This window comes from Schistocerca americana, chromosome 2 (genome assembly GCF_021461395.2).
Source record: "Schistocerca americana isolate TAMUIC-IGC-003095 chromosome 2, iqSchAmer2.1, whole genome shotgun sequence".
In the NCBI taxonomy this organism is placed as follows: domain Eukaryota; kingdom Metazoa; phylum Arthropoda; class Insecta; order Orthoptera; family Acrididae; genus Schistocerca; species Schistocerca americana.
The window spans coordinates 871,025,627-871,313,984 of NC_060120.1; the positions used below are offsets into that span (position 1 = coordinate 871,025,627).

The window sequence follows — 288,358 nt, forward strand, 5'->3', positions numbered from 1 at the left end:
CTACCGGTTGTTGGGCCATGTGGTGTGCGACGACAGTCAGGTTGGAATCCCACCGCCGTCCAGGGAGTCTCGAAACACGTATTGGGCCTAAAAGTTCATTGACTAGAGTAGAATTTTCTTCAGTCATGAGTCCTGTTTCAAACTGAACTCTGATGACCAGCAAAGACATGGATGGAGACGCCCATACTAATGTGGGATACCAACCTGACTGTCTTCCGCCATACGGCCCCAAAATCTGAAGTGATGGTCTGGTGTACCATTTCTGTTAGTAGCAGGACCCATTTGGCTGCCATCTGCGACTTCCTGTTACTTGTTTTCGCAGTTGCCAAACTCTATCTTGGTTAGCATGGTCGCCGGATCTCTCCGCAACTGAGAACATTTGGAGCATTATCGGCACGACCCCAAAGCCAGCTCGGAATCTGACGACGTAATGCGCCAATTGGACGGAAGTTTGGACGATGCTCCTCAGGAAGACAATAAAAAACCACTATTAGTCAATTTCAAACTGAATAACTGTTTGCATAAGCTTTGATTCTGGTATCATAAAATGCATATACTTTTTGTGTGTATGGAAGTCCCACGCTGATACCACTGAAAGAGCAGGGATGACTGAGCCCTCGTCATCATAGTTCCCTGAAGGTTAAAAAATACCTGAGCCCTCAGAAGTTCTGGCAGCAAATAGAATGTCATACTCTGGCGGCAGTAAATACGACTGAGTCATCGGCACTGCATTATCCGTCATGGCCTGGGGATCATATTGTTATTCTAGCTGTTCAATGATGAAAATCTGGTTTGGCCAGATCTAAATGGTGCTGCTGCTTGCTGACTTTTCGGTAATAGCTGAGTCTGAAATCATGGCGATCGACCTGGAACAGGGGGCAATGACCAGCTATTATATTTTCCCATGGTTTGGGCTGTAGAGACTGGAGACTGGACTGGTGTCGTAATGCAGCGGTCTACCGACACAAGTGCGGTTCCTACCACTGTCCAGTCAGGTCAATGACCAATGCTGTACGACTGTAGCTGTGTCTGATTACAGCTCTGGGCTCCATCTTCTGCCTCAGGTTCTCCTACAGCAAAATCTTTATTACAGCCTTACTAGTCGCTATTTATACGGGATAGAGCGCGATAAATATGATTAGACTTCTGAGATAATCACTGTGCACGTTACCCCACTAGTTCCGCACGGTAAAAGCCCAAAGATGTCAATGGTTACCAAATCCATAAGTGGATATGTCTGTTGGCATAAAGTACCTGTATGCACCTCCTTCTGGCAACCAGATTTATCCCTTTACATAAATAATTTTGAAATATGCACTATGTACTTCTTTATTCCAAAATGTCCATTCACATGGTGTATGTACTGTAAAAACTTTTGTATATAGGATTTATGTACACTCGACCGTACAAAAAGCTTGCCACTCCCTAATTCCAATATGTAGGCTACACCTGACTGTATGCAACCAACACAGCATAGCTGTGTCGCAGGCCCTCTAAACCCTCTGCACCATAGTTGGGCGTACCGCAATGGGTACCACAAGAGACTAATAGAGAACACTGCACTTGATGGCAGTCAGTCCAGATGTAAACCAATAAACGTCATGCAACAAATATTAGAAAACACGTTATTATAGATGAGACAGTCGCTAACTCTTGTAAATTAAACATCATTACAATAAGTGACGCTGCAGAAGTTTTATCACACTCATTACATGACATGATGGGTTTTTATTCCTGATCCGAATTAGATCCCACTGTCAACGAAACAGAGTTTGTGTGTCTGACCGAGACTCGACTAGGCATAAAGAGACGTAACGTATCGAGGTGTTCACCAGCATCACTTTACAAGGCTGAATCTCCAAACCTGGAAATAAGTGACGATATATTTAGCACTGCACCGGGAACCCCACGAAGCTTATATAACCCCTGAGAAGTAACCACGAAAGGTATGTAAAAAAGTGAAATGCACAAGTGTGAAACGCCATAAAGTAAAGCTCTGGTGATAGACGGGGGCAGAAGCCAGTACCTATATGAATTCAGAATGAGATTGCCACTCTGCAGCGGAGTGTGCGCTGATATGAAACTTCCTGGCAGATTAAAACTGTGTGCCCGACCGAGACTCGAACTCGGGACCTTTGCCTTTCGCGGGCAAGTGCTCTACCAACTGAGCCACCGAAGCACGACTCACGGCTGGTACTCACAGCTGTACTTCCGCCAGTACCTCGTACCTATATGAATTGTTAACTAAGTACAATTGTATGTCAGATATTAAAAATGCTCACCAATAGCGAGATATTGGAACATGAAACGGCGATAGAATCCCTGACAGGGATTCGAAACAAGGACTTTTCGCTATCGTCTTATAGCTACGAACGGACATTAAATATTTACTGCCTCTTCAACAGTAGCGGGATGTGCACATATTTGGCTCCAGGTAACGCAATTAATACTGTTGTGCTGCACGTGACTTCAACCCTATGCATATCATCGTTGTTGACCCCACACAAAGTGTTAACTGTCATGTTCTCTTCACTTGTAGCATCGCGCCGTTCACAGAAACGAGCTGGAGGAGTTTGGCGTCGTGACGAAACAACGAAATGATGGGACAGTATCATCTCGAAAGGTTCAAATCCAGAGAAAATTGGAATCGATACTCGAATACCAGACCAGTGCCAATATATTCAAAACTCAAAGTCATTGCAAATAAGAAATTAATGTCCTATGATGTTACATGATGATTGTTTCGTGAACTAAAATAACATTAGTAGTGTAAGAAAGCTTACTAGAGACAGAGTTTCTGCAAGCAGCGACTTCCACCTCTGACAGCCGAAAGTAATCCCACTCTGTTCCAGTCTGTAGCGAATGGATATGTTTAACGTTGATTTGGTGCCATGACACAGTCCTGCGTTGTTTACTTTGCGTTACTGGAGCTGTAGATGTATGGGTACGATTGTGGCTGTTAGAAACTTGTACCTCGATGCGAGAAACGAATCCACTCATAGCCATTACAAGCTAGCCTCATTCCAACCAACTACCGAATTTTACACGTGTTAGCGTAGTGTATTTGTAATAATTTTGTACGTAGCACATGACACGAAAATTGTTGACTCCCTCTTGAGCTTTTGTTGTGAATGACCTATTTGTGGTCCAACAGTCAACGTCATGCAGTGCGAAGGCAATGTCGTCACATCAAACCAATCCTTTTCCTTTCATTTCTAAGCCGTATTCCATCTGTCTGCTATGAGTATCAGGCTGACAGAAGGTCAGAGACAGTATCGTTCACTTTCTTGCCAGTAATAAAAAAGAAATTCTTGCAGAAACATGTTTGTGAAAAGGCTAGTGGGTGTATGTCATCTTAAGATCACCTTCAACGCTACCAGACGGCGGCCGCTTTTGTATGGCATGTTACTATAAGAGTACGAAGGTGGGAGCTTAAGTAGTGGCAACTATTTATTCACAACCGATACAAAAGAGTTACATGTTTGCACCTGTTACTGTCCTTCAAAGTAGTCACTAGCGATGTGTAGAATCCTTTGTCAGCGATGTGGAAGGCGTACTATACCGTTAGAAGAGCCTGTTCTGTTGATGGTGCGAATGGAGCGGTCGAATCTCTGGAATAGTTGAGAAACGAATTCCTCGAAGTGGTCCCTTCATCTTCGGAATAGAATCAAAGTCACAAGGACTTAAGTCCGGAGAGTATGGTGGATGGTACAGTACTTAACAGTCCCATCGGCCGAACAGAGCAGCCACAGCTTGCGCTCTATGCGCCAGTGCATTGTCGTGCAAAATGATGGGTGGGTTGCGCAAAAAGTGTCGCCGCTTCTGTCGCAAAGCTGGTCGCAGGTGATGCTCCAAAAACGAACAGTAATACTGTGCATTGACGGTCTGCCGTGGAGGAACGTAATGCGTTAGGACAACACCATCACATTCGTACACGAAAATCGCCATAACTTTCACCATACTGGGGATCTAACGCACTTTCGACTTTCGCGGCGACCCATAATGACGCCATTCGTTGGATTGGCATTTCAGTTTTGTCCCACACGATGTGGCCCATGTCTCATTTAGTGTTACGATACGGCGTAAGAAAGCCTCTCCTTCGCGCTCATAGTGATCCAAGTGCGTCTGAGCAGCGTCGTAACGCATCCATTTCTGCATTTCCGTCAAGTCAAGCGGAACCCACCGTGATTCAATTTCTCGCACGCCCAGGCGATCCTTCAGGATGCGAAGCACAGTCGTGTGCACTAATCCGGTTTCGTGGGCGAGCTCATGAATCGTATGGTGTCGATCAATGTCCACTAACGCGGCAACAGCATGCACTTCTTCTTCAGAGACGCTAGGGCGACCTGCCTGATGCATATCTGCCACAGTTTGCCGACCTTCGTTGAAGGCATTTACCCAACGTGCCACTGTTCTGTACGGCAATGCCGATTCCCCCGATCCCCCCCCCCCCCCCCCCCATGTCTCTTGAGACCTTGATGACACTGTCGTGCTGTGCGACCTCTGGAACGTTCAATCTTGATCCAACTTCGTTGTTCCTGTTTCGAAAACATAGTGACAACGTTACGTTAGACTGCTCGCTCACAAATTGTTTTTCCCTCGATTGTGAGCACGCCGGTTACGTGGGACGGACGAGTCCATTTTCTCGTGGTATGGTAGTTATGTGCTATCAGAGACAGTAATATATTCCATTGCACAATGTCTCCACAGCAGTGTTGCCATTATTTAAGTTCCAACCTACGTATTTAACTATAGTCTTACTTCGTTCAAGTTTGTAGTATTACTCGTACCACGACAACTTGAATATTTCTCGTTTTTGACATTATTATTCCACAATGGAATGAAGTCTAACATTTGTAACATCGTGGTATGTTTGTGTTTAATAAAAGAGTGAAAGCGTAGAGGCAATTCGAAAGACTCGCACCCTGTACGGAGTGAGTGCTATCGAGAAAGTAAAGTCTTTTCGTTTCAAGTACGATCGTTTTGAGATAAATTGATCCCCACAGTCAGGGAGACAATCAGGCTTTGATGAAAGACGTTTCTGCGGTTTACTACTACGGTCAGTGACAGTGTATCCGATAACTGGCCAGTGTGACGACCTATTAATCATCGTGCGACCCTTTTATGAGGGTTGATCCTGGCATTTGCCGTAATATACCGGATGATCAAAAAGTCTGTATAAATTTGAAAACAGAATAAATCACGGAATAATGTAGATAGAGAGGTATAAATTGACACACATCCTTGGAATGACATGGGGTTTTATTAGAACCAACAAAATACAAACGTTCAAAAATGTCCGACAGATGGCGCTTCATCTGGTCAGAATAGCAATAATTAGCATAACAAAGTAGAAGAAAGCAAAGATGATGTTCTTTACAGGAAATGCTCAATATGTCCACCATCATTCCTCAACAATAGCTGTATTCCAGGAATAATGTTGTGAACAGCACTGTAAAGCATGTCAGGAGTTAAGGTGAGGCATTGCCGTCGGATGTTGTCTTTCAGCATCCCTAGAGATGTCAGTCGATCACGATACACATGCGACTTCAGGTAACCCCAAAGGCAATAATCGCACGGACTGAGGTCTGGGAACCTGGGAGGCCATGCATGACGAAAGTGGCGGCTGAGCACACGATCATCACCAAAGGACACGCGCAAGAGATCTTTCACGCGTCTAGCAGTACTTTGTTTTTTTTTTGTTTGTTTGTTTTCGTTCTATTAAAACCCCATGTCATTCCAAGCATGTGTGTCAATTTTTACCTCTCTATCTACAATATTCCGTGGTTTGTTAAGTTTTCAAATTTATACTAACTTTTTGATCACCCGGTATTTAAGGAGCTCACCGTAAACCTAAATCAGTATGGCCTGATGGCGATTTGAAGTATCATATGGTAAATTCATACTGAGAAGCTAGTCTGTAAGCTCTAACATAAATTATCTCAATCTCTGGCCTGTATACAGCTTTGAACATTTTGTTATTGATGTACATCTGGTGGCACAAAGAAAGTCTTTTTTGTTACAAACTGCTTCACAGGGATGTGACCGCAGTTGACATTTGTTCCCAACAGACGAAATGCCTTGCAATTACAGAGTAACAAATGTGACTTGAAAGACAGCATTAAGCAGCTTGATTGGCAAAATCACCTACTGCACATCTTCTAATCTGTCATCCGCATGTGTTTAACTTTCTCGTCCCTTATCGATCGAGGAGTGGCTGAGCGGTTCTAGGCGCTATAGTTTGGAACCGCGCGACCGCTACGGTCGCAGGTTCGAATCGTGCCGCGGGCATTGATGTGTGTGATGTCCTTAGGTTAGTTAGGTTTAAGTAGTTCTAAGTTCTAGGGGACTGATGACCTCAGAAGTTAAGTCCCATAGTGCTCAGAGCCTTTGAACCATTTATCGATCGACCACGAATAAAGTTAGTGTTTGTTTTCTTTTGTTTGCTTTTGTTTGTTGTGTTTTGGCGATTGCACTTGAAACGTGGCTTAATTACAATTAGAAAGTTGTGACATGCATGGGATCGAAAAACTACCTGCACGTCATCAGACGGTTTTCGCTAACGAGGTGGAATATATTGTTGGGAATTTCTCTGGTATCTGTGTCTATTTTGTTCAATAACTTCACGGGAAACGCTAGTAATATGCACTACACTAATACAACTGGTGTCCTATCATAATACATACAACGAATGGCTGTCTTAATTAAACGTGATATCTTCTGTCAAACTCAAGGATCATTACTGGACTGGAACGCAAATACGACAATATGGTTGTGAGAGTCGTTGCCGAATGAAACACAGTTAACAGAGTATTCAGCGATACAATTTCATTAAGAGACCCGTGTTCTTTCAGAAGCAGTTCCGCAGTGTTTTATGTTTCTTACCTCTAGATCTACTGGTTACTAAACGTAGCGAGACGTCTTGTTATGACAAAGTTTCTAAACATGTCGATCTAAGTTCGATATAACTGTTTGTAGATATGTCACAGAGGAGGTAAAACATTACTCTCGCGCCAGTTTGTGACTAGGAGCTACTGTCTCTTACTCTTTACAGTGCGTCGACATTTTCATGGAGGAAGCGACCAATTGGAGCGTTGATCGCCTTCTTATAGCCCTATTGTTGGTTGATACATATAATTCGCAATGTAGTGAACGAGATTAGTTGTAGCTGCTGCGTGAAAGTAATCTTCCTCTCTGTAAAGTACGTTTGATAAGTCGATGAAATACCAAAGTGGAATTCACTCCGAATCTTTCACCGGTATACCACGATGTCAAGTGCATCAAGATAATTCCCTGTCATTCCAAGAAGTAAAAAAAAGAAACATCATAGCGTTACCAGATATGTTCCACTATGCTGTCATGGCCCTATCATAGTCGTAGCAGAACTATTATATTTCTACATGCAATATCTTTCGTGTGTGGACTAACAATTTAGGAGTTCCGTGTTTGCATCAACAATGCGGCGACTTAATTACTTTTCCTACATCGTCATGGGGAGTAGTCTAGTACTTATTATTAGAGAGAAGAACGGAAAGTTGCACAGACCACCGCATACATATGGGAGAAAATAAATGTAATCCACTGACTTAGAGATCCATTTCATTGACATTGACATGTAGCAGGTCATGTGAACGAATAATTTGTTCCAGCATTATGAAAGACTCCAGAATATAATACCTATTTACATCAAACCATCATGAATTTGGAAAGCATCATTCTTGTGGGACACTTTATTCGCATGATGTACTGCGTACATGGGCTCTTATATTGTTCCATATTTACTGAGTTCGAAAAAGGTTTTTGATATCATTCTCGTAAGCGGCCTCCAGCCACATTGCTTGAATGGTATTGCTTCAAAAAGGGATAAGAAGGAACATTAAACATCTGCTACGGTGTGGCTAGAGACCAAATTCTGAAACCTGTTACAAAGTACAAGACTATCCCATGTGTTATAGCTAGGTAGTTAGTAACATCAGGTAACATTAGCATGTGATTTCCACAGAACATAATAAGGCTTGATTGCAATATAACGCAACGTATGCAGCTTCTGACTTGGAGCACTTTTAAACGGAGAATATTACATGTTAATAAACATTAGAACTCTATGTTAGGTACGTTTACTACGGGAGAATCAGTTCTCTTCTAAATGATTCTTCAGGTGGCCGGAAATTACCCAGCAGGCTTCGTTACCTCTGTCCCCCCAACACAGTGTTAGTTACGATACATCCATCGTTTCATGTGCATTTGTTATGATCCCCATTTCAATATAAAATTACATACTAATGACTTTGATTGGTAACGACTGGTACAAGACAGGGAAAATAGAATCGTAAAAGTTTCGCACGTCTTCCTATCAATAACTGAAATTTGGCCTGCGCGAGCTGGTCGACAGAAGAAACTGACTGCTGTGCGCATCATTTGCATTGGGTTCGAGCCACGAGACGGGCTCGTAAACAGCAGACTGCGCTCGTTTATATTTGCGAAGCACGACTAAACAGCGTGTGATCTGTCGCAAGTGTGACAGTCGTGGATTGCAATGGGCGGAGAAAAAAATTTCGACATCAGTTATGCCGCTGCACTACATTAACAACTTGTCTCAAATATTTTATGTGGAACAGTTCTGCACCATTGTTTCCGCCGACCAACCTCTCCACAACATTCCGAGGTTCGACGACTCTAACATAACGAGACTGTAAGATTATGCAGCCGTCACCATTCACAATCTGCAGGCTGGCTCTTGTTTATTGTTGCACCTATCAGTTGGAGTGTATCTTCGAACTCACGTCGTTAATGTAACAGTTCTAAGGATTTTTTTGTTACTGAAAATCCCTGTTTGATCTAGTAGGTTGAGAAGTCTTCATTTAGTTGCAGTGAGTAAAACTGGCGTGTACCGATCTCTGTTCGTCGCTGTGATTTTGCACCGTCGTGTGGTTCACAAATCCGTGATACAGTTCCGTTGCACTATAAATAACAAAGTTTCGTTAAATTTAGCTGAATCATTGCCTCTTTGAACCTTTTTCAGTACCTAGACACACACACACACACACACACACACATACACCCACATTCAAGCGTGCGCTCGCGTACGCAGGAAGTACTTACCCCTACATTAAAGTGGAATAATCTTTTTCTTTTTCATTTCATTTCACATAATTAAATATGTGTATTTCCTTTTGCAGTATTGCTGAATATGTCCTTCAACATTTTTCTCCTTGACTGCGACCGAAAAGTTTCCGTAAGGGATAGTTATTTCTTCAGTTGCAAAACTTCTGATCGCTAAATGTCGTCTGCGTTCCGAAACTGTCAGAAGTTCACAAGATTGTCCACTACTAAATACGTTAAGGATAGGGTCGTAAATAGTTATTCAACAGCATTTGTTTTGTCTCTTCAGTGCTAAAGTACTGTATGATGTTTTTAACCATTGTGGCAAGTTAAAATGTGAGATAAAGCTTTTGCCGTGATAGCCTGAAAAAGTGTCTTCACTTTGCCAGTAAGAAACCCAAGGCCTGAGATACTCTCCTAGCAAAACGACGGGCACCGTGTTAACGTAAAACAAAAACATGAGTACATCTTTACGTTACTATACACCGAACATTGTTAGTAAATAATTTATCTTTCCTTGAAGTTTACAAGACGGATTACATTACCAATCTGTGGTTGTAGAGGAGTACATAATTTGGGTACAAAGCTGCAAGAGTTGTTTCTCACATAATTTTGGAAATACAGTCGTTTCAGCAGTCATTGGCATTAGATCTGAGAAATGAGTGCCATACAAAGAAAAAAAAACAAATGTAGGATTACACGCGGTATTTAAATTGAAGCAACACCACATAACAGAAATTACATTTGAAAACGAAAAATGCTATTATGGCAAACCAATCAGTAGTTGGCATTTAAATGTTATCTGTAGAAGTATTTCTGATTTTAAAATTGGTTCATGGTGTGGGTTCCTGTAGTCATGTCCTAGTTCAAATGGTTCAAATGGCTCTGAGCACTATGGGACTCAACTTCTGAGGTCATTAGTCCCCTAGAACTTAGAACTAGTTAAACCTAACTAACCTAAAGACATCACAAACATCCATTCCCGAGGCAGGATTCGAACCTGCGACCGTAGTGGTCTTGCGGTTCCAGACTGCAGCGCCTTTAACCGCACGGCCACTTCGGCCGGCCAGTCATGTCCTAGTTCATGAACCACGGGCAACGTATGAGTGGCCAAGTAAGTGATCCCGACAGTCGGGATACCAGTTACTTTGGAATAAGGCTGGGCATCTCGGACATATTCTGAGTCGTGGTCACCTTTGTGCTCATACGGCAAAGACTACCAAATCCACCGGTTAGTCCCTCAGCCGTTAGGGGTAAAACTCAATGGGACTCGGGGCAAGTAAGGCTAGCAACCTGCTTCCCTGGTACTTTAAATATGATGCTGGCAACAATCAGAGCAAAATGCCTCGGACCTTTGGAGGTGACGGAGTCCCACCTCTAACTGAAAAACCAGAGACTCCTAAGATACGACTTGGCAAACAAATGGTAATGAGATGGGGAGCTATTAATATCAATGGGGGCTACTCTGGGAAGAAGGTAGAGCTGGCAGAGGCTGCAAGTAAGATGGGGCTGGACGATTTAGCTGTTAGTGACATTCGGGTAAGGGGTGAGAAAGAAGAGGAAGTGGGAGAATACAAGGTCTACCTGTCAGGAGTCAAAGCAGGAATAGCACAATGGGGTGTAGGGCTTTACATCAGGAAAGAAATGGAACCCAGCGTAGTTGCAATAAGGTATGTAAACGAACGACTGATGTGGATAGATTTGACAGTGTCTAGCAAGAAAATTAGGATTGTGTCAGTATATTCGCATTGTGAAGGGACAGATCAAGATAAGATGGATAGTTTTTATGAGGCACTCAGTGATGTAGTTGTTAGAGTAAAGGACAAGGACAGTGTTCTGCTCATGGGTGATTTTAACGCCAGGATTGGAAATCGAACAGAAGGGTATGAGAAGGTTATGGGTAAATTTGGAGAGGATATGGAGGCCAACAGGAACGGGAAACAACTCTTGGATTTCTGTGCCAGTATGGGCTTAGTAATCAAAAATTCCTTTTTTGAACATAAGAACATTCACCGGTATACTTGGGAAGGCAGGGGAACCAGATCTGTCATTGACTATATAATAACAGATCAGGAATTCAGGAAGGCTGTGAGGGACACACGTGTATTCAGGGGATTCTTTGATGACACTGATCATTATTTAATCTGCAGTGAAATTGGGATTGTGAGGCCGAAAGTGCAGGAGGTCAGGTCCATATGTAGGAGGATAAGAGTGGAGAGACTTCAGGATAAGGAAATCAGGCACAAGTACATAACAGCGATTTCAGAAAGGTACCAGTTAGTTGAATGCAGTCAATTACAGTCATTGGAAAAGGAATGGACAAGGTACAGGGACACAGTACTAGAAGTGGCTGAAGAATGACTTGGAACAGTAGTGTGTAAAAGTAGGATGAAGCAAACAGCTTGGTGGAATGATACAGTCAAGGCAGCCTGCAAAAGGAAAAAGAAGGCGTATCAAAAATGGCTACATACAAGAACCCAGGTAGACAGAGAAAGTTATGTTGAAGAAAGAAACAAAGCCAAACAGATAATTGCAGCATCCAAGAAGAAATCGTGGGAAGACTTTGGAAACAGGTTGGAGACTATGGGTCAAGCTGCTGGAAAACCATTCTGAAGTGTAATTAGCAGTCTTCGAAAGGGAGGTAAGAAGGAAATGACAAGTATTTTGGACAGGTCAGGAAAACTGCTGGTGAATCCTGTGGATGCCTTGGGCAGATGGAGGGAATATTTTGAAGAGTTGCTCAATGTAGGTGACAATGCGATCAGTAATGTTTCAGATTTCGAGGTAGAATGGGATAGGAATGATGATGGAAATAGGATCACATTTGAGGAAGTGGAAAAAATGGTCAATAGATTGCAGTGCAATAAAGCGGCTGGGGTGGATGAAATTAAGTCGGAACTCATCAAATACAGTGAAATGTCAGGTCTTAAATGGCTACACAGGATAATTGAAATGGCCTGGGAGTCGGGACAGGTTCCATCAGACTGGACAAAAGCAGTAATCACACCAATCTTTAAACATGGAAACAGAAAAGATTGTAACAACTACAGAGGTATCTCTTTAATCAGCGTTGTGGGTAAAATCTTCTCAGGTATTGTTGAAAGGAAAGTGCGAGTATTAGTTGAGGACCAATTGGATGAAAATCAGTGTGGGTTTAGGCCTCTTAGAGGTTGTCAGGACCAGATCTTTAGCTTACGGCAAATAATGGAGAAGTGCTATGAGTGGAACAGGGAATTGTATCTATGCTTTATAGATCTAGAAAAGGCATATGACCGGGTTCCTAGGAGGAAGTTATTGTCTGTTCTACAAGATTATGGAATAGGAGGCAAACTTTTGCAAGCAATTAAAGGTCTTTACATGGATAATCAATCAGCAGTTTGAGTTGACGGTAAATTGAGTTCATGGTTCAGAGTAGTTTCAGGGGTAAGACAAGGCTGCAACCTGTCTCCATTGTTGTTCATATTATTTATGGATCATATGTTGAAAAAAAATAGACTGGCTGGGTGAGATTAAGATATGTGAACACAAAATAAGCAGTCTTGCATATGCGGATGACTTAGTTGTGATGGCAGATTCGATTGAAAGTTTGCAAAGTAATATTTCAGAGCTAGATCAGAAATGTAAGGACTATGGTATGAAGATTAGCATCTCCAAAACGAAAGTAATGTCAGTGGGAAAGAAATATAAGCGGATTGAGTGCCAAATAGGAGGAACAAAGTTAGAACAGGTGGACGGTTTCAAGTACTTAGGATGCATATTCTCACAGGATGACAACATAGTGAAAGAACTGGAAGCGAGGTGTAGCAAAGCTAATGCAGTGAGCGCTCAGCTACGGTCTACTCTCTTCTGCAAGAAGGAAGTCAGTACCAAGACTAAGTTATCTGTGCACCGTTCAATCTTTCGACCAACTTTGTTGTATGGGAGCGAAAGCTGGGGGGATTCAGGTTACCTTATCAACAAGGTTGAGGTTACGGATATGAAAGTAGCTAGGATGATTGCAGGTACTAGTAGATGGGAACAATGGCAGGAGGGTGTCCACAATGAGCAAATCAAAGAAAAGCTGGGAATGAACTCTGTAGATATAACAGTCAGGGCGAACAGGCTTAGATGGTGGGGTCATGTTACACGCATGGGAGAAGCAAGGTTACCCAAGAGACTCATGGATTCAGCAGGAGAGGGTAGGAGGAGTCGGGACAGACCGAGGAGAAGGTACCTGGATTCGGTAAGAACGATTTTGAAGTAATAGGTTTAACATCAGAAGAGGCACCAATGTTAGTACTGAATAGGGGATCATGGAGGAACTGTATAAGGGGGCTATGCTCCAGACTGAATGCTGAAAGGCATAATCAGTCTTAAATGATGATGATGATGATTGTATTCACAAATGTAGACATTTCAAACATCTCTAATACTTGCATCTCAACCGTCAAGTCACATTCCCACATACAATTTACTATTTATAGTGTTCGTTCTCTCAAACCATGATCTTTATACGACTTCCTTTTCTTAGTTTCGTATTCGTTTTATTTATTTAATCATCAAAAAAGGTTTTTCAGATTATCGGACACATCACTCATTCTTAAATATCGCATATGAACTTTCGCACGCACGCACGTACGCACACACACACACACACACACACACACACACACACACACCTTAAATTCTACGTTAATATCACGTCGCTCTTCCAGTAGTTCCAAAAACGTTAAAATGGAACCTGAACACCATGTTTTGACCTTTTCTAACAGGAAAATGAAAACAAAATTAAATCGAATGCACTACAGCAGAAATATTCCACGAAAACTGGAATGCCCTAAAAGTGTTTCGAAGTAGGATACGGCAAACTTGAGTTTACTTTGACCTTGAGTTTGTTTGTCCTTTTATGTGTGGCAAGAAAAGAAAGGATAGGGGCAAAGCGAAAATTTCTGATACATTTATCCAGTATTGTTAATAGCTAGTACGACCAACTAAAAAAGATGTTTAAAAAATTCATCACATCTCTTGCTTTGTTACCATTTAAAAGAAAAGAGCTGATATTATTCGCACTTCGCGAATTCTTCATGAAAGACTGGAAATGTAATGTGGGGACAAACTAAAGTCGAGGAATATCTGCAGAGCAGTGTTTCCCAATTGTGTTCTGTAGAACACTGATTTTCGACTGGAAGTGAATAAGTCTCCGCAAAAAACTGGTAATAACATTGTGTTGCTTTTTCCGCTAGTTTAACAGTACTAACTGCTTTTTAAATTTTATTATTGTATCTGTGTTATTACTTACGATTTAAAATTGAAGTAATCACTGACTAAGACGAATTTTCTCATTCTCAAAAAAATTATTACCCTTCAAAATAAACAAGATGTTCCATCAGAACCCCAGGAATTTCAAAGTGTTCCACCAAAGAAAAGTTTGAAAACCCTTGCGCTAGAGAAGACATTCAGGAGCATCAGAAACAAATAAAATGCTAAATTTTGAAGGCAAGAACAGGCAATATTGAACTTATTCAGAAAGTGATACAGTAAATATAAAAGTGTATTATGTTTCACTTAATGACTAAACCATTTTCGAATTACATGAACACTATTTGCAAAGAGAATATTTCGTTCGTTAAAGATACTGCACAATATGGATATGAGCCTCATTGCTCCAATTTCTTAAGCTCTGGAACTTGAAAATAGCCACGATTTGTTAATCATGTTGAAGTGATAATACTTATTAAATCCTCCCAAGGATAAAATGGTTTATCGTTTTGTTATGGCTATTTGCACTAGGTCTGTGTCTTTCCTACAGTTCACTTTACCAACCACATCACTCACCTCAGTCCCACTTACGCGGTATTCTTCTTTGCTGTGTAGAAGTGTAATATATTGCCCGACTGCTGACATATTTTTCAACATCTTGAACGTTTGAGAAACTTTAAGAATCACCGACATATTCTAAAACAACGTAATCCTCATTTTGGTGTCACTCTGGTGGAGGCAAAAGTAACCCATATTTTGCAAGAATTTTCACCGTTTCACAGAAGCGTTAAATATACACTCCTGGAAATGGAAAAAAGAACACATTGACACCGGTGTGTCAGACCCACCATACTTGCTCCGGACACTACGAGAGGGCTGTACAAGCAATGATCACACGCACGGCACAGCGGACACACCAGGAACCGCGATGTTGGCCGTCGAATGACGCTAGCTGCGCAGCATTTGTGCACCGCCGCCGTCAGTGTCAGCCAGTTTGCCGTGGCATACGGAGCTCCATCGCAGTCTTTAACACTGGTAGCATGCCGCGACAGCGTGGACGTGAACCGTATGTGCAGTTGACGTACTTTGAGCGAGGGCGTATAGTGGGCATGCGGGAGGCCGGGTGGACGTACCGCCGAATTGCTCAACACGTGGGGCGTGAGGTCTCCACAGTACATCGATGTTGTCGCCAGTGGTCGGCGGAAGGTGCACGTGCCCGTCGACCTGGGACCGGACCGCAGCGACGCACGGATGCACGCCAAGACCGTAGGATCCTACGCAGTGCCGTAGGGGACCACACCACCACTTCCCAGCAAATTAGGGACACTGTTGCTCCTGGGGTATCGGCGAGGACCATTCGCAGCCGTCTCCATGAAGCTGGGCTACGGTCCTGCACACCGTTAGGCCGTCTTCCGCTCACGCCCCAACATCGTGCAGCCCGCCTCCAGTGGTGTCGCGACAGGCGTGAATGGAGGGACGAATGGAGACGTGTCGTCTTCAGCGATGAGAGTCGCTTCTGCCTTGGTGCCAATGATGGTCGTATGCGTGTTTGGCGCCGTGCAGGTGAGCGCCACAATCAGGACTGCATAAGACCGAGGCACACAGGGCCAACACCCGGCATCATGGTGTGGGGAGCGATCTCCTACACTGGCCGTACACCACTGGTGATCGTCGAGGGGACACTGAATAGTGCACGGTACATCCAAACCGTCACCGAACCCATCGTTCTACCATTCCTAGACCGGCAAGGGAACGTGCTGTTCCAACAGGACAATGCACGTCCGCATGTATCCCGTGCCACCCAACGTGCTCTAGAAGGTGTACGTCAACTACCCTGGCCAGCAAGATCTCCGGATCTGTCCCCCATTGAGTATGTTTGGAACTGGATGAAGCGTCGTCTCACGCGGTCTGCACGTCCAGCATGAAAGCTGGTCCAACTGAGGCGCCAGGTGGAAATGGCATGGCAAGCCGTTCCACAGGACTACATCCAGCATCTCTACGATCGTCTCCATGGGAGAATAGCAGCCTGCATTGCTGCGAAAGGTGGATATACACTGTACTAGTGCCGACATTGTGCATGCTCTGTTGCCTGTGTCTATGTGCCTGTGGTTCTGTCAGTGTGATCATGTGATGTATCTGACCCCAGGAATGTGTCAATAAAGTTTCCCCTTCCTGGGACAATGAATTCAAGGTGTTCTTATTTCAATTTCCATGAGTGTATTAACCAACCTGTATTTCACACAAACAATACTTTCTCACCTTATTACGTAATACTGACAGCAAGCAAAATTATACTGGCTGTATTTTTATCTAATGTGGTATGAGCCCTCCACGCAGAACCTATACAGGGTTATTACAAATGATTGAAGCGATTTCACAGCTCTACAATAACTTTATTATTTGAGATATTTTCACAATGATTTGCACACACATACAAAAACTCAAAGTTTTTTTAGGCATTCACAAATGTTCGACATATGCCCCTTTAGTGATTCGCCAGACATCAAGCCGATAATCAAGTTCCTCCCACACTCGGCGCAGCATGTCCCCATCAATGAGTTCGAAAGCATCGTTGATGCGGGCTCGCAGTTCTGGCAAGTTTCTTGGTAGAGGAGGTTTAAACACAGAATCTTTCACATAACCCCACAGAAAGAAATCGCATGGGGTTAAGTCGGGAGAGCGTGGAGGCCATGACAAGAATTGCTGATCATGATCCCCACCGCGCCGAAAATTCAAAGCGTTTGACTTTGTCATCGGGTGTCAGGGCTTGTAGCAATTGTAGACGGTAAGGCTTCTGCTTTAGCCTTTTCCGTAAGATTTTCCAAACCATCGGCTGTGGTACGTTTAGCTCCCTGCTTGCTTTATTCGTCGACTTCCCCGGGCTACGCGTGAAACTTGCCCGCACGCGTTCAACCGTTTCTTCGCTCACTGCAGGCCGACTCGTTGATTTCCCCTTACAGAGGCATCCAGAAGCTTTCAACTGCGCGAACCATCGCCGAATGGAGTTAGCAGTTGGTGGATCTTTGTTGAACTTCGTCCTGAAGTGTCGTTGCACTGTTATGATTGACTGATGTGAGTGCATTTCAAGCACGACATACGCTTTCTCGGCTCCTGTCGCCATTTTGTCTCACTGCGCTCTCGAGCGCTCTGGTGGCAGAAACCTGAAGTGCGGCTTCAGCCGAACAAAACGTATGAGGTTTTCTACGTATCTGTAGCGTGTCGTGACCATATGTCAACGAATGGAGCTACAGTGAATTTATGAAATCGCTTCAATCATTTGTAATAGCCCTGTAGGTGTGTAAGAGATGTTAAAAATGAGTGATCAGCATTGAGTCCAGTGTGCCAACGTGGAACACACAACCTTCTAGATCATTCTTCGTGCATTACGAATGTATAAAGCCTTGTTCCGTGCTAAAGATTTAATTTAGCAGAGAAAAAAATTTAATTTTTCACGACTAGTGGGTCAAAGCTACCCTAAAACGGCGAAAGTAACCTCATCTTATGGTACTGTAATGTAGCATGCCTCAAAGCAATATGTTAGGACATTTTCAATTTCTTGAGTGTTTTAATAATTTCACAGAACTCAAATGTTGCAGGGTCCTATGTTATGCAGATAACATCTTTTGTCATCTTGGATAACGAAATGTGAACTGCTGTCAACAGTAGTGAAATCAATTACAGTATTCTATCAACTTACCGTGTACAATAATCTACTTGTAAATGGCAAGATGACAGTGACACTGTAAATCCTGCTTGACCATAATCTAAATATGAATTGGAACTCAACTGTTAAAAAATCACAAACTGTTGCCAATATTGTGTATGGTTACCCGGCGTGGAAAGAGACTATAGATGATATATGTAACAAATTCAGCACAAATATACATTTATTAATCTTCTGAATCATGTTAGTTTAAGACAAATAAGTTTAGGATTGGTATCTCTGCATCTCCAGTATGATATCGAGATCTGGGGATGAAGCGGTGGTGGTTAGTGTTTAACGTCGTCCTCCCGAATGCGAGTCCAGTGTGCTACCACTGCGCCACCTCGCTCGGTTGGGGATGAAGCACCAGCAATCTATACAAATAAGCTTTTTGGCTACAAAAAAGCTATAATAATGGTACTAGCTAAGATAAATAAGAGGGAGTGTTGTAGAAATACTTTCACACAATTAAAATACTTACCATCTACTCCATCTACAGCTTGCAAACTACACTCCTGGAAATTGAAATAAGAACACCGTGAGTTCATTGTCCCAGGAAGGGGAAACTTTATTGACACATTCCTGGGGTCAGATACATCACATGATCACACTGACAGAACCACAGGCACATAGACACAGGCAACAGAGCATGCACAATGTCGGCGCTAGTACAGTGTATATCCACCTTTCGCAGCAATGCAGGCTGCTATTCTCCCATGGAGACGATCGTAGAGATGCTGGATGTAGTCCTGTGGAACGGCTTGCCATGCCATTTCCACCTGGCGCCTCAGTTGGACCAGCGTTCGTGCTGGACGTGCAGACCGCGTGAGACGACGCTTCATCCAGTCCCAAACATGCTCAATGGGGGACAGATCCGGAGATCTTGCTGGCCAGGGTAGTTGACTTACACCTTCTAGAGCACGTTGGGTGGCACGGGATACATGCGGACGTGCATTGTCCTGTTGGAACAGCAAGTTCCCTTGCCGGTCTAGGAATGGTAGAACGATGGGTTCGATGACGGTTTGGATGTACCGTGCACTATTCAGTGTCCCCTCGACGATCACCAGTGGTGTACGGCCAGTGTAGGAGATCGCTCCCCACACCATGATGCCGGGTGTTGGCCCTGTGTGCCTCGGTCGTATGCAGTCCTGATTGTGGCGCTCACCTGCACGGCGCCAAACACGCATACGACCATCATTGGCACCAAGGCAGAAGCGACTCTCATCGCTGAAGACGACACGTCTCCATTCGTCCCTCCATTCACGCCTGTCGCGACACCACTGGAGGCGGGCTGCACGATGTTGGGGCGTGAGCGGAAGACGGCCTAACGGTGTGCGGGACCGTAGCCCAGCTTCATGGAGACGGTTGCGACTGGTCCTCGCCGATACCCCAGGAGCAACAGTGTCCCTAATTTGCTGGGAAGTGGCGGTGCGGTCCCCTACGGCACTGCGTAGGATCCTACGGTCTTGGCGTGCATCCGTGCGTCGCTGCGGTCCGGTCCCAGGTCGACGGGCACGTGCACCTTCCGCCGACCACTGGCGACAACATCGATGTACTGTGGAGACCTCACGCCCCACGTGTTGAGCAATTCGGCGGTACGTCCACCCGGCCTCCCGCATGCCCACTATACGCCCTCGCTCAAAGTCCGTCAACTGCACATACGGTTCACGTCCACGCTGTCGCGGCATGCTACCAGTGTTAAAGACTGCGATGGAGCTCCGTATGCCACGGCAAACTGGCTGACACTGACGGCGGCGGTGCACAAATGCTGCGCAGCTAGCGCCATTCGACGGCCAACACCGCGGTTCCTGGTGTGTCCGCTGTGCCGTGCGTGTGATCATTGCTTGTACAGCCCTCTCGCAGTGTCCGGAGCAAGTATGGTGGGTCTGACACACCGGTGTCAATGTGTTCTTTTTTCCATTTCCAGGAGTGTATGTCCAGAATATAATGTAACGAAGAGTAACGGACGTCATTACAACAGAGGGGGGAGATGAAATTTGAGACAATTAAGAAAAATCAGTAACATAAAAGCAAGAAAAAGCAGTCCACATAAAATAACGGAGATTTTTGCAGCATCTGATTTTAAGGTAGCTTATGTAAATTCCTCAGATAATAACCTGAACCTTTGTTAAAAGAGAAACTCTTGAGTCGTTAGGAAGAAGATCAAATTACATTATCCCTTGTAAACCATTATTTAGCTTGTTTTTGAACAGAAAAGCGATAATGTCCGAATATTTGTTTTTATGTGAGTGTATGAGGGTGGTTTGATAACTCTGATCAATTTCTATGAAATAATTGAACGTATTTATTGCGCCTTTACGGTTAGTAAGCTTGGTTATTCCAAGGGTCGTTTAAAGAATTTCAGTAATGCTCTACGCACTGTTAATTGTTGACAGCTATCTGAGTTAGTCAGTGTGTCGACAGCAATTGTAAACAGAGTACACCGAATTTTATGCTGTTATTAAACATCTCCATTTGATAGGTTCGACTGCCGAACAAATCAAAACAGCACTGGATGAAGTTCACGCGTACACTGCGTCATAGTTGAAGAAAATTTATTTTTCGATTAATGAATTTATACGTGATCGGACAAGCACCGAAGATGATGAGCGCCCCGGCCGTCCAATTAAGGCCTTTAGAATAGCTCAAGCTTATGCCCCACAAGCGGTGCAACATTTCAACTCAATGTCTGGCAACGTTTAAGCGAATAATCCTCATAGATTACTTGGAAAAAATCTGAATGATAGCTGAACCCTACCACGCTTCATTGTTGGATCGTTCGAAACTTGCGTTGAATGAAAAAATACCACGACAGGCACGCAAAAAGACTCTCTATCATCTGGATGATGCACCATCCCATACACCAGCGATAACAATTGCGAAAGTGCATGAAATGGGGTTTGAACTGATTCCTTATCCACTCTATTCATCAGACGTGTTCCCAACTAACGACCTTTTGTTCCGCAACTTGAAACTTTGGCTTGCTGGGAAAAAATTTTCCTCAAATGACGAACTGATGGTTGCAACGAGTATTTTGCAGATTTTGACAGAATCCGTTTCTTTCGACGGGATGAAAAAGCTAGAGGATCGCTGGACTAGGTCTATATCTCTCAAAGGAGACTCTATCGAGAAGGAAGGTGAGCCATTTACGAAACGATCATTTTTCCTGCTTTTTACGAGACTTATTTAACCAACCTCGGATACATATGCTGTTTTACTGATAAGATAAGCACAGTTAGTAGTGATTTGTATCCCTCCACGTATATGTTAAGCTATGACAATGCTCAAAAACTGATTGTTATGTCGACGGAAAATAAATGAATGTTATTGTTGTCGTCCTCAGTTCAACGACTAGTTTGATGCAGCTCTCCATGCTACCCTGTCCCGTGCAAGCCTCTTCATCTCCGAGTAACTACTGTAGTCTACATCCTTCTAAATCTGCTAAGTGTACTCTTGCTCTCCCTCTAGGATTTTTACCATCCACGCTTCCCTCCACTACTAAACTGGTGATCCCTTGATGTCTCAGAACGTGTCCTACCAACCGATCTCTTTTTCTAGTCAAGTTGTGCCACAAACTCCTCTTCTCCCCAATCCTGTTCAGTACCTCCTTATTATTTACGTGATCTACCAATCTAATCTTCAGCTTTCTTCTGTAGCACCACATTTCGAAAGCTTCTATTCTCTTCTTGTCCAAACTATTTATCGTCCATGTTTCACTTCCATACGTGGCTACACTCCATACAAATATTTTCAGAAATGATTTCCTGACACTTAAATCTATACTCGATGTTAACAAATTCCTCTTATTCAGAAACGCTTTCCTTGCCATTGCCAGTCTACATTTTATATCCTCTCTATTTCGACCATCATCAGTTATTTTGCTCCCCAAATAACAAACTTCCTTTACTACTTTAAGTGTCTAATTCCCTCAGCATCATCCGAGTTAACTCGACTAAATTCCATTATCCTCGTTTTGCTTTTGTTGATGTTCATCTTATATCCTCCTTTCAAGACACTTTCCATTGCGTTTAGCTGCTTTTCCAGGTCCTTTGCTGTCTCTGACAGAATTACAATGTCATCGGCCAACTTCAATGTTTTTATTTCTTCTCCATGGATTTTAATTCCTACTCCAAATTTTTCTTTTATTTCCTTTACTGCTTGCTCAATATACATATTGAATAACATCGGGGATAGGCTTCAACCACCTCTCACACCGCTCTTAACCACTGTTTCCCTTTCATGCGCCTCGACTCTTATAACTGCCATCTGGTTCCTGCAAAAATTGAACATAGGCTTTCGCTCCCTGTATTTTACCTCTACCGCCTTCAGAATTTGAAAGAGAGTATTCCAGTCAACATTGTCAAAAGCTTTCTCTAAGTCTACAAATGCTATAAACGTATGTTTGCTTTTCCTTAACCTATGTTCTAAGATAAGTCAGTGTTGCCTCGCGTATTCCAACACTTCTACGGAATCCAAAGTGTAGACTACTGCGAGGTTTTCCATGAACAAAGGAACAAAATAAAGGAATATAGTCACCACTAAGCAGTCGAATAGCATGTTTCAGTAGTGGGGGAAGGCTTGTGGCGTCATTAAGTACAACCTTCATTAACTTGTAGCACCATGGTAGAAACTGGTGGCACCGGTGTCTCGGTAGTATCTTGCCACGAACGTTGATGAACGTGGCTCCAGGACGTCTCGTTGCCTGGGCCATACTACCTCCCATGCGTGGACTAACTGATGACTTCCGGTTGTCGAACTGAGTGAATGCGTCATGCACTTGGCAGCGATTGGCGAACACCGCCGGCGGAGACGAACGCCTTATCGCCTTCACTTGAGATAGCGGGCAGTCGTCAAGGATCCTCCAGTCGGCGTGGACCGTCTTTAGCAGGTACTGTCCGCTACGAGCTCACTTTCTTATGAACGAATCTCGTACCACTCCCGAAATTTGCTTAAAGACGTTTACGAAGGAGCTAAGTCTGTCCCTACTCGCAGACTGCGTTTCGTTTTGTTTGCTTTAGATTAAGTATGACACAAGGTGAGTGGCGTCATGAGATAAAGACTGAGTTGCCGGTTCGAGGTTAGGCGGCGTGTTTGCTCTTCTCATTGCGTAACAGCGAGATCCGCGTAGTTGACGGACCACACGGTCAGTGCTTACTACCGTCTCATTCGCGGGCGCCTACCATAGAAGACGCTGTCAGATCAGAGCCAGAAACTGCTTCGCTTCTTATGAATATTTTCACACAAAATTATTTTTGTCACTTATGTTTGTGACACAAGAAACAATGTGTGAAAACAAGTTTTGCGAGACACAAATTTGCTGTGTATTCAGCAGCAAAATTTTTTCGGCATTATCGTGAATGGGGATTACACAATGTATCATTTTATTCGCATTCAAAAGCTCATATGGAAATCATTTTTTTCTGTCGTCAAGCCTTCCTCTACTCAAAGTTCAGTTGTGGAACAGCAATGCCTTTTTCATTCTTCTTTCGTCTATTCCCGCCGAGTGGACGATCCTTTTCCCATATTTTATTATTAGACATTGAGTGTGAACGTTTTTAAAATGCCACATTCAGTTACAAAAAAGCACAAATATACAGAGTGTATCAAAAAGAATCATCCGATTTAAAACAAGTCACGACTATTATGTTATTTGAGATACGTGCGTGCACAACGTACTGTTGGAAAGAGCAAACTCTCGAGCTTTACATGGTTCCCGCTAGGTAGAAGAAACATGAGCCCACTTCAGATATAGTAAAAATTAGTCGGGACAGCAAAAAGCTTTTGTGTTCTACGTTTTGCCCAGTGCAGATCAGTAACAACTTTTCAGCGTCACCTTTGTACTAGGTATGGTGTGGACCCTCCTACAGCGCGGATCATTAGACGATGGCATGAACAATTCCGGAAACAGGTTACTTGTGTGAAGCATAATCGCCGGACCGTCCCCGCGTGTTAGGCAGACGTCGAACGCATCCGCCATTGTTTCCCAATGAGTCCGCAGAAATCTGTTCGCCGTGCCGCTCGACAGCTCAACGTGCCCCCTCCCCCTGATATCCATCTGGCGTATGTTGCAGTGATGTTTACACATGAGACCAGACAAAATTCAGCTACTACAAGCTCTTCGTGAAGGTGACAAACAACAATGTGTGGATGTTTCCAGAATGAATTTTCACTCGGCAGTAGAGTGCGCGCTGATGCGAAACATCCCCCAGGCTGTGGCAAGCCATGTCTCCACCATATTAGTTCTTCCAGAAGTGCTAGTTCTGCAGCATCGCGGGAGAGCTTCTGTGAAGCTTGGAAGGTGGGAGACGAGGTATTGGCGGAAATAAAGTTGTGAGGAAGCGGCATGAGTTGGGCTTGGGTAGCTCAGATGGTAGAGCGCTTGCCCGCTAAAGGCAAAGGTTCAGAGTTCAAGTCACGGGCGGGCACACAATTTTAAACTGTCAGGAAGTTTAACAACGTGTGGAGTTTTGTAATTTCGTTCTTGGTAAGATGTAGGATAACAGTTTTCTTTCACGCTTGGTGTTTAGTGTTGAGGCAACATTCCGTTTAAATGGAAAGGTGAACGGTCATAATGTGAAAATATGGGGTACGGAATAAGCACATGAAGTTGCACAACATGAGGGGAACTCTCCAAAATTTAATGTGTTTTGTGCAGTTTCACGGGAAAATGTGTATGGTCCATTTTTATTTGCCGGGAGCACTGTTACAGGAAGCACATAGCTCGACATGCTTGGGGACTTCCTTTTCCCACAGTTCAGGACTGATTCGAATGACTTCACTTACCCATAGGATGGAGCACCGCCATACTGGCATCTGGAAGTGCGGAAATTTTTAGAACAAAGGATTACTCAACGATGGATCTGTCGCACTCGATCAAATGACTCAGCCTCACAATACTGGTCTCAAAGCTCAGCGGACGTGACTGTATGTGACTATTTCTTGTGGGGGGGTTTATAAAAGACTCTGTTTACGTGCCTCCATTACCAGCAAAAATGAATGAACTGAGACATCGCTTAACAGCAGCTGTGGAAGCTGTAACTCAAAACATGTTCGCTGCAGTGTGGAACCAATTTGAATACCGCATTGACATATGCCGTTCATCTCAAGGAGGGCGTATTGAACACCTATGAAAAGGTATGAAAAAAAACTTTTTGAGTTTTCCGTTCATCGAAAACCGAAATTTATTGCACATGTTTATTAGTTTCACAGATATAGACTTGCCAAACCGGATGATTCCTTTTAATGCACCCTATATTATACGGATATTTTATTTCTGTATTTAATATGGCGCTATGCTTTCGGAGACACAACTCATAGTTAGACGACGTTGAGAAATCATAAATAAATGAAAATCCAAAGTTTACAGTCAAAACTTCAAGATTTCAGTGATGTGAGTGCAGTTGAGCTAATTCAGGTTTCACCTCTGGTGCATGTGAGTTTGCTAATCGACGGAAGATGAAGAGTTACTGACTACTTCAAACGTTGTTACTAAATAGTGGTTATGTGGCAAACATTTTCTTTCCTTATCCGTTTGTCTCCTCTACTGATGATGCTGAATGCTGGTGGAATACTTCCTGGTGAGGTCGATTGTAATTCAAACTCTTTGAAGATTTAATATTTCTAGCAACTCTCCATCCTTTCGCTTCACAATGAATTCTATGCTTTGTTGTGTCACTGAGATCGTAAAACATCAAATACGGTACGCAATCTTCACCGATGTTAACGTATGTTTGCCTTACACTGAATGCACAATTTACTTTTAGCCACCATTTTTTATTAATGTTCCTCCCAACCTAATATACGCTTGCTATAACATCTAGTTTCATATTTTGTGACCAAGATTTATTCTATTGGCATGGATTACGTGTCACTTTACTGGCTAGCAGATTTTTTTTAAATTCTTTCTGGGAACTAAATTTCTCTTTCTATCTACGAAAATTTTTCCTCACCTCCCCTAAGGAATATCATTCACATGTTCCCTGTTCTTATGGCTTATTAGTTGGTTCATCTCAATATTCATATCTATTAACCAATAATGCATGACTAAATGTTAGGTCATGCCAGGCAATAAACATCCATCTACAATTTTGATAAACTTTCTTTAGGATGTTCATTGCATGATTCTAATTAAATGGCACAGAAAACCCTCGGTCAGTTTATACATAGCATAAATTTTCTTTTCCTACCTTGTCTTAAGAGTATTAGTTAAATCAAAACTATACACGATGTACCATTTGTTTCGCATTTATTTCAGGTATAACTGTCATATTCTGATATAATTAAATTCTCCGTGAGGCATATGAGTTTCAAATTTATCTACGAAAACGTTAGAAACCGAAGAAATTAATTAAAATTTATACCACCGCACCTGTGTTACGTATACAGCAGCGGTGGTGCAATGGCTTGCATACCTGCTGAGTAAGCACGGAGATTTGGGTTCAAGTCCTGGGTGTGACACAAATTTAAATCTATTTCTTCCTCTTCCAACATAACTATCATATAGACCATCACATTTTCTACTTTTTGTTCCAATTCTGTTTCTTCGTACCACAAACTTTCACATGCCTCTCTGGTATAACAGTTTTCGTTCCTCTTCTAAGATGAACAGTTTTTTTCTCAGCTGTTGTTCCTTTGGCTATAATCAGTCCTCTTCTTGTTGTTGTTTTGGTCTTCAGTCCAGAGACTGGTTTGATGCAGCTCTCCATGCTACTCTATCCCGTGCAAGGTTCTTCATCTCCAAGTCCCTACTGCAACCTACATCCTTCTGAATCGGTTTAGTGTAATCATCTCCTGGTCACCTTCTATGATTTTTTACCCTCCACGCTGAACTCCAATACTAAATTGGCCATTTCTTGATGCCTCAGAAAGTGCCCTACCAACCGATCCCTTCTTCTAATCAAGTTGTGCCACAGATTTCTCTTCTCCCCAATTCTATTCAATGCCTCCTCATTAGTTATGTGATCTAGCCATCTAATTTTCAGCATTCTTCTTTAGCACGACAATTCAAAAGCTTCTATTCTCTTCTTGTCTAAACTACTTATCGTCCACGTTTCACTTCCATACATTGCTACACTCCATACAAATACTTTCAGAAACGACTTCCTGACACTTAAATCTATACTCAATGTTAACAAATTTCTCTTCTTCAGAAACGCTTTCCTCGCCATTGCCAATCTACATTTTATATCCTCTCTACTTCGACCATCATCAGTTACTTTGCTCCCCAAATAACAAAACGCCTTTACTACTTTAAGCGTCTCAATTCCTAATCTAATTCTCACAGCATCACCCGATTTAATTCGACTACATTCCATTATTCTCGTTTTGCTTTTGTTGATGTTGATCTTATGTCCACCTTTCAAGACACTGTCCATTCCTTTCAGCTGCTCTTCCTGGTCCTTTGCCGTTTCTGACAGAATTACAATGTTATCGGCGAACCTCAAAGTTTTTATTTCATCTCCATGGATTTTAATTCCAACTCCGAATTTTTCTTTTGTTTCCTTTACTGCTTGCTCAATATACAGATTGAATAACATTGGGGAGAGACTACAACCCTGTCTCACTCCCTTCCCAACCGCTGCTTCCCTTTCATGTCCCTCGACTCTTATGACTGCCATCTGGTTTCTGTAAATATTGTAAATAGCCTTTCGCTCCCTGTATTTTACCCCTGTCACCTTCGGAATTTGAAAGAGAGTATTCCAGTCAATGTTGTCAAAAGCTTTCTCTAAGTCTACAAATGCTAGAAACGTAGGTTTGACTTTCCTTAATCTATTTCTAAGATAAGTCATAGGGTCAGTATTGCCTCACGTGTTCCAACATTTCTACGGAATCCAAACTGATCTTCCCCGAGGTCGGCTTCTACCAGTTTTTCCATTCGTCTGTATTGAATTCGTGTTAGTATTTTGCAACCATGGCTTCTTAAACTGATAGTTCGGTAATTTTCACATCTGTCAACACCTGCTTTCTTTGGGATTGGAATTACTATATTCTTCTTGAAGTCTGAGGGTATTTCGCTCACCAGATGGTAGAGCTTTGCTAGGCCTGGCTCTCCCAAGGCTGTCAGTAGTTCTAATGGAATGTTTTCTACTCCCGGGGCCTTGATTCGACTTAGGTCTTTCAGTGCTCTGTCAAACTCTTCACGCAGTATCAAATCTCCCATTTCACCTTCATCTACATCCTCTTCCATTTCTATAATATTGTTCTGAAGAACATCGCCCTTGTATAGACCCTCTATATACTCCTTCCACCTTTCTGCTTTCTCTTCTTTGCTTAGAACTTGTTTTCCATCTGAGCTCTTGATATTCATACAAGTGGTTCTCATTTCTTCAAAGGTCTCTTTAATTTGCCTGTAGGCAGTATCTATCTTACCCCTAGTGATATGTGCCTCTACATCCTTACATTTGTCCTGTAGCCGTCCATGCTTAGCCATTTTGCACTTCCTGTTTTTTTTATTCTCCTGATAACAATGTTCCCCTGAGTAGTCCCCGCCCGGAGATCCGAATGGGGGACTATTTTACCTCCGGAATATTTTATCCAAGACGACGCCATCATTATTTAACCATACAGTAAAGCTGCAGGCCCTCGGTAAAAATTACGGCTGTACTTTCCCCTTGCTTTCAGCCGTTCGCAGTACCAGCACAGCAAGGCCGTTTTGGTTAGTGTTACAAGGCCAGATCAGTCAATCACCCAGACTGTTGCCCCTGCAACTACTGCAAAGGCTGCTGCCCCTCTTCAGGAACCACACGTTTGCCTGTCCTTTCAACAGATACCCCTCCGTTGTGGTTGCACCTACGGTACCGCTATCTTTATAGCTGAGGCACGCAAGCCTCCCCACCAACGGTAAGGTCCATGGTTCATGAGGGGGGGGGGGGGCATCAGTCCACTTGCCCAACACGAAAAGTATAATTATATACAGTGTGTTTCACGATGAAACGAACATATCATAAAAAGCAGCTCACAGATCATTCGAAAGTATGTTATAAACATCGATGTGTTTTCAGTTGTTGATTAGATACAGTCATACAAAACTGTTACGAATGGAATCGTTTTAAGTAATACCGAATTAAGAAATCTTTTCTTTTGTGTTTCACAGTTAATATCTCTTTATAGTTTCTGTTCGAAGATTCCACTAACAACTTCAGTACATTGCGTAGCTCACTAAACCAGTGTTTTGTTAATTCCCCGGGGCCTATAATAATGGTTAGCATCATAATACCTACCTACATATGGTGTATTTGTCGTAAGTATAGACACGAGTTCTACAAGGAAAATGACTCTAATACACAAAAAGGAACATTACAAATGACTTACTCTAATTTATTATCAACAATGCCCCACTGTCTAATAGTTTTAAATAGTTGTATCTAATACACATTGAAGAATGTAGTATATGTTTATACAGCATATTCTTTTCAAAATGGCCTGTACCATTGTACGAGTATGGCTGTCGTTCTTTCCACTGATTACCATTCAAATCAACGTGTGTACGAACCACAATCCATGTTGTCTTTTGGCTCTACCAGCGAAGTTACAATTAAGTGCGCAAATACTTCTCTAGCACTGGAAGCAGAACAGAATAAAGCGAATCATGGTCCATGTTTGTCTCTGTTTTTGGAGTGTCTCGCAGAGACATAAATGCGCTCTTTTTTGTCTATGGATAACACTTCATCGCTTCATATATCTGCTATGATAATACCCAAAAACCATTGCGAAAGAGTTTCTTGCTTTCGTCATTATGATTCGGTGTACGTCACTGTCTTGGAGTAGGGAGTAAAAGTTGCGATATGCGAATTACACAAAACTGATAGAGCGCGAAAGATTCGAAGAATTGCTACAGATCTGTGTTATCAGCAACGGTGTCAAGAGACGTGCTATTCATCGGCCCCTTATCGTCGACGAGGAAGATACAAAAGGCCTTCGACACAACCACGAGTGAAAGTTGAATGGAAAGCTTTGCTTTTTACAGTTACTCCTCATTCTCAAGTATGAGATGCACAACGCTATTAAAAGCATGAAACGTGAAGTTTTTCCATAAGGACCTAGTTTTGAAGATTTTGATGTATGCTCACGCTTGCAGAATTATAATACGGTAACGGATATGTTTCAAACGGAAAAACTCCAATTTTAACAATATGTCAGCAGTAAGTCAGAATGGACGCGTAAATGAGTAAATATGAAATAATGATTTGTAGGAATAGTTCTGCAAGGTTCGCAGGAGAGCTTCTGTAAAGTTTGGAAGGTAGGAGACGAGATACTGGCAGAAGTAAAGCTGTGAGGACCGGGCGTGAGTCGTGCTTCGGTAGCTCAGATGGTGGAGCACTTGCCCGCGAAAGGCAAAGGTCCCGAGTTCGAGTCTCGGTCGGGCACACAGTTTTAATCTGCCAGGAAGTTTCATATCAGCGCACACTCCGCTGCAGAATGAAAATCTCATTTTGGATTTTTAGGAAGTTTGTAAGGCCAGTTCAGATCCATGCCATGGGTTCCAGTCGGGACTGGTCCTGTCTAGCCGAGCCATATCGTCTGACACCATGTTTCCGAAATAAGCTGTTGTATGCAGCCACTAGAGCTTGCAATACGGGACGTCGCCTATTTCTTCTTCCATCACTGGCACAGGTCTCATCGCTTCTTTCTGTAGGAAAATTTGTCCGAGTGTTTTTGTCGTATTGGCTAACGGTTGCTGAACTGATTAAAAAACAAAATAGGTGTACTATCACCCAACGTATGAAGAACCTGAATTAAAGAGGAAAGATTATACACACATCAAAAAAGTTTTGCAGAAAATTGGAATAGAGATCCACACAAACATCATTTACGCTCTTTTTATTGCTCATGCCACCCACACATTGCATGTTGTACCGCCAAACAGCGAGACCTTGAGAGGTGGTCGTCCAGATTGCTGTACACACCGGTACCTGTAATACCCAGTAGCACATCCTCTTACATTTGAGCATGCCTGTATTCGTCGTGGCATACTATCCACAAGTTCATCAAGGCATGTTGGTCCAGATTGTCCCACTCCACGATGGTGATTCGATGTAGATCCCTCAGAGTGGCTGGTGGGACACGTCGTCCATAAACAGCCCTTTTCAATCTACCTCAGGCGTGTTCGATAGGGTTCATGTCTGGATAACATGCTGACCACTATAGTTGTGCGATGTCGTTGGCGAGAAGACAAATACCTCGCCAATATGCTGCTGATGTGGCTGCACTATCGGTCGGAGGATGGCATTCACGTATCGTACAGTCGTTACGGCGCCTTCCATGGCCACCAGCGGCGTACGTCGGCCCCCCCCATAATGCCACCCCAAAACAGCAGGGAACCTCCACCTTGCTGCACTAGCTGGACAGTGTGTCTAAGGCGTTCAGACTGTTCGGGTTGCCTGCAAACACCTCTCCGACGACTGTCTGGTGGAAGGCATATGCGACACTCGTCGGTGAAGAGAACGTGATGCCAATACTGAGCGGTCCATTCGACATGTTGTTGAGCTCATCGGTACCGCGCTGCATGGTGTCGTGGTTGCAAAGATAGACCTCGCCATGGACGTAGGAAGTCAAGTTCCACATCATGCATCCTACTGCGAACGGTTTGAGTCGTAACACGACGTCCTGTGGCTGCACCAAAAGCGTTATTCGACATGATTGCGTTGCTGTCAGGTTTCCTCCGAGCCATAATTCTTAGGTAGTGGTAATCCACTGCAGTAGTAGCCGTTGGGCGGCCTGAGCGAGGCATGTCATCGACAGTTACTGTCTCTCTGTATCTCCTCCATGTCCTAACAACATCGCTTTGGTTCACTCCGAGACGCTTCCCTTATTGAGAACACTTCCTGGCACAAAGTAACGCGGACGCGATCGAACCACAGTATTGACCGTCTAGGCATGATAGAACTACAGACATCACGAGGCGTGGAATGACTGGAACTGATCGGCCGTCGAACCCTCTCCGTCTAATAGGCGCTGCTCATGCATGGTTGTTTACGTCTTTGGGTGGGTTTAGCGATATCTCTGAGCAGTGAAAGGGACTTTGTCTGTGACACAATACCCACAGTCAACGTCTGTCTTCAGGAGTTCTGGGAACCGGGGTGATGCAAAACTTTTTTGAGGTGTGTGCTAAAAATACACACAATCCACAACTGGAAGGCAAAATACTTGGGGACAGTGTTACCTGCTCACTTGATTATTTTACAGAAATTCAGAGACAAATAACGTATTGCTAACCTGAAGGCGCCAGTAGCAACCATTTTAAGATGCCGACAGACCGAAGTGGCGCAGTGGTAAGACAATTGGACTCCCATTCGGGACGACCGCAGTTCGATATCACGTATGATCATGCAGAAGTGCGTTTCATGTTTGGTCACCTTAAACAGTCTATAGTAAATGCTCGGATGGTTCCTTTAAAGAAGACGCAGCCCATGTCTTTTCCCCCTCTTTCCCCAATTTGAGCTCGTGTACAGAATGTTTAATCGTAATCTGCTTTCATTTGTGCGGCTTCGTACCTCAGTCAGTATAAATGGAACCCTTATGGGTCACATTGTTCTTCTTCGGTTTGTCTGTCTGTCTGTTAAGTTCCATTTTTCCGAGGAATGGGTAGAGGTACTAAGTAGAATGTCGTGATGTTAGGAAGAACTCCGCTCACAGTTCGTAAAATTATTGTTTTTTAAAACACGACTGGTTTCGCGGCTTCAATTCACATCGTCAGGTGATCAATGTTAAAAGATCATAGGCATACCCATCTTCAGAGAATATCGTCAATATTATGGCGAGCGGAAGGTAAAGAAGAAGTGCCCCACTCTTTAAAATTTGCTTGCATCAGTATGACAGCATGGCAGCTATCTGACTAGGCGCGATGGGTGTGCCTATGATCTTTATAGTAAATTCTGGGATGGTTCCTTTCTTTTCCCTCCTCACCTGATAACGCGGCTTAAAGCCGCGAAACCGGTCGTGTTTTAACAAACAACAACTTTACCTGCTGTGAGCGGAGTTCTTCCTGACAGCATGCCTTTCAACAGCTGCGGTTGCCCGGTATATAAAATACTTAGGAAGTAGAAAGCTGTGTCAAATACTAGGGTCAACGGCCCCTTGCCTGTATGAATAATTTAAGCTTCTGAGACAATGCAATCAAAAGATACGACACTCTATGTGAGTATTTTGATACTCGAAACCTCACTCACCTGTTCATCCAGCGGTCAGAGGGTTGGCTGACCTCTGTAATAAAAAAAAAGGAGTTAAAAAATCAGCGATGAACAGAAACGGGTGTCGTATGACGCCCGCCCAGCAACCTTTCGCGCTCCAGTATCTTTTCTGTACACTGATTTACTTGTATGTACTAAAATATGTTGTTGCGAACAAATGAGATGAATCATTATTGTACTGGAACTGGCTTCTTATTAAATGAACAGTTTTGTTACTGTAACTCAATAGAATGCACAACATATCCATTTCTGCTACAACTGTCGCAAAAACGTTCTGAAATTATTTCTGTTATCAAAGTAATGAAGTTACCGTATGCAATGCTTAAAGAACCTCAAAACTAGCAGTGGATTTTTCGTCAACATTAATTATTAATCAGTATCACGGCTAACAAAAAAATGGTTCAAATGGCTCTGAGCACTATGGGACTTAACTTCTGAGGTCATCAGTCCCCTACAACTTAGAACTACTTAAACCTAACTAACCTAAGGACATCACACACGTCCATGCCCGAGGCAGGATTCGAACCTGCGCCCGCAGTGGTCGCGCGGTTCCAGACTGTAGCGCCTAGGAGCGCTCGGCCACCCAGGCCGGCCACGGCTAACACTAGAGCATGAGACTATCATTATTAACCAGAAAGTGATTTTTCTATAACTTTTACCAGTCCAGAGTTTTTGCATAGCAAGATTTCCTTTTCAAACATGAAAGTATTTTAACTTCGACACTGTCAAAGTTTACAATATTAGCAGCCCGCGTCCGCCTGTGAAATACAACGTAAAATCTGCTACTTTGTACTCCGATCTCGAACTGCTGTAAGAAATAATTTTAAATTCACTTTTTACCTGACTGCTTATTGCCTTATGATTGCCCTTATTACCAGATTTGAATCTGCCGCGGCGGCGGCTCGTTCCGCCGTGTCGCAGCTCTGCACTTAAAAAGCTGAACATGTCTTAAATAAAGGTAAAATACCAGGCAAGCTTTCTAATAATATCATGCGAGTTCTGATTAAATAACTATATTTAAAACTCGAATAATAACAAGTTCGCACGCCTTTCTTTATAATCAGCGTCTAATGGCGTCCTACGTCAATCTTGACAAATGAAAGCTACCTATGCGTTGAGCATAGTGTCACAGGTTCCTCCTCTCTATGTGACTCCAAGAAGACGACAACGACATTATTATTCTTACACTACTACTTATACAATGGCTGATTATCATGAAATCTCTGAGTTCTTCTTTACTAATTCTTTTCTGTGGCGGTTTCAGAACTCGCGGAGACAGATATTATTTCACAAATCTAGTATGTAGTCCTTTACAAATATAAAATATAACATAATTGTCACCATTCTATTATTATTCAGAGTCCACAGACTTAATCAGTGCCTATATATAAATAAAATTGTGATTGCATAGTTATAAAGCATGTTTTACCAGGAAACGTTATAAACCATACCTAATGCCATGAAGAAAAAAGAAAAAAAGAAACGGGCAAAGCCTGTGCCTCGAACCAAAATGTCACTGGATCGAATCCTGGTTGAAGCATGTAGTTTTCTGTCTTCGTTCTAACCAAGTCTTCACCTCTGAAAGATGTAAGGAGTCGCTAGAAACAATACATGGTTCGGATTCCACATTAAACAGTGCGTTCTCACTTGGATAAATGGGGTAGTTCTACGAACGAACGTGTTACCAAAGTGGTGTTCAACAGTAAGACTTGCACCACGCCGTTGAGCCACACTAAATTCTTATTATTATCACCTATACACATAATTAAGTTTGTGCAGGACCCTCAGAGTGCAAGCACTACTTACAATTGTGCGGTTTTTTCATTCTGAAGATGTGGAGCGGTTATCTCTAGCGTGTGACTTACACGTTATTTGCTGGTAAACTAGAGAATTTAATATTCAACACATTTGTCGGTAAAGCCTGAAGATTTTTAGTGCAATACGGAGACTGGAGGTGACCTGTTCTGCACTGACGGTCCAGCAGCATGACAAAATCTTACAGATTTCAAATTTTCCGTCCACCTTTTCTAAATTTCGGCAGCGTCATAGGCGTAGCAGAAATGCGATCCGTTTTTTCAGGTTTTTTTTCTTTACCTGTCTTATGCTGTTCAGCTTGCTAACCCGACTGCGCTTCAGAACAATATTTCGCAGTACTATGTTCTGTCATTACGACATGTTTGTCTTCTTTCTATTCTGGGTGTAACATTGTTCCACTTGCACTGAGCGGCCCATTTCTGCTTCGAGGCAGTACTTTAGTAAAGTTAACTGCATCTCTCGCTTTCGTTAGCAATGTGTTCTGTCGAAACCTTTGCTCGGTTACATAGTCCGCTAACTTTTTCAGTGTTAGTTAACGCTGTTTGTTTTCTGTATCTCGTCTGACCTACGGGAACATAGGTTATCGTACAGCTCCTACAGCTGTTTTGTTACTTTGAATGTTTCGCAGTCATTCACCACTTCATCCACCTTTGGTAACGACTATTATAACGAAAAATGCCAAACAGCTACGAAGTAAAGCAACTATTTTAAGCAGAAGTTTTTCTTACAACTGTCTGAACTGAAGCAAGGCAAAACCATACAACCTCCATATTTACGAGGTGCATTCAAGTTCTAAGGCCTCCGATTTTTTTTTCTAATTAACTACTAACCCGAAATCGATGAAACTGGCGTTACTTCTCGACGTAATCGCCCTGCAGACGTGCACATTATTCACAACGCTGACGCCATGATTCCATGGCAGCGGCGAAGGCTTCTTTAGGAGTCTGTTTTGACCACTGGGAAATCGCTGAGGCAATAGCAGCACGGCTGGTGAATGTGCGGCCACGGAGAGTGTCTTTCATTGTTGGAAAAAGCCAAAAGTCACTAGGAGCCAGGTCAGGTGAGTAGGGAGCATGAGGAATCACTTCAAATTTGTTATCACGAAGAAACTGTTGCGTAACGTTAGCTCGATGTGCGTGTGCGTTGTCTTGGTGAAACAGCCCACGCGCAGCCCTTCACGGACGTTTTTGTTGCAGTGTAGGAAGGAATTTGTTCTTCAAAATATTTTCGTAGGATGCACCTGTTACCGTAGTGCGCTTTGGAACGCAATGGGTAAGGATTACGCCCTCGCTGTCCCAGAACATGGACACCATCATTTTTTCAGCACTGGCGGTTACCCGAAATATTTTTGGTGGCGGTGAATCTGTGTGCTTCCATTGAGCTGACTGGCGCTTTGTTTCCGGGTTGAAAAATGGCATCCACGTCTCATCCATTGTCACAACCGACGAAAAGAAAGTCCCATTCATGCTGTCGTTGCGCGTCAACATTGCTCGGCAACATGCCACACGGGCAGTCGTGTGGTCGTCCGTCAGCATTCGTGGCACCCACCTGCATGACACTTTTCGCATTTTCAGGTCGTCATGCAGGATCGTGTGCACAGAACCCACAGAAATGCCAACTCTGGAGGCGATCTGTTCAACAGTCATTCGGCGATCGCCCAAAACAATTCTCTCCACTTTCTCGATCATGTCGTCAGACCGGCTTGTGCGAGCCCGAGGTTGTTTCCCGGTTTGTTGTCACACGATGTTCTGCCTTCATTAAACTGTCGCACCCACGAACGCACTTTCGACACATCCACAACTCCGTCACCACATGTCTCCTTCAGCTGTCGATAAATTTCAATTGGTTTCACACCACGCAAATTCAGGAAACGAATGATTGCACGCTGTTCAAGTAAGGAAAACGTCGCTAATTTAAGTATTTAAAACAGTTTTCATTCTCGCCGCTGGCGGTAAAATTCCATCTGCCGTACGGTGCTGCCATCTCTGGGACGTATTGACAATGAACGCGGCTTCATTTTAAAACAATGCGCATGTTTCTATCTCTTTCCAGTCCGGAGAAAAAAAATCGGAGGTCTTAGAACTTGAACGCACCTCGTAAACATTGTGCGTTTCAGACAAACCATAGGATTCAGGCTGCTATGCTTTTACATCGTTTTACGAAGTCTTTACCTTAAATTTCTGTTGTTGTCGCATCAGTGCTATTTAAAATGCCATTCCTCCATTGATTTAATAAGCACTTACAGTTTTCCTCACAATGAGCTATCTCTCTAATGGAGTTATTTCCATAAATGAGTGTTAGATTTAAGCTACTTGAATGTCTTTTGAGCCTTATCATCTATAGTAGGGGAGACGACCATTCTGCTTTAAGTCTCAGCTGCTAGTTGCTAGCATCTCAAAATCTTCCTGATGCCAATTGTTTCCATCTACTTTTTCTTAACTTCCGTAAATTTAAACGCATTCTGGAAAAGTACTGAATTACTGCTCCACGTGTCTGAATAAAGTAACTTGCGTTCTTAAAACTTAAAAATAATATAGCTCCAGCTATGCACATATTGTATGCCAAGCATGACTATAACACAATATGGAGCTTCATTTTTCATCATGCTTGTATATGTTATAGTGGAAGTGGAAGATTAGAGAGGGTAAAACTCCCCTAGTGGATGTACACCATCACTAAAATGATCAGTGAGAGCTTACCATAAACTGCAAAAAATACATCCACTAGTGAAAGTGAACCATCGCTGTACTCGGCTAGGGAAAGTGTACAGTAGCATATTATCCATTAGTAAAGTTGTACCATCGCTGCTTCCGGGTTATTTATGGTGTGTCCAATAATGCTACCACCCATCAGCATGAATGTGCTTGTCGTCAACTCGTTTTTGTTATGTTATACAGCAGTGCAGTTATGGTTGACAGTAGTGCAGTTACAGTTTACAGTAGTGCAGGTATGGTTGAATCAGTGAAGTTCTACGAACATCTTATAGTGGAACGGGGAAATCTCAGTCATAATTCTGTCTTAATGGACAGAGAAAAGTATGAGTCACTTACCAGAAAGGCTATATCCCTAAAATATGCCGGCCGTAGTGGCCGAGCGGTTCTAGGCGCTTCAGTCTGGGACCGCGCGACCGCTACGTCGCAGGTTCGAATCCTGCCTCGGACATGGATGTGTGTGATGTCCTTAGGTTAGTTAGGTTTAAGTAGTTCTAAGTTCTAGGGGATTGATGACCTCAGATGTTAAGTCCCATAGTGCTCAGAGCCATTTGAACCATTTGAACTAAAATCTGGACGAAAGAGGGACGGCAACGACTACAAGTTTATGAAGAGATATGAAGTGCTGGAAGTGAATGGCGTAATCAAATTAATGCAACCTGTAACTGAAGAAAATAAGATTAAATACTATGTTTATGATGAAGAACTGTATGATATTCTCCATGATGCTCTTGTAATGACTGACCACGGTAGGCGTGACCGAATGATGAAATGCTTGAAGTCAAAGTTCTGTAATATGGCATGCAGAGATGTCGAAATCTATCTTAGTTTGTGTGAGCCTTGTTTACAAAAGTAGAAAGGTCAGGAAAATGGAACAGTAGTGAACCCAATGTTGTTCAAGGAGCTTAATTCCAGATGTCATCGACTTCCAATCGCAACCAGATGGAGATTACAAATTCGTATTGGTTTATCAGGACCATCTCACTAAATTCGTTGCTCTCAGGCCACTGAAGTCCGAAACAGCTGAAGAGGTATGCGAAAACATTATTGACATTTTTACGTTGTTAGGCGCTTCCTCAGTATTGCAGTCTGTCAATGGTAGAGAGTTCGTTAGCAAAATAATGAGTAGCTTAATTGAACTATGGCCCAATTTTAAGATTATCCACGGTAAGCCTAGACACAGTCAGATCCAAGGCAGCTTAGAGCGAGCAAATCAAGACATAAAAAATATGCTAACTATATGCATGCAGAAGCTCAATACTGTGGAGTGGAGCCGCGCATTAAGATTTGGGTAGGTAATGAAGAATAGCGCTGTATATTTTGGAATTAAAAGATCTCCGTATGAAGTGATGTTTGGCTGCCCTCCGAAACATATATTGTCTTCAACAAGCTTACCTCCTGAAGCACTGATGAACCTTCACTCGGAGGATGACATTGAAAATATAATTAATCAAGTGAGTGTTAGCAGTGAGACAGGGACTGAAACGTTGCAGGATAATGATCACAGTAAATCTCCATTGCAAGAGGATAACATACCAACAGGAAAAAGGTTGAGAACAAAGAGAAAGAAACTATTCCTGACAATAATGACTACTGCCTGACTGATTTAGACGAGTGCTATTAAAAAACACAGAACGAAGTAAGCAGGAATGCGGCAGTGTTCAGATCGCTACTTTCCAACAGTGGGAAAGGACTGTACTGTGAGAGTTCCAGTTCCCAACTTCGATAGAGGAAGAGGAGATGCTAGATCGATCTTGGATGCCGTCCTCGAGCAACGGTATATGGCTTCTACCGAATCGGGACGAGAGATGGTGTGCTGAGCCAACAACATGCACAGTAATAAATTGTTTGTTTTCAAATAATTATGGCCGGGACGATACGATATGCCAATGTGGCTACAACTACAACATTTTGTTTCAGATACCAGCTCAGTACTTACCCTCTAAGAATAATCTCTGAGGAGGAAGTTCCACCAGAGAAAACGGTTGCCCTGAGGACAGTTGCGACGTCTCAGTCGACGGGGAGCGGCCAGGGATTTTTCAAATGCTGTTATCAACAAAAATGTCTGGCTCTGAGATGCTTTTGCAAAAACAAAAATTTATTGTGCAACTCAAAGTGCCATGGTGCACGTCCTTGCTGCAATAAATGAATTTTACATAGTATGACTCTGTTTTCAAGCTACAGGTGATAAATGCAACTTTCGAAGTACGATTGTTTTGTTATTACAGCCATGGTTCACATTCCTTACCTCTTGGCGGTGAAGGTATACATTCACTAGTGATAGTGCACTATCCCTAGTCAATGTGTATTGTGTGACAGAACTGGAATCAGTAATACACTTTCACTAAATGGGCCAGTGAAGGTGCACGGAAACTTCCACTTCCACTATAACATGCACATCTTGAAAGCTGTCTGTATAAAGTCCAAAAACTGTGCGGACTTCCGACAGATTCTCCGAACATAGGCGCAAATCGTAATTTGATCTCGGTCGTAGTGCTAGGTGTGAACAACAATGCAATTAGGCGGCCACATGGTCATGGTGTAGTTGTATGTATACCAGCGTGTGAGGTGTGGAAATGTGTATATGGTATTCATAGATAAGGCTAAAACAAGGAGCTACTGGTTTCAGAATGAAAGTAAGAGCACCTTCATTGCAATTGAGTCATTATACGATCAGGAAATTGTAAAGACAAAGCAAATTGTCATTTTGCACAGAATATCTACAGGTTTCTCGTACTGATTGTATATACGTAATGGTGGTACGCAAACTGAAACTGAGCGAAAATCCATACGCGCCTAGAAACAGGATTCAAGGTATTGACTGGGTGCTGTATTCGGACATGTAAGGCATTCAGGGAGATAAAACTTCAGTGATGATGTATTTTCATTTAGTGATGTGTCTGTATCCATTTTTCCAAGGATCATTTTGCAATGATAAAGAAGCTGTCAGCTTAATAAAAGGAAGAACGTCATACATAAAGACACAGGAAGATACACAAGTGTTTAATAAGGAGAGCACAGGACAGGTGGCCAACCGAGGCCTTCTTTAAGGAATCATTCAGGCATTTATCTAAGGCGTTTCGGGAAAACTACGAAAAATCTAAATCAGGTTGGTATGAGACCCATGATTTAACAAATGCACTACCTTTGACGGGCTAACTAACACACAGTACTCATACACCTGTATATATTACTTGAAACAATTTGGTTTAGTAACATTTCTTAACAGATATCATGTCATCCTCTAATTTCTTCTTGTCAGTGTTTTCAACATATTCCTTTGCTATCCGGTTCTGTGCAGAATCTCCTAATTCCTTACCTGATCAGTCCACCTAATTTTCAACATTTGTCTGCAGCACTACATCTCAAATACTTCGATTTTCTTCTGTTCTGTTTTAGCCACATTCGTGTGCCATTATCATACAATGCTGTGCTCCCGACGTACACTCTCAGATATTATTTTCTCAAATTACGGCCTATGTTGGACAGCAGTAGGGTTTCTTGGGCAGGAATGCCCTTTTTGCCAGTGCTAGTCTCCTTCTGATATCCTCCTTGCTACTATTGTTATAGGTTAACTTCATCTACTTCGTGACCATCAATCCAAATGTTAAGTTTCTCACTGTTCTTATTTCTGCTACTTCTCATTACATCAGTTGAATGTTCTTGCAGTTCAGCAGATCTTGTAATTTTTCTTCACTTTCACTGAGGATAGAAATGTCATCAGCAAATCGTATCATTTATATCCTATCACCTTGAAATGTAATTCTACTTTTGAACCTTTCTTTTATTTCCCTCATTGCTTCTTCGATGGATAGATTGAATAGTAGGAGCGAAAGTGTACATCCCTTTCTTACACCCTTTTTAATCCGAGCACTTCGTCCTTGGTCTTGCACTCTTATTATTCCCTCTCGGCTCTCGTAGATGCTGTATGTCACGCGCCTCTCCCTGTAGCTTACCCCTATTTTTCTGAGAATTTCGAACATCTTGCACCATTTTACTATGTCCAATGCTTTTTCCAGGTTGACAAACCCTACAAATGTGCCTTGATTTTTTTTAGTCTTACTTCCATCATCAACCGTAACATCAGAACTGCCTCCCTGATGCCTTTACCTTTCCTGAAGCTAAACTGATCGTAATTTGACAGACCCTCAATTTTCTTTCCCATTCTTCTGTGTATAATTCTTGTCACTAACTTGAATGCATGAACAGTTAATCAAATTGTGAGATAATTCTCGCACTTGTCAGCTCTTGGAATGTACGGAACTGTGTGGCTGATATTTTTCCGAAAGTCGGATGGTATATTACCAGACTTATACTCTCCACACACCAACGGGAATAATCGTTTTGTAGCCACTTTCTCCCCCTCCTCGCCCCCTCCCCTCCCAGTTATTTTAGAAACTCTGATGGAATGTTATCAATCCCTTCTACCTTATTTGTCCTTAAGCTTTACAATGCTCTCTTAAATTCAGATTCCCCTATATATTCTAAATCAACTTCGTTTCTTCTTTTATCACGTCACCAGACAAGTCTTCCCTCTCACAGAGGCCTTCAGTGTAATCTTTCCAACTACCCACTCTCTCCTCTGCTTTTGACAGTGGAACTCCCATTGCAGTATTAATGTTATCACCTTTGCTTTTGAAGTCATCGAAGGTTGTTTGACTTTTCTATATGCTAAGTCAGTCCTTCCACCAAACATTTCTTTTCCAGTTTCTTCATATTTTTCATTCAGCCATTTCGCATTAGCTTCCCTGTACTTACCATTTATTTCATTCCTAAGCGACTTGTATTTCAGTATTCCTGAATTTCCCTCAACATTTTTGTACTTCCTTCTTTCATCGACCAACTGAAGGATTTCTTCTGTTACCCATGGTGACTTCGCAGTTACCTTCTTTGTTTTTATGTTTTTATTCCAGCTCCTGTGATTGTCCTCTTTAAAGATGTCCATTCCTTTTCAACTCAACTGCGTACTGAGCTATTGCTTATCACAATATCTATAGCCTTAGAGAACTTCACGCACACGTCTTCATTCTTTAGCACCTTTGTATCTGACTTTTTACGTATTGATTGTTCCTGGCTAGTTTATTAAACTTTAGCGTACTCTTCATCATTACTAAATTGCGTTCTGACTATATATCTGCTTCTGAGTACGTCTTACAGTATAGAATTCGGAATCTCTGTCTGACCATGATGTAATCTAAGTGAAACCTTCCCCTGTCTACCAGCCTTTAACACGTATGCCTCCTCCCACTATGATTCTTGAACAGAGTATTCGCTATTAGCAGCTGAAATTTATTATAGAACTCTATTAGCCTTTCTCCTTTCGCATTCCTAGTACCACGCCCACATTCACTCGTAACCCTTTCTTCTTCTCCTTGGCTATTCCCCATGGCTATTAGATTTTCTTTTCCTTTTACGTACTGCATTGCTCTTTCAATATCCTCATGTACTTTCTCTATCTCTTCATCTTCAGCTTGCGACCTGGGAATGTATACTTGAAACATCGTTGTGGTGTTGGTTTGCTGTCGATTTTGCTGAGAACAACCTTATCACTGAACTGTTCATACTAACATACTTTCTGCCCTACCTTCCTATTCATATTGAATCCTTCTCTCGTTATACCATTTCCTGGTGCTATTGGTATTTCCCTATACCCATGGACCAGAAATCCTTGTCTTCTTTCCATTTCACTTCACTCATTCCCGCTATATGTAGATTGAGGCTTTCTATTTTCCTTTTCAGATTTTCTAGTTTCCCTACCACGTTCAATCTTCCGACATACTCGCGCTGACTCGAGAACGTTACTCTTTCATTGGTTATTCCATCTTCTTCTGATGGTCATCTCCCCTGGATAGTCTCCTCCCGAAGATGGGGGACTATTTCGGAATCTTTTGCCAGTGGAGAGACCATCATGTCACTTTTTCAATTAGGGGCCTCTTGTCCTGTGGATACACATTATGTTTCTTTAATGCAGCAGTTTCCGTTACCTACTGCATCCTCATGCCGTTGTTCAAAGCTGTTTCTTCCGCCTTTAGGGGTCAGTTTCCCACCCCTAGGGCTAGAGAGTGCCCTGAACCACTGTCCACTCCTCCGCCCTCTTTGTCAAGAACGTTGGCAAAATGAGGGTGACTTCTTATGTCGGAAGTCTACGGACACCAATGCTGATTATTATTATTCAAAAGATAAGCGGTGGCGGGGTTCGAACACGTGCCCGATGACGTTTTAATTACTAATCAAAGGCGCTATTCGTGGACCAAGGGTGTATCCGAACAAGAAAAAATTACTCCTTTATTTCTTCAAAACGGGTAAAGTGAATTATTTTCTGGCACTCAACTCGTGAGACGGATGGCTATTTATGGAATTATCTCCTGGTGACTCAACGTGATTGCTCGCTGTGCGTCGGCGGATGCATCGAGAAAACAGGATAGCTTTCTATGAGGTGGTCTGTTTTTCCACTGACTCACAAGGGTAATGCTATTCTAACCGCACACCAGGCCAGGTATATTCTTTGAACTGAGCTAGTCACTTCATTTGATCGAAGCACTGGTCAACACTTCCTTGAAAACTAAGGACGTGGAGCAGCGGTTATTTGCGAGCTGATTATCTGTGAAGAGCAGATACGCTCCAATCACGGTCACGTTTTTCAGTGTCCAAAGAGATTTAAATATCGTTTGAAGGAATTTCTTTACCAATACTTCAGTGAAGTCAAAAAGGAAGAACGCTAAATGATCCATCGATATTGCACTCCGCTTTCTCCAGAATAAATGATTAACACAACATGGCAATCAGATCCCCCACATACCAGTAACTTGTGTATGCTATAGCGCTATAGCCATTTTGAAAACGAACTGCTGTCTGGTTAAAACGTAGCTAATTTTTTCTAGGTGTTTACTTATATGTGTAATAAAAATCGTTTATAGTACTGACAAATGTCTAATAAATCTGTAGTTCTTTATATTAGCTATCGTTCACGTCTTCCTTACGACATTTGCGTTTTATTGTCTCTATTGCTATGTAACCATGCTAAGAGAATTTGTTCATTCATTGGCTTTCCAAATGGCCTAACCAACAAGTTCTAGTATACCATCAGGAACGCACCAACATTCTGTTAAACACATCTTCATTTCCGCTGATAAACTATAACGTGCATTTCAAAAATTAGAATATCTTACATATCAGTAAATCCGACAACCTGTCCATAAATTGTATTGACCACTTAGTATAACTGTCTTTCCAAACTTCTACTGTCCTCGCCTGCCTCTTTCATTATTTACTCTTTGTCGTTTCAGACACGCTCTCATAAAATTTTCGTCTTGATCAGCAGAGTTTATTTCATTTATATGATCATTCACTTTTAACTCTTTCAGACTTAACTAAATCCTCTCACTGTTAGACAGTTGTCTCCCCATCATCTTCAAGAGATATAAACACTGACTGCCGAAAAGATGAGGTACTCTCCATATATGCACAGATCAGCAGAACTCACAAAATTTCAGAGGAGTAGCTGACACTATTTGGCCAGATAGCGTCACATCACAGTGGTCGGAATGAGCAGTGGAGTGGTTGTGTGATCACACACCTCAGAGCGAGCAGTATGCTGTCGATTAAGATACATGCAGGATTTCTGATTGTCGTTCGAGTCGACATTTCGCTGTAAAATGCTACATCGATAATAAACACATGCGCGGGAAGATGAGTCAGAGGGATTCACACTCCACCCGCAGCGTAGCCGTGTGACGTCATGAAAGACGGGGGTGCGATCCCACCTTTGAATCTACGATTACGGCCCCCTTACGGAAGTCATGAATGGTCTTTTGTTTTATTTCGGTGTCCAAAGGACACTCCATGCCGAATTGTGTACTGATGTTCTCTTTCGTAATTGCTGTGCAATAACTGGGTAATCCAATCTCTCAGCTGCGTATCCTCAGAATTTCTGTTTCATCTACTTTAAAGACATCTGAAATATTACTAGCGTAATCTGTCAGATCACTCAATGCAGAGTGTTTACATATTTAATTCACTATTCCCTTTTGGTTAGGAGAGCGCTCACCCACCTCTTTCTTGGTTACTGGATACGACGAAAAGATGCCATAGTTTGTGGCAGTTTACGCCACAGTTTTCTGGTATAGAAACGCACCCAGTTTGTGATAGTTACATTTCCCTCAAGGCCAAGGCGGAAAAGAGAGCACATCTGTTCTATAGGTTACTGGTGACCCATCCTCAAGGTACCACGTCCTTTCCCGGTGTGATTAATGTCAGTGGTCTGAGTTCTTCTACATTGGTAATTAGGCCGTAGTAAGGGTTACAGCTCCAGTGCTAATTGTGCTGTCTCACGTAGTTACTGTTAAATAGCTAGGGTATCTATGTGTATGAAAAAATATAAAAAGCAATGGAAACTTATCCCCGTAAGAACATTGAGAATCTAGAATTCATCAAGGATAATGAGTAGCTCTCGAATTTCAGAACTAGATAGCTGCCTTTATGAAAGTAGCAAGAGATCAAGAGGACAGTATTAGAATTAATATCAGCGATTTGATCTATTTCGTGCTTTGCAACAACTCAGTCTACGAGTGAGTAATTCGTGAGTGTATTCGTAATTTAGTTAATAAAAGACTCTCTCTCTGCGTTAGCCGGCCTGTGTGGCCGTGCGGTTCTAAGCGCTTCAGTTTGGAACCGCGTGACCGCTACGGTCGCAGGTTCGAATCCTGCCTCGGGCATGGATGTGTGTGATGTCCTTAGGTTAGTTAGGTTTAAGTAGTTCTAAGTTCTAGGGGACTGATGACCTCAGAAGTTAAGTCCCATAGTGCTCAGAGCCACTTGAACCATTTTCTCTCTGCGTTACCGCTAGTCCCGTAAAAGGCATCTTGACAGACCCGCGTGTCTTCACAATCTCCATGAAAGTTTCATACCAATTGATAATACTCCAGTTGCGGACAAATGAAAATGTTCGTGCAATTCTGAACGACGGGAAGCTTTTTAACCATTTCATGTTCCAAATGGAATGAGAGCTATCAAAATAAAAGTTAAAAAATCAATCCCGTCCGTAGTGAGTGTTGCAGACTATCAGACTTACATTACGTATATGAGCTAACTAACAGCTTCCTTCATACGGAATGAAACAAACCACAGTAAACGGAGATGTTCCAACTGACAATTTCGCATGCAGCTCATCCTAACTAAACGTAAACCTCTTTTTTTTTTACGTCAAAGCAGTAAGAAGAAGAGAACCGATAGCAAACAGGGCCAATTCAGCTGAAAGTCGTACGGTTGCTCTTAATGATTCCGAGACGGTAAGCAATAACGCTTAACATAGCAAAGATATTCAAAATGCATTGAATAATCATGCATTTCCGCCTGTAGGCGTATATGGGAAGGTTCAGGACGATTTAGGAACGGGAAATACTGATTGATTACTTTACATTCAAACCCACGCCAGTAGTATAGTTGATGGTGATAGAACATAACTGATACTAGCAATGTCGCGGCAGCAAACGGAAAAAAACAACGTCAAGAGGACGTTGCAACTATGGTTGGAGGCTTACAACAGAAAACTCAGAATGTCCGCGAAGGAGGTCCTCCAATGTCCACTAGAGGGTGGCGCTCCAGGGCCAAGCCCTCAAACGTTATCAGTGGTATATCTAGCGGGCTCATCTGAGGACTGACCAACTGAAACAACAGAATAATCGCAACTGGACACAACAGTGTCTGCTGGCATAGGAAATCTGATACAGGTTTCTACTGAAAAGCCTAAGAGAAAAATTTCTGCGAGTCGTAACGAAGAGGGGGCACAATAATGCAATCAAAGAACCCACAGCAACTTCCATTAGGACCTAGGAGAAAGCGAGATTGGAGATATAACAATGCCTGACTTGGAAGCGATTTTCCAAGCCGAACGCCAATTGTTTGCAGGCAGTAATAAATATGGAAAAGAAGCACATAAACAGGACATTTTAGGATCATGTAGAACCAAGTGGAAATATAGCAAAAGAGTAGTGACTCCCAGTCTCAGACCAAAATACAGACTTATTACAGAATCGGGGACAAGTATTGACATCAGAAATGAAAATAAGTTACACAAGACCACAAAACGCAATAATGACCTATCACAATTATAATGTAGTTTAAATACCAGCAGAATATCAATTAAGTTAAAACTGACGTGTCTCCAATGGTTCTTATACGCAGCAGATGTAAGTGTACTGCAGAATGTCAGAACCAGCAATCTAGCTGAAATTGTAGGACAAAACGCAGTTCTCAACAGAACTGAAAGTACGATATTTAAGAAAAAAATGGTGTTCTGGTAGCAGAAACTGAAAGACTTTTAAGCCGCAGAGGAATATCAGCACAAACAGAAGGTACAATATTTGTAAATATGTATGCTCCGTCTGGAAACAGCTGTAGAGAGGCAAAGATTGAGTTTTTCAAAAAGGAAAGTATGTCTGCTTTACCAACAGCATGGACCAATTCGCATTTGGAGGTGATTCTAACAGTGCTATCAGCAAAAACGGTCAGAAACAAAATTTCGGCGGAGGCCTTGAACTAGAATACATGGATGGAAATCTAACCCTCCGCTTCCACATTGAATAGTACAGCATCCAACGGTAAAAGGAGTGAATCGTCACCCCAGTATTTCATTTTGTACTTAATTGCAACATTACCAAAGTTTTAGAGTGAAAATTGGTCCAAAGTTATGTACTAACATTTCTTAAAATACAAACACTCCAGGGCAATTTAACATCGGTTATTAGGACATTGTGTTTTAAGAGAAACAAGCTATACAATTTTCTTCTCTATGGTCATTGTATGCAGACCTACAACGTTTTACTCAAGCTAATACCACTTTTATGTCTCTATCTACAGAGCACAAATGACACCTTGTTTGCTTATACAGTTTTGTGGGTCTCTTTTCTTGATCTTGAGGGACCTTTATTCTTTTGGTTCCCAGAAGTCATACCTTCTCCGACAGCTCCCGTGACGAACTTTTTCTGTAGGGGCTTTTGCATGTGTGGTGAAGCAAGTTCAAATCCAAGCTTCTTTAGAAAACCTTTTGTTTTCATATGTTGCTGTGACTGTACTAAGGAAAGAATAAAAGCATTTATTTTTGTCTGGATTGCTGCGTGGTCCAAAATTCTTGCCCTCGAAACAGATTAGTCGTGTACAATTTTGCCCAGTGCCCCTTTGGTACTATTATGAAATTCTATGTTTCGTTTGTTGTCAGATCAACATAAAGAGCACTTCGCATAGCTGATAAAAGTACTAAACATTTTCCCTTTCTAGGAAGAAAGACACAAGTGTTTTTCTTTTTATGAAAAACGAATTTCGACGATAGAACTTTCTTCTGTCTGGTAAGAAACTTGTTGCGATTTCCCCCTCATTTTTTCTCATCGTATTAACAATTACCAAATATATATATATATATATATATATATATATATATATATATATATATATATATATATATATATATATATATCTGTCGGCAGGGTTCCTGGAGTAGTCCGTGCAGTTGCAATGACCACTGTGTCCGGATGGCTTAGTGGTCAGAGCATCTGCCCAGCAGGGAGGAGACCCGGCTTCGAATCCCAGTCTGGCGCCAGTTTTCAGCTTTGCCCACTGATTTCAATGAATGGCCTCTAGCAGCCGATGTCTGTAATTCCGAGTGTCTTAGTTATCAAATTCTCTTTCACTACCATATCTTTCAAAGATAAGGATGAGAGCGAATTATCACAAGTGATGTTTCGACCTGTCCCAAGGTTAGTTGTAGACGGAGCTTTCACATGGTACGCTGACAGACTTTCGTGGCTGTTTCTAGACTCCTTCGCGACATATGGAATAGGATCTGATACGTTATTATTTAGATGCAATTTTTATCATGTTTCGAAGAAACGCAAATACGGAAAGGACATTTGTCACGTAATCCTAAAAGCTGCTCATCAGTTATTACAAACATGTGAGGAGAATAACGAGAGCAGCAACTACCTGCAAAATCTATCCAGAGCTCACGAATAGGTGAAATATCACCTATTTTTCTTGGTCTTATCACAAAATCTAAGACAATTTAGAAGAAATTCGAACTTCATTTGAGACATAGCATATATGCAGACTGATGAGCCTCACCACCTTCTATGAGTGTTGAGGTGGCCATCTTTTCCGCTACCTGCGTATAAAGTAATTCCACTAGTGCGCGCATTTCTTCCCTGCCCACATCATCAAGAAATCGCTGGTCAGTATATGCGCATCTTTTTTTTTTTTTTTTATTTCCTCATAGGTATGAGCTACAAGCATCCTCAGCTGTAATTGTCTCTAATAATTTTTTGACAGCATCTATCTCCGGATATATGTTCTGGGTCCAGTTAGCACCTCTATGAATTTTCACAGTATTTCAAATTGGGTTTTATTTTTGTTAGATGGTACTTTAGGCCATGAAAATACGTTCTTTCCTTTGAACGTGTTTGTTGATGATGCATCCTCCTTCTCCGCCTCATTATCACCATCATCTGAAATTGCAGCATCAGTCTCAGAATTACGTTCAGACTGTATTTGCAAATTATCTTCGTCACTTGAAAGTACGTCACATTCACTGCTGAAATCGTCGTCTTCTTCCAAAACACTTCTCACGGAATCCTCAAACCTTGGTTCATTCACATTTACAGATTACTTTCCTGAAAAGTTAATGAAAACTAGGAAAGAAATTTCAACTATGGAAATGATAACAACTGGGAATTACAGAACGAAGGATTATTCATTCTCAAGTAGCGGCTGAAAGTAACTGATTAACAGCATGAATAACCAGTAACTGATTTACTCAACAATAACAAAGGAATAGATAGGCATGACAGGAGTCGAAAGACTTACTATATTAAGTCAATAAATCAGAAATTGGCCTGTAAATGTTTTCGATCGCTGCGGTTATATCACAAAAGCAAACGAGTTTCCGGGAAAGTTACTGAACATTAAATAATACTTTACACAGAGATAACTACCAACAGTTATGGTAATGCAAACATGATAGGCCTGTGTCACTATCTTAGGAAATACCCCAGCAGACTCAGTTGGTGGTTGGGGCAAGCGAAATCCAAACTAAGGGGTTTGCTTGGACAATATGGTTATAATAAAAGTAAGTGGGGTGAAAGTACTGAGGAATTTTATTTCCCGTTTCTCCGAGAAATGTTCCAAAATGCACGAGATATAACCACTAATAGTTCGCAGGTAAGGGAGATTAAATCTCAGAAATGGTCAAAGGAAAGAAGGAAACTAGATTATCTAAAAATGAGGCCAAAACCTGATGGTATTATGACGAATGATGAAACCAAATGGATTCCTAGTTAACATCAACTGTCATCGTTCAAGATCCCAAGGGAAGGCTAACTGTAAGGTTCATTCACAGTTAACCAGATCTTCGTTTCTGCTCATTTTTTCTCTCTTCAATTCTAGTCAGTGACCACAAAACAAACTGTCATCAGTTCCCACCCATAATGACCCTGTTCCATTTCAGGGCGGTCGTTATGGAACAAAAACGATATTTTGACCACGTTTGTTATCGTTGACTGGAGTTATGGGAAGAAATTCTCTACTTTCTGAATCATCTGGTTTATCCGCAAATATTTCGATGCTTATAAAACTCTTTTTACGTACGCTTTTCATTCTTCAAGTAGAGTATTCTCTAGCTACAGTATTCGGATATTGACACGTTGTAAAGTCAGGACTTTTTCAGATGAGATGGTAATGGGAATACTTGAGTGAGGATTTCCGCCCCCAGAGAACCTGGCCAGGACCGGAGAATAGGAACAAATCCCAATTGATTTCTGGGGCAGTATACATTTGATAAAATCTGAAAGCCTAGTGTATGTAAAGTGTATTTTTCTATGTTACAGTGTGTATCACAGTTAATGCTGAATGTACACGATACTAGAAAGTCTCGGGTAGCATGAGCTTTACAACGTGCACATTCAGATCTATGAGCAAGTCTTCATTTTCGATACTGTGAAACAAATCGTTTCTACCGCAAACTCTTTGTTTACAGTTATCTGGGAGGATATAGTATGGACCGAACCAAGAAAAATATGTACAGTAAACATGAGCTCTAAGGTGCATACCTTAAGAGCTATGAGCATTTGTTCTGTAGAAGTGATGTAGTATGGTGTACTTTGAAGTGTATGCGTTAATGCTGCTGCTGGTCGACGTGCACATAATATTTCTTCACCCTTATCGTCAATCGATCTGATAGTGTAATTCGTTAAGAACAATACGTTTCGAACTGTATGAGCAACTCTAATGCTAATATGTTGTCAGGTTCGGTCATTCAATGCCCTTAGCAGCTTACTAGTCTTCACATTGTCTAATATGATTGTCTTAACTTCATGACAAAGTTTCAAACCGTCCCACCAATACTAATTGAGTTGGTATCACCATCGACTGTTCCACATAAATATTTTATCTTAGAAGATTCTTGTTTAATAGGGCTGGAGGGCATTAATTACGTAACTGTGATAAGTACATACGCACCTAATCTCAAGGAATTTACGTCTTTTTCGCAGCTCGAAGTATGGGTATTGTTTCGTGGCAAAGACGACCAGCGATATTAGCACATGCAATTAATCAGTCATAAGCGCAGTTGTGTATCTCGTATCTCTGTGCTAATGTTACGTCAGTGTAAAAAATTACGGCACTTTTACGATTTTGAAAACTGTACATCACTTAAAGAGCGTGTAATAGCCTATCAAAATTAATCGTGGGTATTAATACTGCCTACAAGACCCAAAGTCACTTCAGCAAAGTCAGCAGTCTCGAAGATAATCCACTTCCCTTCTTCTCAGCCTCATTCAAGTAATGATTGGGTTCTATTCAGTAATATGATGTGGACAAGATTTATTACGATGAGCATCTAGCATAAACACTTTTGCGTAAAATAACTTCTCAACAAGGGTTTTAAATTTCCTTTAATAACGTCTTGTGTTCAATACTTTAATCAGTCTCGATAATACGTTTGTATCTTCAATACAATAACAGAAGCTCTACTTGTTCACACGAATGAGTGCGACTTAATACTACGAAGAAAAATGGTTCAAATGGCTCTGAGCATTATGGGACTTAACTGCTGTGGTCATCAGTGCCCTAGAACTTAGAACTACTTAAACCTAACTAACCTAAGGACATCGCACATATCCATGCCCGAGGCAGGATTCGAACCTGCGACCGTTGCGGTCACGCGGTTCCAGACTGTAGCGCCTAGAACCGCTCGGCCACTCCGGCCGGCATACTGCGATGACAACGAGGCAACAACTAATACTATACAAAAAATACCTTTTTTTAATAACAATCAAAGGCTGCAGTCTCTACGACTGTGTCTTTCAGTTTGACACGGCCGTCTGCTTCGCGCATACGGTGACAAGCTTTCAACGAAGCCGTACCCTGTTGGAGCAAATCCCCTACCGCTGCACCAACGGCCTCGAGCCCATGTAACAGTACACATTAATTTCTAACATAAAACTATACATGTATACTCATTTTTGATATTATGGCCCGATAAAGCTTAACTATGCTTCCTTTGATACTAATATTACATACTGTGTATACTAAGAGTTCTTACCACGAACAGTGCATCGAACCGCCTCATTGATGTAAGGTAGTGCTGACCAAGGATGTACTCTATTCTGTCATGATTACCAGCACAACCCCACCCCCTTCAGTCCCCCCCCCCCTGTCCCCCCGCCTCCAGCGGCTCGACACATGGCTTTGACACTTTTACACATTGTGTAATATCTTTTCATTAGATATCATTAGCATATTCCCATATCAAATAATGTCTCCGTACTTACTACTAGGTTTGAAAATCTCTGTCATTTTATGTTAGACTTAACTGAAAACCACCACGTCGGTTCATATTAACACTACAGTCAGTACCATTTCGTGTTGCATTAATCACTTTTCCATGAGATATATCATTTTATTATCTTGGATTACACATATCGGCAAAAAATATTTTTTAAAAGTTGTTTGAAAGTTGATAACTGACTTTTATGTAATTTTCAGCGTTAATTTCAAAAACTCAATCCTTCTTTTTTTATCACTTTGTATCACGTCAGGTTTTCTCACGAAACAGGGAGTATTTCTGGGCATAATAATAAAATTAAAGAAATTTAACACATTTTTTCCAACGTCATAAAATTTTATTTTATTTATAAATCATGTTCTAAATTACATTTTCAGTACACTTCCATTTCTCTTTAACCTCATAAGTCCTAATAATAACGCTTTAACTTTCTGTCGGAGCTTCTTTTATTGCTTTTCCGGCTATGGACTCGTTGAGGATCATCTCTTTCTATCATCCAGCAGTAGTCCGCTATCATGTGGACGTTCCATCTTCCTTGATATCTTCTTCCCATTTCTTTGATGTCTTGGTGGAATCTTTCGCCCTGCTTTTTACTTACATCAGCAAGGTTTGCAGGGAAGGAGTCAAGATGTGAGTGGAGAAAATGAACCTTAATGCTCATGTTACAGCCCAGCTTCTTAAAATTGTCGAGCATGTCTGCGACAATTGTCTTGTAGTATGGATCTCCTTTGTTTCCTAGGAAACCGGTAACAACTATTTTAAAAGATGTCCACGCTGCCTTTTCTTTTGTTTCCATTTTGTCCACGAAGTTGGGATCTGTCATTAGTTTTCTATTGTCTGGTCCGACAAATATTCCTTACTTCAGCTTTGCGTAAGATAAACCAGGAAACTGTCCACAAAGATATCTGAAACACTCCCCTCCTTTTGGCAATGCCTTAACAAATTGTTTCATGAGCCCCAACGTAATGTAAGGTGTTGGAAGTAACACCTTTTTGGGATCTACAAGGCTTTTCCTCTCAACATTTTTAACCCCTACATGTAAGGTTTTTCTCAAGGGCCAAACTTCTTTTATGTAGTGTTGCTTTCTGTCTCTACTGTCCCATTCACAGAGAAAGCAAGGGAACTTTGTATGGCCACTTTGTTGACCAAGCAGCATTGAAATCACTTTTAAATCACCACATAGTATCCATTTGTGGTCTGAGTAGCAGAGTTTGGTTAAAACCAGTTCAAGTTTTTCGTAACATTCTTTTAAGTGAACCGAGAGTCCAACTGGTATAGAAGCATACTTACTGCCGTTGTGTAGAAGTACTGCTTTAAGGCTTCTTTTTGAAGAATCAATAAAAAGTCTCCACTCATCAGGAACATATTCTATTTTGTAATCTACCAAGAAGTCCTGGAACATCACTGCAAAACAACAGGTCACCTTCTTGAGAGAAGTATCTTGATCGCCTAACTCTGTGCCAAAATAGGCGAAATATAGATTTTCAAGGAAATCGGAAATGTTTCTTTGTTGCTTTTTAACGGTATAGTTATCACAAACGTAGCCAAAGCGATCTGGCGAGTTTATACATTCTCTGGTAGCCATTGTCCATTGTCCATAAAACAACTTCACAATACAAGAAAATAGTCACTACTTTAAAGCACTAGTAACAACAACACGTGAATAGCACAGAGTGAACAGGTACTGTGAACCGAAGGCCAATAGCAGAAGCTCACTGCTTGGTGATGGCGGGGGAAGGGGCAGCATGAGAGACAGGCACTGACACGAGAATACTGCTGGTTTCTCCTAATTACTCTTTATTTTACGTATATCTTGTATAAAAACCACTAAATAACAGTTTATGGAGATCCTAAAAACCAAAATTCAAAATCACTAGAGTGCTGAAATATTGGAAAAAGCTAAAACTAGACAAGTAGTTTGTGAAATAACTGTACGTGGTGGAATTTTTTCACCATTTTTCGCGAAATCAGCGTTGAAAACAGTGTAAAAATCACTTAATAAATTTGAAACAATTTTTATGTCACAGACCTGTGTTATCAATCAATTAGCAGAAACTACTTTTCTCGACGATATCTTTGGTGTATTGTCAACATTATTACACGCAAGTCCATGTCTGGAGCTATTTTCCATAGAATAGTCCGCAGTGAGGAACAGTACCACCGTCCTCAGACAATAATGTTTTCATATTATTATTATTTTTCTTTCATAATTTCTTTGCTGATTTGTACATAGGAATGGGACCTATGTCTTGAACCACCGAACATTTATGCCACTCCCTTGGTTTTTTACATACACCATATATGTTTTTGTACTACCAAAAATACGTTACAGTAAACAGAACCTCCTACTCTCCATTAATACATAATTTCAGGTATGTACTAAAATAGATTCTACTAACTTCCTGGAAAAAATCTTAATCGGGTTTAAGTAAGTTTCGAAACCGTCTACTTTTACTTTGTATTCCATTCTAGTAGCTGTCTTGCTTTCGAGGGTTAACTTTTACTTGAGTGCATCATAGGCAAGTATTCGGTTCCCTTAAAGCTATGATCATTACTTTTACGCAGTGCATTGTCTCCAGCAACACTTTTCCTGACTGCGGCTATCTGTTATCATGAATCATTTCACCTTAAAGAATTCCTCATTATATATAATTACTTTAATCATTATTACTTCCTTCCTTGCTACCAAAAATGATTCTCAAAAGTATACTATGCTTTTACATAAAATTTTCTACTTATTCCTGGAAACTAATCCCAGTATACTATGTATGACCTCCCTCATTATAATAGGGTGATTTATAGTTACCCTAGGCCTCTGGAATTAGAGATTATCATCAGTATCTCTTAGTCAACTGTAAGCGCTCAATAGTACCAAAATTGCTGTTTGTACTGTATTAAGCAATAGATTTGTACTACTTCAATGAATCGTGTACATTAGTTGTTTACTAGGTCTCTTTTTAGTATTACATTATATCTAGAATTAATCTAGTTCTTTCGTTTAGTCATTCCTGGGAGTCAACCTTCCCAAACAGTGACCTATTCCCCTACGACTCGTTATCTTTTCTCAAACTTGTATTCCGTTTCTTTCGAACGTGAAATACTTAATACTTCATCTTACCATCTTCCTCGATTCTAAAATGTAAGGTTCCTTTCAGAATATGCTGATTCAATAGCTCCATACTTAACAATCACCTACAACCGCTCGCTCGATGAAAGATACGTACCCAAAGACTGAAAAGCTGCACAGATCACACCAATATTCAAGAAAGGCATTAGAAGTAATCCACTAAATGACAGGCCTATACCATTAACATCGGAATGTAGCAAGATTTAGGAACATATATTGCGTCCGAACATTACGAATTACAACTAGCTCTTTACTCACACGAAGTGCTCAGTGCCAGGGACAAGGAATTGCAAATTCATTCCGTATTCCTAGATTTACAGAAGGCTTTTGACGATTTAGAAAAGATATACGTATAGGGCGAAAATAGGCAATGACTCTAAATAATGAAAAGTGTGAGGTCATCCACATGAGTGCTAACAGGAATCCACTAAACTTCGCTTACACGATAAATCAAATCTGACGGCCCTAAATTCAATTAAATACCTAGTAATTGCAATTACGAACAATTTAAATTGGAAAGAACAGATAGAAAATGTTGTGGAGAAGGCGAATCAAAGACTGCGTTCTATTGGCAGAACACTTAGACGATGCAACAGATCTACTAATACCTAGTAATTGCAATTACGAACAATTTAAATTGGAAAGAACAGATAGAAAATGTTGTGGAGAAGGCGAATCAAAGACTGCGTTCTATTGGCAGAACACTTAGACGATGCAACAGATCTACTAAAGAGACTGCCTACACTACGCTAGCCCGTCCTTTTTCGCGGTACTGCTGCGCGAAATGGGATCCTTACCAGATGGGATTAACGGAGTACATCGAGAAAGTTCAAAAAAGAGCAGCACGTTTTGTGCTATCAATAAATAGGGAAGACAGTGTCATTGACATGATGTAGGATTTGCGGCGTACATAATTAAAACAAATGCGTTTCTCATTGCGGTAGAATCTCTCAAGAAATTTCAATCACCAACTTTCTCTTCCACTTTGCTGACGCCGACCTACGTAGGGAGAAACGATCATCATAATAAAATAAGGGAAATCCGAGCGCCCACGGAAAGGTGTTAGTGTTCATCTTTTGCATGTGCTGTTCGAGATTGGAATAATAGAGAACTATGGTGGAGGTGGTTCAATGAACCCTCTGCCAGGCACTTATGCGTGATTTTCAGAGTATCCAAGTAGATGCAGATGTATATCCCGAAGTTATTAATATCTTCCTGTATTGTCAACCAATCGGTTTTCCATTTGTAATATGCTCAATGTTTTGAATAGACCTTTGAATTTTACCCTTTTTTGGATCCTTAAGGATTAGTGCTTTTGGTGTGGTTTACGCATCACTTTCCACGGACCATCGTGTCCTAGGAACAATTTGCTGTTTTCCTTCTTTAACTTTGAACGACGTCCTTGAGCCTTAACAAAATCTTTATATCCAGTATGGTACTTGGGTATTCTTGCATCTGTGTTTTATTTCTTTAAACTTTTTTTGCACTGAGTGCTAGGTCTTGTCTCATTCTTTTGTTTGTTATCGTTGTTAGACATTGTAAAATCTCATCTGTTCTAACACAGTCTTCACCTATCATTTTCAGACTTACGTAGGTGGATATTGGACCAATTAATATTTTCATTAATTGAGTCTTATTTAAAGGCTCGACCAACAGTTGTGTTTTGTGTAAATGCCACTTGAAATATGTAGTGATGGAAGCAGTTCGTAGTACAACACACCGTCGCTGTTCCACCAGATGCATTACGTTATCTTCTGTGGACGCGCACAGGTCTTTGTAGGCGGAATTGGTGCCTCGTTTGGGTTTAACCATTCGTTTCTTTTAATTATATTAGCATAACACCGCCATTCCTCGTCACCAGTTACGATACAGGATGGGACTGCGCAGTGTTGTTTACGGCTCAATTGATGTTTAGCAAGTAGAGGTGCACATATTGCCACCCGCTGATTTTTGTGATTTTGGCTTAGAGCCTGCAATACCCATACACCCAATTTTTGAAACTTCCCCGTTGCTTGCAAATGTCGCACGATGGTACAATTATCACAGTTGATCACATCTGCCAGTTCTCGAGTACACGGAATTGGATCGTAGTGGATTAATACGTTTGAACAATCTTCTTCACTCCTCGAAAGTCTTCCTGAACCTCGACAGTCACTAGAATTATTAATTTCTGGGAGTCCATGGTGCGACGATTACTGGGGTTTCCCATACCATTACTGGAATTATATGTATGCTTCTCACAGATGATGGATAAAAGAATTAGACATTTGATAATCATTCGCAAATTATGTCAGTATTACTTGGTAGTGTTCAGCCACTTTAATCTTAGTCATCACACATCAACCAAGTGTTTCAAGAGAAAATGGTCTCATCATCAAGTTGCCAACACTCAACAAGTAGGTTAAAACAATAAAACGAAAGACACATGTGGGGGGCAGTATGAATTACATGTATTTGAAATAACACAACAGTATTAGACACACATACTGACGCATGCATTTGCATAACTAATTGTTACTCTAACAGAAGACGATAACAAGATGTGTTTAGTTGACCATCGACGTTTACAAAGTCTGTGCAGCCTCATTGCACATTTATTGCTAAAACAACGCATTTTTGGAAACGGATTTCGACTCACTGTATCAGCGGATGCTTTCGTGATGTGCTATGGAGCTTAAAGTGTCTTCTTCTTTTCCATAGAGACAATTATATCCATCAGTCGAGGCTTTTACATCAGTTTCGCCACACAAAATTAGCATCTCTTCGACGGGGTGTTAGCTGTTCGTTAGCTTCTATCTGCAGTACTTCACAACGAGTCTACCACGTTTTTCTTTGATACCTCTAAAAGACCACACCCCCACCCTCTTCCCACCACACTCCCCATTCTACTACAGAGGTCCGTGCCCTTGCTTTTCCTTACCTAATATTAGTAACATCATTGATGTAAATCAGACCTACCAATGATAAATTATTTTTCGTTATGTAATACTGTATTTATAAAATATATTCTTATAAACTTCAAATTTCATAAAAATTCTTATTCACAAAATCATTTGCAAATTTCGATTTTCTAAAAGAGAACAGCAACAAAAAAATTATACATGAGTATACTGAAAATGTTACGCTCTGTGTTCCTGTTCAAAACTCTATCTAGCAGCCGGAAGCAAGATATAATCACCTCCGTAACAGAAGGAGGTGGGTCCCACGGAAATGTTGTTTAACACAGCCCAATCAGAATCTCATGGTTTTCTTCCATATGCTCCTGCTCTTTTCCCATTACAGTACCCTCTAATCATTTTCCTTCTTCGTTTTCTTCTTCTTGTTCACGGCCCCTCCCGCCCTCGCTCTTCCCTATATCTTCTGTCGGTCCTCATGCTTTTCGAATGTCAGAAGACTACACCCACAAGGAAGCGGCTCCCGGTGTGCGCCCACCGGCTGTCGTATCCTAGTTACGTCACTGACCGAAGCTTCTCTATAAATCTAAGTTTCGGAGACGTAACTCTGGATACTCTGATTTCACGCACTAGTAGTTTCATTGCCTTTTAACAGGTTTTGTGTACCATTTTCAGGAATGGTATGGCGTCCGATCCTGACGGTGGCGCTACTGTTGCTGCTATCGTCCACCAGCGGCAGTCGCGCAACGCCAGAGGAAAACGCAGTCTGCCTGAGGTTGATGGCCAGGCTCGAATCCGTAAGGTGGTGGTGTCGCCAGCCCCGGCTGCCAGGGAACATTGTGAACAGCGTGCGAGCCTGTATACAGCGAAACGAATTCGTGAGGGAACTGCCCAGCGATAATACCAGGCATGACGAACTCATAATAGGATTTTCATCGAAGCATCTCCCAGGCGCCCTTAACTCCAGTATCTGGACAACGTGCCACGCAGAGGACGGAGGCTGGTCCAAGGATCCCAAGGCGTACTTCGGAACTGTAACGCTCGAGGGCGAAGCCAGCGGCCAACAGGAATATCGTCTGTGGTACGCCGCTGACAGACACCACCAGTGCTGGGAGAGAACGTACAAGAAGTTCATCCCCGAGATAAAGACAGGACAATTCACGGCAAGTAAATATATATATTAACAAAACATCTTACATTTTCCAGTCCTTGTGCGTACATATTCCTGCACCAGTAACAAGTATTAAGCATTTGATCAGTTTTCCATTCACTAACATTAAGCCCCTAGAATTTCTGTGCTACTCTCACTTTGATCTGCATCTACATGAGCATTCTGCAGTTCACACTTGGTAGAAGGTTCATAAAATTACTTTCATACAATTGCCCGTCCGTTGCATTCTCGAGTAGAGCATGGGAAAAGTTAATACTTAAATCTTTCGGTGTGATTTGTGATGTTTCTTATATTATTGCGATGGTCATTACTCCCCGCGTACGTGGGATTCAATAAGATATTTCCACATTTGGAGGAGAAAGTTGGTGTTTGAAGCTTCGTGAAAATATTTCGCCGCATCCAAAAACGCCTTTGTGTAACGATTGCCACCTCAAGTTGTGGATCATAACTGTGATACTTTCTCCTCTATTTCACGTTAATGTTATATTAGGTGCCCTTCTTTGAACTTCTTCGATGTCTTTCGTCATTACTTTCTTGTAAGGACCCCATACCGCGCAGCTATACTTCAGAAGACGACTTGCATGTGTTGTGTAGGCACTTTCTTGCTTAGATTTGTTGCGTCTTCTAAGTGTTCTGCCAATAAAACGTAGAAGTTGTGCGTTCTTAAAATTTGAAAACAGTAGTTAGGTGTACAATCAGATTCTTTTGCCTACGACTGACGCAGATCTTCCAGTTGTGATAACTATTTCGGCGAGGTAAAAATTTAGAAAGCGGATAGTTCCTTCAGCGGTTAATATTTACAGATTCACAGATTATGTGCGCAAACGGGAACAAGGATATAAGATGAACAACATTAGATGAACATCAACAAAAGCAAAACGAGGATAATGGAATGTAATCGAATTAAGTCCGGTGATGCTGAGGGAATTAGATTAGGAAATGAGACACTTTAAGTAGTAATGGAGTTTTGCTATTTGGGGAGCAAAATAACTGATGATGGTCGAAGTAGGGAGGATATAAAATATAGACTGGCAATGGCAAGGAAAGCGTTTCTGAAGAAGAGAAATTTGTTAACATCGAGTATAGATTTAAGTGTCAGGAAGTGGTTTCTGAAAGTATTTGTATGGAGTGTAGCAATGTATGGAAGTGAAACATGGACGATAAATAGTTTGGACAAGAAGAGAATAGAAGCTTTTGAAATGTGGTGCTACAGAAGAATGTTGAAGATTAGATGGGTAGGTCACATAACTAATGAGGAGGTATGGAATAGAACTGGGGAGAAGAGGAGTTTGTGGCACAACTTGACAAGAAGAAGGGACCGGTTGGTAGGACATGTTCTGAGGCATCAAGGGATCACAAATTTAGCATTGGAGGGCAGCGTGGAGGGTAAAAATCGTGGAGGGAGACCAAGAGATGAATACACTAAGCAGATTCAGAAGGATGTAGGTTGCAGTAAGTACTGGGAGATGAAGAAGCTTGCACAGGGTAGAGTAGCATGGAGAGCTGCATCAGACCAGTCTCAGGACTGAAGACAACAACAACAACAATGTTTTTGTTTTCTACGTGTATTTCGGAGCGATAGTTCCATCAACAAATGGTTCAAATGGCTCTGAGCACTATGGGACTTAACATCTGAGGTCATAAGTCCCCTAGAACTTAGAACTACTTAAACCTAACTAACCTAAGGACATCACACACATCCAAGCCCGAGGCAGGATTCGAACCTGCGACCGTAGCAGTCGCGCGGTTTCGGTCTGCGCGCCTAGAACCGCGAGACCACCGGGGCCGGCAGTTCCATCAGCAGGGCATCAAAAGATTCACTTGTAGTTTTTCGTAATGACCTAGCTTAGCGATCACGCCTGATGGAGGTTATGTTGTTAAAACAGAAAACGTATCAGCGCTCATAAATAAAAGCTACAGAGCTACACTAAACTCTCGCTAGTAAGGCCCTCAGTAGTCCGGCCTCTCAGTGATTCGGCACACTTCCAGCCTATAGTCGTTCAATCTGAAATGACACCTACAATAATGAAATTTCGTCTGCAACAATGTTGTTAGTTAATGTTCAACATTCCCGTACACTTTGAAATTGTGGCTTTCCTTACAGATCGTTATCATGGCTTCTAAAGGGAAACATGTTATGCAGGACCGCAAGCAGAAACTCGAAATTAGATATAAGCTGAACTCAGGTTCTTCGCAGAAAACCATTGTTGCTGGAAATAGTGTTGGACGAGCAGCTATTTATGACCAAACTTCAGCAGAAAAGAGGTAATCACAAGCTCGCAGGGAAGTTACGAAAAGCTGATAAAGAAGAGGACATAGGAGGAGGGAACATGAGGATATCTCAGACTGCTGGTTCTGAAGCTGGAGACGTCTTCCTGCAGTACATTAGGCAAAAATCAGAAACTTGGCAGGACCTATGAAATGCTTGTAAAGCCGTTGTGTGATAAAGCGTACTGCCGTCGCTAACGTCGTGGAGACAACTAAAACTTTGTGACATGTTTCAGAGTGAATGTCGAGTGATATTAATGTGCATGTACACACTCAAGGACTAACTTTTTTTTTAAAATGGCTGTATCTTTTGATTTGATAAAGTACAATCCCTATGTGTTTATACTAAATTTTAGACACTCTCAACAATCCGGCAGTTCCGCTAATCCGGCACCCATAAGTGCAAGGAATGGCCGGTTTAGCAAGAGTCCAGTGTACTACATTACCCGCCTGTTGCGAGAATACATTTTGCACTTGTATCGATAACAAGCTGAAGTACGAATGCGTTTAAAATAAACAGATAAACGTCTTGTGTGGCCACACGTATGAGGTTAAAGTAGTTCCACCCTCCTGGAAATTGAAATAAGAACACCGTGAATTCATTGTCCCAGGAAGGGGAAACTTTATTCACACATTCCTGGGGTCAGATACATCACATGATCACACTGACAGAACCACAGGCACATAGACACAGGCAACAGAGCATGCACAATGTCGGCACTAGTACAGTGTATATACACCTTTCGCAGCAATGCAGGCTGCTATTCTCCCATGGAGACGATCGTAGAGATGCTGGATGTAGTCCTGTGGAACGGCTTGCCATGCCATTTCCACCTGGCGCCTCAGTTGGACCAGCGTTCGTGCTGGACGTGCAGACCGCGTGAGACGACGCTTCATCCAGTCCCAAACATGCTCAATGGGGGATAGATCCGGAGATCTTGCTGGCCAGGGTAGTTGACTTACACCTTCTAGAGCACGTTGGGTGGCACGGGATACATGCGGACGTGCATTGTCCTGTTGGAACAGCAAGTTCCCTTGCCGGTCTAGGAATGGTAGAACGATGGGTTCGATGACGGTTTGGATGTACCGTGCACTATTCAGTGTCCCCTCGACGATCACCAGTGGTGTACGGTCAGTGTAGGAGATCGCTCCCCACACCATGATGCCGGGTGTTGGCCCTGTGTGCCTCGGTCGTATGCAGTCCTGATTGTGGCGCTCACCTGCACGGCGCCAAACACGCATACGACCATCATTGGCACCAAGGCAGAAGCGACTCTCATCGCTGAAGACGACACGTCTCCATTCGTCCCTCCATTCACGCCTGTCGCGACACCACTGGAGGCGGGCTGCACGATGTTGGGGCGTGAGCGGAAGACGGCCTGACGGTGTGCGGGACCGTAGCCCAGCTTCATGGAGACGGTTGCGAATGGTCCTCGCCGATACCCCAGGAGCAACAGTGTCCCTAATTTGCTGGGAAGTGGCGGCGCGGTCCCCTACGGCACTGCGTAGGATCCTACGGTCTTGGCGTGCATCCGTGCGTCGCTGCGGTCCGGTCCCAGGTCGACGGGCACGTGCACCTTCCGCCGACCACTGGCGACAACATCGATGTACTGTGGAGACCTCACGCCCCACGTGTTGAGCAATTCGGCGGTACGTCCACCCGGCCTCCCGCATGCCCACTATACGCCCTCGCTCAAAGTCCGTCAACTGCACATACGGTTCACGTCCACGCTGTCGCGGCATGCTACCAGTGTTAAAGACTGCGATGGAGCTCCGTATGCCACGGCAAACTGGCTGACACTGACGGCGGCGGTGCACAAATGCTGCGCAGCTAGCACCATTCGACGGCCAACACCGCGGTTCCTGGTGTGTCCGCTGTGCCGTGCGTGTGATCATTGCTTGTACAGCCCTCTCGCAGTGTCCGGAGCAAGTATGGTGGGCCTGACACACCGGTGTCAATGTGTTCTTTTTTCCATTTCCAGGAGTGTATATATTGATCAGTCGAAAGATTATGACGCCTACCCAACAGCCGGTATGTCCACCTTTGGCACAGATAACAGTGGCCATGCGTCGTGGCATGAAATCAATATGGAAGCAATAAGGCCTTGGTAGATCGCTGGAGGCAGTTGGCACCATATCTGCACACACAAGTCACCTAATTCCCGTATATACCGGGAAGGGGGAAGCGGCGATGAGGTCTGACGCAACGTTCAGTCACATGTTCCATCAGTCTCAGATTTGACGAGTTGGTGAGCCAGCACATCAATGGGAACTCGCCATTATGTTCCTCGAACCGCTCCATCACACTCCTTGCCTTATGACATTGACTATCATCCTGTTGAAAAATACCACTGCCGTCGGTAAACTTGATCATCATGAAGTTGTGTACGTGGTCTGCAACAGTGTACCACACTTCGTGGGCGTCATGGTGATTTGCACGAGCTCCACTGGACCCATGTATATCCATATTAATGTTCCCCTGTGCACATTGGAGCCGCCGCCAGTTTGGTTCAAATGGTTCAAATGGATCTGAGCCCTACGGGACTTAACTTCTAAGGTCATCAGTCCCCTAGGACGTAGAACTACTTAAACCTAACTAACCTAAGGACATCACACACATCCATGCCCGAGGCCCAGCCAGTTTGTCTCCTTCCCGCTGTACAGGTGTCAAGGAGCTGTTTCCCTAGAATACGACGCATTCGCGCCATCCCATCGGCATGATGAGAAAGGTATCGGGATTCGGCAGACCATGCTAGTAATCACTCCTTCCCAGGTGCCGCTGCTATCGCCTGGGCGGGTTTATGTCGGTAATAGGTCGGTGGTCATAATGTTCTGCCTGATCAGTATGCACGGCAATGGAGAAACAAGGTTGCTGGCAAAGGCGAAGAGTGTTTGTTAGAAACATATTCGCAACGAGGTGGTTTTTAAAGGAACAGAACAAGATAAGCAAACGAAAGTATCACCTACAGGGAATCCGTCGAGACTGCTGGACGTTCTGTGGGGGTTTGACTAAGCCTGTTGATAAAATATCAATACATCGAGATTTTTCTAAAAATATCTATATGTTCGGCAATATTTTTCCCCAACGTTTCGATATATCGATATCGGAACATTAACACCAAAAGCCGATATTTTTATTTGGTATTTTTTTTTTTTTTGCGATTTTCGGTAAGTATTTGAAATTCTTCTTTTGAAACTGTATTAGAACGAAATTTTACTTTTACTGTATGAAGGAGTCTTACTAGTTTTAGAGCTTTCATTGTGATCAGTCTTTCTCTTTGACTCTGTGAAGTAAGTATAGGTAGCACAGGGTAGTCCGATTGCACTACTAGGGTGGTGGAGGGGGTTGGCGGTGTCCATGGAATAACAAAAGCAGTTGCTGAAAATGATGAAGAAATATCTAAATGACAACACTGGTCTTTTCGGTGGGCAGAGACGTGGGGGTGGGAGGGGGGGGGGGGGGGCGGGAATGCTGACGTTATCGGCGCTCGCCTGCAACGTTTAACTTCACCACTCAAGTTTGACATTGCAACTGGTAGGTCACTGGCGTTTGCAGTAGTGAAAAAACAGGGAAGTTGACATGAAATGTTCCGGTAAAATCCGATATGCGACGAAATCGAACGACGCACCCATCGGAACCTTCTACTGCGCCACTTACATGCAGTTAACAATGCTAGCAAAGTGGTTATCGCCAAGCGTGAACGTGCATTGTTTTCCTTCCCATTATTGCTCTAAGGCGAATGAGCAGGCTGCTAGTTTGTTGATGTCCAGAATATCTAACAATAAATCAATACTTAAATATAGAGCTCTAAAACGGGGAGTACATTTACAATGTGCAGCCGATATTTATATATCATGATACGTCGACATATTTATGTCGATATATCGATAGATCGACACCTTTCCTCGACAGACCTTGGGGGCGATAATGACTTTAAAATATTGATATTGCATTTCAGAGCCGGACGCGGTGGCCGAGCGGTTCTAGACGCTTCAGTCGGGAACCGCGCGACTCCTACGGTCGCAGGTTCGAGTCCTGCCTTGGGCATGGATGTGTGTGATGTCTTTAGGTTAGTTGGGTTTAAGTAGTTCTAAGTTCTAGGGAACTGTTGATCTCAGATGTTAAGTCCCATAGTGCTCAGAGCCATTTGAACCATTTGGATTTCCGATATTTTTGAAAATATCGGCAGTCCTAGTTCTGACTGAGACGGCCGCCTAAAGCACTGAACTGCATCGGATTATATCGCCAGTTATTGCATCGGCATAAGGAATTACATGATCATTAAGGAATGTCGGCTGCATGTAGAAAAATATGACCTGCACGTCCACCTAGACATATCGTAGGTATCCTTCTGATCGACACTAAATGGATAAAAACTGGCTATGACTCCTCACCAAAAAAAGGACACTCGTTATCACTTCGCAGTCTATAACATGACGATCCCCCTTCGTTGTGATTGTTTTTTATACACAGTGAAAACTTTTCTTGTTGTGAAGAATGGTGAGCGTTGCACACATTCCTGGTGGATAAGTATACATATCGCGATGGAGTAATCTGAGCACCACACTGGCTCCACTGTGGCTACAGAAAGAGCAGGCCGAAATAATCGCATGACATCGAGGGCGTAACAGCTAGAACCGGCAAGTTGTGCAATTCGTCTCCATCGGCAGGCTGAGAGAATAGAAGAACGTGGATAGCTTTTGTAGCGTATCAGCTTTCATCCGCTTCCAGTGGTGGGTTTTCTTGCTGGTGACAACATAAAAGTTACGACAACGTTAACGGTTAACGGTGGCACTGAAGGAGGACGGAGGACCATTAGTCCAGTCAGATGGTGAACCTTAGTGGAAAGTTTTGTAGATGTATTACGTTTTTCGGAAAAATAAATTGTTTCTGAAAATGAAGAGTATAAATTACCCAAAGAATAAATCTCAGTGGCTGTCTTCGTAAAACCAACCGTGTGGCGTAATTTCGTTCACCACCACCAAACTCCAACTCCTCAACCCTGAATATGCTATGATGTTCATTCATACGGCAAAATGAAAGCTTTCGACACTCCTACAATTGGGACCATTAGAAGGTGTTCGTATAACTGATGTAAATTAGTAATAGTATTGTTTAATTTGGTATATGGTAATAAAAATTATTATAATAGTATATTACGAGAAATAGGGAAAAAGACAAAGCCTATCAGAAACCATTGGATAACAGAATACTGGACTTAATTGATGAAAGGCGAAAATTTACAGCAAATAAAGCAGGCGAAGTGGAATACAAACGTTTAAAAAGAAAGATCGACAGTAAGTGTAAAATGGCTAAGTAGGAATGGATAGAGAACAAATGTAAGGATCAGAAGCATATTTCAGTAGATGAAAGATAGATACCACCTATAGGAAAATTAAAGAGGCCTTTGGGGAATAGAGAAGCAGCTGTATGAATGCAAAGAGCTCAGATGGGAAACCAGTCCTGAGCAAAGAAGGGGAAGCAGAAAGGTGGAAGGGTATAAAGAGGGCCTATACAAGGGAGATGAACTCGAAGCCAATATTACATAGAAAGAGAAGACCACGTAGACGAAGGTGAGATGGGAGATACGATAATGTAACAGGACCTCTGGACTAGATAATATTTCGTCAGAACTACTGCTAGCCTTGGGAGAGCCATCCGTGACAAAACTCTTCCATCTGGTGTGCAACATGTATGAGACAGGCGACATACATCGAGTGTAGTAATTCCAATTCCAAAGAAAGCAGCTGCTGAGAGGTCTGAAACTTACCGGACAATCAGTTTAATAAGCCATGCTTACAAAATACTGACACGAATTCTTCAAAGAAGAATGAAAGAATCTAGTAGAAGCCGAGCTCGGGGAAGATCAGTTTGCGTTCCAGGGAAATGTAGGAACGCGCGAGACAATACTGATCCTACGACTTCTCTTGGAAGATAGGCAAAGGAAAGGCAAACCCACGAATGAAATGCTATCAGGAACGCACTCTTTGAATTTCTGCAGGTAGCTGGAGTAAAATACATGGAGCAGAAAGCTATATAGAGCTCGTACAGAACAGCTTGTAAAGAACCAGCGAGTGAGACAGGGCTGTAGCCTACCCCGATGTTATTCGATCTGTACAATGAGCGAGCAGTAAAGGAAACAAAAGAAAAATCTGGACAAGAAATTCAAGTTCTGGGGGAAGATATAAGAAACTTGAGGTTCGGCGAAGGCATTGTAATTACGTGAGAGACAGCAAATGACACGGAATAGCAAATGAATGGAATTGACAGTGCCTTGGAAGAAGGATATAAGATTAACATACAAAAATCAAAACAAGAATAATGCAATTACATCAGGTGATCCTAAGGGAATTGGATTAGGAAGCGACACAGTTAAAGTAGTAAATGAGTTTTGCTATTTGGGCAGTAAAATAACTGCTGATGGCAGGAGGATATAAAATGTAGAATGTCAATGGCAAGAAAAACATTTATGAAGAAGAGAAACTTATTATCATCGAACATAGATTTAAGTGATAGGCAGTCTTTTCTGAAGGTATTTGGAGTGTAGTCATGTATGGAAGTGAAACTGGACGACGAACAGTTTAGAAAAAAAAGAGAATAAAAGCTTTCGAAATGTGGTGTTACAGAAGAACCTTGAAGATTAGATGGGCCGAATGGTATTGGAGATACAAGGAATTTGTGGCACAGCTTGACCAAAATTAGGACTCAGTTTAGAGGACACTTCCTGAGACATCAGGGGATCACCAATTTAGTATTGGAAGGGAGGGGGGGAGGTAAAAATCGAAGAGAGAGAGAGCAAAAGAGACGAATACAGCAAGCAGATTCAGTAAGGTGTAGGCCGCAGTACTTATTCGCGGATGAAGAGGCTCGCACAGGATAGAGTAGCATAGAGAGCTGCATCAAACCAGCCTTCGAACTGAATATCACAGAAACAACAAGGGCTGATGAAAAAGTTTCAGTTTCAGGGCGTTACTGCACCATGTATGCAACGTAGCGCGACTCCGACGAGGGTATATAATCATCGACATGCGAGCAAGGGATTGGTGTGGCATTCGTGTCTTTCCGATGCACGTGCGTAAATGAGGAAACGTGAACTATGGTGGCGTTACTACCAATGCACCCAAACAAGACCAACGTGCAGTTATTCTTTTGTTGGCTGCCGAAGGACAAACACCGGTAGACATCCATCGGAGAATGGAGAAGGGTATGGGGCAGCACTTCTCACGAAAACCATTGCTATCGAATGGTGCGCCACAGGGAGCTGCTACTTCATGGTAACGCACGTCCCCACATCCCAAATGTAACTCACACTCGAGCATCTGCCCTATGGTCCTGATCTCTCTCCGTGCGATTATCACATCTACGGCTCCTTAAAGAAGGCCTCAAAAGGTTAAGGACTTCTGCCGTAATGAGGATGTGCAGCAGGCAGTTACGGACTTCTTCACGCAGCAGGACACCGTGTTTTACCAAACGATTACCTTCAACGTGGAGCGCCGTCGAGATGATTGTCTCTATGCTCACGGCAATTTTGCCTGACTGGCATATCGATTCTGCACTTCTACATCTACATCTACATTTATACTCTGCAAGACACCCAACGGTGTGTGGCGGAGGGCACTTTACGTGCCACTGTCATTACCTCCCTTTCCTGTTCCAGTCGCGTATGGTTCGCGGGAAGAACGACTGCCGGAAAGCCTCCGCGCGCGCTAGAATCTCTCTAATTTTACATTCGTGATCTCCTCGGGAGGTATAAGTAGGGGGAAGCAATATATTAGATACCTCACCCAGAAACGCACCCTCTCGAAACCTGGACAGCAAGCTACACCGTGATGCAGAGCGCCTATCTTGCAGAGTCTGCTACTTGAGTTTGCTAAACATCTCCGTAACGCTGTCACGCTTACCAAATAGCCCTGTGACGAAACGCGCCGCTCTTCTTTGGATCTTGTCTATCTCCTCTGTCAACCAGACCTGGTACGCATCCCACACTGATGACCAATACTCAAGTATAGGTCGAACGAGTCTTTTGTAAGCCACCTCCTTTGTTGATGGACTACATTTTCTAAGGACTCTCCCAATTAATCCCAACCTGACACCCGCCTTACCAACAATTAATTTTATATGATCATTCGACTTCAAATCGTTCCGTACGCATACTCCCAGATATTTTACAGAAGTAACTGCTACCAGTGTTTGTTCCGCTATCATACAATAAAGGATCCTTCTTTCTATGTATTCGCAATACATTATATTTGTCTATCTTAAGGGTCAATTCCCACTCCCTACACCAAGTGCCTATCCGCTGCAGATCTGACTGCATTTCGCTGCTATTTTCTAATGTTCAACTTCTCTGTATACTACAGCATCATCCGCGAAAAGCCGTATGGAACTTCCGTCACTATCTACTAGATCATTTATATATATTGTGAAAAGCAATGGTCCCATAACACTCCCCTAACACACTTAACGGCCTTCGATCGGAAACTTTTTGATCGCCCCTTATAATAAATAAATTTAAAGAAATTTCAAAGAAGTTTCATCTTATTCGAGCATTGTGCTCCACTGCTCTCGATTCGGCTGCAAAATGAGATTTTTCAGGGTGCCTGGGGAGGAAAGGTCAATAATTTAAACACTGACGGTATAAGTAATTCTGAACAAAAAATTTTATATGAACATAGGTCCGCAAATGCTTCGTTAGGGAGGCGTGGGTAATGAAAGGAACTTTTATTTTGCAAAATTGGTGCGCAAAAAGTGCACATATACGCAATACAACTGCACCGTAACGTGATTTTCTTGCAAACAATGCACGGGTACGTGCCATGTTTACGCTATGCAGCTTACCGCGTATTATGGTCATGTGACGTACGAGGTACGTAGTACAATCAACCGTTGTTTGCGCAGTTGTGCTGTGTAAGCCGCATTGTGCAGTGTACTGGCGGCGGATCGGTTAGCTATGTAGTGTATGGTTTTAATTGTGTTCGTACAAGCGCTGCTAACAATGCCAGCCGCTCGACGTAGCCGCACGGTCTGGGGCGTCTTGTCACGGTCCGCGAGGCCTCCTCCGTCGGAGGTTCGAGTCCTCCCTCGAGCATGGGTGTGTGTGTTGTCCTTGGCGTAAGTTAGTTTAAGTTAGCTTAAGTACCGTGTAAGCGTAGGGACCGAAGACCTCAGCAGTTTGGTCCCATAAGATCTTACCACAAATTTCCAAAAAAACAATGCCACACGTCTACAGTAATGAGGAATACGCAGATATGGCGTATGTTTATGGCTTCTGCGACGGTAGTGCTACCCTGCAAGAGAAGAATACCACAGGCGCCTGCCGACTCGACGATTACCTGATCGCAGAGTGTTTACCAAAGTGTTTATCACTTTACGTGCAACAGGCTCGTTTCCAAGCAGACATTTTTCGTCCGAGCGTGCACGTCAACAATCTTTTCAAGAACAGGAAGAAATTATCGCAAGTGTTGAGTGATGTCCCAGTACGAGAGTACGAAGAATGTCCCTGCGTGTGAATGTCCCACAGACATGAGTATGGAAAACATTACATGCGGAAAACCTGTATCCGTTTCACATACAGCGTGTCCAAAACCTCCACGTTGACGCCAACGCCCAACGACTTTAGTTCTGTCACTGGGTAATTGAGAATAGTCATTTGCTCCATACATACAATTCACTAAAGAAGCCCAGTTTTCACGACATGGAATAAACAACACATGCAATAATTATCAATGGTCATAGGAAAATACACACGCTTCAGCAGATAGCAATTTCCAAGTTCGTTTTCCCATAAATGTTTGGTGCCGCATGATTGGTAACCTTTGGTAGGTCTACTTATTATCAATCAGCGATTGACGGGAGAGAGGTACCAGCATTTTTTGGAAAATTCATTTGTGGAACTGTTGGAAGACGTTCCTTTAGCCAAGAGAACTAGAATACACTTTCAACATGACGGTGTCCCTTCACATGTTGCCTTATGTGTGAGGGACCATCTCAACCGTACCTACCCTAATCGCTGGATTGGTCGTAGCGGTGCTATTAACTGGACTCCATGACCACCTGACCTTACACTTTTAGATATCTGTTTATGGGGTTGGATGAAATCAGAGGTGCACTAAGTGAAGGTAAATACACGAGATGAACTGCTTCGTCGCATCTTGGACGCTAATCAATTGATTCGGAACCAACCACATGCAACTGAACAAGCAACACAACATGTTATCGCTAGAGCGCAAAAATGCATTGACGATAATGGTGGGATATTCGAAACTGTTCTGTCAACTGTACAACATCTGTACGATAAGTGTTAAAACCATTTTTAAAAGACGTGGTACGTCTTTTTCAACTGAATACATGTAACGCGCATGTTGTAATGCATTATGTACTAAATGCAAAGTAAATAAGCAATACGTATAAATGTGTAACATAGGCGTACTTCTCTGTCACATTGTTTTCAAGAAAATTACGTTACGGTCCAGTTGTATTGCGTATACGTTCTCGCTGTGCATATCGATTTTGTAGAATTAAAGTTCCTTTAAATACCCATACCTCCCTAACGAAGCATTTGCGGACCTATGTTCATATAACATTTTTTATTCACAATTACTTACACTATCATTGTGTAAAATATTGACCTTTCCTCCCCAAACACCCTGTATATGGGTATATTTCAGGTAAGTAAAATAAGCAGTTAAAATAAATTAACGTTGAAACCAATGTGCAGTGTTTCTTACAACAATGAGACCATGAGATTTCACAACGAAAAATTATGACAACAACAACTTGAAAAGAGGTTTACCTTCGTCGTTGCCACTCCTCATTTCAGTCTCTTGTTCCTTTTCTATTTTCAACTCGACGTCTTCTAAGTCTTGCAAATCGAGGAGACTGAATATTTTTTCATTTTTAGCTGATGCAGAGCTACAAGTAACGGAGACCTGTTTTTTCTTCTTCTACAAGAGTAGCCACGACACACTGTTCTGCATTTGCATGCGATATAGGTCAGGATAACTTTCGGTCCTAACGCTGAAGCAAAGTGGTTGGAATCAGGGGATCTTTCGAACCTGCACAACCCCTTTCCTCGGAATCATTATTTTTCCAAGCCACTGTTGTACATGGTGCTGCACTCGGAGAATATCCTGGCAAGCAGCTTCCTCAGATGGTGGCAGAGAAGCGAAGTTGGCAGTTGTTACGAATGCAGAGTTGATGTAGCTTCTGTATTTGAGGTGGTTCACATACCCTCGTCTTATACTACCGTAAAATTTGAAGCGACATCGTTTATCACACTCCACTACGGTCTCCTTCCCCACGGATCTTCAAACATTTGTTTGCCACTGCTGGATTTCAGGGTTTTTCTTCAGTCTAGTGATGACACTCACTTTGCCCTGACTGTAAAGAGCAGATGTAGTGTCACAGACACTGAGTGCGTGAAAAACAGGATGTTCTCTTGAGCGGAATGGCCAGTTTCATGAGGAGAGTAGAACTGCTATGTTATTTTTCCTCTCCCTTGTTTCGTCAGTAACACATTATTTTGTTGAGGTCTGTTAGAATGACGAGAAGGTCCAGGACCTTCCGCAACAACTACGATCGTTGACTATGTGGGGGCCAAAGACAGAACGGTGTTGATAAGCACGATATCAGCATGTTCCACAGCTTACTTGGAAGCCATGCCTGCTTTTGCCAAATTGGTCGTTAACATTGATGTTGTGCTGATCTTGATCTGTGAATTAGAAGGAAACTTCTCCTGAGCGACACGTGTTACCGTTGTTTCGTTGAAGATTATTTACACAGAGCTGCATTTGTGAGACTTTCTCGCTCGCTCATTCATCTTGGTGCTCAACTGGTCAGGGTAACCATCAAACTCTAAACCCTCCACCGGAGCAAGCATCAACTGTCAACCACCAACCACTCCAGTAACATCGTGACATTACTAGAGGATGGCATTCGGAAATGGTAGTGCAACGAAGTACAGTAAGAGCACAGAGGGGTGGGGCCTGGGGGGGGGGGGGGGGGGGGGGGAGCTTTGGAGGTCGTGAGATGCTCCACCTCAGATTTGAAACAGCGCCAAATTCAACATGCGATACACGCCATACGTTTGGTCTGACGAAAAACGTCAAACAGACCTGTTTTGTGGGAATTTTACTCTCTTTATTTCCATAATAGTCAAAGTTGCCGAAAATTGTGTCGTTCACGAGTTACAAACGGGAAACAATTTTTTTTTTCCCAAGCCGAAATTTGGAGTGACTTTGAGAATGCAGATTCTACATCCTCTAAAACATATAGAAACCTTGCCAAAGAAAACTTCTACAAAATTTTCCGCTAATTGCCCTTTCTGAGTACTATCTGAATTTGCTTCTTAGTGTGAGGAAAGTAACGGGGAAAGTCGCAGTAGACATCGGTGGAGAAGAGGCAGTGTTTACGTGTTGCTACACTGCCGAAATCAGAATTCAGAACGTCATTCTATTGACAAGTGCCGTGACAGGTAGTTAATCATTGTAGGAGACACACATTCCATAGTAAAGGGTGCCCACACAGTCGACCAGCAACCAGTGTGCCCACCTCTGGTGGAAACGAAGACACTTATTCTCGAATGGAATCATAGAGGTGCCGAATGGCATCCTGTGGTAGATTGTCCCAGTCATGGCTCAAATGGCTCCAAGCACTAGGCGACTTAACATCTGAGGTCATCAGTCCCCTAGACTTAGAACTACTTAAACCTAGCAAATATACGGACATCACACACATCCATGCCCGAGGCAGGATTCGAACCTGCGACCATAGCAGCAGCGCGGTTCTGGACTGAAGCGCCTAGAACCGCTCGGACACAGCAGCCGGCAGTCCCAGGCATCTTGCACCTTTTGTTGTAGTTCGGCAATTGTTCTTGCAGGATATGGGCAACGAGAAATTTCCCACTTCAATACGTCCAATAGGAGTTCAGTTGACAAGGAATCTGTTGACCTTGCTGGCCTGACAGTTATTCACCACCAGTAGCAACTTGCGTCACAACAGGCATATATGGACGCGCATTGGCCTGCGGAAAAAGCCGATCACCTTCCTATCGAAGAAATGGCAGTGGCAGGGCATAACAGTCTGTGAAATGCAGCACTGGTTACTTTACGCTGCAGAAATACCAGTTGCGACAGCGAGATGTAACTGTTGGCCGGCCCCCCCACACCATTAAGCCTGGGATGGTAACAGTGAGTTGTAAGGGAATGCATCCTGGCATAGGCAGCTCGCCAGGTTTATGTCATACGCATGTACGCCCATCATTCGCATACAGACAGAACCTACCCCCATCAACGTGCACTATTCCACTCTCCAATCAACCCTTCCACGACAGCAGAAATGTGTTGCACGGTGGTGTGGAATTTTGGCCAGCAGGTATTTTCCAGTGGTCCTTGGCAGCACAGCAGGTGCAGCCTGTGCCCCGATTTCTTACCTGGATGATGTTCGGTTGGTCACCGCTGCTCGCTCGATGCGTCGAATCTGAGGAGCGTCTGTACTGCGCGGACGTCCAGAACCTGGTCTGTAATTTGGGAGTTTTCCTCAGACCACTGCCGAAAGAAGCGACACGTGCAGAATCCAGTCGATACTCCACCTTGATTGCCACAGGTCCACAACGCGAACACGTTCAAGATGATAAAGTTGTTCAAAAGGGATACATACTCGTCTGCGGGGTATGATTGTACCCTAGAATGACTGTTGCAAACACTGTTCAGCTCTAAAGTCAGCACACTTACTGCCTGTAGAGTCATAACAGAGGACGCACAGAAGGACCTCTTCAGCGCCATCTAATCGCTGTAGATCGAGATAAATGAATCTCCTTCTATGAGAACGGTGCCAGAACTAGAAACGGACGAAGACCGAAGGAGAACGATCAGGCTATTCTAATGTCCACACAGCTGCCTATTAACGAATTTATCACCTGAAGGGAAACCCTGCAAATGAGATACCTTTCTAGGTCGACGATTTTCCGGGAACTTCCCATACCCAGCGTCGACCTTTTGTTGAGGGGTTCAAGAAAGATTGGTAAACAGAATAGAATGAAAGATGAATTCAAGAACAGAGCATGCCTTCTCCGGCCATGCCTAAGCATACGGACTACAAACACAATGTTGCTGCCAGAACTGGCGTAGGAGGCACACATACTAAAATCAGATCGTTTTCTGGAAGATCCCGAGGATTTGTTCAACAGTCAAATCGCAACATCTTCTTCCTCAACGGAAAATGGAGGAAGATCCACGCAGTGTACGTCAATTGTGTCTTAAGCGTGACCCCTGAGCATAGGTGACGCGGAGCAAAAAACGTAGTACATAAAACCAGTCATCACAACCATCGACATTCTCATCTTGCGCTACGACCTGTATAATTCATTTAAGTTAGGTATTGGTAGGGGAAGATGTTGTACATGAAGGTGTTTCAATGTAGTTTCAGTACACTGACCGTTTTTAGAACCACGTAAAAGAATGCGCAGTAAAGACCGCTGAAGGGGGTTTCCTTCACTTTCTGTTGTTTTTGTTGTTATGAGACGTGACGTGTTTTGTGCAGCGTTTATAAGTGCATTCAAGTTCTAAGGCCTCCGATATTTTTTCTAATTAACTACTCACCCGAAATCGATGAAACTGGCGTTACTTCTCGACGTAATCGCCCTGCAGACGTGCACATTTTTCACAACGCTGACGCCATGATTTCATGGCAGCGGCGAAGGCTTCTTTAGCAGTCTGTTTTCACCACTGGAAAATCGCTGAGGCAATAGCAACACGGCTGGTGAATGTGCGGCCACGGAGAGTGTCTTTCATTGTTGGAAAAAGCCAAAAGTCACTAGGAGCATGACGAATCACTTCAAAGTTGTTATCACGAAGAAACTGTTGCGTAACGTTAGCTCGATGTGCGGGTGCGTTGTCTTGGTGAAACAGCACACGTGCATCCCTTCCCAGACGTTTTTGTTGCAGTGCAGGAAGGAATTTGTTCTTCAAAACATTTTCGTAGGATGCACCTGTTACCGTAGTGCCCTTTGGAACGCAATGGGTAAGGATTACGCCCTCGCTGTCCCAGAACATGGACACCAACATTTTTTCACCACTGGCGGTTACCCGAAATTTTTTTGGTGGCGGTGAATCTGTGTGCTTCCATTGAGCTGACTGCCGCTTTGTTTCTGGATTAAAAAATGGCATCCATGTCTTATCCATTGTCACAACCGACGAAAAGAAAGTCCCATTCATGCTGTCATTGCGCGTCAACATTGCTTGGCAACATGCCACATGGGCAGCCATGTCGTCGTCCATAAGCATTTGTGGCACACACCTGGATGACACTTTTCGCATTTTCAGGTCGTCATGCAAGATTGTGTGCTCATAACCCACAGAAATGCCAACTCTGGAGGCGATCTGTTCAACAGTCATTCGGCGATCCCCCAAAGCAATTCTCTCCACTTTCTCGATCATGTCGTCAGACCGGCTTGTGCAAGCCCAAGGTTGTTTCGGTTTGTTGTCACACAATATTCTGCCTTTATTAAACTGTCGCACCCACGAACGCACTTTCGACACATCCATAACTCCATCACCACATGTCTCCTTTAACTGTCGATGAATTTCAATTGGTTTCACACCAAGCAAATTCAGAAAACAAATGATTGCACACTGTTCAAGTAAGGAAAACGTCGCCATTTTAAGTATTTAAAACAGTTCTCATTCTCGCCGCTGGCGGTAAAATTCCATCTGCCGTACGGTGCTGCCATCTCTGGGACGTATTGACAATGAATGCGGCCTCATTTTAAAACAATGTGCATGTTTCTATCTCTTTTCAGTCCGGAGAAAAAAAATCGGAGGCCTTAGAACTTGAATGCACCTCGTGTATGTAAGTGCTGTCTAATTTATTAAAACTATCTTGAGGATATTATTAATTCTTCAGTTACAGAGTTTTGTGGTGAGTAAATTCTGTGTATTTTTAAAACTAGTTACGTTTCGTGTAGACGTTTAAGCCATGCTTCAAGTCATTCACCACCTTGTAGCTTGAAATGGAGGGTCTTTTCACCATGGAGACGTGATATTTGCAAATGAACTGTCTGGAAAATGGAAATTTGTGTTAGCTGCCGGTAGCTACTTTAATTTGTAACTGGATTTTGATGACATTTGTTCTTAATTTTACCTTATTTACTGATTATTGGTATGTAGCAGAGTAACAATGTAACAAATAACTGTTACATGCAGTACTGACAAGATTTTCCCTTTTTAACACTTTTAAATGTGAACATAATATTTGTTCCAAGGTACATGTCCAAGTGTACCTGGGAATAGATTTTCACGTTGGGAAAACCAAGGAGCAGACTGTGGCACATAGAAAGTGAATGCTGCCATTTCAAAATGGAATAATAAAATACATTAAACTCTATTACAGGGCTAAGTAGAAGTGAAATTCTGAAAAGTGTTCGAAGCTACAGTACTTACCCCTACTCATAAATCACAAATATGTCCACAAGGTAAGGATTATTCCTAAACCACGAAATCATACGAAACACGGAGATCAGCTGTACGGAAAAATGAAGCCTGGCTATACTGTTACGTGTGACAAAGTGATTTGGTTCCAAGACGTAGCAGAAATTCAGCAAAGCGCTGTGAATGGGGGCAAGGGGCTCAATGGAGCCCCGTATCAAATGACGTACAAAACGTGGTGTGGCGCCTTTGCATAACAGTTCAGGAAGCTGTCTCCCTATAGACCGAAAATGGCCAGCCGTCCACCGAAGTTTGTCTTTCCTGTAACTCCTATCATTGGCGATCAGCACAGCTCATTAGTACGATGTTTGTGATACAACCTCTGGACAGCCTGAAAAAAAAAGAAAAAAGAGCACCAAGGGGACATGATCCTCAGTGTAACTGCGAGTACACACCATCTTCGAGGGTGTAAAAATAATAAGGGTTGCAATTGTGTGTGAAGCAGAGCGGCTCCAGAGTGCATTAACGTTGGTCTTGTTTAGTGTTATTATCAGGTCTGGTAGGGTGTAAAAGGGACGTGAACCGAGTCAGGTGGTGAAGATTCAGAGATACCGTATACTTGTGTGAAATAATGTTATCAATCCCTGACGAACTTGGAAAGGAGCCTCATTCTGTGTCTCCACTTATCCAGTTGGCCGAATCGTGCAATATCCAGATTTGTTGGACTTGAGACCTTGGGTGATGTTGCACTGCGTGAGAACGTGAAGGCAGGCATACACATCAAGTTTGTGGTTGAGGATATCTTACCACGAAAAAGGAGGATGTGCGAATTGTGCACCGAGCACATCATACCTCCTTTGGATCTACATCTACCAAACGAGAACAAATATAAACTAACTGCATCATTCTGTGTCATTCTGCACCGTTGATCAGGGACTGCTTAGGCTCCCGCTTACACCAGAACACAAACAGCTGCGTTTGGAGAGATTCCATGACCGGGAATACCGTATCAGAATCGACGCCAATATCCATAACGCTCAGTATTACTATGTAATGTTTAAATGATCAAGAAACCAATCTGACAATACTGATGATTTTACTCATACCGGCATCTATACAGTAACGATTACAATTATTAAAAACGACCTACAAAGATTAACAAAAGAATTAATGTAATTTTAAAAATGACTGGTGGACACTACCGACCAATCACGAAGGTGCGCCCTGCGCGGGCAGGCCGGAAACAGGATAGTCCAGAACGGTGTCTAACGTTCATACAGGCAACATGGTTGTGGTACGAGAGGTTATTTTCCTTAACTAGTAGAGAGTTAAGCTTTGCTTCTCTCATGTGAAACGTTTGTACCAAGCCTTGAACCGCCATCCTGACTGTGACATCGTGAAGATCACAAGTGCTGCTTTTCACTTGAGAAAACAACCTAAAATTGTATTGCGAGTATGGCTACGATCTGAAATGAAGAAACATGCAAACGCATGCAGTGCATCGCTTTGTGAATGTCATCGTGTTCAAAAGGTTAAAATCAACAGCCGTTACTGCGGTTAATGAGTTCAGAATGGTTCTCGTATAGGTTAATTGTGAAGACACATTTTTCTCCTTTTGATCTGAATTAGTAAATGAGGTGGTCACAGTCTTTAAATCGCATGTTAAGTGCCAAAGTTGACAGAAAATAAATTCGATGGGAATATAACAGCTTCAGAAGTGATGAAATAAGCAAGTCTGCATTTGATTGCAACTCTCTAGAATTTATTTCTGTGGTTCAGTCAATGTAGCCCTCTGCATGACACCTTTCACAAATTAAAAATTGCATAGTTAGTGTATCCAATGTAGAAGTGTGCCTCGACAGAAATTCTCCTCTTTTTAAGATGAGAACCATTACATTACGACTATATAGATTACAGTCAGCCAGTGGCGAGGATCATGTGGTTTGCAAGAAGTTTTACTGTGAAACTTTGTGAATTTCACGTGGAATATTACATTTGAGGTTAAAACGAAATCCGGCAGCAGATCTGTCTTTTCCTGATGGTCCACGAAAGCATGCATCACGTAACAAGACTCCAAACCATATAGAGGAAAAGATGGTGAAATTTGTTGGCTCCTCTATAACATACCATTGACAATCTGAAGGCCAACATGCACAGATACTGTTAACACCAGATATGAATACACCGAAAACGAGAGACTTATTCCAAACAAACTGTGCCACTAAAGGAGACACTTCTGTTTGCTCACATTTATCCGAATCTACCAACACGCAGGGAATTCACGTTTTTAGTGGATCCATAAAGATGGCTGCGAAATCTGTAATGCCTTATTGAAAGCTGTGAGCTGCTTCTACATAAGAAAGATAAATCACGTTATTCTTTCAAAGCAGATATTGAAATTACGAAACGAAGAAACAGAACTAGTTCTGAGATCGATCCGCAGAAGACGTTACTCACGTATGTTTTGTAGTGGCCAGGATTGAGACCTATACTGTGTGGAGTGTAGGGGAGCAAGCCAGTTGGCGCGCTCGGCTCAAATGACGCAACATTACTGGAACAAGAATTTATCCATTAAAATTTACAATATTTTTTTTCTCTTCTGAGTCGGCGCTACACTGGCGCCGGTGCTGCGTCGCAGCCTCGGTAGTTGCTGATGCTTGTCTCAGCGAATTCTGGCGGACGTCGACCTAAGCGTGAGACTTCCGTTATAACGGCGTAATACAGGTGACAGGCCTTATAGGTGAACGTCGTTACCCATATGATAGGCGAGGCTGACTAGGACCGAAGCTCCATATTAGCGAATACTCTCGTTGACGTCGAAGGGGTTATGATCTGGTAACCTCTCAGCATCTCTGCATGGCGTGTAAGTGACCCACAGAATAGCCCTTTCACCAAGGAAGGTATGGGATGTCAATGATCTCCTACAGATACCAGCTGGAAGTCAGCAGCTGTTGGCGTATTTCCCGAGTACTGTGACAGGAGTACAGTGCGTCAAGCAACTCAGAAAGCCATAGGTAGAAGTCTCGCAATCTGCTATCACTGACTGCGAGGTCAGCAGGTCACAGCATCAGCGTCTGGTAGGCCAGACAGGTAACAGTCTCGGAGACGGAGGTCATCTTGGCGATGATGATGATGATAATGATAATCATCTTGTGGTTGAAGCTCCTTTTCCCATGTTTGCTTCAACAATACATATGCTTTTGGAATGAATTACAGACAATCAAACAAATAGCTGTAGAGAATGGATATGACACAAAAACTACAGATGAACGGAACCACAAAATTAAAACAAAATTAAAAAGGACACCCAACACACAAAAACAAAAGCCTACTCATCAACTTACAAACACACAGAACATACATATGAGCACACATGAACAAGAAGCAACCACAACAACAAACAAGTGGTTCACTCTCACCTACAACAACAAAGCAGTCCACAGAATACGCAACATACTCAAAAAACAAGGGCTGAAAATAGCATACAAGACAGACAACTCAACACAGAGAAAGCTAAGGACAATCAACACAAGCACAGACAAACACAATACATCTGGTATTTACCAACTAACGTGTCAGGACTGTAAATCAGGTTATATAGGACAGAGAAGCAGAAACTTTAATACCAGATACACAGAACACAGAGGAGCATTAAAAAGTAACAGCTGTCATTCCACATTTGCTGAACACCTTCCGGGCAAGAAACACAACCCAACAAACGTCAATACTGATTTGAAAATTCTTAAATGCAGCAACAGCCCCCCACAAAAACTAATAATTGAAGAAAATTATCAGATAGAAAAAGCCATAGTGGAAGGAAAACAAGTGATAATTGAATACATAGCTCTCTGCAATGGAGCTCTGTTCTCTGCCCTCAAAGAATTGTTAGACGAGAGCAACCTTTTGAGCTCTCACCCCCACCCCACCCCCAACCCCACCCCACACACACAAAAAAATCCTCAAACCTACTGTCACACACACTCTTTCTCTCTCTCTCTCTCTCTCTCTCTCCCTTTTCACACACACATACACAAAAGTAATAATAATAATAAGGATGATGAAAAATCCTCAAATCTACTCTCTCTCTCTCTCCTTGACTCAAACACACACACAGACACAGAATGCACAGATACTTCTGAAAGATTCAGAACAACTGCCAGGAACACTTTCAACTGTTCTCCCGTCAGCCATCTTGTTTTTACAATTTCAATTTTTCAACTGTCCGCCATATTTGTTTTTACAGCTGGTAAACAGTGAAACAATGACAGCGACAGCACAATATATAGTGTTTGACAATGATGAAAATGTGGAAAAAGAAAATGTAAGTGAAACTTCGCTTAAATAATTTGTCTACTTTAAGGTGTAAGTAGTTGCCGATGACAAACTGTGAAACAAAACAGTCACTGTAGAAACATAATATATCAGGAAAACCACACCATGTGGTAAAAAGGTATGAATTCATAATTTTATGTGTTTTTTTCAAATACCTCTAATTACTATTCAAAAACAAATATTTACATGTACACAAACAGTAAAGAACATTCTTTATCTTTAACAACCATAAAAATGAAAGCTCAATGAAGATGCTGCAACTGCAGTGACACATGTTTGGGTGAAAAAAACAAAATTGCGTTTTGCTAAGGGTGGGCCCTACCCGAAAACATACGTATTGATTATTATGATGTTTACGGCTTATGGGCACGCAGCGGCGCAGCACTGATTAAATCTCGAAGATGGTGTACTGCAACGCAATGACTGAACCCAAAGACTCCGAAGCCTGAGTATTTATTATTACTGTATCACGCAGCAACGTTATATCGGGCCGGCAATGACTGAATGTGGCCTCCTTTCCTGGGATCATCGCCGGTCTTCACCACTCTCTGTTTCGTAAGAATAGTTCTTAGAGCTTCCGTTTGCTACTTTCCCGCCATATCAGCAGGCTGACATGTGTTCTTGTGAAACTTTACTCTCTCTTACGGAATCGAGCTGAGCTGTTACAATGACATGTGGCTTCTGCTCGCTTAAGTTATGTTGCAGAGTTTACTATGCAGGACTTTTGCTCGTGCAAGGTTAGCAAATCTCGTCCGGATTTTTCTTTCCCGAAATGTCTGCTTTGTGCCTGTTCGTCGTTTTGATTGCGACTTAGGCCATTTGTCTGGTTTGCCCCGTCTTGGTGCTGGCTGGAGAGGACTTCGAGCAAATTTTACCTTTGTTTATAATACGTTTCTGCTGCTTAAGAGTATTATCAGCTGGGATAGGAGAGTGTAAGAGAAAATTAAGGACCGATTATCTGGAATACAATGCGAAGTTCTGTAAAGTACGTGTATATCTGGGCTAACTGCCGAAGTCTAAGAGGCGGACAAGAGATCGCTTCATACGTTACAACAAATCTAATGGCTAAACTGTCAATGGCAGTAACACGTATTAGCATATACTACACTGTACAGTCACTGGCGTGCTGACAAAATTTACAAATTACACTCATATTCAGAAAAAAATAGAACACCTTGAACGATTACAGGCAGGACGTTCATGTTCTCAGGGCATGTACATTTTTTATTTCATTCATGGCTTTACTCTTAGATTTTTCAAAACTTGGCAAACAGCGCTTAGTCACCTCTAGCACTGAACCATAGTTAGGAAATTGGCGCCAGGCTCCGAACTCCAACGAGAAAGTTTTCCAATATTGGATTATGATGCTGCGAACTTCTATTTCGTTCTATTTTTTCACGAGTAATAAGATGTTCAGAAGATTAAAAAAAACGATTCAGATATAGAGCTGATGTGGTCTGCATTTCAGCGTGGTATTAAAAACTTGAAATACTTGTATATCCACATTTCGTCACAAAAAAAGTAAAGCATCCACAAGGGGAGGAACAAACGAAATGACACTTTACTGGTTGGAAGATATGTGATGTTAACTAATTGACTACAAAATCGAGTCACGTTTAGACAGAACTTATATGCCCACGTTTCATGATGACGTTATATCCAGTCTGGCCTGGATACAGGCACTGATGCGTGTGGGAAGGCAGACCGTCGAATCTTCTCCCGAGGCTAGCTAGCCCACAACACTTGTAACTGCCCCTTGATATACTGGATACTTGCGCTGGTACGGAATTCATGTCCTGGCAGGTCCCACAAAAGTTCTGTCGGGTACATATCTAATGACCTTGCTGGCCCCAGGAGTCGCTAACATCACTCCGACAGTTCATAGAGAAACCTGTCATGAGTGGATGAGCATATACCTTTTGAAAAATGGCACCACAAACATTGTATGAGAGGTAACACATGAGGACACAGGATGACTATCCCGTACCGTTATCATATCAGAGTTTCATCATCCCCCAATCAGCCATTACCTGAAGTCATAAAGTCATAAGCGGTGCCCTCCCTCGCCCCCCCCCCCCCCCCCCCCCGCTCCATAAAGCCAGGAATAACACCGCTGTGCTTCACCAAACTACTGGAAGGAAGGGGCCTCTTCCCATGGCCATACTCACCGCAGGTTACCGCAGAACCGCGGTTCATCACTGACCGCTGTGCGACGTAATTAAACGGCAGTCAGTTCTTCACAATCATGTCATCACTCCAAACTTAGCCTAAATGTGCTGATGGGATGGTACTTCCTCACTCCGGCTGTTGCTTGTCTCTGACAAATAGTGTGGGAGAACATAGGACGTTACTGGGACTCCATTACTTGTTCTCGGCTGGCAGGCACCGATGTGAAATCGTTACAGTGTGCTTGGTGCACAACACGGCGATCCCCCCCACAGATGTGACGGATCAACACCTGGACGACTAATGTAACTACCCTTACGTTTCCATATGGCGCAACATCAGATCACTGTCACATCAGAATGATCCGCAAATTTCGATATTTCACAGTCCGAGCAGCTGACGAAATGGAGACCCACCGTGAGGCCCTTTCAAACTCTCACACGAGAACTCAGCATCTCCGTATCCTTCACAGTGGTGATTCAAACATCTGAAGGCCTTCAAGTCCCTTATAAGACTACCAGGCCTGAAACAACACTAAAATACCAACAACACTAAAGCATTCTGGTGACCGTTCGACTTGTCACAGAGAATTGTAGCTCTGATCATTTAACTACCCGCCAATAGTACGAAGTTGCAGCGACATCCAATGATGTCTTCTCTGTGTTTCACTTCCTTTTCCAGGTAGTGAATATCACAGTATCACCGCAGGAAATTCACCATAGCACCTGTTCTAAAGAAAAGTAATACAAATACAAGGAACTTGTAAATCAATTACCTCTAATTGCATTTCCAAATCACAGCATCTGTTGCAACTGGAAATGGCGCTGTAATGAGTTCATTTTATTTGAAACACAAGTTCTGATAGTCTCTTCAGACTCTGGCGAAGTTTCGCAATTATTTCTTGGCAAACAGCGAAAAATTCATGAATGTGATTGCGGCGACAAAAACATTCGAAATGTTTTTGCCATAAATAAAATACAACTACACTGCACTTGGCGTAGCCGAGCGTATAATAAGAGTATGATTACGTGTTTGTGTTGTAATGTCCCCTTAGAAAAATTAATTAATTACTGTGCTGATAAACCTCTTACATTATTTGATTTTCAAACAGCTGAGCAGAACTGAACGCACTCAGACATTTCGCTCTTTACCTATTCTGATCAACACTAAACTGACACACAGTATTTTTAGCGCAACGCAGTCTGACTTTCAAAAATCCCTAGAAAAGAATGGCCCTGACTAACATTAACCTATACCTTTCACAAATCACTTACCTCACCAAAAATCTTCGTTACTCGAACTACGGCAATACAGCGAGCGCCACTACTGCCAGCTAAATAAAAGACTCAAACTACTGAAGGCACTAACTCCTGATAGGCATAGTTAGCAAATGAAAGATATTAATAGAGAACAAACAATGTATTTACCTTACTAGTGTTTAAAAGTCATAATATATATAGCAGTTCATGACATCCAGTCTTACAAATTTCAGAACTCCGCCATTTCTCTCCCCACAGTGCTGCTGGCGGCTCACCTCCAACTGCGCAACGCTACGCGATGTTAACATCCAGCTGCCCAACACTACAATGGCAGACAACAATGCAAAGTAGCCACAGACTGCACACAGCACAGCCAGTGATTTTCATACAGAGCGCTACGTGGCGTTACCAATAAGAAAACCTAAACAGCCTCCTTACAGTGTTTGTGTTTGTGTGTGTGTGTGTGTGTGTGTGTGTGTGTGTGTGTGTGTGTGTGTGTGTGTGCACGTGTGTATGTATGTGTGCGCGCGCGCGTATGTATCTATTCTATTTTACTGGGAACAGATTACTATTTTAAAATCATTTCAATTTCACTTTTTAATCTGTTACTATCTCTTTTCTTCTTCTTCTTTTTTCAATATTTTGTAACTGTTTAGGAACCATACCTGTACGAGTGCGGCCGATGCACGTTCCACGACAATGATAGTGGCAGTGGAGAAGATAAAGAGAGCGATAAGTAAGTAACCATTTTATTGGCTGTGATCTAGCAACCGTACGCTATTCAATAACAGGGAGTTTACACAGCGACGTCGGTTACACAAAATTTTGTCAATTAACCACAGTTTCGTCTGCACTAGGGCAGTCTTGATCAGAGTAAAAAGCTACATGGAAAATATATTTGACGAGAGCACTTTTGCTCAGACGTTTTAAACCATTGTGTGGTTACATGTTTTCCATGTAACTTTTTATTCTGATGAAGATTGTCTTAGTGCAGTTGAAACCGCGGCCAACTTAAAAAAAAAAGTTGCAACCAAAGTCGCTGTTTATACGTTCTGTAATTTAATAGAAAAATTTTTCCCTCCTTATTACATAAAAATGTTAATGTAGAATAAAGCATAAAATGCTATGTAATAATGGGTGAAGCCTTTTCCTAACAGACTTATGCTCACATGGCACACTAATTAGCTAAGTTATCATAATTAAATTCAAAACACTCATCAAAAATGAAAAAGAGCCATGGTCCTAAAATAATAGTTTGTCCTTGTACCCACATTGGGAAAAGATTAGTCACATGCAACAGAAATCATGCTCGTAACATGTAACACCGTCTCGAGCTTTGATAACGGCCTTATTTCGACGAAGGACGGAGTTCACCAGTATCTGTCGTATCCCATATCCAGATGAAAACATTATTAGATCCCAAAGAGCTACTAGACTGCGTTGGTGTCAAGTGCTGCGTTTCATCCACTGTTCAGAATTGCAACAGATCTTTTCTTCTGGAATAAGGTCAGACGATTCAGCTGGACAGTAGAGAAGCATTAGTGTGCCTGAGTGTTCATACGACTAGAAAAGTGTGTGTTAAGGCCTGTAATGACGGCTGTTTCCATCTTAGAGGAATGTCAACAGCATACTCATAATGGTAATGTTCACTGAGATGACAATAGTCATGGGATACTGTGTGCTGGGGCATCATTTCGTCCGCGAGCTGACTTCATGTCTTTTGTCCCATAAATGTTCCATGGGATGCATGTCGAGCGATCTGCATGGCCATATCATTCGCTCAAATTGTGCTCAATATTCTTCGAACCAATCGCGAACGACTGTGGCCAAATAACATGGCTCATTGTCATCCATAAAAATTCTATCTTTGTCTTGGAACATGACGTCCATGAATGGCTGCAAATGGTCTCCAGATAGCCGAACATAACGATATCCAGTCAACGATAAGTTCAGTTCGACCACACGATCCATTCCACTCCATGTAAACAAAGCCCACACCATAATGGGACCACCACCAGATAGCAGACTGCCTTGTTGACAACCATGGGCCATGGCTTCGTGGGGTCTACGCCACACTGGAACCCTACTATCAGCTTTAACCAACTGAAATCTAGTTATATTTGGCCCATCCGATATGGTCACTTGCTTAGGAGAGGCGCTGCAGGCGATGCCGTGCTGTCAACAAAGACACTCGCGTCGGTCGTCTGCTGCCATACCCATTAGCGTCAAATTTCGCACCAAGGATATTTTCGTCGTTCGTTCCACATTTGTTTCTGGGATTATTTCACGCTGCGTTGCTTGTGTGTTTTCACTGACGAATCTATGCAAATGCCGCTGCTCTCGGTCGTTACGTGAAGCCTTCTCAGGCTTTAGTCCAAGAGGGGCTGTGAAAGCTCATAGTAAGCTTTTTGTATCGGGAGTTTTGAATCACTTTGGAGCTCCAAGTACCATGGTACGCGTGTAGCAAATATACAGTTTCTTTCTAAGTTTAATTGTATAGACCAAACACCCTGAAGTCTGAATGCCGGCTTTGTTGATTTTAAAAACAAACTGTCCATTGCTATTTTAAAATCCTTGAAATCATGGTGGGTGAATATATAAAAAACAAATGGATATGGACATGCTTGGGCCTTCAGGAGCCTTTCATCCCAGGTTTCGGGAAGTTCGGCGATGATAATTATCCTGCGTTGCCCAGAAAAAAATGAAAATCCATGGTCCTTTGGTAGATTGCTATGACCACGAACGGGAAATAAGTACGTAACCATTTTTAGAAAAATTTTAAGAATGTGCACTATACAGAAGAGGACGTAAACCATTATTTTATTTTTGTTTTCCCCAGGACAGCTGTCACAACCAGCTCCACGGTTAACTCTGAGTGTGAGATGCCGTTTTTGAAATGCAGCAGAATCCCATTGGACTCTTCTTCCCCTCAGTTACCAAATATCTGTGTATTTCCACATTTACTGTTTTCAAGGATATAATGCCACAACTGTCAGATGTAGTATACAACACTCATTGGTAGATATGAGGAGGAGATGAATTTTGTATATAAGCAAGTAAGATGCAGTTAACTTTTCCCTATTTGGCTTTCAGAACGAACTTTATCTTTCCATCAAAGAATGCCTGCACCGCTCTGAGGTGAACGGCTTTATGTACCTCAAAACGTTTTCTCTCCGTATCTTCTTATCTGCGTTTATTTCTTGCTAAAGCGAATCCCCCATTCGAATCTGCGGGAGGCGACTGCCAAGGGGGAGGTTACCATGAGAAAAAGAAGGAATAATCCACGAAATGAAATGAAATGTCGTGTGACGAGGGCCTCCCGTCGGGTAGACCGCTCGCCTGGTGCAAGTCTTTCGATCTGACGCCAGTTCGGCGACTTGTGTGTCGATGGGGATGAAATTATGATGATTAGGACAACACAACACCCAGTCCCTGAGCGGAGAAAATCTCCGACCCAGCCGGGAATCGAACCCGGACCCTTTCGATTGACAGTCAGTCGCGCTCACCACTCAGCTACCGGGGGCGAACATCTACGACATGATAACATTCCACGAGTCGGAGCGTGGAATGTCAAAAGCTTGAACGTGGTAGGGAAACTAGAAAATCGGAAAAGGGAAGTGCAAAGACTCAATCTAGATATAGTAGGGGTCAGTGAAGTGAAGTGGAAAGAAGACAAGGATTTCTGGTCAGATGAGTACAGGGTAATATCAACAGCAGCAGAGAATGGTATAACAGGTGTAGGATTCGTTATGAATAGGAAGGTAGGGCAGAGGGTGTGTTACTGTGAACAGTTCAGTGACCGGGTTGTTCTAATCAGAATCGACAGCAGACCAACACCGACAACAATAGTTGGTATACATGCCGACATCGCAAGCTGAAGATGAAGAGATAAAGAAGGTGTATGAGGATATTGAGATGGTAATACAGTATGTAAAGGAATATGAAAATCTAATAGTCATGAGGGACTGGAATGCAGCTGTAGGGGAAGGAGTAAAAGAAAAGATTACAGGAGAATATGGGCTTGGGATAAGGAATGAGAGAGGAGAAAGATTAATTGAGTTCTGTAATAAACTTCAGCTAGTAATAGCGAATGCTCTGTTCAGGAATCACAAGAGGAGGAGGTATACTTGGAAAAGGCCGGATGATACGGGAAGATTTCGGTTAGATTACGTCATGGCCAGACAGATTCCGAAACGAGATACTGGATTGCAAGGCGTACCCAGGAGCAGATATAGACTCAGATCACAACATAGTACATCTACATCCACATTTGTACTCCGCAAGCCACCCAACGGTGCATGGCGGAGGGCACTTTACGTGCCACTGTCATTACCTCCCTTTCCTGTTCCAGTCGCGTATGGTTCGCGGGAAGAACGACTGTCTGAAAGCCTCCGTGCGCGCTCTAATCTCTCTAATTTTACATTCGTGATCTCCTCGGGAGGTATAAGTAGGGGGAAGCAATATATTCGATACCTCATGCAGAAACGCACCCTCTCGAAACCTGGCGAGCAAGCTACACCGCGATGCAGAGCGCTTCTCTTGCAGAGTCTGCCACTTGAGTTTATTAAACATCTCCGTAACGCTATCACGGTTACCAAATAACCCTGTGACGAAACGCGCCGCTCTTCTATGGATCTTCTCTATCTCCTCCATCAAACCGAACTGGTACGGATCCCACACTGATGAGCAATACTCAAGTATAGGTCGAAAGAGTCTTTTGTAAGCCACCTCCTTTGTTGATGGACTACATTTTCTAAGCACTCTCCCAATGAATCTCAACCTGGTACCCGCCTTACCAACAATTAATTTAATATGATCATTCCACTTCAAATCGTTCCGCACGCATACTCACAGATATTTTACAGAAGTAACTGCTACCAGTGTTTGTTCCGCTATCACATAATCATACACTCCTGGAAATGGAAAAAAGAACACATTGACACCAGTGTGTCAGATCCACCATACTTGCTCCGGACACTGCGAGAGGGCTGTACAAGCAATGATCACACGCACGGCACAGCGGACACACCAGGAACCGCGGTGTTGGCCGTCGAGTGGCGCTAGCTGCGCAGCATTTGTGCACCGCCGCCGTCAGTGTCAGCCAGTTTGCCGTGGCATACGGAACTCCATCGCAGTCTTTAACACTGGTAGCATGCCGCGACAGCGTGGACGTGAACCGTATGTGCAGTTGACGGACTTTGAGCGAGGGCGTATAGTGGGCATGCGGGAGGCCGGGTGGACGTACCGCCGAATTGCTCAACACGTGGGGCGTGAGGTCTCCACAGTACATCGATGTTGTCGCCAGTGGTCGGCGGAAGGTGCACGTGCCCGTCGACCTGGGACCGGACCGCAGCGACGCACGGATGCACGCCAAGACCGTAGGATCCTACGCAGTGCCGTAGGGGACCGCACCGCCACTTCCCAGCAAACTAGGGACACTGTTGCTCCTGGGGTATCGGCGAGGACCATTCGCAACCGTCTCCATGAAGCTGGGCTACGGTCCCGCACACCGTTAGGCCGTCTTCCGCTCACGCCCCAACATCGTGCAGCCCGCCTCCAGTGGTGTCGCGACAGGCGTGAATGGAGGGACGAATGGAGACGTGTCGTCTTCATCGATGAGAGTCGCTTCTGCCTTGGTGCCAATGATGGTCGTATGTGTGTTTGGCACCGTGCAGGTGAGCGCCACAATCAGGACTGCATACGACCGAGGCACACAGGGCCAACACCCGGCATCATGGTGTGGGGAGCGATCTCCTACACTGGCCGTACACCACTGGTGATCGTCGAGGGGACACTGAATAGTGCACGGTACATCCAAACCGTCATCTAACCCATCGTTCTACCATTCCTAGACCGGCAAGGGAACTTGCTGTTCCAACAGGACAATGCACGTCCGCATGTATCCCGTGCCACGCAACGTGCTCTAGAAGGTGTACGTCAACTACCTTGGCCAGCAAGATCTCCGGATCTGTCCCCCATTGAGCATGTTTGGGACTGGATGAAGCGTCGTCTCACGCGGTCTGCACGTCCAGCACGAACGCTGGTCCAACTGAGGCGCCAGGTGGAAATGGCATGGCAAGCCGTTCCACAGGACTACATCCAGCATCTCTACGATCGTCTCCATGGGAGAATAGCAGCCTGCATTGCTGCGAAAGGTGGATATACACTGTACTAGTGCCGACATTGTGCATGCTCTGTTGCCTGTGTCTATGTGCCTGTGGTTCTGTCAGTGTGATCATGTGATGTATCTGACCCCAGGAATGTGTCAATAAAGTTTCCCCTTCCTGGGACAATGAATTCACGGTGTTCTTATTTCAATTTCAAGGAGTGTACAATAAAGGATCCTTCTTTCTATATATTCGCAATACATTACATTTGTCTATGTTAAGGGTCAGTTGCCACTCCCTGCACCAAGTGCCTATCCGCTGCAGATCTTCCTGCATTTCGCTACAATTTTCTAATGCTGCAACTTCTCTGTATACTACAGCATCATCCGCGAAAAGCCGCATGGAACTTCCGACACTATCTACTAGGTCATTTATATATATTGTGAAAAGCAATGGTCCCATAACACTCCGCTGTGGCACGCCAGAGGTTACTTTAACGTCTGTAGACGTCTCTCCATTGATAACAACATACTGTGTTCTGTTTGCTAAAAACTCTTCAATCCAGCCACACAGCTGGTCTGATATTCCGTAGGCTCTTACTTTGTTTATCAGGCGACAGTGCGGAACTGTATCGAACGCCTTCCGGAAGTCAAGAAAAATAGCATCTACCTGGGAGCCGGTATCTAATATTTTCTGGGTCTCATGAACAAATAAAGCGAGTTGGGTCTCACACGATCGCTGTTTCCGGAATCCATGTTGATTCCTACATAGTAGATTCTGGGTTTCCAAAAACGACATGATACTCGAGCAAAAAACATGTTCTAAAATTCTACAACAGATCGACGTCAGAGATATAGGTCTATAGTTTTGCGCATCTGCTCGACGACCCTTCTTGAAGACTGGGACTATCTGTGCTCTTTTCCAATCATTTGGAACCCTCCGTTCCTCTAGAGACTTACGGTACACGGCTGTTAGAAGGGGGGCAAGTTCTTTCGCGTACTCTGTGTAGAATCGAATTGGTATCCCGTCAGGTCCAGTGGACTTTCCTCTATTGAGTGATTCCAGTTGCTTTTCTATTCCTTGGACACTTATTTCGATGTCAGCCATTTTTTCGTTTGTGCGAGGATTTAGAGAAGGAACTGCAGTGCGGTCTTCCTCTGTGAAACAGCTTTGGAAAAAGGTGTTTAGTATTTCAGCTTTACGCGTGTCATCCTCTGTTGCAATGCCATCATCATCCCGGAGTGTCTGGATATGCTGTTTCGAGCCACTTACTGATTTAACGTAAGACCAGAATTTCCTAGGATTTTCTGTCAAGTCAGTACATAGAATTTTACTTTCGAATTCACTGAACGCTTCACGCATAGCCCTCCTTACGCTAACTTTGACATCGTTTAGCTTCTGTTTGTCTGAGAGGTTTTGGCTGCGTTTAAACTTGGAGTGGAGCTCTCTTTGCTTTCGCAGTAGTTTCCTAACTTTGTTGTTGTACCACGGTGGGTTTTTCCCGTCCCTCACAGTTTTACTCGGCACGTACCTGTCTAAAACGCATTTTACGATTGCCTTGAACTTTTTCCATAAACACTCAACATTGTCAGTGTCGGAACAGAAATTTTCGTTTTGATCTGTTAGGTAGTCTGAAATCTGCCTTCTATTACTCTTGCTAAACAGATAAACCTTCCTCCCTTTTTTTATATTCCTATTAACTTCCATATTCAGGGATGCTGCAACGGCCTTATGATCACTGATTCCCTGTTCTGTACATACAGAGTCGAAAAGTTCGGGTCTGTTTGTTATCAGTAGGTCCAAGATGTTATCTCCACGAGTCGGTTCTCTGTTTAATTGCTCGAGGTAATTTTCGGATAGTGCACTCAGTATAATGTCACTCGATGCTCTGTCCCTACCACCCGTCCGAAACATCTGAGTGTCCCAGTCTATATCTGGTAAATTGAAATCTCCATCTAAGACTATAACATGCTGAGAAAATTTATGTGAAATGTATTCCAAATTTTCTCTCAGTTGTTCTGCCACTAATGTTGCTGAGTCGGGAGGTCGGTAAAAGGAGCCAATTATTAACCTAGTTCGGTTGTTGAGTGTAACCTCCACCCATAATAATTCACAGGAACTATCCACTTCTACTTCACTACAGGATAAACTACTACTAACAGCGACGAACACTCCACCACCGGTTGCATGCAATCTATCCTTTCTAAACACCGTCTGTACCTTTGTAAAAATTTCGGCAGAATTTATCTCTGGCTTAAGCCAGCTTTCTGTACCTATAACGATTTCAGCTTCGGTGCTTTCTATCAGCGCTTGAAGTTCTGGTACTTTACCAACGCAGCTTCGACAGTTGACAATTACAATACCGATTGCTGCTTGGTCCCCGCATGTCCTGACTTTGCCCCGCACCCGTTGAGGCTGTTGCCCTTTCTGTACTTGCCCAAGGCCATCTAACCTAAAAAACCGCCCAGCCCACGCCACACAACCCCTGCTACCCGTGTAGCCGCTTGTTGCGTGTAGTGGACTCCTGACCTATCCAGCGGAACCCGAAACCCCACCACCCTATGGCGCAAGTCGAGGAATCTGCAGCCCACACGGTCGCAGAACCGTCTCAGCCTCTGATTTAGACCCTCCACTCGGCTCTGTACCAAAGGTCCGCAGTCAGTCCTGTCGACGATGCTGCAGATGGTGAGCTCTGCTTTCATCCCGCTAACGAGACTGGCAGTCTTCACCAAATCAGATAGCCGCCGGAAGCCAGAGAGGATTTCCTCCGATCCATAGCGACACACATCATTGGTGCCGACATGAGCAACCACCTGCAGATGGGTGCACCCTGTACCCTTCATGGCATCCGGAAGGACCCTTTCCACATCTGGAATCACTCCCCCCGGTATGCACACGGAGTGCACATTGGTTTTCTTCCCCTCTCTTGCTGCCATTTCCCTAAGGGGCCCCATTACGCGCCTGACGTTGGAGCTCCCAACTACCAGTAAGCCCACCCTCTGCGGCTGCCCGGATCTTGCAGACTGAGGGGCAACCTCTGGAACAGGACAAGCAGCCATGTCAGGCCGAAGATCAGTATCAGCCTGAGACAGAGCCTGAAACCGGTTCGTCAGACAAACTGGAGAGGCTTTCCGTTCAGCCCTCCGGAATGTCTTTCGCCCCCTACCACACCTTGAGACGACCTCCCACTCTACCACAGGTGAGGGATCAGCCTCAATGCGGGCAGTATCCCGGGCAACCACAGTCGTAGTCCGATCAGGGGATGCATGGGACGAGCTGGCCGTCCCCGACAAACCCCCATCCGGACCCCCACAGTGATGCCCATTGGCAACAGCCTCAAGCTGTGTGACCGAAGCCAACACTGCCTGAAGCTGGGAGCGAAGGGATGCCAACTCAGCCTGCATCCGAACACAGCAGTTGCAGTCCCTATCCATGCTAAAAACTGTTTTGCAAAGAACGTCTGAACTAATCTACAGAGAGCGCAAACAAATCGACATAATTTAAACGGTTATTAAAATACAAGATTGCCTAGTAAATGCAGTAATGCTGCTACTTGCGCACTGCTGACACTGCTCGGCGGCGGAAGGAGACTACGCGAATTTACACTATTCAGGTACTAAAACGCGATGCTACACTCTCAAATACTATAATACGCCAGAATTTTATGAATTAAACAATGCAAGCACCAAAAACACGCAAAGAAATTAAGAATTAAACTATGTAACAAATGAGTGAGCTAGGAGTATACGACTTGCTGCTGCAGCTGCTTATCCAACGGCGGCAGGGAGCACACTGACTGTGACCAACCGACACTGGCCGTTCAAAACAAAAACAGAAGACAAACGACTACACGAATTTACACTATTCAGGTACTAAAACGCGATGCTACAACTCTCAAATATTATAATACGCCCGAAATTTGTGAATTAAACAATGCAAGCACCAAAAACACGCAAAGAAATTAAGAATTAAACTATGTAACAAATGAGTGAGCTAGGAGTATACGACTTGCTGCTGCAGCTGCTTATCCAACGGCGGCAGGGAGCACACTGACTGTGACCAACCGACACTGGCCGTTCAAAACAAAAACAGAAGACAAACGACTACGCGAATTTGCACTATTCAGGTACTAAAACGCGATGCTACAACTCTCAAATAGTATAATACCCCCGAAATTTATGAATTAAACAATGCAAGTACCAAAAACACGCAAAGAAATTAAGAATTAAACTATGTAACAAATGAGTGAGCTAGGAGTATACGACTTGCTGCTGCAGCTGCTTATCCAACGGCGGCAGGGAGCAGGTAGTGATGAAGAGTAGGCTGAAGTTTAAGACATTCGTCAAGAAGAATTAATACGCAAAGAAGAGGGATACGGAAGTACTAAGGAATGACGAGATACGCTTGAAGTTCTCTAACGCTATAGAGACAGCAAAAAAGGAATAGCTCAGTAGGCGGTACAGTTGAAGAGGAGTGGACATCGCTAAAAAGGGCGATAACAGAAGTTGGGAAGGAAAACACAGGTACAAAGAAGGTAACAGCGAAGAGACCATCGGTAGCAGAAGAAATATTTAAATTGATCGATGAAAGGAAGAAGTACAGACATGTTCCCAGAGACTCATGAATACCGAAATGCAAGTCGCTGAGGAATGAAATAAATAGGAAGTGCAGGGAACCTAAGACAAAATGGCTGCATGAAAAATTTGAAGAAATCTAAAAAGAAATTATTGTCGGTAGGACAGACTCAGCATACAGGAAAGTCAAAACATCCCTCTGTGACGTTAAAAGCAAGGATGATAATGTTAAGAGTGCAACTGGAATTCCACTGTTAAATGCAGACGAGAGACCAGATAGGTGGAAAGAATACATTGAAAGTCTCTATGAGGGGTAAGATTTGTCTGATGTGATAGAAGAAGAAACAGTCGATTTAGAAGAGATAGAGGATCCGGTATTAGAATTTAAGAGAGCTTTAGAGGACTTAAGATCAAATAACGCAGGAGGGATAAATAACATTCCATCAGAATTTCTAAAATCGTTGGGGGAAGTGGCAACAAAACGACTATTCACGTTGGTGTGTAGAATGTACGAGTCTGGTGACATACCATCGGACTTTCGGAAAACAACATCTACACAATTCCGAAGACGGCAAGAGCTGGTAAGTGCGAGAATTATCGCACAATCAGCTTAACAGCTCATGCATCAAAGTTGCTTAAAAGAATAATATACAGAAGAACGGAAAAGAAAACTGAGGATGCGCTAAATGACGATCAGTTTGGCTTTAGGAAGTAAAGGCACGAGAGAGGCAATTCTGACGTTGCAGTTAGTAATGGAAGCAAGGCTAAAGAAAAATTAAGACACGTTCATAGGATATGCATACCTGCAAAAAGCTTTCGACAATGTAAAATGGTGCAAGATGTTCGAAATTCTAAGAAAAATATGGGTAAGCTATAGGGAGACACGGGTCATATACAATATGTACAACAGCCAAGAGGGAATAATAAGAGTGGACGACCAAGAACGAAGTTTTAAAAAGGGTGTAAGACAAGGATGTAGTCTTTCGCGCCTGCTGTTCAATATGTACAGCGAGGAAGCAATGATGGAAATAAAAGAAAGGTTCAGGAGTGGCAATAAAATTCAAGGTGAAAGGATATCAATGATACGATTCTCTGATGACATTGCTATCCTAAATGAGAATGAAGAAGGATTACATGATCTGCTGAATGGAATGAACAGTCTAATGAGTACAAGGTATTGGATTGAGAGTAAATCGAAGAAAGACGAAGGTAATGAGAAGTAGTAAAAATGAGAACAGCGAGGAACTTAATATAAGGATCGACGGTCATGAAGTAGATGAAGTTAAGGAATTCTTCTATGTAGGCAGTAAAATAACGAGTGACAGACGGAGCAAGGAGGACATCAAAAGCACACTAGCAATGGCAAAAAGGGCATTCCTGGCCAGGAGAAGTCTAGAAATATCAAACATCGGCCTTAATTTGAGGAAGGAATTTCTGAGAATGTACTTCTGGAGTACAGCATTACATGGTAGTGAAACACGAACTATGGGAAAATCGGAACGAAGAGAATCGAAGCATTTGAGATGTGCTACACACGAATGTTGAAAATTATGTGGACTGATAAGGTCAGGAGTGAGGAGGTTCTCTGAGGAATCGGAGAGGAAAGGAATATGTGGAAAACACATGGGGCAGGATGACATGACATCTGTTAAAGATATGTTAAGATATTGGTACTAGAGGGAGCTGTACAAGGCAAAAACTGTAGAGGAAGACAAAGATTGGAATACATCTAGCAAATAATAGTGGACGTAGGTTGCAAGTGCTACTCTGAAAAAAAAAATGTTCAAATGTGTGTGATATCTTATGGGACATAACTGCTAAGGTCATCAGTCCCTAAGTTTACACACTACTCAACCTAAATTATCCTAAGGACAAACACACCCACCCAAGCCCGAGGGAGGACTCGAACCTGCGCCGCGTTCAGCCGCACAGTTCATGACTGCAGCGCCTAAGACCGCTCGGCTAACCCCGCGCGGCTGCTACTGCTACTCTGAGATGAAGAGGTTAGTACAAGAGAGTAATTCGTGGTGGACCGCATCAAACTAGTCATAAGACTGATGAACTCCCCCACCCCCCCACCCCAAAAAAAAAAAAAAAAAAGAATCGCATTCTTTGCAAGTGTGTCAGATGTAGGATATCCGAAATGGTTGTTGATAGTTTTGGAAATATGCAAAGGTTGAAGGGCACATGTCTCCGATAGGCGTTAAGGAAATCCTTGAGAATGAGGTATTCATGAGGTATTCTCGCTAATAGCGGCTGTTGGCATCATACGTGAGTGAGTAACTTGAATTTCGGAGCAGAGAAGGACGTGTTAAGGGCCTCAATAACCTTTAAAAGTTGTTGTAGTGCTTGACGTGGCAGGTTGTAATGTTTAGGACGACGGTCTTCTGGAGAATTCACACAGTGAATTAAGTTATTTTGCGATCTTGTCAATATATCCCGACAAACACCACGCAAACTTATAAAAACAGTTCCACAAACAGCAACATCTTCTCCTATTACATGCTCGCTATAGGTGAAAGTCGCGGTCCGAGGTGTCATACCGTTTCCATCCCTGTTCTTGGTCAAAGTTAGCGATAACATGCGTGCCTATCAAACCACTGAGATTAGTATCTTGGGCGTCTTTCGACATCATTTTGTTAAAGACTGCAACGATCTTGCGCCGGGTTTCTTCCCCTACTTTCTCAAAACAGCGGAGCCTCAAACACCTAGGCAAAAACACATAGAAAACTACTTATTATCTTTTTTTAAAAAAAAATGGTTCAAATGGCTCTGAGCACTATGGGACTTAACATCTGAGGTCATCAGTCCCCTAGAACTTAGAACTACTTAAACCTAACGAACCTAAGGACCTCACACACATCCACGCCCGAGGCAGGATTAGAACCTGCGACCGTAGCGGTTGCGCATTTCCATACTGATGCGCCTAGAACCGCTCGGCCACACCGGCCGGATTATCTTTTAAAGATAAAGTGTTTAGGGATCACATTTTCCCTAGATGGGACAGGTATACCACAATCCCAGAAATAACAGGAGGTAGCAATAACCATTACGATAATTAAGGTGGCCATTCGTACGGGTTTTACCGGTACAGTACCGGTTCTTTGATCACTGTCCTGTTTAGTTGTGAAATAAAACCAATACGCTTGTGAAATGAAAAAATAGTAGGAACCATTAAAGCATCAAATATACATTTTGTTTCGCAAACTTACTTTTATAATATTAATAAAAGAAGTACATTTTATGGCGTTCTTTCTCTTAAATATAGAAGAATGGTAAAGACAAATAGAAATAAAACTGACGTCTGAGCTATTTCAAATGTACTAGCTTTAGATTTTTAGAAATGGTCACCTTATGATAATATGTGCGATACCAAACAGTAAATACGTGATACTACAAACCTGCAGTCCTCTCCAGTCATGCGAATTTCCCGGCTTGATGAACGTGTTCTCGACCACGCACTTTGGCATCACGAACTTGATCATCCTTTTTCCTCTTCCTTGTTCTTTTCACGTCCACTCTGGATCATTTGTGTGCTCATTAACGTAAAAACTTGAGGAGTATAACCTAGAAGAACGAGAACGGTTGTAAACAAAGTGTAGCGATCCAGTGGTTTCTCTGGAGTTGAGCTGAGCATCAACAACTAGTGGTTTTCTTGCCAGTAATAGTCCAGACATGTAGGGATTTTGCAGAGTCTCCATATGTTTCTAGGCTTATGCACTACAACTTAACTTGATTTGACAGAAGCAATTGTGCAACCACGAGCACAATGTGTGATGGCACCTCTAAACCTCATTTTTCAATTTTTTTGACTAGTGGGGTTTTGCTACCAACCCTTAACACACACACATTATTTTAACGGTAGACATTGCAATATCTTGATAACTACATATCGGCTATAAAAAAGTTCTCACTCCAATTCGTTTGTCTCGGAGTGATACCACATTCGAGCTGCCACCCCACCCCATGCGTGGGTGTTGGAGTGTCCTTAAAATCTTCAATGGGGACCGCCCTTTTATATTGCAGATTACAATTCTACGGCAAAATCTACAAAAGTATTGCCTTAAGCATTTTTCTTCGTTTCGACACATATGACTCTGTAATCGGAGGAATAGAAATGGGTACACCATTTACGACATGCTGGTCAACGATCCTTGAATATCCAATGACACGTTGGAACCCATCTCCATGCTACGAGGGTAGGACAGGCAAGTATTTGATAACTTCTAATTGGGAACCCCAATCGCGACGTTGTATTCCTCCGACATATCGAACAGGGGACTACTCTATTATAACAGGCAGTTCTCTGTGACTGCAGCACTCGTATCGTGCAGACGTATAACAGGTAGCGCTCTAAACATCACAGTACTTGCGCAGTGTATATTCTATGCGCTCCTACCTATGACTTGGAGAACAGATGTGCAAGTGGACGATGAATGTTACAGCCACAGAAGAGAACATTGAAATGATTCTGATTTACAGTGAATGTAGGAGAAATGTTGAGGCTGCTGTCGTCTCGTTTGCCGAGCGTTTTCTTGTTCCTTCTTTTACACAACTGTGAACGCCTTTACGTCTGATGGCAGCGTACGGACCGGCAAAAGGAAACGAAGCAAACGTGATACAGGAGAAGCTAATAAAATAGTTCTACTAGCGGCAGTGCACCACTACACACGGATAAGCACCCGTAAATTATACCGCGATTCCTTTACTTCCGTAGGTAGTATTGGCACAATACTGCATCGTCATAATTATCATCCAGATGTGTCACTGCATCACAAAGTTCTTGGCGCCGATTTCCATAACCGGGTAGTGTTTTGTGAATTGGCACGTCTTTACGGAGGTACTATTTTCCGATGAGTCTACTTCCACAAATCCTCATGGTCGTATCGTGCTTTACTGGGGTGTAGACAATCCCAAATGGTTACGGCAAGTTGACCATCAACTACCTTGGTCGATTAACGTATGGTTTCTCATCATGGGGATCAAACTCATTGATCGCATTTTATCGAAGGCACTTTTAATGGATGCAAGTATCGAATGTTTTTGGAACGGGAACTACCGGTACTACTGCAGGATGTTGCCCTGGGCGTTCGGCAACATATGTGGTTTCAGTGTGCCGGTTTCCCAGCGCATTAGGCAACTGAAACACGGGAGGTGTTAGACCGTGTTTACACTGGTCGGTGTATCGGTACAGGTGACCCTATTAACTGGCCCGCTAGGTAACCGGATTTTATGTCGCTGGATTTTTTTCTGTGGAGATATTAAAAGAAAAGGTGTACCAGTAAGTGCCAACAGGCCGTGAAGACATGGTCGACCGATCAGAAACGCCTGTGCTGACATTTCCACAGATATACTTCTGTCCTGTGTAAGGTCATTTGAAGCTGGCAGTAGTACGTTTGAATATTTCTCAATTGGAAAAGTAGAGTATCGTTCGCCTCGAGAAACGGCCACAGCGTCTCGTCGTGTAGTCCCCCGTTCGATGTTTCGGAGGAATACAATGTTGCGGTTGGGGTTTCCAATTAAAAATTATGAAATACTGGCCTGTCATACCCTCTCAGCATGGTGGTGGGATTCTGCATGCTATTGAATATTCAAGGGGCATTGAGTAGCACGTCGTAAATCACGATTGAGTATCCGTTTTTATTCCTCCGATTACAGCGCCGTCTGGGACGAAACGAAGAAAATGCTTTTGAGAAAATGTATGCAAATTTTACCCTACAAACGTAATCTGCAATAAAAAACGGGGGTGGCCACTGAAGATTTCAAAATTGCCGCCCGCCATCCAGGCACAGGGTGGGGCTGAGGGGGTGTCTAGTGTGGTATCACTGGATGTCGCCTTCGGAGAAAAAAAAAATGGGAATTATAACTCTTTTTTCATCCGATGGATAGTTTTCGAGATATTTCAATGTGTTGAGTTAAAATGAACACCCTGCATGTGTGTGAGTATACTCATGTGACAAAAATCGGGTTCGATTCCCGGCGGGGTCAGGGATTTTCTCTGCCTCGTGATGACTGGGTGTTGTGTGATGTCCTTAGGTTATTTAGGTTTAAGTAGTTCTACGTTCTAGGGGACTGATAACCATAGATGTTAAGTCCCATAGTGCTCAGAGCCATTTGACAAAAGTCATGGGATATCTCCTAATATCGTGTCGAACCTCCTTCTGCCCAGTGTATTATGGCAACTCTACTTGGCATGGACTCATCGAGTCGCTGCAGCTCCCCTACAGAAATACTGAGCCCTACTGCCTCTAAAGCCGTTCATAAGTGCGAAAGTGTTGCTGGTAAGGATGTTGTGCACGACCTGAACTCTCTATCATGTCCCATAAATTTTTCGACGGGATTCATGTCGGGCGACCTAGGTGGTTAAATCATTCGCTCTAAATGTCCAGAATGTTCTTCAAACCAGTCCCAAGCAATTGTTGTCCAGTGGCATGACACTATTGTTTGGCACCATGAAGGCTATGAAGGTCTGCAAATAGTCTCCCAGTAGCCGATCGTAACCATTTCCAGTCAATGATCGGCCAGTTGGACCAGAAGATCCATTCCATGTTAACACAGCCTGCGTCATTATGGAGCCACCACCAGCTTGCGCAGTACCTTGTCGACAACTTGGCTCCTTGGCTTCGTGGGGCTTGCGCCACACTCGAACTCCACCATCAGCTCTTACCAGCTGAAATCGGGACTCATCTAACCAGACCACGGTTTTGATTTCCCAGTCTAGGATAGTCTAAGATCCAACCGATACAGTCATGAACCCAGGAGAGTCGCTGCAGTCGATGTCATGCTGTTAGAAAAGGCATTCGCGTCGCTCATCTGCTGCCGTATCCCATTAACGCCAGATTTCGGCGCACTGTCGAAGCGAATATGTTCGTGCTACATTCTACATTGATTTATGCGGTTATATCACGCAGTGTTGCTTGTCTCCTAGCACTTACAACCCTACGAAAACGCCCTTCTCTCGGTCATTAAGAGTAGGCCGTCAGCCACTGAGTTGTCCTGAAATTTGGTTTATCGGCACACCCTTGACACTGTAGATCTCGGAATACTGAATTCCCTACCGAATTCTGAAATGGAGTGACCCATGCGTCTAGCTACAACTATCATTTCTCGTTCAGAGTCTGTTAATTCCCGTCGTGAAGTCAAAATCACCCCGGAAACCTTTTCACATGGATCACCTGAGTACTCAGTGACAGCTCCATCAGTGCAGTCCCCTTTTATACCTTGTGTACGCGATACTACTGCCATATGTATGTGTGTATATCGCTATCCCATGACTTTGAAGTCATGGTATATGGGAGGAACAGGTTGTCTAATTTTTTTTGTATGTCCATCCTTGTGATTGGAGGTATGAGGAAATACAGCCGTTCACTATTCTTAGAAAATGAAATACCTACATCCGACTGTATGATGCTATTTATTGTTTGGTTACCGGTTTCGGTGCCTCAGAATCAACTTATGCCTCAAGATGGTGCACTGATGCGCCGGAACTGGTAGCCACACAATAAATGACATCGTAAGGAGGGCTATAGGCGTTTCATTTTCTTACTATTTGTCTAATGGTTTAAATCCCTCCTCCCCCCTCCGCCCATGTCGTAGTAAAAACCAACTGTATGAAAGAAAACAAAAATGCACGTTTTCACATTACAGAACAGCATTTTATTCCGCGTTGTCAACTGTAACAGGAAAGCTTAACATTGTTGTTTAAAAAATATTCACCCTATGCCCATCCAAAAGTTTATTAGCGTATCGTATAAAAATTTGAACTAAAGTGGTCAATAAATTTTCGAGATCCTTGACTATTCCCAAGGATAAAAATGGTTCAAATGGCTCTGAGCACAATGGGACTTAACATCTGAGTTCATCAGTCCGATAGAACTTAGAACTACTTAAACCTAACTAACCTAAGGACATCACACACATCCATGCCCGAGGCAGGATTCGAATTTGCGACCGTAGCGATCTCGCAGTTCCAGACTGAAGAGCCTAGAACCGCTCGGCCACACCGGCCGGCATTCTCAAGGATAGTCCATATTAGAAGGTACCCAGTTCCGTAAATATACAGCAACAGCGAATTACTGCCGGAATGCTAGTAAATATATAGTGTTTGCATTAATAAAACCGACAAACAGCAAGGACTGTTTCCTGACGGGCAATGGAGGAAGAAAGGTCCTACGAACATATTTCTGGAAATGCACCGCTATCAGGGCAGGTGGCGCTGTCAAATGACGGTTCCGTTGACCAAGTGCCGTGTCTGTAGCCCACAGATGACGACTATGGAGACTGGTGATGCCAGTTCTGGTAAAGGTAGCTTCATCGGTAAAGAGGACCGATAACAGAAATCCCTTAATTCTTATGGTCTGGTACTAAAATCATCGACAAAATCGTTCCCATAGAGGGAAATCCGTAGCTAATATTCCTTGCACTCGTTGCATGTGACAGGGATACGAGTAGTACAGGTCGTCATGCAGGATACACTTTGGCTCACATCATGTTGACAGGCCACTTTCCTGGAGCTTGTACTAGAGTTCGTCTCGATATCCTACAGAACCCGGTTCACAAAATGTGGTGTATGCACAGTCTGTCACCTCCCTGCACGTTCGTTTGCCTGAAAGGACCTATTATCACACAAACACCCAAAATTGCTTGAAATGTTGTGTTTGTGGTTCATGTCTATGGGGGTACTTGTTTCGCTATAGCCGTGCTGCCTCTCGACCGTTCCTTGTAACACCATCGCGGCTTATTCCCGATAAAAATTCCGAACAATTCTGCTGTTTACAGTACGCTGCGTCATTCACGCAGCCTGCAACACACAAGGAATACACGGCACTTGGGCAGAAGAACTTCCATTCGTCAGAGACATCTACCGTGGCAACGATGCATTTCCGGACACATGTTCATGGAACATTTTTTCCTACATTTCCAATCAGGAATCCGTCCCTGAAATTGGCCGGTGTTATAATGCAACGGGTATAAGAGCAGATATTTTTATATGTTGTAGCTTAATAAGTACAGTCTACCCACAAACATGTCACGAAGGAACGCTGCATTGTAATTTGGAATAACAAAGGCACTGCATATCATATTACTACCTGATGTTTTCTGCATGGTCGTAACTGCACCACTAAGTGAACTATGCCTATACCAATTGCTTTGCTTCCACACTTTAGCACCTGACCTGGTGCCCAGGGAAAAATAAGCATTGATGGCTTACTCTTGCTACATATACTTGAGGCACTAACCAACCTGAAAACATACGACTTGTAAAGGCTATAATTATTAGTCTGTAAATGAAGATGAAATGGGAGATACGATACTGCGTGAAGAGTGTGCACTGAAAGACTTGAGTCAAAACAAGGCCCCTGGAGTAGACAACATTCCATTAGAACTACTGACGGCCTTGGGAGAGCCAGTCCTGACAAAACTCTACCGTCTGGTGAGCAAGATATATGAGACAGGCGTAATACCCTCAGACTTCAAGAAGAATATAACAATTCCAATCCCAAAGAAAGCAGGTACTGACAGATGTGGAAATTACCGAACAATCAGTTTAATAAGTCACGGATGCAAAATACTAACGCGAATTCTTTACAGACGAATGGAAAAACTGATAGGAGTCGACCTCGGGGAAGATCAGTTTGGATTCCGTAGAAATGTTGGAATACGCGAGGCAATACTGACCCTACGACATATATTAGAAGCTAGATTAAGGAAAGGCAAACCTACGTTTCTAGCATTTGTAGACTTCGAGAAAGCTTTTGACAATGTTGACTGGAATACTCCCTTTCAAATTCTGAAGGTGGCAGGGGTAAAATACAGGGAGCGAAAGGCTATTTACAATTTGTACAGAAACCAGATGGCAGTTATAAGAGTCGAGGGGCATGAAAGGGAAGCAGTGGTTAGGAAGGGAGTGAGACAGGGCTGTAGCCTATCACCGATGTTATTCAATCTGTATATTGAGCAAGCAGTAAAGGAAACAAAAGAAAAATTCGGAGTAGGTATTAAAATCCATGGAGAAGAAATAAAAACTTTGAGGTTCGCCGATGACATTGTAATTCTGTCGGAGACAGCAAAGGACCTGGAAGAGCAGTTGAAAGGAATGGACAATGTCTTGAAAGGAAGATACAAGATGAACATCAACAAAAGCAAAACGAGGATAATGGAATGTAGTCGAATTAAATCGGGTGATGCTGCCGGAATTAGATTAGGAAATGAGACAGTTAAAGAAGTAAAGGAGTTTTGCTATTTGGGGAGCAAAATAACTGATGATGGTCGAAGTACAGAGGATATAAAATGTAGACTGGCAATGGCAAGGAAAGCGTTTCTGAAGAAGAGAAATTTGTTAACATCGAGTATAGATTTAAGTGTCAGGAAGTCGTTTCTGAAAGTATTTGTATGGCGTGTAGCCATGTATGGAAGTGAAACGTGGACGATAAATAGTTTAGACAAGAAGAGAATAGAAGCTTTCTAAATGTGGTGCTACAGAAGAATGCTGAAGATTAGATGGGTAAATCACGTAACTAATGAGGAGGTATTGAATAGAACAGGGGAGAAGAGGAGTTTGTGGCACAACTTGACTAGAAGAATGGATCGGTTGGTAGGGCATATTCTGAGGCATCAAAGGATCACCAATTTAGTATTGGAGGGCAGCGTGGAGGGTAAAAATCATAGAGGGAGACCAAGAGATGAATACACTAAGCAGCTTCAGAAGGATGTAGGTTGCAGTAGGTACTGGGAGATGAAGAAGCTTGCACAGGATAGAGTAGCATGGAGAGCTGCATCAAACCAGTCTCATGACTGAAGACCACAACAACAAAAACAAATGGCGTAAATACTGGTGTAATGTTGTTCAGTACCCAGTCCACAGTCACTGTTATAAATATCTGCAATTAATGTGTGCGTGCGTGTGTGTGTCTAAAACACTCACTCTTGTTACCTGAAAGTATGATACCATGCATATTATTTCAAATCGAACTGTATCCTGGCCTTCGCAGTTCCCGATGGTGCACTATTTTATAAAGTTGCCATCTATATTTTTTCACAGATATTCCTACATCAGGGGATTCAACTCCACGGTGTACCACAGGCGCAAGTGCGGGACTGCCAAGGGCCCGTACGTGCCAGCACTGTACCGCGTTAAGCGTGAAGTAATCTCTTGTTTCGAGTGTCTGCTGTGGAGCGAGATCAGAGCCATGCAGCCAGTATTCCTGGGATACTGTTGGGCGGAGGTGAATGGAGGATATATAGACACTAAGTATCCAAGGACCTTAGCAGGTATGTGTGCCTTCTGATACTACTTACTGTCTAAAGCAGCTCACTATAAATAAGAAATATTCTAATACTGCAACTTTTGTGTTCCCTCTGCTGGGAACGAAAGTAGAGTTAAGAATATATTTATAAAGTGCGTGAACTGGCTGTGATTTGATAATGAATTTATTTAAGACGACGAAGTAGCAATATTAGTAACTAAAAAACTTGTCTGACCTGCGTGATAGCACAATTAACATCGAAAAATTACTCGCTATTCTCGCTCCCAAGCAACCACAATACTTTGAACACCTCCACTAGAGAAGCATCCTTGAAGTAAACAACAATGGCATATCTTAATAAGAAAACACTAAAATACACTTGAATAATGATGTTTACAGGTGTTTTCATACATAATCTGATACAGTAAAGTTTCTTAAAAGTAATTTCACCTTATTATTTCCTATATAGACGTTCACACTTTTCTTGTCCAAATACATGAATATTCACTACAATAACTAAGCTCCAATTTTGTCCAGCTTTTTAATATGCAGATTATGACATCAGGGATGGAGATTAGCTTTTTAAAACATGCGCCGAGACTTAGGTGGCACCAACGATATAGCTCTTCCCCTACATATCTGTGCTCTACCAACTTCAGAGCCAAAGACGTACTTCGGAATAAATGTTTACATCAAGCTAATACTGGTGACAGGGAAGGCACACGGCCGCCCTGTCACACTAACATTGCCAGGTCCATAGTAACAAGGCCGACTCCGCCTTGAAGTGGAACAATTGCCCACGAAAATGGTGATGATGAAGCTAGCTAATATACATGCTGAAAAACCAACCTTCATACAGATTATTCCAGAGGGAATGACAAATATTTCCGAGGGGGGGGGGGGGGGGGGGAGCGAAGTATAATATGTTGACCCCAGCTCACTGGTAAAATAGGTCCTAGTTCAGACTTGTTTGACCACACAAGGAACGTCTGCGCCACCTAACCATTGTGTCATATAGTGCTGTCCCATTGGATGATATGGAGCAGGTTTTGGGTACAAAAAAGCGCAGGGTGATGATTTGAACAATTTATTACTTAAAAAAATTTACTAGATTAAATTCCACAGATGCAATTTAAGTTCAGATTCCTTGAAAATGAGTCATAAATTCTGAAAACGTAATCATCTGTATACATGAAACACAGATTGCCCTAAAAAAACGTTTTACATTCCGTCCAGTAAACAGCGGCTGACTCTTTTACGTTCCGTTTGGTCCAATGGTCGGTATACGACATACTTCAGTCCACAGCGTTGCCGCACGGGAGAGTAGACAAGCTGATTACTGTTTAGATGCCCACAATGTGCTCATCTGCAAAGAAAACCATACTAATATCATCCCACACAATCGGCGCTCATGAACACCGGTTGACTACAGTGTCGGCACTCGCCTAATATGTACGTATACCAAAATTGTCACAGTTTCAAAGCACTATAAATAATCCCCCAAAATCTTAATAACTACTGTTATAATAACAACGAATACCAACACTGGTCACAGTGCCATGTAAGCCAGCAGATAGCTTACAGTCTTACTCTTACACTATTCTAAAAGTCTTAATAATTTAGAATTAAAGATGCACGACCCCTTGGACACATCATTGCTTGTAACAGTCTTCTCAGTGCATCCAATGGTCAGGCTCTTTTCCTCCGGTACTTCGGCAGTTATTTACAGTATTTATTTTACAACTTGTAGCTGGAGTCAGCCCAAACAAACGCTGCTCACCACATCCTTCACGCGATGCCCAGCGTCGATGGAAAGCATCGGTTTGTTTCCCGTTGTAAACAAAATGAGTGGCGTTTACATGCCCATACTACACAGCGTTTTGAAATTAGTATAGTTTGATTTCCGTTTTATTGGTATTTACGAATGGAACAGTAAAACACCGGCAGTAACGGGTACTCCAACAGCAAAAGCGCCACCGTGGCTCGCGCTCACTGTAACTGCTATACACCAACGTGTTGCTGAATCGTTGCTGGAGTACTGATTATTCATCGTGTTTCACTGACCCTGTTAATACATAAAATCATTTTCTTTGAGTAGTGAAAGAAACCGACGCATTCCGTCGACGCTGGGCGCGATATGAAAGACATAATGAACAGGATTTCTTTGGGATGACATCAGCTAGAAGTTACAAAAAAGAATTTGGAAATATCTGCCGAAACACCATATAATATGCTCTTGACGACCAATAGTAGAGAAATCAATATCATTCATAAGACAAACGGAAAAGTACAAACGGTAACGTCAAACTAGCTCAGTGTATCTCGACACAACTGCAAGAGCCGTGCAGTGTACAGAAGAGTGCACAAACAGTGTTCCCTCCCACCCCTAAAGAGTGCAACACTCACACAGTTCCAATCCCAGCGATGATACCACCATCTTATTGCAGCAACATAGCACAGTACATATTAATTCAAGCTGTATTAGTCAAGTACCGCTGCACATACCGTACGTAAACACATGGTGGATTTTATTCTCCATGAGACAGAAAGCAACTGGAAGGTATACTACAGTGCCGTAACATCTATTTGACACAGTTAACGTGCTATGTTCACACACTGTCCGATTACATCATACAATTGAGCAGACCTAGTCCTTCACGCAGTCCCACAAACATTTATTATCGGTAATCTCGGCATCGAGCACAAGCTGGGCAGCTTTCCTTTCCAAACTACACGGTACCCTGATATTTCCACTTTCCGATGGCTTATTCCATAATGCTGCCATCTATATTTACCCTGACCTTTGCACTTTCGGACGATACGTTTCATAATGTTGTCATCTGCACTCATGCTCATAAATTTAGGATAATTGCAGGAGCCGGCCGTAGTGGCCTTGCGGTTCTAGGCGCTACAGTCTGGAACCGAGCGACCGCTACGGTCGCAGGTTCGAAGCCTGCCTTGGGCATGGATGTGTGTGATGTCCTTAGGTTAGGTAGGTTTAATTACATCTAAGTTCTAGGCGGCTGATGACCTCTGAAGATAAGTCGCATAGTACTCAGAGCCATTTGAACCATTTTTGAACCATAATTGCAGGATGTGGCGCCACACAACGTGGCACTGCACAAAACTGGCGCTAATAGCATAGCCACATAGGGAACACACACGACACAGATCTGTAAGTCCACGGTATTGGTGATAAGTTGAGAAAACCATCCCGCAACACATGTGCTACAGAACGCCACTGTTTCCTGCGCATGTATCCCGACCTCAATATGGGATATGATCACCATGCACACGTACACATGCTGCACAACAGGTTGGCATAATCTGGATCAGGTGGTCGAGCAGCTGCTTGGGTATAGCCTCCCATTCTTGCACTAGTGCCTGTCGGAGCTCCTGAATTTCTCTAGGGGTCTGAAGAGATGCAGCGATACGTCGACTGAGAGCATCCCAGACGTTCCCCATGGGGTTTGGGTCTGGAGAACAGGCAGGCCACTCCATTCGCCTGATATCTTCTGTCTCAAGGTACTCCTACACGATGGCAGCTCGGTGGGGCCGTGCGTTATCATCAATCAGGAGGAAGGTGGGACCCACTGCACCCCTGAAAAGGCGCACATACTGGTGCAAAATGACGTCTCGATACACCTGACCTGTTACAGTTCCTGTGTCAAAGATATGCAAGGGTGTACGTGCACCAATCATAATCCCACCCGACACCATCAAACCACGACCTCCATACAGATCCCTTTCAGTGACATTAAGGGGTTGGTATCTGGTTCCTGGTTCACGCCAGATGAAAACCCGGCGAGAATCGCTGTTCAGACTATACCTAGACTCGTCCGTGAACATAACCTGGGACAACTGTTCCAATGACCATGTACTATGTTCTTGACACCAGGTTTTACGGGCTCTCCTGTGACCAGGGGTCAGTGGAATGCACCTTACAGGTCTCCGAGCGAATAAACCATGTCTGTTCAGTCGTCTGTAGACTGTGTGTCTGGAGACAACTGTTCAGTGGCTGCGGTAAGGTCCCGAGCAAAGCTACCTGCAGTACTCCGTGGCCGTCTGCGGGCACTGATGGTGAGATATCGGTCTTCTTGTGGTGTTGCACACTATAGACGTCCCGTACTGTAGCACCTGGACACGTTTCCTGTCTGCTGGAATCGTTGCCATAATCTTAAGATCACACTTTGTGGCTTACGGACACTGTTCAATGCACATGTCTCAAGTCCACACTTCTCACCTGAAGTTTCTCTTAATTGATTTTCTTTTTGTCACGCTGGCCATATCCACAGTCTAAATTACCAATTTTGGTCACCTTTAAAAAGAGCCCGCAATTTCCTTAACTATGCATCAAACTGAAGCGCGTTTCCACAGTCTCCATATCGACTCAGGTTAGCAAACCTTTCCTAACTTTTCTCTTCTATGTCTTTCAAAATAGCTCCTGTCTCATATTAAATCTTGGATTCGGATTCCCGCACAGCCGAAGAGAGGTTTTCTGAAATAGCGCGCCCACACGCCAGCACGGTTACCTACAGTCTCTTCTTTAACAAAGCAATCTCCCGCCTTAGAGAAATTCTGGGCCATCCCGTTACGTTAAGCACAGATTAGATCATTTTGCATCAGTCGTTAGGTACAACCATAACAGAAAATGACCGCAGTACAGACAAAAACAGAAAAAAGATTTTACAGTTTGTTGCCAATTTTATATCAACGTAAAAAATGTTACAAACAGTGAAATTAGAGAACAAAGGAATAACATACATAACCCAATACTTGAAATTAAACAGAAACAAAAGTAAAAAAATCCTTCGTTTTAATATCAGTTTCTATTTACGGCCGTCACGGATATTCAGCAAGAAATGGAAAGATGAATATTGTGAGTAGCTATAAGAGGCAGGAGAACAAACACATGTTTCTGTGAACAGAATGGACTGGAAGACGTTATATGATTGATGAAAATGAAATGGTGCTGTTTAGGACGTGTGACCAGGCGAATTCTCTGTACAGTATCCTTGGAGATAAAAACAGATCGAGATACGGCTTAATGAAAAACGAGGAATGAAAACAGAAGATATACACAATTAACATACATACGAAGTGGTGAAAACTGTAATCAATAGATAAATCTGTAGGAGAGTTTTATGGTGCAGTTGATATCAAATTGTCGACGATGACATTAATAATGAATATTACATGTGAAGAGAAGTACTGACGAGTCATGATTCAAATATATCTGTGAGGAAGCCAGCATGTCAAATTGATCGCGCTTTCCTCAATACTCCCAAGACACTCGAACATTAGGTGTCACAGACGTGATCATTGTCGTATACATAACCTACGCAAGCGTTTATTGCAGGCACGGATAGTACTGTTTTCACTCTTTGTACCTGACAGAATGGCATCAAAGTAGTAGAGACTCAGCAGCATTAGACAGTGCATATTATCTTTGCTTAGTGGTAGAAATATGTCAGTTAGTTTCTGGAGATTGAAGAGGATCGAGAAAGATTCAGCACATGCTGTGACACCTTTTTGGACCAATTTAAATTATCGTTACATTTAAATCATGATATCTTACTTTTGGTTTCTATGGAAGGAAGGAAGGAAAACTGAGTTTAACGTCCCGTTGACATCGAAGTCATTAGAGATAGAGCACAAGCTCGGACTGTGTCTAGGGTGGAGAAGGAAATCAGCCGTTCAAAGGAACCATCCCGGCATTTGCCTGGATCGATTTCGGGAAATTACGGGGAACCTAAATCTGGATGGCCGGACTCAGATTTAAACCTTCGCTCTCCCAAAGGCGAGTCCAGTGTGTCAACCACTGCGCTACCTGCTGATGTGGGTGATGAAGTTCATTTCACTGAGTACAATCTTGTGCACTGTTGATGGCACTCGGAGCACAAACGCCTGATGGACACTTACTTGACGATCAGTAAAAAGACAGCAGCCTTTATCCCTGACGCTCCACATATGAAGATGGATAAATGAAAGTAGACATAGTACAATGTAGTATGAAGACTACCGACAACTTCTTTGGAGTAATATTGGTTTCAATGCTTGTACTAATTTTCACACCGAGTACATATTATTGCGCAGATATTATTACGGCTGAAGTTAAGCGCAGGTTATGGTCTCTAGCATACAAATGATACACTGGCCAATCTAGGCAATTAAACAGTGTTCTTTCACGCTTTTATTCCCCTACTGCTGAAGGATCATTGATTTACAGGTCTTCAAAGAGAAGTGGATACGTTACCTTTTCAGATAAATATCTAGCTTCAGCCTTATGGTAAGTTAGTTCACATCGCACAACTGATACTATGTTCTCGTCACTTTCGAAAATGTGTTTAACATCTGACACGTTAGTGGAGTATGGGTCTGGCCTGGTCCGATTATGAGGTTCACCATTTCCCTTGCAACGATCTCATGAATGTGATCTCATTGCAGTGGATCATCATCTCCCCTTAAAGTCAGCGATTTTCATGTCACTTTTACGGTAATTCCGTATGATCGAAGAACAACTAAGCACATACTGAGATCTCTTTTCCCATAATTTCCACAGCTTTATCAGTTTTGATCAGACTTCTGACATTCAATCGCACTTAAACTGAAAATTTTAAATACGATGGGTCTGGAGATGCGGAATAGAGGGGGTCATGTAAATGATTACTCAGTTTTTAAGAGCCAACTCTTTGGAACAGAATGAAACAGTGTTACAGTTATTGCCCATTACTGTACGGTAATGTTTAAATAATCAATTACGAAAGTCACTTGAGTGCTGTGTGCACAAGTCAGTGAAACAAGAATGACTGAACGATGCTTTCCTTTGAGTTATGCAAGGCTGTACTGGAGTTGTACTGCAATTGTGAACACAGTACCTGACAAAACGAGCCTGGAAGTCTCTTACCGACTCGTGACAGACTTGATGCCCACAGTACTGTCATGACGTGCGAAAAGTAAGATCTGGGTAGAGTGCCGGCGTTCGAAAACTTCTCACTGCCATCTCCTAAATTCACAAACCTATTTGCACCTGGAAGTTGAAGTACTTGAAATGGTGCACTCGTACTCCAGTACATGGTCTTAGTTTCAGAGAGTGTTTCTAGTCTTTAGAAGTGCAATTCAACGCAATGAAATTTAAATCACCACAATGTATTTACTGGGCTCCTGTAAATCCAAGAATTCAGCTGGTGAAGAGAACTAATCTTTTTGTTACCGTCTGTCCCATCTAGTATGGCCTCCACTGAGCGGCAAATTTATTTTATTTAAATTTAGGGGCAGATACCATTCCTGTCGACACAATCGTCGGTTACGCCAGGGAGGTAAATTGAGTGTGACACCTGTCTGAATTGTGTAAACCAGAGCCGACCAAGATTTCGACTCGCGGATCATCTCCCGACACGAGTAACATAGCGATCTCAGCCTTGCCCCACGTTCACCCCACCGCCACGGCATGCTGTCTGAGGGGGAAAGAGTGGGAAACTGTGTACGTGCAGCTTTTAAATGGCAATGCAGTCGCCCAACTTACGACTTGGTTTTATATTCACATTTCTCAACAACATGTATCACAAACAAAACATATTTTCTGTATTATTTATTATTTTTGGTTCCAAGAAGACGTCATATAACTTTTATCTGGTTCAAATGGTGCAAATGTCTCTGAGCACTATGGGTTTTAACATCTGAGGTCATCAGTCCCCTAGAATTTAGAACTATTTAAACCTAACTAACCTAAGGACATCACACACATCCATGCCCCAGGCAGGATTCGAACCTGCGACTGAATAAAGCGCCTAGAACCGCTCGGCCACACCGGCCGCTATCTGGTACAAGCTGTCAACTTTAGGACAGTCACATACAATTTCACGAATTTTTGCAACCAAGTTGCTCTGTAATCGTGATCTATTTAGTCTCATAATCTAAAGAGGTCGTTTACACAACTATATCCATCGAATTATTATAGCACCTTTGCGACCTCATTATGGAGAAGTGGAAATTATGCCTGAGGAAATCAATGTATATGTCCTGGACAGTTTTAACATAAAATGATTTATCATTAAAATGGAAATTACCTTGCATGTCAATCACTTATATCTGCAGATGCACAGGAGCGCTTTCAACTGAAATGGCAAACGGTCTTGAAAACAGTTCGAAAACAACTGTAAATCTGGCAGTGTACCCAAAATGTTTACGAAACGACGCTTATAATTCTTTCAAGGCCACAATGAATTCTTCAAGCTTCCTCTTTTCTTTGATGGTAGTGAACTTAAGTAACGGGACTTCATTTGTCAGAATGTGTCCCTTCAATAACGCGACTTTCTTTTTAAATGCATCCCCATCAAATCAGAAAGAAGTTGTCTCTCATCTTACAGTGTCTTACTGCGGAAAATGTGCAGTCCATTAAGAACATTCTAATTTTCGTTCCTGAACTTCTTCCTCCTCCATAAATTCCGTAATAGCGAATTTTAAATCGGAACGTCGATCCAGGCACGCCTCTTGACTAAGTTACCGTATTTTTCAGTAATGCATAAAGTTTCGTTACCTTGGTTCAGTTGCATCGAAAACTGTTACACTGAAAGTGGAATAATGCATATAACTTCATAAATTTTAGTATACATACCACCAACTTCTTAATGTGCTCCATTCCAGCGAATTTAGCGCTGAACAACGAATCCCGTCTTTATCCAATATATCTTTAAATTCTTTCTGCATGGTGCTGTAATATCGTTTCGTAGCAAACGAGCAGTACCTGTCGCTTATGTGAATGTATAGCATGTATTGAGAATTATCATCCCTCTTTTCTGTCACTCCCATTCATTTTTAAAGACTTGTGACGATAGATTGACTCTTTCTGCGTGAGCATCCACTGGACCTGTGAACACGCTTCATTCCACGAACCTATAGCAAAAAGTAAACAACGCCAACATTAAGATTCTGTCGTACTGAAGACAGTTGTGCCGACCGAAAAGTGCCACACCGCAATACTAAATAAAGTAGCGTGTACTTCCTGGAAGGGCAGAGGAAAATCGAGACAGGCCGAGCAGTGGCCCGCAGATAGCCCGATCACTCGGCATAGGCGAAGTTTGGTACGTCATGGCTGGCCGTGGTGTAAGCTTTGTACTGTGTGTGATAATGTATCGTATTTTTTCCGACACGAAATTGGGAAGCAGCCCGGCATTTGCCTAAATGATGGTGAGAAAGCTCCTGAAAATGGCACTCAGGCTGACAGGTGCACAGACCATGGTCTTAATCCGTCCCAAGAACCGTGTCTAATGATCTTGATGTCGACGGAACGTTAAACCCAATCTTCCTTTTTTGTCGCCTCAGGGACTCGATCCAGGAATTGCCCACCTTCCTGTCTCAGAAACCCGCACCCATCGCTGTATTCTATACTAGCAGGTCACAAAAAAATACGATTTACCAGGTTTTAATAGCTCACGTATTCCGTCATCGTGTTGTACAATTGGTCAGTTTTTTCATTAGAGGTACCAAACTAGTCAAGTATCTTTACATGGATCAGACATCGATTTTTCCTGCCATTTATGATCTGTCTGGAGACTCCATGTCACCAGATCGAGATATCAGAACTTATTTAACTGACCCTCCACTTGTTTCATGCAGAAATCGAAGATATGATATTTACTTAAAAGACCTAACACTTCTCGAAGTTTATCTGTCGGGAACTATTAACGATGTATTTTATCGACAACGACGATATACACTCAAGGTTCTACAGTAAACATAGAAACATCGTATTCAGCTGTCATAGTGAAAGCATTGACAGCAGTATTTTGTACACGCGTTTGACTATTAAGTTGTCATTGTGGGTCATTTCAGTTACCTACAATGATTCAACAACACTAATCGTAACTACCAAATATACCTAACGTGAAATTTTTCACCTTCCTTTATCTTTCTTTTCTTTAAGCACACAAACCATTATTATGTTCGCTGTTTCCTATATGGTTTTCACCTGCTGGGAGCGATACAATCGTTTCCTGATTAATGTCGTTCATAATATTCTAGTATAAAGCCTTGCTTATTCTGTTGATTACGTTTCTAAAGAGATCAGAGGTTGTATCGACAAAGCAAAAAAGCTTTTGTTGAATAAGTAGCAAATCAGTCGCAAAAAGTACCTGCAAAAATAATGTTTACTGTAGACATAAACTGGAAAATCACAGAATTTAAGTTTACAATTATATACTAGGGTGGTTTGTTAAGTCCGGTAAAGTTCCATGTAAGAGCGTTTTTGTTGCGCCTTCATGACTGGTAAACTTGATTATTCCAAGAATTGCATTAAGAATTTCAACAGTGTGCAGAGTATATCCATTGTTCACGGCAGCCTGAATTGGTCAGTGTGTCCCCTGCAATTAAAAATGGAGAAACCCGATTTTTTATGCTGTTATTACACATTTTCATCTGAAGGGTTCGACAGCCGCACAAGTCAAAACAAAACTGGAAGAAGTTCACGCAAACTCTCCACCATCATTTACTTCTGGATTAATGGATTTAAACGTGGTCGGACAGGCATTGAAGGCACGCTCCGGCCATTAAAATGAGATCACCCCCAAATGATACGGTAATGCAAGACCGCGAATAAAAATTCGTGAGATTTATGTCACTTCGGCATCTCAGCTGAGCGAGTGCGTAATACCCTGCAGAGAGATTTGGCTATGATAACGCTGTGAGTGAGACGGTGCCGCGATTGATCACAGTCGAATAAAAGCGCACCAGGTATAACATTCCAACACAAGACATTTTGCGCCGGTCTGTGACTGTCTATGAAACTTTGATCCATCATTTCGCACCAGAGTAAAAACATCAGTCAAAACAATGGACAAAGGCTGGTGAAAGTCCACCGAAATAGAAAAAGGCCATTTTGCCATATGGTAAAGTGGTGGCCACTGTTTTCTAGGATTCCCAGGGAACAATTCCCATTCATTACTTGGAAAAGGCAGATACATAACTAAACTCTTTTAGGTTCATTGTTGGATAGTTTGAAAATACATTAGCTGAGGAAAGACCAATGGTGGCATGCAAAAAAGTGCTCTTTCACCAGGATAATGCACCATCCCACACATCTGCGACAAAAGTATTGGAATTTCATGAACTGAGCTTTGGACTAATTCCTCACCCACCCTATTCACCAAGCTTTGCTCTAAGTGACTTCTTCCTGTGTTCTAACTGAAAACTTTGGTTTGCTGGGAAGATATTTTCATCAGATGTGAAAGTAGTAGTTGCACTCAACGAGTAATTTTCAGAGTTTGACAGAACACGTTTTCCTGATGGGATGATAAAGTTGGAGGATAGCTTGACCAAGTCTGTATCCTTCAAATGAGACAATGTCGGTAAGCAAAGTGAGTTGGTTATGAAACAAACATTTTTTTCCCTGCTATTTTTACAACACTTGCCAAACTACCCTCATAAATAAGTCTAGTTTCACAAAATGCGTTACCTTGCAGTGCCTATTTACACAATGTACAAGATACCAAGTGTTTCGAAGCCGTCTGCCTACTCAGCCTGCAACCAGCAACGCAGACTGCGTATGCAGGCACCACGCAGCGGGGGCAACCCTTCAGGCGACAGAAAAGTCACGGCCACACTCTGCCCGAACAACAGGTGGCACACCAAAAGCTGCCAGATGTCATTGACCCTGTCGACATTTTCTCCTCCGTGGACCCCACGACCGAAAGTAGTACCTGCAGTATCCTGGCACCTGGGCAGCAATTGGGACAGTGTCCAGGCTAAAATCTGAGAGTTCCCTGGGCCAGGAGCCGAGAGCGAAAATATTCCCACAATAAAGATTTCTCCTTAGGGCTGCTGCTACGACGACGACGACGACGACGCCATTCACGTCGATCTTCACCTCAAGGACCTGCCAGCTACTGAACTACACTATTCATGGTATCTACACCACACAGATATGACCTCCCAGGCTGCGACCCTAGCGAATGGACTTAATAATATTTGTCTTTGCTTTCCATCGGTAAAACGCCAGACTTAAGCTCTTGTGCATCCCTTTGGCACTTTAATATTTTCTCGTCCTCGCGAGCGGATTTTCACTATGGCATGCGTAGGGCATGGACAGTTCCAGGCCTCAGCATTCACACATTCTCATTGTTCTTTCAGTATTCAAGAAGTGACTTATTTTCAGTTATTCTGTTCAAAACTAAGTCTGTCAGCGGAGATTGTCTATACATGTTACAACAAACTTTATATTCATTTTATGCCTGATTTTTTTTTTTTTCTTTTTTGCGTGAACTTCAGCGGACACTTCAATAACTGGTCAAAAATTGAGTATCTTCCTTTTATATGCACGCACAAAATTACTGTACATTTAAGCACATTAGTCTGGCGTATACAGATGAAGAATCCGTGCCTGTAAGAATCTGCAGTATCTCTTCCTTAATATTTTTCACTGAATGGTCCATGACGGGTTTTCAGAAGGCAGCTACGCAAAAACAATTGTTTTTTCCTTATCGGAGCAAGGTAAATTGCAGTTCATATTATTTGCTGATATATTAAGATATTTTCAATAATATAACATTTCAGTTGGTGGTGAGTTTTCCAGGGAGTATGGTCGTAGTCCACGAAGTTGTTCAATCCCGAATGAAACGTCAGAAACAAAAAAGTTTCCATTGGCCATGTCCGCAGCACAACCAAGAAGATCCACCAGCAACTAACATAATAGGTCGTGAAAGCCTTCATAACATCACATTTTGCTCAATGGAGCTTATGAACGTTTGCCAGTTCTTTTTATCTTTGGAAATTTAATATCAGAACAAAATATAACAGCTGTAATTGATAGAAATCAAAGAGCAACCTCTTCATGATGTCTTGTAGCTCATCTTCTTAACAGCTTTGTAAGGCATGGTAAGTGTAACAGGTTCAGTTCACATCCCATGCACATACTCTCTCTCTCTCTCTCTCTCTCTCTCTCTCTCTCTCTCTCTCTCTCTCTCAACCTACTGAACTGCAAAACATAATAAAATCTGACTGCGCAAATGGAAAGAGTATCAGTACCAGCGATAACAACTTTTTTACTCTACGATACCTCCCCATAGAATCCCACGAACACCATTTCAGAAAAATTCTACAAGAAATATTATACGAAAGTGTTTGCTTGCACTTTGGAATCCTCCATATGGTACTCAAATTCAGATACGAGGAAATTCTACCAGTAAATAAGTATATCCTGCTGCAGTATCCATTATGGATATGAACAGGTGTAGATAGTTTTCACTCTAATAAAGGCTGGTATCAAATGTTTCATTCAGTGTGGTAAACAATACTGCGTCAAAATTACACATAAATGTGCAAATTCTCTGTTGGTATCATAGCCCGATACGGACCTTGCTTTTGGTCACCGCCAGTCAACGAGAGCTAAAAATCCCTTCGTTATGTTCTCGCGAGGAATAAGTGACCCCCTGTAAATGAGAAACATAGAGAACACAAAATTTCAGAGACAGATGTTTTGTTCACGTGGTGCTCTGAGCTAGCAAACATTTATTGTGGTTTGTGGGATTAAAGGGACCAGACTGCGACGGTCATCGGTCAGCAAACATTTATTCCTGGCAGTCAGATAATCAATGGAAGCAATAGAGTTCCGAGCTTCCAGCGACATGCAGCCTAGTCTGGGTACACTCCAGATAAACAACCGACTCGTGTTCTCGCAGGCCGTCGGGTTCTGTGCACATAACACGTAAACACTGAATCTCAGCAATTACATTTTCAGCGAGAGACCGTCAAGTTATTTGACCACACTCCGTCTGAATCACAGTTCAATATGTTTTTTTAGTTCAATCTGTTTTTGTAGTAACGCGATTCTTTGTATCTTCGTAGGTGGAGTCGTGACCAGAGGCAACAGGACGCTCTTGTGTATGAGAGACGGCAGTGTTCTCTACTGGAACGACTTGGAGAATCGCGTCCTGTTTGCCTATCAGCAGCCTGGTGTCACTGTGAATAACAGCCACCTTTCCTTTAGCACAACAGTAAGTTACAACGTACGAAGAAAATAATATAACTATGAAATGTATCACACCTCGTAAGAATTTGGTTATTCATTAGATCCCGCCCTTTACAAACACCGAAGATCAGTCACTCTGTTTTCTTAACGTTCCATAATGTCTAGTTCGTAAGCTAGTGCATGTTTATTTATATGCAGTTCCATAAAGAATGCACACGAGAAATCATTGGAATATTCAGCATGGATAACAAGGAAAACTTATTTTCTACATCTGTACTTTTGTTCCTGTCTTCAGCCTTGTGTCAGGTATGAGATCCACTTTTTTTTCATATTCCGATAACGTTTAAGAATGGTTGCACATCTCTGATTGTTGATTCCAATGTAATGCAAACTTTCACGTTTTTTCCGCTATCTGACTCTGTCATTACGATTATAATTTAGTTTCATTCTATCTCCATTGTAACTTTTTGAAACTTTTACGATTGGCGGTTTTTAAAAAAGCAACATTTTATTAAAATCTTTTGCCAGGGATTCATAGAAGTGTTGGGATTTTCTGTTCTGTGTTGTTTAACAGGTTCAGATACTGATTTCAATGCGATTACAGAAATGTACGTATTGAATTCAGTTTCCATTGCAATTTCAAAGTATATCACTTTTATAAACCACTACATCAAAGTAGACTCAGGTGACAGAGGTAATGGGATAGCGATAGTAGTAGGGCAAACCAGGTTCTAGCCTACTTTTGGTCTGTGATTGCTATCACATCAATTACACAAATTAATTAATTGATCAGTTAATTATTCCCATCTATTGCACATGCGTCGCGTCTGCCACCACCCCTCGCCTGCCACTTCCCCCTCACCCCTCTGCCCTTCCTTCCCCCCCTCCACCGTTCTGCCCTGGAAGTGGTGGGAAACTCGCTCAGTCTCTGTTGAGCTGAGAGGTAGGGAGGATCAATATAGTAATTATTTAGACAATTTCACCCTGTTTATTTATTTATTTAAATGATTAGGAATGCCACCACCAGAGGACATGCTACCCCTCCCAGAAAAAATATTGAGAAAAATAGCTCAGTCTGTGTAGGGCTGTTCGACTGAGAATATCTCACGAAATTAGGCTTATATGCCGTCAATCACATTATATTAAACAGTTTACATCGATGGTATATTGTTTAAGCAATTTGCAGGAGACAACAAAGCGCAGAATACTGTTTATTTAACCAGTTTGCATGGATGTATTTCATACAGTTTATTTATTTCTAAAGATCACAATACAGCTTGACATTGATGATATCCAACAATTGGTGTTAAAAATATTACAGTACCAGTCGAAATTAGTAACAGGCAATCTCTAAATAGAGTGCTCCATTCACCTACAATTCGAAATAAATAAATAAATTTCTGTGTCACTCTAAACAGGACACTCGCCAGTTTTCGAGTCTTAGCTTCTTATTTGAAGGCACCATCATGGAGGAAGAAAATTTACGTCCTGCAGTTACTGTGGTACTCAACATTTTTTCTGAAACGCTGAGTGGACTTAGTTTATATTTGCTGCTGGAGTCAGGCATGTTAAAGCTTTTTATTTTCATCATTTTTCGAAGCACACTGGCGTCTAAGCACAGATGGGAAAATCAGGAGGATTGCATACCTAAAAGTTGATAACATATTTCGAAACCCACAACAGATCATGAGAAAGACACACAGCAGATCAGATGTCTAAAACATTCTCCTAGAATTCGAAGCACTGTCGTACAGACGAGAAAAATGGCTTGAATTTTCGGTGAATTTTCGATGTCCTACAGCTGCTGGTCTGGAGGTGCTCTAAAGCCACAATGGCAGGTGGGGAACCATATTGCACCTGTCTGAACCAGAGGAGACTGATCTGCCTGATCTTGCCTCTAAACACTCGAACAAAGAAGGAAGCACATCACCCTCTGACGTCACAGAACTTCCTGTAGATATCACATTCTGTCCCTATATTGTTCTAACCAGTCTGTAGAGACTTCTATTCCCACTCCAACTCCCCCCCCCCCCTCCCCCACAATCACACACACAAACAAATGATGTCTTGTGACTCTCTGATGTCATGGAACATCCTGTGCATGGAGCATTCTGAAAGGTTCTCACTAAATTTACCCACCAAATTGCTGCTGCTCGTGTGGGAGGACTGCCTACAGGTGGACAAATTATGAGAATTCAGCGGAAAACTATTTTGTACAGATCGGAAAACGTACAGCAGTCATATTGCACTGACAGTTCAACCCTGCAAAAATGGTCTACATAACACGAAATACAGAAAGTGTCACCAAGGCACGTCGTCAATGACACTACTGTGTTACTGCTTGGTGTGAAACCAATCTCCCATACCATACAAAATCATCACTTCCGCATCCTGCATGTAGCGTCGTGCACCAGACACTCATATATACACCACAAAGACAAACACACCCCAAAACATAACATGCACTGTATACCGGGTGTTACAAAACGGTACGGCCAAACTTTCAGGGATGACTGGGTGTTGTGTGATTTCCTTAGGTTAGTTAGGTTTAAGTAGTTCTAAGTTCTAGGGGACTGATGACCATAGATGTTAAGTCCCATAGTGCTCAGAGCCATTTGAACCAAACTTTCAGGAAACATTCATCACACACAGAGAAAGAAAATATGTTATGTGGACATGTGTCCGGAAACGCTTACTTTCCATGTTAGAGCTCATTTTATTACTTCTCTCAAATCACATTAATCATGGAATGGAAAGACAGCAACAGAACGTACCAGCCTGACTTCACACACTTTGTTACAGGAAATGTTCAAAATGTCCTCCGTTCGTGAGGATACATGCATCCATCCTCTGTCGCATGGAATCGTTGATGCAGCCCTAGAGAATGTAGTATTGTATCACAACCGTCCACAATACGAGCACGAAGAGTCTCTACATTTGGTACCCGGTGTTGTGTAGACAAGAGCTTTCAAATACCCCCATAAATTAAAGTCAAGAGTGAGAGTGTTGATGTCAGGAGAGCGTGGAGGCCATGGAATTGGTCCACCTCTACCAATCCATCGGTCACCGAATCTGTTGTTGAGAAGCGTTCGAACACTTCGACTGAAATGTGCAGGAGCTCCACCGTGCATGAACTACGTGTTGTGTCGTACTTGTAAAGGCACATGTTCTAGCAGCACAGGTAGAGTATCCAGTATGAAATCATGATAACGTGCTCCATTGAGCGTAGGTCGAAGAACATGGGGCCCAATCAAGACATCACCAACAGTGCCTGCCCAAACGTTCACAGAACATTTGTGTTGATGACGTGATTGCACAACTGCGTGCGGATTCTCGTCAGCCCACACATGTTGATTGTGAAAATTTACAATTTGATCACGTTGGAATGAAGCCTCATCCGTAAAGAGAACATTTGCACTGAAATGAGGATTGACAAATTGTTGGATGAACCATTCGCAGAAGTGTACCCGTGGAGGCCAATCAGCTGCTGATAGTGCCTGGACACGCTGTACATGGTACGGAAACAACTGGTTCTCCCATAGCACTCTCCATACAGTGACGTGGTCAACGTTACCTTGTACAGCAGCAACTTCTCTGACGCTGACATTAGGGTTATCGTCAACTGCACGAAGAATTGCCTCGTCTATTGCTGGTGTCCTCGTCGTCCTAGGTCTTCCCCAGTCGCGAGTCATAGGCTGGAATGTTCCGTGCTCCCTAAGACGCCGATCAATTGCTTCGAACGTCTTCCTGTCGGGACACCTTCGTTCTGGAAATCTGTCTCGATACAAACGTACCGCGCCACGGCTATTGCCCCATGCTAATCCATACATTAAATGGGCATCTGCCAACTCCGCATTGGTAAACATTGCACTGACTGCAAAACCTCGTTCATGATAACACTAACCTGTTGATGCTATGTACTGATGTGCTCGATGCTAGTACTGTAGAGCAATGAGTCGCATGGCAACACAAGCACCGAAGTCAACATTACCTTCCTTCAATTGGGCCAACTGGCTGTGAATCGAGGAAGTACAGTACATACTGACGAAACTAAAATGAGCCCTAACATGGGAATTAAGCGTTTCCGGACACATGTCCACATAACATCTTTTCTTTACTTGTGTGTGAGGAATGTTTCCTGAAAGTTTGGCCGTACCTTTTTGTAACACCCTGTAGACACAGCACTAGATCCTGCCTGCAAGCTCAGTCGGTTATCCACCGTGGCCAACAGACATGAGGCACTTTCCCCTGCACATGCTAGCCCGGCGCACGATGAAAGCACCCTCGGCAGACAGTAGGCACTCTCCAAAGTGGTGTACAAAGATTAAGATGATAAAACTGCTTCCTTCTAAGCTATAGAAAAACATAAGTTGTTTGTGATATACTCGCAATATAGTTTTCTGGAGGTGTATAGGGCCCAGTGCACACATCTGATTATGCCGGCCGGAGTGGTCGTGCGGTTATAGGCGCTTCAGTCTGGAACCGCGGGACCACTACGGTCGCAGGTTCGAATCCTGCCTCGGGCATGGATGTGTGTGATGTCCTTAGGTTAGTTAGGTTTCAGTAGTTCTAAGTTCTAGGGGACATATGACCTCAGCAGTTGAGTCCCATAGTGCTCAGAGCCATTTGAACCATTTGAACACATCTGATTATGGTTCAGGAATTATGCTGTGCTCACATCACTCCTATGAAACGATCGCCCACAATGGAAAATGCATCTTGTGAGGAAAAAGACAAATGCATAGCATCGATGTTTGACGTGTGAAATTACACACCATGCAGTACTAACTTTATAAACAGGACAACTGTCAATCAAATGTACACACAGGATTTTCAGTACCCCACAAACCTGTCACTGACTTACAACAGGAATTCGAAACATATTACGTAAATCACTTGTGCTAACAATTTTGAAGTGCTGTTCAAGTGTTTGGTGCTCGAAGGTCTCGGAAAGAGAAGAATGATCGTGGTACATAAACACAATCCAAGGGCTACAAGGCTACACACTTAAACACGCTTAGAGGCAGAGCAGTGCGGTTTTTCGACGTGTTACTATAGAGGAATGCAGTGCTGTTAATATTCCAATGTAAGGAATATATTTCCAGCTTATGACATACATTCTCCCTGAAAGTTTCTCTCCGATAAACTGTGGTGCCAAACTTTAGGTGACAAAACAGCTACCCTGGTCACCAAAGTAAACATCTATTCTTTGTAACATAAACGCTACATAGATATCCAGAGGTGTATGACGCCCGCTGTTTATGAAGTTCAATCACAACTCGGTTCGAAAATTATGATTGGTTCACAATAATCCTATAAAATGATCGTCGGCAGCTGAAAATGCATACGAATAAACAGCGACATCTTCAAGGAAATAAACACTACAATCAGTAGCCAGAGGAGATGTAACAGTTCGCAGTTTACCACCGTCTCTGGGAACCTTCATCTTGCATACACAAGTTAGATCCAATGTTAGGCTGCATTGCTCGCGTGCAGGACAATATAACTGTTGCAGCTTAACACCACATCTCTAGAGTGCCTCCTCTTTCCCCTATTAAGGTGTGTATTTGCAGCATTGGCCCACTCTCCTCAGAACACGCAATTTTATTGATTTCGGTAAGTACTCATTTCATGAATATTTTTTGGGTTTTATGTATTCTCAGTGAATTTTCGTACCTTTTGCTAGATTTTCGCTCTTTCATAAATGTCGTCGTATTTCCATCAATTTTACGTATTTCACATCACTTTTTCGTGATTATAACAGGTTTTTCTCGAATATTACGTATTTTACGTCATTTATATATATATATTTTCGGCAGTTTTCCATATGTATATGGTCATATTGCTGACATATCCATGTGTTGTTTAATTTTCTATAAGAATATTTGCGTGTCTTATAAAACAATCTACTACAAAAATTCTAAGACTGCCCCCTCTCCCCAGCGATCCACATGCATTTATTTAGGACAGGACGATCATGAAAAGTATAGTAACAGTTGCTTTGTACCCATGTCCAGCTCAACAATTGGTGCAGATGATAGATGTAGAAACACGAAGTCTGGAAACAATTCCCTGTACTGCCCTGACCCATCAGAGAGTTTGTCTGCAGACTTACATTGTGCTGCACTTAACGGAAACTCAAAGTCTGGAAACAGTTCTCCACGTTCATTTGATTTCCACTCCATTGTGCAGGCATCTACAGCAGGGAGTTCACATATATACAAAGTTGACTTCTGCTGTTGCTCAGATTTTTTTCCGTAAGTATATGCTCTTATTGCTTATCAGATGTGTTTCGTTATTTCTGTTTATACCTTACAACTCTGATACGTACCCACAATCCTGCCAGAACAGCTACGAACTGTAGCTTTCAAGTATTTATTTTTATTACCCTAGTAATAAGTTATTCGTTAGTTGACAGTGTGTCCACTGCAGTTAGCATCTTGGGTCACAAGAGAATCCCTTTACCCTCTCTACCTGCAGAGTGCATTTCTCTGACAGCAACTTATGTGTCTGAACTGCATCATCTACCGCTGACAGCTCTACACACACAGAGAGAGACAATCTGCACCCATATTTTCAATCGCGAAGTGTCGATATCAACCACTTTATTATTTTCGTTAGCGCTAAAGCTTTACAAATAGCGAAATATTCTTTGAAAGTTCTTTCCAAATTTGTGGTAAGGTATTATGGGACGAAACTGCTGAGGTCATCGGTCCCTATGCCTACACACTACTTTATCCAACTTAAACTGTCATGTTATGGACAACACACACCCATGCCTGAGGGACGACTCGAACCTCCGACGTTGGGAGCCGCACAGACCGTGACAAGACGCCTCAAAGAGCGCGGCTACCCCGCGCGGCATACTCTTTGAAAAAGGGTTCTCCAGCGGATGTAAGCACATCTAAATTCATCCTGCTAAAGATTATAACATCTTCGATATAATTTATACACCAATATTTCTAAGAAGATTGTCTAGATTCTCCAGTAATAACAGTCATCCAAGACGTCTCACTGCGCCTACCACACATCCTTTTGTACTCTAAAGATGCATGATGATGGCACATGATCACCCCAATCACCCTATTTAGTGTACTAGATGTCGTAGGATGAAAGGAGACAGTCCTTCGTGAGTCTCATTCTTATGCATGAGATATAGCGACACATTAGTGAGATGGTATAGTATAGCACTGTACTCGAAAGCATCCAATCACTTCCAGTTACATATTCTCAAGTTGCAGTGCATTAGATCTATTTTCTATACGTCTGTGTCTGTGCATTTGGCATGGATGACTCCCATAAACGTGACCCAGTCATCCCACTGGCGGATACACCTCCGGCCATAGAACACGTCTCCAGATATAACGTTTGGTGGATCCACCTTCGAACCTTATCTTATACGTAACGCATTGTGAATCCACCTTTGAAGCCTATTCCAGATGTTTCATATTATGGCTCCACCTCCGAACATCGCTGCGGATATTACGCATGGCAGATCCACATTCAAACCCTATTCTGGATGTAGTATATTGTAGATTTGCCACCCAACATTACTCCAGGTATAACACGTTGCAGATCCACATCGAGCGCTAACTCACGTCTACTCTGGGTCATGGGAGTCATCCACGGAGGTAGCCTGTGGCTGGAACGAACGGACATTTCCAGTTTAAGGTGCAAGCCATCGCTGGGGGTCCTGACCCGATCAGGCTAGTAACATGAATGCAGTTGATGTAACAGTCCCACCCTTTTGGGGGAGAGAACAGTAAACTGATAATATGTGTTGGACAGCCTTCGTGACTGCATGTGTTATGAGTATTGTCCAATTTTTATGTGGAAATTTGAGAAGATTCAATATGGCTAGTGTTTGCGTTGGACAATTATTCCCCACCCATGAAAACTGACAAGTTAGCTTCTAGCACTGCCATTCTACACGTTCCCCATCTTTATTTGGTTGATAGAATATAGATTCTGATGTGTTGCTTGCACTGACATGGTAAAACACAGGTGGAAGAGGCATTTCCTGGTTCATGAGACCTGAGAAACACTTATAATTGTTGTTGTTGTGGTCTTCAGTCCAGAGACTGGTCTGATGCACCTCTCCATGCTACTCTATCCTGTGTAAGCTTCTTCATCTCCCAGTACTTAATGCAACCTACATCCTTCTGAATGTATTTAGTGTATTCATCTCTTGGTCTCTTTCTACGATTTTTACCCTCCACGCTGCCCTCCAGTAATAAAACGGGGGATCCCTTTATGCCTCAGAAAATGTCCTACCAATCGATCCCTTCTTCTAGTCAAGTTGTGCCACAAATTTCACTTCTCCCCAATTCTATTAAATACTTCCTCATTAGTTATGTGATCTACTCATCTAAGCTTCACCATTCATCTTTAGCACCACATTTCGAAATGTTCTCTTTTTGTCTAAACTATTTATCGTCCACGCTTCACTTTCAGAAACGACTTCCTGTCACTTAAATCTGTACTCGATGTTAACAAATTTCTCATCTTCAGAAACGCTTTCCTTGCCATTGCCAGTCTGTATTTTATGTCCTCTGTACTTCAGCCAACAACAGTTATTTTGCTCCCCAAATAGCAAAACTCATTTACTACTTTAAGCGTCTCATCTCCTAATCTAATTCCCCCAGCGTCACCCGACTTAATTCGTCTACATTCCATTACCCTCGTTTTGCTTTTGTTGATGTTCATCTTTCAAGACACTGTCCGTTCTGTTCAACTGCTCTTCCAGGTCCTTTGCTGTCTCTGACAGAATTACAATGTCATTGGTGAACCTCAAAGTTTTTATTTCCTCTCCATGGATTTTAATGCCTACTCCGAATTTTTCTTTCGTTTCCTTTACTGCTTGCTCAATATACAGACTGAATAACATCTGGGCTAGGCTACAACCCTGTCTCATTCTCTTTCCAACCACCGCTTCCTTTTCATGCCCCTCGAATTTTTTAACTGCCATCTGGTTTCTGTACAAACTGTAAATAGCATTTCGCTCCCTGTCTTTTACCCCATCTGCCTTCACAATTTGAAAGAGAGTATTCCAGTCTACACTGTCAGAACCTTTCTTTAAGTCTACAAATGCTAGAAACGTAGTTTTGCCTTTCCTTTATCTATTTTCTAAGATAAGTCATAGGGTCAGTGTTCCAACATCTCTACAGAATCCAAACTGATCTTCCCCAAGGTCGACTTCTACCAGTTTTTACAGTCGTCTGTAAAGAATTTGTGTAAGTATTTTGCAGCCGTGGCTTATTAGACTGATAGTTCGGTAATTTTGACATCTCTCAACACCTGCTTTCTTTGGGATTGGAATTATTATATTCTTCTTGAAGTCTGAGAGTATTTCGCCTGTCTCATACATCTTGCTCAGCAGATGGTGTAGGGAAGCAGCATACTCACGCCTTATGAAATTCACATCAGTCTTCCCACTGTGTGCCAGCCTAGTCCGCTGTAACTAGCTCTGACGTCATAAATGTTGCACAATACTTTAAAAATCAAGTAAATAACCTGAAACGTTTCTAGCATGTCAGGAGTAATACTAAATCAATATGTGTTGAATATCAGTTCAATAACTTTAACCATTTTCGATATTTGGATGTTTTTCTGTAAAAATCATTGGCACAACAGAAAAGAGATAGAAACTTAAAAATTTATATTTAGATTCCGTTTTCATAACAATTTAGTAGAAACAGTATTCTGGATCTCACCAATTAGAATTTTAGTTGAAATTCATGATTTTCCGGTTTTTGTCTTAAAAATTAAGGAAGCAAGATAGATTAAGTAGGCGAATAAATAAATCTAGGATGTTTAAATTTAAGTAGAAGGGAGATCCGCTATAATCATAAAGATGTGAGAAGTTTCAACTGAATAACTATAAAACTATAGCGATAGCGTATCTCCAAAGGCCAAGTTCAGAGATTGTCTACTGCGTGTAGTGAACTAAATTAATTCTCTCGCCCAAAATATTTGACTTAGCCACGTCATACTTTTATGATGATTACTTACCTGTGTGCTGATTGCACATTTAAATTGAGAGCTTCATCAGCCATCAGCAAAGGAAGCAATGATTTATTCGATAACTTAAAGTGGTGCATTACTAGCCCAGCGGCTAGTCGGCAGAGCGGATTTGATCAGGCGTTCCCTTAGCCGTCCGCACCGCGGGTTTATATGTAAGAACTCTGCGTGAGAGAAAAAGGCCCCAGTTCTCTCCAGACGCTGATTAGCACACCACCTGTGCCAGGAGTCGCGTCGCGTCGGTATCATTGCTATAAACAGCCTCAGATGCCGTAATAAGTTACTTGGGATACGCGTAACCATGAAATCGTTTTCGAGTGAAATGTTCATTCTGGGATGACCTTAATGATCTATCTTCAGTTTGCGTATGTCATATTTTCACGTGCCGCCACGGGACAAACATTCTACCATTATTTAGCGTGGCGTTTGATGAACATTATCATCAAATTATGGCGAGCGTTCACTTAAACATTTAATTTGAACAGTTATAGTTGCACCAGCGCATTAGACTCTGAACTGCTCTGGTAGTTGGATTGTGTGGATTTTTTTTGGTCTGTGAGTTTCAGAATATAGTGAACATTTTATAGAGAATGGTTTTTGATTATGAATCCCAGACAATCTCCTAATTCCTCATAGCTATAAGCTGTAGCTATAAGTGTATTTCTCAGATGAAGTGGGCACTAGGAATTCTAATTACAGGCTTCACGTTTTGCTAATCATTATCTGATTGCCAATATTGTAGTTAGAGAGCCAGTGTTGAGAACAGCAAACAACAGCATAAATACAAAACATTTAATAACAATTATTCCACCCGCCGCCCCCATATGTTGCTAATCGGCCGGCAAAGAAACTGAGTAAAAGTGAAAGTGATTTTTAAATATTCGGATTCGGGAGTGAAATGCGACACGCAACTGAGTAATAGAACAGTGATAGAGTTACGTGTGCATGTGGACGACGCAATTGGATTAACAAAGCATCTGGATTGACGGAGCTGGCGCGGAGTGTAGCGGCGCTGCCGGCATCGCGAGAAGCCAGTTTCGCCTCACTGCAGTTGTCCGCCGGAGCAACCAGAGCCGCGCCTGCAGTTGCAGGCCACGCAAACACACAGCAGCCGTCGAAGTGCCGTCTGCAGTTCAACGCGCCACGTCGCACCAGTAATTCTGGTACGCCGCGCCGGCAACCCCATACGTCGTGCAGAAGGAACTAAGTTAAGTGAAAAGCTGTTAAAAATTTTACTAACCTGGCACTAAAAGACTGTCGGCGATGCAACCGCCAGAAGAAACTGAGGTTAAACTTAAATCAGAACCTATGTCTGGTGAGGGAACTGTAAATTCAGACAACGGTTCAAGTGTAAATATTCATGAAAATAGTAATGTTAAAGTGAAATATGAAGTATTGTCTCCTGACAGCAGTGTGAAAAGGGGCAATGATTCAATAATAGAGACCCCTGTAGTAAAGCAGAAATTAGAAATTGTCAATTTATTGGATGATAGTTTATGTGATGAGTTAAAAACGAAACAGTCATCAGATGTGGTAGAGTTTAAAACGGATAGGTTAGATATGACTGATCGATCAGATGTTTCATTTAGTTTTGATGATTCTGGTGTTGGAGCTAGTTTTTTGTCACCTGAGTGTGATAAAAAACCAGCGAGTGAGCAACCCAAAGATACTGGGGCTATTGATTTAAATGTTATATTACAAGCAATAGCTGCCAGTAATGCAAAATTGTCAGCCAGTAATGCTGAATTAAAGTATGAGATTGTGGCAAGCCAAACCAATTTTAATAAACGGTTTGAGGCAATGGACAATAAATTAGAATCCAATAAAGCTGAATTGGAAACTTCCTTCAAGACTGGCTGCAATAAGTTGAAAGAGGATCTGGACAGTTTAAATTATAAAATTTATTACAACCATGAGGATATTAAGAAAAAGATTGCTCAACAATTTTCTGAAATGTATAACACAGTAAAATCCGAAGTTGCTGAGGTTCGCAAAGACTTCCAAATGGAAGATGCGAAGCTGGAGCACAAGATAACAGAAAAGATCGAGGCAGAATCTGAACTGTGCTGAGATAGGTTTAAAGATGTTAATATAAAAGTAAACATATGTCAAGCAGAAGTAGACGCAATCAAAACTGATACTACTCATATTGTGCAAAAAGTAGATAATGTTGAATTGAGAGTAGAAAATATTAGTACTAACATTGCTACCATTGAGAGTAAAGTAGCTTCAGTAACTTCTCGTAATGGTAGTATGCAACAAGATGTAGCTGCAAACGCCGCTTTTATCGGGTGTCGGCAGTTCTTGCGGTTCGATCCAGATAAAAATATCCACCCGCTAGATTTCTGGAACGATTTTGAAGATCTGATTCCACCAACTTGGTCTGAACGAGAGAAAATCTCATTTATTAGAAGCCATATAGCAGGTGACGCCATGTCTTGGTCAGCTGATGTTATATTGAAGTGTAAAACATTAGCGGAATTTAAAACAGCTTTCATTAATGAGTATTGGTCTAGTAATAAGCAAAATGAAGTGTTGAGAGAATTTTTGAGTGGAAAACGCTTCAATGCAGGCAAGGAATCTATTAAAGAGTTTGCTAGGTCATGGATCTCACGTTTGTCACATTTGGCCGAAAAGCTAAAACCTGAAATGATAATACGAGGGCGGTTCAGAAAGTAACCTCCGATTGGTCACAGTGCGGGTTGTGGGGGGAGTAGCGACGCCATCTGTGCGTTCACGCACTCAACAGGTCAGTCGGCATCAAGCCGTGGTCGAGTGAACGTCGTACCTGCGCTAGTTTAGTTTTTGTGGCAGTTTGAAATTTGTGCTGCAATAGAAAACCCCGCCAAATGTGAAGTGCGTGCTGTCATAAGGTTTTTTACAGCCAAAGGATATTCTGCAGCAGCTATTCATCGTGAGCTTTGTGCCGTGTACGGACCAAGAGTTATGAGTGAAGGAGTTGTCCGTGAATGGGTACGTTTATTTAAAAGTGGACGAGAAAACGTTCATGATGAAGAGAGGAGTGGTAGACCATCATTGGTAACTGACGAACTCGTTCAGACAGTTGATGCAAAAGTTCGTGAAAATCGACGTTTCTCAATGTCGGAGTTGTCTATTGGTTTTCCACAGATTTCTAAGACTCTCTTGTACGAGATAGTGACAGCAAGATTGGGTTACCGTAAGTTCTGTGCACGATGGGTGCCCAAAATTCTTACCAACCACCACAAAACTCAAAGAATGGCCTCTGCATTAGACTTTCTGTCACGTTATGAGGACGAAGGAGAATCATTGTTAAACAGAATCGTGACCGGTGACGAAACCTGGATTAAGTACGTGAACCCTGAGACAAAAGAACAATCAAAGATGTGGGCACATTCAAATTCGCCTACCAAACCAAGAAAAGCCTCGCAAGATTTTTCTGCCGGAAAACTGATGGCAACGGTGTTTTGGGATGCCAAAGGGGTGTTGTTGGTTGAATTCATGGAACGTGGTACGACCATTAATCATGACATGTACTGTGAAACAATAAAAAAGTTACGACGGGCTATACAGAACAAACGCCGTGGTATGCTGACTTCCGGTATCGTTTTTTTGCACGATAACGCCCGTCCTCACTCTGCTCGCAGAACAACGGCCCTTCTTGAGTCCTTCAAGTGGGACGTTATCAACCATCCACCTTACAGCCCAGACCTGGCGCCAAGTGATTATCACCTCTTCATGCATTTGAAGAAATGGCTCGGGTCACAGCGGTTTGATGACGACGAAGAGCTCAAAGATGCGGGCACAGGCTGGCTCCAGGCACAAGCGGGTGATTTTTATGCAGAAGGAATTTCAAAGCTTGTGAAGAGATACGATAAGTGCCTCAATCGCTATGGAGACTATGTAGAAAAATAGTGCAAAGATGTAGTTGTAAGATGTATATATCAAAATATTTTTATTTAACTTGGTGTATTTTTTTAAATCAACCGGAGGTTACTTTCTGAACGGCCCTCGTACTAGGTCTTGAAGCCAAATTGCCACGGTACTGGCAAACTAGAATTATATCTGCCCCTAGAGACAATCTTGATCGTTTCATTGAGTATTTGGAACGTGTTGCTGCCAATGAGGAACAAGCATGTAATAACAGAAATGGTAATAACACTAGTAGTAATTTTAAGAACGAGCAGAATGGCAATGTAAACATCAAAACAGTAGGTGTTCGCCATCCTAAGAGAGGTAGGAATTGGAGAAATAATTATCAGAACCAACAATGGCATCCAAATGATAGTAATTTTGTTCCAAACAAAATTATGCAGTTAAACAACAGTGCAGAAAGCAATGCTGTGCCAGTTAACTATAATGGAAATAAAGGAAACATTAGTAGGCCGAGGCAGGAAAACTAGTTCCCGTCTATGAGGACACTGGCGCTCACCAGGTGGTTACTTTTCCTAAGCCAGTAGTTACAGTAATTGGTAGGACAGATCAGAATACTCAGACTGAACATGTGGATGAGGGGTCGGTAGCATCTAAGGATACAGCAGAAATATTAGATCACAAACGGTATTTGATAGATACCGTGTTAGAGACGCTTTCTAAGTGGGAAGAGAAAGAGAAGGTGCAGCAGTGTAACGGTAGGGAAGAGCTACAAAATACTGAATTGTCAGGTGAAGAAGCAGAAGAAATTCATGCTTATATTTACGATGAGGATGATGTGCTCTTATCTAAAGTGCCTGTGCAGGATGTTGATACTGTACTAATATATTTAGGACAGGAGGTAAGTGAGAATGTAGAGGATAGCCTGTTGGGGGTCGATGAACCCGGTAGCTGTGACCAGTTGTCACTTGAGAAGGAACCCGACGATAACAGTGAAAGTGGTTTAGCTGTAACTAGTGTTATTCCCGGTCTGGAGGCGCAGAATAGCTCAGACTACAGTAATTTGGGTCATGTTCAGCAAACTAAATGTAATGAAGTCGTGCGGTGTTTCGATTTGAAATTAATAGACCGACTGAAAAAGGCAGCTGAAAATGTAATTCAGGAAACCCCTACACACTTTGACCTAAATGTAATGAAGACAGACGTCGATCACTTTAGTTGGAGACAAATCCAAAAGGAACTATTGGATGAGTTTGAGGAACCACCTGTACAAACGAGAATAAGCCACCCTATAATAATAGTGAATCTATTGGGTATCAATGTACGTTGTCTCTTAGAGAGTGGAAGTGAGGTGAGTGCGATATCTCAGTCCTTCTTTGATGCATTACCTGGTAAAGACAAGCTTACAGTAATGAGGCTATCAGGACTAAGAATAATTGGTGCTACTGGCAAGGTGTCAAAAACGGTAAAGCAAGAAGCTTTGCTGCCCTTTGATATTAATGGTAATTTAATTGATCATCCATGCTTAATTGTAAATAATCTCAGTATTGAGGTTTTAATTGGCATAGATTTCTTGTCAAAATATCAGAGTGTTGTTGACTTTGAAAGAAGCCAGTTAAAAATGGTCTTGCCGATAACCGGAGTAATTACGGTACCTTTTATTGATAAACATGCAGTAACTAATGATGAAACTTGGGAGCTGCCTATACGAGTTCAGAAAAATAGGAGATATTTTGACGAAAGTGTTAATCTTAGTAAAAGTCAGCTAAGAGCATTGGAAAGAAAGAAGCATCATGACGCAAAAGCTGTACCCAATAGTTTTGAAATAGCTCAGTTAGCCCTTGTCAAAACCAAGGAAAAATCAAAGAAAATAAATGCAGAAACAAAGAAATTCATGTTCGTATACCAAGGACCTTTCAGGATTATAGGAAAACCACATGCCAATGCATATAGGCTAGAGTACCCCAAGAGTAAAAAGCTATTAGGTCTCAGGAACGTAATCGACCTAAAGAAGTTCATAGGTAGTGAATGAATTCTGTAGGGAGGAGGTTGTTCTGTAACCTCTACACAGTGTGGCAGCTGTGCAGTCCCAGCTGTGTGAGATCTTCTTTCACATTTCAGATCTCACTCCCTCTTCATCTTTTCTATCCATCAAAATTTCTGCTCTTACTCTCAAAAACTAAAATTTTCCGTTATGGTTATCAAGCCAATAATAAACTAATGAATTCTGTAGGGAGGAGGTTATTCTGTAACCTCTACACAGTGTGGCAGCTGTGCAGTCCCAGCTGTGTGAGATCTTCTTTCCATTTCAGGTCTCACTCATTCTTCATCTTTCCTATCCACCAAAGTTTCGACTCCTTCTTTGCAATACAAAAATTTTCCGTCATGGCTATCAAGCCATGAGTTCTGTAACCATTCTATCCACCGATTAGTGAAGAAAATATGACAATGTGACAAACCTAACAGTGACATAAACAATAGAGAAGTATGACGTAATTAAAATACAAATGTATTTGAGTAACAAGTATGTATAGAACCCTGGTAATATTGTAAGTACAAAGTGTTGTTTTGTTGGAAATGGTCCCACAATAAGATTTAAAAAAGATATACAAGTTCATTTATAAGCAGTATCTGAAGTGCCAATGAGACTTAGTGTATGCATTAGAACTAACTAATTAATAGTAAAAGAGATTGCTTAGTGTTATGAAAAATATGAAGATAAGTTGTAAGAATGAACTAACCTTGTGTAGCAAGGAATGGCAGTGTAATAGAACTGAACAGTGTTTGTGGTTGAGACGTGAAGGACACGTCCCTGAAATATTTATAAGGTTGGAGCTGGCCATTATTTTGGTGTTGGGTGTGCGGTGACACACCTACATGTATTAAGGTTATGAGTTGGAGGCGTGAATGCGACCATAAGTACCCTTATGTTAGATGAGACAGAGCAGCTCATGGTGTCCTATAGGTTTAAGGAATTTAGCATTACGCTCGTCCATAATTACTTAATGCACTTTAGTGGTAGGTCGAGAGAGACTACCTGTGGTTTCAGCGTCCGATCGAGTGGAAATGGATTGCCACGTGAGTAAACTGATCAGCTGCAATACACTATAGATATGAAATAAATGTGCTATCCTATGCTTTAAATTTTAATTGAGTGAGTATTACTGAAGTTCATACACTAGCAAAGTGAGTAAGTACATGATTGCAGATGTGGAACTGACACAGCAGCAGAGGACCAATAAGTGGATTTAGTAGTCAACTAAACGTAATGTGTTTTGAACACTCAGAACTGTACTATTACCACAAGCTACTCACATCTACAAAGAAGCTGAGAAGTCAACTACTAATCAAATATACTCATACTATCTCTAAGAATAAGGTAATCGAAGATGAGTCAGCTAAGTAAATAAAATACAAATGTATCAGGAATGTACCGAGCATTGGTTCAGTGTTCCGGCCCAGAAATAATAAATTGAAATTAAATAGTATTTATGATTGTATGCCTTGAGCATAAATTTTCTCTAGTACATAACTAACGGCGTTTTGAGCCATTTGTTTATCGATTTTATGACAGTTAAGTAACTGCGAGAGTAAAATTGAAAAAGTTCTGTTAACTTTGTTCCAGTAACATATTGAAAGATAAAACGTATATACACTCCTGGAAATTGAAATAAGAACACCGTGAATTCATTGTCCCAGGAAGGGGAAACTTTATTGACACATTCCTGGGGTCAGATACATCACATGATCACACTGACAGAACCACAGGCACATAGACACAGGCAACAGAGCATGCACAATGTCGGCACTAGTACAGTGTATATCCACCTTTCGCAGCAATGCAGGCTGCTATTCTCTCATGGAGACGATCGTAGAGATGCTGGATGTAGTCCTGTGGAACGGCTTGCCATGCCATTTCCACCTCGCGCCTCAGTTGGACCAGCGTTCGTGCTGGGCGTGCAGACCGCGTGAGACGACGCTTCATCCAGTCCCAAACATGCTCAATGGGGGACAGATCCGGAGATCTTGCTGGCCAGGGTAGTTAACGTACACCTTCTAGAGCACGTTGGGTGGCACGGGATACATGCGGACGTGCATTGTCCTGTTGGAACAGCAAGTTCCCTTGCCGGTCTAGGAATGGTAGAACGATGGGTTCGATGACGGTTTGGATGTACCGTGCACTATTCAGTGTCCCCTCGACGATCACCAGTGGTGTACGGCCAGTGTAGGAGATCGCTCCCCACACCATGATGCCGGGTGTTGGCCCTGTGTGCCTCGGTCGTATGCAGTCCTGATTGTGGCGCTCACCTGCATGGCGCCAAACACTCATACGACCATCATTGGCACCAAGGCAGAAGCGACTCTCATCGCTGAAGACGACACGTCTCCATTCGCCCTCCATTCACGCCTGTCGCGACACCACTGGAGGCAGGCTGCACGATGTTGGGGCGTGAGCGGATGACGGCCTAACGGTGTGCGGGACCGTAGCCCAGCTTCATGGAGACGGTTGCGAATGGTCCTCGCCGATACCCCAGGAGCAACAGTGTCCCTAATTTGCTGGGAAGTGGCGGTGCGGTCCCCTACGGCACTGCGTAGGATCTTACGGTCTTGGCGTGCATCCGTGCGTCACTGCGGTCCGGTCCCAGGTCGACGGGCACGTGCACCTTCCGCCGACCACTGGCGACAACATCGATGTACTGTGGAGACCTCACGCCCCACGTGTTGAGCAATTCGGCGGTACGTCCACCCGGCCTCCCGTATGCCCACTATATGCCCTTGCTCAAAGTCCGTCAACTGCACATACGGTTCACGTCCACGCTGTCGCGGCATGCTACCAGTGTTAAAGACTGCGATGGAGCTCCGTATGCCACGGCAAACTGGCTGACACTGACGGCGGCGGTGCACAAATGCTGCGCAGCTAGCGCCATTCGACGGGCAACACCGCGGTTCCTGGTGTGTCCGCTGTGCCGTGCGTGTGATCATTGCTTGTACAGCCCTCTCGCAGTGTCCGGAGCAAGTATGGTGGGTCTGACACACCGGTGTCAATGTGTTCTTTTTTCCATTTCCAGGAGTGTATCTCCATTTCATTGTGACCCACCCTTAGATATTAAGTGAACAGAGTCTGAGGCACTCTTTTTGTTTGTTCTACAGGACAAACCCGATAATGGCAGCCTGGTAGCTGCGTGAAAGCGTGGAGTGACTTGGACACAACTCACAGTGACCCCTCCCCTTTCCCCATGTAATTTAGAGTGAATGTGAAGGACGCACACCATAGCAACTTCCCCTCCTCTACCCTTGTGAATGGAAGTGTAGAACGCCAGCCAAAGCGGCTACAACCACGTGTGTAAAAATGAAATTGTCATGATTTGTGAAATTTTCTTTCAGGTTTAGAAAGGACTGCTAAGATATGATTATCTGTTTATGTATCATGAATAACTGTGTTATTTTCTTTGAATTTGTGTATGTAAAAATGTATTTAATGGATTTAAGATTTTCATAATTTTACATATTTTATGTGTTTGTCTGTCTAAGGCAATATGTATGCCAAAGTGTTTCATTGATTTTGCTTAAATGTTGAGTGATAATGTTTCTTGAGAGGCAGTGAACATGCCAGCAATTTAAATAATTGAAGTAGGTAATAAGTTTTCTTTTAATATTTCTATATGTTTACATTTCAATTTTAATTTTCATAGGGAGTTAAGCTGTACTCTTGCTTCCCTTTTTGCAATTAATTTTTTTTCTCCATTTACATTTTAAAAAATTAAGTAGAGGGTGATGTAGGGAAGCAGCACACTCACACCTTATGAAATTCACATCAGTCTTTCCATTGTGTGCCAGCGTAGTCCGCTGTAACTAGCTTTGACGTCATAAATGTTGCACAATACTTTAAAAATCAAGTAAATAACCTGAAACGTTTCTAGCATGTCAGGAGTAATACTAAATCAATATGTGTTGAATATCAGTTCAATAACTTTAACCATTTTCGAAATTTTGATGTTTTTCTGTAAAAATCATTGGCACAACAGAAAAGAGATAGAAACTTAAAAATTTATATTTAGATTCCGTTTTCATAATAATTTAGTAGAAACAGTATTCTGGATCTCACCAATTAGAATTTTAGTTGAAATTCGTGATTTTCCAGTTTTTGTCTTAAAAATTAAGGAAGCAAGATAGATTAAGTAGGCGAATAAATAAATCTAGGATGTTTAAATTTAAGTAGAAGGGAGATCCGCTATAATCATAAAGATGTGAGAAGTTTCAACTGAATAACTATAAAACTATAGCGATAGCGTATCTCCAAAGGCCAAGTTCAGAGCTCGTCTACTGCGTGTAGTGAACTAAATTAATTCTCTCGCCCAAAATATTTGATTTAGCCATGTCAGACTTTTACGATGATACTTACCTGTGTGCTGATTGCACATTTAAATTGAGAGCTTCATCGGCCATCAGCAAAGGAAGCAATGATTTATTCGATAACTTAATGTGGTGCATTACTAGCCCAGCGGCTAGTCGGCAGAGCGGATTTGATTTGGCGTTCCCTTAGCCGTCCGCACCGCGGCTTTATATGTAAGAACTCTGCCCGAGAAAAGGAGGGCTCCAGTTCTCTCCAGACGCTGATTAGCGCACCACCTGTGCCAGGAGTCGCGTCGCGTCGGTATCATTGCTATAAACAGCCTCGGATGCCGTAATAAGTTACTCGGGATATGCGTAACCATGAAATCGTTTTCGAGTGAAATGTTAATTTTGGGATGACTTTAATGATCTATCTTCAGTTTGCGTATGTCGTATTTTCACATGCCGCCGCGGGACAGACATTCTACCATTATTTAGCGTGGCGTTTAATGAACATTATCATCAAATTGTGGCGAGCATTCACATAAACACTTAATTTGAACAGTTATAGTTGCATCAGGGCATTAGACTCTGAACTGCTCTGGTAGTTGGATTGTGTGGATTCTTTTTTGTCTGTGACTTTCAGAATATAGTGAACATTTTAGAGAGAATGGTCTTTGATTATGAATCCCAGACAATCTCCTAATTCCTCAGAGCTATAAGCTGTAGCCATAAATGTATTTCTCAGATGAAGTGTGCACTAGGAATTCTAATTACACCCTTCACGTTTTGCTAATCACTTTCTGGTTGCCAATATTGTAGTTAGAGAGCCAGTGTTGAGAACGGCAAACAACAGCATAAATACAAAACATTTAATAACAATTATTCCACCCGCCGCCCCAAATGGTAATTTTGTCAGGGCTGGTTCACCCAAGACTATCAGTAGCTCTAATGGAATGTTGTCTACTCCCAGAGCCTTGTTTCAAATTAGGTTTTCAGTGCTCTGTCAAACTCTTCACGTAGTATCATATCTCCCATTTCATCTTCATCTACATGCTCTTCCATTCCCATAATATTGTCCTCAAGATCATCGCCCTTGTACAGTCCCTCTATATACTGCTTCCACCTTTCTACTTGCCCTTATTTGTTTAGAACTGGGTTCCTATCTGAGCTCTTGATATTCATGCAAGTGGTTCTCTTTCTTCCAAAGGTCTCTTTAATTTTCCTGTGATTGCGTCTATAAATAAACAAAAAAATTCTATTATGTCGCACAACTTCTTGTTGTTGTTGCGATTTTTTCCATCAGTTTTATACATCTTTTCTCATAAATAATTTATGATATTTTTTTAAAAAAATCTTGTCTACTTGATCTCTTTGCACGCAGAAAACTTCTCTAGAGGTTTTTTGAGTGCACAGAATAGGTTAATTTTAATAATTTTTCATTATAGTACTGTAAGTATAATATACAATCCATGCAAAATTCCAAGTACTTTTTCCCATATCTCAGCTTACATTCAAAATTTCAAAATTTACGTTTCACATAATGTTTATTGCTTTTATAGATATAAGTGTACAATATTTGATAAATATAGCCTTCGAGAAAAGGGTACATAAACTTCACAAAAGCCGGCCGCGGTGGTCTAGCGGTTCTAGGCGCGCAGTCCGGAACCGCGCGACTGCTACGGTCGCAGGTTCGAATCCTGCCTCGGGCATGGATGTGTGTGATGTCCTTAGGTTAGTTAGGTTTAAGTAGTTCTAAGTTCTAGGGGACTGATGACCGCAGATGTTAAGTCCCATAGTGCTCAGAGCCACTTCACAAAACATTATTTTCAATCTAATGTTTTTCCTTATGCCACATCATCAGAAGGCCCAAGATTTGTACTCAGGGTCGGCTTTCCCTTCAAGGCTTGTTTCCTGCCTTCTTTCCTTTACCAGGTCTTTAACTGATGTTTCAGCTGCAGAGAGGTACTATTATTCTCAATGTGTCTTGAGTGAATATATTCTATATCCAAGCCCATTCGCTCGAATACCTTCATGCTCCCTACGTTCCTATCACAAAATACTAGAAATGCGACCTAAGTCGCAGTTCTGACAACTGTAGCAGATGAAATTTTGGATTTAGGGCATCGTTTCCATATGAGTGAGTTTGGAGACACGTGTGAATCCTGGGTTTTGCCATGCCACATTTTTGCCAGATTTTTATAAGTTCAGGATCTAAGTAGGACTAGCAATATCTAGGATAAGATCTGCAAACCTTTCCTTATGAATATAGGTGTTGTTTTCGCTCTGAGCATATAGATATTGATACTAGCTGATGTGGTGCAGATGACAAATTGGATGTTCATCTGCTGACACCATGTGGAAACATGTAGCCCATACTGCAGTTTTTTATACACTCTTTGTCGCCGTGGCATTATCGAACGATGAAATAATCGAACTCTTGCGCATATCATCATCAATAGCGCAAGGCAAAACAAGAACTGCTTCTTCATAAAAAAGAAGGATCTGGTTTGTTATTGTATCTAACATAGGGAACAGAGTCACAGAAGTTCCATAAAACCAAAAAGTATATGTCACAGCCTTCTAAATGTATACCATGCAAGTTTGCTTGAAAGCGATCCGCGGAATTTTTGTTCACCGAAGTAGTATTGAACTGTTGCTTTAAAAGTGGGTGTGTCAGTAAGGTTGCGTCACACATTCCATTATTTTTCAGACACTTCGGATGCGATTTCATCACTGAAATTTTGGATCCCTGTAGTCCATGAACTCTATTAATGTATAAAAAAATTAAATTGAAAATTAACATCTTTGGTCAGTTTCACGGATGTCCCTTCTTAAGCAAGGTTGCATTGTTGGTCTGTTGGACGCTGGATGGGTCTTCCAAAGAATAAGCATAACGACGTATGTGTCAGTTCTGGCTCCAGTAGTTCAAGTGAGCTGCAGTAGTCGGAACTCTGGACGCAGCTGCACCATTTCGTATCACACCGCGATCATTGTAGGTTCAAAATGGTTCAAATGGCTCTGAGCACTATGGGACTTAACATCTGAGGTCATCAGTCCCCTAGAACTTAGAAATACTTAAACCGAACAAACCGAACTAACCTAAGGACATCACACACATCCATGCCCGAGGCAGGATTCGATCATGCGACCGCAGCGGTCGCGCGGCTCCAGACTGAAGCGCCTAGAACCGCACGGCCACAAGGGCCAATCATTGTTGGTATTAGTACCAATGTTGGACACATTGCGCCAACTAAGGACCTATTTTTCCGGCACAGACGTGAGTGTGTCAAGCTCCCTATAACTCCTCATCATAGAGAAACTTGCTTCTGACGGTGGCGAAAACAACAACTAGCAGGGCGTCATGTTCAGTGATGAGGAATAGTCGGCCTAGCCCTAACTGATGGTCATTTACGGTTGTGAATTTGTCAAGGACAGCAGAAATTAACAGAGATTCTTGGACAGCGACATCAAGGACCAACAACGAGAATCTAGACGAGGAATGCCGTATTCTATAATAATCGTGCACCTCTTGTGACTGTTGAGGAAACAGTGAACAATGCAGAATTCATCCTGAATATTATCTAGCTCACTATGTTGCGATTTCTGCAAGGTTAGGAGAATGAGATATTTCCTTAGGAATCTCTCCGTGTAAGTAATTATCACCTCACTCAACAATGCCCTCTCAAAGACGTCCGTTAATTCCTTCTCTTAAATGTCATGTTCGATACATGCCACGACGTCGTCTGATCAGATCGTCATTAGCAATAACATTCGCATAAGAAATGAGAAATCAGGAGAGAGCAGACTAAAACACTATCGCCCATGATCACAGCCGACACCTCTTTATTGAACTCGGTAGACAACTATAGAACACAAATATAACTGGAGATAGCTATACGGGAAATTATTGGTCACAGTAGTCTGTTCATTTTATGCATGTACCGGTAAGTATGCAGATTGAAGCGACGAATGAAAATTTGTACCAAGACCAGGATTATAACTCCGATCTGCTGCTCACTAGACAAATGCGTTAATCACTACACTACCCTAGCACAACGCCTATGCACAATTGCAAGGGTTAGTACGTCTCCCTGCTCAATCCAAATTCCTATGCACGCCTCGGCCCACTTCGTAATCCCCCTAAACTCAAACAGCTTTGCAGAGGCTGTCAATCTGTATTGAAATAGCACCTCAGCATCAAACGAAACGGGAGATCCTACTTTAAACCCAGACGTAGGTGCTTTAATCAAATGAAACTATGTGATTCCAGAGACCTGTTCAAGACCCAAGATGTCTGAGACTTTAAAAGGTCTCTGGAACCGTATACTTTCATTTGATTAACCTATTCATAACTGAATAAACCAGGAATATGACAACATACAGCGTACAACTTACACAGTATCTCAATATTATTTCTTTCACGTATTACTAATATTTCAATGCGTGGATTTCGCTTTTCGCAGTAGTGTTTGCAAACAGTTGATAGTATCGTACAAACACGATGGTGAGTTTTCAACACCAAATGTGCAGAATCTTTAGTGTCATAACTGCCCTCAGTAATCTGTCTAGCAGCGGAATGTGCGAGCATCCTGCTTTTTTTCAGAGGAACTTTACACAAGAATTTGGGTGGAGCTAAACTTATCTTTATTATCCCTTGCTCCTGCGAAATTTATTTTGAGTTTCTGCTTAACGAATAAAAAATAAAAGCGACACAGTCTCATGAGCATACACCTTTTTCTTTGTTATGTTGATTTCGTATCTTACTTTGTTTCACTAACAATGAGATGAATATTTCCTTTAAATGGTTGCAGCCTTCGCCGCGCACGAGAGTGCAAAATTCGTCGCGAGTCACTGAGGCCTCCGTAAGCGTGCAGGAAGCTCTGGCGACATTGGATCCGAGTAACTTCCAACCTCCGATTGTCAGAACTGGTAGCACAACGCCTACACCTCAGACATTAGTGTCCTGTTTGGACACAATACTGGTCGAATCGAGCACACTCTCTCAGTCGCAGGTAAGTCGCGCTGACCGCCTGTCTGCTATCCACCCTCGTATTTCTGAACATCATAACTCTCAGCTATTACATCTCCTCTGTCTCCACACTCCTGTGTATATTTGTAGATGTGTCACTCACTAAAATTTCAGTGCCTCGGTTTCAATGGCTTCAGTGATTTTAGATTCTGTTCCTAAAAATACTGCTCGACTATAAATGATAATTGGGACTGAGTGCTGTCGTCCGGGCGAAAATTTCTCCATCACATTCTTGCGTGTCGTTTTTTAAATTAATATCCATTTTTCTTTCTCTTCCTGCCCTTTACAGGCTAGGGAATTAGGAAGTCGACTGGTGGCTGCATATATGGACCTTCTACTACTGCCAAAAGACTTTTACACAAAGATAGTTTTAATATGTTAAAAACATGCCGTATTAAGTTTTTTAATAATTGAACGCATGGTAGATACAATGATATTAAAAATTATTTGCTGAACCTGATGGAAATCCACTTTGTGATCAAAAGTGTCTGGACACCGCCAAAAACATACGTTTTTCATATTAGGTGCACTGCGCTGCCACCTACGGCCAGGTCCTCCGTATTAGCAAAACCCGTAGTCACTAGACATCGTGAGAGAGCAGAATGGGGCGCTCCGCGGAACTCATGGACCTCGAACGTGGTCAGGACATGGGGTGTCACCCGTGTCATACGTCTTTACGCAAGATTTCCACACTCCTAAGCATCCCTACGTTCACTGTTTCCGATGTGATAGTGAAGTGGAAACATGAAGGGACACGCATGAAAGCGTACAGGCCGACCTCGTCTGTTGACTGACAGAGACCACCGACAGTTGAAGAAGGTCGTAATGTGTAATAGGCAGACATCTATCCAGACCATCACACAGGAATTCCAAGTACTATGACAGTTAGGCGGGAGGTGAGAATACTTGGATTTGATGGTCGAGCGGCTACTCATAAGCCACACATCACGCCGGTAAGTGCCAAACGACGCCTCGCTCGGCGTAAGGAGCGTAAGCATTGGACGATTGAACAGTGGGAAAACGTTGTGTGGAGTGACGAATCACGGTGCACAATGTGGCGATCCGATGACAGGGTGTGGGTATGGGCAACGCCCGGTGGACGTCATCTGCCAGCGTGTGTAATGCCGACAGTAAAATCCGGAGGCGGTGGTGTTATGGTATGTCGTGTTTTTCGTGGAGGGGGCTTGCACCGCTTGTTGTTTCGCTTGGCACTATCAGTTCACAGGCCTACATTGATGTTTTAAGCACCTTCTTGCTTCCCACTGTTCAAGAGCAATTCGGGAATGGCGATTGCATCTATCAACATAATCGAGCACCTGTTCACAATGCTCGGTCTGGGACGGAGTGGTTACACAACAATAACATCCCTGTAATGGACTGGCCTGCACAGATTCCTGACCTGAAATCTATAGAATACTTTTCGGGTATTTTGGAACGCCGACTTCGTGCCAGGCCTCACCGACCGACATCTATACCTCCCCTCAGTGCAGCTCTCCGTGAAGAATGGGCTGCCATTCCATAAGAAACCTTGCAGCACCTGATTGAACATATGCCTGCGAGAGTGGAAGGGCTAAGGGTGGGCCAACACCATATTGGATTCCAGCGATGGAGGACGCCACGAACTTGAAAGTCATATTCAGCCAGGTGTCCGGATACTTTTGCTCACATAGTGTAGTGAGGATACAGTTTTACATTTGACTGCACTAAATTGCCTATATTGGATGCGGATATGTTGAAATTTGGTGGTGTAAAGAGTTGGGTAGCAGAGGTCTGTTAAGTGCAGAAGACCACTGGTGGAAAGAAAAACTGGTCTTTGTGCAGGCACAACACGTATGGAAGCTGGACCGTGACCACAAAGAGGAGAGAAATGGAAAGGATGGGATGTGTTGAGGAAGCCCTAATGTTGGAAACGATCGAAACGAGTGGCTTGGTTCTTACAGAAAAGACAGGTGTCACTCTTTGTGTATGAAGTCTGTACAAGTTGCGTTGAAAGGTAGACTGTTGTTATCGGTATAGCGAAATATCAAAACTGTAAATGAGAAGACAGTAGGATTGTTGCAGTAAAATTTTGGGATGTGCATGATACATGTACAATATGGAGTAGAAGAGAGAGGAATTTGATGAAATGGTAAGTGATTCGTGCAGGGGAAGTTGAAATGAAACAGAATACGAAGAGTTCAGTGATACGAAGGGGAGTGATAATTGCATTCAGGATATTATTTTCAGAGAGCATTCAAATAAATGAAAGATGAGCCGCGTCAAGAACTTGTAAATGTGGAAGATGGTGGAGGGGTGCTGACCCATCTTTGGTCCGGTGGAATTTTTAATAGATCCTGTGCGTTCTCTTGTGAGAAAGGTGTGGTTTCCATTTCAAGTACGAAAAAGTACCTCATCTCATCACATCGTTCAGCTTACTCATCATGCAAGGTAACTCTAAAGACTACAAGCGGGGAAAACTGACGTGAACAATTTCAGGCCATTGAAAACAAATAATGAGACAGGCTGGAACGTCAGTTTTTTTTTCTGCTAACTGAAGGTCCTGGTAGCTAAAGAGACCAAAATGCTTAAATGCGTCAGAAGCGCATCATGACGTGAAATGTGCATTGGCCTTTCAATATCAAAATGATTCCTTTAAAAAGTGGAGCATTCCTCTCAGTACTTTGAGTTTTTCTTTGTATAGGCGGGCTGCACATGACAGGTGGACTGGAACAAGTGGCTCATTACATAAAATGTTACAAAAATCTGCACCATAGTTGTGAAGGTCAGACTACAAAAAAATTCTGTGGTTGTATGACGCGAGGAATTTGGCGGCCTGGAGATCAGACGACGTATCCACATCCTCGTGAATGCATTCTGTACAGTTTTAAATTACTTTTCCAACTCCTCAAGTACTTTTAAATGTTTTCGCGTATCTAACTTGTTTCTTGTTCTACGGCGTCATGCGAAACCGAGAAAGGACATTCCTAACGAAGGAACTTCTGTAACTGTATCTGCCCTGAAGGATAATCTTAATTCGATTGCACGCATTTCTTACACATTCACTACTAGCCATTAAAATTGCTACACCAAGAAGAATTGCAGATGATAAACGGGTATTCATTGGACAAATATATTATACTAGAACTGACATATGATTACATTTTCACGCAATGTGGGAGCATAGATCCTCAGAAATCAGTACCCAGAACTACCAACTCTGGCCGTAATAACGGCCTAGATACGCCTGGACATTGAGTAAAACAGAGCTTGGATGGCGTGTACAGGTACAGCTGCCCATGCAGCTTCAACACTATACCAGAGTGGCCGAACGGTTCTAGGCGCTTCAGTCTGGAACAGCGCGAACGCTACGGTCGAAGGTTCGAATACTGCCTCGGGCATGGATGTGTGTGATGTCCTTAGGTGTCCGCCCCCGGTAGCTGAGTGGTCAGCGCTAGAGGCTGTAAATCCTAAGGGCCCGGGTTCGATTTCCAAGAGTAGTTACTGGCGTATTGTGACTAGCCAGTTGCTCAGCCACCATTGACCAGACGTTTTCAGTTGGTGAGGGATCTGGAGAATGTGCTGGCCAGGGCAGCAGTCGAACATTTTCTGTATCCAGAAAGGCCCGTAAAGGACCTGCAACATGCGGTCGTTCATTATCCTGCTGAAATGTAGGGATTCGCAGGGATCGAATGAAGGATAGAGCCACGGGTCGTAACACATCTGAAATGTAACGTCCACTGTTCAAAGCGCTGTCCATACGAACAACAGGTGACCGAGACGTGTAACCAATGGCACCCCAATACCATCACGCTGGGTGATACGCCAGTATGGCGATGACGAATACACACTTCCAATGTGCGTTCACCGCGATGTCGTCACATACGAATGCGACCATCATGATGCTGTAAACAGAACCTGGATTCATCCGAAAAAATGACGTTTCGCCATTCGTGCATCCAGGTTCGTCGTTGAGTACACCATCGCAGACGCTCCTGTATGTGATGCAGCGTCAAGGGTAACCGCAGCCATGGTCTCCGAGCTGATACTCCACGCTGCTGCAAACGTGGTCGAACTGTTCGTGCAGATGGTTGTTGTCTTGCAAACGTCCCCATCTGTTGACTCAGGGATCGAGACTTGGCTGCACGATCTGTTACAGCCATGCGGATAAGATGCCTGTCATCTCGACTACTAGTGATACGAGGCCGCTGGGATTTAGCACGGCGTTCCGTATTACCTTCCCGACCCCACCGATTTCATATTCTGCTAACAGTCATTGGATCTCGACCAACGCGAGCAGTAATGTCGCGATACGATAAACCGCAATCGTGATAGGATACAATCCGACCTTTATCAAAGTCGTAAACGTGATGGTACGCATTTCTCCTCCTTATACGAGGCATCACAACAACGTTTCACCAGGCAACGCTGGTCAACTGCTGTTTGTGTATGAGAAATCGGTTGGAAACTTTCCTCATGTCAGCACGTTGTAGGTGTCGCCACCGGTGCCAACGTTGTGTGAATGCTCTGAAAAGCTAATCATTTGCATATCACAGCATCTTCTTCCTGTCGGTTAAATTTCGCGTCTGTAACACGTTATCTTCGTGGTGTAGCAATTTTAATGGCCAGTAGTGTACATTCATGTTCCAAGCACGACGCACGACCCGACCTCACAGCGTCCCTAAGCCAGTACTCTTTCTTCTAGCTTTCAAACTTCACAGAAATTCTTCTGCTTCCCTTGTCTCACTAACTTTCCTGGAAGCCAGGGTATTGTTTCGATTATGATTTGGAGGTAGGAGATGGCGTACTGGCGAAATTGTCGATGAGGAGTGAGGAGGGCGGGGGAGGGGGGGGGAGGAGGAGAGGCTCCTGAGCTGTGCTTCAATAGCTCAGAAGATAGAGAATTTACGATACTGCAGTGCCAGTGTTATTCTGATTATGACGCAAAGTTCCATTGCATGTCCAAAGGATAACATAGACCCTGCAGTATTGTATTTATCTACCGATACCGCGCAAGCGACTTTCAAGTACAGCGTCTGGCATGTACGGAAATATACATAATGGATGTAAGGGTACAGGTCGTAGACGCGTGATTGAGGACGATGGAGGTTTGGGTTTGGTCGTGAACGATGCACGAATAGCCAAATGGTAAGGCGGCCACTCGCGATAAGCGGGAAATCCGGGTTCAAGTCCCGATGGAGCACAAAGTTTCGTTGTCGACATTCCATTCTACAGCTGATGGTTGTACTTATTCGCAGTTGCGAATTCGTTTGGTGGGTAGAGAATTTGCCTGTGAAAGACAGAAGTCCTGAGTTCATGTTCCGTTTAGCCACGCGCTTTTACCTTGTCAGGAAGTTTCAAATCAGCGACACTCTCAGACAAAAGCTGCTAATAAAACGGCGTATTCATAACAGACCTAGATAATGCATTCTTCACAAAAAGCAGAAGGTACTAGGTACTAGAAGGTACAGAAGGTACTAGGTATTATAGGGGATCCCATATTTACTCACTCATTGCCTTGAAATTTCAGATAAGTCAGTCACTGAAAGGATTTGAGATGTACGCGGCTACGATACCTCTAACCGGCACGGCGAGGACCAACAGGCTCCTGACGACGAAGGGCAACCGCGCAACCCTTCTGGTCGCTGAAAAGGTCCAGGGAGCGGTGGTGTCAGCAGATGGCTCTGAGGTGGTGGCGCTCGACGCTCAAAAGGTACGGTGGAGCACACATATCATTAAACTGTACGTCTTGTTTATTTCTTCGGTTCTTTATTATGATGTACATTGTAAGTCTCACGGGAACTGCATAACATTTCGTGTCGTTCTCGCATAAAGCTGAAAGAAAGTATAAAGAACCTAAAATAAAACAATTCTAGCTGGTTTTGTTGTGTACCTCTCTAGGAATGCCCCAGGACTCCGTCCTCTCCTATCCTTTATTTCCTCTGTACTGCCGATATGCTCCTTCGCCAGTTCACCTCCTTCAGTATGCTGATGATATAGCTTTACTCGTCCTCTGTCCTATACGCAAGAAATCCCAATGAGCTCTCCACATCCACCTCAGTCAGATAACCTAACCAATGGCTCCCGAAGATCAACTCTTCCAAAACCCCGGCAATAGATATAGAACGAACCACCTGCATCTTGTGGCTCCATGACTTCTACCTTACTATTTACGATCGTCCTGTACAGTTAACTAATACACAAAAATATCTTGAATTAATCATCGACGCAAATAACGTGGAAACCTCATCTACTGACCATCCAACGGTAAGCACAATATAAACTGAATTTACTAATAAGCCGGACTTGGCGGTTGCACCCCTCCACTGCCCTCCACACCTACAAAACCTTGATCCGACACATCCCTTCCTATGCAAATTTTGCATGGATATCTGCACCACCAAAGTTCTATAAGTACTTGAACATCATGCTCTCCACCTTGCATCACGAGCCAAGTTTATATAAGTATCTTCTGTCCTTGAACACAATGCACTCCATCTTGCTTTCTGCATCAGTTCATTTTCCCTGACACCAATCCTATGGCAGCTCATCACATTCCCAGCTCTCCTCAATCACATTCAAACAATTCACACCACCCAAGGTTCAGAATGGATCTGAGCACTATGGGACTTAACTTCTGAGGTCATCAGTCCCATAGAACTTAGAACTACTTAAACCTAACTAACCTAAGGACATCACACACATCCATGCCCGAGGAAGGATTCGAACCTGCGACTGTAGTGGACGCGCGGTTCCAGACTGTAGCGCCTAGAACCGCTCGGCCACTCAGGCCGGCACACCACCCAAGAACTTGACTCCAATGTTCCTATAGTTTGCCCTCGAATTTCCAATCCTAGTATGTTGTTACACCTCTAGTGACACATTCCACCAAGCCTACACTTGCAAACCCTCCACAGCCTCTCCCAAAGAAATTTCAACAGTCTCCACCTCCCAGACCATGAATTGCCTCAAGTCATTTACCCATGCTACCAATCTTCAATCCACCCTACCATTCCACCTCATCAGAGCTCCCTTTCACTCTCTGTATTTCCATACACCTTTTCCGCTTCCCCTCTTCAACCCCTGCTCCCTTTTTATTGATACCTCCACCGCCGGCCGCTGTAGTCGAGCGGCTCTAGGCACTTCAGTCCAGAACCACGCGGCTGCTACGGTCGCAGGATTGAATCCTGCCTCGGGCATGGATGTGTGTGATGCCCTTAGGTTAGTTAGGTTTACCTAGTTCTTAGTTTAGGGGACTGATGACATCAGATGTTAAGTCCCATAGTGCTTAGAGGCATTTGAACCTTTCTTTTTCTTTTTTTTGGAAACCTACACCCGCTCCTCTCTTCTTTTCTCCCAACAGCCACTCCTATTCCATCGATACCACGCACCATTACTCCATCTTTACGGTACCATTCCAAGACCCTCCCACCCTCCTCAGCGACCAACCTTCAACCTTTCCCCCTTCAACATGGGACTACCTATCCCAGGGCAGGTCCTCCCATTCTTACTGAAAGTGAGGTGCGTTTTTTTCAGATCAGAGTTTTTTAATTTGTGTTTTAAATGTACTTTTATTGTTTCTCGTTTTACCGCTTGCTGTTACTGATTTAAATAATACATTAACAAAACGACAGTATTTATTTTTATAAGTACAGCCCTAACTTTCATATTTCAATTTTTTTAACTACCTCTAAATACCTCAACTTTATCTTAGTATTTTTTCATCTCAGTTAATGGTTGTCAACTGGCCAAAGAGCGGATTGAATCCCCGCCTACACCCACCAGTTTGGAATGAAAGAACTGAGTGTGCATGTAATCTGTCTGCAATGGTGATTTACATTTTCCGTGTGTAACGGTACGGTGCAGTGACCGCTACTGAGGGATACTGCAGCTGTTGTTCTGCTTTGTCAGCATGGGATTCCGCCTTGCATGGGTGTTGTAGGTTAGAAGGTTCGACGAGGGATAAAGGAGTCCATCAGAGGAGTGAGGTTCGTTGGTTGGTTTGTAGATTAATGGGACTGAACTGCAAGGTTATCAATCCCTTTTTCTTAGTCACACAGGTCTCGGATTAAAACCATAATCCAAAAGAATCCTATTGGTTGAAATCCGGGAAAGGAACAAAATGCGATAAACTAACTGATGTAGAAACCACTGAAAGGATAAATGCTGTAGAAGGCGTTACAACGATATAGCAGACGTCCTGGGCTGGATGATCTCTAGAATAAAAAAGGATGAACCAGCCACTCTACAACACACCAAAATCTCCAGCCTGAATACAAAATGCAAGAGAAACACAGGAAAGACGAACACCAAGTCGAACAGACAGCACCAGTAGGAGCGAGGAAGAATTAAAATGCAGGTAGGGTGAGGGCCTGAAAGATGAAGATGTGGTTCCCACCCTTAAACAAAAGGATAAAAACCCACTTCGTATGTCAAGAATAGAGAGAAACAGGCGAAAAGGGCCGCAGGATGAACTGAGTCTTTTGGGACTAGTGATAGATCCATCCGAATCTGTGGTCGAGGTATAGACCATGAAGGTTTATGTGAGTGGACTTGTAGGAGAGGTGGTAGAGGGAAAGACTCGAGCTCAGTGATAAGTGGCTGGACACTGACTGCAGTTGTAATTCCCGATCTGAACCACCATTGTAGGAGATGGAGTGCCATGCTAGGGGAAAGGAGTCCGCAGCTCGTGGTCGTGCGGTAGCGTTCTCGCTTCCCGCGCCCGGGTTCCCGGGTTCGATTCCCGGCGGGGTCAGGGATTTTCTCTGCCTCGTGATGACTGGGTGTTGTGTGATGTCCTTAGGTTAGTTAGGTTTAAGTAGTTCTAAGTTCTAGGGGACTGATGACCATAGATGTTAAGTCCCATAGTGCTCAGAGCCATTTTTAGGGGAAAGGAGAGAGTGAGGATGTCTAGGCGAGCTGTGAATGTGAGCCATGTAATTGGCAAGCAACTGTTGTCGCATGATCTGCCATGGAGGAACCTCAGCTTTTATGAGTAGACCGCTCACAAGGCTGGTTCGGAAAGTACCCGTCGCAATTCGAACTTTGGAGTGGTGTGTAGGGTCCAGCATCTGCAATACTGAGGGCGATGCTGAACCTTACGCCAGGTTCCCGATGACAAGGCCTTTGTACGCCTGAAACAGTGTAGGGCGATATGCACCCCAGTCGGTGCAGCTCAGACAACGAAGATTGTTAAGATGCTGCCAACACTTCCGCTTAAGCTCACGAAGATTGGGAAGCCGAGTTAAGTGGGCGTCGAAAACCAGTCCTAAACAGCGATAAGAGCCCACTACGTTAAGAAGATGGTCATACGATAAAACTGTGGGTGAGGGTGAATTGTACGACGGCGACAGAAGTTCATGACACAATTCTTGGTGGCTGAAAATTGAAAGCTATGGGTGAAACCACATGACTCGGCCTATTGTATGGCTCCCTGTAGTCGACATTCAGCCACACTAATAGTATAAGGGTAAAAGGAAACGCAAAAGTCGTCAGCAGGTAGGAAGGGTGACACAAAGGCCCCGCAACTGCTGTGAGAGCATTATTGGCAACTAAAAAGAGAGGGCTGCTCAGTACAGAGCCCTGTGGGACCCCTTTGTCTTGGGTGTGGTGGGAACCGTGTGAAGCACTGACTCGAATTCTGAAGATGCAGAGCACGAAAAAGTTCTCTACAAGGGATTGCGCCGCGCAGACCCCACTCATGTTATGTACTGAGAATTTGGTATCGTCAAGTGGTATCATATGCTTTCATAAGGTCAAGAAAGACGGCATATGGGTGACGACGGCGGGGAAAGGCCGTTCAGCTTCAGACTCCAGGTATAACAAGTTGTCTGTGGTGGAGCGACTTTGGCGGAAACAGCCCTGGGACGGAGCCAAAAAGGCTCCGAGACTCAAGGAGCCAGCGCACTATACGTTCAACCAGCTTACACAGAACGTCCTGAGATTAATAGGAGGATAGCTATGCTAATTTAACGGGGCCTTACTAAATTTTTAAACTGGAAAGATTATACTTTCTCGCCATTGAGATGGGAATTCGTCGTCGCTCTAGACACAGTTGAAAATGACAAGGATGTGGCGCTGGTAATACGTTGATAGATGGTTAATCATTTGAGGATGGATGCATTCTGGCCCAGGGGTTTTTTCGCGACAATGTGCAAGGGCACTGAGAAATTCACACTCACTGAACGGGGCATTGTATGGCTCAAGATAGCGTGTAGTAAAAGATAAGCGGTTTCGTTCCACCCGCTGTTTTACGGTACGAGAGGCGAGGTGGTAACTGACACAGACGTTCAAGCATAATGCTCAGCAAAATTCTCTTTGATTGCTTCTGGGTCTGTTTAGACAGCTACATTCGTGGAAATCCCAGGTATACCTGCAGGAGTGTGATACCTGTAGAGGCGCCTGATCCCAGTCCAAACCTGGGAAGGAGAGGTTGAAGTTCCAATGGTGGCGACGTACTGTTCCCAGCACTCCTCCTGCTTCCGTCTTCTGATTATCTGATGGACCCAGGCACAGAGCCATGAGATGCTCCATTGACAGGTACCACTTATGACGTTGGAGGGCCCGCTAACGATCTCTAATCGTCACAGCGATTTCCACAACCGAGGCACTGTCTTCCACCTGTGGCAACCTGAGGAACAAGCGATTGCCGATTCAGCTGCAGAAACCACGACATCGATGGTGCCATGCGATGGAGATCCAACAGTGGTAGTTGAGCTGAAAGCATCCCACTCAGCCTTGGTAAGTGATATCTGGGCAAGCGTCTAGGTGAATGGCGTTGCAGGAGGGATAAGAAAGTAGTCACTGCCACACAAGTTGCCATGAACTCTCCAGCATGAAGATGGTAGAAGGCCAGAACTGCAAACTGAGAGATCAGTGGCTGAGTATGTGCCATGTGCCACACTGAAATGATTAGGGGCACTTGTATTTAGGAGGCAAAGGTCGAATTGAGCTAGTAGATTCTCGATATTTTTACGACAGCTAGTAATCTTGGCTCACCCCTACAAAGGGTTAGCCCGCAGCTCGTGGTCGTGCGGTAGCGTTCTCACTTCCCACACCCGGGTTCCCGGGTTCGATTCCCGGCGGGGTCAGGGATTTTCTCTGCCTCGTGATGAGTGGGTGTTGTGTGTTGTCCTTAGGTTAGTTAGGTTTAAGTAGTTCTAAGTTCTAGGGGACTGATGACCATAGATGTTAAGTTCCATAGTGCTCAGAGCCATTTGAACCATTTTTGAACAAAAATAGGAAAGGTGAAGGGGGAAGTTGAGAAATTAGTGCAGCCAATACATTTAGTGGTACTTCAACATCTGGAGGAAGCTACATGTTGCACGTGACACCCTGTTACAAACATTACGATTTTCGTAACATCCCAGGTAGCCACGAAGGGTGAGGGTCTGGGTTTCCAGAAGGGCAACGCAGAAAGCAGGAGTAGCTGAGAAGTTATCGTAGCTCAGTCAGGCAGGGGGAAAATACGATGCAATTCCACTACAGGATGACACTTCCTGTAATCTGGGAAGGTATGAAGGGACCAAGGAAGCAGTTTACACCTCAGGGTCATCTCCAGCTTCTGTTTGAGTACCTGTATCTGTTATCATCGCTGCTGAGGCGTCGACGAGGTCTAGGTGCTTGGAGGACGCTAGAATCTCCACCTCGTCCTCTGACGCGAAACTGGTAGGGATTGTTAGTGTGGGATCCACTGGAGTTTCTTGTTTCTTATCAGATTTCTTCTTCATCTGTTCGCCTCAGACGTAATTTCACCATAATTAAACTACTTTCCATAGGTAAAAACGACAGTGAAATACAAATGGCAGTCCAGCTCCTCCGTTTCCTGGATGCTCCTTCCTAACAATCTGCACTTTGTCAAAAATGCTTATTTCAGTGAATTTCTTAATTTTTGGTCCATAGAACGATTCCCCATTCGTCTAACCTCCACTTGTGTACTTTTATTACCGCGTCACGTACCTGCTACACCACCGGGCAGTGTTGAGTCTCTGAGGGTATTGCGACTCTAGTGTATATGACTGTCAGTCGCACGTGATGCCATCGATGGTGTTGGTTGTGGACGACGTAAAGTTAGATGCACTCTTATTTAACCTCTACAGGCACATATAAGACAAACATTTTCTCTTTTACTGATGTAACCCTTTACACGTTACTGTCATTAGAAGTACTAAATATACTGGTCAGAGCTATGCATAAATAAGCTATCATTAAGTAATTGCAGCTTTTATCTGTGTAATTATTCGATTACAGGCAGTAATATAATTCTTCGAGCCTGATGTCCCCTCTGTAATGGTCCAAGGCCTGCCATGTCCTCAGAGCGATGTCCTGACTCAAACACGAAAACAAGCATTCATGACGTAAAAGCAAATAGTTGGACGTGTCAACTGCAAAAGGTGTTATGAATGTAAAACAACCACAACACAAATATCTGAAAATTAAAAGTTTTGTAGAACAAGTTGCAAAAATCTGCTTACCGTGCAACAAGCCCTTGAACTGATAGGGTTCCATCTCGAGTGAAGGATGATTACGACTTAATACTCCATTGACGAAGATGTGATTAGGGCTAAAGCACAAGCTCTGATTGAGCAAAATGAGGAATGGAATCTTCGATACCGTCCAGAGATCGCGGTACCATATCAAAGTCGGCAACGTGAATCGATACTACAGACATTACCGTGGGCTCGCTGCAAACCGCAGCGACATGTGGGAGGCGATACAGAAGACCACACCTTATAACAATATGTTTACTTTTGTGCATTAACTTACAGCTATAATCAGCGGTGGTAATATATTTGCAGAGAAAAGCACATAATGATATATATATATATATATATATATATATATATATATATATATATATATATATATATATATTAGGCCAATAGACATAACTAGTTATTGTAGTTATGTCTGTTATGTACCTTTACGGGTCAGGAATTTTACGACGACTGTGTGCGCCTGTTTCTTGTTGAATTGGCTGACTATTGAAAATATAATTGTTTTTGGATATCTCAACATGAATTTCCTAATGGACCGAAGTTTATCATGCATTTACCAGCAGAATAAGGTGAGGAGAAAATATTTCGCCGTATGCAACTTCCGTCCGATTTCGACGAAACAGTTCGTGAAATGCTCTGAAGCTCCAGATACATGTCGCACAATGTAGCTTTTCACATAAATCTACTGCTATGCAGTATGGCACTTTCACATTACACTAAAATAATATTTTTAAACAATAATAATATAGTGGCAAGACATACATGTCCGACACAAATTACAAGAGACAGAAGAGTGAGTAACTGCTCATCGAGAATATCTCGTACGTCAAAAGAATGTGTAAAAGTGTTCGTCTTTTGTCCGCCTTTCGCGCAGCGGCTTTCAAAGTCAGTAGCCCGCTGCATCTCTGACGGCGCTTCCACAATAAACACGTCATGTCACAGGACGTTCGTTTTTTACATTCTCGCAACGTTATTTGCAAATTGTAGCTGTTGCCGAGCGACTGCTCGGTTAGTGAATGTTTTAAAATGGTAGGGCAATCACATAATGTTACAACCTCCCACTCAGCAACAGCAGTTCCCTCGCTCTGAGGTTAACATAGTGCTGAGCATGTAACAGCTCAGCCCCAGTTCGAAACCTCAGCTACAGCAGTCACCACATCGCCCCACACCAACGAGTAATTAGAGTTTGAGATGAACCTGTAGTGATGTTGATGTTGAACTTTGTACTTCAAGAGATCAGTTGTTAATAAGTACATCAAGAGATGCTTTGCTAGTCAGGACAGTTTTAAATTATCCAGTACTTCTGTGGCAAAAAATTGTGTCCATATAAATTTTTTATTAATTTATGTAAAAAAAGAGCTAATATTTCATGTGTTCCGGTGTGATGAGCCTTCTAACTACGCAATCAAAGAACCCACAGTTTCGCCTGATCATAACAGGCCGACACTTCCTAAGGCAGTTTAGGGAAATAACAGGAAACCTTCACCGGGGTGGTCGGTGGGGGAATAGAGCTGTCTCCTCCCAAATAACACTGCGCCATCATACTCGATTGTCGCATCGCAGTAGTGGTGGGAAAGTACACTGTAGCTAATTTTGTAAGACAGACCACGTGGTGCAGTCAGTTGGATAGGAAATACAACCAGGCCTTTGCCTTTGATGTTCTCAGGACGGGAGCTCTGCTACCTCGCTGACCTCTCGCAGTGACGTGTCCGCTGCAGTGCTGTCGGCGGCGGCGGCGAAGGCTGCGCGGCTGGCCTTCACGTACTTTCGCCGGGCGGGCGTCGGCGTAGCCTTCCAGCAACTCGGCTACGTCCTCAACAGTGACGTCATCAGTGTTCAGGTAGACCACAGGTGCTTACAGCGTTTATATATTATACCGGGCAATGCCACAACTTATTGATATCAGTGCCTCTTAAGTGCACAAAGTAGTATCAAAGTGGACTTGGATGCGTTCGCGAGTTTTTTTCATCAACGAGATTTGTAGAAAAAATTACAAGAAATGTCAACAGTGGTTGGGGGAAAGCTGTGACAAGTAATAGACATACTGACTATATCCCATGTGTAGTTAACTTGCAGGCTAGGCAAGCGACGGAATCAGTCGTTGAATGTATAATATTACTTGCCATACTGCTACGGATAGTCACCTGCGACAATAAATCACATCTAAACGCCCAAAGGAGAGCCAATAACTCGAGATCCAAAACCTCTCTCAGTGTCATACCATTCATTGTCTTGATTATATGGAAGTTGATTCCAACGCCTCCCAAAGCCATCAGATCTGGTGTTTTTCCCTCTGCAGAACTCACCCGACAGGCTGCTCTTACTACAGTGATATTAAATATTTCCATGACTGTGGCATGTCTACTACGGGTATCTAGGAATATTTAACGTTCCGCTTTAGGGACCAGTAGAGGGTATACACTCGTACCTGCTGTTGAGATTCGAATTATAATCAGATATGGATCTTGAAAAATGCCCTCAATAAATACGCTCTTGTAAATATAGTTTTAGACTCGTGAAATCATCATACAATGAAGAGCCAAAAAAACTGGTACACCTGCCTAATACCGTGTAGGGCCCCAATGAGCAAGTAGAAGCGCTGCAACACGACTTTTCATGGACTCGACTAATGCCTGAAGTAGTGCTAGAGAGAACTGAAACCATGAATCCTGCAGGGCAGTCCATAATACCATAAGAGTGCGAGGGGGTGTAGATCTCATCTGAACAGCACGTTGCAAGGCATCCCAGATACACTCAATAATGTTCGTGTCTGGGGAGTTTAGTGGCCAGCGGAAGAGTTTAAACTCAGAAGAGTGTTCCTAGAACAACTCTGTAGCAATTCTGTCACTTTGTCCTGCTGGAATCGCCAAGTCCGTCAGAATGCACAATGGACTTGAATGGATGCAGATGATCAAACAAGATGCTTACATAAGTGTCACCCGTCAGTGACGTATCTAGGCGTATCAGGGGTCCCATATCACTCCAATTTCACACGCCCCACACCATTACAGAGCCTCCATCAGCTTCAACAGTCCCAGGCTGACATGAAGGGCCCTTGTATTCATGAGGTTGTCTCCATAGCCGTACACGTTCTTCCACTCGATACAATTTGAAACGAGATCCGTCCGACCAGGCAACGTGTTTCCAGTCATCAACAGTCCAATGTCGGTGTTAATGGGCCCAGGCGAGGCAAGCAGTCATCAAGAGTACACGAGTGGACCTTCGGCTCCGAAAGCCCATATCGATGATGTTTCGTTGAATCACTAGTGATTCTCCAACAGAAAGAGGTTCCTACTCAGTGGTCTGAAGACCACCACAGTAGTAGTCGAAACCGGTCACCTTGATAAATAAATAGTGATCAAGACTGTTTTAATAGTAAATATTTGTAAGACACTGATCACTGCCTCTCCCATAATGTATTCAAACTTAATGTCGTGTATCCGCAGCGCCGTATTCTGCCTGTTTACATATCTCTGTATTTGAATGCGCATGCCTGTACCAGTTTCTTTGGTGCTTCAGTGTATAACACTAACTATAACTATGAAAGTAATTAAAAAAATTGAAGAAACTGAAAGAATAGTGATCATGATTGAGAATTTCAGTCAATTCTATAAGAGCACCTACTTGTAGTAATTTCATTAACTGTTCTGAGGGATGTGTAGGTAACCCACTTTGTAGACAGGTTACCTGCTATGAGCATGCTGGGCTCAGTCTGTTAACCTATTTAGAACTCTGAAATCCAGTAACACACAGCAATCACATCACACACAAGGCGACGTAGCGCCAGCTGTCTGTGCACCTCCAGATGATCACTCACCTTCTGGCCTGAAAAGCGTGCAAAGAAATAGCCGAAGCATACTGCTGATACTGGTTTTTAGGAAAGCAGTAGCTCACAAAGACTGGCCTCCAAGCTGAAGGTTGTTGTTGTTGTTGTCTTCAGTCCCGAGACTGGTTTGATGCAGCTCTCCATGCTACTCTATCCTGTGCAAGCTTCTTCGTCTCCCAGTACCTACTGCAACCTACATACTTCTGAATCTGTTTAGTGTACTCATCCCTTGGTCTCCCTCTACGATTTTTACCCTCCACACTGCCCTCCAATAGTAAATTGGTGATCCCTTGATGCCTCAGAATATGCCCTACCAACCGACCCCTTCTTCTAGTCAAGTTGTGCCACAAATTTCTCTTCTCTCCAATTCTGTTCAGTACCTCATTATTATTTATGTGATCTACCCATCTAATCTTCAGCATTCTTCTGTAGCACCACATTTCGAAAGCTTGTATTCTCTTCTTGTCTAAACCATTTATCGTCCACGTTTCACTTCTATACATTGCTACCCTCCGTACAAATACTTTCAGAAACGACTTCCTGACATTTAAATCTAAATTTCTCTTCTTCAGAAACGCTTTCCTTTCCATTGCCAGTCTACATTTTATATCCTCTCTACTTCGACCATCATCAGTTATTTTGCTCCCCAAATAGCAAAACTCCTTTACTACTTTAAGTGTCTCATTTCCTAGTCTAATTCCGGCAGCATCACCCGATTTAATTCGATTATATTCCATTATCCTCGTTTTGCTTTTGTTGATGTTCATCTTATGTCCTCCTTTCAAGATATTGTCCATTCCGTTCAACTGCTGTTCCCGGTCCTTTGCTGTCTCTGACAGAATTACAATGTCATCGGCGAACCTCAAAGTTTTTATTTCTTCTCCATGGATTTTAATACCTACTCCGTACATTGCAAAGTCCACATACCATCGTGAAAAAAGAGAATCTTCAAATAGCGGTAAGGGATTACGAATAATCCTCATACACTCTGATTCAAGTGATTATTAAATTCTTCATGCTGTGGCCGTATTGCCCGTAGTTGCTTTACAATTTCTGAAGGTATTTTTTCCGTCGTCACAACTACTAGAAACTGAGTGTTTTTCTCACCAGATCCGTTTCGTTTTATAGAAGTAAAGCATCATCAGTGGTCTGTAATTAAACACATTTACAAATTGACTTGTTTTATAGATCGAGAAACAGTTCGTTGACTGTTCGTAAGCAAAAACCAACAATTTATCAACGAACTACTTTCCGATCTAGAAAACAAATCAAATTGAAAATATCATCAATTACAAACCACTGATTATGCTTCGCTTCAAGAAAGCAAAGCGTGTCTGGTGAGAATAACTCCCGATTTCTTCTAGTTGTAACGACAGAACAAAAATACCCTCAGCAATTGATTGTCATTTCATCTAAAGGAGAGTCACTACTGTAGTAAAGCATACAATCGTCGCTGTGTGAAGCACGTGGTGTTATAACAACCAGAAAAGAAAGAATTGAATAATAAGACTTTCATTTGCGTTAAAAAGAACATTTTACCACACGAGAGTGTCATGAATTCAGCGGCGCTAGTATTCGGTTGGAATAATGAAAACCAATTCTGTATCATGTCTCGGGAACTTACCATCTCACTGCACAGCGAACGTAAAGTCTGAATATGAATAAATACGCATTAAAGATCTGGAAACGCTGTAAATAATGTTACGCAAGCTTCGCGATTCTAGCCAGAAACTCGCCAAACATTAGTGCCATATATTCCGAAAATGGTCAACATAAAGAGACTTCAGTGCTACTTAATATACGTATTACTCCACCATGGCAGCACCTCCCCATCTGGAAAGCGCCGACAGCTGACCATGAAAAGCACAGACTCGACACGCTTTGTGTCATTCAAACGGCCAGTTCCCAGCGAAACTAAAGGTGCCGCTAGCTTCCCATTAGCTTCCCACCCGCTCGCTGAAGTGTTTCACTTGAGATATCCTTTACAAGTTTGTCAATGACTGTGATGCTTACAGTGATGCCTGGTACAGTTTCATCTTATCAGAATACTTCAATTTAGAATACACAGAAAAAGAACCGCTGCGAAAGCTGTCATTATGATGGGCAACTTTCAAGAGAGAAAGTAGTAGGGAGAGACTAAGAACAGAGTACGCAAAACGGATAATATAAGATGTTGGGTTATGTAGAGATGAAAAGATCAGCACAACGCAGGAAAAATGAGGAAGGCAGCATGAAACCATTCGAAAGACTGATGAATTAAAAGAAAGCAAACACATGAGTGGAGAGCATACAATTTTTAAGCAAAACAAAGCTCTTTTTCTCCACTGATACTGATGACCTGACATCCAATTAATTAATATGTATCTTACATCGCCAGTTAGTGTCTGATGAAGTTACAATATTCGTTGCTTTTAGATTATCAATTCCACCACTGACGACGAACGACACGTGGACATTGTGCTGAGGCCGACGCACGGCGGCGTCAGGCGACGGTGCGGGCTTTGGGACTTGGAGAGGAACGTTTGGGACTTCAGCCTGTGCAGTCTGGAGTTCCGAGGCGAGGTAAGCGTCGCCCAGTCAGGGTTTTCCACCTGATATGCTCAATCCAGGCAGCTCCTGAAACTTTTTTGAAAATAAAATGCATTGATTCCGAAGTCTCATTGAACACAACAATGTCTTAGTAGACATCAAGCTATTTGTTTTCTTATTTTATTATTGGTCTCTCTAAATACAGAATCAAATTATAAGATTACCTTTGTTTTGGAGGCACCAGTCTTTCTCACTCATTCACTAACTGTGTAATTCAAAAAAATATAAATTCAGTAGTATGATAATATCTTAATGACCAAATTACATCTAACTACCTCATCCTCCCTCACACAAAGACACACAGACGTACATACATACATACACACACACACACACATTCACACACACACACACACACACACACACACACACACACACACACACGCGCGCGCGCGCGCGCGCGCACGCACAGAGAGAGAAACTAACATTGGCTCTGAAACTTCCTGGCAGATTTAAACTGTGTGCCGGACCGAGAATCGAACTCGGGACCTTTGCCTTCGCGAGCAAGTGCTCTACTAACTGAGCTACTCAAGCACGACTCAAGTACCGTCCTCACAGCTTTACTTCTGCCAGTACCTCGTCTCCTACCTTCCAAACTTTACAGAAGATTTCCTGCGAACCTTGCAGAACTAGCACTCCTGAAAGGAAGGATATTGTGGAGACATGGCTTTGCCACAGACTGGGGATGTTTCCAGAACGAGATTTTCACTCTGCAGCGGAGTGTGCGCTGATATGAAACTTCCTGGCAGATTAAAACTGTGTGCCGGACCGAGACTCGAACTCGGGACCTTTGCCTTTCGCGGGCAAGTGCTCTACCAACTGAGCTACCCAAGCACGACTCACGCCCCGTCCCCACAGCTTTACTTCTGCCAGTACCTCGTCTCCTACCTTCCAAACTTCTGCGAACCTAGCAGAGCACTTGCCCGCGAAAGGCAAAGCTCCCGAGTTCGAGTCTCGGTCCGGCACACAGTTTTAATCTGCCAGGAAGTTTCATATCAGCGCACACTCCGCTGCAGAGTGAAAATCTCATTCTGTTAACATTGGCTCTAATTTATTGGCAACCTTTCGCAAAACCTCAAACAGCAAATTCACTATCAACAAGTTTACCTTCACTAGTGGGCAGTTCTTGTAACATTTATGCATCTTAAGCAGCCATTCGCATCCAAGTCTAGGACAAGCAAAGTACACATGATTCATTTCATGACTCCTTAGATATAGACGGTATGGCATGAATTTTGGGAAAATATTTTCGGTAGCGAGCACGAGTAGAATTCTGTCTGGTCGTCACAAACCGTCTTGTGGTGTTTATCATTTACGCCTTACTCTTCGTGTATCAATGTGCATTCGACACCTGAAGATATCTTTTTAGCTATAACTCTAGTGTAACGCGTCTATAATCCAGTCCTTATTCCATTCACTCTTTGGATAGTCCAACAACATCGATGTCTAGGATGTATTCTTTGTTCCGTGTTTTCTAAATGGTCGGTCTTCTCATTCCCGTCATCCCAGTATGCCCCTTGGCCTACACAAGTGCCATACCATCTAAATGTATACGATGAGTCATGAGAGGAACCATGTGGGCTTTGCTTGCCCTAGAATTGGGCTGCTTAAGATGCACAGATGTAATAAGAACTTCTCACTAGTGAAGGTAAACTTGCTGATAGTGAATTTTCTGTTTCAGAAAAGTTGCCAATAAATTAGAACCAATGTTAGTCTCGCTCTCTCTCCCTCTCTCTCTCTCTCTCTCTCTCTCTCTCTCTCTTTCTCTCTTTCTCTTGTGTGCACTTCATTTGTATACCTATTACAGTAGCTACCATATGATATAGCATACTCTGTTGTTATCTACCAATTTTTGAAGAGAAGAAGTGATTCAACTACTATTACGATATGTACCGCTGAAAATGATTCGTTTCGGAACAGCTATCTATGTCACAAAAATCATCCAAGAAACCAAGAATCAGTTTCTTTCAAAGCCTGTATTCATTCTAAATAGATTACAATATAATAACCCAGTTGCGTAATCGGGATGGAAATCATTGTAGTTTTCAATATTTACAATTTTTATTATTTCCCTCGTGGTAGTGTTTGCATATCTAGTACAATATTTCGTCCCGATTTGCCAAACTTTGGAGAGTTTGTCACTTGATCCTGCATCTTCAGATCACTTTCTGTTTACAAAAGTCTGTAATGATAATTACAAATTTAGCCGTTCTACCCATGTCTTGTTCACGCTTCCATGAATGTATACAAATAGGAATGTACAAATTTAACTCTTTCTCACAGTGTCAAATTGTTGAAAGTAATACAGTTGCAACTAACATTCGTAATGCTAATACAGATATTATCATTTTAAGTAATCATTATAACTGACATAGCATCCGTTATGAAATACACATTTTGAACAAAAAATCACAAATTTCTTGTTATATTAATTTTTCTGTTTGCGGCCGAGACCAGAAATCTCTTAACAAGAATCCAGTAGGAAATTACTGTATTTTTAACCGAGAAACGATTTTTACATTTTTGTATTGTGCATTCTATGGCTTCGAAAAGTAAAGATACACTTCTTTCGAAGCACTCACCTTGCTAATATTAAGCACTAGTCTACTAGTACCAAAGAATCTGTATACTGAATTAACCACATACTGAATTAACTATATAGCAGAACAAGAAGACTTAATAATGCTGGTTTGAGAGCCCATTTGCCAAAATCCTTCTATTTTTTGTCCCAAGGTATGAAAACATTAGCAAAAAAGTAATTCTTATAATTAACTGTGGTAACAGTCAGGCAAAATTTAGAATAAAAGGAAATTAATACTTGACGTTCTGCTACTTAGGAAATACTCGTATTACCAAGAAAATAACAGCAACACGGAAAGCTATTTTATTAGGAACAAGCAGTCTTCACCAATAAACACCCACACTTTTTGGGCAAGTCTATTAAACTGTATTAGAAATGACATACGGATGTTTTGGTGTGCTTTCTGGCTTTGAAAATCATTTGTTCTCTCTACAAAAACTTATTTGTTCCTGTAAACTTTTCAATAAGTTCTGTTTATAGTCCAGTGATGTTACGTTTTCATTTTTTCTCTTTCAAACAAACTCTCCAGGCCATTGAGTCGACGCTGTCCATCTGCGCATCTCTCATGAATGTAGACTTGCTACACTCATCGTCTTCAGTAACTTGCTCTATCCATTTCTGTCTTTTTATGTTTCATGCTCTTTTCCCTTTAATGTTACATTGACTACTTCTGCCTACCTTAGCACATATCAGTACGAAATCCATCTTCTGGTGGGAGGTACCACAGACATTTTCCTTATATGTTTTATTTTGTGCAGGTAACAGCTGCACTAACTTTGCACATCACATGTAAGTACTTCTACCTCCTTCTTCTCTGGGTTACCCACGACTCAGATTTTATGTCAGTTTAGAATTCTTTCTGAGGCGTACCACTTCAGAAACGTATTCTGCACTTTTGGAACAACTTTCCCCCTTCTGCACGTTTTATATAATTTGTATTCATCAGGATCTGAAATATCGTTCCTGATACGCGTCTAACATCTTCTAGATCCACACGTGCCATAAAAGTTACATCATTTTCATTCATTCTTCCTACTACAACGTCAGAGTTGATTTGTAGTTACCTTTAGCCCTCCTTTGATAATCACGCGGTTATGTCCTCCAATTCGAATTTATATTCTCTGTTTATTGCAGCTGATATCTTAGAAGTATAGATATAAAATCGTTTGCGCTATAAATCATATCAATGTACTGAAATATTCCTCAGTACTTTTTATGAAAAAAACGGTGTACGTCTTCTCTTACACTGATTTTAGTGAAAATGCTGTATATACTTGAAGATCCTAGACGCTCCAAGGAATTTTATTGTCTTCGAAAACATCGCGTCATTGACAGTTGATGAATCTAAAACGTTTAAATCTTTGTTAAGTTTATGGCATTCCAAATGACACCTTATTTCTTCTAAAATATTTTCTTTTCTTCCATTACAGTAAAGGTTATTTTCCATCTGTAACGGGCTTTCACTTTATTCTCTGCATTTGCTTACACTTTTTTCTAGTGAAACGGTGATTTCATTTGCATTTGCTAGAACCATTCAGTTTCTGTTGTCCGAAATTATGTCCAAGCTTTCAGCAAGATATACCATTTTCTCCATTACTTATGACTTTTCTGGTTTCTTTACATTTCTCTTTCAAAACAGACGTTTTGAATGTCCTGTTAGCCGGCCGGGTGACCGAGCGGTTCTAGGCGCTACAGTCTGGATCTCCGCGACCGCTACGGTCGCAGGTTCGAATCCTGCCTAGGGCATGGTTGTGTGTTATGCCCTTAGGTTAGTTAGGTTTAAGTAGTTCTAAGTTCTAGGGGACTGATGATCTCAGAAGTTAAGTCCCATAGTGCTCAGAGTCATTTTGGATTTCCTGTTCAGCGTATTTCATAAATAAGTTTGTAAGTTTTTCTTGAACTATCCTGTGATATTAGATTGACCGTTCTTGTCATTAAATCTATTTCTTCCAAACTAGTTTTTTTCTTCATGACATGAAGAACTAAAGCTCATTTCGCCAAATACATCTCACACAATTATCAGCAATTTAATGTCATCGTTTCTCGTCCGCCTCCGTTTTATAATATGGTGTTTCATTCTATCTGATTACTTTGTATTTCAGCTTAGTTGAGAATCTAACTTTTTCCAACCAAAACAATCTATTTGACACATATAGCTACCAATATAGATGACACAAGCGTCTAAACTTATAAGAAATATATATCTACGACACATTTCTTCTTCCCATGATACCCAAGTGAGTGTAGTTTTTGTCCAATGGACCTGCAATGTATTCCTCCGCTCGTAGACATCAATGCTTCAAATAATTTATGGTTAATACTGCTGTAAATATTTCACCATGTTCATTGTAACTTCCTGTAGTGACTAAATAAGGACTCAAGTATATTTCGCACTATGACAAAAAATTGAACACTATGTACAGCATATAAGCATAAGCTCGATTATAATTTGTTTTAGTTTAGTTAAAAAGAAAAAAATGAATTCCCACAGTAAATTTGGCCTACCCTCAACCTCAAAGTAGACGATTTCACTAATGAATCGGCGAGGAATTTGGACACGTGTGAAAAGGGGTTTTCCGACGATTTGCTGACAACTACTGCCTCCGAATTTTTTATGTGAAAACTCTTAAACCTTTATAAATAAAACAAACGCTGTTAACATTCTTCATCTTTATTCTTCATGTATACGTGTATGCATCACTCTGCCGCTAAAGGGCTCCGAATTGTAGTTTGTATCATGGCGGTGTGTGATGTTGCCGTGTCGGTGCGTGAAAAAAAGCGTGCTGTAATTGAGTCTCGAATTCGAACAGTTCGTCCACACAAGGAGCATCCTCTCCTTCAGCATGAAAATGCCAGATCAAGCGTGAGTGCTGCGACATCTGTAACAATCCGACGCCTTTGGTTCACTATCATCGATCATTATCTGTACAGTACCATTTAGCCCCATCCGATTTTTATCTGTTTTCAAAACTTAAGGAACACCTTAGAGGGGTTCATTTTGATAATGATGAAGGGGTGCAAGCAGAGAAGAGGTTGTGGTATCGTGAACAAAGTCAAACATTCTATAGTGACGGTATCAACAAACCGGTGTTTCGTTGGGAGAAATGTGTTCGTCGCGAGGGTGATTATGTTGAGAAATAAGTAAGTAATCATAACGAATAAAGATGTAGAATGTTATAAAGTTAGTTTTATTTGAAAACCATTAAGAGCTTTCAGATAAGAAATTCGTAGGCAATACTTTTCAGCACACCCTGAAAAATATTAATTTTTTGTTTTCTGAAAGTGGACAATAAATTGGCAATTTGATTGAAATGGTATTTTTAAACTTTAATATATTTCTTTTATACTTATTACTCCTCGAAATACTAGCGCCAACATTCTTTGTATTTTAAAAATGTGTTTTACTATGTCTTACACTTTCTTTTGGATCTTACATCCAAAGGCAGTTGTTACAGGAATAGTATATGTGGTGCTAGCAGAGCAACGGTTTATATTTGTTTATAAATTTTACATTAAAAAATTACTTTTAAGTAGATTCATATAAACGCGAAAGAAGATATAGTGAGAAAAAAATAACATGGAAAAGAGGTAGAACATAATTAATGGGGAGACTATAAAAATTACGTGCATGGCTGAGAAACGAAAAGAAAAAGAAGCGTAACTGGGAAAATAAGTAAGATGTGGTTCAGTTTTTGACAGAGATAAATGGAGATGTATATATTAATGACTGTGAAAAAAATTATAAGTATGATAGAATGTACTGTTCCAGTAGTTGCCTGCTTGCGAGCAGGAATGTGGCCAACCGCTTCACGAAAGCAACACTTCGATTTACGTTTAACAATGAATATATACGACCAAAAGCACTCATTTCCATTGTTAATGGTGTCATATATGTCAAGGTCGTTGACAATTCGACGTGTGGCAGGATCTCGAAATCTACCCAACATGGCTTCCGGTTCTGTTACGGTCACGGAAACGTCAGGGTTGGTTCACGACCAGACAGCAGAACACTGGGTTCAGTTCAATATGTTATCCGTTTTAAAAGTGGTGCACCAGATCACGATTGACCTTCGCTGCCACGTGTAATCGTATTTAAACATCAGTGGATGTCACGCAGTCGTTATATACGACGCCCAACCCAGGACCTGGTCTGGGTATGGCAAGGAGAGTCATCTCCGTTTGGAAAGCCTGATACGGCGCATCACTCGGTTGCTGCGTGCTGAGGTGCTGAGAGAGAGCCCACCAACGGTATTGCCTGTCACCTACATGGTGGCCCTCACTTCGCCGCCCACTGGTCGGCGATCAACAAAACCACTGTCACAAGTGACTCGCCTATCTGCGGAGTCCGACGGAATGGAGGCGACATCAACGTCGCGCCGGCCGCTTCGATGGAACTTTCAACACTTATTGTTTCTAAGAAGCGTTTGTGCTGTAACGTCGGGAATTCCCTCCGTCTTCCAACATTGAAGGTCGGGCGCGCAAGCAGTTGTCACCAAAGAAGTGCAAGCGGTTGCGCCGTATGGCCTCCGACCAGGATGCCTCGCCCTCTATCCGCAATTCAGTGACCGAATTCCCTCGTGACGTCTCGGTGATTTCTCAAGGTGAAGACGACCACAATGTACCAGTACTGATAATCGCGATGCCTGCGCTGACAAATCATCTGGAAAAACTCCACCCCATTGACGGTCGCCATCGGTGGGGTATGTGTATGTACACATCCAAGGCGCCGACGACATCGGCATGGGGCGACAACGTCGAGGACTTCTAAGCTGTTGCACATAGCACAGGTCCATCCAAAGTCGCTGACAACTGATCGTAGCCTACAGGTTGCGTTGGACTACTTCCTTATGGCAACATTTTTAAAGTCCAGTACGATACAATCACCCTCCCTGGAACGCAAGGGAACCTGGACTGACCAATATCTGGTGGTGTGCGGCAGCCTTATATCTGAACACTATGAACAAACAGCAGTTAGGCACAGGGAACTCATGTGACAACCGTTGGACATATAAACGCCAGCCTTCACCTTCCCTCCAGTGTCAGTAGGAACTTTGAGCATCTGTTTGTCTTTTTTGTGGACCTTAGCTATGTATGCAGTGACTTCCAATGTACACACCCGCACATCCAAAGGATTTCTACATCCAATTACTACGTGGCATACCTTGCAACAACGTTGGGATCGAATATCCATTAACGAGGTGGACAGCGGTGTGACATCTCCATCAATTGTACCTCCCGATGTTAGGCTGAGTGACATGGTATCACCTTGCGTGTGGGAAATTCGACATTAACAAGGATTTACATTCGATTTGTTTGATGGACACTCCTTTATACTCCACATGTCACTCGGTGGACAACGAAGCCCATCGCCTTCCCTGCGCCGGTGTTCGTGAAATCTGGACGCTGCGGCCTCAAATTGTCGCCCATTTCCTCCGTGCCTATGCATCTGTGGTCGAACCACACGCTTTCATTTGCCCAATGGACGTGAGTTTCCTGCAGCCCTAACTCATGCGATAGTCTGGGTCAAAGGATGGCCACTGGCCTAACTTCATGGAGAAAGAGACAAATCGCGACTTGGTCTTTGAACCCTGCTACAGAATGAGGATGCAGCGATTCAGCGACACTCACGTTACCACCTCTACTGTGCCAATTACCTCCGTGGGATTTTGCGCGGTACCCTGCTCAGTGCGATACGCCTGGCGTGGTTGATAAGACTGCTCTTGAGTTACACTACTAACACTGCCTCAACTTATTTCAAACCTGTGGTGGGCATAGCGCCTGATACCACCCTGTCCTTGTTTCCCATTCCCCCATTCCCCTCTCTCCTTCCTATCACTGCAGAGTCACACTACAAAATTTCATGGGTACAATTATCTCCTTCTTTGACGGTCCCTTCTTGTCGACTTTTAGTTGGATGATGGTATCGGGCACGCAGTGGCCAGGCCTCGTGTGGTCAACCCCTGCCCACTCCACCCCCTGCCCCGCCATCGACCTAGAGTCGACCTACACGTACTCATCTCCCATCAGCCCTGCCTTCCATCTGCCTACAAGGAAAGGTCAATTTTCCGAATTTGTATTTTCTGACGTTATCTGCTGATTTTCTACATTGTTGGTTTCGATTAAACTTAATATCCCTCTCTTGCTAAAAGAAAATAAGTAAACAAACAAATTGGTAAGCCGTTGCGCAATGTGGATGTAAAGTCTCGAGACAGGTTCACCCCATTCCATATATTTTTAAAAAGATACTAAAAAATAAAATTAAAAAAATGGTCTGAAGTTAGTTTCTTTGCTGAATAGCCAAAAAGTCCTCATTCCTGGGTCTAAACCCTACCTCCACTTAAATTTTGATCAAGAAACAGCACAATATGGTGGCCAAAGACTTCGACGTTCACCTTCATTCGCCAGTAGCGATGTCAAAGAGGTTGGAGGAGGGGACAAAGATTCAGGACACTTCTTGCCCTTCGGATGGGAAACTGCCCCTAAAGGCGGAATAATCAGCAATGAGGATGTAGACGGCAATGGAAACCACTGCGTTAAAGACACATAACGTGTATTCATTGGACAGGTGGCCTGTAATTGAAAAAGTTTCATGATGTTGTGAGGTAACGGGCGAGTTGTGGCGCCCTGAAAATATTCTAAGTTCGGAGTTGGCATGGCCGCACAGACCGCTCGGCAAGCCGGGGCTCCTCAGCAACGGTGTGGTGCCAAACATTAGCCATAGCAAGAGGGATAGCCCCAGCGCGTGATCCAGTCTGACCGTGTGGCTGGGAATTCCATGTTGACACTGTGTCGGGGACTGTGCTTTGTGTCGATGAAGGAGATTTGTATGCCGGGAGTGCCACAGATGGCAGACTCTGTGTAAAACCATAATGGCAGACGTTTCACAGTTCATGTAGAAATTAATAATAGCCAGATAAGTCATACCTTAAAAAGAAACACGTACATTGCCATTATTTGCACGACGATTCTGATGGTGTAATCAGATTTTTAATATTTTTATTAGTTCATCCGATTTTGTTGGTCGATGTGTCTTTAGAAAGCTATTAGTGTAAACCTAAATTGGTATGAATTACAGGCATGTAACTCGAATGGTACATGAGTTATTAGATGTCAAAGTGGCCGTTTACTATTGATCGCGTCAAGCCATAAGTACTCCACATTTACACGAAAAAACGGTATCAGCATGCTTATAAATATATTTATTCGTATATGTCTTGGTTTATATCAGGTATATACTATTCATAAAGGAATTGGTCAAATATTTACTGTGCTTTAGGAAGCACAGAGACATTAGGCTACTGGCTTCCTTTTGTTTCTATTCCTTTGATATATGTTTATTTAATTTGTTTATGTATTTAATAATGTGTGCTAGAGCGTGTTAATGATCCAGCCGTAGGAATAGTTATTTAATTTCAAGTTATTTAAATGTAAATCCAGTATTTCGTATGTGCTTCAATAGGTTTGTTAGTGTGCGTTGGCTTGGAAACATGGCGGGAGCACTTTAGCCAATCACAACGCTCGTTACTGCGGTAGGCGACTACTGAAGTAAATGGAGAGACTGTATGAAAGTGGGGGAGGAGCATCGGGCGGCACAGGACACGGTGGGTGATGGACGGGAAGTCGCGACGGAGGTTGCAGGAAGTACTTGGAGAGTGGTGAGCAGTTTGTGCATGGTCGTGGGAGATAGAAATATTTCGTTGTGCCGACTTGTGCACTTGTGAGATTTCCGTGGCTTCTGCAGTGAAGACGTAGAATGCATTTAGAAGTGAATATCTCGCGAGCTATGTTGTTGTTCATAACTAATTATGTGAAGCAGGAATCTATTGTTTCCCTGTTGTGAAACTTATATTTTATTTAATTGCTGGACCATCGACACCAATAAACGTTTTGCAGAAATAATCAGCATTCTTAAATGTACTTTTGTTATCGTACTCATCATTTAAAGTCGTCGAAATAGGACCTGCTGATTTTATTTAATTGCAATCTTTCATTTATAAATTTGTATGTTACATTCAAACTTCGCAAGTGCCGACTGGCAGGAACTTCCGACCATTCGATTCATGTATGTATTCATATTGTATACTGTAGACTCAGCAGTATTTGGCATGTAATGCGGCAGCTATGTATCCCACCTTTTGGACAGCGAAACCAGCCAAAACTTTTAATATTTCAGCTCTGAGTCTGAGGGTACGTAGTGGAGGGCCACATTTTTCTTTTTTTGAAAGCCCACAATGATCTCTCCATTGGAAAAAAATTGCAGAATAGCCCCCCCCCCCCCCCCCATTGGGATCTCCGGGAGGGGACTATGGAGGGGGAGAGGAAGATGTCCATGTGAAAAAGATTGACTAACCAACAAAATGACAACATTCCACGCGTCGGTCCGTGGAATGTCAGAAATGTGAACGTTGTAGGGAAGCTAGAAAATCTGAAAGTGGAAATGCTAACACCCAGTCTAGGTATAGTCGGGATCAGTGAAGTAAACTGGAAAGAAGACAGGGATTTCTAGTCAGGTGAATGTAGGGTAATATCTACAGCTGCAGAAAATGACATAACTGGAATAGTATTCCTTATGAATTGGAAGGTAGAGCAGAAAGTAGTTACTGTGAATAGTTCACTGATACGGTTGTTTTCATCAGAATCGACAGCACACTAACACTGAAAACAACAGTTCAGGTATACATGCCGACGTCGCATGCTGAAGATGTTGAGAATTTATTTGAGGATACTGAACGGGTAATTCAGTACGCAGAAGGGAATGAAAATCTGTGGTCGTGGGGGACTGCATTCCAGTTATGGGGGAAGGAGCAGAAGAAAATTTTACTGGAGAATATGGGCTTGGATCAAGGAATGAGAGAGGAGAAAGTCTAATTGGTTTCTCCAGTAATTTTCAACCAGAGGTAGCGAATACTCTGTTCAAGGTTCACAAGAGTGGGAGATATACTTGGAAAAGGCCGTGAGGCACGGGAATATTTTAGTTAGATTACATCATGGTCAGGCAGAGATTCTGAAATCATATACTGGATTGTAAGGGGTACCCAGGAGCGGATAAGGACTCAAATCACAATATAGTAGTGAAGAAGAGCAGACTGAAGTCCAAGAGACTAGTCAGGAAGAATCGGTGGAGAAAGAAGAGGAGTAAGGAAATTCTGAGGAACGAAGAGATACGCTTGAAGATCTCTAAGGCGATTATTACTGCGATCAGGGATGGCTGAGTAGGAAGTTCAGTTGAAGAGAAATGGACATGAGTAAAAAGGGCAATCACGGAAGATGGAAAGGTAGACGTAGGTACAACTGCTTAGGAACCATGGGTAACGAAAGAAATACTAAAGATAATCGATGAAAGAAAGAAGTACAAGAATGTTCAACGAAATTCAGGAATGCAGAAATGCAAGTCATTTAGGAACGATATAAATAGGAAGTGCACGGAAGCTAAGGCGAAAATGCTGTATGAAAACATCGAAATAGAAATTATTGTCGAAAGGACTGACTCAGCATATAGAGAAGTCAAAATAAGCTTCTGTGAAATTAAAAGCAAGGGTGGTAACATTAAGAGTGCAATGGGAATTGCACTGTTAAATGCAGAGGAGAGAGCAGTTAGATGAGAAACGCACACTGAGGGCCTCTGTGAGGGGAAGACTTGTCTGATGAAGTGATAGATGAGGAAACACGAGTCAGTTTAGAAGAGATAGCGTATTCAGTAATAGAATCAGAATTTGAAAGAGTTTTGGAAGTTCAAATGATGCAGAACGGACAGATACTATTCCACTAGAATTTCTAATAGCATTGGGGGAAGTGGCAATGAAAAGACTGTTCACGCCGATGTGTGGAGTGCATGAGTCTGGTGATATATCATCAGACTTTCGGAAACATATCATCCACACAATTCAGAAGATTGCACGTGCTGACAAGTGCGAGAAATATCGCACAATCAGCTTAACTGCTTATGTGCGAAAGTTGTTGATAAGACTAACACACAGAAGAACGGAGAGGAACCTGAGGATGTGTTAGGTGACTATCAGTGTGGCTTTAGCAAAGATAAAGATATCAAGAAATGTCGTAGCTAACTGTAAAAATCCAGCTAGTTTTTGTGCTTGCTTCTTTCGTTGACATTGACCAAATAATTTTATTACGCAGGTTCAGTTACTGTGTCAGAATTCATGCTGTTCCCAACCCATCACTCAGCTTAGATCTAGTGTGACATTTCACAGCATGGTTAATTAACACAGCCACAAACTGTAAAAGAAACACGTTAACGTTTGCGTAAATAATGACACTTTAGTTCCAGTTATTTCGATCGACTAATTCCCGAGAAAATAAATATTCCGTTTAACGAACTGTAGAACGTACTTCCTGCGACTAATGCCTTGCGTGAACTTGGCTTGTTGTCTCTGATGCATCGTGACACCTGACTAATGCGATCTCTGAAATGATAAAGGTTTTCACTTATGGAAACTTAAGTAAGTAATCCCCTTACAAAAGGTAATGAATGTAATTACGGTTCAGAAGTAATATCCTGCGCGGGGGCTAGCCGTGCGGTCTAGGGCGCCTTGCCACGGTTCGCGTGGCTGCCTCCGTCGGTGGTTCGAGGCCTCCCTTGGGAATGGGTGTTTGTGCTGTCCTTAGCGTAAGCTAGTTTAAGTTAGATTAAGTAGTGTGTAAGCCTAGGGACCGATGACCTCAGCAGTTTGGTCCCATAGAACTTACCACAAATTTCCAATTTCTAGTAATATCCTGCGGTGCAGATGTTTTTCTTTTTATCTGGATTTTGCAATTTTGGGGGCTAGGAGCACTCTTTTCTTATCCGACATTGCCCAGGTTTTACACATCTCATTTTCTCGTGAAATGGATCCAAACTGGATGGTGACTCAAGTTGTAATATACGAATTTGTAAAAAGTGACATAAAACAGCCACTACATTGCAGTAACGGTAACGGTGTTATCACTCTTGTATCGTGCTCACCAATGTAAAAAATCTTTTTCTTCTTCATTGGCCATTTCACTGACCTACTCGTACAGCGTAACACGCAACGCGCTGGCTTCTGAAACAGTAAAGTTAGCCAGACCCGGATTGAAGCCGCGAGACGGATCAACGTCCGTAGGTGGTACACCAACCAACATGCGTGTGGTTTTTAGGCGCTTTCCCATGCTCGTTTTGGCAAATGGTGGGCGGCTCCAGTTTTCGTCTCGGAATATACGATACGTAAACATTGAAAATACGATCGCAGATACCAAAAAGTTCGCATATTTCAGACATGTAGCACACGTGGCTTCCCTCCCTTGGGTAACTGAAGGCTGCAGTAACAGAAAGAGCATTCGGCCGTCAACTTTTAAAAAAAAAGCCAGCTTCAGTGTAGCGGATCCCATTCTAGACGGAATTAACGCTACCCCATCTTATTTCATTCTGCCCCGATGTTAAAAAATATGCAGAATTTTCTTTATTTGCATCAAAACGAGGAAAATACAAATGGTAAGGTTGATGGTGACGGTGTTACATGCAGCAATATATTCTTTCTGGCCGGGAAGAAAGGGATTATGAAGACAGAGGCAATAGGAGACCGCGTGTAAACGGATTGCTATTTGGAAGGATGATTCTGAGCTGAGAAGTGGGACCTAGTGAAAAAGAGCGTAACCAGAGTGGTTCAGGAGACTGGCAGGTATATTGGCGCCTTGATCTAGGACCAGGGTAGTTGAATTAGGGCTATAGCTAATGGGATGAATAGGTGTCAAGGTGGATACTTGCTTCAGGAAGAGGGAGCCTATTACTATTACCTGTTCCGAGTGGCTGGGACGTCTTACTATATGCGGGGTAGCAGCCCTGAATTGTAGAATATTGTGTAGGTAACTGGGTAGCGATTGTTGAGTACGTGCAATGTATATGATTTACGAGGATGTTTGAGGAATTTCAGAAGACGGGGAGGGGGGATGGAGAGGGGGGAGGGGAATTTTACGAGGATACGTGTGGGAGAGGGGAAGCATATACAGAGACAAGACAGACTACTTGGCGTTACGGGACTTGTACGAAGTGGTATCATTTAGGGGGTGCTAACATTATTATTATTATTATTATTATTGTTGTTCTTTCGAGTCATCAGTCTTCTAACTGATTTGATGCGACCCGCCACGAATTCCTCTTCTTTGCCAACCTCTTCATCACAGAGTAGCACTTTCAGGCTACGTCCTCATTTATTTCCTACATTCCTCTACAGTTTTTACACTTTACAGCTCCCGCTTTTATCATGGAAGCTATTCCCTGATGTCTTAATAGATTTCCTATCATCCTGTAGCTTCTTCTGGTCAGTGTTTTCCACATATTCCTTTCCTCTCTGATTCTGAGCAGTACCTCCTCACTCCTTATATTATCAGTCCACCTAATTTTCAACATTCGTCTGTAACAGCACATCTCAAATGCTTAGATTCTCTTCTGTTCCGGTTTTCCCATAGTAAATGTTTCACGAATATACAATGCTGTGCTCCAAATGTACATTCCCAGAAAATTCTTCCTCATATTAAGGCCTATGTTTGATACAAGTATACTTTTCTTGCCCAGAAATGCCTTTCTGCCAGCGCTACTCTGCTTTTGATGTCCTCCTTGCTACGTTCGTCAAGGGTTATTTTGCTGCCTAGGTAGTACTTCGTGACCATCAATTCTGATTTTAAGTTCATCGCTGTTCTCATTCTGATAATTCACATAACTTTAATCTTTCTTCGATTTACTCTCAATCCATGTTCAGCAATTATTAGACTGTTCATTCCACTCAACAGATCCTGCAATTCTTCTTCAACTTCTGTGAGGGTAACACTGTCATCAGCGAATCTTGTCGTTGATATCCTTTCACTTTGAATTTTAGTTCCATTCTTGAACCTTTCAGTTATTTCCATCATTGATTTTTCGAGGTAGAAATTGAACAGTAGGGACGAAAGACTACATCCCTGTCTTACACCCTTTTTAATCCGAACACTTCATACATTGTCCTCCACTCTGATATTTCCTCTTCGTTCTGTTATTGGTATATTACCAGTCTTTCCTTCTTGTAGCTTACGCATATTTCTCTTACAATTTCGAACATCTTACACCATGTTATACTGTCAAACGCTTTTTCCAGGTATACAGATACTACGAACGTATCTTGATTATTCTTTGGTCTTCCTTCCATCATCAACCGCAACGTCAGAATTACCTCTCTGGTGCCTTTACCTTTTCTGAATCGTCATCTAATACATCCTCAATTTTCTTTTACAATCTTCGGTATTTTTTTCCTGTCAGCAGCTGGGATGCATGTGCTGTTAAACTGATTGTGCGATAATTCTCAAACTTCTCTTCCCTTCCAGTCTTCGGAATTGGGTGGATGATATATTTTTCCGAATATCTGTTGATATGTGTCATCAGACTCAATTATCCTACACACCAGTGTGAGCAGTCGTTTTGTTCCCGCTCTTCCCCCCCCCCCCCCCCTTTTATTCTTATAGAAATTGTGATGGAATGTTATCTCTCCCCTCTGCCTTAAGTCTTCCAAACCTCTTTTAAATTCTGATTCTAATCCTGGATACCTTTACTTTTCTAAATCGACTCCTGTTTCTTCTTCTGTCACGTCATCAGACAAGTTTTCCCCCTAATAGGGACCTTCAATGTACTCTTTCTACCTAACCGCTTTCTCCTCTACATTTAACATTGGAATTCCCACTGCGCTCTTAACGTTACCAACTTTGTTTTTAATTTTAGATAAAGTTGTCTTGACTTTGCCATATGCTAAGTCAGCCGTTCTGACGGTAATACCTTCACATTTTTAAACAGCCATTTCGTCTTAGCTTCGCTGCTCTTACTATTTCTTTCAGTCCCAAGCGAAATGTTTTTCTGTAATTCTGAATTTCTCTGAACATTGTTGTGCTTCTGTCTTTCTTTGATTAATTGAAGTATTGCAGTATGTTACCCACGGTTTCTCCGCATTTATCTTCTTTGTACCTATGTATTTCTTTCCAACTTCTGCGAGTGCCCTCTTCAACTGAACTGCCTACTGAGCCATCCCTGATCGCAGTAGCTATCACCTCATTAGTATTTCCATACATCACTTCTTTGCGCACGGATTCTTCATGACTATTCTCTTAAACTCCAGTCACCTGTTCTGTGATCTGAGTCCTTATCTGCTCCTGGGTACGCCTTACAATCCAGTGTATGATTTCAGAATCTCTGTCTGACGATGATGTAATCTAATTGAAATCTTTCCGTATCTCGGGGCCTTTTTCAAGTATATCTCCTCCTCTTGTGATCCTTGAACAGAGTATACGCTATAACTAGCTGAAATTTATTATAGAGTACAATTAGTCTTTCTCCTCTCTCATTCCTACTAGCAGGCGCATATTCTGTTGTAACCTTTTGTTCTACTCCTTCCCCTATAACCGCATTCGAGTCTCACATGACTATCAGATTTTCATGAATTTTTACGTATTGAATGACCCGTTCAGTAAATTCATATAGCGCCCGCCCGGTTAGCCTTGCATGAAGGCGTGCCGGTCCCCGGCGTGAATCTGTCTGGAGGATTAGTGTCGCGGTCCGGTGTGCCTGCCGGTCTGTGGATAGTTTTTAAGGCGGTTTTCCATCTGCCTCGGCGAATGCGGGCTGGTTCCTCTTATTCCACTTCAGTTACACAATGTCGGCGATTGCTGCGCAAACACTTTCTCCTCGTACGCGTACACCGTAATTACTCTACCACCCAAACATTCGGGTTACACTCGTCTGGTGTGAGACGTTCCTGGGAGGGAGTTGGGGGGGGGGGGGGGGGGGTCCACTGGGGGCCGAACCGCACAATAACCCTGGGTTCGGTGTGGGGGCGGTGGTGGGGTGAGTGGACCGCTATAGCCTGCTGTGGGGTTGTGTAACACTGCGGGCTGCTACAGGGACGAAGCCTCTCCGTCGTTTCTAGGTCTCCAGTTCGATACAATACAATACAATCTTCATATACCTTCTCTATCTCTTCTTCTTCAGCTTGCGACGTCGGCGTGCATACGCGACTATCGGTCTCGGTGTTGGTTTGTTGCCGATTCCGATGAGAACAACCCTGTCACTGAATTGTTTACAGTTAAACACTCTTTGCCTTCCTTTCCTGTTGATAACATTTTCTGCTGCTGTTGTTCATCAGACCAGAAATCCTTGTCTTCTTTCCATTTCACTTCACTGACTCCACAATATGTAAATGTAGCATTTTCATTTCCTTTTTAAGTTTTTCTAGCTTCCCCGCCACGTTCAAACCTCTGACACTCCACGTTCCGACTTTTAGAACGTGATCCTTTAGTTAGTTTTTCAATCTTTTTCTAATGGGCCTCTTGGCAGTCTGCCCCTGGAGACCCGAATGGGGGACTACTCCGAAATCTTTTGCCAATGGAGAATTATCGTTAAACTTTTTCAATTGCAGACCACATGTCTTCTCGATACAAATTGTGTGTTTTTTAATGGAGTCGTTTCCATTGCCTTCTGTATTCTCATGCCGTTATCATTGCTGATTCTTCCACTTTTAGGGGCAGTTTCCCACCTCAAGGGCAAGAGAGTGCCCTGAACCTCTGTCCGCTGAGTATAGTACAAATAAAACTTACGTATGTGTAGTGGATTGTGGAACGCAGTAAACTCCCATGTATTACCTGTAAATAATTTCAGTAACATTTATTATGGGCTTTTGTGTGTTGATAAGTTGATGGAGGCACAAGGTTAGTGAGCGGAAGGACGTAAGTTAAAAAATGGCTCAAATGGCTCTGAGCACTATGGAACTTAACATCTGAGACTTAGAATTACATAAACCTAACTAACCTAAGGACATCACACACATCCATGCCCAAGGCATGATTCGAACCTGCGACCGTAGCGCCTAGAACCGCTCGACCACACCGGTCGGCAAGGACGTAAGTGCAAGATTTTTCAGTGAGTTAGTCGGATGGTCATGGATGGTGAGATGGAAGTCAGGGAGAGTGAAGTGACGAGAAGTACAAGGTGGCAATAATTCAACTTTCGCTATTTGAGACAATTATTTATCGTATGTGTACCCAACTTCACACGAATGATGATCAGACCGTGCACTGCAGGATTTGGGTTGTTGGTGGTGTCAGTGTCATGACTTGTGTTAGGCAACCGCAGTGGTACGGCGGCGCATTTAGCAAAAGCTGCCCTCTCATGTGGAAATTAAACTCTGTTCCTTTCAATAGTTTTTTCGTTGTTTCTCTTCCGCATTTGCTTAAAAATATTTCCACAAAATGTCATTGTGCTACTACCACTCTTTTGTCATGCGGCCCCTCTCAAGTAACAACAGTTTAATTATAAAGTTTAACTGTAATCACTCCATACATCCTATGATTAGTAACGGAAAAGTTCTTTTCTCTTTGTTGTTATTTCTCCCACGTCACCCCATATGGGCGGGGAGATGGGCTAGTGGCGGTGCAACATTCCGGTGTTAACCTAAGATCTTTGAAAATACAAACAAAGACGAAATAAATATTATAAAAGGTGGAAAGTTTACAGATGATTTAAAAAAATTAAAAACGATGATTTTTGTTGTGTTAACATAAAGTGTCAGGAGTGTTTATTTTTTATTATTTAAATTAAAATCGAAGGATTAAAAGATAAAAACACAAAAATATATACTTTTAAAATACATTGCAGAAATGGTGATGGTATCCTAAAAAAAAAAAAACAGCACAGTACTTCCATTTAAAAGCTGCAGGACCTGTACTGGGGAAAAAGATGTGGGGAAATGTGTGCTACAGGTTTGAAGGATGTGAGTAGAGGTACCTCGGGGTACATTTGTTAGGGACTATGGAGATGAATGAAGGTGGACAGTGGGGTGAGAGAATGCGATGCGGACTCTGGTGGGTGGACATATCTGTGATACCAAGGATGGGATGGGGAGATATGGAAAGAGAAGATGGGGAGTCTTCATGTGACGTGGGATAGATGAGGAAAGAGATATATGATGGGTAAATATTGGGGAACATTCGTTGTTTGGGTGGTTTGGGAGGTTTTTGGGTGAGAGTTTGATGTTAGTTGCCAGTCGAGAGTTAGTCCAAGGTATTTTAGTATATTAGTTAGCTGGATAGATTGGTTGTAAATGGTGAGTTAGGAAACATGGAGGCAGAAGGTGAGGGAGGTTCATCGTATAATTGTTTCTTGGGTTTTTGGAAGGGATGTTCTCGAGGAGCCATCATCTTGAACCAGTAGATAAACTGAATAAGTTAGACATGGAGGGCTCATTGGGTTTTCAGTAGTACAGAACAGAGAACGAGGAAAGCGGTGTCATCAGCATACTGATGGAAGTGGACTGGTAGATGTGGTTTGGGCACACTGTCAACGTAGAGGTGATCAAAGAGATCATGGCAGATGGAACCTTGGGACACGCCTGCAAAGCGCTGCAAGGCATGGGATTTGGTTGGGGTTGGGTTGTTTGGAAGAGGAGGTCGAACAACGAGGTCATCGGTCTCATCGGATTTTGGGAAGGATGTGAAAGGGGATAGGCCATGCCCTTTCAAAGGAACCATCGTGGCATTTGCCTGGAGCGATTTAGGGAACTCACGAAAAGCCTAAATCATGATGGCCGGACGCGGGATTGAACTGTCGTTCTCCCAAATGCGAGTCCAGTGTGCTAAGCACTGAGCCATCTCGCTCGATAGGGAAATGGTATTGTTAATAGTGACAAAAAATGGGCGAAGGCAATAAGGCGCTGTGTTAGGTATATTTAATTCTTTTTGTGTTATGTTGTCCAAGACGCGTAAGCTAAAAGCCAGGGCGGGACAACGATATTTGTGCATTCACGGACTGTGAGGATTTGGAGTAATTAAAAGGTTGGTCATTAGGAATGAAGAAGATGTCGGAGAGACAGGATGCAAAGTAGTCAGCTTTGCTGAGGTTGTGAGGTAGGAGATGTTGGTTGTGGAGGAGCAGGCAGTGAGGGACGGGATTACTGCCACTGAGTCGATGGAATGGTTTCCCTTAATTGGAAGCGTAAATTAGCGTGTAGCATGATTCTGCTGTCTTTTTTACCATTTAATAAGTTCTTTGTGTGTCTCTGTGTATGGCCATGGTGTGTAATTGTACCCTGATCATGAGTCCGTAGGAAGGACCGGTAAAAGTGATGGAATCAAGGTTTGTGGTAGGAGGGTGGGCCAATGAGGATATATGGTCTTGCTATGAACGTGAGAGGATATAGCATCTGACAAGGTTTGCTGCAGGAAGGATGTGGCTTGAGGGATGCCATTAGGTTGCTGGAAGGTTAGTGGGTGATTTCCGGTCTGGGTGTCTATGGATTCCCGACAGGTATTCCTGTTGTTGCAGGAGAAATATTGTATGACCTTTGGATGGAGACTGGGATAGAGTACATGGGGATGAGGTGCAAGGGATTGGTGAGGATAACACGTAGGTAGTCACTTCCAGTTCGACAGAGTAAAACCATTCTGAAACAAAATTAATGACGCATCTGAATGTGATGGAAACCGATACATACTGAGTACATGTACAGATGAACACATGATTAAAGTTTCAGAAAACTTGGGTGATATTTTCAAGAGAAAGAGCTCCAAAAATTAAGCAAGTCAGTAGTGCATTGGTGAATCTCATTGACTGGAGTCGAATTGTTTTTAGCGATGATACCGCTTCAAACTGAGATCCGATGGCCAGTGAAGACGTATCTGTAGACGCCCTAAGCAGGGGTGAGATACCACCCTGATGACCCTGACTCTCGCCTGCCATAGTGATCTCCTTTGATCCATTCTGGACGCGGGACAGCAGCTAGTCAAATATTTAATAAGGAAACTCACCAAACAGCCACCCACTTTGAGAAGATATTTGATTTCACTTTCGCTATCAGTTTCAGCAATTCATTATGCCATCTTCAAACCACTGCATATTAAAAGAAGTGTATAGAGAGGTGTACCACAGATGCCTTTACAGAAAGTGAAACGTAGTAATAACCTACAAAATTCAAGTAGCAGCGTTAAGAGAAGTACGTTCTGTTGTGATTCATGGCATCCTATCCTGGGCTTACAGTTCAGCAATACAGTGTGATCAAAAAGTCAGTATAAATTTGAAAACTTAATAAACCATGGAATAAAGTAGATAGAGAGGTACAAATTGAGACACATGCTTGGAATGACATGAGGTTTTATTAGAACCGAAAAAAACAAAGTTCACAAAATGTCCGACAGATGCAGGTCGTTTGGTGATGATCGTGTGCTCAGCCGCCACTTTCGTCATGCTTCGCCCCCCAGGTCCCCAGACCTCAGTCCATGCGATTATTGGCTTCGGGGTTACCTGAAGTTGCAAGTGTATCGAGATCGACCGACATCTCTATGGATGCTGAAACACAACATCCGACGCCAATGCCACACCATACCTCCGGACATGCTTTATAGTGCTGTTGACAACATTATTCCTCGACTACAGCTATTGTTGAGGAATGATGGTGGACATATTGAGCATTTCCTGTAAAGAACATCATCTTTGCTTTGTCTTACTTTGTTATGCTAATTAGTGCTATTCTGATCAGATGAAGCGCCATCTGCTGGACATTTTTTGAACTTTTGTATTTTATTGGTTCTAATAAAATCCCATGTCATTCCAAGCATGTGTGTCAATTTGTACCTCACTATCTACATAATTCCGTGATTTATTCAGTTTTCCAATTTGTACTGATTTTTTGATCACCGGGTATAATGGCGACCCGCACACTGCGAGAGTTTCTACTACGTGTTTACGTGATTGACAGACCCTACTTTGGCCGGCAAAGTCGCCGGATGTTTCGACGATTGACAATGTTTGGAGTATTATGGCCGCGCGGGATTAGCCGAGCGGTCCAGGGCGCTGCAGTCACGGACTGTGCGACTGGTCCCGGTGGAGGTTAGAGTCCTCCCTCGGGTATAGGTGTCTGTGTTTGTCCTTAGGATAATTCAGGTTAAGCAGTGTGTAAGCTTAGGGACTGATGACCTTAGCAGTTAAGTCCCATAAGATTTCACACACATTTTTTGGAGTATTATGGGAAGGTCCCCCCAAGCAGCTCGGCATTTTGACGCTATAGCGCGCCACTTGTACAGAATTTGGCATGTTACCTTCACGAGCACATCCAGCAAGCCTATCAATCGGTGCCAAGCCGAATAACAGCTCGCATAAGAGCCGGAGGTGGATCAACGATGTATTGACCTGTTCAGTTTGTGAAGCTCTTGTTTCTGACTTAATAATCCTTGTTTGTCTGTACAAGTACATCACAACTACCGACTTCGTCGCAAGCATGACGTCACGGTCACGTGTGTTGGCAGGTGAGCGACGTGTGCCGCTGCCAGCACCTGACGCACTTCGCGCAGCTGGTGACGGACGCCGACCTGCAGTGGGGCGGCCACGCCGGGGCGCTGGAGGCGCTCTCGCTCGCCGGCGTCTGCGCCTCCCTGCTGGGCGCCGCGGGGCTCGGCGCCACCGCCGCGCTCGCCCCCGAGTGGCGCAGCAAACCGGGGTAACGGCTCTTTCTAACATCACCATCTGTTTGCGCCTTTGATTGTAATTATTAATTATTTCTCACTAATAGACAATTAAAAGTGCTGTTCCATTTTTCTGGTTCAGTTGGGTGGCAATGTGAATTTGTTTCAGCTATTGCTTTTACTGTATTTTTTTATCAGTTCACTCAAGACAGTTGTTCGTTACACTCACGTTTACCTGCTCTGTGCTGGGTCTGGATAGCTTCATGCCTTTTGCTCATGAACGTCAACTACCGCTTGGAAATAGAGTAATAACCTAACTTTAGTCAAAACATTATGAACGGAGAAAGATGTAGTCATTTTAGAAATTTTGTGAGACTGTGGTACGTATCCGAACAATAAACTTGCAATTCGCTCTGAGGTCATTCTTATAAACTTAACTTAGTATTAAGAAAACAGTCTTAATCGCGTTTTTTTTACTTTTTTATTTATTTAGTGCCGACCAGTTTCAGCCCATCGCAGGGCCATCTTCAGGGCGGACATACTGTGAAATTACAATACATATCTTAGACAAAACTAATGACAACCATCTTATAAGAGTGGATTACATAAATGTAATTTTTACTCGCTGGGCGAATGTTAGTGGCGTCACGTTTACGATGGTGTGACAGGAGACTAATTAATTTACTTTTTGTTTCTTCTGTATTGAATTTCGATTCCCCCCCCCCCCCCCCCCAAGGGAGCGGACTAGCATCAGCTTAGTATGCCGCTCTTCAGCCTACAGACTTTGTTTTAAAAAAGCAGAAGATAATATATAATAAAAACAGGCGACAAAATAGGAGACAAAGGGTAACGTGGCGAAAAAATCGTGGAACTTAAAACATAGATGCTACTAAAATACATATGAAGCAGACAGGTAAAATAATATACAGACAATTAAAAAACACGGCGACAGTCTGGTTTGTTCGCAAAAGACATAAAATTCACACCCAGCGACAGTATGGTTTCTGTTCGCAACACGGGAAAAGACGAAGCAACACTGAACAGTCACTGGAACACTGTGCTAAAATATGTCATACGACAGCAGAGAACAGGTGGGGGGAAACTAGACAGATGATGGGAAAATAAAATAGGGGGGAAGGTGAGGAAAAGCGAAGGGGGGAGGGGTTAAAGGAGCCAGTGGAGGATGAGGAGAGAGGTAGGGAGAAGTTAGGCGGGGAGAAACACAGGATGGAAGGGGGGAAAGGACGGAGGAAAGGAGGGGGGGAGGATCAGAGTTGATAGGGGGGATAAATGGAAGGAGAGAGGGCATCATCTGGGAGGGGGAGTTGATGGAAGCCACCTTGGGAAAGGAGATGAAGGGTGTAGAGGGTGAAGGGTGTAGAGATGAAGGCATGGCAGGGGGGCGGGAATGGAAGAGAAGGGGAGCAACCGGGGGGTGAGGGGGATCAAGGCGGCGGGAAGTGTAGAGTATAATGAATTTACTTTTATTCTTTATTGTTATTTTAAAAATCTTGTACAAAGGTGGGCTGTCAGCAGCATAGTACGCTGCTCTTCAGCCGCGAGTGGTACAATAAATGACAGAAAGTAGGCATAGATAATACAATAAAAATGGCATGTAAAAACTGTAGACATGAAAAACAAGGTACATGAAGCCGTTCACGCTGGACAAGAAAAAACACTAAAACCTGCTGACACGGCGCACAAAACACGGGCGATTGTGACGGCACAGGTGAACGGTGGTGGCGTGATGGCGAAAGAACACTAAAAACAAACACAAAGGCACACACACTAGTCACTGATGGCGAGTATCTCCGGCGCGCGAATGTTCACTGAGCATGTACGAGTCCGGGGACCTGCCAAGAGAGGAGGAGGTGGGGTGGGAGAGGGAGAGGGGAGAGCAGATATGCCATGGCAGGGGAGATAAGCGGGAGGGAGGCAGGGGGAGGGGAAGCCCGGAGGAAGAGGGGTGGAGGAAGGGGGGATGGGGGAAGAGGAGAGAGAAGGGAGGGAGGGTGCCCAAAGGAAAAGACACAGAAAGTGGGAGGGTAGGATCAAAGTTGATAGGAGGGGTAGATGGAAGGGAGCAGGGCATCATCAGGGAGGGGGAGATGGCGGAAGCACCTTGGGAGAGGGTAAGGAGGGTGGAGAGATGGAGACTGGGTGGGACGTGGGAATACAGGCGGGGGGCGGAGATCCAGGCCAGATGGGCGTAACAGACGATGGAGCGGATGAGGGATTTATAGGTGTGGAGTATGGTGAAGGGGTCCAGACCCCACGTACGGCCGGAAAGGAGCTTGAGGAGACAGAGTCGGGAGCGTGCCTTGGCTTCGATTAACCGGAGATGGGGGATCCAGGAGAGGCAATGGTCGAGGGTGACTCCAAAGTACTTAAGGGTGGGGGTGAGGGCGATAGGACGGCCATAGATGGTTAGATAAAAATCGAGGAGGCGGAAGGAAGGGGTGGTTTTGTCTACAATGATCGCCTGGGTTTTGGAGATTGACCCTGAGCAACCACTGGTGGCACCAAGCGGTGAACCAGTCAAGATGAGATTGGAGAAGGTGTTGGGAACGCTGCAGGGTGGGGGCAAGGACAAGGAAGGCGGTGTCATCGGCAAACTGGAGAAGGTGGACAGGGGGTGATGGCGGTGGCATGTCCGCCGTATACAAAAGGTACAGAAGGGGGGAGAGGACGGAGCCTTGGGGCACACTGGCGGAGGGAAAAAAGGTGTAGGAATCCATGTTATGGATGGTGACATAGGAAGGACGATGGGAGAGAAAGGAGCCAATCAGATGGATGTAGTTAATGGGAAGGGCGAAGGTTTAGAGCTTGAAGAGGAGACCGAAATGCCATACACGGTCATAGGCACGTTCGAGGTCCAGGGAGAGGAAGATTGCGGAGCGACGGGAATTAAGCTGTTCATAAAGGAGATGAGTGAGGTGAAGGAGAAGGTCATCGGAAGAGTAGGGCGGCCGAAAGCCACACTGGGTAACTGGAAGGAAGCAGTGCTGGCGGAGATGCTGGTGGATGCGTCGGGTGAGGATGGATTCCAGGACCTTGCTGAAGACCGAGGTAAGGCTGATGGGATGGTAGGAGGAGATGGCGGACGGCGGTTTGCCGGGATTAAGGAACATCAGGATATGGGAGGTTTTCCACAGGTTGTGGTAGTAGCCGGTGGACAGGACTACATTGTAGAGCCTGGCCAGGTTGGAGAGGAAAGAGACAGGAGCTTCACGAAGGTGGCGGTAGGTGACACGATCATGACCAGGAGTGGTGTTGCATTTTGTGCGGAGTGTAGCAATGCTATCCTGTGTAGTGATAGGGGTATTGAGTTCCGTGTGTGCAATGTTGTCCAAGTACTGGAAACCAGGTGCGAGGGGAGGGACAGAGGTGTCAGTTCGATCGCGAACATCCAAGAAGAGGGAGTAATCGAACTGGGGATCGTCGGGGATGGAAAAGACATCGGAGAGGTAGGAGGCAAAGTGGTTGGCCTTACTAAGAGTGTCAGGGGGGGGGGGGATGATCATCATGGAGAAGTGGATATTAGGGGGAGGGTTTAGTTCCGGTAAGGTGACGGAAGGCTGACCAGAACTTGGACGAGTTTATAGGTAGGGTAGCATTTAAGCGGGTGCATGTCTGCCACCAGTCCTGGCGTTTCTTAGCCGCGAGCAAGTTTCGGATGTGTCGCTGGAGTTGCCGGTGGCATCATAGTGTGTCCGGGTCACGCGTGTGGAGGAAGGCACGGTAGAGATGGCGGGATTCACAGAGGAGGAGGAGGACAGCCTGTGGGGGTAAGGTAGGATGGTGGGGGTGGATGGCGACAGTAGGGTCGTAGGCTTCCATGGCCTCAGACAAGGTCTTCTGGAGAAAGGAGGCGGCATGGGTAACATCATCAGGGTGGTGGTAGGTGAAGGGTGAAGAGGGTATCCTGGTAGGCATTCCAGTCAGCATGGGAATAACCATGGATGTACTTCGGGGGAGGGTCATTACGTGGTTTGGATCAGGGGCCAAAGAGGTTGGGGGAGGAGAGGATGACATCGGGAGTGGAGATGGATTCGGGGCGGGTGTCCTGGGGAATGGGGACGAGGTCGCCTTGGAGGGTGGAGAGGAACCGATGCCACCGCCGTAACTGCGCAGTGGAACGACTATGGACGTTGAGGTCTGTGGCGATCACGTAGGAGGAGAAGGTATGATCAATGTGGGAGAGGAAGTCGAAAGGGATAGGGGCGTTAGGGCGGACATAGATGGTGGCGCAGGTGACGGTAAGGCCGGGGAAGAAGAGACTAAGGATCAGGCATTCGGTGGGGTTGGGAAGGAGAGGTTGGAGCCGAATCGGGATCTGGCGGTGGTGACCAATGGCAACTCCGCCTCGCGCAATCGGGAGGGGATTATAATGAATTTACCTTATGCCTGGGTTTATATAGCAAGCTATGAGCACGTGAGCGTAAGAAACGCCTCCAACGGTGACCAATGGTAGGCATCTAGGCTTAAAGATTTGAAGTATAAATACAATTTGCGTAAAGTTTACAATTTAAAGAAACCATGTTCATTTTAAAAAACACTGTTACGTAAATAAACATAAAAAAGTATGTGAAAAAACTTTTCCACGTCAAACTCATAAAAGAACGTTAGTATGTTACCTTATCTTCATTCATAATATGCTATTGGGGAAGGGAACAATTTCCGGTCAGTATTCTGTTTACTTTGTGCTTATTTATATCCTATATCTATTATTTAATAACGTAACAAGTTTAAGTGTGCCTATCTGTAATCGTATATACAGAACCCTCTAGTCCAGGTGCTGTGTATGCTGTTGTCATGGTAGTGGCCCAACATGGCTGTCCTCCCTGCTACAATGTTATATGTTGAATAGTCCAGGCCCTATGGACGCTGTTGTCATGGCAGCGGCACAATATGGCTGCCCCCTTTGCCACGCTGCTGTCCGACGCCTAGGTAACGATAGGATCGATACTACACTTCGGAGGGAATCCATCGTTATAGTGCACAAGATATTGGCAGCCTACACTGTGTATAGAGGCGTCCGCCCAAAAATATGAACATTTTGCCTTTACATTTAGTATGACTGTGTAAACGTTTATAACGTTTATACAATTATATGTCACCAGCAGTCGCCCAGCGGGTAAAAACTATATTTACGTAATCCACTTTTTTAAGATGGTTGTCATTAGTTTTGTCTAAGATATGTATTGTATTTTCACAATAAGTTCGCCCTGAAGATGGCCCCTGCGATGGGCTGAAACCGGTCGGCACTAAACAAATAAAAAAACGCGATTAAGACTGTTTTCTTAATACTAAGTTTATTTTATATCAATCACTGTTACTCCACAACCATGTTGTCCAAACATCATTCTTATAAAGTTTTGTGTGTGGGTGGACACTATTTAATTAATTTGGAGTGGGTAGATTAATTCTATCACTTTTAGAGGCTGTGTGTATCGTAATGAGGAAGGAGCGGAATGTTTACTAACTTATTTGCAGCAGGTTCAGCATTTAAATTACGGCTAAGTCAGAACAAACGCACGAAGAAACTAACAAACAAACACTTACACGTCTGCGCTACTAGAATAAACCCATCCGGCTCATAATGCAGTCACCACAAGGATTATTGCACTGAAGAGAACTGATAGTGGTTCACTATTGAAGCACCATTCCGATATTTATCAAACTTTCCGAAAATCTTAATCATACAGTGCGTTGTATATGATAAACCTTCATTCCATTCTGAAGTGATACCCACCGTCAACATCAGTATGAAGTGTGACACCCACAGGAACGATCACACTTTTGTATTCGTTGTGGTATGAAAGCGAAGAGCCTTCGAATGTCGTATTGACGAATTTCTTCCCAAATTCGAAAATATGGACTCTCATTTGGAGAAGATACCTGGTTGAAGTATGGTGTGAAAGCATACAGCTCTTACGTGGCATCCCAGGCATGCTCTATAGGTTTCGAATCAGGGGACCAGTTAGGTCTAGTGAAAGATCCATAAATTCCTCACGGAATTTGTGGTGTCCACTCTAGTGCTGGGTCCCGCTTTATCGTGCTGGAATACACTATTTGGCGTCCTGGTCCCATTCTTGCCACATACTGGCGAGTATTCAGCCTCCCTTCGACAATTAGCCAGTCAGTAACGATGCCCTCTCCAGTAGTTCCCACATTACGATTGCAGAAGGTGGAAAGGTATGCGTCTTAAATAAAAAAAGCTGCTTCCAGTGACCTTCCAACAGGTCGTCTCTGGAAACATTGGCAACAATCTGACCTCTACAAACAGAACTGACACTCATTGCTGCATACCACAGAGCGCTACGTAATGTCTCCGTTGACTGTGACTCTACGCCATGCAAGTCGTTATTGTCTATGGTTCAAATGGCTCTGAGCACTATGAGACTTAACATCTGTGGTCATCAGTCCCCTAGAACTTAGAACTACTTAAACCTAACTAACCTAAGGACATCACACACATTCATGCCCGAGGCAGGATTCGAACCTGCGACCGTAGCAGTCGCGCGGTTCCGGACTGAGCGCCCAGAACCGCGAGACTACCGCGGCCGGCTATTGTCTATGGTATGGTGTCAGTAGTTATCAACATATGGAAACATAAGATCTCAAGTCAGTTTTCAGTAAGCTATTCTCGACGACTCATGGGGACACTCCGCGTCTATGCCAGTACTTTTCCATATCTTCCTTCCCTTGTCAGTTCTTCGAAGAACCTCCTCATTTCTTACCTTATCATTCCCCATAATTTTGAACATCCTTCTGCAGTACTGCATCTAAAAGGCTTCGATTCTCTTCTGTTTTGGTTTTCCCACAGTCTATGTCTCACTACCACCATGTGCTATGCTCTAAACGTACATTCTCAGAAATTTCTTCCTCAAGTTAAGATCTGTGTTTGATACTAGCAGACTTCTCTTGGCAAGGGATGTCTTTTTCCCAGTGCTGTTCTCCTTTTTACGTTCTCCTTGTTCCGTCCGTTATAGATTATTTCGCTGCCTAGGTAGCAGAATTCCTTAACTCTGTCTACTTTCTGATACCCAATTGTATTGTTAAATGTCTCTCATTTCTGCTACTTTTCAGTACTTTGACCTTTCTTCGACTTACTCTGAACCCATATTCTATACTCATTCCTTTCAACACATCCTGCAATCCTTTCTCTCTTTCACTGACGATAGCAGTGTCATCAGCGAATCTTGTCATTGATATCCTTTCACCCTTAATTTTAATCTCAACCTTGAATCTTTCTTATATTTCCCACATTCCTTCTTCGCTGTATAGATTGAATAGTAGGGGTGAAAGACTAATCCCTGTCCGAAGCCCCTTAAAAAAAAAAAAAAAATCCGAGCACTTCCTTCTTCGTCGTCCGCTCTTATTATTCCCTCTTTTCTGTTCTGCATATTGTATATTACTCGTCTCTCCTTGTAGCTCACCCTTATTTTTCTCTGAATTTCGAACATCTTGCATCATTTTACATTGTCTAATGCTTTTTCCAGATCAACAAACATGACCTGCTTTTTCTTTAGTGTTGCTCCCAGCGTCAGAACTGCTTCCCTGGTGCCTTTACCTTCCGTAAAACCAATCTGATCGTCATCACATCCTCAATTTTCTTTTCCATTCTTCGCTATATTATTCTTGTCAGCAACTTGGCTGCACGAGCTGTTTAGCTTACTTTGCCATGATTCTCGCACTTTTCGGCTCTTATTATCTTCGGAAATGTGTGGATGATTTTTTTCCGGATTGCTGATGGTATATCGCCAGTCTCTTACATTCTACACACCAACGTGAATAGCCGTTATGTTGCCACTTTTCCCATGGATTTTAGAAATTCGGTACGAATGTTAGCTAACCCTTTTACCTTACTTGATCTTAAGTCTTCTACAGCTCTTTTAAAGTCTGATTTTAATATTGGGTACCCTATCTCTTCCCTGTTGACTCCTATTTCTTCTTTTATCACGTCGTCAGACAAGTCTTCTCCACACGTAGAGGCCTTCAGTATGCTCTTTCGATTCATTCGCTCTCTCTTCCGAATTCAACAGTGGATTTCCTTTGAACTCTCAATATTACCGCCCTTGCTTTTAATTTCAAGGAAGGTCGTTTTCAGTTTTCTACATGCTGACAGGAAGTGCAAAATGGCTAAGCAGGGATGGCTAGAGGACAAATGTAAGGATGTAGAGGCCTATCTCACTAGGGGTAAGATAGATACCGCCTACAGGAAAATTAAAGAGACCTTTGGAGATAAGAGAACGACTTGTATGAATATCAAGAGCTCAGATGGAAACCCAGTTCTAAGCAAAGAAGGGAAAGCAGAAAGGTGGAAGGAGTATATAGAGGGTCTATACAAGGGCAATGTACTTGAGGACAATATTATGGAAATGGAAGAGGATGCAGATGAAGATGAAATGGGAGATATGATACTGCGTGAAGAGTTTGACAGAGCACTGAAAGACCTGAGTCGAAACAAGGCCCCCGGAGTAGACAATATTCCATTGGAACTACTGACGGCCGTGGGAGAGCCAGTCCTGACAAAAATCTACCATCTGGTGAGCAAGATGTATGAAACAGGCGAAATACCCTCAGACTTCAAGAAGAATATAATAATTCCAATAGATTAGATGGGTAGATCACATAACTAATGAGGAAGTATTGAATAGGATTGGGGAGAAGAGAAGTTTGTGGCACAACTTGACCAGAAGAAGGGATCGGTTGGTAGGACATGTTCTGAGGCATCAAGGGATCACCAATTTAGTATTGGAGGGCAGCGTGGAGGGTAAAAATCGTAGAGGGAGACCAAGAGATGAATACACTAAGCAGATTCAGAAGGATGTAGGTTGCAGTAGGTACTGGGAGATGAAAAAGCTTGCACAGGATAGAGTAGCATGGAGAGCTGCATCAAACCAGTCTCAGGACTGAAGACCACAACAACAACAACAACAACATGCTGAATCCGTCCTTCCGATAATCATTTCCTTTACGATTTGTTCACATTTTATATGCAGCCATTTTGCTTTAGCTTCCCTGCACTTCCTATTTACTTGTTTCCTACGTGGCTTGTATTTCTGTAGTTCTGAATTTCTCTGAACATTATTGTACTTCCTTCTTTCATTGGTCAGCTGAAGTATTTAGTCTGCTATTCATGGTTTCATTGCAGTTGTCCTCCCTGTAACTATGGTTTTCTTTCCAACTTCTGCGATTGCCCTCTTTAGAGATGTCCATTCCTCTTCAGCATAACTGTCTATTTAACTATTCCATATCGCAATACCTACAGCCTCAGAGATTTCTAGTACATCTTTTCATTCCTCAGTAGTTCCGTGTTCCACTTCTTTGCGCCTTGATTCTTCCTGCCTTGTTTCTTGATCGTCAGCCTTCTCTTCCTACTAAATTGTGGTCTCAGTCTATATCTGCTCCTGGGTACGCCTTACAATTCAGTATCTGATTCCGGAAACTCTGCCTAAACGTGATACAATGTAACTAAATCTTCCCGTATCTCTCGGGCTTTCCCAAGCACACCTCCTCTCCGCTTGTGATTCTTGAACTGAGTATTCGCTACTAAAAACTGATATTTATTGCATAACTCAACAAGTCTTTCTCCTTCCTCGTTTTTAGTACCAAGCCCATATTCTCCCAGTAATCCTTTCTCCTACTCCTTCCGCTACAACCCATTCCATGCCCCCATGACTATTAGATTTTCATCTCCCTTTACGTACCGGATTACACCTTCAATACCCTCATATACTTTCCCAGCTGAAGGTGCCGGTGATGGTTTGCTGTCGATTCTGATGAGAATAACCCTATCATTGAACTGTTTTCCAGCATCTCACTCTCTGCCCTACTTTCCTACTCATAACGAATCCTACTCTCGTTATACCATTTTCTACAGCTGTTGATATTACCTTATATTCGTCTGACCAGAAAACCTTGTCTTTCTACCATTTCGCTTCACTGACCCCCATTTTACCTGGACTGAGTCAGATTCCCTTTTCAGATTTTTTAGTTTCCCTACAACGTTCAAACTTCTGACATTCCACTCCCCGACTCCTAGAACGTTATCCCGTCGTTGGTTACTCAATCGTTTTCTCTTGGTCACCTCTCCCTTGTCAATCCCCTCTCGGAGATCCGAATTCGTGGCTATTCCGGAATCTTTTGTCAATGGAGGGACCATCATGTTACTTTTTCAAGCACAGGCAACATGTGCTGTTGATTCACATTGTACCTTTAGTGCAGTAGTTTTCATTGCCTTCTACATCCTCACACCGCTGATCATTGCCGATTCTTTCGCCTTTAGGGCAAGAGTGTGCGCTGAACCTCTTTCTGCTCCTCCGGCTTCTTTTACTAGGGCCGATAGGCGAATGAGCGTGACTTCTTGTGCCTAAAATCTTCTGCCGCCATTTCTAATGTGTTTTATTCAAAATCTGAGTAGTGGCGGCGTTACAACCTGGAAACGAGGACGTTTTGATTGCTAATCCAAGACGCTACCCCTAGACCATAAAATAAATAATATATAAAAGGAATGTGTGTGCGTGTGTGTGTGTGTGTGTGTGTGTGTGTGTGTGTGTGTGTGTGTGTGTGTGTGTGTGTGTGTGTCTGTGTGTGTGTGTGCGTGTGTGTGTGTGTGTGTGTGTGTGTGTGTGGGTGTGTGTGACACATTTTCCTCTAAACCACAGAAAATGTTTCATTCAATCTTATGAATTACTATTTCGAAAGCAGGACCATGGGGCGAGAAGCACCTTCCATAACCGTGGGTTGGGGGTCAAAGCGAGTGACATCGAGAGGGGGATGAAGAAATGGAGTGAGAAATGGAGAAGAAGAGATTGAGCAGAAAGAAGGGGAAGATATGGGCAGTGAGAATGAGGGGAGGAGACAGATTGGTGGACATAGGAGGTAGGCAGAGGGAGGGAATAAGGAGGAAATAGAAAGTGAATGGGAGATGGTGGGACAAAGAGAGAGAGAGAGAGGAGAGAGAAAGGGAGGATAAGAGGGACATAGAGCGATGGGGAGGAAGCAATGGATAGCGACAGTGGGAGGAGATGAGCAGAGGGACAAGAAGATGGATAGAGAGGGGAAAGAGAAAGGACAGAAAGGGGCATGTTGATATGGTCAGAGAAAGGGGAGGAGCAGGAGAAGAAGAAATGGACAGGGAGCAGTGATCAGGAGATGTACAGAAAGGGGAGGGAGGAGAAAGTAGAGGTCAGAAGGAGATGAACGAAGAGAGGGGATGGAGGCGATGGACATAGTGGGTACAGGAAGAGACAGACAGAGAGAGTGGTGGAGAATGGGTGGTTTAGGTGGCAGGTGGGATTTCGTAAATGTGCGTATGGAACAGGAATGGGTGTGAAGAAATAGATGGGAGGGAGAGACGATGTGATGTGTAGGAGGGAGAAGGTGTGATGAGAGAGGTGAAGCAAGGAAGGACAGTGTGTGAGGAGCATGGTGGAAGAGGGACAGGGATTGAATACTAGATGGAAGAGGGGTAGGGTGTGAAAAATATGGTGAAAAAGGGACAGTGTATGATGTAGCAGGTCGAAGATGGGGGAAGCCAAGCTTACGTCTACCATCATGGATGCAGTTCTCATGGAATAAAGTATAAAGTGCAATTTTCCTCTTATTTGTGGTGTTCAGTAAATCAGCCAGGTCGTGAGAATGAGCTTTGCTGTGAGCCAGTGTTTTTGTCAACTGGTTTCAGTACAACAGTTCAAGCCGCATGGCTGAATACCACAGATAAATTTAACATTACCTCTGGAATGGTATGGTGTAAAACTACAGAAATTTGTGGTAAGTTCCTATGGGACCAAACTTCTGAGGTCATCGGTTCCTGGGCTTACACACTAGTTAATATAACTGAAAGTAACTTACACCCACGTCCGAGGGAGGACTCGAACCTCCGACAGTGGGAGGGGGGGGGCAACTGTGGCAAGGCACCTCAGACCGCTCGGCTACCCCCCGCGGCAGGCAAACTACAAAGAATCATACATATAAGTGTGCAGTATACATGAAATCCATGTTTGTGTGTAAAAAGCTAATGTTCTCTTAATGTTCTCACAGCATTCACCATCTATAGGAAAGGCTATTATCTGCATTGAGAATAAGCTTAAACATATTTTTGATGGTTCACCCCCATAACAATTCGGTTAGTGTGCCTGACTGTGACGCAGAGGATCTGGGTTCAATTCTCAGTACTCTCAGGGATTATCTCTTGATGAGAGGAATAGAGCAGAGAATCTGGTTTAGATTTCCAGTACTGACAGAGGTTTACCGTTGATGGGAGGACTGGAGCGCTGCACAATCACCCTCGTGAGGCCGACTGAGGAGCTTCTTGAATGAGAAGTACCGGCTACAAGCTCTGGAAAGCTGACAACGGCCGACAGAGCATTGTGCTGACCCCATGCTCCACCACCCCTCATCGAAATAAGGCCATATGGCAGAGGATGACACAGTGATCAGTTGGCATAAATTTTCCTCTGAGCCTGATTACAGAGCTTCTTTTTTCTTTTTTTGTTTTAATATCGCTATGTACAACCATGTGTGCTATGAAGTTAAAAGTAAACCTGCAATCTCAGTTCAGCTAAGCAATAGACAGAACAACGCGGTTTGCACACTGTTCAGTATGTGAAAAGCATCGAAGGGATCTACGCGAAACGTCTGAGCTACGTAAGTACCTATAATACCATTATCATTTCCTCCTGCTGTTGTACTTCAGTTTGAACACGGACCTATGGTCATAGAGAAGTCAGAATACAACGCTTATCATTTATAGTTCTCCAATTTGCTGTAACTTAAGCTTGTAACCATGGGAATAATAACGCTTTGGTTGCAGCTACTACGCAAAGAAACAGCCAATATTGTGCTGCATGATATTGAGAATGTGTAGTGATAAAACGCTCTTGGGGGTTCCAGCCGTGACAAGTGGTTTAAAATCCACGAGCTTTCTGCCGAGTCCTCCTAGACCATTGTTAGATGGTGACTGTTGAATAATTTCTGCTGCCGTCTTTATACAACCTCACTGATTTTGGGACGTCACTGGTGCTTCCTTCATCGCTATATGTAATGTTTTTGTTGTGTGCTTTTCGCGCCCACTTCAACCTTTCAACGGCCGGGTTCCAAGCTGTGCTTAGCTGCAGACCGCCTTCTTTACTATGGGTTCTGTCAGAAATTCTTATCTCGATCGCTTCTTTTATGATGCTGTCCAAGAAGCTACTAGTCCTTGTAATAAAATGTCTCACTGAATGTAACACAGTGTCCATTTTCTAGAGCATATTCTGCTGCTACTGATTTCTCAAGATAACGTAAGCGAAAACATATCTCGTGTTCTACACGGCGCTTTCAGTAGTATGCACAATCTGTCCGACCACTATCTTTCACAGGCATCATTAGCTATCGAATTTTTGCTGGAGCTCTAAGACCCTTTCGATTATTTGCACCTTTAGCAATCGGCTAAACTTTCCTGTTATTGAGCGGTCTAAGGCGCTGCAGTCATGGACTGTGCGGCTGGTCCCGGCGGAGGTTCGAGTCCTCCCTCGGGCATGGGTGTGTGTGTGTGTGTGATTGTCCTTAGGATAATTTAGGTTAAGTAATGTGTAAGCTTAGGGACTGCTGACCTCAGCAGTTAAGTCCCATGAAATTTCACACACATTTGAACATTTGTTATTGAACCACAGAGCAGAAAAAACGCCAGCTTGTTCGTGTCCTTCTCAGGGGAGTGTGAAGTACTTGAAATCTACGCGCCACAATTACTGTACACTTGTCAGCTGGGCGACAATACTGTATTCCATTACTCCATATACGCTAGACCGACGTGAGCTCGGAAGAACGAGGACTCTGCGACTCCAACAAGTAGCTAGAAGCAGAGCTTCCCTTATTTGTCTCCTGTGACGTTGTGTAATAGCAAGCCGCGCGTCAGTGGCGCTAATTAACTTCGTGAGGCGTGGCTTTGAGCGTCGCCCAGATTGGCGCCGCCGGTGGGGCAACGTTAGGTGAAGGGTCTCTGTGGTGGTCAACTGCGGCAGTGAAGTTGTCGATAGTTAACAACACCACACTTTCGATTAGGGAATAATGCATGGGTAGAACAACTTTCGATAAACTTCTGTTCGAGATCTACCTTTCCTGATTTTTGTGATATTCAAGTGTACATTGTGACAGATTTGGCTCTGTTTGCAGGAAGGGTTTCTAGCTCGCAAGAAGGGTAACTAGCCCGTGAAAGTCAAGCTCCATGCAGCGTTTAAATATAAATAGCAAATATGTCTTGCATTGAAAATGTCCTCTCATATACAATGTTTAGACCCAAGAATTTAATTAGTGACGTGATCTAACTGCAGAATTATCGAATATTATCCAGACAGGAAAGACTTGTTGTGCGCAACGATGTATAATGAACACTGCAAATAAAATTATTTTCAAGAACTTGATTAATCGTAACAAATTTCAGACTTTGCGTAAAAAATGTGTAAGCAAAGGGGCTTAAACTTTTTGGGGTGTCCTGGGGACGTGGACATAATATGTCATTATAGCTAAGAAATACAAGGCATCAAATAATCACACTTTCTCCAATAAAGAACTGACACTCTGTCAGCTTTGTCAAACACCGTCACCTATCCTTTATACTGAAAAGTCACGCACATAAAAGTAAAGTATAACGTTCAGCACGATTTGTTGCAGTCTTGATACCGATAGTAGTAAGAATCCGAGAAAATCACTACCATTGGTGATGGCAAATGGTACACACCCGTATCGAGTGGTATTGGGCTAATGGCTAGGATCAACTATGCGTTAACTCGTCTGAATAGGAAAGTGGTGGCAAGGACATTAGTTAATTTGAAAAGTAATGGAATGTGACGCCCTATAACTACCCGCAGAAAGAAGTTAAGCTGCGATAGCATGTACGATGTTAGTGATCAAAACACGTCGTACACAAATTTCCAATAGCTTAAAAAGTGAGACAAAAAAATATTGAATAAAGCTCATTTTTAAAGAGCTCGATGAGCTTAGGAATTAATAGCAAACAGTTTTGTATCACCTTTTTACAAAGGCACAAAGATAATATTTTTATAAGGAAAGCGTGATCTAAAGACATGAAAGATTGAATAAAATTTTCTACCTTAAACTTCGCGATGCTGACCGGGAAAATAATTACCCATTAACGGCGTAATCTCTATAAATAATTAACAAACTCATATTGAAATATGCTCCTCCTGCATACAATCAAAGTGGCACCTTGCTACATTGTCATGTCCCAAACACCGAACCATGCCATCCGACTGTCATAACGAGATCTGACACCAAGCTTGGTAAAACTGTTGTGTGTCTTCATATACCCTACCTAGGGTTCACCGTGAGGCTGGATGGGACCTGCTCGAGGGCGTTAAACTGGAACTGAAACAGATTTTCTTAAACACCTTACGGACATTGCCAAAGACAAACATTGTTGGCAGCAATAGATAAGTAGTTACAGAACCTTATCTTTCCAGAAAATCTGCGGTAAATAATATGCGAAGTGACTGAGCAGAGAAAGTTGTAGTGGGCACGACAACAACACATGTTGATAGCCGATATCTAAAAGTTATGGCTCATAGGCACTTCAAGAACCCCTATAGAGCTGCGCGTGGTCTTGTCTAAGGGAACTTGGAGGGCAGCGTCGACTCAGCCATCACACAATCATGTACACAAGATCAGTTTGAACATAAGTAGTGTGCGAAGAAGATATGCAAGCAAACACCGTCGAGTCCAGAATTTGCGTGACTTCCGGTGATCGCCACGTAACGGTGTGGACGCGCCCAAGTACGAATACACGTCCGAGGCATGACGCCTCCCGGGCTGAGCAAGGAGTTGCATCCGTCAGGTTCTGGGCTGGTGCGGTGTATTATCCAACAATCTGCATTTCCACGTTGGGTTCGTCTTTCAAGACGACGATGGACGAGTACTCAGCACTCAACTCGTTAATAAGTATCCCTAGTACGAACGGAGCAATTTAATGGCATAGCCTGGCCTATCTACTGACATAAATCTGATCTAGAGTGCTTCACATCAGTTGACGCCTGCAGTGCATACCTGCAGCCAATCTACTCTACACTCTAGATGACGCGAAAACGTCTGCTCTCACACAGTGGGGTATGGTAGCACAGTAATGTCGCGACCCAAATGTTCGACCTGAGAAAGTCCATTCTTCTTATGGCCATAGGATAGCGGCTGAAAATATAAGTAATGGAAATGGAACACTACAGCCGCATTTTCAAAGTCTTTATCATTCAGACGAGTAGTTTCAACGCTACATTTGTGTCATCTTCAGGTCCTAGCATTATCTACTGTTAATTGAATCGCCAAAGAAACTGTTGTAGGCATATGTATTCAAATACAGAGATATATTAACAGGCAGAATACGGTGCTGCGGTCGGCAGCGCCTGTATTAGACAAGTGTCTGGCGCAGTTGGTAGATCGGTTACTGCTGCTACAACGGCAGGTTGTCAAGATTTAAGTCAGTTTCAAAGTGGTGTTATAGTAGGCGCACGATCGATGGAACATCTCCGAGGTAGCGATGAAGTGGAGATTTTACAGTACAACCATTTTACAAGTGTACCGTGAATATCACGAATCCTGAAAAACATCAAATCCCCGACGTCGCTGCAGTCGGAAAAGGATCCTACGTGAACGGGACCATCGAAGACTGAAAACAATCGTTCAACGTGACAGAAGTGGAACCTTTCCGCAAATTGCTGCAGATTTCAAATCTGGGCCAACAACAAATGTCAGCGTGCGAACCATTGATGACTGCACGACACAAAGCTTTACGCCTCACCTGGGTTCGTCAACACCAACATCGGACTGCTGATGACTGTAGACATGTTGCCTGGTTGGACGATTCTCGTTTCAGATCGTATCGAACGGATGGACGTGTACGGGTATGGAGATAACTTCACGAATCCATGGACCCTGAATGTCAAAAAAAAAAGTGTGCGAAATCTTATGGGACTTAACTGCTAAGGTCATCAGTTCCTAAGCTTGCACACTACTTAACCTAAATTATCCTAAAGACAAACACACACACACCCATGCCCGAGGGTGGACTCGAACTTCCCCCGGGACCAGCCGCGCAGTCCATGACTGCAGTGCCCTAGACCCCACGGCTAATCCCGCGCGGCGACCCTGAATGTCAACAGGGAACTGTTCAAGCTGGTGGAGGCTCTGTAATGGTGTGGGGCGTGTGAAGTTGGAGTGTTTAAGGCCCCTGATACGTCTAGATACGGATCTGACATGTGACACTTACGTAAGCATCTTGTCTGATCACCTGCATCCATTCGTGTCCACTGTACATTCCGACGGACTTGGAGAATTCCAGCAGGACACTGCGATACCCCATACTTTCAGAATTGCTACATTGGGGCTGCAGGATACTCTTCTGAGTTTAAACACTTCCGCTAGCTACCAAACTCCCCAGACATTAACATTATTGAGCACATCTGGGATGCCTTGCAACGTGCTGTTTAGAAGAGATGTCGACCCCTTCGTACTCTTAAGGATTTATGGACAGCCCTGCGGGATTCATGGTGTCATGTCCCTCCAGCACTACTTCAGAGATTAGTCGAGTCCATGCCACGCCGTGTTGCAGCAATTCTGCGTGCTTGCGGGGGCCCTACACCATATTAGGCAGGTGTACCAGTTTCTTTGGCTCTTCAGTGTAAGTACCTCCAAACACTGGCTCATGTATCATAAGACCCGTACAATAACTAGGTGCTGCGGACCGCTATTCATGAGGAGAGTATATTCCGAACCGAGTCCTATGATACAAGAGCCAATGACTGGAAGTACTTATTTGGTTAATAGTAGAACCTGAAGATAACGGAATTGTAATACTGAAACACGTCATCTGAATAATAAATACTGTGAAAATACGGCTTTGGTATTCCATTTGCATTACGACCACAATGTAGTCAACAGGCGAAAGACAATCTGAGGATGTTGCAATGCATGTTTCGATTTGTGAAAGTACAGCTGATCCTTTTGACATATCCCTGTAGATAACAGAATGATCAACGTACGTTGGACTACCCAATAGTCAGATCGCTCATATGCTTTCAATAAAAGGTGTCACAAAACGGATAACTAGTAGGATAGGTGTAACCATATGAAACATGAGACATCGGTGTCATACCTCACAAAAGATGACAAACAGGGTGATCTCTAACTGGGAAATGAAATAAATGAAATAATAGTCCACATTAATTCCTGTTTATTATAAAGCTCCCTGCTAACATATGTATTAATAAGAAATTATTAGATGATATATTCGATCTAAAGAATGACAAAGCATACGGAAATTGACAATTATTGACATAAGACAGTACTAAACCAACACTTGAATGTCCCAGCAAAGAATGGATATCTTAGGTAGCGGTAAAAAATTGTAATCTGCGAATGAATTATTGGAAGACAAATCTGGAGACACAGTGACTGCCTGAATCCACTAGAAGAATGAAACACTGACACATATAGTGATAAAATCATTCTTGGTCAGTTTAATTCAGTAACTTTGCTCTATGTCAATTTTTTGTTAATTTCATGAATCCTAAAGAGCAAATAAACACATGTATACGCAGGCGTAACTTAATTCCAAGATCCTTTAATTAGTCCTACACCTTTTCCTGGTAGAGCGACCCATTAAAAATATGCAGGCTATAACCTGTTGTATACCGTTTTCAGTCATCTACTTTCCAAATTAATATTTTATTGGCCAACCAGTTTCTGCTGTAGGTTACGCCATCTTTAGGCCCCTGTGTACAGACAACAATTTGCGACAGTGAGAAATGCATAACAAAAAGGTTCAGGGTGCAAGTCTTATATACAGTGGTAATATGGAGTAATATATAACAATACCAAATTATACAGGCAGTAACATCAAAGTTAGAAATATATTAAGGAATAAAATAAGAGAATACTTGCCTATTAAAAAGTGTTTTCATTTGACATTCTGTACTGAACAGCCGAGATCCCACAACCATCTGTAGAAAATGGGCATACAGATGCTGTATACCCAGTTGGTTAACTTGAGTCCTTGTTCAAAATGGCTCTGAGTACTATGGGACTTAACATCTGTGGTCATCAGTCCCCTAGAACTTAGAACTACTTAAACCTAACTAACCTAAGGACATCACACACATCCATGCCAGAGGCAGGATTCGAACCTGCGACCGTAGCAGTCGTGCGGCTCCGGATTGAGCGCCTAGAACCGTCAGTCCTTGTACACAATGTCCAAGTACAAGGATAATTTACTTATTATATTATGAAATCAACGAGAATTGCACTCTATCGTCTTGTATTACTACTATTCGGTTTCATTAACCCGGCGAGCATGTCGTGCAAAAAGGATACATCAAGGATGTGGAGGGTCATATTGACCCTGTTTTCGATGTACATTTCTTTAGTATTTATTGGCACTTTTTAAGAAAAGATTGGAATTAAATTTATGAATTACTTATTAACTAAAGGATTTTCATAGAAATAAACCTATTAAGCGTACAAATGTTTTAATACTTACTTTTTACATAAAGTCTCCAAAACAATCATTTTAACAGCTCTTAACGTTACATATTTTTTAAAATCTACAAAACCACACATTCTTATCAGTAATTAGGATTTTTTGCTAAGTGTTTACGAGATAAATATTTCTTGAATACAAAATGAACCATAAATTTTTCACATAAGCTCTTAATCATCTATTGCCATAGCACACTGTCGGCAGAATGGAACGATATGTTCTTGACAAATGTACTTAAGACAACCTTCACAAACATGAGGTGTCTTACGATGTCTAGCATAGGGACACCTTTTTCTTACACCTTGGATTCCGGCAGTCAATTCTTGTGAAGATTCTCCACAAAATTCTCTTATTCTCTTACGCAAAGTTCTTAGCAGTTGAGGTATTTCCTGTCAGGCACTCAAGTGTTCACTGGCGAGCATATGGCCTAGTGTTTCTATGAACTTACGACACTTTTGGTTTTCGTTGTGATTTGATCGCAGATCAATAGCAGCATTTACGCTGGCCATATTCAGTACTATATAGAAGAAAGTCTGAGGCCTTTTTTTTTCTCCTGTCGATTCACCAATTTCATCATTGTGGTAAAGAGTAGACATGAGCAAAACAATTTTGTTTTTCTTTGGTATATGAGAAGTGAAATATTCTTTTGTAAACCGAACTTAGGTAAGTAGATTTCTATACCACCAGTTTTGCAAACTTCAGGAAGGATTTCCCTCTTGTTCTTACGCATTGTTGGCACAGAAGTTATCTTGTGTTCTTTCATGCGGATGTGACACTATTTCATAGCTGCACCAATATTTCTTCACGGCTTTGAATAAATCGAAGACGTTGCCGTGTCACTGTCACCTGAAATATTTCAACGCCTGTTCGGTCTGAAACCCAAAGGTCAAAGGTCAACGGTGATCTGCGTCCCAGATCGGTAATATCCAGCAGTGTGCAACAAGCATATATATGCCTTCAGCTCGCTCATGGTCATTTCCTTCATAAAATAGTGATTTGCAACTACTTCACAAGCTGCCTTTCTTTCTGCAATCTGCAAGTTTGTATATTTCAAGAAAACACTAAGCATATTTTCATTGCAGAACGGACTGCAGCATTCAAGCTCTCTCTTTGATAGTCTTGTCACTAAACTCACGCCAGGTATCTGCCTGTTGGTATTTTCAGAACAGGTCAGAACCTGTTGTTGAGGTGGATTTTTGCAACATTTGGATCAATCTTTACCAAAATAAAATGAACTGCGTAACTAATTCTCCGATCGCTCGACTAATTCTGGTAACGCAGCATTGTGGGCAGTACTTTGTAGCTCATTTGGCGGCATATTATCTTCTTTGCCCCTGCCTTCACTTGCATCTTGTTTAGTACCACTACTGCCACTGCGCTCACTTACACACTGAAATCTGTCGTAAAGTCGTTTTCACTGTCTGATAATTCCACCAGGCAACGGCGTATACGCTCAGCCTGCCTTTCTTCGTTGTCCATTTTGACTAAAAACACCAAAAACCACGAAACATTTGTGAAGAAAGATAAACTGAAAAATGGCACAGAAATACTACTTCGCGACTGTGGAAGGGTCAGAAATACCCACTTACCGTTTGCAATCGTTTATTTCCTTTCACGGACAACAGCCGACTGAGTGCGTGCATACATTAGGGAGGGGAGTTCAATAACTACAGTTACTGAAACCTTGGACGATGTGCAACTACATCTACATCTACATGGATACTCTGCATATCATATTTAAGTGCGTGGCAGAGGGTTCGTCGAACCACCTTCACAATTCTCTATTATTCCAATTGCGTATAGAGCTCGGAAAGAATGAACACATATATCTTTCCGTACGAGCTCTGATTTACCTTATTTGTTCGTTGTAATCGTTTCTCCCTATGTTTGTCGGTGTCAATAAAATATTTTCGCATTCGGCGGAGAAAGTTGGTGACTGGAATTTCGTGAGAAGATTCCGTTGCAACGAAAAACGCCTTTCTGTTAATGATGTCCAGCCCAAATCCTGTATCATTTCAGTCACACTCTCTCCCATATTTCACGATAATACAAAACGTATTGCCCTTGTTTGAACTTTTTCGATGTACTCCGTCAGTCTTACCTGGTAAGGATCCCACACCGAGCAGCAGTATTCTAAAAGTGGACGGAAAAGCATAGTGTGGGTTGTCTTCTTAGTAGATCTGTTACATTTTCTACGTGTCCTGAGAATAAAACGCAATCTTTGGTTAGCCTTCCCCACAACATTTTCTTCCAATTTAAGTTATTCGTAATTGTAATTCCTAGGTATTTAGTTGAATTTATGGCCTCTATGTTTGACTCTTTTATCGTGTAACCGAAGCTTAACGGATTCCTTTTAGCACTCATGTGGATGACCTCACACTTTTCGTTATTTAGGGTCCACTGCCAATTTTCGCACAATTCAGCTATCTTCTATAAATCGTTTAGCAGTTTGTTTTGATATTCTGATCACTTTATTAGTCGACAAACGACAGCGTCATCCGCAAACAACCTAAGACGGCTGCTCCGATTGTCTCCAAATCGTTTATATAGATATAATCGTTCATATAGATAAGGAACAGCAAAGGGCCTACAACACTACCTTGGGGTACGCCAGCAATCACTTCTGTTTTACTCGATGACTTTCCGTCCGTTACTACGAGCTGTGACCTCTCTGACATGAAGTCATTATTACAGTCACATAACTGAGACGATATTCCATAAGCACGCAATTTCACTATAAACCGCTCTTGTGCTACAGTGTCAAAAACCTTCTGGAAATCCAGAAATACTGAATCGATCTGAAATCCCTTGTCAGTAGCACCCAACACTTCATGCGTATAAAGAGCTAGTTGTGTTTCACAAGAACGATGTTTTCTAAATCCATGTTGACTGTATGTCAATAGACCGTTTTCTTCGAAGTAATTCACAGTGTTCGAACTCCATATATGATGCAGAATCCTGCTGCATGTCGACGTTAATGATACGGGCCTGTAATTGCGTGGATTACTCATACTACCTTACTTGAATATTGGTGTGACCTGTGCAAGTTTCCAGTCTTTGGGTACGGATCTTTTGTCGAGCGAACGGTTGTATATGATTGTCAAGTATGGAGCTAATGCATCAGGATACTCTGAAAGGAACCTAATTGGCATACAGTCTGGATTAGAAGACTTGCTTTTATTAAGTAATTTTAGTTGCTTCACTACTCCGAGGATATTTACTTCTACGTTAGTCATGTTGGCAGCTGTTCTTGATTCGAATTCTGGAATATTTACTTCGTCTTCTTTTGTGAAGGCATTTCGGAAGGCTGTGTTTAGTATGCCTTGGAGCTCTGTCTTCGACAGTATCTCCATTGCTATCGCACAGACGAGGCATTGATTGTTTCTTGCCGCTAATATACTTCACATACGCCCAGAATCTCTTTGTATTTTCTGCCAGTTTTCGAGGCAATGTTAATTTTCGCTGCTGAGGGTACTGCAAGTATTTTTTTAAGGGACTGTTAAGGTTACTCATTTTTTCTGCAGATGGAACCGGCTGTAACAGTGGATTGTACATCGCTTCCGGCCTAGCGCGCAAGTCAGCGAATGATCAGACGCGTCCACGGCAGGAGAAATTAGCGCCGCGTAGAGCAAAGTCAAAAATGTACACGCATCCATTTTAGGCACTTAAACGATACTAAAAACGTCTCAAATCATTGGTTTTTTTGAACAACTTAAAGTTCATATTGCTAGCTAAACTGTTGCAGATATGAATGTTACACAAGTGACTAACAAAGAAAAGAAAACCAAGGCAGTGTATGACGTCATATTACAGACGACTTCCTTCTGTCTGGGCTTTAATTTGTGCACATGAAATATTTTATGACAATTCCTGCACCACAGGTCTTATGACAGTTTTTGAGTACTTTTATATCTTACTTACAGTAAAACAGTTCCTTGCTTATTCCATGCAGTCGCCACAATAATGCGAAGTGTCTCTTGAATGACGAAACAGACTTTTCCCTTACACTAAGCACATCTAATAAAAGAAAAATTAATGCATTAGGCTCATCACAGTAGTTGCTACTTTTATTTAGACAGAACTGGAATGCAGTAAGAAATGACAGTGACCTTTGTTCTGCATATTGTGCTGCATACAGGACGTACCTAATCAAATTGGTAAAATGCGTTGATCCAAAGTGACAGTGCACAAATGACTTACAGTAAGTTTAACAATACTGCTCTGCTGATAAACCTGAAATGACAAAGAGCTATCCGAAATTATAGTGTCGACAATTTTCTGAAAAATGCTCTACGCTGTCACAAAAACTTCTTTATCGAGAGACTGAAGCACACTATTAGTTCCAAGTGGAATCAGAATTATATTAACAATGTTTTCGTCGTTCTCCTGACGACAGGGATGTCGTCTCCAAGCCAAGAGTCAAATAAAAGCAATGAATTATTTATTGCAACTGGTAAGAAATCGTTTCGGATGTGACAGAATTTTTTCAGATTCCTCACTATGTTGATCACAGGACTTTTGAAACTAAACAGCCATTTTTTTAAATTTCTGGTACTAATGTGCCTTGATGTTTGTGAAGATAGATATAAAGCACCAGAAACAGTAATTTATGTATTTATGTTGTATGTGAATGTGTCTTAGCAATCATCGTCTGCACCAGGGACTCTGTCTTTTTTCACTCTAAAAGGTAAAGAGCAGTTTGCACTCAGTTCTTGCACGGAACCTGACTGATTAGCTTTATACACAAGCTTTTATGGTATACCAGGAAGCTTTATCTTCACGCCAGATACAAATTTCTCTGTAGTTTTACCTACTGATGATGTGTCCGGTACACGTTCACTTGAAATAAACCTAGTAACTTCACGACTTCTTTGTCCGTATTATATCCCGAATCTCTTTGACCAGGTCGAATAAGTAAGGAAATGAGTAATGTACATCTCACTTGCAATTCAGAGGCACCAGCCTCATAGTTCTCACATGATAACGATGCATTGATCCTGACAGACAGTTCTAAATCTTACCAATAGTTTTTCTTTCACAGTTTTCTGGGTCTAATTTTGGCATATATTTCATACTTTGTGTAAATCTTTCTTTCTTTTACGCAGTTCACTTTCAGATTTTAGAAGCGAAACTAGCTTTGCACATTGCTGAAGTTAAAGTGTTTTCTCCATTCTCTGTTTAACCAAAAACTAAACAGGCTTTTTCTTTGTCACTGGAGGCTATTATTGTACATGTTTTCTTCGGTTAGGAAGGTACTGTATTTTTGTTCTGGACTTTAATCAGCAGAGAATTGTCAGTTTGCTGTTCTTTCTAATATTTTCACAATTTCTAACGAAATGTCGACATCATTCGAGTGCAAGTCCAAGAAATTAACTAATAAATAACAAATACGTACGTCAACATGAAACGTATGTCATTTAAGTTGCATAACATATGCTTCATATTTCACCTATGGAAGGTTGAAAACATTTCATTAAACTCTATTGTGACACTCTAAAATCTGCACAAAGACACATGCAATTAGCAAGGATATACAAAGAAAACACGAAGAAAATTAATTCAATTTTATCTCCATTAACACTTAGTGACCACACAAAGGTAATTGCTAAATACTGTGGATACTAAATGAGTTAGAAATAGCGAATTGCATCTGTGGACAATTGTGTCAGAGAAATTGTAAATAGAGACTTAAATTCGCTTTACAAATTACGATCGTAATATCCTTTTACCGATGCACCGTCGCCCAAGGCGACGTGTCTGCTGTAATGTGCATGCACTGTTCCCTACAGCTATGATAGGAAGTGTACGTTTTTCAAGCCATCTCGCGAGCTACAAATCTGGCAATTAGTCAAAACTTCTTTTAAATATTTACAGTGTACCTTAGAGGATAAAATTTTGACACTGCGTTCTTTTCGGTGTATTCTTCATGTACAAAATATTTCAGAGCAGGTTTCGACAAGTTGGACTGGACCATTTCCTTGTGAGTGCCTACAGGCACCTGAAAGGACGATTGCCGGTTAGTCAAAGAAACGGTTAGTTATTGTGACAATCAGTTCATCCAGGATAACGATGTGAACTCGTGAATACGATCGCAACCCGGCCACCAACGCCTCGGTGCCGCCGCTAATGTAGTCGGCCAAGTTCTGCTGCCATGTTTCATCATTACACTCTATCTCACTTGCTCGTTCTCAGTTATTTGCGTCTTGTTCATTTGTGTCGTCTGATTACCAATGTGTGAGTGGTCTACAGATTCGGTAATACGTTCATGTCCTTTGGAACTTTAGCTGACACAACTGCCAGACACTCTATTCCAATTACTGTTTTAGACTGCAGGCGCATTGAGAACCCTCACAATTTCACAATGCACCTTGATCTGCTTGGCTGACCCATGGCAGCTGCATTGTCAGCACGTCCTCCCTTGCTGAACAGTGCCTTTTTACCCAGCTCAGTCTATGAGCTGTATTTTTTATATGTTTGTGGGCTTTTATGAAAATATGCGTATTTGAGTCTGTGATTCACTGTTACAGTTGTCACATCCCCTTCTATCCTAACTCTATCCACTCTCCTTGTAAACACTAAATGGAATCAGTCCCTAAGTAGGAGAGGAATTCAGTGCGTTAGGCGTGGTCTGGACAGGCATTAGGACAGTTGGTACTCGATGCTTCTAAAGGCAAGCACACACCGGGGCTCAGAACCAGTGCAGCTTCGACTCATTGTTCGGACTCAGCCCACACGCTGCTTCGCGCCAAAGAATAGTGTCTACGCCAACATTCATGTTGCAGGTCAGTCGCCGAGCAGAAGATATCAGAGCAAGTTGTTCTCTCAAGAAATTCGTTTGGTCTGTTTTGTACAATTGGTATTGCGAATAAACGTAAGAAAAAACAATAGAGAAGGTTGGGGGTTCACAAATTATTTAATTGTGGGAATCAGTATGGGAATAATCTGTAGGACACTTTTAGACTTGGAATACGTATAGGGCTAAGAAAGTTTTGAGGATATCTTCAGTCGATTTTGAAATTAGTTTAGTCAACGTTGCTACTCAAAAGAAAAGTGCTGATTTTAAATAAAGGATCTCTCCAGCCAACATCTGGTCACACTCAGATTCCTTGCCACAGGAAATTCGTGCACAAGTCTAGTGTACACTTTAAAGATACCGAAGCAATCAATATCCCAGTTCATTCCAGAGGTGTGTGAGCCTATTATGTGTTCTTTGAAGTACATCACGATATCTAACTAATGTAACTGAACTATAAAGTGCAATATAAAAGTTATTTAATCATCGTGAATAAATTTAACTGCAAAAAATAGCAAAACACTGAATATTCACAGACACACATACACTGATCAACACCCAAAACTGAAGGGACAATAATGTATCAATCCTCTTTCTCACTAAAATTCCTGCTATAATGTTGAAAGTTACAGGACAAATATGAACTGTTTAGCTCACTTCGCTCGGACTGAAACAGAGGGTGAACTTTGTAATAATCCATATGTGCTGACGAGGTAAAGGCCGAATATGATGTGATTAATCAGCATTTTGAAGGTTGAACCGAATACAAATCTGCAAATATAGAACAACTATCCCTATTTGTCATGGCCTCAAATATAGACTTTATGCAAGTTAAGACTTGTGCTGTGATGTCTTCAGAAGCTGAAAATGATAGTTTCAATCGCTTTTTGTTTTTCATGAAATGTTTCTCTCTCTCAGATGTACATTTTCAGTTTGACACCCTGACTGTTCTTTCTGAGTAAATAGTTCAGAATCCTCCTCTAGACACAAGCCCTTTTGGTAGACGAGTTGCCTACAGAGGTAGTAGGGTATAGAGAGTTCCCAGCCATTTTGTTTATGTGGGTTGCATACATTCAGGGACAAGCGTATATTCAGTGCCAGATTATACCCTTCCCCTCCCCTTATTCTATTTTTCTGCTCCTTGTCAGCCATTAACCTATTGTTCTTCTATTCACATTTGATTTCTTAACCTATTGTTCTGTGCACACATTTGATATCAAATTAATTGTGCAAAGTAATTAATTGTTCAATTACTGCCTCCTCTGATAACTTCATGGAATTTCCTTGTCACTCCCCCCTCTCTCCTTAACGTATTGTGTCACTTTCTCCCCTCTACCAGCACTTTTGATATAAAAAAATAGCTCAGCTGCACTTGAAATTGGTCAACTAATTGATATTTCTCTGTTCCATATTATCCCTTAACCTATTGTACCCCACACTATCCCTCATCCCTCTGGTAAATCCCTCAGCTTTCCTCCCTCCATCCCAGAAACCCTGCATCATTTAATACAAAAAAACTGTACTATCAAATTGATTGATTAATTAGTTAGATCTATATCCTTTTTCATATGTGTGGGAGGGAACTTTTTCCCCCTGCACCCTGTTGGTACAGTTGGGTCAAAATTCATATGGCTTCGATCCCAAAAGCCCCAGTTTGGCCCCCTACCCCATTCTATTTGAAAGAAAAATGATTACTTTGTATAATATTCCATCGACTATTTTGGTAATATTTAAATACAGCACAGGGCTATATATTTCAGAAAGATCCTTAAAACACACATGACAAAATAAAAAAATCCAAGAGTGTGACTCCCAACCCCCCTGTCTGCCGCCGGTGCTGACTGCTGAGCACACACTACAGGGCCAAGTGCCAACTGCTGCAGAATGCTTTTGCAAACTGCGATAAAATACCTGACGGCTTACCAGAGAGGACATTATCATCGTTGATAAAGAATGTCCGTCCTCAGAGACCAAAAACAGGAAAAGTTAACGTAATATTGGTAAACTGCAGGAGTATCCAGGGCAAGGTTCCTGAATTAGTATCTCTTATTGAAGGAAATAGTGCGCATATAGTATTAGGAACGGAAAGTTGGTTAAAACCGGAAGTGAACAGTAACGAAATCCTAGACACAGAATGGAATATATACCGCAAGGATAGGATAAACGCCAATGGTGGAGGAGTATTTATAGCAGTAAAGAATTCAATAATATCCAGTGAAGTTATTAGCGAATGCGAATGTGAAATAATCTGGGTTAAGTTAAGTATCAAAGGTGGGTCAGATATGATAGTCGGATGCTTCTATAGACCACCTGCATCAGCAACCGTAGTAGTTGAGCGCCTCAGAGAGAACCTGCAGAACGTCGTGAAGAAGTTTCGTGATCATACTATTGTAATAGGGGGAGACTTCAATCTACCAGGTATAGAATGGGATAGTCACACAATCAGAACTGGAGCCAGGGACAGAGACTCTTGTGACATTATCCTGACTGCCTTGTCCGAGAATTACTTCGAGCAGATAGTTAGAGAACCAACTCGTGAAGCTAACGTTTTAGACCTCATAGCAACAAATAGACCGGAACTTTTCGACTCCGTGAATGTAGAAGAGGGTATCAGTGATCATAAGTCAGTGGTTGCATCAATGACTACAAGTGTAATAAGAAATGCCAAGAAAGGAAGGAAAATATATTTGCTTAACAAGAGTGATAGGGCACAAATCGCAGAATATCTGAGTGACCACCATCAAACGTTCATTTCTGAGGAAGAGGATGTGGAACAAAAATGGAAAAAATTCAGAAACATCGTCCAGTACGCCTTAGATAAGTTCGTACCGACTAAGGTCCAAAGCGAGGGGAAAGATCCACCGTGGTATAACAATCATGTACGAAAGGTACTACGGAAACAAAGAAAGCTTCATCATAGGTTTAAGAGTAGTCGAATCATAGCTGATAAGGAAAAGCTGAACGAAGCGAAAAAGAGCGTAAAGAGAGCAATGAGAGAAGCATTCAACGAATTCGAACATAAAACATTGGCAAACAATCTAAACAAGAACCCTAAAAAGTTTTGGTCATATGTAAAATCGGTAAGCGGATCTAAATCCCCTATTCAGTCACTCGTTGACCACGATGGAACCGAAACAGAGGACGACCGAAGAAAGGCAGAAATACTAAATTCAGTGTTCCGAAACTGTTTCACTGCGGAAAATCGTAACACGGTCCCTGACTTCAGCCGTCGCACGGACGCCAAAATGGAAAATATTGAAATAAACGATATCGGAATTGAAAAACAACTGCTATCACTTAGTAGCGGAAAAGCATCCGGACCAGACGAGATACCCTTAAGATTCTACAGTGATTATGCTAAAGAACTTGCCCCCTTTCTATCAGCAATTTATCGTAGATCGCTGGAAGAACGTAAAGTACCTAGCGACTGGAAGAAAGCGCAGGTCGTTCCCATTTTCAAGAAGGGTCATAAATCAGATGCGAATAATTATAGGCCTATTTCGCTTACGTCAATCTGTTGTAGAATAATGGAACATGTTTTGTGTTCTCGTATTATGACGTTCTTAGATAATACAAATCTCCTTCATCATAACCAACATGGATTCCGCAAACAGAGATCATGTGAAACTCAGCTCGCCCTATTTGCCCAAGAAATTCACAGTGCCGTAGACACTGGCGAGCAGATTGATGCCGTATTCCTGGACTTCAGGAAGGCATTTGATACGGTTCCGCACTTACGTTTAGTGAAAAAAATACGAGCTTACGGAATATCGGACCAGGTTTGTGATTGGATTCAGGATTTCCTAGAAGAAAGAACACAACATGTCATTCTTAACGGTTCAAAATCTGCAGATGTAGAGGTAATTTCGGGAGTACCGCAGGGAAGCGTGATAGGACCTTTATTGTTTACAATATACATAAATGACTTAGTTGATAACATCGGTAGCTCCGTGAGGCTATTTGCAGATGACACGGTTGTCTACAAGAAAGTAGCAACATCAGAAGACTCGTACGTACTCCAGGAGGACCTGCAGAGGATTAATGCATGGTGCGACAGCTGGCAGCTTTCCCTAAACGTAGATAAATGTAATATAATGCGCATACATAGGGGCAGAAATCCATTCCAGTACGATTATGCCATAGGTGGTAAATCATTGGAAGCGGTAACGACCGTAAAATACTTAGGAGTTACTATCCGGAGCGATCTGAAGTGGAATGATCACATAAAACAAATAGTGGGAAAAGCAGGCGCCAGGTTGAGATTCATAGGAAGAATTCTAAGAAAATGTGACTCATCGACGAAAGAAGTAGCTTACAAAACGCTTGTTCGTCCGATTCTTGAGTATTGCTCATCAGTATGGGACCCTTACCAGGTTGGATTAATAGAAGAGATAGACATGATCCAGCGAAAAGCAGCGCGATTCGTCATGGGGACATTTAGTCAGCGCGAGAGCGTTACGGAGATGCTGAACAAGCTCCAGTGGCGGACACTTCAAGAAAGGCGTTACGCAATACGGAGAGGTTTATTATCGAAATTACGAGAGAGCACATTCCGGGAAGAGATGGGCAACATATTACTACCGCCCACATATATCTCGCGTAATGATCACAACGAAAAGATCCGAGAAATTAGAGCACATACGGAGACTTACAAGCAGTCGTTCTTTCCACGCACAATTCGTGAATGGAACAGGGAAGGGGGGATCAGATAGTGGTACAATAAGTACCCTCCGCCACACACCGTAAGGTGGCTCGCGGAGTATAGATGTAGATGTAGATGTAGAACAGTATGCGTAGGGTGCCGGTATGGAATGTCTGTCGTCTAATTCTGTCACTGGTACTGTTAGGAGTGTTCAGTTGTCAGTACATGTGTGACTCCTTCTGAGGCAACTGATATGACTAAGCACATAACTATGTGTTCTAATGTAACTGACTGCACCTGAACGAAATTCTTTCCCTGTCTTGTTTGAAGCAGTCTGTAGAGACTATGTGCCCCCCACAAAGAATGTCTTTTGATTCTCTGAAGTCCTGGAAGCTCCTGTGAATGAAGCATCCTGATTGGTTCTTAGTGAATTTACCCACCAAAATGCTGGGAGACATAGGAGTATCTATGGACTGCTTCAAACAAGACAGGAGCTTTCCTTAGGTACAGTCAGTTACATTGGAACACATACTTACATGCCTAGTCACATCAGATGCCTTGGAAGGAGTTATTGCATGTGCTGGCAACCGAGAATCCTAACAGTACCAGAGATGGAATTAGACTGCACGTATTCCATACCAGGACCCTGCACACATTCAATCGAAGCGTGCAAAAGCATGCTGCAGCGGTTGGTGCATGGCCCTGTGGTGCGCGCCCAGCAAGTCAGCACTGGTGGCAAGTGAGAGTGCTGTGGGTGTTACTGCCGGGGTGTCTTCTAAGTGATCTATCTGGAATACATAGCCCTGCCCTGCATTTAAGTATATTGCAAAATAGTCAGTGAGATATTATAAACAGTAATCAGTTCCTTTTTTTACCCAGAAGGGGTGGTGGGCTGAAACTGGGGTTGTGGCTTCGAAACAGTATGGATTTTGACCTAATAGCACCAACAGAGTGCAAGAAAAAAAGACTGTCTCTCTCTCTCTCTCTCTCTCATACACACACACACAGAGGAAAGGATATAGATTAATTAATCAATCAATTTAATAGCTCAAGCTTTATATCAAAATGGGGCAGGGCTTCTGTGAGGGAGGGAGGGAGGAAGGCTGTGGGATTTCCCAGAGAGGTAGGGGATGGGGAGTGGTGCAGTGAGTTAAGTGGTGACATGGAACAGGACGATATTAATTAGTTGATGAACTTGTAGCACAAGTGAGCCATTTTTTATATCAAAAATTGTTGGCAGAGAGGAAAAAGTGGCACAATGTGTTAAGGGGATAGGGAGGGGTTGACATGGAAAGCTGATGATGTCATCAAGGGGAGGTTGTAATTAATTGATTAATTAATTACTTTGCATAATTAATTTGATATCAAAGTGTGTGCAGAACAGTAGGTTAAAAATCAAAAGTGACATAGAAGAATAATAGGTTAAGGGCTGATGTGGAGCAGAACAATAGGTTAAGAGAAGGGGAGGGGGATAATTTGCCCCTGAATGTTTGCTTACCCCTGAATGTATGCAACCCTCGCAAAGAAAGTGGCTCAGAACGGTTTTTACCCAACTACTTACAGAGGCTTCCTGTAACAAAATAATCATCACTTATTTATTAACACTGTTATTAACAAAAAAAGAATTATTTTCGTTCTGGTGGCATTTCCCTCTCTGTATTGACAGTATTGGTGGAAGATACATTGAAATTGTAGTACCTAATGGAAGTGGTAGCACATATTTTAAATACTAAGGAATTCATAGCATTTCAGTTCTGGCATTTGCTGACGATAGTTGTAATTTTAAATGGCTAGTTATACGGTGTGTGGGTTTCCTTTTGGACGGAGAAGTGTTCTATTACTGTCCACTATACCATGATCTCTCTAATGGGACCGTGCGGGAATAGCCGATCGGTCTTGGGCGCTGCAGTCATGGACTGTGCGGCTGGTCCTGGCGGAGGTTCGATTCCTCCCTTGGGCATGGGTGTGTGTGTTTGTCCTTAGGATAATTTAGGTTAAGTAGTGTGTAAGCTTAGGGACTGATGACCTTAGGTGTTAAGTCCCATAAGATTTCACACACATTTGCACATTTTTCTCTAATGGGCACCTGGATTTGCCCTAGCCTGCGCCATTAAATGTAGGAGAAATTAATGTTCCGTATGTGTTTGTTGCGGATGACTCTTTGCCATTATCTTCAATCTTGATGAAACATTTTCCCAGTCGTAGCAATGGTTTAATAACGGCGGAAAGAGTATTCAGCTATCGCCTGAACCAACCTCAACGAATTATTCAGTATATGTTTGGGATTTGGAGTTCAAAATTCCGAGTACCTTTAAAAACCATTGGTGTGGATCCTATGAAATTAGAAACAGTGGCTCTTCCTTGGGCCTACTTTCATAACATACTTCGAGTAAATACATCATCGATGATCAGATTTATTCCCCCTGGCGCTATGGATGTACAAAATTCTGATCTGAGTTTCATACCAGGATCATGGAGATTTGAAATGTCACCTTCTGAGGCACTTGTCTCCATAAAAAATATTCCGCGAGGATAAGCAAACGATGTGAGGGAAGTATGTAATGAATTTCGCGATTACTTTGTGTCATACAATGGTTCAGTGCTGTGGAAAAATGCTTTCATGTGAGACAACATACCTATTTCTTGACCTTTTAATGTTACCAGAGACAGCTATGTTATTGTGTGCGCTGCTTTCCACAGTCAGATTATTACTTCACTATTGATTTGTGAAAGGTTGTTAAATATAGGTAATCACAAGTAAAATGTTCTTAAAAATAAATTTTTAATATACTTTACCGTCCTCTGTGCTTTCGTCAATATTTCTGCTTCCTCTGGACTCTACAATAGCCAATAAGTATAATAAAGTATCATAGCTGTACCAACTACATTTCCACGCTTTAAGTTCTTCGTTCTTTGTGCTTTCTGTTTCTGACACAGATATACGTTACATTTTTCGGCCAAACTTTTCAATGTTTTGGTTTTTACATCGTGATTTCTGTACTGTCTAAAAGACACATGCGACAGTCACGATTAGTGTGCATTTCGTCTATGGATTGCGATGTCAATTCTGTGCCCCACAACAAGACTGCTATACCAGTCGTCGAAAATAGTCAACAAACACGGGCGAAAAGGTGATAGTTATTGGCTTGATGCTACTCACGTCCACACTGCGCAGTGCTGCAAAACATAGTGTCCATGAATCCCATTTCGGGTAGGGCGCAAAAGACGCAAGATATACTACCCCGCAATACACCAGATTCATCACAGCAAAGAATAAGGGTAGCCTGGTCGAAGGCAAGACATACGCGGGGCTCTGTCCAGACAAAGAGTCTACTCACAGAGTCCCAAGGTGTACTTACCTTAAACCACACAGCTTGGAACGAGGTTTCGCCTTTTCAGACCAGCACTACAGAGGGCAATTCTGAGGGAAATATTTGTTTCATTAATGTAGATTAATAAGTCACAGGACATTTCACAGATAAAGCACACTTTTTTGTTACAATTTTTTTCACGATCTGTTTACAGCCTTTCAGTTTAGTCTCCCTGATTGTCTTTGTCTGAATCCCAACTTTTCAAAAGCTCATTATTCCATCCAGGACACCATTTCTGTTCCTCTGTCGAATGGCTCTGGTAATGTTTGTAGGAAGTTCTTCCAGAGAAAGAAAACGACGTGCAAGCATAGATTTTTTTTCAATTTTGGGAACAAGTCTATGTCCGGTGGATTCATGTTTGGAATGAAGAGAGAATGCGACAACACTTCCCATCCGCATTCGCGCAGTTTTGTGGCTACAACATTGCCGATATGCGGGCGAACGTTGTTATAGAGAATGAGTGGCCCAGCCTCGAACAACTGAGGTCGGGTTTTGTGGATTTTTCTGTGCAGGTTTTGCATGAAGCTACGATTATATACTGCTGTAACACTTGCTCCACATGGGATTCTACCTGCCATGATGATTCTTTGGAGAATATAAAAAAAATTTGTCATTTGCTTGGCTACGACTAAGCGCGTCTAAATTTATTTGGACGCGAAAAAGCTGAGGCTCTCCTCTCATTGGACTGTAATTTCAACTCCGATTCAAAGTCTCTAATCCACGTTTCATCAATAGCCACAATTCGACAGAAGAATCCTTGACCTGCACGTCCGAATCGTTGTTTGAGCAGGGTTACAATGTTCAGGTCAGTGTCAAACAATGTAGGATCCATGCCGCAGAAATTTTTCTCTTCTCCAAATTGTCAGAATATGGAATACTGGTGTTAGGGGAACTCCCGTGGCTTCAGAGAGTCGCCAACAAGTCGCACTGCGATCTTCTTCAACAGCATTAGGCACAAGTTTCACACATCGTTCATCTGTTGACGTTTTTTCCCTTCCAGGTCTTGGATTATCGTCTATGCTCGTACGACCACCACGAAAATGATTAACTCAACTTGAAACTGTTCTATGCCTCACTGTAAACTCACCACAATCTTCGCTTGACGCACTGTGAACTGTTGTCCGGTTTTCGCAGCGTTAAGTTTAGATCTCAATGTATGACCTCTGGTCTGCAACAGTCACACTACCTGAGACCCCTCTCACCAATTTTATGTTAGAGTACGCAGTGATAAAACAAAAACACTTGCTTCTTCCGTTAGCTCCCAACTACGTCTGACGTAATTTTTATTGTTGTTGTATCAAGCAATCCAGAGTAACACCAACCTGTGTGTTATTTATGAATTGTTCCTCGTAATAAATGTTGTGGTGCATAATTGTGTGCTTCAGACCAACACCGATTCAAAGGAAGGCCTCGACGCTTGTTGGCGACGTCACGTCAGCTAGGCACGGCTAACGCCAGGTCTGCCGCAGGCAGAAACGCCTGGACGTGCATATCACTATGAATCTCTTATTTTTGGACAAACTGTTTGGTATTGTTTTGGATTCTGCAGTTTTATTTAGATGAAAGATTTTCTTACTGTCGTAAAGCTACAAATGAAGATCATAGTTCTATATTACTGAATCCTGACGAAACAAACCTAGATTAATATGAGAAGATGCTTTGCCGCATTGCAAGCTTCGGAAATTTAGTTGATCGAAGCTTACCCCAACCCCCTTACAATGAACTCGTATCTTTTATTTATTTGTTTTCGTTTGACATCGTCACTGGAAATGTGAACCAATTTACATGTGTAAATGTCCAACTGTTGCCAGTCATTAGTTTACAGTCGTTTTCAACGAAAGGAATTCTAAACAGGAAACAAAATGGCTTCATAAATCGAAAATACTGCTGAGCTTAAACTTTTTTTAAACATGCACATTTGAAAAGATAAATATTTCCCTCTTGCAACTGAAAGGAGAAACTTTATAAGATAAAAAAATTTTATTTCACAAAACTAGTATCTCTCTTTCGCCTCTTCTTCTGTCCCCCACCCCCTCCCCGAACGTATACAATCACAAGATATTTCATTAACATTCAGTGCTCCTCACTCCATAGTCAACCATACTTAAAGAAGAGCACCAATATGTTTACAGTTTCTTGTAAAAGCAACCCAGAACTAACGTAACTTCCTCAGATTTACAAATAAGGTAAAGAAGCACGAGTTCTGTTGCTGCTGGACCATGAAATTGTTTTTGTATGTCAATCCTTAAAAAAGTGGAAATTTAAGGTCAGGAGTACACTATTTGTTAAGAAGTGTAATGAATTGCATAATTAATTGATTGCCGAAATCTCTCAGAACAATGTGTGTTGGTCAATTACCGCCAGTAGGTTCACATTTTCCTGTGTCAGAGAGGGAGACACCACCATTATGAGTATGCCTGCAACAGACCTGGCGTTCGCCGTGCGTAGCTGACGTGACGTCACGAACAAGCGCCGAGGCCTTCCTTTGAGTCGGTGTTGTTCGGACACATCGCCCTCTTTCAGTTTCGTCGGCGGAGTTGTGGTTCAAAATGTAGAACAAGAAGCACTCCTCTTCTAAGCTTTGAGGTGAGTCTCGTGGTGTCGGGGCTTGACGGCGGCCGCGCGCGGCGTGTTGCCAGGTCCCGCGTGCTGCTGCAGCTGGGCGGCGCGGTGGCGGCGCGCGACCTGCTGTTCGCGCTGGCGACGCTGGGCGGCCAGGGCTGGTGGCAGCCGCGCGCCTCCGCCGGCTGCGTCGCGCTGGGGGTGGCGCTGCACTACGCGCTGCTCGCCGCCGCCGCCTGGACCACGGCCGCCGCCGTGCTGCAGCTGCTGCGCCTCAGCACTGTCGCCGGCGCGCAGGTAGGCCGGCCGGACACGGCCCGACGACAGGGTTTGCCGGAGGTTTCCGGCCGCCACCTTTGCCAGGTAGTTCAGGCACGCCAATGGAAGGCCTCCCTCGAGCAGCTGATGCCCCAAAACCTCTGCTTTCAACCTGTCGCATCCGCATCTTTCCCGACCCCTCCATCTACTATAGTGTTATCTATGTCCATCCTTTTGCCTGGAGGTTTTGGGGACCACAGCTACACACTACTGTAAACGCCTACATCCGTTCTTACGATCTTACACTACTGGCCATTAAAAATGCTGCACCAAGAAGAAATGCAGTTGATAAACGGGTATTAATTGGTCAAATATATTACACTAGAACTGACATGTGATTACATTTTCACGCATTTTGGGTGCATAAATTCTGAGAAATCAGTACCCAGAACAACCACCTCTGCCCGTAATAACGGCCTTGTTACGCCTGGGCATTGAGTCAGACAGAGCTTTGATGGCGTGTACAGGTACAGCTGCCCATGCAGCTTCAACACGATACCACAGTTCATCAAGAGTAGTTACTGGCGTATTGTGACGTGCCAGTTGCTCGGCTACCATTGACCACACGTTTTCAATTGGTGGAGAATGTGCTGGCCAAGGGAACAGTCGAACATTTTCTGTATCCAGAAAGGCCAAGGACCTGCAACATGCGGTCGTGCATTATCCTGCTGTAATGTAGGGTTTCGAAGGGATCGAATGAAGGGTAACACATCTGAAATGTAACGTCCACTGTTCACAGTGCCGTCAATGCGAACAAGATGAGACCGAGACGTGTAACCAATGGCACCCCATACCATCACGCCGGGTGATACGCAAGTATGGCGATGACGAATACACGCTTCCAATGTGCGTTCACCGCGATGCCGCCAAACACGGATGCAACCATCACGATGCTGTAAACAGAACCTGGATTCAACCGTAAAAGTGACGTTTTGCCATTCGTGCACCCAGATTCGTCGTTGAGTACACCATCGCAGGTGCTTCTGTCTGTGATGCAGCGTCATGGGTAACCGCAGCCATGGTCTCCGAGCTGCTGCAAACGTGGTCGAACTGTTCGTGCAGATGGTTGTTGTCTTGCAAACGTCCCCATCTGTTGACTCAGGGATCGAGACGTGGCTGCACGATCCGTTACAGCCATGCGGATAAGATGACTGTCATCTCGACTGCTAGTGATACGAGCCCGTTGGGATCCAGCACGGCGTTTCGTATTACCCTCCTGAACCCACCGATTCCATATTCTGCTAAGAGTCACTGGATCTCGACCAACGCGAGCAGCAATGTCGCGATACGATAAACCGCAATCGCGATAGGCTACAATCCGACCTTTATCAAAGTCGGAAACATGATGGTACGCATTTCTCCTCTTTACACGAGGCATCACAACAACGTTTCACCAGCCAACGCCGGTCAACTGCTGTTTGTGTATGAGAAATCGGTTGGAAACTTTCGTCATTTCAGCACGTTGTAGGTGTCGCCACCGGCGCCAACATTGTGTGAATCCTCTGAAAAGCTAATCATTTGCATATCACAGCATCTTCTTCCTGTCGGTAAAATTTCGCGTCTGTAGCACGTCATGTACGCGGTGTAGCAATTTTAATGGCTAGTAGTGTATTTATCGTGTAGCTACCAGTTTCAGCGCTTCAATGCTCCATCTTCAAGCCTTAGTTGAATTGAAGGGGTTATCAAGATCCATATATGTGCTGCACCAGTGGCCAAAATAACTGTTTTCCGCAGAGAATCTGTAACTGTGATGTCAGCACTCCAACCGTCAACTGCCTGGCTGGGCACTGTATCGGCGGAACTGTCATTTGTACTCAATTAATTCACGTGGAAAAGTTTTCAACCTCATTACGGATGCATGACGGGTATTAAGACTTTGAACATGGAATGTTAGTTGGAGCTAGATACATGGGAAATTCCATTTCGGAAGTCGTTAGGGAATACGATATTCCTAGACCCACAGTGTCAAGACTGTGCCGAGATTACCAAATTTCACGCATGGCCTCACGCCATAGGTAACGCAGTGGTCGATGGATTTCATTTACCTACCGAGGGCAGTGATGTACCTGTAGAGTTGTCAGTGTTAACAGACAGGTAGTACTGCGTGAAATAACCAAAGGAATCTATGTGAGATTTACGACTAAGGTATGCGTTAGGAGTGTGAGGTAAAATTTCGGATTAATGACCTATAGCATCAGAAGAGCGACACGAGTACTTTAGCTAACAACACGATATCGCCAGCAGCTCCTGCCCTAGGCCCGCAACCATATCAGTTGGATCCTAAACGACTGGATAACCGTGGCCTGGTCAGATGAGTCCCGATTTTAGTTTGTAGGAGCTGATGGTAGGGCTCTTCTCTGGTGTAGATCTCACGAAGCCACGGACCAAAGTTTCAACAATGCACTGAGCAAGCTGCTGGTGGCTCCATAATGGTGTGGGCTGTATTTACATGAAATGGGCAGGTTCCTCTGGTAGTACTAAACCGTTATTGATTGAAAATGTTTATGTTTGGCTACTTGGAGACCATACGCAGCCATTCATGGACTTCATGCTCGCAAACAACGGTCTCATGTCACCAGGCCGCAATGTTTCACGATTGGATAGAGGAACATTCTCGACAACTGGAGAAAATGATTTGACCACCTAGATCACCCTACATGAGACCCATAGAACATTTATGGAACGTATTCGAGAGGTCGGATCTTGCACAAAATCCTGCACTGGTAGCACTTTCGCAATTATGGATGGTTATAGATGCACGATGGGTCAATATTTCTGCAGGGGACTTCCAATGACTTCTTCAGTCCATACCACGTTAAAATTCTGCACTACGACAGGCAAAAGGATGTCGGGCACGATATTCGTCGCTATCTCATGACTTTTGTCACCGAAGTTATAAAAGCCACCATCACGCCCCTAATACGTATTTCAGTATTTTCATTTGGAAACGCGAGTTAAAGAAGCCAAGCCGTCTAAGAACGGCGAAGTATTTCTCGCTATTTTATTAGCTATGACATTAAAAATATACGAAAGCGAATGTCTGAGAAAAAATAACGACATGCTCTAGTAAATTTGTTAAATGAAATCCGATGTCTCTTGTATCTAATGAAAAATTGTTAACGATTTCTCAGGACAGAATAGAGAAACAAAACATGGTATTTAGAGAAGATATAGCAGCAGAGAGAAGCTTATGAGTAACTGAAATATCTAGCGACAAGAACGTCATTTGAGTAATGTTTAGTGTTGTAACGCCAACAAAAGCCAGCAGTATAACTGTCGTGAAAATACGTCACACAGAAATGTTTTTAGTTAATTAAATAAGGGTAACTAACTTTTTTTTTAGTTTATGATTATTATTTCATGTGGAATGAAGATCAGCAATATGTAAATATAATATGTAAATGTAAACAAACAGAAATAGAACTCTTAAGTACATACAGATTTAAATTTTGATAAACATGTACCTAAGTATTCCTACATCTATATGTCCCGATTCCTTACTAATTCGTCATAATTTCGTGAGACTGGAGTGCGTTTTGCAGACTATCAGTTATTGTATAAATCAGTTGCCCACAGTTAGGATATGGAATACTGTGATTTAGTTCGACAAGCTAAAACTCTCACTATTCAAGAAGAAAGCAGTGTTCCACAGAATCATTTATAAACGACATTCTGGAGTCTCAGATATATTTATTATTGTATAAACGTACGCCAGCTAAGAATTTGGTGTTAAAATACTGTTGAAAAAAGAAGATCTAGGTTTTTATTTGGTTTTAAATGTGAAGTATGAACATATACATTGATGCATATCTGGTTTCTGTTTGTTTATAGAGTAGGAAACACGAACTATTATTTCAACAATTTCCCTTTTTCATTTTAATCTCCATTACGTCCTGTCCTAGCTTCAGAAGCGTAGTAAGCAAAGGGAAAAGTGTTTCGACCAGCATGGCATTCACACAGCTATTGAATGAGGGGAGGGGGAGAAGGCAAGCGTCTGAGAGGCTATGGGCGTGGGGGTAGGGTACCCACCCCTTCTGCCCAGGAAAATACTTCTGTGAACTGGTTGTGTCTGCACATCCCCCTGCACGCAGATCTCCGTGCCCGAACATCACTGTGTCCGCATATCTCCATGTCAGTCGAGCGGTTCTAGGCGCTTCAGTCCGGAGCCACGCGGCTGCTGCGGTAGCAGGTTCGAATCCTGCCTCTGGCGTGGATGTGTTTGATGTCCTTAGGTTAGTTAGGTTTAAGTAGCTCTAAGTCTAGAGGACTGATGACCTCAGATGTTAAGTCGCATAGTGCTCAGAGCCATTTGAACCATTTTTTTTCTCCATGTCTGCATCTCTGGACCCCAAGTCTTGCCTGCCGCCACACTGACGACTCCCCAGTATAGAAATCTACACCTTGCCTAAGAAGCACATCGACCACGAGGACACTGCTTCCACGAGGCTGAGCCGTCTAAGCGTTCATCGCTCCCTGTCCATTGCTTAGCACACACCTCGGCCTCCGTCGTCTTCACATGGACACGCACTCACCATTCGCGAAACAACAGGCGTGTGGCTCTCTCCAAGCGGCAATCGTAACTTGGCAGTTAGATAAGCCACAACGCAGTACGAGGCTTAGAGGTGGACCGAGGAAGAGCACCGAACCTGTGAACACTGCAGCTTAACGTACTATGGGCATGTGAAATACACTCATGCTCATAAATTAAGGATAATTGCAGAATGTGCTGCCACACAACACAAAACTGACGCTAATAGCATAGGCGCATAGGGAACACACCCGACACAGAGCTGTAAGTCCACGGTATTGGTGATAAGTTGAGAAAACCCTCTCGAAACACACGTGTTACAAAACGCCACTGTTTCCTGCGCATGTAGCCCGACACCAGTATGGGATATGATCACCGTGCACACTTACACAGGCAGCACAACGGATTGGCATACTCTGGATCAGGTGGTCGAGCAGCTGCTGGGGTATAGAAACCCAATCTTGCACCAGTGCCTGACGGAGCTTCAGAAGTGTCTTAGGAGTTTGAAGACGTGCAGCGATACGTCGACCGAGGGCATCCCAGACGTGCTCGATGGGGTTTAGGTCTGGAAAACAGGCAGGCCACTCCATTCGCCTGATGTCTTCTGTTTAAAGGTACTCCTCAACGATGGCAGCTCGGTGGGGCCGTGCGTTGTCATCCATCAGGAGGAAGGTGGGAAACAGCACCCCTGAAAAGGCGGACATACTGGTGCAAAGTGACGTCCCTGTACACCTGACTTTTTACAGTTCCTCTGTCAAAGACACGCAGGGGTGTACGTGCACCAATCATAATACCACCCCACACCATCAAAGCACGGCCTCCATACAGGTCCATTTCAAGGACATTAAGGGGTTGGTATCTGGTTCCTGGTTCACGCCAGATGAAAGCCGGCGAGAAACACTGTTAAGACTATACCTGGACTCGTCTGTGAACATAACCCGGGACCACTGTTCCAATGACCGTGTACTGTTTCTTGACACCAGGCTTTACGGGCTCTCCTGTGATCAGGGGTCAGGGGAATGCACCTTGCAGATCTCCGGGCGAATAAACCATATCTGTTCAGTCGTCTGTAGACTGTGTGTCTAGAGACAACTGTTCCAGTGGCTGCGATAAGGTACCGAACAAGGCTACCTGCAGTACTCCGTGATCGTCTGCGGGCACTGATAGTGAGATATAGGTCTCCTTGTGGTGTTGTACACTTTGGACGTGCCTGGACACATTTCCTGTCTGCTGTAATCGTTGCCATAATCTTGAAATCACAGTTTGTGGCACACGGAGGGCCCGTGCTACGACCTGCTGTGTTTGACCAGCTTCCAGTCGCCCTAATATTCTGCCCCTCATAAATGTCATCAAAATGTGTTCTTTGAGCCATTTTCAACACACAGTCGCCATTAGTACGTATGAAAACGTCTGCAAACTTACTCGCTGCACCATACTCTGACATGTACCAACACACCTCTGCGTATGTGGACTGCTGCCAGCGCCACCGTCCGACGACAGCAAGTCAAATGCAACGCATGGTCGTACCCCGAGGTGATTTAAACCCGCAAACCGCCCACCAGAGCGTTGTTTTACCATGTATCAGGATTATCCTTAATTTATGAGCATGAGTGTAGATATATGTGGTTAATGAAGCCGCACAGGGGGATGTGTTTTAGCCCAGGTGGTATTGATCATCTTCGGTACCTTCCATCATCTCTCTCTCTCTCTCTCTCTCTCTCTCTCTCTCGCACACTGCAGTACATCCGAACCGAAGAACCGAATAAACATCAGTCAGATTAGGTACACGTTAGCCCACCGCTCACCGTAGCCAAACTGTTATCCACTGCTCTCTGTCCTCCGCCAGAGATTATCTCTGAAACGCCATACGGTCTGTGTGGAAGACAGGCTTTATTAGAGTGAACATCGAGGCATCTGTCGAATCTGACACCTGTGTATGGGCGTGAAGCGCGAGGTCCAGTGAAAGTCATGCTAGTTACACATAATGTACCTTATTATTACTAGTAACTGGAAGCATTATCACTGTTGGGCTTACATATGTGAAAGAACTTTGATTTCATCAGAGAGAGAGAGTGTTTAAGACCTAGAAAACGTATTGATATGTTTCATAACAAATCCCAAAATATCGTCAAACGACAGAAACAAATTGTAGTCAGTGCTGGAAGTCATTAATATTCGATACTCATAATAATGACATCAACCACGGTCACAGCGGTTGTAGTTATACTCACTGTTAGAAGTGGAAACTACCAAATAATGTGAGATTTGTAGCTAATAAGTCTAATCTTGAAAATTAATTAATTTATGATGACAGTTTATTAGTACAGAGTTCACAAGTGTTCTACTGACTGCTGCAGAAAAGGAACTCGAACTCCAGCCAACAAAATTTCGGAGGTTGTCCGAAGATATTTTCTGAGAAACTGTGATGGCTGATCATGGCAAGCAGTACCGAGGACTACTAGGTAACTAACAAAATACTCGTCTCATTGATACTCGGATAATTACCGTCAGTATGGGGCCCGTATACGATAGGATACATAGAGGAAATACAGAAGATCGAAAAGGGCAGGACGTTTCGTCACTATTTCATTTAGAAACAAGCAGATACCAAAACATACAAAGTAAAAAATTAATGCAATAACCCTCATACAATATTATAACGGGGTTTACTACGGGGCAAGGAGTGGGCGACGAGTTCTCTTCTGGAGTTGGCGATGGAGTGGATGAGAATGGCAGCCAGTCAGTTGATAGAAAACCTTACTGATGAACACGAACAAACGAGGTGCACCACATCTGAAACACACAGGCTGCAAATGGCGGGAGGTGATCCTCGGACCCCAGCACACCTGTAGTCGCATCTCAATGAAGGCATTCCCCGTGTACGGTAACAGCGGACGGGCTGCTACGGCTGCTGGGTAGTGGTGCAGCAGCGAGGCGATGTCCCTGTGCCCAGGTTGGACATTCAGGCAGATGTCGTTGGTTTGTGGCCTGGCGGAAGCAGTGTCATAGATGCAGCGACGACCGCCACAGGCTGTGTGTCATCGGACGGCTCAGTTGCGATGACCTCCCGACAGGCTGATCCTGGGGGTTGAAATCCCGTTCCCACGTGCTGAAGGTTGAACAGCTCACTTCGACATATCTGGACCAGGGATGGAGGCCTGATGTGGAGTCCCTCACACTGAAGCATTGTCTGAGGAAGCCTTGTCTGGTGACGTTGCTGAGCTGGTAGGTCACTGGCTGATATCTGCGGCCTGGTTTCTGTTGCTGGGCTACAGTCCCGGCTTTCGGTGTTTCAGCCGCTACGGTACTGTGATGGGGCTGCTGTCACGGTGGGATACTGTAGCAGTATTGCGTCATTGTGCAATTCTTCCACTCCACTCAATGAACGTTTCCATAAGGTGAATATTGGCCAAATCTTGATCAACCAGACTATCCATATTTCAGTTACCACAAAAGGACAAGGTATACTCAGACATGAGATGCATATTGCGCAAATCTTGATCAACGAAACAATTCATATTTCAGTTGTTACAGTTGACGAGGTACACTCAGTATAGTTCCGGAGACGCGCGAAGATTACAGCTGTATCTCACCATGATTAGACAGATACTGGATTACAAGGTGTGCCAAGGGGCATACATGGAATCAGACCATAATTTAGTAATGAAGAGGTGAAGTTTCAGAGACTCGCGTGGAAGAATCAGTGTGAAAGAACCGAAGTACTGAGGAATGGTGAGATGTGTTTGATGTCTACTAAATATATGGCTGCCAAGATAAGGAATATCACAGTAGGCAGATGAGTTGAACGGGGAGGGACAAGTCTAAAAAGAGCAATCGCAGGTGTTGGACAGACAGACATAGGTAAGAGGAAGCTTACTGAGAAGAAATACTTCAGTTGACAGTAGGAAATATAAAAATGTTTTGGGAAAGACAGGGATAGAGCAGTATAAATCACTTAGGAATGAAATAAATAGGAAGTTCCGAGAACGAACATAAATTTTCTAGAAGAGCCACCCAATATATTGCATCTTCCTTCGTATATCTCTCGCGAAAAGACAATGAAGGTAAAATTAGAGTAATTCGAGCTCACGCGGAGGCTTACTATCAATCGTTCTTCCCGCACACCATTCGTAACTGGAAGAGGAAAGGGGGAAGGGAATGGGTATACAAAGAACCCTCCGCCTCTGGTTTGAGGCCCCAGTGGCTCGTTAAAAGGCTATAATTTAATTACGATTTATTCGGTTAGTGGAACCAATTACCTTTGTTTCTTAAAAATACGTCCACACCAGTAAAATAACCTGTAATATCAAATGAAAAAACGTATAACACAAAACGCAGAGCAATACACAACCCTCACTGTAAATGAACCCGTGATGCCGCTGCCGATACTATGGGATCAGTTCAACATAATGACTTCGTGCATTGCATTCAGTGGACCTATACACAATATACATATCGACCAGTTTTTCATCCGTAAATCTATTCACACTGCAATCACTATTAATAAACAATTAAGACTGCCGGGAAAGAAACAACACCATGAACTGTGACAAAACCAAACAGTACTGAACGGAGCCTTGAGTGCACTGTGTCAACAAAAAAATACCATGAGTGAAAGTAACAAGTTTGTTTTGCAGACGAGAAACACAGTTCATACATAAGAATGCATTAGACAGTAATATATTCCGTTTTATAAATAAAATTTTTATATCGTGGGAACTTAATCTGTCATCATTTTCATCGCCACATTTCTTTCCTTCTTCAGGATGTTAATTAACGACGGGATAGCAATTCCTGTGACTGCTTTTTTGTTCACCCTCATTATTAGCCTTTGACTTCCTCTGTCATACCATACCAGCGATCTTCAGCAATGCGCTACCGCTTGTCTCCTCTCCTCAGCACAGCAGTGCCCTCGCGCCAGAAATCAATACAGGACCAAGCGTGAGAGCGCCTGCGCAGTTCGTGACGTCATGAGGAGTGAGCATTTTAGTGTGAGGTCAAAGAGATGTTAAAGTTTCTGATGAATATGTACTTCAGGAAAGGTTGAACATTGTACTCATAGATCAAGAGAACAGTTTGTAAGTCCGTAAATTTATGCTTGGCTAGTCAGCGACGGTTGTAAATTATCCAGTACTCCTACGGCAACGAAGTGTGTCAAAGTCAAGTAAATTTGTTATTCATTAATGTAATAAAGTGAACTAATATTTCATGTGTTCCAGTTTGCTAAGACTTGAGATTTTGTATTTTCACACCGCACATCTCGTCACATAAAACACTGATTTGAGTAATGAAAGAGGCCAAGAGCCATTTATTTGCCAGGGTATAATATTTAACTACGTATTGAAATGACGTATTTTGACGATTTACAAGGAGAAATGAATCCAGCGTCACTGACGCGCCTAAGAAACTATAGACGAATTCAGCGCGCATGTAAAAACACCGATATTAAAGACAGACTCTGGAGACATTTGAATATTACAAAAACAAGCCACAACCCATCGTCCACCGCCAGACGATATCACTCTCTTTTTATCTCCTGTAAAATACGAACGCACCATTACATAGGCGTCATTATAAGATTTGTAATTTGTTTAAATCTACAGAGATATACTGTTATTTTGTTGCATGTGAGACTAGTATGTGTGAAAAACGCAGAGTGGTTAATGAATGAACATTTCCGCGTGATTTCTAAACTTTTCAAACCACTCAGACTCTGTCATGGCTAATGATTTAAGTGTTAAAATGTTATATGTGTTTTAAATCCAAGCTCATAATTATAGCGTCAATTACTGTAAATCTGTTTGCTTTGGTTGTTGGACAACCTTAATCATTTACTTCCTATGTGCCAATTTTTTTTCACATTGCCAACCGTGTCCGACGTGTCATTGTGTGGACAGAACAGTCGAGGCCGACGTTAACATACTACTTACATCCCCCCCCCCCTCGTAACATTCTTCCAACTCAGTTTTAAACTGGCCCTGAGGTACATTTTCAGTGCGAGTGGCGTCCGGGAATTTCTTAGCAAACTCTACTTCTCAAGTCGCACATCGCTCGCACAAAGCCTCGCTGTTCCACAATGGTACGCGGCACTTCCATAACGGGAAAGGGAGCCACGCAAGTATAAGTTGCTTCCCCTTCTCAATCTGATGTTTAATAACAATAATATTTCCTTACATCGCATGTTCTCGTGATCCAGAGCCTTCTCCCAGAGCAATCAAAGAATCTACAGTTACGGCCGGACGAAAGTCACAACAATTTAGATTTGTTTGACCACTTTGGAAATTTTTGCGCCCCCCTCACCTCCCTACCGGCCAATCAACGCGTCATACGATTCTGTGTCGCTGCTGTTCGCTTCAGCTAACCCAGTACTGATTGTTTCCCTTTAAGGGGGGTAGGACATCAAACGGGCCGACTTGGAGCAGGAGAGGCACCACACGACATTTTAATTTCTACTGTCTATACTTTTACAAATAACTTCATAAAACTTTGTCAGCATGACCAGGAAGGATTTTGGACTCACTCTCATAGCAGTGCAAGTTCAAAAACGTAGCAAAATACCCTTTTTTTACATGTGAAATTTCATCATTTTTTCACTTACTACTGGCTGCATTTGTTTCTGTAGGTACACTTTTCTTCCTAAGTAAGAGAGATTCCTCGATGAATTTTGCACACCAAACAAGCAGTACATACAGGTGTATGAAACTCTAGAATTTTCCAAATCTGTTAAAAACTGTGGCAAAAATTGAGATAATTAACTATAAAATTTGAGTTTTTTCTAAACAAGAAGTTTAAAATGTAATAGTTTATTCATTTTTTCACAAATCAAATAAACTCTAGAGTTTCATACACATGTAACAATAGTTTGCATGGTGTGCAAAATTCATCGAAGTATCTCTCTTACTTAGGAAGAAAAGTGTGCCTATAGCAACAAATGCAACCAGTAGTAAGTGAAAAAAATGATGAAAATTCACATGTAAAAATAGGTATTTTGTTACGTTTTTGAGCTTCCACTACTATGAGTATCAATCCTGAATCCTTCCTGATCATACTTTCAACGTTTTATGAATTTATTTGTAAAATTATAGACAGTGGAAATTAAAATGTCGTGTGGTGCCTCTCCTGCTCCAAGTCGGCTCGTTTGACGTCCTACCCCCCTTAAAACAAATAACCCTACAACACTCCAGTTTATCAATTTGCTACAACGTTTTGTTTTGGCTCCTCTAGCCATTTGTAAGGTACTGTGGAACAGGAATTTCAGTTTATATCAGGTCTGTAGACAAGTAAACAATAAATTAATTGCGTAGCATTGTTTTTTCGAGGCGGTATTGAAAAGTAAATGATTACCCGTGTTATATAATCACAACGACGCACTGACGTGTGTTGTGTCGTGTGTGTAGGCACGAGTCCCGCACGTCGTGCTGGTGTGTTCGGCGTGTTCGTGGTTGTCGCCGCTGTTGCCGGTGGGGGTGCTGTTGGCTGCCTCGGGACCCGCGGCGGGCTACCCGCTACGTCAGGACAGCGCTTCAGACTTCCTGTGCTACCCGCAAGGAGCCGCCTTCTACGCCTCTGTCCTGCTGCCAACCGCTGCCTGCGTCGTAGTCAACGCCGCCATCTTCCTCTACCTGCTGTTCACAGTGCTCTTCCCGGCCTGCAGCTGTGGAAGCGGCGTTGTAGTTACCAGGTATTCCGCACTTCTCAAAGATACGAACTCACAGTTATTGTAATCTCACCAGACCAAATATTAATCACCATATTAAACGAGCACACTGGTCATTTCGTAGCACCGTACAGCTAGTTCTACCGGCGTAGGACGTGGCAATGGTGTGAAATGCACATGGCACGGGAGTAAGGTGGCTCAACGGAGAGACGATGAGAACGATAAAGACGAGCTATTATGTGAGGAAGTCCCCATGACCAAACCATAAGTCAAATTGTCCGATTTCTTGGTGTACCGATGCGCACTCGTCAACCTGATTACATGGAATGGTATACTACTCACAGTCACGTTACAGGCAATAAGAACAGTGGATGTATAAAGGTCCCATCCTAGCAGACAGAAGACGAGCAGCGAGAGTTGTCAATGAGAACTGATTTCAGACTCGGCAGAAACTGCTGCTGTTCGTGAATGCAAGTCCAGCCTCCGCCATTTTCCGAGTGAATATTCTACATCTACATTTATAATCCGCAAGCCACCCAACGGTGTGTGGCGGAGGGCACTTTACGTGCCACTGTCATTACCTCCCTTTCCTGTTCCAGTCGTGTATGGTTCGCGGGAAGAACGACTGCCGGAAAGCCTCCGTACGCGCTCGAATCTCTCTAATTTTACATTCGTGATCTCCTCGGGAGGTATAGGTAGGGGGAAGCAATATATTCGATACCTCATCCAGAAACGCACCCTCTCGATACCTGGACAGCAAGCTACACCGCGATGCAGAGCGCCTCTCTTGCAGAGTCTGCCACTTGAGTTTGCTAAACATCTCCGGAACGCTATCACGTTTGCCAAATAACCCTGTGACGGAACGCGCCGCTCCTCTTTGGATCTTCTCTATCTCCTCCGTCAATCCGACCTGGTATGCATCCCACACTGATGAGCAATACTCAAGTACAGGCCGATCGAGTGTTTTGTAAGCCACCTCCTTTTTTGATGGACTACACTTTCTAAGGACTTTCCCAATGAATCTCAACCTGGCATCCGCCTTACGAACAGTTAATTTTATATGATCATTCCACTTCAAATCGTTCCGTACGCATACTCCCAGATATTTTACGGAAGTAACTGCTACCAGTGTTTGTTTCACTATCATATAATCATACGATAAAGGATCCTTCTTTCTATGTATTCGCAATACATTGTGAAGGCCACTGTATTCAGTGGAAATAAGGACATCGATACTTCGTAAGGGCTATTGATCATAGTAGCACATGGAACTGCACGTTTGGACCACGTAACGCAGAAAATTGGCTGTATAGATGTAGTATAGTCTGACGATTTTTTTCTCTTTTCAAATGATGCAAGGCATCGAGAGAACCTACAGCCCAATAAGACGGTTATCCCACAGTGTGGGGAGCACATGGTTCAGACCAGAAGTGATTATTTTTGGTTTTAGGGATGTATCCCATACCATGACTTTGGCAGAATCATTCAAATTACCGTAAACATCAACCAGGATATCGAAATGCAGACTTTCGCAGTGTATTTCACTGATGAAATCTTCTCGGTTTATCAGCCGAGTCGTGACGTCATGTTTTCATAACGTTTCGATGAGTGTCTTACTCGTTATCTTCAGGTGAACTGAAGGTTCCGGGTAGTAAACGCGTCGAAACATTGGCAGGAAACAACATCACGACTCAGCTGATATCCTCAGAAAATTCTTCAATGAATCAGGATGTTTACGTCAAGATTGTCAGTGACCAATTGTTACCTTTTTCCTACATCTTCATGATGAGCAGAGATGTGCTAATGTATTACTTTTCGGTGTAAGTTATTCCGATAATCGTTATTTTTCGGTAACAAATATTTTCGGTAGTTAGTTATGACAGTGAGAAATAACAATTTACGTATATATCCTTCCCTCTCTTATGACAAGTGTGCTGAAAATGGGATCTTCCAAGGCGACAACAGCCATTTTCACATAGCTGCATACTTTCGTTCTTGCTTTGACGAACATTAGTATACAGAATTGCACCTTGACAGGCGTGTTAAATTACTTAGTTCGCTCCGGTAGAAAATGTTTGGGAATGTTTGGAACAGTGAATGAAATATAACAGTCCACATCCCTGCAATACGGTAGATCACTGATTAACAAACAGCACTGCAAGACGTTCCGCCTACGATCCAGCAGCGTACAAAATCACATTTGCTGCCGAAAGTGTGGCCTCGTAACAGGTGCTGGCGCCTATAACTCAAACGCCCTGTAGCGTCGTTGTGTGGCGTTTCCAGTCACGTGTTCCTGTTTTCGATTTCTTCCCCAAGATACCCTCTGCAACCTCCCGCAGTTTGTCTCACCATTTCTGGGAGGCTCTGTATTATTTACGAGAAATTTCACTAGGGCATAAACACACTGGGAGGCAGCAGTTAGTAACCCCAGTTTCTTCAACAGGCCTCTACATGACGTTCTTGGGTATACACAGCTGGTATTTTATATTCCACGCTTTTAGACTCGGACTGCTCTGTGAATTATCCCAAAAAATTATGATATTATGGAATGAAACTAAGCGAAGTATACCAATTATTTTGTTTTTATATTCCTTGTCTCCGGTAATATCTGGATCGGAAATAGGTATTGTTTAACCCTTGGAGTCATAAGTGCCTGCATTACCTTAAAACGAGTACTAAATACTGGTATTAAAGGAAATATGATCAAACTTTGAAGAGGTTGGTAGCACATAATAAGTAACAAAGTGTTTATTTTGATATTGTGACCTTGATTTTAGTCTAATACGAAACACAATATTAAAAATTACTATATAATTTTCGAGAATAGAATAATAAACTGTCAATTTCACTGAGCCACACCAGAATATTTGCTCATTAAAAGTAATACTCTGTACAAATAACTCCCCCGTGTTCTTTGCATATATTATTTGTGCATTTGCAGAATGATTGATCACTTTTCGGTCTAATCGACATGGGCCAATGAAGCATCTTCTTTTCGATGATCTTCTAGTTTCCACAAACTTCGTCTGTTCGCGAGAAATTCCAAAGCGTTCTCCATGTGAGAAAAGTTTTGCTTTCATTAACTCTTGCTTCCGTGTAGTTCGCATGTTACTGTGAAAATAATCAAAAGATATTTATTGCTTTTAAATCCAATACATTTGTCTATAAGACAAATGTTCGATCTTCTTGACTGTCCCTTTCAAGCGTATGTACGTGCCTTATGCTATAAGAAAATCAATTCCTGATTTACATTCATTATAGAATAAAACCTTCCCTTACTAGTTATTAAGTCTTTCACCTACAATGGCGCTTTGCTGCAGAGACTTAGCAGTGTCGTACAACGTATAACCGCCAAATTGTCTTTCCAGTTAAAATGATGGATATAAAATATCCCTGGACGTGAAACCATTCATTTCGAATGGATTTTCCTTTTTGGTTTCTCTCTATCTTGTTGCATCAAGTGGAATATTCACGATATTGTGTATTTGTATTCTACTGATTGTTGGCAGTGGTTTACTCGATTAATCATTGCTTGTTTCACTTGGGACGAAGTAAGGGGTCTGCTCGTTTTCCTGACTGCTATCAGTCTCTGAATCTCTACTATCTTCTTGATCAAAGAGAGCTTCATCTTCAAGCTACTCAGTAATAGCTGATTCAAAATTCCGATAACTTGTGCTAACTTCTGATTATGTTCTTCCGCCTATTACGGATAGTCACTGCAGGTCGCGGAATATTGAATTCCCTAACGATTTCCAAAGTGGAATATCCCATGCGTCTAGGTCCTACTACCATACCGCGTTCAAAGTATGTTAACAACCGCCGTGCGCCCATGATCACGTCGGATATCTTTAGACATGAATCACCAGAGTTCAAAATGGTTCAAATGGCTCTGAGCATTATGCGACTTAACTTCTGAGGTCATCAGTCGCCTAGAACTTAGAGCTAACTAAACCTAACTAACATAAGGACATCACACACACACAGCCCCAGGCAGGATTCGAACCTGCGACCGTAGCGGTCGCTCGGCTTCAGACTGTAGCGCCTAGAACCGCACGGCCACTCCGGCCGGCAGATAGTAAGGTATCTATCTTTTAAGTAAGGAATAAAATCATCGTACGTACGTACATCTCGGGGAAGCAATTTTGGTAGGAGACCACATCTTCACTGTTCCACCAGGTGGATAACATTATCTGCGCGCAGCTCTTTGTACGGGAAGTTGCTGCTTTGTTTGGGCTCAACCATTCCTTTCTTGTCCGTACGTTAGCTTAAAGTAACCATTTATTGTCACCAGCAACGGTAGAGGACAGGAATGATCGGTGTTGTTCCAGAGCCAATTGATGAAGAGCGAGCAGAGATGCACATAAGACCACTGGGAGAGTTTTGTGATTTTGGCTTAGGACATGAGGAGCCCATACACATGCAAATGTCGCGCGATGGCGGAATGATCACAGTTCACCACATTTGCAGTTCTCGAGCACATTTACGTGGACCATTGTGGATTAATGCGTTTAAACGATCTTCATCAAACCCCAAACGTGTTCATGAACGTGGAGAATCACCAATGTCAAATCGATTCACCTTAAAAGGAGCAACCGTTTTCTTGCCTTTCTCTGCCCAACGGCATTATCACACAATTTCACAGAACGTTGGTGATATTTTTTATCGCCTTTCTTACATAGAGGTTTAACTACAACATATTTCAGATACTCTGGAAATCTTCCAGTGATAAATGACTCGTTACGTAACTAGCTTGATATTTAAATAAAGTCAAAAGCACACCCTTTAATTAATTCGTGTGCCTTCTCATAATTTTGTTTAGTCATTTGTGTCAAATTGACATTGTAAACAGAAATAGATCCCAGTTCTCGGAAAGTGATTTCACCTCTCGCACGCACACTGACAGGCAGTTTAGTCAAAAATGACGTGCGGTGAGCACATTGGCAGTGTGCCACTGCTGTACGTAAATAACACTCTGTGACCAGAGTCGAGTGGAAGGTATGGGAGTTCAGTTAGGTAACATGAGTCTTGCGACGGTTCTGGCAAAGAGGAGAATTAATCTATTATTTTATGTTTCGACATTAGGAATTTCCTCTCGGATGAATAATTTCAATAATGTTTGTTAGCATATGTATAAAAATTAATGATTACAATCGATTACCTTGGTGGTGCTTTATCTGAGTCCACAGGGTCTTCAGTCTCTTTGTAATACAGAATTATTTTGAACGTAGTTTAAGAAGACGTAATGCTTTACGGATAGAGGTACCAAGTCAAGTACTGGAGTTTTTTTCTTTTTTCATTGGTGTACGTTGTTATTGCAGTTGCATTACTGCCATGTGTTTAGTAAATGACTACGGAGTCTTTCAAATGAAATGCTATGTATATTTGTGCCATTTCTGAAAGTAAATTGTTTATGTAATTCCGAATCTAATGTGGTGATTTGCGAGCGCTTGATCGAGTCATTTGTTTCACTGGCTTATCTGTAACAAGTTCTGAAGAAGTGAAATCTCGACGAAAGAAGGATAATTTTTCAGACTGTGTGTTGTAATTTCAAGACGGTCTCCGAATAAATTTAATTTGTCTGCTTGTGATAAAATGGGTTCTGTTTCAGCGTCATCAATGGACCTTTATTTTCTTTCTATTAGACAACAGGAAAAAGACCTTCACTACTCGTATACATGTAAATTCGAGTTTCTAAGAATGCATTTACAAATCTGAACATACAGATAATGATTTGTGTACGTACGTTGTTTCCATATGCAGTACTTTTCCTGTTTTTCTATATTTTGCATTACAGTTGTTTTCCTTTCACCGTCTGTCGTCAGAAGCCATATAGTCCTTAAACTATAAAAGTTACTGGTCTAGAACTTTTAGGGCTGGGAATATCGAAGTAAGGCCCAGCATTAATTAATTCTATGTGAATAGGTTGGTGTTGCTAAAAGTTTTTTGAGGCCAGAGAACAGATTTCCGTTGCAGAAAACTATGTATTCATTTATTATTTGGTTCCTTCGATTGTGACTTTTTGTATTTTATAGCTTTCTTCAGTTATTAGTTTTTAGGGGTGCCTGTTGTTATGTCCGAGAGTTTTAAAGCCAGTGTTCATGGATATTCAGCAAACGTAGAATGACAGCTGTTACCTTCTAAGGCTCTTCTGTGCGAATGATATTAAAGTTCTACTTGTTTATTCAGTATAAATTGATTTGCATTTCTGGCACGTCAGTTGTTAAGTACCAGATGTGTTGTTTTTGTCTGTATTTGTATTGATTGCCCTCTGTGTTAGCTGTTCTGTAGGCTATTTTTAGTCTTTGTTTCTTGTGCACGTTGCCTACCCTTTGAGATACTTTGTTGCTGTAAGTGAGAGTGCATCATCTGCTTGTTTTTGTGGGTATTTAATGATCATGTGTGCATGTGTGTTAGTGATGAACTATTTGTTTTTGTCTGGTATGTGCCCTAGATAATCAAATTAATAGCTATAGAAATGGAAGTGGAAAAAAATGGATATGACACAAACATTGCAGAGAAACTGAATTACAAAACTAAAACAAAAATAAAGAGGCCAATTATCACACAAAAACAAGCAGTTCGTTGGCCAAGTATTTTTGTACTTACTTTTTTCATACAGCAGCTGAAGTATTTCTTCTGTTACCCATAATTTCTTTGCAGTTAACTCCTTTGTACCTATTTTTCTTTCCAATAGCTGTGACTGCAGTTTTTTGACATGTCCATTCCTCTACCACTGAACTAACTACCGAACTATTATCCATCTCGGTATCTATAATCACAGAGAACCTAGGTGCATTTATTCATTTCTTAGTACATCCGTAACCCCCTTCTTTTCGAACTGATTCTGCCTGACAAGTCTCTTAAATTTCAGCCTACTCTTCATCACTTCTACATTGTGATCTGAGTCTACATCTGCTTCTGGGTACGCCTTACAGCCCAATATCTGACTTAGGAATGTCTACCTGATCACGATGTAATCTAAATGATATCTTCATGTATCTCCAGGCTTTTTCCAATACACCTCCTCCTCCAGTGAGTCTTGAACGGAGTATTCTCTATTACTAGCTGGAATTTATGTTTCTCCTATCTCATTCCTAGTACCAAGCCCACATTCTCCCGAGGTCCTTTCTTCTACTCCTACCCCTACAACCGCATTCCAGTCCCCATTACTAATGGATTTCCATCTCCCTTTACGTACTGAATTATCTGTTCAATATCCTCATATACTTTTTTCTATTTCTTCATTTTCTACTTGTGACATCGGCATGTTCACCGAACTATCGCTGTCGGCGTTGTTTACTGTCGATTTCGATGAGGAGAACCCTGTAAGTGAACTGTTCACAGTAATTCACTCTCTAGTTTATTTTCCTGTTCATAAGGAATCCTACTCCCGTTATACCATTTTCTGCTGCTGTTGTTATTAGCCTGTATTCATCACACCAAAAGTTAGTAGTGGAAAATAACACGGGTGAAGTGTACAAGGGTGCAGAGGAGAGAGGGTGGGACGGGGCCACGCCGATTGATAGTCGTTTGTGTGGAAAAATTTTCTAGAACCGGTTCTGCTTGTACTTTTTGAGTTAGCATGCGCCAGCTAATGAGATTCACCGTCTAGTACATTTTTCGCTGATACAGGTATTTCTGGCGGATGGGGCATTGGGATGTCCCATCGCCTTAAGCGACCCGTGTTGAATACGTACGGTTAGTGTCGACACTGGCAAGAGTAATACACTACTGGCCATTAAAATTGCTGCACCAAGATGAAATGCAGATGATAAACGGGTATTCATTGGAAAAACATATTATACTAGAACTGACATGAGATTACATTTTCACGCAATTTGGGTGCATAGATCCTGAGAAATCAGTACCCAGAACAACCACCTCTGGTCGTAATAACGGCTTTGATACGCCTGGGCATTGAGTCAAACAGAGCTTGGATGGTGTGCACAGGTACAGCTGCCCATGCAGCTTCAACACGATACCACAGTTCATCAAGAGTAGTGAGTGGCGTATTGTGACGGGCTAGTTGCTCGGCCACCATTGACCAGACGTTTTCAATTGGTGAGAGATCTGTAGAATGTGCTGGCCAGGGCAACGGTCGAACATTTTCTGTATCCAGAAAGGTCCGCACAGGACCTGCAACATGCGGTCGTGCATTATCCTGCTGAAGTGTAGGGTTTCGCAGGGATCGAATGAAGTGTAGAGCCACGGGTTGTAACACATCTGAAACGTAACTTCCACTGTTCAAAGTGCCGTCAATGCGAACAAGCGTGACCGAGACGTGTAACCAATGGCACCCCATACCTTCACGCCGGGTGATACGCCAGTATGGTGATGACGAATACATGCTTCCAATGTGAGTTCACCGCGATGTCGCCAAACACGGATGCGACCATCAAGATGCTGTAGTACACCTTCGCAGGGGCTCCTGTCTGTGATGCAGCGTCAAGGGTAACCGCGGCCATGGTCTCCGAGCGGATATTCCATGCTGCTGCAAACGTCGTCGAACTGTTCGTGCAGATGGTTGTTGTCTTGCAAACGTCCCCATCTGTTGACTCAGGGATCGAGACGTAGCTGCACGATCCGTTACAACCATGCGGATAAGATGTCTGTCATCTCGACTGCCAGTGATGCCTTGGGATCCAGCACGGCGTTCCGTATTACCCTCCTGAACCCACCGATTCCATATTCTGCTAACAGTCATTGGATCTCGACCAACGCGAGCAGCATTGTCGCGATACGATAAACCGCAATCGCGATAGGCTACAATCCGACCTTTATCAAATTCTGAAACTTCATGTTACGCATTTCTCCTCCTTACACGAGGCATCACAACAACGTTTCACCAGACAACGTCGGTCAACTGATGTTTGAGTATGAGAAATCGGTTTGAAACTTTCCTCATGTCAGCACGTTGTGTGAATGCTCTGAAAAGCTAATCGTTTGCATATCACAGCATCTCCTTCCTGTCGAATAAAATTTCGCGCCTGTAGCACGTCATCTTCGTAGTGCAGCAACTTTAATGACCAGTAGTGTAATTTATTGGTAGACCTTACTGTGTTTATCATAAGATTCGTGAATGTGAACAAACCGTGACTTCTGTGGAATAATCAAATTTTGATTTGTGAATAAAAAGGATGTAGTTGAGTGTTTTGTTGTTGATATTTTGATAACCTATCTGGTAATTATGCTTTGCTGCAGAGAACTGTTTTCATCAATAGTTGCCATTTTCACGTGGTATTTATTTATAGAAAAGCCACGGGCAGTAGTAGGCAAACGGTTTCTTCATATGCTAGGCGTTTATAAGTTGCCTCCTTTCGGAACATCCGACTGCCCACAAATTGAATCAAGTGTAGTATTTCAAGAAAGGTAGGGGCGTCTCAACGATCATCACCACGCCGTTTGTACAGACACGTTGAGTGTTCACAGGAGTACTGGAGCAGTGCTGCTGCTGCAGCGGCGCGTGGGCAGCGTGCTGGCTGGGGTGGCGACGTGACGCGGCTGCTCTCTTGTTACAGACACGGGCCCTCGCAGCTGCGGCGGCGCGCCCTCACCGCGGTGATGCTGTTCTTCCTGCTGGGCCTGCCATGGCTGCTGGGGCCGCCGGCCAGGGTGCCTGCACTCGCCTACCTCTTCTGTGTCGTCGCCACGCCGCAGGGGTAACTGCTATCTCCACTTTCTCCTATACTTCATTGACCTTTCAGCTGGTTTTATTGTTTTATTTCTTTATTTATTTATTGTTCCGTGGGACCAAATTAAGGAGAAGTCTCCATGGTCATGGAACGAGTCAATACATGAAATTATAACACGATATTATAAACAGATAAAATGAAATATAAAAAAACATATTCAGGTGACAAGTCGTAAGTTTAAATGGAGAAAATCAACAATTAACACTGGAATTTGCTTAATTTTTTAGCTCTTCCAGGAGCTCCTCGACAGAATAGAAGGAGTGAGCCATGAGGAAACTCTTCAGTTTAGACTTAAAAGAGTTTGGGCTACTGCTAAGATTTTTGAGTTCTTGTGGTAGCTTATTGAAAATGGATGCAGCAGAACACTGCACTCCTTTCTGCACAAGAGTCAAGGAAGTGCATTCTACATGCAGATTTGATTTCTGCCTAGTATTAACTGAGTGAAAGCTGCTAACTCTAAATAGGCTAATATTGCTAACAACAAACGACATTAAAGAAAATATATACTTTGAGGGCAATGTCAGAATTCCCAGATTTTTGAATAGGGGTCGACAAGACGTTCTCGAACTTACACCACATATAACTCGAACAGCCCGTTTTTGAGCCAAAAATACCATTTTTGAATCAGAAGAATTACCCCAAAAAATAATACCATACGACATAAGCGTATGAAAATATGCGAAGTAGACTACTTTTCGTGTTGAAGTGTCACTTATTTCAGATACTGTTCTAATGGGAAATAAAGCAGCATTTAGTTTCTGAACAAGATCCTGAACATGGGCTTTCCACAACAGCTTACTATCTATCCGTACGCCTAGGAACTTGAACTGTTCCGTCTCGCTTATAATATGCCTATTCTGTCTGATCAAAATATCGGTTCTTGTTTAATGTGAGTTAGAAACTGTAAAAACTGAGTCTTACTGTGATTTAGCATCAAATTATTTTCCACAAGCCACGAACTTATTTCATGAACTACATCATTTGTTACTGTTTCAATATTACACACAAGATCCTTCACTATCAAGCTGGTGTCATCAGCAAACAGAACTATTTTTGAATCACCTGTAATACTAGAAGGCATATCATTTATATAAATAAGAAACAGCAGTGGCCCCAGCACCGACCCTTGGGGAACGCCCCACTTAACAGTGCCCCATTAGGACTGAACATCACTACCACTCTCAATATTGCGGAGAATTACCCTCTGCTTTCTGTTCTTAAAGTAAGAGGCGAACCAATTGTAAGCTACTCCCCTTACTCCATAATGGTCCAACTTCTGCAGTAATATTTTGTGGTCAACACAGTCAAAAGCCTTCGTTAAATCAAAGAAAACACCTAGCGTTCGCAACCTTTGATTTAATCCGTCCAAAACCTCACAGAGAAAAGAGAATATAGCATTTTCAGTTGTTAAGCCATTTCTAAAACCAAACTGAACATATGACAGCAAATTATGTGAATTTAAATGCTCCAGTAACCTTGTATATACAACCTTCTCGATAACTTTAGGAAACACCGATGGCATAGAAATAGGTATAAAATTGTCGACATTATCAATGTCTCCCTTTTTATAAAGTGGCTTCACTACCGAGTACCATTGTTTTTTAAGAGCGCTGCTACAATTCAGGGTGAAAGGGTACCAGCTACGAGTAAAGTTGTAAAACTACCGTAGGCTACCGTAGACTACCATACGTAAGTGTGGACCACAGTAGTTTTCCTAGTAGTTAACGTCGTACCCGCGTGGCCCATACGTTAGGTGTGTTGCGTACCTATGGGCGTCACCTCACCAGGATCGCTCTACGTAGGCAACCAAGTGTCTTACTATATACCAGTAAAAAAGGGGAGTGGTGAACCGTCTAGAAACTGTGTGCGTATATTTAAAGAGCCAGGTAAGGCACTGTCACTCAAATCGTTGTTGTTGTTGTTGTGGTCTTCAGTCCTGAGACTAGTTTGATGCAGCTCTCCATGCTACTCTATTCTGTGTAAACTGCTTCATCTCCCAGTACCTACTGCACCCCACATCCTTCTGAATCTGGTTAGGTATTCATCTCTTGGTCTCCCTCTACTATTTTTACCCTCCACGCTGCCCTCCAATACTAAATTGGTGATCCCTTGATGCCTCAGAACATGTCCTACCAACCGATCCCTTATTCTAGTCAAGTTGTGCCACAATTCCTCTTCTCCCCAATTCTGTTCAAATCCTCCTCATTAGTTACGTGATCTACCCATCTAATCTTCAGCATTCTTCTGTAGCACCACATTTCAAAATCTTCTATTCTCTTCTTGTCCAAACTATTTATCGTCCATGTTTCACTTCCATACATGCCTACACTCCATACAAATACTTTCAGAAACGACTTCCTGACACTTAAATCTATACAAATTCCTCTTCTTCAGAAACGCTTTCCTTGCCACTGCCAGTTTACATTATAGGCACTGAAAGCTAGAGCTAAAGACGGAGATAAGTTCAGCCGAAATTGTTGCGTAGGACCTAGGGGTATTCAGAAACGGTAGGCTAAATACAGTTAGCGATGGGTGTTTCTTGCTGCTAGAAAGTCATCTTGTAGCGAAATTGAAGTAGAGTGTCTTGTGAATTAGTATCGTATAAATTGTGTGTCCCTTTGCAAGTCAGATCTGAAAACTGGCGAGATCTGTAGATATTGAAAAAGAGTCTCTGATCGTTCTTTCCATCAACCTGTCCTCTTCTAAAATTGTGTCCCCAGCGCAGAAGACAGCTCGTCGGTCGTCAGCGGAGGCCGCTACACTATCAATTCGAACCTGTGATTGTGCTTTTTGCGGGATGCCACTTACCCAACTTAGTCTCTGTATCTACAGAGGGCAAGATCTGTAGTACTGACAATGATGGTAGGCGACACTTCTCATTAATGTATCCTGTTTGGTTATTATGCAAATATTCACACATTTACACTGTCCTTTACAGTACTCGACATAGGTTTCTTAATTTTATGTAACTTTTCCATCCAACAATGCAGTCTTTCCTCCCTTACTATTCAGTCTGTCCATCGCAGAAGTTATAACGGAAATAAAATTTCACGCGAGGGATTAAAACCCAAGGTGAAAAGAAATCATTGACAAGATTGGCTGATGGCTGTACTATCCTCTGTGAAAATTCCGGAAATGAACACTTGGAGGACAGCACTGTATGATAGTGAATCATGCATTATTGGAAAATTGGAAAAGAAGAGAATCAAATCGTCTGAGATGTGGTGCTATAGAAAGATGTTGAAAATTAGGTGGAGTGATAAGATAAGAAATGAGGAGTTTTTCTTTACAATCGGGGAAGAAAGTAATTTGTGGAAAACACAGACAAGAAAAAAGTACAGGGCGACAAGACATACAGAAGGGTCCAAAAAAATGTATCCTCTGTTTAAAAGTCCATAACTTGCAAACTAATTGACGGAGTTGTCTCATTTTTTGTGGAAGTGTAGCTTAAAGCCCAACTTAAAGAATCACTGTAGGTGTTCGAATTGGTCACCATTAACATCCACACACAAACTATGCCGCCGAACTGCAGCACGAACTACTGACTGCAACGTGTTCAGTTGGAATGTACGATGGAGTCTCGAAGTTCATCCAATGTGCGTGGCTTTTGTCGGTAAACAGTGTCCTTTAATGTTCCCCACAGGTAAAAGTCCAGAGGAGTTAGGTCTGGGGAACGTGGTGGATACTCCTTAGCACTTCTATGTCATATCCATCTCCCTGGTAGATTTTCCTCGACATACGCCCTAACACGACTTTGATAGTGGGCTGGGGCACCATCTTGTTGAAAGAAAACTCTTCTGTCTCCATACAAGTCTTGAATGGCAGGTGAAATGGATGTCTGAAGCTTCTGAAGGTACACCTCACCGGTAACTGTGCCGGTTGAAGATGGATAGGCCGTAGAGGTTCTGTGGAGTATCCACCACGTTCCCCAGACACGTCGTTTATCGACAAAAGCCACGCACATTGGATGAACTTCAAGAAACCATCGTACATCCATGTGCAAATATCCAACTGAACACATTGCAGTCAGTAGTTCGTGCTGCAGTTCGGTGGCATCGTTTGTGTGTGGATGTTAATGGTGGCCATTTCGAACACCTGCAGCAATATCTTTAAGTTGGACTTTAAGCTACACTTTCACCAAAAATGAGACAACTCCGTCAATTTGTTTTCCAGTTATGGACTTTTAAACAATGGATACATTTTTTTGGACCCCTCTGTTTATTAAGACATCGTGGAAAACTTCCAGGGTACTAGAGGGAGCTGTAGGGTGCAAAAACTGTAGGGAAACACAGAGATTGTAATTCCTCCAGCAAATAAATGAGGAGATCGTGTGCAAGTGCTAATACGTGATGGAGAAGGCACGAAGGAAGATTCGCAGCGGAACGCTTGAAACCATTCAGAAGACTGACGACGGATGAAAAAAAGGACAGTTTTTTGCTACACTGTAGGAACTACTGCAACCAACCACAAGATTTTTAGAAATGATTTTATTGTATTATTAGAAGTTTCGGGTCTGGCAGAATTAGTGTCGTCGGCGAACTGAGCTTTAATTCCTTTTCAGTTTTCTGCTTGGTTCTCCTTACTGCTTGCCCACTGTACAGATGGAATAACATGGTGACAGGCTGCAGTACTGGCTCTCTTCTTTCGAAACTACTGCTTACTTTTCATGTCCTTCGACTTTTATATCAGTAGTCTGGGTACTGTATAAGGTATAGATTACTTTTCACTCCTATGTTATCCCCTCTAATGTCAAAGTCTCAAAGAGTGTATCTCTGCCGACGTTGTCAAAAGTTTGCTCTACATTTAAAAATCGTATAAATATTGTTTTTTTTTCTTTTAATCTACCTTTTGAGATAAGTCGTAGGGTCACTACTGCGTCACATGTATCCCGGACCCGGTACTGATCCTCCCTCAAATCAAACTCTACCACTCTATCCATTCTACACTACATAATTCGATTTAGTATCTTACAACCACGATTTATTAAACTGATAGTTCGATAACGTTCGCACCTGTCCTCACCTACCTTCTTTGGAAATGAATTTCTTTAATTATTTTTTTTTTAAATTGGATGATATTTCGCTTCCCTCATACACCTTGCCTGCCAGGTGGAATAGATTTTTCGTGATTGGCTCTCCCTAAGAGCTTAATAACTATGAAATCATACATTCTACTCCAGGTGTCTTGCTGCAGATTTGGTCTTTTTAGTGCTCCTCCTCGTTTTTCTAGCATAACTTCTGCCTCACCTCCATCTATTTCCTCTTCTGTTTCTTAATGTTTTTTTTTTTTTTTTCAAACAGTCTGAAAATCTTGTAAGGAAGTTGCAGCGGAGGTTGTGCTGATAAATGATTGTTAAGAGAAAAAAATCTGTTCGTTGTGCCATTTCTGATTTATTTAGAGTTGAAGTTGGCCAAGCAGATCGCGCATAAACTCAAGCACTTGCACGCGCTAAAATGCGGTGATGCACAGACATCTGTGGGTCCATGAGTCACCATTTCTTGAAACGCTCATTACTAGTCGAAATGTACCTTTCAGAAGCGATAAATTTAAGCTAGGTGACCAAAAGCTACGTTTGTTCCGATTTGAGGAAACTAACAAAGAACACGCTTGGCGTCACGATCTCTGGCAGTGTGCCCGAATTTGCGCACACGATTACCCGATGGGCTCAATTCTATCCTTAATAACTCGGAAATGGCGCAACGAAACGAATTTTTTCCTTAACAATAATTTCTGAGTACACGTCCTCTCCTATACCCTTACAGGCTTGTCCCCGTATATGAGCTGAATTTTTAAACAGTCCGTTTCACTATTTGTCCAACGTATATTTTGTTCAGAATCTTTACGTCTGAACACACATTAAGATTTATATCTCGCACACTCTCCACCTCTCTCGCGTTTATCCTGTCTAGCACGGGTCTGCTTTCTCATGGTCCGTCAAATTTTATTTTATTCTTTAACTTTCTGGCCGGCTGCTTCACTTTAAATTACAGTCGTTAAGGGGAGACGGAAGGCAATTTTTATCCCTATTCCGCCAATGCTATTTTACCCTTTGAATAGGTACACTTTTCAAAAGAACTATAAGTGTTAAAACAACGAAAAATTTACTGCATATATATAACATATATGCCTCAATTCACAAGTAAAACGAACATAATACCTCTTATGGTTTTGAAGAAAAACAATTTTATTCTTTCACTAGTAAAATTTAACTTTTTTTGTACATTAAATGTTATAAAACAGTTTCTGGTTATTTGGTGGTTCTCAATTTAGTTGTAATAACTTATTAGCATCTGCAGTACAAATTGACCAAATTTCATGTTTCTAACCCCATTAATTTATTAAATAATGGTACCTGAAACAAAAAAATGTAGTTTTGAAAAAAATCCATTTAAAGTTTAATATTGAAATTCTAGTATAGTTATTGATGAGAATTACTTACCACTAATATTTTCCTGCACCATACTGAACATCATCTGAACCGTATTGGCCTTCTTTTCTTCTCATGGTCCCTCTTCTTTTCTGTCTGGCTTCTTTTGTACATTTTAAATTTTCAATATCTGATTTGCGGATTCTCTCTTTATCTATTTGCGCCAACGATTTTGCAGTATTTACACTAGATTTTATGCCCAATAATTCCAAAACATACAGTTTTCTAATTACACTATCATTGAAGCATAAAATAGCATCATAAACACTAAATTTGAGGGCTGTAAGCTGAACAAATACAGTTTTCAGTAACCGGTTCCAAATGACAGAATTCAACCATTCATTAAATTTTGGGTTTTCCCATGAAGACATTTCTTGAACAAGGTATCTTTATCTTTACAAAGGTTTCTAAGTATGGGTTTAATGACATTCATTACTGATGCAGGTAAAGAATGTTTGTGGTCATAGCTGGCACGTCTGCTGTACTTGCACCAAATGTCAGGATCATCCGGGCAAAGGCCGTGCGTCAGCAAAACCATCATATCTCACGAAAAAATTGTCGTATTTATATAAAACAAAAACTGCTTCACGCAGGAAAGACGAGGCATTCCAAATATGCTAAAATCTACAAATTAAATTTTTGAAGCCCACTTGCCTTCCGTCTCCCTTGTTAACCATAGGGACGGAATTGTGTGTATCATATGTATGCAAAATTTGTTGACATCGTTCCGTGTACCATCGTATTTTAACTGTCTGCATATTGCACTGTGTGAGGCAGAATTTGGGAATCGGCTCAGCCTTTGCGCACGTCACCCCCACATCCACAGTCGCTGTGTACACAGTCACAAACGGTGCAGTATGGCACACTTACCAGACTCCCTGTGGTGGATGCCCACAGAAAGAAAGGAAGTAGGACAGTCGCAAATTGATTTGGCCCGATTTATTGATGTGAATCGTTGTGTTGTTTCTCTGGTGTGGCGACGGTTTATAGAGACCGAAACTGTATCCCGAAGACCAGGGTAGGTCAGACCACGTGTGGTTTAGAGGACCGTTATTTGGCCGTAAGAGCACGACGTTACCGCCATAGTACTGCACGGCAACTGGCATGTGAGTTCTCAGCGTCCACTGGACGTTTTGTAGTCTATGTCTGATTCGCCTTCATCTACATCTGCATCTACATCCATACTCCGCAAGCCACCTGTCGGTGTATGGCGGAGGGTACCTTGAGTACCTCTATCGGTTCTCCCTTCTGTTCCAGTCTCGTATTTTTCGTGGAAAGAAGGATTGTCGGCATGCCTCTGTGTGGACTCTATTCTCTCTGATTTTATCCTCATGGTCTCTTCGCGAGGTATACGTAGGAGCGAGCAATATACTGCTTGACTCCTCGGTGAAGGTATGTTCTCGAAACTTCAACAATACCCTGTACCGAGGAACTGAGCGTCTCTCCTGCAGAGTCTTCCACTGGAGTTTATCTATCATCTCCGTAACGCTTTCGCGATTACTAAATCATCCTGTAACGAAGCGCGCTGCTCTCCGTTGGATCTTCTCTATCTCTTCTATCAACCCTATCTGGTACGGATTCCACACTGGTGAGCAGTATTCCAGCAGTGGGCGAACAAGTGTACTCTAACCTACTTCCTTTGTTTTCGGATTGCATTTCCTTAGGATTCTTCCAATGAATCTCAGTCTGGCATCTGCTTTACCGACGATCAACTTTATATGATCATTCCATTTTAAATCACTCCTAATGCGTACTCCCAGATAATTTATGAAATTAACTGCTTCCAGTTGCTGACCTGCTATATTGTAGCTAAATGATAAGGGATCTTTCTTTCTATGTATTTGCAGCACATTACTCTTGTCTACATTGAGATTCAATTGCCATTCCCTGCACCATTCGTCAATTCGCTGCAGATCCTCCTGCATTTCAGTACAATTTTCCATTGTTACAACCTCTCGATATACCACAGCATCATCCGCAAAAGCCTCAGTGAACTTCCGATGTTATCCACAAGGTCATTAATGTATATTGTGAATAGCAACGGTCCTACGACACTCACCTGCGGCACACCTGAAATCACTCTTACTTCGGAAGACTTCTCTCCATTGAGAATGACATGCTGCGTTCTGTTATCTAGGAACTCTTCAATCCAATCACACAATTGGTCTGATAGTCCATATGCTCTTTTTACTTTGTTCATTAAATGACTGAAGTAAACTGTATCGAACCTTTGCGCAAGTCAAGAAACACGGCATCTACCTGAGAACCCGTCTTCACAGAAGGGAATGTCTAGAGTGGAGTCATCAACATGCTACCTGAACGGTCGAAGAGTAAACCGTTGTTGTTTTCACAGATAAGCCCAGATTTATTCTGGAGAGTGGTTCTCGATAGATTCGCATCTGGAGGGAACATGGAACACGATTTCGGGACCCAGACATTATGGAAAGAGAAGGTGATCGAGGAGGATCCCTAATGGTGCGTGCAGCGATTATGTTTACCACTCGAACTCTTCTTCATGAAAATGTACTGGTGAGTCGGCAAGGCTTAACTGCTGGCAAGTATCCTCACGATATATTGGGACACACTACTGAACCTAAATTAACCTAAGGACAAACACACACACACCCATGCCCGAGGGAGGACTCGAACCTCCACCGGGACCAGCCGTGCAGACTTCGTACTGATGAACGATAATGCCCTACCTCATAGAGCACATGTGGCTGATGTTTTCTTGGAACCGGAGGACATTGCACGCATGTCGTGGCCTGCACGCTCTCCCGATATGAATCCCATAGAGCATGGCTGGGTACACTAGGAAGACAGGTTGCATCACGTCAGCACCCACCACTCTCCAAGACTTGAGTCTCCAGGAAGAGTGGGCGTTACTACCTCAACATGAGACTGATGACATCATTCATAGGGTGCCCGTCGTTTTTAGACCTGTATTGCTGCCAGAGTCGTCACTCTGCATACCGAGCACATCAACCAGTTGTCGGAATGTGTGTGCAAATCAGTTAAGTTGGGAAAAACGAAGAACATTTTTTTCTACCGTTACGCGTGTTGCAGTCGTTTGCGTTCTGTATTCTTTACGTTGTTTCTACTTTACTGCCACCTGTTTGCTCTGTTTTTTGGCAAAATAGACTCAACCTTGCAAAATTTCCTTTTGTTACTTTAATTTTGGACACCAGTTTATACGAGCGGATCTCATAGTGTATGAACCAGTAGACTATAAACGTGGTCAGACTGACCCATTTCTTGTAAAGATTTTTGCCTGCAGTAATATCAGCGGTTCTTCTGCAGTATACAGGGTGAAAAGTATTGAAACCGACAAACTCTGGGAGGTTGTAGGGGACATCAAAACAAATATTTTTCCCTAATGTCATTTTTTCCTATGAGGAGTATTTAAACCGGTAGAGGAAGATTTCTCTGGCAGCAAATTAATTAAACCAACAAACACTTTTCCATTTTTTTATGACCAAGAGACAACAACTAGTTATCAGATACGTCCCAATTAAACAGTCTCCAACAACACCGACCCACACATTAACGAAGAACCGCACTTGATGAGCGCTAGTAACTGTGGCATTTGGGCTATCCTCACTCCAAACATGCGAATTGTGCATGTTGAAGACTCCATCACGCCCGAACGTTGCTTCATCGGTGAACAACACAGAGGAGGCATTTCACACTGTTCCAGGTACCACTGCGAAAACTGTGCTCTGGGTGGATAATCAACTAGTTCCAAGTTGTGGACACGCTGTAAGTGAAATGGACGTAACAACTGCTCTCGAAGCACTGTTCTCACGTTCGTGTGATTCGTCCCCATGTGACGTGCAATTGCACGAGTGCTGATCGAAGGATCCCGCTCCACATGCTGCAAGACAGCTTCCTCAAATTGCAGAATTCTTACCGTGCTACGGCGCAGTAAGGGCTTAACATCTGAGGTCATCATTCCCCTAGAACTACTTAAACCTAACTAACCTAAGGACATTACACACATCCATGCCCGAGGCAGGATTCGAACCTGCGACCGTAACGGTCGCGCGGTTCCAGACTGAAGCGCCTAGAACCGCTCGGCCAGCCCGGCCGGCCTCGTCCGTTGTGGTGCGCTATGTAGTAGGCACCAACCATATCAGTGTACTCACTCTAGGTGTATCGCTCCGTTAGTAAACAGAGACAATGCACTACCACGATGGGGGACAGCAGTTGCCTACAACTGAAGAGCCGGCCGAAGTGGCCGTGCGGTTAAAGGCGCTGCAGCCTGGAACCGCAAGACCGCTACGGTCGCAGGTTCGAATCCTGCCTCGGGCATGGATGTTTGTGATGTCCTTAGGTTAGTTAGGTTTAACTAGTTCTAAGTTCTAGGGGACTAATGACCTCAGCAGTTGAGTCCCATAGTGCTCAGAGCCATTTGCACCATTTTTACAACTGAAGAGCGTAATACGCCCTCTAATAACTGAAGATCGCAATACGGCCTCTATCAACTGAAGAGCGTAAGCCTCCAACGGTTTAAATAATCCTCGTAGGAAAAAATGACATTAGGGAAAAATATTTGTTACGATGTCCCCTACAATCTCCCAGAGTTTGTCGGTTTAAATACTTTTCACCCTGTAGTTGCAGAGAGTTAGAGGTAAGTAAACATGGCTGTATGCACGAAAGTGGTTGTGCTGTGTGCAGGCTGGTGCTGTTCGTGTTCTTCGTGCTGTGCAACAGCAAGCTGCGCAAGCGCCTGAGCAGCGCGGTGCTGACTTCGTTGCCGACGTCCAGCAGCTCTCGGGCGTCCAGCACGCGCAAGCAGAAGAAGCAGCCGCCGGGAACCCCGGGCACGTCGCCGCCTACGTCGTCTTCCGCGGTGCCGACGTCTGGAGACGGCAGCGTCCGCAGCCGGCAGCGGCAAACCGAGCGCCCGCTGCAGAAGGGGCCGCCCGTGCTGCTGACGCGCTACGCTCTGGTGGGCGAGGACGGCGAGGTGCGGTACACGTTCGACCTGGGCTCCTGGTCACCGGACGACGGCAACCCTACTGACGCTGCCTACATGCCGACCTCTCCGGAGCGGCGCTCTGTCACCAAGTACGTCTTCCCAGAGCCGGAACCAGAACGGGACGACGACCAGTAACAGCAACTGGTCCTGCACTATCCTGCTTCTATCTCGCCGGAAAGGTTGTAATCGCACAGGCGCAGAGAAGCAACTCCAGTGGACACACACATTTCGTGCTGATTGGCGAGTTGTGGACTGGTGGGATACGGAATGATAATTTTGCTGTCTTTCGCTACTTTTGTTCCATTATCTGTGCTGAAGAGTTACAGCGTTGTGAACTGCCGCATGGAGTAGCGAGTAGGACTCTGGACACTGCACATTACTGGAACAAGTGTTGCTCGCAGGGGTTTTTGAGAATGACAGAGTTAAGGTGGGTTCAGACGCATAGCTTGTGGCAAATTGTAGCGGCACAAAGGGTGCAACACGTTCTAGGTGTAGTTAGCTGACAATAGTCTGAATGAGTTTTCAGGGGGTCGTGGACAGCGGAGGAAGCCAGGCCCTCGCAGCGGCTGTTGGCACAGGGGCAACCGAGGAGTGATGGGGGAACAAGTCAAGCACGAGGACCACGAGAAAGACAGACCGTGGCGCGTCCGTCACAGCACGTGACACCGGATGTCTTACGAATGCCACCACCCGTCTCCGGCAGGGGGCGAGTAACTATTTCAGACGAGTTTAACAATACTTGATTCTGTGTTTAAATGTAATCACGTTCTCGACAGCACACGACAAGATTAAGATCTTTAGTTGGTACGCGTTCAAATAAATTTTGATTTCCCGTGGGCCCAGCACGGAGCTAAGCGTTCGCGAAGTGTAGTGGACAAGCTGCCTAGTGTGACGTCACAAGTTCGTTGGCATCACTGCTGATACAACATACGTGCCTACTGAGTTGGCATGGCACAGCTCGACAGTCTCTTCGTAATGGCTGTGGCGCACGTGGGTACCGTATTCTTAGCTCGTAAATGTTGACATCTGTTGGACACAAAACATTACCTCTCTCTTAATTTATAAACTCCGCAGAAGCTTGTAAACTTTCCCTCTTTCTAATCGGCTAAACAAATGCCATGATAGTGTAAGCCTTATCGTATCACGAATAATAACCGATTAGTGAAGAAAGTGTACAGCAAGTTACTTCTACAAATACTTACTCTTCATCTTAGGTAAATTTAGAATGATAGTTATAAAATACTGCAAAACACATATCTAAGATAAATGAAACGTAGCGCGAAATTTTGAATAGCCTACAACAGCTTAGTGAAAACATTTCCAGATTCCTACGCCAATCTAACTGAATTAATTATGCTGACTAATCTCTTAGCTATCAGAAGAGTAATCGCTATGTCACTTACTTGAACAACGGTAAGCTGACGAATCAGTTTGCAGACGAAACCAACAGATGTACGTCACTCAATTCGATAGAAAAATATTATCGTTTTAAATTACTAAAGAAAATCAAATGCAGTAGTGTTAAAAATGCAAATAATCGTTCCAGAAATGGCTAAATAGTGAGCTCTCTCTATTACAGTCAAAATTGCGTGACCTTCAATAAAGGTTTACCTGTAGTGGGAAAACTCATCTCCACAAATAGAGATTATAGAATTTCAATTTTTAACTTATTTACAATTTCTCTACGGAACAATAACTGTCAAACTTCAACGCAGTTCAAACGCCGAAATACGAAACCCCAAGCAAGAAACAGAAAACACTTTTACAAAATCAACCTAAAATGAAAATTCCAGAAAAATAAAATTCTAGCTTGGCTCTATTATTCCCTTTAAATAATCTTAGTGTTATTTTAATAATACTTCCATTCAAATAATGACGATTTTTCACTGTATCTTCTTACGCTATTGAACAAACTGACTGAAATAGATCTTATTAATGAAAAAAAATGTGCCGGCCGAAGTGGCCGAGCGGTTCTAGGCACTACAGTCTGGAACCGCGTGACCGCTACGGTCGCAGGTTCGAATCCTGCCTCGGGCATGGATGTGTGTGATGTCCTTAGGTTAGTTAGGTTTAAGTAGTTCTAAATTCTAGGGGACTGATGACCAAAGAAGTCCCATAGTGCTCAGAGCCACTTGAACCAGTTTTTTTTATTGTATTGTTTTCTAACAAAACAGAACTCATAGTTTTTTAAACATGTTTCTCTCATTAACTGACGGATTAGATATTCGTCAACGGCACTCTGTTCTGTAACAACAGTAAAAGTCCAGAACACTAGCCCACATAACACTCACTGAGCTTAATGACAAGAACGAGAAAAAAATGGTTCAAATGGCTCTGAGCACTATGGGACTTAACATCTGTTGTTATCAGTCCCCTAGAACTTAGAACTACTTAAACCTAACTAACCTAAGGACATCACACACATCCATGCCCGAGGCAGGATTCGAACCTGCGACCGTAGCGGTCACGCGGTTCCAGACTGAAGCGCCAGAACTGCACGGCCACACCGGCCGGCCAAGAACGAGAAGTTAGGATGTTACATGACTAACGTTATGGCTCACTTATCAGCTCTCAATGAATTTCAGTTGGTGTACCTTACAAATATTTTGACATTTTGTCGATGCTCTTGAGATGACGCCCGTTCGACGTCTGTGACAGTATTCCATTGGCCCCAGCTGCTACGCGAACACACTGATTAAGTACAGACGATTTAGGGACCTGTCCCTAAATTGCGTGATGATGTTATCTGAAGCTTAATTTATCTGCCGCCAAACGTCGCTCTCAATGTGTCACGTATATGACTTGGGGTCACACTGGCTAATTTCCCGAGTTGCATGAGACACACTCATCGGCACTACACCGTGGCTGACACTGGAACACTGAGTGTGCACACTCTCATGTAACAAAGCAATGCACAGAAACGTCGCTGATATCATTGTTTATTCTCTAACAAATACAAGAACCATTTTTCTCTAATATTTCCCTTCCGATATAACGCTTATGATTTACATAAAATTACAAAGCTTATTCATAATCGTTCTACAAAATGCATGTCAAACACCAAGAAACTTAGTTTGTTTTACTCGCAGGTGAAATCTCGAAATAACAGACAAATATTTTGCTCATGCAAATTAGACGCTATCTGTGGAAAATGTCGAAAGAGATTTGTGGGCTGTGTGCTACAGTGTTACAAGCTCTCCTGCACATCTCGCTGCAGAAACACTCCTGGACGAAAGAACACAGAGGTAAAATCCCCACAATGTTGTTGCTTATGTACTCATTGACTTGGAGACTTTAAAGTGATTGCAGTAATTGCATGCACAAACATTCCGACATCGCTTGCTTTTAACGTCTACCTGTACAGTAAAAGAGACATGGCGACAAATTTCAATCGACGGTATGTTACATGGCCTCGGAAATGTTACTACACAGCTAACGATACAGTCTGCGGCATTTCCAGGCACTAAACCTTCGGTTACAGCAGACCGGCAGGTGCTGCATACGACCGTGAGATCCTACTTCTCCTCAGATGAGGACGCCTTTACAGACTGCAATACACGCTAAATTAAGGAGGTATGAGAAGCATACTTTTAGGTTAACCATCGAAGAATAATGAATGCATAAATGCCATAATGTTGAAACGTAATTAATCGTAAGTACTATTCGTTAAATAATGCATTCTAGTTCGGACGGGAAAGTCATACTTCCAGTGAACGGGCACAGCTAAAAGTTTTGAGTGAAGGTGCAGCCTGGCAATGAAGCGTGTGTTTCGTCGATACTCACCTCAGAAGTTCACGGTCACTCTAAGAGACTTTTTGCTGTATCAGTCTTCTATTCTACAGCGAAGTTTGCACTGTAACGACACTTCCTAATGGAATAAAACCGTATGCCAGACTATGACTCGAATTTGTACAGGATTTTATCAACTGAACTATTCGAGCTCAACCCCGATCCAAATCGTCAGTCTGTCGGTACGTCTCTTCCACTCTACATATCCTTCCACACACACGCTACTGTACTTGCACGCTGAAACTTGAGGGCAGCCGTTTTATCTGTCTATGAGAGGTTCTCCAGCGAAGAAGCTAGGGACAAAAAAAGACACGATCGACGAAAATATTTTACACCAACCTTGGCGCATTGCAAGCATTACGTCTACCTGGTGCCAGTAAAGTTGACTATTGTAGCGCTCACCACCTCAACATTTTCGTCTGAAAATGGACAAACGAAACCATTAACCAGAAAAAAATAAAGAAAGTGGCTTGGGTTGTGTCGAGATTGCTGTGTCGTGATTAGTTACTGAAGATCCAAAGACGTTATGTCTATAAAATCGTACAAAAGATTTTAATCTCTAAGGAAATTTCAGTTATTTCCTTCTTTAGACAAGTGATCCCACTATCAAGCTCCAGAAAGCCGAAAACTGTTTCAATATTTGTTAGTGTGGTGATTGAGACAACGCTTCCACATCTAGAAATAAGATAACTGTAAGAACCATGATTTAAACAGTGGATGAAACCATCACAGATGGAACGACTGGGAGAGGAGAGGTAACAAACGGATGGAAATTAAATGCTAAGCGGGAAGCAGGCTGATAATAGATGTGGCGTTCAATCATTACTTAAGTAATTCTCATCATCCTCCATCAGGACTTTATTAGAGACAGACTAGGAGGCCATAACTGTTTTCTTTTCAGCGTACAGGGCTATTCAGAAGTACCTCCGCGATGGGGGGGGGGGGGGGGGGGAAGGGGGTTCAGAAGATGACTGTGCAAAAACTACAAGACACATATGGCTGGATAGGGCATCTGTCTAAGTTCTTAACCCATATTTCAGATGTTCGATATGGGCACCGTTTCTGACGTGATAAATGTCAATATTTGCGAGCAATTTACTGGGCTGAAAGACAAATGGTTCAAATGGCTCTGAGCACTATGGGACTCAACTGCTGAGGTCATTAGTCCCCTAGAACTTAGAACTAGTTAAACCTAACTAACCTAAGGACATCACAAACATCCATGCCCGAGGCAGGATTCGAACCTGCGACCGTAGCGGTCTTGCGGTTCCAGACTGCAGCGCCTTTAACCGCACGGCCACTTCGGCCGGCCTAGGGCTGAAAGACACACCGACAGCCGTCCACATTGGAGATCTGTGGTTTGCCTACCTGTAGACGCAAAATAACTCGTTGTGACAATATGAATCAGATAAACTGTCCACTTTTTCTGATATACCTACTCCCAGCGATGAGCTCTGTAACTACGCCACGGTGCGTACTATGAACTGAAACTTGAGGAGCTATTCTATCCAGTCATAGGTTTTCTCTAATGTCTTGTAGTTTTCGTGCAGTACCCCAGAGGTAATTATGAATGCTCATAATGATTAATTTTACAACACTTTTACAGTACTGTGCTTCGACAGATACGTGCACTCACCAAATGCACACTGCTTTCGGTGCAGATCAAGTCGTAGCTACTATGTTACAAGAACACAGTTGTGTTTCGGAAGAAACAGCCTAGAGAATAAAGCAAACACGAACTTCGCTGATGCAAAGTGAACAATTAAAATCTCTTATATTATGGGAGGTATTATTTAATTTATGTTGCTTAGAATGGTCTATAGTCAAACATTAGTTACTGAAAGCAGTCTATGAAACACAACAATTTCATGTTACTGAAAGTACGCGGGCGTAAGAATCTTACTTACGTAACTTTAACGTCTTCAAACAATCCATAAATAATCTATGTTCAACATGGCAAATGCGAATGTAGATGACTGTATTCTCATCCACAAAATTACAACTAGCACAATATTATTTAAATTCAGTATGAAGAGGAAAGTACATCAGTAAGATCTAAAATACCGTCTCCACGCATAATTGTTTATAATAAAAGAATACATTCTCTGTTGAGGCTATTGTACTTTATTTAACTCGTGCTATTAGCCATTATGAAGCACATTTGCCACGCATATGCTACGTCATGCTTTAGATATAGCGCTTATCACATTCTTTTACGTCACATACATGAAACCAGAACTCGTACTCCATCGTAACATATTCACTTCCGGATTTCCAACTGTACACAGCATTCCCACGAATCGTGTCTATTGCGTTAATGAATTCATTCTTGGCTGTAAGAGATGGTCTACACCATTTCTGTAGGAAATTGTCAAAAATCGCTGTGTCCTACTACAAATTTCTGTACATTAATAAATTTTACTAATGCAGCTAGTACCTTATACTTAAGAGACCATCTTCACGTATACAGATGTTTCAGTCGTTTGTCAAATCTGAATCCTCTGTATACTAAGGTGACAAAAGCCATAGAGTACCTCCTAATGTCGTGTAGGGTCTCCTTTTGCCCGGCATAGTGCAGAGAGTCGACGTGGCATGGACTCAGCAAGTCGCTGGAAGTCGCCTGCCGGTGCAGGATTTTGTGCGCGCACTGAACTCTCGACTATGTCCCATAAATGTTCGATGTATGATTCATGTCGGGCGATCTGAGTGACTAATCATTCTCTCTAATTGTCCAAAATGTTCTTCAAACAAATCACGAACAAGGATGGCCCGATAACAGGAGCCTTGTTAATTAATAAGAATGAATTCTTCTTTTGTGTAGCCGTAGTGACCGTAGTTGCTTTATAATTCTTTAGGGTATTTTTGTTCTGTCGCTGCAACTACAAAAATGCGTGATTTTTTCACCAGACTACTTAATTACAGACCACTGATGATGCTTTACCTCAATAAATCGAAACGCGTCTGGTGAAAAAACCACGCATTTTTGTAGTTGCAACGACAGAACAAAAATACCCTCAAGACTAAAAAATGAAGTTCATGAGTGAATGAATAATCATTTTCAATCAATCATATCATATCAATCATATCAAGTAAACACAGGCCACACCGTTGTGGGCCACCGTCAGTTTGCAGAGTGCCTTGTTGACAACTTGGTTCCATGATTTCGTGGGATCTGTGCCACACTCGAACCCTACCAGAAATTTTTGCCGACATGAATCGGGACTCATCTGACCAGCTACGGTTTCCCAATCGTCTACGGTCCAACCGATATGGTCACGAGCCCAGGAGAGGTGCTGCAGGTGATGTCCTGCCGTTAGCAAAGGCACTCGCGTTAACAAAAGCACTGCTGTAACCAATTAACGGTAAATTTCGCCACACTGTCCTAACAGATACGTCCGTCCTACGCCCCACATTAATTTCTGCAGCTATTTAGGTAGTGTTGCTCGTCTATTAGTACTGACAACTCTACGCAAACGCTGCTGCTCTTGTTCGTCGTATAATTACTATTCCGAGTTGAGACTCTGTTCTCGTTTTGCGACCGTAATGACTCGGAAATCTTTACACATGAATCACCGGAGTACAAGTGACCGCTCTGCCAACGAATTACCTTTTTATACCTTGTGTACGCGATATTATTGCCGTCTGCACAAGCGCACATCGCTATGCCATGACTTTTGTCACATCAATGTATGTTTCTGATGCTACGTACCCCATCAATCCAAAAAAGTTTCGAGAGCGGGTTACTAAAAAATAGAGATAAGTTAATGGTGAATTTAATGCTTTAGGTGTTCTACATAGTCTCCCCCCCCATCCCCCCCCCCCATCCCCCCCCCCCCCCCCCCATCGCTTGAGTACAATGAACAAAACGTTCATATAACAACGTGATTGAGTCAGAAGAGATCATGTTAAACTGGCACTTCACACTGACTCGTCTCTATGCCGTCAAACCATTGTCCTTTCATTTGAATTTCTGGACTTGATAGTTCTGTGGTAGGTTCTCATCGAGAGAGCAGTCTCGTTACCAATGAAGATTTTTTTTCCCAGGAAAGAGTTGTCCGTACTTTGGATTTCAATCAAGTTGCAACAATCATCCACATGCCATTGTTTTGGTTTCGGGTCAAGATGTGAAGGATAAACTTTGCCCACACTTTACTCTTCTTCAGAAAATTCAGGAGAATGCCTTCAGCACTTCGTTTAGAGATTTGGTCCATTGCGATTTGTGACACAACCATCATTACCGGCTATGACCACATGTGCACTACATAACATTAACTGCTGACAGCCGGCCGGAGTGGCCGTGCGGTTATAGGCGCTACAGTCTGGAGCCGAGCCACCGCTCCGGTCGCAGGTTCGAATCCTGCCTCGGGCATGGATGTGTGTGATGTCCTTAGGTTAGTTAGGTTTAATTAGTTCTAAGTTCTAGGCGACTGATGACCTCAGAACTTAAGTCGCATAGTACTCAGAGCCATTTCTTTGAACTGCTGACAACTAACTGGTTGAATGCGCCCGTATTATTTACAGTTGTTAGTTCAAGCTGCCACCGTAGTTATTACAGTGACGTTGAAACAAGGCAGTTTCCATGCTCATTTCCGAATTAAACGTTACGTAAGTTCTTGATCTGACGAAAAGTATAATTTGTGTTCGAACAGAGAATAAAATAAGTTCTGTGGATTTTGCAGTTTATGGATGAAACCCACATATAAATAGTAGGTTTGGTTCAAGAGTTAAGTGGATTTTAATCGGGTAGCGCATCAGAATTCGGGAGATTAACGGCAGCCATGTTCGACCTTTGTCATGCAAGGTGGAGAAGTGAGTCTGTTAAAAGAGCGGAAGCGAGGTTCCAGAGAGGGGCTACAGCAAGCTGTCTCAGATGTTCTAGAAGCTTGTCATACGATTACTCCCGTCGACACCAAAACGCAAGACGCAGTCTTGATGGAATAACACCCTTAGAAGCAGCAGGATAGTCTCTTCCTTTATAACAGTAAGATCGATTGCCGCGCGGGATTGCCGCGCGGTCTAGGGCGCCTTGCCATCGATCGCGCGGCTCCCCCGTCGGAGGTTCGAGTTCTCCCTGGGGCATGGATGTGTGGGTTGTCCTTAGCGTATGTAACTCTAAGTTAGATTAAGTAGTGCGTAAGCCTAGGGACCGATGACATTCGCAGTTTGGTCCCAAAGGAACTTACTGCAAATTTCCAAAACATCGATCATAAAGTTATTATAAGAAGTGCTTCCACTGCGTGTAAGTGTGCGTTACTGGTGTGACTCAGAAAATGCTAAGTAAGTGACGTGTCTGACGCCACAGTCTGCAAAAAGTTACAAGTAGAGGTAGTGTCGCATGTCCTCAATAGATAGCAATGCTTGTTGGCTGAGTTCAGATCATGTAGCAGGTGGAAGCGCTACCTCAGCGGCGCAGTTTGATTTATTCTTAGTTCACCTAATGTTTGTGAAATATAATTACGTACAGTCGCGCTGGAAGTGATTTTTCTAATGGTGAAAACAAATTTTTAACTGTGATATTAACTAAAGATTTAGACATGGTTATATCAGATCAAAGAAGGTTAGGTCATGATATTATGTTATGTCTCACATTCGTACTGGTAAGTAGGACTTCATTTACTGTCTTACTGTGTATAAATCACTGTCGAGGTAGATAATTATAGATGGCCTTTTGGTTGCGGTTCCATGTGGAAACGTAATAGTAGCGGAGAGTTTCTCTTATAATGTCCCGTGTGGCAGCATATTTTGTGTGACATCGTAGTGGCGTCGCTCGTCCGTCAGAGTTAAGCTGGAAAGACGACTACTTTGAATTAGTGGCTCCCGCGAAGAGTCTATGAGTTCTGGCATGATGTACACTTATTTTTGATTTTAAATCTTTTCTCATATGCACCAACTTAAATGGAAAAGACAGAGTCTCGACGATAGAGCATTCTGCTAAGAAGTTTATTTTCTGGCCAATCAACCACTTCACAGGCCTCTCTTTTAATTCGAAGATTGTGTATGTGCTACCAGTTGGAGCGCAACATCGGAACGAGTGCACACCAGGTAAGGCAGGTGAGATTTAACAGGTTGCTGCTTCGCTGGTACGGACCGAGTTGCAGAAATCATCAGGTGCGTCCACGGCAGCGCTACATGGAATGCACCTGTTACAGCTGCAAATAATTCTTTTCCACCGAGACGCTGCATATTCCTGTTCTTTGTCTTGTGGAGATCGATGCCTAAATAGTAAAGGACACGGCAAATAGCTTACAACTTCGCTTATACACCAGAAATGGAATCAATATCGGCATTTTTTTGGATGGACGGTGTATGTGGCGTTTACTATACTATGTTAAATAAGACGTCTGCTGATACCATGTTCTTATAAATAAAATGGTTTTAATGCGACTACAAGAAATATGTCATCTGAACAAGTCCTACTAACATAAATCGAGAACGTTCGAAGTCTATGTCATGATGAATTATTGGTTTCCAGACCAAAGATGACCAACATGTTCTCTGTGAAGCAGAACTCTCTGTACTACATGTGTTTAGAACCGCAGCTGTCTGAGCATGCCAGCCAGAGATCTTGGTAATTTGCTTCTTGCATATCTAAAAAATGGTGGTTACAAAATGTCACCAGAAAACAGAGAAAAATACTTTCATTTACAGGATCTTATTATATCGGATGTTCCAGAATTTTAGAGAAGAAAAAAATGTTCTGCTCAAAGCTAATAAAAAAGAAGAGAAGCGCATTCAGCTCTGCTGTATCGTTTCAAAACTCTACTGTGTGTGCCTTTTTGCATTTATGTTTAAGTTACACATTCTCTTGTGAAAAAGAACGGCATAACATGCCGAATAAATCGATAAATTAGCCACACCAGTACTGCGTCTTATGTCTAAATTGAAGTCTCATAAATACTGCATCTTCAACACAATCGTTTGATCAAGCAAGCCACTACAGGTATTAAAAATTTCGAGTCATCTGTGTAGGACTTTGCCTAGCAGAATCTTAAATATTCAAGAGTGTCTAGTTGTCACTATAAAGCGAAATACATTTCTACATACTTGATATCTAAAGTCACGTACTGCCTATCAAGTTTATGTTGCCACATTATCGTAGACATACGTACGGCAAATGCAACAATGTAGTTTTCTTACCAGAACATTAAATGTCAAGTTTTCAAGAAGATCATCTATACTTTTGTTTACCTGATGTGACTTATATTATCAAGAGAGGTACTTGTACATGGTGACAGGCAACACATTTCGGGAATAGTGTTGCAAAGGTTTGTCAATTTCCAGAAGCACAAGGAAGAGCGTAAAATTTGTAGCTAATGTGAGCAAGTAATTGTTATGATCTGAGGGCGTCTTCTAATGAAACACTGTAATACTGTGCTGATTTCCCTCCTGCCGGAGGTTCGAGTTCTCCCTCGGGTTTGGGTGTGTGTGTGTTGTTCTTAGCATAAATTAGTTTAATTAGTGTGTAAGTCTAGCGACCGATGACCTAAGCAGTTTGGTCCCTTAGGAATTCACACACATTTGAACATATTTTTGTGCTGATTTACTACTTCCTTTTTCTCATACTACAGTGCTTGACAATTGCTAAGCAACAAATGGCACTTGCTTGGGAACAACGGATAACTGCTACGGAACAACCGACAATTGCTGCGGAACACCCGACCAATGACAGTAAAAGGTAATGTAGATGGCGGGTCTTATTAACTCGAGTGAAGCCTGTGCATGAATCTTCTGTATGCATTCAACAGTTCATGCAGTAGACATTTGCCGAAGATTCTTGTCGAACTGTTTAGTGCGAAATTCCGTGTGCTATGACAACATATCTGCAATATTTCATTTGGGTACCTGCGATCGTGGACGAGCATTTGGACGGTTCGAAGTCGCTCAAAGTGACACTGCGGTGGCCACAGTAGTGAGTGTGTCCGAAAGTGTCATCTCGCGGTTTAGAAAGGCCACTGAAGGTGGAAATGCTGTGCGAAAGCATGCCGGTGGTAGTAATTCGTCCACCACACCGCAAGACGATCGATACGTAGCCCTAGTGGCGAAAAGGAAGACACATCACACAACTAGGCAAATAGCTGCTGACCTCGCAACTGCTCCTGTACACTTTTCTCTGCCAGAACCATTTCGCGGCGATTAAAGCATGCTGGTTTTCATGCTCTGGAGTCTGTTCAATACATCCCTCTTCAACCACACCATCGACCAGAAAGAGGAGCGTGCTGGGGTCAGCAACAGTGAGTGGTTCTGAGTGATATCCCACGAACACCGCTTCACAGTAGTAAATGATTCTGACCACCAGAATGCTCATGAACGTCATCGGTATGGCATAGGCGTTATGGTGTTGGCAGGCATTACGCACAATGGCCGAAAACCGCTGCATATCTCTGCGCGATATGACAGGCAGATTAATTTATATCCTGTCGGTCTGTTTATGGTTACGGAAGGTAAAGATTTCCTGCTTATGGACAACAGTGCCTGTCCATTCAGGACCTCTGAGGAGATATTGAACGTATGGGAGGCCTGCTTACTCCCAGGTCCTAAATCCTGTAGGGCACGCAAGGGATGCTTTTTACAGAAGTATTTCTGAACGAACAACCGCTCCTTGAACCGTGCAAAAAGTGAAAGCCGCCTTGAGAGATGAGTAGGTCAATATCCCTTAACGACTCCTCAACAGTTTGGTAGCCAGCCTGAATAACAGGTGTAAAATGTACATTAGTGCCCGAGGAGGGCATATTCCTTACTGAGAGTCCGAAATCGACCATCATGTTGGATTCATGACCTTTGTCAAACATGAACGTGGTAAAATCTACATCATTTTTCGTTATAAATATACCACTCGACCTCTATTACGTATGTACTGTGTTTCACGTCGACCATCATTGCCTGTGATTATTCCTGTCCAGCAGTGTCTCGGTTCCTTAGATTTAGCCGGCCAGAGTGGCCGAGCGGTTCTAGGCGCTACAGTCTGGAACCGCGCGACGCTACGGTCGCAGGTTCGAATCCTGCCTCGGGCATGGATGTGTGTGATGTCCTTAGGTTAGTTAGGTTTAAGTAGTTCTAAGTTCTAGGGGACTGATGACCTCAGCAGTTAAGTCCCATAGTGCTCAGAGCCCTTTGAACCATTTTGAACCTTAGATTTATAGCCAGTGACACAAGGTTTATAACCAGAAATAAGTAAATAATCCTTAATCAAGCACCAAGCGATCGAACATTTTTGCTGAATTACAACATGACACAAAGTAGGAATTTACAGGTACACAGAAGTCCTACGCTCCAAGATCAGGGGTCACAGGGATGGAGTGTGTATCCCATCAGTCATAAAAGTTTTTAGACTAGATTAATAAGAAATAGAAAAAAGTAAAATAGTGGTAACGCTTTAGGTGTACTACATAACCCATCCACCGAGCATACAAACACAGAACGTATATAGAGCCATGCAAAACCGTCAGAAAGTTCTTTCTTTGGGACGCTGTTCAACTCGCTCGTCATCTCGGCTTGAATGTTACTTATGTCATATAAATTTGTCCACTTTGTCGTTTTATGGTAGGTTCGCACTAATAAGACCAATTTCCATCACCCATGATGATTTGTTCCGGAAAAGAGTGGTCCGTGTTTTGTATTTCCATCAAGTCGTGGTAGGTGGCAACAATGTTCGTGTTTGGGAGCAAATGTGTGCAGGACAAACTTTCCCCACACTTTTCTCTTCTTCATAACATTCTGGAGAATGTCTTGGAAACATGATTTAGAGATCTGTGACGCAAAAATGTTGACACAACACTGTGCACGTCGATTACTTACGGCTGCGCGCTCACAACTGTGTGGTCTAACGCATTTGCCGGCATGGTAGCTCAGCGTGTTCGGTCAGAGGGCTAGTTGCCCTCTGTAATAAAAAAAAAAAAAAAAAAAAAAAAGAAACTGAGTTAATGGATCAACAACGAATTGAAACGGGTGTCTTTCGACGTCCGCCCAGAGCAGATACAACGAACGAAAACGAACAAAATGAGATTTAAAAAAAAACGCACCAACGCTACCACCGAAGTTACTGCACTGACGTCGCTTGTACGCGAGGAATAAAATCAGTCTAGAAACTTTTTGAACGGCTGGTGTGGATTCTACTTTGCTCCCAAATTTAGAACCAGGAATCAGTAACGTTTGAGTAACTTCATTTAATCCAAGTTTCTTCGTTGTTTCTCTTATTTTCCAACAAAGTCACGTCGTTCTCTGATTTGGCACGCTGGAATGGATGCTAAATTGAATACTGATAGATCCTTAATGCCAAAGAAGTTATTAGCGATTTACTTCAACCAACACAGGTCTGAAAGATGTTCACCGACTGCCACTGCACGATACGTTAACCATTTGACTGTATACTTTTTATATACTGTTCATCCTCTGGGTAGAGTAGGCTGTCGGAGTATTGGCCCATTCATAGTCAGGAACATTTCAGCCAATTACTGGGTGAGCTGTTGGTGGCATGGAGAGAGTCTCAAATAAGAACAATTGCAAGTGAGACTTTTAATTCTTGTATTTGCCCTAGAACCAGGGAAGACGTCCTGGAAACCTTGGTCACAACTGCTGGACGGGAATTACTTTTAATTTAATTTTGAGGCAATATGTCCCAGACAGATAAAAACTGCCTAGTGTATGTGAGAGTATTATTGTTTACAAGCAGACACAGTCGATGACCTCTCCAACACATGCAGTGTACCTGAATTGCTATCGATCACAGGTAATGCAAACAATGGATTGCATGTTGTTAACACATAACTGTGCATGGTGTAAAAAAGAACGTTTCATGACCTTAACAAAAAAAGAGAAGTTGAAAGCTGTCTGTTATAATTTGCCAACCTCGAAAATTTGTGTTTTATGTGTCTACTGTTCGCGAGCAATCTTTACTGTCATATCTCCATCCACTTAACAATTTTCTGTATACTTACTGTTGCTTTTGCTATGCTAGAGTGTCTTCGATACGATGTTTGAAGTGAGAGTGGACTTGGCCAATGAAGGCTGAGGGGGCTGTCACAGCCGACATGGCTTACACGTTTGAAATGGAACGAAGAACTTCTTCATCATTCTATTCTTTTCAACTCTGTGCGGGTCTGAAAGTGCGCTTTTGCTTGTGTGTGATATGATGTGATAATGAGTGTGGCTGCACTGGATTATAATGAGGAAGGTGGAGAGCGATGTATAAAAGCAGCCTATGGTTTGTATTCAAGAAGTAATAATGCGAATTGTACACAATAATTCTCCATGCACCTACTCTGGAAGAAAAGGTAATCCTTCGCCATAATCACGAACGTGTAAATCGGTATTGGAGAAGCAATATTCCTTGGGTACTGAAGCACATTTTCATGATAGAGGCAATGAGCAACCACGAGGCCTGCACCGATGCCTTGCACAGAAATAATAAAAGAAATGGTCTGTGACTTCAGATCAATCGTCAGTTCGATGGGACCACGTCTCACATTGTACGGACTGTATGGACAGAAAGGAATTCTACTACTTTAATAAAGTTTTTTTTCAGATTCCAGAAGATAATTTTCTCTGAGAACTGCAGACCAACAGTTTTTATGCCATACTGATACAATGTTTTGTGGGAATGTTGTATTACTAGATTTTAACAGCTAACTGTTTCAAATTATCACTGAACCCACAATTATGGTATATGCGTTGCCTCCTAGGTGTAATCGATATTATGCTTATGGGACCTAAGGTTAAATTCAGTGACGAGAAATTTGCTCATTTAATAACAATACATTACTTTAGACGCCAAAAAGTACCGATTATCCTCCGTATGTATACCTCTATCGAATCATACGTCAAGAGCAGTCAGCTAGTGTAATTATAATACCGTTTGGTGCTTTATTCACTTAGTAAGAGGGCGTCTCTAATCAGGGCAATTTCATACGGAACTTAATGACAACTACTATAAGTCACTTTACAGACACAATACAGAGTCAAACGCCAAATAAAAAAATTCGCAGCTAGACATTTTATTGTTTCCTGGACTATGTCTTGTACTAACTGCATCTGTAATGTTTTCTGCTTACCGGAACTCTAAATGAGATATCTTACAAACCATACACGGAATGGAGGTCGATAGAAATTTGTCCAAGATGTGGTAAGATTCTAAATCTGCCATTCTTGACAAAGCTGATCCCCAAGAATTACGTATTATAGGAGACACTCAAAACATTTCATTTTTCAAAGGAGTTATGGGTATTTACCCAGCAGTTTTTTGAAGTTAGATTACTGTGGTGTCTAACAGGCTACCGTATTCCATTAGGGTGTGTAAAGGACCTCTACCTAAATTATTAATATGATTAGGGTGCCATCTTTTTCGAGTTAGTGGTTAGTGATTAAATCCACAGTTCCAAATGGGTTATAAAATAAAGCTAGAAGTTATTTACAAAAAAATATTTTATTCACAAACAATAGTGTTAGGGTGAAGTGAAAATTAAAAATCTGAAGTTGGATAAAACGGGCTAATTTTCTTACATGTCATCGAATGTTACTAACGAAAATGCTGTTGAACAACACTCTTCAAAGAGGAGAAACAGAAATTAAAGTTTAAAAAAAATTATTTACTTTGATGCCATCTAACTGACTGTTTGAATAAAAATCTTCACAGCCGATCATGTTAGTAGATTTCTTTCATTATTTTCTTGTTTCAGTTTTTAATGTCATTTTAAGCAAATGCGTTTTGGAAACTACATTTTTTATTTGTTTGTACAACGTCCTCCGATGCCCCAGCATTCGACTACATAAATGTGAAAAACCTCCCAAAATTGACCCTGAACACCCTAGGATTGAACAAAGACCATCTTCACCACGATAGCTTATCGCCTTATTATGCAACAATACCAATAGTACAGCCGAATTTGTAACTCTGTGACTGCACGTTAGACCGCCTTGCACCCTATAAGGATAGATAAAGGTCACAAATGCTGGAGACTATATTTTTTTGACATTAATATTTCAAGCTATTTTTCTGTTTTGCAATGCTAGTCAAGTGAGTATAGGATAATATTACCAGGAGTAAAAAATGGTTTACCAAGAGGGGGGTTCGTTATGAATGGGAAGGTAGGGAAGAGAATCAGTTACTGTGAACAGTACAATGACAGGGTTGTTCTCATCAGATCGATGACAAACCTTGGCATGAGAGAGGAGAAAAGACTGATTGAGTTCTGCAATATATTTCAGCCACTAATAGCGATTACTCTTTTCAAGAAACACAAGAGAAGGAGGTATCCTTGGAAAAGCCAGGGAGATACGGGAAGGTTTCAGTTACATTACATCATGGTCAGGCAGAGATTCCGAAATCAGATAATGAATTGTAAGGCGTACCCAGGAGCAAATATAAATTCAGGTTACAATTTAGTAATGATGAAGAGTAGGTTGAAGTTTCAGAAACTAGTTAGGAAGAATCAGAGCGCAAAGAAGTGGAATATGGAAATATTAAGGAATGAAGAGATACGCTTGAAGTTCACTGAGGCTATAGAAACAGCGATAATTAATAGCTCAATAGGCAGTTCAGTTGACATCTCTACATCTAACAATGACAGAAATAAAAGAAAGTTTCAAGAGTGGGATTAAAATTTAAGGTGAAAAAATATCGACGCTAAGTCCGCCTGCTTAGCTGAGTGTAACGTGTTTGCCTACCATGCAGCGGGCCTGGGTTTGATTCCTGGCCGGGTTGGAGATTTTCTTCGCTCGTGGACTGGGTGTTGTGCTGTCCTCTTCATCATCGACACGTAAGTCGCCCCAGTAAAAAGACTTGTAGCTCGGCGGCCGAACTTCCCCGGATGGGGCCTCCTGGCCATCAATGCCACACGATCACTTCATTTCAATTTTAGCGAAGATCAGACTCGCTGATGACGTTGCTGCCCTCAGTGAAAGTGAAGCAGAATCACTGGATCTGTTGAATGGAATCAACACCCTATTGTGTACAGAATCGATGAAAGGCGAAAGTGATGAGAAGTAGCAATAATGAGAACAGCGAGAAACTTAACACAAAATTGGTGATTACGATGTATATGAAGTTATGGAATTCTGCAACATAGGCAGCAAACTAACCAGTGAGGGACGGAGCAAGGAAGACGAGACTAGCTCTGGTAAAAAAGGACAGTCCTAGCCAAGAGAAGTCTGCTAGTATCAAACGTAGGTCTTAACTCGAGGAAGAAATTTCTGAGAATGTACGTTTGGGACAAAGCATTGTGTGTTAGTGAGACTTGGACTATGGGAAAACCGGAACACAAGACAATCGAAGCATTTGAGATGTTATGCTACAGAAGAATGTTGAACATTACGTGGATTGATATGGTAAGAAATGGGGAGGTTCTCCACAGAATCTGTAAGGAAAAGAATGTATGAAAACACTAGCAAGAAGAAGGGACAGGATGACAGGACATTTGTTACTTCGTCAGGGAGTAACTTCCATAGTACTAGAGGGAGCTGTATGGGGAAGAAACTGTAGAGGGAAACAGATATTGGAATACGTCCAGCAAATACCGGATGACACAAGTGCTCCTCGACATGAAACGATAGGCACAGGAGAGGAATTCATGGCGGGCCGCATCAAACCTGTCAGATGACTCTGATGACTCAGGGCAAGAAAACAAAGAAAGAAGTGCTGGAACAGGTACTACCTATTTTCGACCGTTGCATTTCCGTTCACAGGTAAAGGAGAGATGAGCTGACCAACAGCCCAACATGGTCTTTTTTTTCTCTTTTTTTAAAACAATTTCTCTGACGCATGAAACTGAATGTAGCCAACAGCAAGCCGTCATAGAGTTTGCTTGTCAGAGCACAAAAGGTTTACTACTGTTTTGCTTATTTTTTACAACAGGGGAAGGAATGTCGTTGCGGAATTTCGGGGTGGATCGTGGCTAAGTATGTTACAACCATGTGTATGTATCGTTGGTGACTGAGGAAAGTGGTATCTTGCCAACTGGTAACGGATTCTGCGTTAGGCATCGGACCGATCCCTCCCACTATCTCTATAAGGGCTGTGTGAGCAAGCGACGGAGGACACATGATGGACTATTTCGGCAATATTCTCGAAATTTCACATCCTCCTTGACTGTAGGGAGATTCCAAAACAGCTCCGGTGCTAAGGAAAGGGCATATAACCCGTAAGCAGCGCATGATACCAATATTGTGTGGCGACCGCTGAAGCCATAGTATTTCCTTTAGCGATCGGTGCTGCAAAAACTGCAGTTCGTAGATTCACAGTCATTTCTAGAAACTTGTCAGCATTCTTAAATGAGTGAAGAGTCACTATCCCAGATGCCAGGCCAACACCAGGATATAGAAGGCGCCGAAAGGCTCTGAGGTACGGCTTCAGCGTGGCGCCGCTAGATGGCACACAATGTACTCCATCCTACCCGCCAAGGCTCTCCGAGCACAGATACGTTGGAACGTAAGTAGAGAGGTACCGGCCACAGAAACGCAGGTTACTACATTTCATTTGCCAAATTATTTGTTTTCACCACCTTAAAAGGACTGTACGCTGTAAATAATTAAAAGCGGAATGTCTCTAGCTAGTTCTGGTTTAGTTCTTTTTCTTTTTTAGCAAGCATACCTCCATCCGATTTTGCTGAAACTTACGAGAATCAAGGACAATTATCATTTACAGCTTATTAATTAACAGAAAGTAATAAACGAGTAAAATACTGATTTAGCATCAATGGTTATTTTGGATTAAATAAATCTCAACGAAAACGGAAAAACTCTGTAGTTCAGAAAGTGCGATGCGATACCAATTTTAATTACAGTACTTGTAAAGTCTTCAACAAACATGAGATCAGAATCAAAATGTGGACAATTTATACCTAAAATCGAAACGTAATAAAATAAAGTGACGGATAGGAGCAGATAACTATACTTTAATAATGGTGTCATGAATTAATCAGAGAACAGAGAGAATTGCAAATTCAAAAGATGCCAGGTCAAATTTCATTTCTCCCCAACTCGGTTCAGTACATCCTTATTTGTTGTTCGAATTACAGATATAAAATTGGGCCTCCTTCTGTAGTACCATATTTAAAAAGCTTCTGTTCTCTTCTTATCTGCAATTTCTATCATCCAGATTTCACTTCCGTAAGAGGATACAACGAGGACAAATACCTTCAAAAAGACTTTTATCTGAAGTTAAAAAATTTCTCGTTTTCATCCTATTGCCAGTCTACATTTTATACACACTCTGTTGTTCGATAATCGTCACTTATTAAGCTGCCCCAATAACAAAATTCATCTCATTTTGTCTAATTCCCTCAGCGTTGTCTCACTTAATTTGATTACAACCCGTTAATTTGTTTCACTTTTGCTAGCCTTTATTTTATAACATCTAACTATCCCTTCCATTCGACTATTCTTCCTAATTCTGTGCAGTCGCTAGCAGATTTACAATGTTATCCGCAGCCTTCGAGCTTGTATTCCTTCTTCGTGAACCTAAACTCCTGCCATCTTCGTGGTTCTTATACACTGAAGTCATGGCGTACCTGCTAATATCGTGTCGGACCTCCTTATCCAGAGAAGAAACTCGAAGTTGAGTGGTGGACTAAACTAGCCGGTGGAAGTCCCTTGCAGAAATACGAGCAGTCCATAACCACGAAAGTGTTGCCAGTGCAGGATTTTGTGCACAAACTGAACTGAGTGCCCAAATCATTAGTACTAACTGTCCAGAATGTTCTGACATGATGCACTGTTATCCATAAGAATTTCATCGTTGCTTGCGAACATGAAATCCATGAACGGCTGGAAATGGTCTCCATGTAGGCGAACACAATCATTTCCAATCAATGATCAGTTGGACTTGGGACCCACTCGATTTCAAGTAAACGCATCCTACACGATTACGGCGTCACCACCAGCTTCCACAGTACCTTGTTGACAACTTGAGTCCATGGTTTCGTGAGACCTGCGCCGCACTCGAACCCCCGCTCTTACCATCTGAAATCTGGAATCATCTGAGAAGGCCACGGCTTTCAAGTCGGCTAGGGGTCAACCGATGTGGTCACGAGCCCAGCACAGGCGATGCCGTGCTGTTAGCAAAGGCACTCGCGTCGGTCTTATGTTGCCATTGTCCATTGGCGCCAAATTTCACCACACTGTCTGAATGGATGCGTTTGTAGTAATCACACATTAATTTCTGCGGTTATTACACACTGTGTTACTTGTTAGCATTGACAACTGTACACAAACGCCGCTGCTGTCGGTCGTTAAGTGAAGGCCGTTGGTCATTGCGTTGTCTGTGGTGGGAGGTAATGTCTGAATTTTGATATTCTCAGCACACTCATGACACTGCGGATCCCGGAAATTCGAATTCCCTACCGGTTTCCGAAGTGGAATGCCTCATGCGTCTAGCTCCAGCTACCACTTCGCCTTCAAAGTCTGTTAATTAGCGTTGTGCGCCCATAATCAGGTCGGAAGCCTTTTTACGTGAACCACCTGAGTACAAACGACAGCTCCGCCAAAGCAAAGTGCTATTGTATGTCGTGTCCGTGATAGTACCAGCATCTATCGGTCAATATCGCTATCCCATGACTTTTGTCACCTCATTGTAGATGGAGTACAAGATCAGACTGGACAAAAAAAGAAAAAAAAATGTTCCGATGGCTCTGAGCACTATGGGACTGAACTTCTGAGGTCATCAGTCCCCTAGAACTTAGAACTACTTAAACCTAACTAAGGACATCACACACATCCATGCCCGAGGCAGGATTCGAACCTGTCACCGTAGCGGTCGCGCGTTTCCAGACTGTAGCGCCTAGAACAGCTCGGCCACAACGGCCGGCCACTGGACAAAAAATTTGCAGGAAACTTTCCTGGCAGATTAAAACTGTGTGCCGGACCGAGACTCGAACTCGCTAAAGACAAAGGTCCCGAGATCGTGTCTCAGTCCGGCATACAATGTTAATCTGCCAGGAAAGTTCCATAATAGCGCACATTCCGCTGCAGAGTGAAAATCTCTTTCTGAAATTGGCAAGAAACCTGTTGCAGCTCTTTTAAAGAAACCGCCTTGGCATCATATTCCAAAAAAGCAAGAGGGAATATTACGTGATTATTTACAAATAGGTCTCGAAATTAGGACTTCATTTCAGATTTTTGCTTGATTGAGAAGAATGTCTATAAATCAGTAGACAAGACATCAAACACAGTTGAAAGTCTCTTGTGATGTCATACAGTCTAGGACCACTCCATATTCACTGAGGTGACGAAAGTCATGGGATAGCCGTATCGACATATACAGATGGCGGTGCTATCGTGTTCACAGGGTACAGAAGGGCAATGCATTGGGGGAGCTATCGTTTGTACTCTGGTTTGTACTCCAAAGATAGCCGAGATGATCATGGGTGCACGGCGGTTATTAACATACTTTGAACGCAGTATGGTAGTAGGACCTAGACCCATGGGATATTCCACTTTGGAAATCGTTAGGGAATACAATATTCCGCGACCTGCAGTGTCAAAAGTCTGCCGAGAATATAAATTTGTGGCATTATCACTCACCGCGGAGAGAGCCTTCTCTTAACAACCGAGAGCAGCAGCGTTTGCTAACAAACAAGCAACACTGAGTGAAATTAGCGCAAAAATCAATGAGAGACATACGACGGACGTATCAATTAGGACAAAGCGGCGAAAGTAGAGCTAATTAGCTATGGTTGTAGACGACAGACGCGAGTGCCCTTGTGGACCGCATGAAATCGCCTGTGGTGCCACTCCTTGGCTGCTGACCATACCGTGTGAACCCTAGACGATTGAAACACCTTTGCCTGGTCAGATGGGCCCTGATCTCAGTTGGTGAGAGCTGATGCCACTGTTCGAGTGTGGTGTGACAGTCCGGGGATTGAACAAGAAAAATGTAAGGGCATTGTTCATATTAATAAAGTAATTAGTAATTCCAATGCTCACAAATTTCATAACTTTTCTAGAAAAGGTAGTATACATGCTGTTGCTTTCATTCATCAGTTTGAGGGCCTCATATCTGACAACATGACAGAACAGCAGAAAATCAGATTTGTAGCCAGTCGTTTTGAAGGGGATGCAATACCACCAGAAACAGAGGAGCGTCAGGGGACAATAGCACTCTGAATTGCTAGGTAGCTGATACCTACTAGGTAACCGAGTTAACTAACTGTTTACTTCCTTTCTTTTCACGCTGTTTGTTCTTTTCTTCATCATTCTGAACTAAAATCCCTCATCTATCCTTCTTCTCTATTCAAGATAAAAAGACGAGACAAAAAAGGGATCAATTGAAACAAAAGAACTAATTGAGTAGTTAAGCAACCGATCATGAACAATACATATGTATAACAAAAGATAACATGCAGCATAAAGTTTACAAAACAAGAAACGAACCTAGGCTATAAGACCTAAAATTATCATCCATACAGGCAGGAGAACACCCTATAAACTACATACAGAAACTTTTTATATATGTTATGAAACGCAGAGAAATTACATATGGAGATATACAGAGGAAAAAATCTTCTATATTTTTTATTTAGCTAGCTTGCAGCTGATGCAGAAGAAAAAGACGACGCCAAACCAAGTAAGTGGGCACAATTAGAACAAACAATATTCAGTGGTCCTGAGACGACTAGATTAAACTTTTTAGCAACAATTGGTAGATGGTCTGCGAATGATTACAAGCAGTGATGAGGTTTCTGCTGCAGTACATATATATTTAGGCTAGGATGTGTGCAGCCACAGTTAATATAGTGAAGAGTGGTCGACCACTCGTATATGATGACAGGGAATAGGACGGTCATAGGCAACATGAGAGTTGGCTCACATTTAGGGATTAGTAGGAGAGGTATTTCCGCCGAAGCATTATTATTAGCTGTATCGCGATGCAGAAATGTTACCCACGCAACTAATGAACACAAGACAGGAATCTCACTTAGGACACAGACAATAATAAGTACTGAGGTACAAATACACAAAGCAAATGAGAAATGTTTTTTATGTTCATAGTTTTTACATGTTTGAGCACCAAAGTCCCTAATAGGCTACGACCGAATTAAAGCAACGGGATTTGTTTCGCTATTTTCTCTGTTGCCACGATCTAGGGTTCTCTCAAAGGACCTGTGAATCTTGTTTGAATGCCTAGTTAAGTTATCAAATGAAATGAAAATAAAATCGGAAGTATAAATTGAGAGCTATTCTCATATCATTACGATTCTCAATACGTAAATGTAAGATAGCGGTGCGTCGAGCGCCAGTATAAACTTGAACGGAAGTGAGTGCTGACTGGGGTGAGTCACGCCTGACGCGTAACTCTAAAATGTTAACACGGAGTGCGAGAGTGCACTGACCGATGAATAAAATGTAGTAAAACAAAACACCTGAGCAGATAATTCAAATGGAAGCCCTGTAGTCACCACAGCAGTGACAAAGACTTTGTAAATATTTTTGGCTTGTATTGAATGAAACATTGTGTATATTGGAAAACTTTGTAACATTTATGAATGAATTTTACGTAAGTACACTTACAAGCTAACATAATTTAGAGTATTTCTCAGCTAGGTGATAGCAAACAACAAATATGGACGGCCTAGTGCTAGCATAAGTAAAAAAAAAGTGTGAATGTTATTAGGTAAAAGTGGACGGCACTGCGCTGATACTAGATGAAAACCGTGTGTTGTGTGAAGGTGGCCAGCATTATGCCGACAACATATATTGTTTAGTTCCTATATATATATAAACATCAATAGGTGTTGTGAGTGTTTATGGGGAGATTTTATGGTCCAAGTGCTGATTTTGATTGTTGAATAACTAGACTACAGAAAATTTAAAGGACAGCTATGAACTGAAAATCATAAATGATATTTTGTTGCAAGAACAAGTTCATGATGTAATCTGTGCTTAGTTAAGGTTTTTTGATAGGCTTAAGATGAGAAAGTATACGTTTAGCATTAGTAAGTCAATAGTTTTGGTTAATTGGGGTCATATTTTAGGAACAGCAATGTCCTAGAATTTTTTTTAAGAATTTCCGTGAATGAGGGAGGAGGGCAGCTACGGAGAGATTGTAAATTTCAATTTTTTCCCAAATTTGTGGCAAAATTTTCTCATTTCCAAACTTGTTAGTTGTCTGCGAGAACAGGCCAATTTTGGAAATCAACGATGGAGGGCGATATATCATATTCCTGACTGTGCCGCCAGTATTTTATTTCGTTGGAAGCTCGTCTTGATGCTGCTTGATACACGCAAAACAGCATACGGTACTGAAGTGGAGTAAGGTACAAGCGACAGACAGATGGTACAGTATATTCCAGTCCTGTGGGAGAGTCCGCTAATTGTACTGAACTTGCCTCTGTTTGATCGGCACGTTCGGGTGCTTGGCGCAAAAACGCCTAACTTCTATTATTAATTATTATATACTTTACATTGTATTTAACGCAGTTTTTAGTGTGACCACCTCTCATGGGTACCATATGAGTCTATCGTTTTTGTTAATTAAATTTCACTAGCTTGGAGAAACATAAGTGTGACGATATTGAAATCCTAGTGCTTCGGACTCTTTCGGGTCGCTTTGGCGCGCCTGGGAGACGAAGTACTTTGGCTGTGCTATTCACTCTGTTTCGGGCGCTCCTGGGGGACGGACACGTTTCGCAGTACCGTGCATTACTTAGATGTGAATATGCTATAGTCACTCTGTTTCGGTTGTTCTTCACACCCTGACACGTTATACTCTATATCGGGTGTAACTCAATTATCAATATGTAAATACTCAATCCGTCTACTGCGTATTGGAGAGCCGGACATGTGTATCATATTTCGGAAGCTGGATGGAAAAGTTACCATACAATTAAGAAAGGTATGTTGAGTGTTGTAAAAGATAATGTAAATGTATGAATATTAGAATAATAACCAGACACGATACATTAATGAGAAGTGTCGCCAATCATCATTGTCAGTAATAGAGATCTTGCCTCTGTAGATACAGGGACCAACCTGGGCAAGTTGTATCTTGCAAAAAGTGCAATCACAGGTTCGAACTGACAGCGTAGCAGCCTCCACCGAAGAAGATCCCACGACTGACGAGCTGTCTTCTGCGCTGGAAACACAGCTTTAGAAAACGACAGGTTGATGGAAAGAACGCTTAGATATTCTTATTCAGTCTCTCCAAATCTCTCCAGCCTACAGATCTGACTTCCAAAGGGATACATAGTCTATAGTGGCGCAGACCCTAAGAAGCCATGGACCCAAGTTGTCAAAAAGGCGCCGTGGAAGGCTTCATAATGAGTGGGTTTAAATGGCTCTGAGCACTATGGGACTTAACTTCTAAGGTCATCAGTCCCCTAGAACGTAGAGCTACTTAAACCTAACTAACCTAAGGACATCACACACATCCATGCCAGAAGCAGGATTCGAACCTGCGACCGTAGCGGTCGCGCGGTTCCAGACTGAAGCGCCTAGAACCGCTCGGCCACTGCGGCCGGCAATCCCACATCGTCTGGATGTGGTTTCACCGTAGTTTCGCCACGTGTTGAAGATTCTCGCCACAGTACTCCCGAACACCAGAGTTTCCGAAACGCCCTTGCCGATCCTCCAAACTATCGCAATCTGCCCTTGATCAAACTTAACAGATTGCGCGCCTTCCCTATTCTCCACACAGACAGTACGCTCACTCAAACCCGTCAGGTGACGCTGCTATCGCCTGGACGCGTATATATCGATAATGCGTCGGTGGTCATAATGGGACGATCAGTGTATGTGTGACGATGCTGGCTGGCGCTGATTTCGTGTTTATCATTTGACAGTGCTACTATGGCTCCATTATATTGGAACACATTTCTAAAACAGATCCGAAGATGATCGTTGCTGACCGAAACTTGTAGTCTGAGGATCTAACAAGTTTGTGAACCTGAAATAAAGAAATTTATTCTACACTTTCTGGATCACTGTTCCATTCGCGATCATGCCGCAGCTTGTGAAAAATTTGCGTAATTACTTGGAATTTCAGTGCGGCAATAATGAGGGCCAGCAGGAGGCTCGACGGGGCTCCTGAAGAATTGGCTAACATTTTGGATGTGAGGTGTCATTCGTCTATCGTTGGGCAAAGGGAGTCGCAAATGCTTAGTGTCATGTTTCACTATGATAGTTTAATGAACGAGAACCATCAAATCAGTCAAGTGGCATGGACCGTGGCACAAAACAGTATCATTACTAAATTCAGAATGTCAGTTGGGACCAGTACATACCGTGTCCTGTAAAATGAGCTCCTAGTATAAGCTCTGTCCGCCCAGCTTTTTCGCACGCCATGTCAAAGATCGTTACGCAGCTGTTTCTAGAAAATGAGAGATCTGGTCTCTTTTGGTCAAGGCCTTTCACACAGCTCTCTCGTTGCCCAAGCAAGGGCGGCTGTTCAGGGGTAGTAGGTGAAGGGGAATTTCACCAACCTTTTTATCTTACCACACTTTAAAAATGTTTATTTTTTATTCCAAAAGTATTTCCGTGTTTTGTATTACAGAGAACTCTCATGTAGCAGCAAGTGTGCGATTCTGACCAGGCGAAGTGAGTTAACCTTTCCTTCTGACAGCTCAGCCTCATGGACAGGACCACAGGTCGAGCGTGAATGTATGGTTGTTATAGAAATCTTGCCGTCACGTACTTGAGTTTAGCTGTGGAGGTGACACGCGTTGAGGTACATGGAAATTTTATTCTTGGCTGCTTCAAGTTCCAGGTCAAGACAGTGAAGTAACGGTTTTTGTGTGAGTGGAGCACACTTCCATCTGTAATGTGTTCAGTGATGCATGTTTAAATATCAACCCTGCGTATGACACAAAGTTTTTTTATTAAAA

General features: G+C 42.7%; 2 protein-coding genes across 2 annotated transcripts; both read left to right on the forward strand.

The window, feature by feature from the left end:
• Window positions 1-22,903: 22,903 nt before the first annotated feature.
• On the forward strand, window positions 22,904-190,299 carry LOC124594500. Its single transcript, XM_047132874.1, has 10 exons — window positions 22,904-22,931; window positions 60,283-60,770; window positions 87,882-87,961; window positions 108,948-109,177; window positions 122,992-123,140; window positions 148,135-148,335; window positions 153,859-154,041; window positions 162,492-162,665; window positions 167,067-167,213; window positions 190,105-190,299. The coding sequence occupies exons 2-10, from the start codon at window positions 60,285-60,287 to the stop codon at window positions 190,297-190,299; spliced, it is 1,845 nt and encodes a 614-aa protein (XP_046988830.1). The 5' UTR covers window positions 22,904-22,931; window positions 60,283-60,284.
• Window positions 190,300-221,837: 31,538 nt separating this feature from the next.
• Window positions 221,838-262,570, forward strand: LOC124594501 (adhesion G-protein coupled receptor D1-like). The gene is made up of 5 exons (XM_047132875.1): window positions 221,838-221,965; window positions 227,177-227,456; window positions 239,403-239,686; window positions 249,181-249,321; window positions 260,459-262,570. The coding sequence occupies exons 1-5, from the start codon at window positions 221,838-221,840 to the stop codon at window positions 260,895-260,897; spliced, it is 1,272 nt and encodes a 423-aa protein (XP_046988831.1). The 3' UTR covers window positions 260,898-262,570.
• Window positions 262,571-288,358: the final 25,788 nt, after the last annotated feature.

Excerpts from the sequence above, each read along its gene's own strand:
- LOC124594501 (XM_047132875.1), top strand. The coding sequence starts at position 221,838 with ATGGAATTAGACTGCACGTATTCCATACCAGGACCCTGCACACATTCA. Across the intron at positions 227,457-239,402 it reads GCACTGTCGCCGGCGCGCAG|GCACGAGTCCCGCACGTCGT; the intron begins GTAGGCCGGCCG and ends TCGTGTGTGTAG. Across the intron at positions 239,687-249,180 it reads AGCGGCGTTGTAGTTACCAG|ACACGGGCCCTCGCAGCTGC; the intron begins GTATTCCGCACT and ends CTCTTGTTACAG.
- LOC124594500 (XM_047132874.1), top strand. The coding sequence starts at position 60,285 with ATGGTATGGCGTCCGATCCTGACGGTGGCGCTACTGTTGCTGCTATCG. Across the intron at positions 87,962-108,947 it reads GAAGATAAAGAGAGCGATAA|ATATTCCTACATCAGGGGAT; the intron begins GTAAGTAACCAT and ends ATTTTTTCACAG. Across the intron at positions 109,178-122,991 it reads GTATCCAAGGACCTTAGCAG|GTGGAGTCGTGACCAGAGGC; the intron begins GTATGTGTGCCT and ends GTATCTTCGTAG.